We start from the raw sequence: 252,508 nt of genomic DNA on the forward strand, positions 1-252,508 counted from the left end.
AGGGAATAAAAATGGGTAAGGAATGAAGGGCATTGCATCTGCACTCTGCTTTCAGGCTTTCAGGTTTAGGATGCAGAGCTAACGCTGCCTGCCTGCAGTCCCTGTAGCCGCTTCTCATCCTCAAGCTCGTGGAAGGCAGGCACATCTCCATCCCTCAGCAAAGCTCCTGCAGTCCCTGTTTTGGGTTGTGGGTTTTTTAATTGTCCTGGAGCACGTTAGCAGTAGAGCTAGCATGGAGGAAAAACTGGTTCTGGCTCCAGACGGGGGCTCTTTGACACAGATAACTCATCCTAAGGAGGGGAAAAAAAAGAAGGAAAAGCAAGACGTGGCTACTGACCTGTTCTGCTTTGTGCTCCAGCATGATCTGGAGAGACAAACTGCGGGTTATCAGGACGTGTTCTGATTGCCTTGATCTGCCCTGTACGTGGCAGTAGGTCAACACCTTATCGTGAGCGGATCAGCCCCTCTTGCAGCAGGGGTGGCTGAAGGCGAATGCTGCTCGAGATAGCCCAAGACAGGCTTCCCAGCGAATTGGAGCCCCGCTATTCTCCAGTCTGTGGGGGCTGGCAGATACTGGCCTGTGAGTGCTGCACGTTGGGGTTGTGCTCTGAGAGGTAGCGTTTGGTTATTCGCTGATAGGATCCAGCACGTATCTGCGCTCCGCTCTGAATGGGACCAGTTTGGGTTTCTGCCCTTTGGAGGGTGGTAACTTTGAAAGCAGGTTGAGTGGTTTCTCTCTTTAAACCCGAACTGTGCTAACCTGCCCTGCACGCTTGAATCAAGGCTGTTCAGCAGGGTTTCCTTTGTGGCTTGGGTTTTATTTGTGGCTTTTTGCATGTAGAAGCTGGCTGTTTATCTTGAAATCTGGGGAGCTGCGTTTTAGGACTGATATTTGCCTAGAAGTACTCTTGATTTGTGTGTTTTTTTTTTTTTTTCCCCTCTGGGTGAGATGGATTTTCAGTGAAAATAAAATAAGCAGTTACCCCTCAATCTGTAGATTCAGAGAAGCTTCTGATACTTCACTGGTTCAATGTTTCCACTGGAGTTTATGCACCAGTTTGTGCATGATATTTCTTTCTTCAAAGGAAGCTAGAAAGTGAGTACGGCTGGCAAGCCACAAGGGGAGATAGATATACAGCCAGCTTGGTTACTCTGCTTTCTTCTTGGCTTTTTTTCCTGCCTCCGAAGCAGGTCTCAAGTGTTTACAAAATACTTGTGAGTAAGGCTTCTGCTGTGCTGAGACCACCGCCTGTCCTGTTAGCCAGGTGAATTTTGTAGCTGTTAGCTTAGATCAGTCGCTGAAGTAGCAACAAGTCTTGTGATGGTCCTAGGGAGCGTGTTCTGGTAAGGTGTGTGCCTGTCACTAGGGCTTGTGAATACTGTAAAGCAAAAGCTCCTAGAGGATCTGCGGTTAAGCGGGTTTTGTGTTTGCCCGTACTTAGAAGATGCTCTGTAGTTGTAATGTTCTGCTTGTGTTATTTTGCTCATGGAGTTCTTGCTTTTGTTTCCAGTGCACTAGTATGTGTTAAAAATGGCCTTTTTTTAAACTGAGATGTAACTGAAAACATGGCTTAAAAAACCCTAAAGGATTAAATGACTTACTAAGATATATGTGCGAGTATAAGCCAAGATTATTCCGTGTTAGGTGACTCAATGCCTTTCTGGGGAATTCTATAGTGAAGCCCAGTAACTTGCATTAACGTGGTGCTAAGACGCTGCTTGTTAGAAAATGCTGTCTGTCTCATGCAGGTTGTGCTTTGGATTCACCCAGTCCTCTGACCTCCAACGACATCATGGAGGAGACGTACGTAACCCTAAGCTAAGCCTGACTCCTGTTTCATGTTGTACTACGAACAAATACAGGCTAATGAGAAGCTTGACGTGTGCTTTTGTTGTTGTCTTTTTTCCTTTGCTGGCATGTGTGCAGCTTAAACTTCTAGAAGTGTGTGCTTTAGTGCTGTGCAGATGCTGGCTCGCTGTCTTGTCTGTGTCCCAGAGTACTAAGTCCTGGGTCTGAGTTGGTGTTGTACCAACCCAACTGTTTGTGTGACACTGATGCCTTACAAGGGTCTGCACATGTCACATGTAAGCTGCAGTTTTGCCCTCAACACTTAAACTGTAACTTTTGCTTGTGCATGCATTAACTGGTACCAAGCAGTTGCTTTTAGCTTGGAATTTGCCTCTCCCAATGAGAATTTTAAAAAGATCCTTTGCCCCTTTATTTATGGGGACCAAATGCCTTTGGTTCCTGATTTACTGAGCTTTTATTCCTTTAATCTAGCTCCTTGTCTAGGTGATGCTGAGAGGAGAGAGCAGGATTCCAGTTAGTGCTTTGAAAACTAGGATGGGATAAGCTGGCTATAAATACCTCTTGGGAAGGACAGAGTGTCATCAAAAAGCGTGTTGGCTTCTGTTTAGCGTAACACTCCGTGACCTAAATAAAAGGTTGACTTTTAGTCTATCTTTCGTTAACTGTGGGGCATCTCAATTTCAGGTTTGAGAAAGCGATTCTTGAATCTAGCAGACTGAAGTAAGTATCTTTGTGTTTTAACTTTTGTTCAGTGACTGTTCTGGATTTGCCTCTAGCTTATAGTTGGAAAAAAAAGTGAGTGCTACTCACATTTATTTCAACATTGTCTTTTAAAAGATAGTAATCTTGGTTCTTTTTCGTTGTAGCATTCGACTGCCTCTCAGAAGAATACATTCACTGCCAGTAAGTGAGGGTGGTATTGATCTTGTGCAAATGTTAAAGGATTTAGTGTGTGAAGTGTTTTTAGTTGGATCTGTCCCACAACTTGCAATTTATTGGCTTCAAGAACAGCTGCTGTGGTGCTTGACTTGAAAACTGTCAAATTTACAGCTTCTAAACTCGAAATCTTGTCCACACGTTGATGTAAAATTTCAGTGATGGAGCTTTGTCACCAATGCGATTGGAGCACTGCATTTTGATACCTGCGTGAGGTGTCAGCATAAGGCTCCTGCACGTAGGTGCCCCAACTTGCAGATGAATGCCTTAACTCCTGTTAACTCCTCTTTTGCTTAAAAGCTGGTTGTGCAAAGGTTACAGCATGATACTAAACTAGCCTTTCTCTATGAATTTCGTAGCAGAGGCTCCTGGGATCCAGTCCTGCTCTGAAGAGAAACCATTCAGATTCTCTGGATTGTGATGCTTTTCAACTCTTAGAGCAAAATGAAAACAAGGAGAATGTAAGTGTTGCTTTTTGTCTGCTGAGATGGTAGTGTAAGAGGTGATAGCAAGGAAGCTGAATTAGCACACCCCTTCCTCAGCAGGTGTGGCGGAAGAGGCTTCGATTGGTGCCTGCCAGACTACAGTTCAGACATGAGAAAGTTTTTGCACAGCTTATTTGGGGGAAACTTGCAGTGAAGTGCGACAATACTGATTGTAGTGACTGCAAACTGACTACAGGTTACTAAAAATTTGGAAGGCTTTGACTATGCAGGACTGACTTTGTGCTATAGGACCTGACTAGTCTGTGGCAAGGCAAAATGTTTTCTTAGTGCTACCTTTAGATAGCTGCGAGGGGTGCCTCCGGAAGGCTGCATGGATCACTGTAGCTTTTCTCACTGCTGATATAGGGAACCTGGGTTCCCCAGCAGCACAAATGCTCTTTTACCTACTTGGTCTGTAAGGCCTGGCTGCTGGACATGCCATCGACAGGTCTCTGCAGAAAAGTGGTGCTTAGGCGCAGGGGCCTGTCACCTAGCAACAAACGTACTTCTGTTGACCAAGCCACAGCATTGGCTGCCTTAAAAATAATTTCTTTTGCAGAGAAATTGACTGCCAAAATAAATTAAAAAAAAAAAAAGCCATAAACCTGCAGATAACAAGAGGATGAAAGCTTGGTTATGTTAAATGAATCGCTATTGTAACATCTTTACTTTGAAAACATTCACACTCCGCTTTCTGTTGGCAGCAGGGAACTTACATCCAACATGTCAGATAGCTTAAAGAGAGAAGATGCGGTGATCCTAGCAACTTACACAGTTTGTTATTTTGGTAAAACGATCACTTTTCTATTTTTTTAAATTCAGGAATCATTTGAGTTTAAGAAGCCAACCAAACCAGCTTCTCGCAGTTCTGTGCACGTCCGTTCGCATGATGGAAAAGGTGTTCCTGGACAAAGGCAGAATTCCTCCTCAGCTCAGGGAGTAAGTACTGTGGTGTTCTAGACAACTACTTCCCACCTAATCCTCTGCGTACGTCCTGTTAGGGAAGAGGAAGAATTGCATCGTGGTTCTTAGACACTGCTGTTTATCATCACTATTCATGTGCCAAACAGGAAAGCTCATCTGTCTGTCAGATGAGAAAACTCTTGTGTTTGGCTCATGAGAGAGATTGTTCTGTAGTCTGTGGAAGATGAGTAAATGCAGAGCTGAGGCTATGCTGCAGTAAGTCAAGTGAACAGGGACATTAGTGCAGAATAGATGAAGTTAATTCGTAGTTGTTTCCGTTATCAGTAAAATGGATATTTATATTGATGCAGATGCATTGGGAACAATGAAGCCAACTGTGTAGATGCAACTGGATCTTATCCAGATATGACATGCAGAAAAAATATTACTTGATGTGCTATTACTTTTGCAAAACTTTGCAGAAGCAACTAGAAAACAAACATGATGGATCCTTGCACAGAAACAGAACTGAGGGGCCAAGTCTTCTCTCCACTCCTTGAATCTGGTAGTACTTCATCATGCTTAGTACTCCTGATCTTGTACTTGGGAACTATGGAGTTAATATTCCTGTTCCTATGACACTATCAGTTCCTCCCCTTTGCATCTTCACTGAATAACTTCCTCAGGAGAAGAGGATTATTGTGTAACCGGGCTAATGAAGCACTCTGCAGTTGTAAGGATCAAAGAAAGTACTGGAACTCAGTTTGGAGTTTGCTCAAGTCCATGTATTCAGAGTGCTGGGATAACCTCCATCTTTTCTGTAGTTTAGTGAGCAGCATGGCATCATCTGTTTGCAGTATCCTACTGTAAAGAGAATATTGGTAAAGCTAAATATCTTTTCTCAGTTTCCATCTAACGAAATACCCACGGGTGAGCTGGAAAACCACAGGTCAGCTTTCCAGCAGCAGTCTTCTCTAACTTCCTCTGAAAGCGAAGATGATGATGGATTCCTAGAGCTCCTAGATGAGCAAGATTTGAAGGTATGTACAAAATATCAACACTTTGAAAATCATCTCTGTATAATGTTAGTCTGCCAACAATGTCTGCAGCTCATGTATGTTCTAGAAGTCAGTGCAGTATTATGTCAGTCTGCAAAAAGCTAGGTACCAGGGATTCCTGAAAGACTGAGTTGTCTCTTGCAATGCTTCCATTTTTCTGTTTTTATGTGCTGTTTCCTAGTGCAGGCAATGGTATTTACTTGGTGGGAGAGCAGCAGTTAAAGGTATTGCTGCTGTTCTGTTGGTAGCTGAATTGCATTACTAGAGAGAATTACTTGAGTAGTTGGTTTTTCTAAAGAAAACTTGTTGAAAGAGCTAGAGGTAATATTTGCTTTCAAGCCACTTATACAGAAGGCTGTTTCTAATTGAACTTGAAATGCTTAATGCTTTGGAAGAATGGAAAGTAATTTGGAAGTAATGAGTGAATTGATATAACTTACCTGTTCCAATATGCGTCAGTTCAGTTCTGTTATTTTACTGAGTATTGGGCTAGTAATTGAGCTGAATTCCTCAACCTGCTCTGGCGGCTGTATTAAATTGCAATGTTTGCCCAAGCTATGCAAGAGCCTTAGATATTTACATTGTCTGTCCCTGGTGAAATAAATGAGAATGAACCTTCATTTCCCAGAACGATGAGGAGATGCCATCTGACGTGGCAAGCCTCTGGACTGCACCGCTAGTCATGAAGAAAACGGACAATCGGGTGAGTGTTCAAGCAGAGCACAACAGAACAGAGATGGGAACTTTGTTCTGGCAGACACTTTCACTCCTGGGAAAAGCGATCACACTGTCTCTGTTCCTACATCCCTAATAAAACAAGATGTAGTATAGAAACCCTATGCTATTTTGTAATTGCTAAAGTCTGATGCCTGGAAGGTTGTGTCAGTGTAGAACAATGCTCATTGCGTGCATATATCTATGTTAATTTTCTTTTTACTAAAATACTTCGTAAATGCAGGAAGATTTTGACTTCCCTTATAGGATGCTTGTTGACATATCTTGGAAACATTTTTCACAGGCTTACCTGAAATGCCTGTAGCCCAATCTTCTGATAATAGACTGTGAGGGCAGTTCAGTCTCACAGCAGAAGGCTTTTAATCTGCCAGTAGATTTTCTGCTAATTGATAGAAAGCACTCTGCCAGCACATCACATTGTGCTCTCAGCTCACCCAGTCTGCACAGCAAGAGACAAGTGTTACTGGCAATGTAGGTCCCCAGTTTGGATGACCCTATTTACTTCCTGCTGTTGCTGTGCAGTGACAGTCTTATATAAGGCAAAACTTTCAGTAGTCTGAAAGCCTGAGGCTGGCTTAATTTCTAATCTTAATCTTTGCTAGACAACTCTAACTTCTGTCCTTGTAGGCCAAACGATGCCGGTTGTTTGGCTCTTCATCTCTGCCCAGTGGTGTAGGCAGAACTACCCAGAAAAGGATAGAGAGATCGCAGGAAGAGAATTCTCCAGGGAAAAGCAAGAAGAGGAAAAGCCTGCCTGGAACACCATCCGAAGACGCAACGGTTGGTGGCTTGGCATTCAGTGTTGTGGTAGAGAATTAATCGGGGAAGGTCAAATACAGTTGCCTAGTTTATGAAGGTTAATGAATTGCTGATCTACCAAAACTGCCTTCTCTGTGCATAGCGTAGGGGCTGAGGGGAGTCGGTGCGCTGGTTGCATGCTCCTGAGCCTCTTTCCCTGTGATCCAAAAGGGAAACTGAGTCATGGTTCAGGGTGTCAGCAAACACGGAGTTTTGTTACGCTGTGGGGAAGGGGTCTCTGCTGTCAGTGCTCAGTGTTCATCTCTAACCTGTTTCCCTCTAGAATTTGAAGATAGTAAAGACACAATCCTCTGCAGCAGAGATTGAAAGCATTTTGGACAGTGATCAGAGAGACCTTATTGGTGACTTCTCAAAGGTAATTGATTTGTTTTGTCTCTCTTGGTAGTGATGTTTTGAACCAGCCCAAACGAAGCACTTCCCTTCAATGGTACATTTTCACACTAATAGTGCAGGTTGTCACTGAGAACGGTGCTTTCATAAGTTAGATGTGAAGTGATTCTTTTGTCATTCAAAAATATCTACAAAATTCCTTCAGTATAGGAGCCAAAGAAAATCTGTCCCTAAGTTTTAGAATTCTGTTTTAACTCTTATGCTTTGAAGAGATTCTGGTCAATAAAGCATTTGTGTTATGAAGTGAGCTGCTGGATGCTCTGCTACCAAGTATGTGGGACATGCTTGGAATTTCTCAATTAAATGCTGTCTGTTTTCTAGGGTTATTTGTTCCACACTGTTGATGGGAAGCATCAAGATTTAAAATACATTGACTCGGAAATGGTATGTGTTCCAGGGACAGTCAGGAAAATTCTTCATTTAAGAAAAATATCTCAAAACATCTAAACTGTATTGTTGTGAGGGTTTTCTTTTTTTTTTTCAGATTGTATCTGTGCTGACTGGAAAATTTGCAAGCTTCATCAAGGAATGTGTGATAATTGACTGTAGATACCCATATGAGTATGAAGGAGGACACATTAAGGTACGTTGCTGACTCTGTAAGAGCAATGTGGAGTTGTCTGAAGTTGCCTATCGGGCAAAATGGGGACACTTGGCACCGCGTGGGCTCTTCTTTACTTACTAGGAGTGTCTCAGACCATGCGTGTCTTCTGGCTGAGGTGCCCAGGTAGCCCGGAGAGGTTTGGGATCTCGTTATGCCTGCACACTGCATGAATCTCAGGATACTGAGCGCTCACTTGGTCCATGAAGTGACTGCCCTCTGAGGAGGGAGCCTCTCCTTAACCAGAGGAGGTGGCCTGTGTGGCAAGCAGGGGGATGCATCCAGAGGAAGATGTGAGACGTTCCAGTGTCCAGCATCCTGATATCCAGGGGAGCTAAGATTAGAATACTGTGTTTCATTTAAACGGTCACTTCATCTGTAGAGCAAAGGGCTGTGGAAAGCGTAACTGTTCTTGGTGTCTGTTGCTGGAGTAAGCCTGCTGGCCCTCGAACACAGTGAGGTGGGAGGTGAAATCCAACTAGCCACAGCCTCCTGCTGTTGAAACGGCCACCTGGGGCTGGTCACAGTCACTCAGGGCAGTGTTAGACTGCGTGTAGCTTTCTGCTTGGGTTTGAAGCTTTGAAGCTCCTCTAGCAAACTTGAGGGGAGAGCTCGCAAGGAGGCGGGATAGGCTTGTTGCTGTTCCCCTCTTACTTGGGCACGACTGGTGCTTAGGGACGTGGTTTAGTGGGTGACATTGGTAGCAGGGGGATGGTTGGGAAAGACTTTCAAGATCGTCTGGTCCGACCTTAATGATTCTGTGGCTGCCTCTACAGGGTGCTGTAAACCTACATATGGAAGAGGACGTGGAAGACTTCTTGCTGAAGAAGCCAATCCTGCCGTCGGAGAACAAACGGGTGATCATAGTGTTCCACTGCGAGTTCTCTTCAGAGCGGGGCCCACGGATGTGAGTTATCCCACAACACCAGACACGAGCTGACTGCCCTGCTAGTCGAGAGCGCGGCTTTCACGGAGGCACCAGTTTTTGTGCTGGCATGCTGCTTAACGTGTGGTTTGTCATGAGTAGATACTGCTGGTGCGCCGGAATGCTTTAAAGTAGGAAGTGCAATCCAGTTAGCTGCACTTCGCAGTGAGTGTGGCTTGCTGGTGTTTCCCTAATGGGCAGCAGCTTGCTACCACAGCCCGGGGAATGGGAGGCTGGGGGGGGAGCACTGTCTTCATGCGTTACTTGTCGAATGCAAGACGTGACGTGGGATCTCTTCCTGCTGCAGGTGCCGGTTTGTGAGAGAGCGGGACAGGCTGGGTAACGAATACCCCAACCTCCACTACCCAGAGCTGTATGTCCTGAAGGGGGGCTACAGGGATTTCTTCCTAAGGTGCCGTGTAAGTAACGCACTTAAATTCAGCCCTTCTGTTTTCTTCTTCAAAGAGAAGAAAGGATAAATATCCCAATTTCCTGGGGTGGCTTTTTCTGCTTCGTTCAGTGCTCTCCTGTACTGAGAGCAGTTAACATTTGGCAGTGATGTTCCCTTCACTTCTCTAAGCTGATTCCATACCTTAGAGCTGTCTTGCTGCCGTAGCTGAAATGTTTTTCTGCTTGTCTCTAGAGTAAAATATAAAACTGTTTTCTGCCTTTTTATAAGAACCAGGAGTTCAAAATGTCATTCAGAGAAGGAATTTAAGACTGCTTAGCCTGCAAGGACTAGGAGAGAAGAGAGAGGCCTGACAGTAATTGCTGTATGACGAATGGAAATGTCAAGTCTTATGCTATACTAAGAAAGCAAAATTGGAAGTGCAAAGCCTGAGTTTTTCAACTGCAATTCAGAAAAAGAAACTAATAGATGCCCAGCAGCTCTTCCCAGCGCTGTGAGGATGGTGTTAATTGCATTGCTTGTTTCCTGGTGCTTTAGCGTTTCAGCTGTATGCTATTTCTCCTTGTTCTGGCACAAACTAGGCTATGGTCTGACTCTCACTTTAGTCCCTGTCAGGGCCTCACACTTCAGAGTATCTCTTAGGTCACCTTCCTGTTCCAAGACTTGCTGTGCTTTCAAACAGGTGGGAGGGATTCCTTCAGCCTTTCGTGTCGGCAGCAGGGCAGGGCTGTGTGCTGGTCCCCGCATCTGCCCACGCGCCATTTCCCACCTCATTGGGATGTTGGGTCTTGCAGCATTTGGGCCCGCTCGGGGTTGCTGCTGCTCACGACAGTCGTGTTTTTCGGCTCTCCTGCAATCCGCAGGCTCCTGTGTGGCCGTGGATGCCCCAGGGGTTGTTTCTGGCCCCTTGGCCGCGCTCTCCTGAGCTGGGAGGACCGAGGGCCTCAAGGTGGCAGCACGGAACAGCCGATGGCAGCGCTCACTGCTCTCGGATCTGTGAGAGCCAGGGGCTGCCCAGCCTGGAGATGCGTTTTTCACATCTTTGTTATTTCAGGGTGAACACTGGACAGGCTTACTTAGTTTGCTTGCACTAAATATTGATGTCTGCCAGGAAAGTGGGGTGAGAGCCCTGTGCACAGGGCTGAAAGTCCTTCGTTTGATAGCTACCGCTTCTGAAGTAGCTGTAATCTCAGTGTCACTCGGCTTTGCTCGCGAACGCCTGGTATGCGGCTCCTGCTTGTGCTCCAGCTCAGTGGGTTCAGTTCTGTTTGCTCTGGTGGCAGTTGTTTGAGCGGCTGCTGCCAGGCTCTTGGCGATGCTCAGAGACCATTGCTCCTGGCACGCTGAGGTGAAACCAGCTTCTCTTTCCCCAGAGCTTCTGCGAGCCCCAGAGCTACCGCCCCATGCACCACGAGGACTTCAAAGAAGACTTGAAAAGATTTCGCACCAAAAGCCGAACCTGGGCTGGAGAGAGGAGCAAAAGGGAACTGTACAGCCGCTTGAAGAAGCTCTGAGGGCCGACGGGATGAGCAAAGACTGCGCGCTGCGGGGTCGGGGGGAGCTGTAGCGGGAGGGAAGCTTGCCTGCTCCTTGCTGGTGGTTACCGGGTGCCAGCCCTCTCCTCATCTGTCCTAATGGTAACGCTGCGGCCGCAGGCTTGAACCGAGCAACCCAGGTACCGGCTGGAAGCCGACTGCTGAATATTCTTGTTATGCTGCCTCAAGGAAACGGCTTCTCACGCTCTGTGACCTCCACAAACTGTCCAACAGCCTGCCCCAGGAGGCTGGGAGGAGGCTGTCCTCTGCGGCGTACGTGGGGCTTGGCCTGGCATGTGGTGTGAGGAGAGAGGATATTTTAGTGCCTGTTAGTTTTTTTTAAATGCCTTATTTTATTTAAATACAGTCAAATGAAGCTAAGACCGCTGCAGTTGAATCATCTGGATTGTACTCAAACTTTTTCTGCTGAAGGGCAGCCTGCTGTTGGGGGTGCGGGTGGAGGTTTAATTCTTTTTCTCAGCTGCAGCTTGGGTTGTGTTCTGGTAGCGTGACGCGTGGTGGTGCAGCACGATGGGAAACGCTCCCTTACAGCCAGGGCTTCCACGTCGCTGAGCTCCCGTGTTACGCTGAGGGAAGCCTCCTGAAGAAATACCTATGGGGAAATTGCTTTTTTTACGTAGATATCATGTTCACCTCATTTACTTAATCTCAATGGCTTTATTTTGTATTAACTTGAATTTAGCTGCTGCTTTAGTTCTAAAGAAATCGGTGTCTCAAAGTCGTCAGAATCTCTGGGAACTGAAGTTGATTCAGGAATGGACTGCCTTGGGTGATCCCAGGGACACCAGGTGGCAAAGCTGTCACCGGTGTTCTCAACAGCAGTGTTTGCTGCTGCTGCTCCCTCCCAGGCTGTGTGTTAGCGTCATGAAATGCGTCCAGAAGAGAGCCTGGCTGGGAGGGACCAGGCTCATGCCATCAGCGCGCCTCTGTGAGGCTGCTCTGAAGCTGCTCCTGCTGCCGTGGGTTTGGCTTCAGCCAGCTCTCCAGCATCCAGGCCTCTCCTGGCAGGAGAGGCAGGAAACGCAATTAATTGCGGAAGGAAGAAGAATTCCTCGGGTAGTTTTGTACCCTAGGGCTGAGCCGTACGAACTGCCCACCTAAAGCAGGGCTTGCAGTTCCGTGGCGTAGCAGGGACCTAAAACCTGAAGTGCCTAAAACAGCTTTGCTGCCCCTTCTTGTGCCACACCCACAGAACCTGGCGGCAGCTCAGTGACTTGAGGCTGAGGCCAGCCGCTTGCCCCAGCAGCGCTGTGCTCGCTGTAGCTCATCTTACTGATGGCCGAGCACCCTGGTGAAACTCGCGCAGGCTGGGAGCAGCCACAAGTCCTGGAAACTGCTGTTACTTCAGCAGAAATCCACATTTTCCATGGCTTGGCTCGCTCTGCGTGAGCCAGTCTTGCCTGCTGTTACATCTGTGTCAAACAATTGACTTGAAACAGAGGTGTCTTGTGCGGGCTTTTAACTTGACTTTTTAAAATTGTTTCTTAAAACCTGCTGTTAATCCTCCTGAGAACAGAAAGGGTGGGCTTTGAACTCTGACTTTCTCATTTAAAAAAAAAAATTGAGCTTTGTTTCAGCAAAAATTATTACTGTGAGTTGAGAGATGAAATGACACGTCAGAAATCATGACTGCCCCGGTGCTCTTTGCGTGTGTCCCATGTCTCATGAGGTTTTGAACTTCAGAGGAAGCCGGTGAGGCCTGGGGGGGCTGCACTGCCATGGGGGTTGCCTGTTGTGGGGCACAGGCAGCACCCTGACCAACCCAAACTGCTTTTAAGTGGTAAAGAATCAGTTTTAGCAATACAACTGCCACATGGGCTGTTTGAGTGCAACTTTGTAAACAAGCAGGTGGTCACTCTGTGAAAGTTTAACTTGCCACATTACAAAACAAAAAAAAAAAAGAACCAAAAATGGGTGGAGGGGAATAGATTTGAGTGGTGATGCTCTTTTGAGATTACTTACTTGCAGTTTCTGGAGTAGTGCATTGTAGCGATCTGTGGCTTTAGTTGTGCTCTGTGCAAATGCCCCTGCCTTGCTCGGTATCCCGAGCTCCCTGATATTCAGGAAGCAAACTGCTGCGGGTGTTACTGCCAGAGCAGAGCAGCATCAGAGCACGGAGCTGCAGCGCGTGCTTTGATCAGGAATGCCTCTGGCCCTGCTGAGGTGGGCACGCGGCCCCTCGCCTTACCCCCAGCCCTGTTCCTGTGTGTACTGTGGTGAGCCCTGTGGGTGTGCAGGAGAAAGCTGCGCCGTGTATGTTTCCAACCAGGATCTGTACTATATCAGCCTGCGACTGTAATAATAGACTGCTGCAGGCAAAGAGAATAAAGTACTTGAACTCCAGCCTCTGTCTGCTGCCTTTTCCCTGCTAGAAGGGGTGCAGAAGTGCTCCAGGGGAATGCGCAGCTCCCTGGCGCGTTGAAAAGAAACCTGCATTGAAAAGAATCGCTGTCTTCCTGGCTTGCCTTTCGTGCTTCTGGGGTAACTTCAAACTGCAGCTCTGAAAAATAGCACCCTGCTTTCCTGGGTGCATCAGGAGCTTCTACGTATGGTGTTTGTGCACCTGCAGGGGCCTGGGCAGGAGCCCATCACAGCGTGGGAACAGCCCGGCTCAGCACCTCTGCTCCTTCCAGGCCCCTGGGGACCTTTGATCATCCCAGTGTCTTGGGTACACACCAGAGCTGCAGCCCTCTGACTTTCAAAGCTTGTTTCCATCGTGCTCTCTGCGCTGCCCTCTTGCAGCTCCCTTTTGGATGGAGATCCTCGCCTGTGCTGGAGGCTTTCCCCACGGAGCTGCTTCCTGAAGGTGGCTTCAGCAGGAGGTGCGGGGCTGCGAAGCAGGTGGCCAACAACGGGGTCAGCACTAAAAGCTTCGCTTAAAATGCAGCAGTGTGACTTCAAATCCACTGGAGGCTAAAGCAGAGTGGGGGAGGGTTGTTTTTTTCCCCCTTACTGCCTCCGTCTGTCATACTTACAACTGATGTTGAAAGCAGCTTACAGCTTCATCAGCTTCTGCCATGAGCTCCTGAATGCCACAAAGCTTCGTGTTTTCTCTCATTCTGCTTTACCTTTTCTGGCCTGAACGAAAGCTTGTCCTGTTGTTTATTTTGCAATGTTTTTGGCTCCTGCAAGCTGTGAAGGGCCAGCTGCTGTGGATGTGCCAGCAGCTCCTTCAGAGGGGGACTGAAAAGGGGCCGGCCGTCCCCGCAGTGCTGCCTCCCTGCGGCTTTTCAGCCACTGCCTTGTGGGGAGCGGCGGCATCTCTTAGCTGCAGCTGCTGTGCTGGCCAAACCCCGCGTCTGATGGCCTTTTACACCTTCTATAATCCCTCTTTGTCGTTCTGGCTCCACTATTTCCTTTTCCTGGGGAGGGCTCGCACCCTTCTGTGATGTTATTTGACCAGTAAAGGTGCCCCCGGTCAGGGGCACCAGGAGTTCCCTCGGCTTGTGGCAGGAGCACAAAGCATGTACCAGGTGCCTGGTACCCAGCGTGGGGGGAAGGCAAAAGGATCCTCTGCGAGGGCCTGAGTGTGACCGGAGTGCCCTGAGGCAGAGGTGTTCAAAATCCACTAATAAACCACAATTGCACCAGGTGGCAGTAACCCAGCATCTCCTGTGGCTGCACTCTGCTCCCCAGCGCTGATTTCCCCTGTTTGCTTTCCCGGAGGCCGGTGCCCCCCTCTCCCCGGGGAGGCAGGAGGGCAGTAAGCAGGTAGCGAGCTGCTGCCTCTGCCGGGGTCTGTATGGGGCAGAGGATGGAAATCTCAGACGTGCCTCAATGTAGTTAATTTTTTTAAGGACGTTCACAGGGTTCTGCTGGGCAGAAGTTGCTTTGGTGAGAAAGCCATTGACTTCCCTTCTCGGCAATGGCTTTTAGTGACACGTGTGACTGAGATGTCCCCTGGAAAGCTGGCGTGTGGGTGGTGGTGCTGTGCAATGCCGGGAATCTTGGTGCCAGATTCAGCCGGGCTCCCGTTGGGGTTTCCTTTGTACTGGAGGCAGGCAGTGGCCGTGCCATGACCCCGTGCCCCACGAGCCCCCTCCTGCCTGGGGCCACCCCCCTGCATCGTGTCCCACCTTTGGTCCCACGGCCCCAGGGGACGTCCTGCCATCACCTGGGCCCTTAGCAAAAGCCGCTGCGGTCCCTGCTCTGGGCTGGGTTAAACCCGGTCACTGCGGCAGGGCCGCGAGCAGGATCAGTGCGCGGAGCGGGATGGCTCGGCCTCGGTGCGAGGTGCGGAGGCCACCAGCCAGGGCAAAGGGAGGCAGATCCTCCTTAGAGGTCACCACATCCACGCAGAGATGGAAGCGGAGCTAACCTCCTGCTGCCCAGCCGAGCTTCAGCCGTGATGGAGAAAAATCCCTGAGCGGGTGCCTGCCTCTGGCCTGGCAGCGGCTGCAGCATGGCCACATCCTGGTGCCACCAGGGAGGGCTTGCGGGGTCCCTTGGTGGACCACGGAGCCTGCGCAGGGCGGCTGCCACCTCCTGTGGCCGCTCCGGGCTGGGAACTCATCCACCTGGTGCTGTGCTCTGCTCCTCGTGCTGCCTGCCCCAGCTCCGTGACCCGGGTGGCACGGTTGGGCTGGGCAAACCCACCGGGGTAGAATCGTGTCCAACAAGCTGCGGAGCTGCGAGCGTGGGCTGGGAACGACACCGGGGCCCCAGCTGCTGCCGCCTGGCTCCTCCCTTCGCTGCAGCGCCTGCTGCACGGGGAAATTTGGGCTTGCTGCATCGCAGCCGCTGCCAAGGATGTTCCTGGGAAGTGCCGAGGCCATCAGGGCTGTTGGTCGCATTCACCCTGCGCTGCCAGGGCATGGTGTGAGGGCACTGGGCAGGGGTCTGCACCGCCCCAGTTTTCCTCCCCCAAAATGTTTCTCACGCTGGGTGCAGGCAGGAGAAAGGATGTCACGGAGACCACCTCAGCTCGGCCACTGGGGGCTTCCTTTGGGTTTGTTTCTGCTTTTGCGGTCACAGCTTCCGCGGCCGCAGACAGGGCTCCGGGGCAGGTTTGCTGCTTTGCAGCCGCGGAAGGCGTAGCCCCGTTTGTTTCTGTTGGATGAACTCTCCAGCGATGTTTGCTGGGGCTTAGGGCTTAAGCAAGGAGCCATAAAAAGGGAGACTAACGTCAAAAGAGGAAAGTGGAAGGAGGCCAAGAGGAACGCGGCCAAGTTCTTCTTTCTGTTTCACTCTGTGCGGGAAATCCCCCAAACCGAGGGCTCCGTCACATCCCCATGCCAGGCCAGAGAGCCCCGGCCCCATGGCCCTGCTGCCACGGGGCCAGGTGGGCGACAGCATCCCCGGGGAGGGCAGGGACCCCAGGGGGCTCGGGCAGGGGCCCCGTGGGCAGGGACTGGGGAAAGCGCTCGTGCCTGGAACCAGGCGGCACCTCAGGGATGGCTTTTGCCCTCATGTTTGGTGGGAAGGGGAGGTCGGTGTCTGCTGTGACGTGAGTGCCAGTGGAGGACCCCCATGGCCGGATCCTGGGCGTCTCCACCGAAGGAATGCAGCAGGGTGGGGATGGAGACAGCAGCTACTTTGCAGCGACGAGATTAGCACGTGCAAACACCACGCGGCGCTGCACAAACCTCTTCAAACAGCTGCCCGGTGCCAGGGGAAGGTGCAAGCCTGGCTCCGCGGCACTCACCCCTGCTAAGTGGGCTCGGCGTTGCTGCGGGGCCGTCCCATGGGCTCCGCTCCGGCCGTGGGGAGCGCAGGGGCAGGAGCCGTGCCCTGGCTCCAGCCACCGCCTGCTGCAGCTCTTCCCACGCGGACTGACTGGCAGAGCTGTGCGCCGGGGCCAGCGGTGTGCTGAAGGGTTCGGGCCACCACCAAGCCACCCAGTGCAGCACGCGGCGAGCCCTGTGCCCACGGGAACTCTCCAGGCACCCCCATGAGCCCAGATGTGGGCTTTGCCCATGCAGGGGGCATCACAAAGTGCCTTTGGGGCTGTCCTGGGTGCAGAGTCCGTGCTTTGCATGCGGAGGGGCCGAGCAGGGGCCTGGCTGTTCCCCGGTCCCGCAGCAGGACGAGCGGTGCCCCAAGTCCCCATGGGCACGACCGGTCACAGCCCCGCTGGTCCCACTGGGCTGCTCCTCTCCCCTGCACCGAATGTGCTTGAAGTTGGGAGCGAAGGCTGACGGTCACGGCGCGAGGCAGAGCCCCAGCCCCGCACTGCACAGCCCCACTGCCCTGGGAAACCCGGCCTGTGACCGCCCCCGGGCCTGGGAGCGGCACTGCGGGAGCCCCTTGGCACCGATGCAGGCACCGGGACGCTCTTCCTCCCCAAGTGGCCCAGGCTCTGCTGAAATGTGGAAGCCGTCCCTGGGAAGTCGCCCTCTCCAGCAGGATCCCCGAGCTCTCCAGCTCTGCTGACGATAAGCATCTTTTAATGGGACGCAGCATGAACTCTGCAGCCGGTGCGAGAAAGCCCATCTGGGGGACAGGGTTGGCTGGGCACAAACCCAGCCCCTCAGCACCGCCCCGCACCACTCACATCCCGAAAATGCTCGGAGGGGGTGAGAGGCCGAGGCCCCGCACTGAGCTTCTGCATCTGGCCCTGTGCAATGCACGGACACTTCTGAACAGAGCTGGGATGGTCGGTGGCTGTCCCCTCCTCCCCACCTCGCCGGCTCTGGCACGCTCAGAAATCCCCATTTCCCACCGGCTGCTAAGCACCAGGCCCCGGCGAGCTTTTGGGCTGCCTCCTGGCAAGGTGCTCAGACCACGCCGAGCTGCCCGTCCCTTCCGAAGGGCTCTGCCTGTGCTGCCCCCGTGTCTCCGGTTACACAAACATCCACAGCCGGCAGAGCAGCCCACGGTAACTCACCCCTGCACCGCAGGAGGATTTTAGGAAGCTTGGCAAGAGCAGGGAGCTCCCATCGAGCTGGCGGCAGCGGCCCCGGCAGGGCTGGGAGGCTCCTGGCGAAACGTGGAGGGCACGGCCGGCGTCCCCATCCTCGATGCCCGCCAGGCTCGCCCCAGGCCACTGGGGACGGGCGCGGTGGCAGCAGCGAGGAGACGCCGGGAGCCCTTCTCCTGCCTCGCCTCCTGCCCTCGGCGGCTCTGCTCGCCTCCATCTCCCGTCGGGAACCAGCAGGACCCGCTCCTCCCTCGGCCGGGCAGGTGATGTTACCGGGGCAGAGCCGTCATTTCGGGCCCCACCTGCTTAAGCGACCGCCCGGAGTCACTCTGATTAGCAGCAGCAGCGCTGCTGGAGCTCATGGCTCGGTCGTGCTATGGGCGGTACGTGCACGCGCACACACACACACACACACATACACACCCCCCAGCTGTGCGCAGATGTCAGCTGGGGCTGGGCCCTGGCTCCCTGCTCACAGCTGGGCCTTGCGCAGGCTGCGGCGCTGCGGGGACCCTCGCGAGCTGGTTCCTGGAGCCGCAACAGCAGCGAGACCCTGTCCTGGGGGCACCCCTGCTCCAGGGGGATTTCACCCCGAACTCACAGCAGACAAGGTCACGTCTGGCACTCGAACCCCTTCTGTGCCATGGACCAGCCCCATTCCGGATCTGAAGCCTCGAAGGGGGGGCCCCAGGTCCAGGAGCTGCAGCCGCAGCTCACAAAGGGGGCGGCAGGAGCAGGGCGATCTCTCAAACCACGCCGCTGTTTGCAGGGCGGACGTGTGTCCGTGGCCAAGGAGACCGCCTCTGCCCGCAGAGCTGGCAGCGGGAGCAGGGACGTTCGGAGAGGGGACAAAGCCGCAATTGTTGTTCCCACGTCGTGGACGGGCTTCAAAGCGGCGGGCGGCTGTCGTGTGTGGAGGCTGCGTTGGAGCCGGCGAGTCGTGGACGGGCCTCGTGCTGTGGCTGCACACTGCTCAGCACTGGGCAGCTCCTGGCAGCTGGGGCCTGGTCCCGTGCACAGAGGCTGGCAGTGCCCGTGGTGGGGATGTGGGAAGGGGCAGCGAGGCGCTGGGGCCCCGCGGAGCTCCAGTGCCCGTGCTGAGATGTGCCGGGACCACGGGCGGTTCTGCCACCACACAGCCCAGGCATCACCGTACCCCAGCCCGGATGCACCCTGAGCTTAGGTGAGGCATCGAGCCCAGGCGCTCGATCGCCTTCTCATCCGTGTTTCAGTCGCCTCCACGCACCCAGCTCTGCTGTGTTAGCGTTCCTTCTGCCCAGCCGAGCACATTGCCACCAGCCCAGCATCCGCTCTGGGTCCAGCAGGGACCTGGTGCTGTTCTGAGCACGGCTGGATTTTGAGCATGGCCGAACACAGCAGGGACTCGACGACTCATGGTTGTACTCGATGAGCCTAGAGGTCTCTTCGGACCTAAATGAGTCTATGACTTGGCAGCAACCTGGAGGCCTCACATCCCCGATGCAGGAGCTGGACGCAGAGCCGGGTGCTCTTGTGCTTTTCTTCCCCAGACGGGTGCTCAGGACCCTTCATCAGAAGCGTGCTTGTGCAGAGAGCAGCGAGCCTGGGTTTGAGCCTGGGCTCTGGCCCCGGGCTGCTCTGCAGCAGAGGCAGCGAAGGCGGACAGCGGGAAGCACTGCCTGCCCCACGCCTTCACGCCCTGGCACACTGTTACCAGGGCTGCAAGAGGAGAGCCTGGGAAAACCAAAAAGCGTTGGGTTAAGAGGGGCTGTTAAAGAGGCTTCCTCCCCCATCTCTGTGGCGACGTGCTCGCACTCGGCTTTTGGCTAGAACAGGAGCTTCTGTGCTTTGCTGAAGACCTCTGGTGGCAATGCTGGGGGTCGGATGCCTGCTTTTCCTCCTGGAGTAGACGTGGAGACCCCTGCCCAAAAAGCCAGGCGCTCTCTCCTCCCTCACCACTCGGCAGCTAAAACAGACGTTTCTTTCTCCAGACTGCTGTTGCTATTGACAAAAGCACGTGGGCACCCACCCCCTCATAAATAACTCCGTTATTTCCAAACAGAGCTGGTCTTTGCCATAGTTTCCTGCGGGGCCCCGTGCAATCGGGCTGCCTGCCGCCGCAGCGAGCGCTGTGCGCTCCGGGCCCAGCGGCAGCGCCGGGGCCCGCTTTCAGCTGAGTCACGGTGTCAGGTTGCTCGCAGCATCCACTGCAAGCCATTTTAATCAGCCCGGGATGAGAAGCTGCCCCAGCTCAAAAGAACAAAATAGTTTAGCTCTTTATGGCTCAGCTGCATACGGGGCCCTTCAGTACGCAGCACCGGCAGGAGCCTGGGGGACACGGAGCCTCACCGTGTTCTCACCCGGCCATCACCGATGCCCGGGGACCTTTTCCTCTCTCACTGAACTCCCAGCGAGGAAAACTCCAACATCCAAACGGCAGCACTCATCCTCCTGCATGTTATTTACGTGCTGGACCAACTGGGCAAACCCCGAGCCTGGCTTTCGGCAGGCATGGGATGCTCAAGGAGGGGACAAGAGACACCGGTATAAAAGCCTGCACCATGACGTGGGCTCCGGCAGCACCCGCGATGCCTCCCCGCCACCCGTCGCTGCTGCGTCAGCTGCGTGCTGCCCCAAATCACCCATCACCGTGCCACCGGGGAGCGGGACCTGCCGCGGGCACCCGCAGGGCTGCAGCGCACGGCTGCAGCAGCTGTGCATTTGCACGGACATCTCGTGAGGAACCACCGGTGGCGACCCTCTCCTGCACATCATTATATGTACGTGCGTGTATAAAATAGCACTTTTATGCCGTCTCTTTGTTTAGCAATTTTAATTGCTTTAAAATTAATGGCCTGTAGATATTAGAAACAGACGTAACCACTGCTCCCTTCTGCAGGCTGCCTCCGCACAACATCAGGATGCAATTTCTGCTATTTCATTAAGCTCCCCTCAGCTGTCCTGGCAGAGAAGCAGATATTTCTAAGCAAACATTAGTGTTTAAAAATATGCTGATTGTTTTCAGCTAAACGTATTTTCAGCGATAAATAAATGGCAACAATTCAGCCACGCACCCCACTCGTGCACTTTTCGGTTCTGTGCAGCAGGGCGTCGATACGCCAGCCTTTCCTAACAATAGACTTCCTTTTTTTTGAGCTGCTCCTCCAGTTTTGGCCTGATTTTCCTCTCTGAACAAGAGGCTGTCTGTAGTCAACTGCTAGAGCAGAGATTATCTCTCCGTTCTTTGTGCCTGAGCACTCTGGCTGGGAAGCCCCTAGGGATTACCGCGGGATCGCTTGGTAATAAATAGCCGTATTTGTAATATTTGGTTACAAATCGCATCCTAATGCTCTTTAATAACTGGGCATGTTTACCACACAAACACGAAGCTTCGCTTTCATCACAATCTCTCCAAGATTTGTTCCAACCTATCTTTTAATCTAACCCTACGAGGATCCTTGGAAACGGCACTTACATCGACGCTCTTCCGCCGCGCTGCCAAAAGGAGCTGCTGCTGCTCCTTTCCCAGACGAACGCAGCGCATGGGCGACTCGGTACACAGCCTTAATCTCGGTACACAGAAAAAATGACATATCCTGCTCCCAGGTTTCCTCCCCGGGCAGCAGCCGGGGCCCAGGTGGCCAGGGTCCGCCTGGGTACCCCCAGCCCCAGCCCTTCCTCCCAGCACCGCGTGGGATCGGTGGTGCTCACTGCCGGAGCACGGCCCTGCAGGCTTCACCAGACCAGCAGCATTTGTCTCAGTTTCCAAATATGTCAGAAAAGTCTCTTGGGTGACCAGCTGGCCCACTTTAAGTATTCCTTTACTTGCCCAGGGCTTAAATCTCCTGTTCCATGGTTAAGGTTTAAAACGGGTGGGGAAGAGCGATGCCAAACTGCTGCTGTCCCAGACAAAGAAAAGATGAGTAACCTCTGCTGAAACACAGAGTCATTCTTGGAGGAAGTGATTATTTTCTTTAATCAACACAGCGATGTTTTATATTCCCATCAATAATTCTGGTCACAGCTTTCTCCCCATTAAAGGGAAATCAGGAGCGCTACAGCCCTCTCTGTCCCCTTCCCCCTTGAGCCCACTGGCCATGGTCCTATCGCACTGCCCAGTCCAGCAGCTCTCCGGTCAGGCCCTTTGCTTCTCCTCCGCAGCGCCGTATCCCGCTTCACCACCGCGTGCACATTTCCATTTCCTCTCCTGGCTCTGCGCAGCTGACCTGGAGGAGTCGGAGCTGCCCCTCAGCGTTTCCATCCCACTGTGGCTGCCGCAGCTGGTGATGGCTCTGCAGGAGGTGGCCCACATCGAGCATCACCACGGGCATCAGCCCACTGGGTGAGCCCCAGGATCCCCACAAGTGCTCCCGGACATGCACATGCATGCCAGACAGAGCAGTCTTTGCGCTCGTGGCAGCAGACCCAGCTCCTCCGAGGGCTGCAGGGGTTGCGGCGAGCCCAGGGCAGAGGGCTGGGGCTGGGGCTGGGGCTGTGGAAGCAGGCTGCAGGGCTCAGCGTACTGCCTGCCTTCCCCGTGCCTGCTTTTGCAAGAGACAGGGACCTCATTTTGCAACCTCCGAGCTAGTGCCCCCTGTTTAACAAGCCTCTGTTACCAGCCTACATTCATTCATTACTTCTCAGGCTGTTCTTATTCCGTCCCCTTTCTAATAACATTCCGTTCTCACCAATGCTTATTTGGGATGACTGTGGGAAGATTTTGAAACCAGATACAGGCTTGGCAAAATATTCATTATGACTGTGGCTCGTCTTCCCAACCAAGAAATTGCATATTCCCCCAGTGCTCCAAATCTGCTCCCATTTGCTGAGACAGCAATTTGACTTTTAAGTCGTTTGGCTCTTCTCAATGGCTTGACATTTTACTTCTCAGGTTTTCCTGAGGAATTTGTTGCAGACTAATACTTAATCATGCTCTGGTAGGGTGACAGCTCAAGTTCAGCAAAAATATCGCTTGCATTCAGGTCTGGGTTCATTTAATTTGAAAGCAGATGCTTTCCCAAAGCAACGGATTTATCTGGGTACTAATTTTAGGGCAATGTTTGGGCTGGTTACAACCAGCACTATTCTGTCAGCATGTGAAGCTATGTGCAGTGCGTTCCCGACAGTTATGACAAACTGATTATTCCTTGTGCTCTCTTCCAAAGGTTCCATGGCCAGGTAAAGGAGACAATAGGCATCAGAGGCTGTTCTCAGGCCGAGAATTGCTCCATTGACTTTCAAACTGCTTTGGGGCCGACACTGAGAGAAGTTGTGCGTTAACAGAATATGGGAGGGATGTCCACATGGGACACAACTTCAACGGAGCACTCCCTTTCCCAAACCCTCTCTACAATGAGAGATTCATACAGCTAAAAATAAAAGGGTTTCTGCTGGCTAAAGCAAGCACCGCGACAGTTTCCAAGTGCTCTGCTAGCAGGAGCTGAACACTGTCCTCACTTCATCCAGTTTCATTTGAGGGTTACATAAACCACAAGCAGTTCACTGCCTGGTGCTTTTGCTAAAATCTTTAAACGGCGATGTAGTAATGATACGGGCCTCTAAGAACTGCACCCAGCAAAGGCTCTGCCTACCAGGAGAACACCACCAGGAGCTTCTTTCAGGGGCTGTGGACGTTCCTCCTTGAAAGGGATGTCCTGAAGGGCACCCCTCAGGGGTGTGCTAACAACGCCTTCAATGCCTCGTGTGCCGTTTGCCTGGGCGCTGCCTGGCCCCAGAGCTTTTCAAGTCCTTCTTGCCTCTTGCCTGGGACTTCCTTATCTCCAATTTCAGGTTTAGTCAATCCTATCTCCAGCCAGCCTGCTACTCACAGGTCTACTCAAATAACTTCAGAACTCGGGCTGTTTGAGGCCTGCAGGGTTTTATATTAAGCAGCAACAGTAGCACATATTTCATTATGTTGTGAAATGACCTTTTGGGATTGTTTTTAATTTTGGAAAGAATTCTTGAGTCATTTCAAACTTCCAGGCCAATAGCTTCATTTTCACATGGCGTCCTTGTGTTCCTAAAGGTTTGCTTGCTGGCATCTGTCACCAACATATTCAACTATGCTCTTAAATTAGTTAACTGCAACACAACTTGCTGATCTGTCTTGACTCTCTTGTAAGCTTTTTAGCTCATTCTCTGGGATTCATTTTTTCCCAAGCTCTCTCTATCTGTAAGAAAGATTCTCCGTTTATTGACTAATGCTGCCACAGAAGACTTTTATTTAAAGAAGTCTTTATCACTTATTTTTTATCTCCTGTTCTTTATCACTTATTTTGTGGCATTTCATGCCCACAATTTTCCCAGCTGCTGCAAACCTTCAAATAAAGTAACTTGGGAGCAGGTTAGATGAGGGGGGCTTTGGTTCCTTCAGAATTTGGTTTATTCCCTTTAAAGGCAATCTTTGACAGAGATATTACTTCACAGCTAAGCGCTGCTAATAGGGATTCATTCAGTTTATCAAAAACTTGAGAACAGTTGAGTTTGGCTACCTGGCTGCCTGGATCCTTGTCTGGTGAACGCTCCCTATATTTCCTATTACGTTCAACTCACAGAGAACATGCCTAAATGTTCCTTAATTTTCTGCCTGTCAACTGCCATGCTATTTTCTGCGATAATTCCTCTTGACTGCAAAAATTAAACACCAAAAGAATACTTAACTCAGTCCCCATCAACTCGCCTTTGCTGAGCCCTGAATACCCGCCTACTCCCCGCAGGACGCGGTTTACCCCATGACCCTGAAACGCTCGGGGGCTCTCAGCCTTCTTGCTGAATTTAACTTCTGCCAAGGCCAGGCTTTCTACAATCTTCTGTCCTCCCTCTCCCCTCCTTCCTTTTCTGAATTTCATGGCTTGCCAAGATTTTTTTCATCAGATTATCATTATTTTCCATGCTTTGTATGAACGATTTGGATTTCTATTCCAAGCAACTGGAGTGCATTCCCTCCCCTTGCTTAAAGTCTTGCATTTTTGGAAGATGAATAAGAATTTAAATGGGAACTCTCACCCATAGTAATGAGAGCTGCTGTCATTTCCCCCAGCTCTCATTTCTTTTTACAGCGAGAGCAGAAAAATATGTGGAAAAAAATATATAGCCATTTGTGGCCTCTGAGCATGAGCTTTGGATATTGTCTGGATTTTTTTTTCCTACTGACGATGATGAAATTTCACAATCAGGTCTCCAGCTCTCTTATGAAGTCCCAAGAGAAGAAAGAGTCTTCTAGAAACTGTGTTTACTTTGTCTCTTCCAGAAACCTTGGGTTTAACAACAATGTAATTAAATTTTTATATGACAGATTGGGTTTCATCCTTCAGCATTCTCAAGCAACTTTTAATTTTAATGTCATCCACCCTCTGTTTTATATATAATGCATGTAGCTCTCTGCTGCGGCCGTGTCACGCAGCACACTGATGGGCTTTCGCTTTTCTCCTTTGGGCCAGTTTCTAGCAGTTACGCCCTCACCCCAGCCAGCATCTTCCTTCTTTTTTTTCCTGCTGCAGTTTTGGATGTGAGATAATTCCTCAGAGATCACCTCTCCGACCCCGGCCTCGGGGCTTTGCTGAATTTCTCTGGCTCGTATATTCCACTCTGTTTTGGCAGCCAGGATTCGGGAGCAGATTTAGAAAACCTCTCCAGTTGCAAGCCTGAAAAACTCGTCTCAGTGAGGTAACGCATTTGAATGTTTCGGAAGGTCCATCTTCCGCAGCCCGGTGCTCTGCTGCTGCTGAGCTGGGCAGGCTTTGCTAGGCGGTAGTGGCAAATCGCCGTACTGCCTGCCCAGTACCACGCCTGGTGGGTGCCGAGGGGCTTGCAGGCACCGCCATGAACATGCACGGCTCTCACGTGATGCTGCAGAGCTGGCCCCTACGCGTATCAGGATCTCTGCCTTCTGCTGTGCTGCATCTGAATAATTCGTGCTTGACACAGGGGCTGTACTGCTACCTCCATTAGCTCACGCTGCAGGGGAAAGAAGCTTTTGATCAAGAAGGGCTGAGCTCTGGCCTTGCTGCTAATGTGACACTGCCTTTAATCCACACAGAGGGCTTGCTTCTAGCCTGAAAAGATGTTTTTCATGCAATTTTCATGTGTGGCTCATATTTAAAACTAAAGCATCTAAATGAAAGCTACACACCCCTTATTTGCATGTCTGGACTGATGAGTGTGCAAAATGGGACCAGCAGTGGCTGCACAGCAGTGGATGAGCATCACGCATACGGTCTTTCCATCCCACATGTCCTTCATAGGCTTCATGCAAACGGGCTAGCTGCCCAAATGGAAAATAAACAACAGAAAATGCCCTGGGAATTCTTCAGACAGCCAAAGTGCTCTCAGCCATTTCCATGAACCAAGGGGAATTTCATGGGAGTCAGGCTTCTAAAGTGACGGTGTCATCTCAGAAAGGGAACCTGGGCATTACTGTCGCTGTCCTGACTTCTGTCTGCTCTGAAAAAAAATGAAAAAAGGAACAACAAAATGTTAGAGATTTAAAAGAAATATGATGAAGTATAATGAAAGTACTGGAACACAGGTGAGTGATGTAGGAGATGTAGGCGAATGGTAAAGCCTTGCCAAAGACAACACCTGTAGTAGTGTCACTTCCCACGATAGCAAGGAAGTTGAAGAAGTCAAGAGAGTTCACCAAAAGTAGGGCAGGCAGCCATGGAAGAGAGAAGAGCACCCGATGAGAGATTGAGGGATTGGCCACGCTTACCTCAGATAAAAGGAAAGTCAGAAGTTATGTGATGGAAGCAGAGAAAGCACTGAATAGCCTGCAGAAGGTGCAGCGGGAGCAGCTTTCCATTTCTTTTTTGTTGTAGCACAAAAACAAAGGACTTAGAAAACAGCACATTCCAAACCATTAATTTGCACATGTGCCATTACACCGGGGAACTTGTTGCCACAAGAAAGCGTTGCCACTGGCTTATTACAGCTCAGCAAGGGAGTGGACCGTTGGGTCCCAAGAAGTCTAGGATAGTCATAATGAGTGGTATGGAAAAGTTATTAAATCTCTTGTCCCAGAGCTTTCAGAGGCCAGCAATGAGAGCGCAGAATGAGGTTCAATGTGAGGAGATCACCCCTACCACGGTCTGGCAAACTGACTGCTCCGTATCTGCACGCCTGGCACCACCAGCGACGAGGTGATGTGAAAAGAGGTGTGAGGTTTGGTTGCCTTTCACAGTTCCTTCATTTTGTCCAAGTGATGACAGCACATCTCTTGTAAAAGAGGCACGTCAGTCCTCCAGATACCCGTGTCCTTCACCTCACCACCCCCAGCTCTGCTCCTTCCAGCCTCTGGATGAGTGATGACGACTTTCCCTGCTGATGCTTTCTGTTTCTTATCTTGTACCTGACCACATGAGGGAGGATGAGAATGGTGAAATTACAACGAACAAGGCCCTGGCCCTGAGGCACTCCTGGTTGGTGAGGGATCTGACTTGCAGAAAGCTTCGTGCAGACCTGCAGGGCCCATGAAGCTGGGCTCTTTGCAGACTTCTTTTTCCCAGAACAGTCGTCTTCTGTCTCATCGCACAGCTTTTGTCAGTCCTGGTTACATGCTCCGTCTAGTTCAGGCTGGAAGCTCCTTGGGGCCCAGAGACCTCTCACCCCGCCTTGTCCCCAGTGTCCTGTGCTCCAGAAGCAGGAGAGGAATGGCAAAGCACAGTCAAAGTCACCAGGACTAATTTGTGAGCAGCACAGCAAGGAAGAAACCGTCTGTGGCTTCACCAGGGATAGCTGCACACCATGGAGAACGTGCTTAAAATCCCCTCTCTCCCCCACTTAGTAGTTTGAGGAGAATAATTTTATTGAAAGGCAAATCCTTTAATCTCCAGACATAAATCAACAAAATGGCAGAATTACTTAGGACAGAGCACATCATATAGGGCGTGTACCGTATGTCTTTTCCCTTTAAACAAACACGGGCCCTCCAGCTGTTAACCTATTTATAAAAGGTAACTCAAGGCTACACACAGACTCCTGAGGACATTTCCGTTCTGTCATTGCAGCACAAACACAATTTTTCTGCTTCAGGAGAAGTGGGCACGGTTTACAGAGGCCCAGGCTAGAGAGGGGAGCAGCTCGATGCTAAAAGCCCCCCTCCGGTGCAGAGGAGAAGGGCTAAGTCCCCAGAAGGCCAGGCTGCCCGGTGCTTTGCAGGGTAAGGCTTAAAGAACGCTGCGAGGCTCAGCTCCTGCATCGCGACAAGCCCACGTCCCCTGATGTTTGCACGTTCTCCTCATCCAGCACGGGAAACCAGGCACTGCGTGGGGGAAGCGGGGAGCACCCTGTGCCCTGGGTCACCTACAGCAGGGCTCGGATGCAGGCTGGCCTCCAGAGCTGCACTTTTTGCTGGTGCTCCCGGACTGCAGAGCTCTCACCCAGCCCCAGCACCGTGCTGCAGCCACCCTCCTCCTCCTCCGCGGCCCCGCGCACCGGGGACGGTGACGGATAGAGCCCAGATCAGGAGACCACGGGGCGTGCCAGCCGCAAGGCAAATCTCATGACCGGTCAGAGAGACTCGACAGGTCGCTGGGACGGCAAGGATCCCCGGCCAAAATTCCATGCCTTCCATTATGCTGGAGTCAGTCTCAATGAGCAAACAGCCCTGTCTGGCTGGCGACTATCTGCCAGTGACCCACAAATGCTTTTGTTGTCGCCGGAGCAGCGTCCTGCCTAGCTCTGACTAGTTAGCTTCTTATTGCATCCTGATTCATGATAGGGAAGTGGATGTGAAACGAAGACTGCGGCACGGGAGTGAAAGTTACAGGCTGGTTTTGTAAGAGTATTCAAATTCTCCAAGGTGCTTTCAGGCATTCACTTTGAAAAGCATACAAACACCTCCTTTTCCTGGGAATGAAAGACTGTTGGGTGCTGCTCTAAGTGTTGCAGTAATTGACTGCTCCACTCAAACACTTTATAGCTCAAGTCCAACTTTTTTTTTTTTTTTTTAATATAGGTTCAGGTTAACTACTTCCTAACTGCCACTCTGCCTTGCACTCATTTTTGGAAATGACCCCTCCGAAGGCTCTGCTGCCTGTTTGAAATGAGTGAGAGATCAGAGGAATGACAGCGAACCCCTCAGCAGCAAGCAGCTTTGAGAGCAGCATCCCTGCGGAGCCAGGACAAACCCCAGCAGCCTGCCTCGCAAGCACTTCTCATGTCAGGCATTCACCTTTGGCTATCATGTCATTTGCTTTGAGGAGCGAATGACAAACCCTTGAAAAACGGGCAAGAAAGCTGTACAGTTCTTTCTCTCCAAGACTTTTGCTGTCAGTTCCCTGGGATCAGCAGAGCCAAACCCTGCCACTTTACCAGGCATCCTTAATTTGCCCTGGCTCCCATCAAAGTGGAGATGAATGCGCATTTGCCAGAAATGAGCTCTCGCTTTCCAGCTCTCAGTGCTCCCAAGTGACTCAGGAGATACGAGTCAGGCCTACATGCAGAATAGCCCAGCTTCTGGCCCGCTCCACCTGCCCTGCTGGGCAGGAGTGACTCTCTGGGGAGATGAGCTGGTCCCCTTCTCTTTCCCCCAACCACTTTTACTGTCTGGCCTGATGAAAGGGCTGAGCCATTGCCTGCTAAGCTTCTTTCTCTCTGCCTCCCTCACAAAAATAAAATAATCTCCCTCCCTACTGCAAGAGGAGGCTCAGGGGCGACCTTATCGCTCTCTACAGTTACCTTAAAGGAGGCTGTAGTGAGGTGGGGGTTGGTCTGTTCTCCCACGTGCCTGGTGACAGGACGAGGGGGAATGGGCGAAAGTTGCACCAGGGGAGGTTTAGGTTGGATGTTAGGAAGTACTTCTTTACCGAAAGGGTTATTAAGCATTGGAACGGGCTGCCCAGGGAGGTGGTGGAGTCACCATCCCTGGAGGCCTTTAAAAGACGTTTAGATGTAGAGCTTAGCGATATGGTTTAGTGGAGTACTTAGTGTTAGGTCGGAGGTTGGACTCGATGATCTTGAGGTCTCTTCCAACCTAGAAATCTGTGTCTGTGTCTGTGTCTGTGTCTGACAGATGCACTTGCAGCACCTTGTAGATTTTGGCCACCACGCCAAGAGGAAAGTGGTTCTTGCTGCCCTCTCTTTCAGGCCACACGCAGCTGAAAAAGGACTCTTCAGACTGGAGAGGCAGCTGGAAAAGCAAGTGGAGAAGTAGGTTATATTCTTTTGAGGGATAAACAAATATAAATGAAATGCTCTGAAGTTTTGCATAGGGGAGGCACATAGAAAAGCAACAAATCAAGTCTGTCCTTAAGTTGCTCCCAGAAAGAAAAAAGCAGGCTCTCAATTTTAGGCAAAAACAGGGAGGTTTCGTATTAAATAGCGCCCCACAAACTTGCACTGAACTTGTGTAGGTTAATAAAATAGCCATCAGTTTTCTGGGCAAGCTAGGCTTGTAAGTGTAGTATCAACTACGAGAACATGTAAATCAGTTGTTCACCTTGAAACAAGCCCATCTGGGATTTCATTCCGCCTTTACATTGATGGTTTCTGAAGAGTTACAGGAATTTATCTGTGCAGAGGAGAGATGTAGTTTGTATTACATGTCGTTCTTCCTTCTGGTCAGGAAAAAGTTACTCTGCTCTTCAGATGTAAGCTAAGCTATCAAACACTCTTCCATCCTGCTTCCAATGCCAACCATAAAAGTATGACTGGCTTCAGCTGAAGCAAGACAGGATCTAAGGATATCAGGAAGCCCAATTCTTAGTGTAAGGAGTAGCTATAGGACAAAAAACTAAAGCAGCTTAAGGTGTCCAAGGAGAAGGTCGCACAAAACAAAGAAGCAGCAGCTGTAGATGGGGATGAGGCATGCAGAAGAATCTGTTCTCAGCTAGCAATGCATATGAGAGAGCAACGATGGGAGAGAGCTATCTGGACAGTGGTGCTACATGCCATAGAAACAGATTTAGTTTGTCTCTGTAGGAGGAGAAAAAGCACTGCTTTGGGGCTGACGGTAGCCCAGTTTACAAATGGACATTTCACAAATTCCATGTGCAATGAAATAGGGATGTTTGGATTATGGTGGGCAGTGGCCTGCTGTACCATATAGTTTAGAATGGACACACCTATCATTAAAAAAAGCAAAGGGCTGCCACCTGCCCTGATTTATGATGGTTAGGTGTGCTTGGCTGGGAATAGGGTGTTATCAAAGCTGTTGCTTGACACAGTAAAGTCTGGAAACTTCTGTCTCCTTAAAACACCAATGGTCCGTCTCTCATGTGACCAGTGTGCATTGAAGTCTAGGCTATGGACTCTGACATTTTCCTTTTGGGGAATAAATTCAGGGCTTGGTGAGCAACCAGAAGTTCTTTTTAGAGCCAAAAGCAGTCAGCCCAGTGGTCAGGTATACTCCCTAGCATGGCACTGATGTAACCCACTACTTTTTGTTGTATTACAGTTTGCTCCAGGGGCATGGGAATTACTGTTCTGCACCAGAACGAGGGTCTACCCTACCTCTGACAGCACCTAGCAGAAAGGCTCCAGAGAACAGAGGTGGATTTACCAAGGAGGAGAGAGGGACCTTTAAGCCTATGTTGATATGAAGTCCTGGATAGGCTGGGACAGCCCTGAAATTCAAACCGTCACCTGGTCCTCCCAAAGCAAGCTATTAAGAAGCTATTTTATCACAGAACTTAAAAATAGCACATGGTACAAGCAGTAGTTATATATATGCCTTTCATCAGGACATGGGATTTCCCCCTATCTTGCCCTTGCAAACGGGGCCCTGGAAAGCACCCAGTTCTCAAGTTTGGCAGGAGGGGGGCGGGCAGAAGCTGCAACCTTACCTGCACATGGATGGGGTGTGCCCCTTCCCACAGCCTGATGCAGAGGGTGTTCCCTCCCGCAAGTGATCAGACCTAAGAGACACACCTATTTTTGGTTTAATTTAGTCACCACACTTTGATTTTCTTATCTAGCAGGCCAGTGTGTTGCATACTCCCATGAGATTCAGTAGCTCCCTCTGGTCAGACGAGTGACACACATACACCCCTGGGGCACATGCACTAACTTTGCTGTCAACAGACAGGGACAACCTCCCCTCCCTCCAGGATGAACTCGCATAATAGGTTGCAATGGTTTAAGCCATGAAGCATGAGCCTGAACATTCCTCCTGCATGGTTGTTGTCACTGTACCAATATTTAATGGTCTCACCTTTCACTTATCTGCTCCCTAAGAAGTTTCAGCCATGTGCACTACAACTACGCCTGCTGTAAAAAGCCTGTTCTTTCATCACTTACCATCCTGCTATCTGTACGTTTCATCACTACAACTTCTTCTCCCGTCTTTCTCCTGTCCTGCAGGCAAAGATACCCATATTTCTGGACCAGAAGGGCCATGGTAGAATCTAAGCAAAAGCACCAGTGATGTCTGTCATTCAGGTACTTGGGCGGGTGGGTGAATTCTCCACCTGCCCTGGACATTATGTTTTGGAGCAAGAACCTCCTTCCAGCTGCCTCACCACCTCAGACAGTCTCCATGTACATTATACACATTTGGGAAGGAGCTACATTTGGCCGGGGAGATGTCCTCCTGGAAGCACAAATGTGTATAATGTACGGACATCCTCTCCCCGGCCAAATGTAGCTCCTTCCCACTTCTATGGGACCTCCTTCATCTTCATTCAGCCTTCACCCATCCTCAGACTTCTCTGTCTGTCAGCAACCTCCTCGGTCCCCAAAGGTGTGATGACAAAGCCTTGATTCCAAGAAGCAAGATGTGCCCCTTGTCACTGTGTTTCAGCACTGTGCATATGGGTTGCTCGCCTCTGCCTGGGGAGGGGACCCGCTCTTACCACCCCCAGAGGTGGCACCGACACCAAAGCAATGGTGCAAAGGCGCCCTCACCCCTGCCAGCACCCAGAGCCTCCCTGTCAGTGCCAGGCAGCCCCGTCTGCCCTCAGCCCCACGTTCCCTCACCGCGTCCCCTCAGGCTCTTCCCCAGCCATCCTTGCCTCCACCTCCCCTCACTGCTCCCCCTCAGCTGCCATCTCCCTTCACGGCTTCTCCTCAGCCATCGCCCTCCAGCCTCCTGCTTCCCCTCAGCCACGTCCCCTCAGCCCCCTGTCCCCTCAGCCATGTCCCTCAGGTCCCTGTCCCCCTCAGCCATGTCCCTCAGCCATGTCCCCTCAGCTATATCCCCTCAGCCATATCCCCTCAGCCCCATCCTCTCTGCCATGTCCCCTCAGCCCCCTGCCCCCTTGCCTGCTGCCCACATCCCTTCCCCTCAGGCTCTCCCCCTCATCACCAGCTCCTCAAAACCCTTCTGTGCTGCGTTCCTCCCTCCCTATAGCCCCTTCCCTATAGCCCCTTCCCTATATCCCCTTCCCCATAGCCCCTTCCCCACAGCTCCTTCCCCTCAGCCCCAGCCCCCTCCCCTCAGCCCCCTCCCCTCAGCCCCCGCCCCGCCCCACCCAGCGCCATGGCCCCTCCGCGCCGCACCCTACCCCGCTGCCCTGTCACTGCGGCACCGCCTCAGCCCCGCCCGCCCCCTTCGTCCCGCCCCTGCACCGCCCGCGCCTCGCGCCGATTGGCTGGCGGCGGGCGCGGCGCCTCGCGATTGGCGGAGCGGCCGAGGGCCCGCCCACGGCGCCAGCAGGGTAGTGCGCTCGGCGTGAGGCCAGCGCCCGCTCCGCTCCCTGCTGCTCCTCCTCCTCCTCCTCCTTCCCCCCCGGCCGGGCCCGCAGGGGACAGCGACCCTCGCCAGGCGGCTCCGTGCCGGCGGCAGCCCCCGCTGAGGGTAAGGGCGGCGGGTGGGGGGCTGCGGAGCCCCCGCTGGGGGCGCCCGGGGGGTGCCCGCCGTGAGGGGCGGCGGCGGTGAGGGGTGGGGGGGCTCCGGCCTTGTGTGTGGGGGGGGGGGGCGGCGGGCGGGGGGCTTGTGAGGGCTGGGGGGGGTTGAGGGGGGCTCTGTGAGGGCTGGGGGGGGGGCCTCTGAGGGCTGGGGGGGGGTCTCTGAGGGCTGCCCGCCCGGCCCCGGCCCACAGCCGCTCCCCGCAGCCCCCCCCCCCGGTACCGAGCGGCGGGCGGGGGCCGGCCCCGGCCCTTCTGAGGGGGCTGGGGGGGGTGTGTGGGGGGGGTGCGGGCACCGCCTTTGTCCCGTCGGGGGAGGCCCTGGGGCGGGCAGCCCGGCACGGGGCGGCTCCTGGGGGGCTCCCGGGGTTCCTGGGGGGCTCCTCGGGCTTCCCCCCCCCCCCCCGCGGGCAGGGGGCCGAGCAGGGCGGGGGGGGGGTGGGTGCGCCCCGCCGGGAGATCCCCGGGCAGCTCGGGGGGCTGGGCCCTGGGGGTGCCGCCGGCAGACCCCCCCCGCATTGATCTGGCTGGGGGCAGAGTGCGTTGGGGTAACCCCCAATTCCGCCACGGTGGGTGTGAAATTCGCAGTCTGCAAGCCTATCTAAGCTGGCTCTTACTTGTTTTTATATATATACGGTAAAATCCTTCCTAGGTGTTTGCTGATAAGTCTTGGTTGCTTCCTCTTTTCTTTCTGTCTGCCGATCCCTATACGGGTTTAACAAATAACTTTTAAAAAATACGGTAAATGAGTTGTCTTTTTCTTGTGAAGCTGGACTTCTATATTTAATGAGCCACGTTCTTCGCAGCTTGCAGCTCCAGCAGTGCATCCGAAAGGCTCCTTGAATAGTGCGATGGACATCTAAGCACTTTTCTAATGTTTCAGCTTGTGGGCTAGCAAGCCCTGCGCGGTGCCTCCCTACGCAGGGCGCTCCGTCTGACGCTGCCGTAGCTGCGTTTTGCAAACTGAAAGGACGGGCCTGCCTGCGCTGGAGTTCTCCAACTGTAAAACTTATTTCCTCTTTGTTAGGCCTTAATTATTCCATCTGGTGTTGTATGCTGTACTGGCATTATATAATGTTCTGCTGTAACTCGATTAACTTTCTCTTTGAGGAAGATAAGAAATAATTCAACAATATTCGAGGCTGTAATAGCATTATGATAAAGCAGTTTTGCCCAGCCAAGTAGTCACTTAGGCAGGCGGAAAGGGGGGACTTATGAGAACCGATGAGGCTTCTGACTATCCTTTTAGTCACATTTCGGAGGATTCATGGCTTCTTGCCCTCCTCAGATCAGATGAGATGGACTGTTCAATTTTAAAAATAGCTTAATTGACTTTCTGTTGCAGTGGCTGCAATGTGCTCTGTTTTCTTTGGGAAATAATGACACCTTAGCGAGAAATAATTAGCCCAAAGGGAGAATGGTTGATGCTTGTGAATGCGATTGACTCTAAGGCTGAAGGACACGGATGTTATTAAATCTGTTCTGTGCCTCTACAGAAATGACACCAGGGAAAGATCAAATAATACAAAGAGGTGTCAGTGACTTGCAGATCGTGGCACTTAAAGCTCAGCCAGAGCCCAGCGTTGCCATTGGCACAGCTCTGTGGGTGCCCAGCGAGTCCTCGGATGGTGACGGGAGGATCCAGTCCCTCGCCTGCAAGGACCGAACGGGAGGCCTGCTGGTAGTGTGCTTATGGCAGGGGATACTCGCTAAGCGCTGAATATCTGGCTTTATCGGGTAGTTTCTTAAAAGCTAACGACTCTGTCAGTCAGTTCATGTGCTGCTGGCCCGTGATCCTCGGGCTGGCTCCGGGGAGCGTTGAACGCCGCAGCTCAGCGCTGGGAGTCGCAGGACCTCCCCGTGCGGGTTATCCGGGCAGCTTGTTGGAGCACATCTCCAATTTGTCTGCGGGAAGCTTTGAAGGTTACGAGCGGTGTGGTGCTGTGGGCCAGTGCCTTGCTCCAGCCCTTGCCCTCTGCTCTGTCCGAGTGGGTTGTGGGCATCGTAGCGAGCGGAGGAAAGAGACAGGGAGGTGAATAGTCGCAGGGCGAGCTCCCAGAAGCTGTTGAAAGCAGCGTGGACTTATTCTGGTATCTGCATATGCCGTGCCTTATGGTGCTGGGAAGTCTCAAGTAAGGGTGGCAATGCTGCCTCTCAGGTACTTGGTTCAGAGTGCTCCTTCATTTAACTTCTAAGGATGTTTGCCAGTTAAGTTTAGGCTTTAAATACCAAAGTGAACTTATCCTATCGCGGTATTAAACGCCCTCCACCACCCACCTGCCCCTCAACAGCGCGAGCACAAGACAACCCGGTCAGCAGAAACGCCATGGAAATAGGAACAGCTTTTTGTTTTTCAAAGGAGCGGTAGGTAAGGTTGGGGTAGGACTGGATTTCCATTCTTAAGCTTGTTTTATGGAGTCTGATGAATACTCAGTTTAAACAAATAAATTACATATCCCTCTAGAGTTAGTAGAAAGGGCTGACTCAGCCTTAATTTTAGTGAAAGGAGCAGTAATTATAATTGAGGTCCCAACCCCTGTTGTGTTTTAGTGGTTGCCTCTCTTCCCTAGAAATAAATGAATCTGAGCCATTAAAACAAATTTGAGTTCTTGTAGAGTTCAGGACTAGTTTGTACCTATCGCTTGGTGCTTTTCTTGTTCTTGGGTGCTATTCTTCAGCTCACCTGCTGTTTAATAAACTCTCTATTCATTATCTTCAGCTAATAACTGCTCCTTAAATTGTATTTGTCTCCACATACACTGATGTGCAGACTTCCAAATTCTGATATATGCCAAACTTATGACTAAGGGAAACCACTGGTCAGACAGGGTATGAATCTGTGAAGGTGCGTTTGAGCTACTCGCAATTCAAATGAAAGCGGTGGTTACTTAAAAGACAAATGGAGTATAGTTGTACCTTGTTCTAGTCCAAAAAATCCCAAATAATTTATCTTGCCAGTCTCGACGGAGATTGAAGATAAAATCCAGGTCTCCTCCTCGGAAACTTAAGAGCTCGAGGCATGTTACTCATCGTGTTGTTGCCAGTCTGATTGTAGCCAGTGAAAATATATTTTGTGTGTGCTTTTGGAGTTTCAAAGGCAAACTGGAAGAAGCTGATACTGCTCTGAAAGGCAGAGTTATTTCCTGTAGCTTCATGTTTATACTTCCTGTCCCAGCTAAAATAGATGAATCTCTTGCTTAGTCAAATGCCTGTGTGTGCGGCTTCCTCATGTCTTAACAGTGCTATCAAAGTCATTTTCTTTTTTGTATCTCCTCGGAGGCAGGTTAGATCATACTCAAATGTAGACCAGAGAAACGCCAGGCTCTGTGATTACAGCCTGCAGAGCGGTGGCAGAGCAGCCTGGGTCTGAGCCATCATCGCTGCTGTCCCCTGCTGCAGAGTTCATCTCCCGGAGGGAAGGGTAAATGTACTTTGGATCAGATCCTCGAGGGGGTGGCATAAAAGCCAGGCTGCCAAAGTACAGCCCATGTGAATTAGGCGTGCAGGTAGGCTCGTACAGCTCGCCCTCCTGTCCCCAGCCGTGAACTTCTGCAGCCTCCTACATCTCAGAAGCCAATTCCATGACTTGGTATTTTGCACATGTAAAAGAATTTCTTGTGGGATGGAAAGGTCAGCGAAATCAGTTGCTGTGGATGTTACGCGGATTTTTAACTTGCTAACAATACAAGCACAATGCTTCTGGCTCACGCTAGTGCGCTGTGTTGTTCACGGGGAGGCTCCTTAATACAGTTTGAAGCTATAAATGTTCCAAATTATTTCAGAGTTTTGTGATATTCAAGCTGTGCTGGAATCCTAAACCCAAAGGACTATGGACAGACACCAGTGTGATGCTGGAGCAGTATTTAAGCTCTAAAAAAAAAAAAAAAATTAAAATCAGAGTGTCAAGGGTTTGGGGAGGGCAGGTCTGTTCCCAAACAAGTTTAGTCTTAGGCTGGTATGACAGCGCCCGGGATGCCTGTGTTGTCCAAACAGCTGCTGATAGCAGCGTGTCTGCAGTTGTTGCTCTGCAAAACACAGGAGGCACGTGGTGCTGGGAGGTGGATGTGGTGCTGGGAGGTGGAGGTCTGCTGCCTAGCTGCAGAGGGGATGCGTATGTGAGTGATGGCGCCGTGAAGCTCCGAAGTACGCGTCCTTCCCTTGGAACTTCTGCTGGCAGGTGGGAGGCTGGTGGGTTACTTGCCTGAGGGAACAGGGAGGGAGGGGACTTCTTCCCTGCCTACCCAATCACCTCACTGTTTTTTTTAAAAAAAAAAAAAAAGGCGTATTTCTTGTTGCTTTTTTCATCCTTGTCTGGCTCCTCTCAGAGTTTTTCCCCAGAGTGGCAGCCACTGAATTAGGAGCTCTCGTAAGAGGTAGCAAGATACTAACTCCAAAGAAAAGCTAGCTGTGTCCTTGTGACTTGGACAGGACTAGCAAAAAAAAAAAGAATCAGTTTTAGCTGCATGATTGAGGCCCGTTTGTGCAGCGCAGCAGGCCTTGTACCAGCTTTGTTAGCGAAGGTGAGACTTCCAGCCTCGCGGAGCAGCGACGTGCTTCTGTGGAGAGACTTCGGCACAAACAGGTCCGGAGTCTGTGCAGCCTGCCCCAGATGCCTGCGTTGGCACGGGGGAAGATTTGCTGTGTGGGAGGAATTAGGGCTAAGTATTAGGTGCATCCCTGCACCCTGGGTGACGTGCCGCACATGGTGTAGCTGGAGATTACCGTGGGCCGAGCAGGTCCCTCATGCAGTTCTGGCTATCAAGCTACTCCTGTGCAGCTGCAGGAAGCTTCCAGGAGAAGTATGCAGTTAATCACATCCATTAGCATGATTGAAATCCTGATTAGGCTGTGTCACCAACTCCGATTCTCCGCCCACGCTCTGCCCCTTTTGTCTGGAGTCTTCTTGAGAGACGGGGAACAATGCAGGATCAAACCCGAGGGATGGTCGCTGCGCGCTGAAATCCCTCCAGTCACTCTGGGCCCCCTTGTGACAGGTAACTCCAGTAAGCCGTACAGCTGCTGGCTGGTCAGTCGTAAAATCGGCCTCTGGTAGACAGAGGATCCCCCGCAACACTGCCAGGAATCCAGCTCAACACGAAGTAGGCTTGTCCTGCTCGTCAGTCGAGTGCTCGCAGCTTGCAAATGTTTGGTACCGGCTGAGCGCTAGCACGTTGCTGTAACGCCTCCGTCCACGCTGGGTGCCGGGGCGGCGCCTCCCTCCTGCTGGCTCTGCCCTGTCCTAGGCAGGGCCGACGCGGGGCAGCAGGGTCACGCAGGGCTGTGGTCGTGTAGCCTTCGACTGAAGTTAAGGCTCGGTGGGCTGCGCGCAGGTAGCCCTTGTCAAAAGCCACTCAGCCTAGCTACAGCTGAAACATGCCAAAAAAAAGAGGTAATTTTGTAAGCTCCGTTGTGCAGAAACTCCCTTCTTAAAACGTTAGCTGTTGGGAAGATACTGTACATACTAAAGCTGTTTCTTTTTGAAAAAGCAAGCTTCTTTCAGAGCATTAGGTCATACGTTTCCACCGCATTCCGCCTGGGAGTGAGTCATTGTTCCTTTGGTAAAATTGCATTGGGGCTACATCATCCTGGAAAGCTGCTTCTCAGCCCAACGCAGGGTGTTGACGCTTGCTTTAGACAAAGTAAAACTAGGGGAGCTTTCATCAGATGAATTTCAAAGTGTGCTTACGTACTCCCATTAGGACTCCTGAAGCCCGAGAATATGGGATCAATTCAGACCCGACAGTGACAATCGTGGTGCTGGGGACCCCCTGCCCACGGGGTTCTGAACCCCCACCCGATGCCTGCAGCGCGCCCTGTGTGCGGCCGAGCTGGAGTTTGTGACGTGCTTAAAATGCTCCTGGGGGAAGCAGGCGTGTGCTCTCGCGTCTCGTCACTCTCATTGTCCCTTTCCGTCCCTTCCCCCAGCCCGCCACTTGTGCGCTCGCTGCGGGAGGTCCGTGCCGTGGGCACCCTGGCCTGTTTGTCCTTCCAGCGGCGTGCCGCCGGGGTTTGTTCCCGTATCGTGGTGCCCGTTCTGTAGCGGGGCCGCTCTGAGGCTGCAGCTTTTTGTCGGGCTCTCTGCGGCACTGTAACCGTGCGTGCTGTGAAGTGGGTTAGGGTCAGGTGGGATTTCTCGAACTATTTTTAGGAGGCCCATAGCTCAGTTAAAGGGGAGAAGGGAACTGGCTGAGAAGGGGATGCGGGCAGGCACCGACCTGGCTCTGTGCTGCGGGAAGCAGGTGGAAGGAGCGCTGCCGGTGGCGTGGCTGCGAGCCTTGCGGAGGTAAGGCCTGGGGAGGAGTGGGGCAAAGCGTCCAAAACCATGGATGTGTTCCCGTCAGGAAAGCCCGCAGAAAGCGTTTGTACGTGCGACTGATTGTTAGCCCTGCTTACAGCAGTGCTGCGTGCTCCACTCCTGCCTTAACGTCAGTTACTGTCTGCAGCGCGGTTCTTCTGGGTGGGGCGAGGTGTCTTAGCGGCAAGTGCCCGGATCTCGAGTTGGGGTTGTTGCCATTGATGGGGATTTTTCCTCTCATCCGTTTCCGGGCCCCTTCCCGTTTCACCTTGGGTGTTCTCCTGTCAGTCTTCTGACTCCGCGGCAGCTGTTTCTCTACTGCAGTTGTGTTGGGTGTGGTGCTTGTTTTTAAGATGCTCCTGCATCTATCTGCACTGGTCTTAAGGAATCTCAGAGCAGGCATTCTGCTGCCCGTGGATACCTCATTAATCACAGTCACAGAACTGTAGGGCTTGGAAGGGACCTCCAGAGCTCATCGGGTCCAACCCCCCTGCCAAAGCACAAAGCAGGTTCCCTAGAGCAGGCCGCCCAGGTAGGCGTCCAGACGGGCCTTGAATATCTCCAGGGAAGGAGACCCCACAACCTCCCTGGGCAGCCTGTCCCAGTGCTCCCCCACCGTGAAGAAGTTCTTTTGCATATTTTATTACTTAATAGCGAAAGTAATCGGAGACGTCAAAACTGTGGAGGAGCAGAGACAAAAATCCCCAAGCCAGCTGCAGCAGAGGCTTCGAATTGGATGCTGCAGACATAAGAGGTAAAGAATGAGACAAAGAACTGAGTCACAGGCTGTTCCTTCCCTCTGACTCTTGTGGTGGCAGCAGATGGTTTCTTGTTTTGGTCATGAAATGAAAGCAGTTAGAAAAAGGGTTCTAGATGTAAAGAGATGATTTGGACTTCTAACTTAGCAGGAGCTGTGGATTTTAAAGTGATTCATGTATGCAGCGGTAACTTAAATGTATTTAAGGATGCAATAGAAAGTCACGAGATGAGCTATTGATGCGCAGCTTCAGAAGCGTTACTGTGATAATAAAAGAAAAACTTTAGCATATATGACGTTATCCCTGAGAAGGCAGAGATAAACCTCGGAAGAGCAGGGTGGGATGTGAGTGGAAACCTTTAAAACGGCTCTGAGGCCCTGGAGGAGACGTCGGGTCAGCGGTGCAGTTGGTACTTGCAGCCCGTGCTGCTGCTGAGCCTGCAGGATGGTTCCACCTCCGCCGGCAGCGCCAGAAGCTTCCAGCCGGACGGGGCGACAGGACATCGTCACCTCGCCTGAGGCTGGTAGCCCTTAGGTGGCCTGGGGGTGACACGTCCTAACGCGTGGCACCCGTGTCTCGGGGCACTGCTGGGACACCGCCTCGATGGGAGCTCTGCGTAGGGGGCGGTGGGTGGCTCAAATGCAAACGGGTTACGTAAAATGGAGCTTATATATAAAGCAGCGTACGTAATCTTCGGTGTTACTTTTTTCAGGATATCTTTAGGCGTGAAGCACATGTATTGTTTTTTCTTAGACTGCGCTTCCACCCATTTAAGCGTGTACAAGGTGAAAGTTAGGGGATATCTCTCTCGTCTTCTGAGGAGTGGATTTTTTTTTTTTAAACTGGTCTTCTGAGTAAAACATACTTTTTTTGTTACGCATTGGGATTTGGACAGAGCATGTAGGGCAATAGGATCAAGTGTCACATTGGGGATTACATATTTGTCCCAGGGTGACCCTCTTAGTAGCTTGCATTGGTGTAATTGGTGAGTGACTGCCTGGATTTATAGGGATGTATAGCTGCGTTAGCACTGCCTTGATGTAACCCTGGCTTATTTGCTTTTGGTCCAACCTACTTCCAGCTTGGGAATTCTCTTTTAAGGAGGGATTCTATAGCTTGCCTGAAACTGACATTTGCAGGTTTAATTTCCACTTAAATACAATGGTTGTTTTGCTGCCAATAATGGTTATTTATCTGAATACAGTGTATGGCGTTGCCTGGCTGCTGCAAGCCAAATGTGTCCAGCAAGCTGTACGCTTATTTGAGAACCGAGGCTTTAATGCAGGAGATGGCAATGATGGTTTTAAAAAAAATAATTGGTCAGCTGTTCTCTTGCTTGCATCGGTGGTCTTATTCTTGTTCTTAAAACTATACCAACTCTTTAACTCGTGATATTTTGATGTACTGCGTTCTTTTACTGGCAGCTTCTGGGAGATTTCCTTCTCCAATAAAAACGTGAACCCCGTGAAGGTGGGAAACGATTCCAAGCTGAGGTTGCCAACTCGCCAAGCGACCACGAGTGGCTGGTACCGCACAAAGGCCTTGCCGATGGGCACAGCCGTGTGTGTGTGTGTGCAGGCAGCTCCCAGGGCTTCCTCCACATCTGACCCGAGCCCTTGCTGGAGAGGGACCTTCCCGAGGGTTTGTGTTCGTTCAGTCCACTGCTCCGTGGTTCGGGCGTGCTCCGTTGTGCTGGCGGTGTGCTAGAACCGCGCTCAGGTAGGGGGGCACTCCGGGGGGGTTAGTGCACGGCTGGGGTGGCGCTGGCCGGGAGCAGCTGGATTTGTCGGCTGGCAGGAGATGGCCGGATTGTGCAGTAAATCTCCTTACGCGTTTGATGAAAGCCTTTAGTTTTAAAGCGCTGAGCTGGGTCTCTGCTGAATGCCCGTGAGCTGCGTCTGTGCTCGGGGTGCTCTGCTGCTCCTTCCCTCCATCTGCGCCCTACCGGCCCGACTCACGCCTGGCCCGTGCTGCTGTTTTCCTCGTTACCTGCGTTTCTTGCCCACCGAAGCCTGTCTGTGGGCCATCTGAGCTCATTGCGTGTGGGGTGGTTTTATTTTTGCTTCGAAGACCTTTCAAGAAGGCTGTTCGAGGGTTGATCGGAGCACGTAATTTAATACAGCGCTTCTAAAAATCTTAACTCCGGCTGGCATCAGCTGATGCCGTGTCTTTTTTAAACGCGCTGCAGACGTCTCTAATATTTTTCCCCTGGGGGACCGACTTCCTGCGATTAAAATGAGATTTCCTTTTAAAGTAGAGGTCCCTGGTTGTATAATGAGAGTAGGAAATGGTCCAAAAGTGACGCTGGGAGGATAGAAGAGTTATTTTGGTAATTGACTGTCAGGAAAGAGAATAGAAAGTTATGCTCGGGAGCGCACCAGTAACTTGAATGCTCTTTGGGAAGTGAGAGGAAAACATTTGAGGAGCTAAGTGAGGGAGTGCCCAGCTCGGAGCGGAGGAAGGGGGTTAAGTTATTAAGGGCGAAGCTGTACGGTGCGTCTAGGGCTCTTAAGCTATGCCAAACTGCCTGTAATCTCCTCGAAGAAGCTGCTGTGATTTGTCAGAGTAACGTGGCTTAGAGCTTGAACCTCTAGGAGAGCCATGGTGGCTTCTGCTTTTTCGACTCGAAGACCCGAGTGCGGGGTATTTCTTAGGGACTGTGCGCTTGGGTGGCAGTTCCCTGCCCCGAGGTAGTGTCAGAACGAGGGGCTCCGTCCTTTCACCCATGTTTTGTTCCCGGAGCCCCGCGCAGGAGCTGGCAGTGCTGGAAGCACCGTGCTGGGGGCAGCTTTGCCCGGCCAGGCCTGGCACCGCAGCGGTGGCGGCAGCAGCAGCAGCAGCACGCTGCCTCGCCCAGCGCTCCCCTCCTGAGCCCAAATCCGTCCGCTACACGCGGTGCTCCGTGCCGGGACCCGTCCTGCAGGGGTGCTGCTCCCCTGGGTTTAAAGCCGAGTGTTGCTGGTGGGGGTTTGTGTACAGCTCTGCTAAAGAAGCTTAAGACTGATTAATTCCAGATACTTACATTTCGAGTAATGAGATTTTCTTGTTTATTATGTTTGTTATTTATGTCTCGTTCCGCTGTTTTGTTCTGCGTTGTAGCTGACCGTGCCTCCAAGCATACAGGCCTGGGGAGGAGGGAACAAAACGACAATTAATTTGGTTCTTATTTCTGTTTCTCTCCTGCTTCCTCAGTAACCTGTGTTACAGTGCTGACATTCAGTGGCGTCTTCAGGAAACCGGGGGAATTTGCTTCTCTTGGGCCGCAATCTTGGGCTGGTGGCACACGTGTTACCCACAACACCACATCGCATTTTCACACTTACAGCTCTTGGGGGTGCGGTCTGAGATCAACCTGTGGAGACTTGTGGCAGAGCTCCGGTGTGCTGGTGAGCCCCCTGGCCGTGGGGTGCTCTTAATGGTTGCTTCGCCTCTTCCCTGCACCGTCTCTTCCTGGGTGGAAGGGGGAAGAGGAGGCCGAGGCTCTGTAGGTGCAGTGAGCCCGGTGGGAGGGTTCCAGCTCAAAGCCTGAGCCTGCAGGTGTTGGCCAGCTGGTCTGGAGCCTTGGCTGAGACCAACCCTTCTGGGATCCTCTCCTTCCCCTTAAACCCCATTTGGGGAGTGGGAGCAGAACATGCCGAGAGATGTTCTTGGCATGGTCGATCACCTATCGCCGTGAAAGCAGTACTCCGTCCTGTGCTGGTAGGAGCTGAATGCCCGCGGATCATCGTGTGGCTCCCTGAGATCCGAGTCCTCCTGGTTGCGCTGGATCCCGCCGAGAAGGCGCTCGCCTCGGTCGGTCTGTTCCTGAAAGGCCCCCCGGCCGCTTTCCCTCTGTGGTGTGCCTGCAGAAAGGCTGAAAACGCCAAAGTGATGGAAATAAAACCTTTTTCTTCCTCTGGGCCTGGGGTATGTTTGTTTTTCTCTGCTATGTAATTTGTCCGTAGCCTTATTTTTCAGCAGGCAAATATGCTGACTGTGCCTGTTACATTTCCCAAATGAAATTCCCTGGCAGGCGTCACATCTCCTAATATTTTGAGGTGCTGATGTAATCGCATGGTTGAACGTGAACTGGACAGAAAATTATACAGTGCAAAACTCGCTCTTGAAATCTGTATAGGATTTAAATACATTTGTTCGCATTATATATTTTGCAGTAGGCATTTATGCTGCTCAGCAATTTCACTCTTGGTCATTTAATGGAAAAAATGTGAATTTACTGAGTGCCGAGGGGGAGATTGAGGCTGACGTGCTGCATGTCCTTATCTCATCAAAACTTCAGTGGGAGTTATCCTCACAGCTGCGTTCTAATAAGCGAATTCAGCACAATGTTTAACTTGCAAATTAGAAGAGGGCGACACAACGCGTGCATAAAACAGGTAATCAAAGTCGAAATGCATCGGAGCATCTTGATTGTAGAACTGTAAAAAGCGTTTTTTTTCCTCAAGTTGTGGTGTTGCTTAAAAAAGACTTCACGGTTTATAAACTGAGGAGTAAAACAAACAGACTTATAAACAAACCTCTGGAACAGGAAGGTGGAACAGAAATAGTCTCTGATCTCGAGCGCATGACCCAGCCCGTGCAGAAAGGCTTGGGTAGCGTTGCTCTCCCTGCTAAATTTTTAAAGAAAAGCCGCTTTCCAGGTTACCAAGTCACTTAGGAAGTGACTTGCCTACCCTGTTTTGTCCTTAAGTTATTTCAATTTTCAGACTCCAGCTGCCTGGATGTAATTACCTAAGCAATGTAAGCTTTGGGTTAAGCTGGAAGTTGTTGCTGGGTCAAACTCCAAGGGGAAGCCGTGCGTCCACCTGCGACTCTTCTTGTTTACTGATACCGGACTTCCAAAGCCGTTCTTTCAGCCTTCCTGATAAGGCTTTAGGTTCAAGCCTGAGCTCTTCCGGGGCACTGGGGGTGGAAAAACCCACTAAATATGTGTGTGACACACACACGGCACGTATTGGGGGTGGGGGGGGGTGCAAGGGTCTCAGCACGAAGAGCAGAGGAGCGGGGCGCAGTAACCGGTGGTGGCTGGGACTCCGTAAACCAGCAGGGCCGTGTTACTCTGCGCGCTCCCATGGCACGTGGGGGGCAGATATCAGTGTCAGAACCACAGCAGGTTGGGCAGAAGGCTTGTCTGCACGGATTTATGCTGTAGCATGTTTTTTGGTGTCCTTTGTTAAACCTCTGGCTTTCCATGCTCGGGTGAGGGATAAACGTGTGCCGCCCCGCTCCTGCTGGCCTTGGAGCTTCAGGTGCCGCCGTGAGCAGCGTGGTTCTGTGCACCATGCAGGTGTGTGACATGGCTCCTTCGGTCCCTTTGGCTGCGCTGCCAGCACTGACCTGCTGCTGCGGAAATGCTTTTCCTTCCTGGGGGTGAATAGCTCGTAGCCAGGCAGGTGCTGGTCTTAGTGAAGAAATCCCATAGCTCGAAAGTCCCTACATCTCCAAATAGCAGTTATCTTTGGTTACCACCGTTACCTTTGTCCTCCTGGCACGATTTATCAAACTTGTAGCTTGCATGTCATGCTAATTGCCCCCGCGTCACTGCTTATCTCTTCTGAGAGGCTTTCTTTTAGTCTTTCAAAGTACAGGAGCCAGAAGCTCTACCTGAAAGCTCTGTGTTACACTTCTCAGAAACATAATACCAAAAAGGGGGGGGTGTATATCGAGGGGACCACTTTCATCTACCAGAGATGTAGCCTGTGTTTTGGGGGATTCTGATCCAAATCCTGTATTTCTTATCTGGAGACTGCCTGTCACTTGGTCTCTATCTTAGCTAGCTTTTACTAAATGACTTTTTCAGTCTCCTCTTTAAAAAAAAAAAAAAAAAAAAAAAAAGTTGGGTGTTGGAGATGCTCGCTGGATTGGTCTGATTAAAGGCCGCCTGCTTTCCTCTTTCTTTGTGTAACCTCCAGGTTAATTGGCTCATTCCTTCTAGCTGAAGCTGAAAGGCTGCGGCGTGAGCTGCAGGCAGCAGATGCTTGGATGGGAGGAGAAATGAACCAACCACAGGATGGAACTTTCGGAAGCATCTGTATTTGCCTCTGGAAAGTGAGCTGAGAACAGGCAGCCCGTGCCTCGCGAGACATCTGCGGGATTGGTTCGGTCACAGAACACAACCGGAGCTGCTCTCGATTCCTAACTACTGCGCGGCTTCTCGGTTTTGTCTTTGTTCAGAATTCCTGTGATCCAGCTGTTAATAAATGCGGCTGCGTCTGGATTTGTTTCACTTGCGCTATGCAATGGCAAACTGTAATTCTGCATCTGCTTCTCTTTTGCTTCTTGTAGCTGAGTTGAGAATTCGCCTGCACTGGAGGAAAATACCCGGGGAGGTCTGGAAGGAGGCTCAGAGGTTGGCATGCTCGGCTGCGGTGCAGGGAATAGGATGCTCGGGTGTCAGGGCTCATGGGCTCTGGCTTATGTCCGTGGGATTACTTCTGATTTTGCCCAGCAAGCCTCTTGCATAAAGCCGAAGCAGTTCTTGAAGCAGAAGTGAAAGCCTCGAGCGCTCAGCTAGGAGGGACGGGCAGATGCTCTGGCTGCTCGTGTGCCTGTAGCTCCCCGTTCCTGGCCCAGCTGCCCTGCGGGAGCTGCTGCACTGCGCGAGGTGCCCGCGGCTGGGAGAGCCCTGCCCGGAAGGGGGCACGTGGGTCTGGGTGGTCTCAGGCTGGGGAGGAAATGGAACCAGGATTTCCAGCTTCCAGGGCCTGGAGCCCCCTTCACCCAAAGCGGGGGTGCTGTGGGCACTTCGGTATTTCAGCCCGATGCTTTGTGTGCTGGGGGTGTGTGGGGTCAGCTCCTTTGGAGGCCCGCACGGGGATGCCTCCCCCGTGAATCTGCAACGTGCTGATCTTCAGCACGACCAGTGCCCGCGCCCTCGGGCAGGTACGTATCAGAACCGCAGACGCCGGTTTTGGGGTTTGTATGGAGGAGTCGGCTGCCCGGAGCCTGTCGGGCTCTTGGTTGAAGCCACCTTTTGAAAGTAGGTGTCTGAGCTCCTGCGAGGGGAGCCCAAGAGGTGGGTTTGCCTTTGGAAGCGAGGGTGGTGGTGTGGGCACTGTTCTTCTTCCTCGTTTGTTCTCCAGCAAGGGTACCTCAAGCTGTAGCAACCTTTTCCTTCTGTGCTGCTGTGTTCTTGTTCTGCAGCCTGAGGCCAGCTGTGTGCAGGTCAGGATGCTTTCTCCTTACGTGAAAGGGATGCGAAGAGGGACTGAAGGGAGGCTGTAAGAGTTAAAAAGCGCTTCTTTTGGACTTGGGGCGGAAGCCCTTCACCAGACCCTCTGATACTTGGAGTCAGGAGTCGCCCCCTTATGTTCTTAATAATTTGCCTAAAAATATCTTCATAAGAGTGCTAAATCTAAAGAGGTAGAAATATTTAAAAACAAAAAAGCAACAGAAAAAACCGAAACCCTGAATATTTTCTGAACAATCAAGCGAACCTTTCCACGCACCATCTACAATCACGGAACGAAGCGAACTTTCTGAAGCGCAGCAGCGTGTAACAAACAGCTTTTTGACAGAGTTTGCTGTTGGGAATGATCTCATCCTAGTGACCAACTGGTCTCTGTGCAATGCTCCAACTATTTGCTGAAACAAAAGTGTGCTGAACCGGCTGACCACCGAGCAATGCGCTCGGTCGCGTCTGCGGGAGCCGCGTGGACGCTCGCGTGCAGTCGTGGCGCGGCGGCAGGTAGAGGCGCCAGCGGTGCGGCTCGTCGCTGCCCTTCGGAAATGGGCTCTGCTCTTTGAGGTGGGGTAAGCTGGAACTACTCCCTGTGAATTTAGTGTGTTTTTCTGGCAAGCGTACTGATCGTTTTTTTAAAGAATCTGTATGAAATACGGTCTTAGCATTTTTACTTAATATGGTCTCTATCTTCATAGTTTTATTTATTTATTTTAGAGCTTAGTACGATGAATTGATAAGTAGGACGTTAGTGTGCATGTGGCCAGAGGTGCTTCTGCTTGAATAGTAAATGACAGTAAAAGTTGGGGAAACAGTGGAATCTTCCATACTGCAAGTGACTCTCAAGTGGTGATGAAAAATCTCATGCTTTCTACCTGTTTCCATTTTTAAAACGATAAAATTGCGGTGCTGTAAAGTGTGCGATTAACTTGAAGTCTGCAGGAAGAGCAAACCCCAGCTCTTCGTTTTCTGTGCTGCTTGTGGGAGTTGGCAGTTGTATCTGTCTCACTGAGCTGGAATTCAGTCATGTGCCAGAAACAAAAGGAGTTTGATTCTAAGTTGACTTCAAAAAATAGAGCTCCTGTTCCTCAAGTTGTAGTAGTTGTTGTTTTGTTCCTTCGGTTTCTCACCAGTCTGTGATTATCTGTTGTCCTTGAGAGCTTTGCAAGCCAGAGGCTGATTCCCGTTTGAAACGCAGTATCTGTGCGTAGGGGGAGCCAAAAAGTTCCTGTTCGACTCAAATTCAAACGGTTTATTTCTGTCTGTGGGTGAAATGCTGAGAACTGTTTGAAAAAATAATAATGCGGCTGGATGTGAGACAGCGTAAGATACTTATCTTCCTTCTTGGAATTTGTCTTAAAAATGGAGGGGGAGAAGAGTTCATCAGTCATTTTGGAACCGAAACAGCTTCTAAACGTAAATGCGGCCGGAGTGAGTGCCGCTTGCTGGGGGCTGCAGACTGGGAAGTCCCTGAAGGCAGGGCAGCATGGGGCAGAGCTGCGCATACGGCTTCTTGTTCCGCTGGGGCTGCTCTCATCCCCTTCCCACCTCCTGGCCAGATTCCACTGGTGGCGACTCAGTATTTGGGAGCACGACCTGTGGGTGCAGAGCTGCAGTCAGGGTGCTGGTGCACTGAAGCAGCGCAACAGCTTTGGGACTCGCTGGTGAGCTTGTGATAGGCCCTAAACCCGCGGATCCTAAACCCACGCAGGCACGGGCGGTTTGCAGGTGGCTCCTCCCAGGGCAGCCCCATGCAGCCGAGGGCAGCGCGAGCAGGGTGGGTGCGTGGGCACAGCTCCTAGTAAAGGACCTTTACTAGGAATGGACTTCCTCTGCCGTTGGGACAGCCCTTAGGGTTCTTCTCTGCTCGGTCGGGGCCTTGCTGCGCTGGATAAAGGACGTGCCGTGTGCGTGTTCCTCCGCCCGCCCTCCCTCGTGCAAGCTCCTGCAGCTCGGGGCTCTGCAGCACTTCTTGGTTCCAATAGCTGTGAGAAATGAGAATCATATGGGGTTGAGCGCACAGCTGGAAGCTAGCTTTACTGGCACATCGCAAACATTTTCGAAACATTTTCACAAGGGATTTTTTCATCTAGTCATACCCCAGCGCTTGGTGTATCGCGTTTGCGTAGCTTTAGATTTCTGGAAGCTAAGACTTAAGGTAGGGAATCTGTGCGCTGATTTATGCTGTGAGGTGCCCTTGTTGTGCTGTTCTCACTCTTGATGGGAAACTTTATGTTTTCAGAGCAGAAATGATGTAAACTTCCCCTGGTAAGCATAGAACAGGTATCTGGAATCGCACCAAGCTCCCCTTGTTTAGGGTATTGTCGTCGTGATGACTCTCACTCACTGCAGCTGCTCCTGTGTTCAGCGAAATGGAATAGGGTCTGTGGGGAAGGAGTCCTCTACAGTGCCGCCTCACTTTTTTCTCCCCTCTAGTTCTCCATCTCACGTTTTATTCCCTGTGACTGAATAGCAATTTGCAAAGGTGCAGCAAAATAAAAATAGACGAGTCTCACGTCCCCCATGCCTCTAGTTGTTTTGGCCATGGCCATAACTCCTCGCTGTCTGTATGTGCATGTTTTGTTGAAGTTTAACGATGCGCCACAGTGTCTTAGAGCAGGGTAAAGTGAATGTCGGATGTGCGGCCGTACCCGGTGGTGCTGTGCTCTGCAACCATCCTGCAGGGCATCGCTTCAGAGCCTGCGTCAGGTGCACCGCTGCGGGTATCGTGTCGCAGTACCGAGCTAACTCCTTCACCTGATCGGGCTTCTCACAGCTGTCTGCACCTTGTAGCCTGCCGTCATCTGATGGGTGCTAGGAATCCATTCTGCTTCACACCAAATGGGGCAAATCTGTTTTCAGAGGCAGTTGCACCATGGGAAGCTGGTGCTTTTCCTCTCTTCTAGTTAATTTTTTTGCTACCATTAGAAACATTCTGCCTTAAATACTCTTTTAAAGTTGCAAACAAGTATTTGTCAGGTAGTTTCAAGTCCAGTTACTTTTGCCTTTAACCTGCCAAGGAGTGATACAGTGACTTAAGCAGCCCTAGTTCTGATGCACACGGTTAGCGTCTTGTAGCTCGGACTAAATGTTTAATCAATTTGCAAATTGGCATCGAATCAGACTGCTGCTTTTTCAGTCCCTTTGTAAAAAGAAAAAAAAGGGGGGTGGGTGGGTGGTAGTTAACTTACCTTTACAGGTTTAAAAACCAATCAGCAGCAAAAGGCAGTCTGAGTCCCAGGGACTGCTCCTCTTGGGAGAGATGAGAGTTTCCACTTGTGGCAGGCTGCGTTTTTACATCACCTCAAAGTGTGAAGACTCCTATGGAAACCCCAAAAGCATAGTCCCTATTAAAAAGAAAATTATACCCGACAGTTTGAGGTAGATTATGGGATGATAGTGGCAGATGGTAGGGAAAAGATGTCGCAAAGAGTGCAGTCCTGTTTTGTGCTGTTCCTTCCCAAAGGCTGTTTAGCACACGTTCTGTTTTGCCCCTTCCTTCCCCCTCTAAAAGACAAAGCAGTGTTTTACTGTTTTACTGTTTTCTCACCGCTCGTGCGCGCGATAGTGCAGCAGGAGGCTGTCGGTCAGGTAGAGGAGTGCTGTGAGTCAGGCCGACTGTTGTAGGAGAAAGGGGTAAAATGGGCTGCTTTGTGCCTTGGAAATGTGATACGGAATCCATTAGGCAAATAACTAAATGTTAAAGATCTTAATCCTATCTGGTTCACTGTTCTGACCTCTATCTCCCCTTCTCCCCTTTCAGCAGGTACGGATATCGCTTTCTGCTTACACCTTGCGCAACAAATCTACCCGTGCTTGCTCTGATTTTAACCACAGGCCGTAAATGTAGGTGCTGCAGGACACACAAGGGGAGCACAGCTGATTTGTGTGGCTCCCCCTGCCCGCCTTAATTCCCCGCTGCTTGGTCCTCGGCACGAGTGACGGGGAAGCCGAGCGATCTCCAGAACACCGCCAGCAGCTGTCCCAGGCTGAGCTCCACCAAACCCGGCGTGCCGCTCCTAGCGGGGCCAAGGGCAGCGGGACGTGGAGGGATGTTCTGCAGATCACTTCCACCCATGTGGCGTCCTCACGAGGCTCTGATGTCTCTGCATGACCAGGCTCCGTCGTGCACTTCACTGTATCAGCAGCTCTGGTGTCTCGGGGCGCTGGTACTGTGTAATTGTGGTGGATCTGGTCTTGTGCACCTAGAGCTTTCGAGCAGCAAGTCCTGAAGACTTCTGGAATATAGTCCTATTCCAAATGGTCTTGGTTTTAGTCGGCTACAACGCTTCATACAGTGTGTAATGATCTGAGTGTCATCGTTAGCTGTTAGAGGATGCCCTCTAGTTTAGAAGCAAATATTTTGATCGTAGGAAAAGCGCACAGTCCCTGTGCTACTGAATAGCCATGGCTCAAGGAAAGGCTGTTCAGATTTACATTTAAAAAATAACCCCCCCCAAAAGTCTGCCAGGGTTGTTTTGCAGCACCCAGAGCTGAGTGGGGTGTGTTTTCACAGGCTATAGAAAGACAGTGGTGAGGACCTGTAATTCTTCACTCTGCAGCCCAGGCTCTGACAGAGCACGATTTGGAACATTGCGCTGTCAAATGTTGAGGATCACTGGAGCTCTGGGCAGGTTTAACTTTGTGTTCAGATTGTTTTCGTTTGGCGTTCTTTCCTTGCCCTTCAACTTCCTCACGAGGGGAGCGGAGGGGCAGGCGCTGAGCTCTGCTCCCCGGGGACAGCGCCAGGACCCGAGGGACCGGCCCGGAGCTGGGACAGGGGAGGGTCAGGCTGGGGGTTAGGGGAAGGTTCTGCACCCAGAGGTGGTCGGGCACTGGGACAGGCTGCCCGGGGACGGGGGCACGGCCCCGAGCTGCCGGAGCTCAGGGAGCGTTTGGACACCGCTCTCAGACACAGGGCCTGGGTTTGGGGTGATCCTGTGCGGAGCCAGGACTTGGACTCGATGATCCTGGTGGGTCCCTTCCAACTTGGGATATTTGGTGACCTCTCTGTGCAGTTACACCGGCTCAGAGTCGCCCTCGGTGTCCTCAGCTGGGCCTCACCCCGAGGGGAGTTGGTGCCGCTTGCCCTAGAGATGCGTGGGGCAGCGGCTCTCCTTAGGGGCTGATTCCAGAAAAGCAAGTCGAGAAGCTCAGTGGCTTCTGGCACTTATGTAAAAGTGATGGTGTGTCTGTGCATAGGGGGGTTAAATGTTTTATTTTTTTTCCTCCCCCTTTCTGACCCCTATTAAAACTTTCTCCCTGGGGAAGGCAGAGAGAACTCTACCGATGATGCAGAGACTCTAAAGCTGTTTGTGTAACAACAAAAAAAATAGCGTTTCTTTTTTTAAAATTTATTCCTTTCTGTACTAGTTACATTGTCTGGCAGCACTAGAAAAAGGAATGCGTTCCCTCCGTCTAGTAAGAGCTGATGATGGATCTTCTGTGTCGTCGTTGGCTAAATAGGTCCCAAAGTCGATATGGAAAAGGTAAAAGTAACGTCAAGTTCTGTTGTGATTCTCACTTGTAAATACTGAATTTTGGCATGGTCTAAACTTAAAAACGTTCGTTTCCATCCACCCTTTTAATACATGAGCTCTTGTACAGAGGAGGTGCTGCTTTCCTGCTTTCATCTGCTTTAAGCAGCAGCGTGTGTGTGGCTTGCCCTGGGGACGCTTTTGTTCACCTGTGACTAACGAGTGTCAGGTGTTTCTAAAAAGACCTTATCTGGCTGTGCTGAAACCGGCCCTGCTGCTCGTGCCCCTAGAGCCTCGCTGCTCGGCGTAGTCTCCAATTTCTGTAGCAGAGAAACGAGGCACTGGAAACCAACCCGCGAACCCCGCGCGTGCGCAGGTAGCAGGTATCGGGTGGAGGAAGATAGAGTTTCCTGCGGAGCAGCGTCTGTGCTCAGCAGGGAATCCCGAAAAAAGGCAAGCAGAAAAGTGCACTGCTTGCTAGCACTCCGGTGGCAGTGCTGTGAGTGTGGAATTTGTTTTGCTTCTGCCCCTGCTCCCTCTTACTCCTCCTGTTCCTTGTTGCCGTTTTGCCCCTTGAGGAAGCAGAGAAATGTCTTTTGGTGGCCCGCTATGTGAAAGGGATGAGCGTCGCTTGAAAACGTTGCCTCCTGTTCCTTATTTCTTAGGGAGATGAGGACGATAAATAGAACACAGAGCCGCGACAGAAGCTGGGTGCTGTGGCTTGTTAGGGAAATGTGTGGCCTGAATTCAGATCAGCTCACAGACTTCTTGATAAAAAGAGCAGCTAGTTCTTAAAATATATAGCCTTAAAAAAGGAGGCGCTGAATTTGCTATTAAGTGGATGTTTCTTAGTCTTGCTCGCCTTCTAAAGTGATGGTCTTGGCTTGGGTGTGACTTTTTTTGAAGGATATGGTTAACATCTAGTTCAGTTCCTTTTCGGTTAAATATTTAAGATATTTGGGAACACTTACAATGCACCAGTTATTAAACCTGTCAGACTGATTGCCCAGATACTGGTTTTTGTTTACTTAGAGCACAGCTGGGTATGAGAATTTGGTCTTAAATAAATGGCCTTCTGTACATAGATACCTTTTCTTTTTAGCTCAGCAACATATGCTTTCAGAGCTTTTAATCCAGGCTGCTAGTCAAGCATCCGCAGCGCGTATTCTGCTTAATTCGAGTACTTGATAGGTTGCAGGATTTGGGGGCGTTTAGTTTTTCCTCCAAAACATTCCACGTCAAATCCGTTGTTAGAATGAACCTCAAAAATGTGCCCTAAAGGTATTTCTGCTAGGTCAGCGCTGGGGCGGTTGCAAGGCCGGGCGAGGAAGCACGATTCCTGTCACTGCCACGCTTTGAGTTGGGGTCCCCGTGAGCTGACCCATTCAGAAGTGCCAAGTACTCCTCAACGCAAAGAGCGCCCGCTGCTTTCCCCGCGGGTCCTTTAACGTATAGAAGATCCCATAAATGCCCCTGTGAAGGCGCTTGAAGGTGCGGTGAGCTCTCAGCGCGTGGTGAAGCCTGTTGGCAGCATCCCCGAGAGGTGCCGTGCGGCTCCTTGCTCTGCCATCCGCAGGTACCCACGGTGTGATCCCCTCGTGCTGCGCCTGCTCGGGGGGACGGGGCTGGGAGAGGAGGGCTGGGACCTCTGCAGGAACCTTGTGAGTAAGTGAGGGGACAAGGTGGGTGATGCTGGCGCTTAGGTTATGCAGGTTGGCGGGCGTCACCTTGAAAACATGGGTACGTCCAAGTGTTGTGAGTGTCCATCCTTCCTTGCAATTGTAAAACCGCGGAGGCGGTTCAGAACTCTGACAGTTGTTCCGCTTTAAAGCCGTCCCCTTGCAACTTGTCGCTGCTGAGCTGGACTTTGAGGTCCCCAAGAAGTGGGAGACCTGAACTGTTTCTTTGCTCGTTAGCTGAAGCTGCAAACAAATTAATCTGTTAACTTTGTGAAATTGCTGTCGGCACCTGCAACTTTCTTGTGCAGAATGAGTTTCCTTCCCTCAGTCAAGGCACGATGGTGTTTGAGAGTCCCAGGGAGCCCCCGGTGTTCTCCGCTCGGGCTGCCAGCAGGTGGGTGTGCTTCACGCGCGTTCGAGTTACCTTGTGAACGTGTGCAGCATCGCTGCCCGCTTCACGGCTCCGACCCGCACAGCGGTTTGCTGGCTGTGCAGGCGGAGGGGAAGGGGCAGCCTCGGTGGCGAGCCCTCTCCCGACCTGCGGGGTAGGCGGCGGGAGGGCAGCGGCGCCGTCTGAGTTAGCGCTGGCGTGAATGGGCGGAGTGGGGCTGAAGTGCGTGGAGAAGGGTGCTCTTTGCTTTGCACGTTGCATTGTTGCATCCTGCTGCTGACAAGCCTGCCCCAGGTTTTGCTGCTGCCTGCTGGGCGTGCGGCCTCAGTGCCTGCCCGGACTCGGAGCTGGAGGTTGGCTTCTTCCCGGTCCTTTGGCTGAAGCTGTCGCGGGCGGGTGGCGGCTGCTGGGGCAGGCTGGAGGGAGAGCTGCGGAGGAGAGTGCGGGGAGTCGGAGGCTGTCAGAATTACCTCCTCACGAACAGCCCTGAGGGCCAGGCATTCAGCTGGGAGAAAAGAAATTATGGAGAGCAAAGACTTTATAAAAGTCTCTTTAAAAGACTAGTAAAAATGATAATGCATCTCCTATTACGATTATTTTTTAAAAGCAGCGAGAGAGAAGGCCTTGCAAAGACCCCCTGCTTCTTACAGGAGGGGGCTGGGGGACTCCTAGGATGTGTCTGCGGTAGTGGCAGAGGAGGATCAGCCGCGGTGGGTTCTGGGGAGCTGGGAATGATGTGAGTATCAAACCAGTGCACGAAGGAAAAGCGTCTCGGCGTCTGGGGTCTGTGTCTGTGCTGGGGAGATCCCTGGTGCTTCTGACCGCGCTGGGGTCAGAGCAGCGTGCTGGGGGTGTTCTCGAGAGTGTGAAGAGTGTGACCTGACCGGTGCGAGCGCCTTCTCCAGGTGTCCTGGCCCTGAGCGTGCTGCTGGGGGGCAGCCGTAAGGTCCCCCCGGCCGCGGGAGGTGCAGTCGGCTCAGCAGGCTTTTCTTGGAGGGCCAGTGAGGGCTGAGCAGCGAGGGCTGCTTTTTCTTTCCGTCCTCCTCAGGTGACCGCTAATGTTTGGACCCAGCTAAGGGAAAAAGGCTGCTGGGTGAGCTTCAGCTTGGTGTAGTTGAGCTGAGATGCGTTAGGATTCGGTAGGTCAGGACTGGGCTCCGGTATTTATAGCTTCGTGTTCTAATGTGCGTGCAACTGAGTCTTCGCTTCTGAGTCTCTGTAACATCTCAACTCATTAAAAATGTCTCTCTCTGGTATTATTACCCCAAAAGATGGCAGGCTGTTGGATAACACTGCCTAAGTGTGGGCGCGGGCATGTGCTTTGACAACTAAAGCATATGACAGGAGTCACGGTGGGTCTGTATTGATTAGATACGACAGCAGGAGGAATTCCTGAACTTTAATACCTTTATTTTTAGCTGTAACTCAGCTAGGCTGAAGGTTTGCTGTTCAATGAATTGTTCCGAAAATAAATATTTCAGAAGAGGATTAAACTGAAATGTGAAAGACAGTTTTTTGTTTTGCATCAGCGTTGATGGAAGGGACTGGTCAGAAATCACCATTCTCCTGAAATTTGCATGCTCTGAATCCAAACTAGGGCTGCTTTTAGCAAAACTCCTCATCCACACAGGAAGCTAGAGGTGCTGTTGGGAATGCAACTGTGATAGCTAAAATTAGCTAACAGCCCTGCTAGCAGCGGAGTTGTTCAGCTGTGAAGACATACTCTGGTTTTGCTTAAATCACTTTCTGTTTTTATTGAGCTTCTACCAAAAAGGAATTCACTTTCTTACCGAGAGCGTTATCTGCCGTGGTTCTTCTTTTTGTGGGTCTGGCTCTGTGCGTTTAGGTTTTTGTTTCATTTCGACACATCTGACCCACAGAAAGGTTCAAAAATCATCTGTCAAAGTATTTCATCTCAGTTCTCGGGGGTGTTCTCGGCCTCCTGTCATGCGTTTCCCTGCCTTGTAATGCACTTGGTGACGGCTCCTCGCCCTCCCCGTGCCCCTTGGCTGGCTGTGCACTGCCGAAGCAAGGCTGCAGGAGCTCACCTCTCCTTTGGGGTTCAGGGCTCTTCTGGAAAGACCTTGGCAGGGCCTTCACACCGGTGATTTACAAGGCCGTGAGTCATTCCTCCAACTTTCTGAATCATTGCTTGTTGTTTCCTTAGTCAAATTGCTCTTGACATATGAAAATCCGTGGTGCCATAAAAGAAGCCATGTGCAGCTGCTTATTTACTGTCTGATTGTGTGAACCTCACTGCCTGACTTTGTCAGCCTGAATACTCGCAGAGGACCATTTGTTAAAGCTTGTCCTCTTTAATAAGGATTAAAGGCGGATATCGCCAAGGAGTATCTGCTTCCTTACAGCTGAAGATCTTCATTCTTCCCTCTACTACCTGCGTTTGGGAAGTACGAGCTCGTTCTGCAAGTAGCAAGTCTCGTGTGACTCTGGAAAACGTCTGGCTTCCTGTTCGTGGATGTTTCCTTAGACGATTATTTACTTCCAGAGTTCAGCGGAACTCAATCTTCATGTCTCGAAGGCTCTTTGAACTACTTGGGTCTGCGTTCAGCACTTCCCTTCTCTCTTGGCAGAAGCTCTACTCAAACACCTGGAATCGAGTCTAAAAGCAGTCCTTTAAATACTGTCAGCATTACTGGAGGTGCCTCATGCAGGCGTAGGAGCAGGAATTTGACGGTGATCAAAAATTCACTGACTACTTGGCAATGGTACCCGTGGTGAAAACAAGTCTTCCGTGTATTCTAGAATAACCTCGTGTTTTAGGATCTTCGTTTCTGGGGATCTTGGTATCTGGGCACCTACCTTGGGGTATCCCCAAGGTGCCTGTGGCCATGAAGGCAGTTCTCCTTGTGTCCAGTTGTAGTTAACGTGCTGCGTGGCATATTTCTCCTCTAGGAAAGGACTGGGGTGGAAGTCTGAGATGTCTTCAGCTCGGGGTTTCATGGCCACCGTGGCAGCAGAGGCTCGGGGTCCCCGAGGCCGCGTTTGAACGCTGGGTGCTGGATGGCGTAACGCCGCTTTGCATGCGGAACCCTCGCTGCGGTGCGTCATCCCTCCTCGCTTTCCAGATCAAGCGATCTTCGTGCACCAGGCATATCTGAGACGGAGCTATTTAAAGGTGCCTGTTGGTCTAGAGATGTGGAAATAAAGCACCAAGGGTGAGAGAGGACAGGAAGCCAAAAGCTCTGCGGGCTTCCTCTAGCAGGATCCGAGAAACGGGATCTTCTGGAATTGGGGATGGGAAGGTGGAAAGCGCTGCTTATCTGGAGAAATGGAGGGAACCTGTAAGGGCGTCTGACAGAAGAACAGCGCGTTCTTCCTGTTAACTGCACCGAAGTGCGTTCCCTTTTGGTGGGGTCAGAGTGACAACCCCGAGTGTAAGGGCAGGTTTGGTCTGATCTCTGCCAGTGCACCATGAAGTCAGACTGAGATGAGCAGCGTTTGTACCTAAAGTGCTAAATCGCTGGGACTAGGGACTGTCTAACCGTGGTAGCTTTGTGAGGTGGATGGAGGGGAGTCTCTTCCTTCTCTCACACCTTTTTGGGTGCCTTACCAAGGTTGCATGCTTTTCTCATGGACCGGAGAGGTGGTAGCTTACTCCGTCCTCAAAGGGGCTGTCCTTGGCAGCTGGCAGAGACAAGTAGTTGCTGCTTGGAGCAGTAGGACTTCTCAATATTGTGTAAAAGCGGGGAAGCCACAAGAAATGAATTGTTAGTGTTTACCCTGAAGTACGTCTATGCATTCGGGACTCTCGCAATAACTGTTGTATTGCAGATGGGATGGTCTGGTAAACTCGCAGGCGAGAAGGGAGCAGAAGGTGAGAGGTAAGCAGAAAGTACCGCGGTCTCGTAATGGGACCAGCAGTTCAGCTGGTGAAAGATCCATTAGTGGAAAACTGGACGGGACGAGAGGAGCCGTCAAAATGGTCAGTGACAGAAGTACAAGGAGCTTGGGAACCAGCGGAGCTGAGGGACGAGAAGTACTGGTGCAGGACGTGAAACTGGCTATTAGGGGGTGGCAAACATGATGGGACAGTATGCATACCAGGCACTGCCTGCTCCCTGATAGTGCAGGCAAGATAAAATGAAGAGCGGGTGTGGTGTGGGATGTAAATGAAGCGGAGGCTGCTCTGCTCGTCTTGCGTTGCTCTTTGGTGTCACTTGTGTAAAAACTCTCCTGGGGAGAAGGTTGCAGACTAGGGATGAGGGTTGCAACGTATGGACAGGTGTCTCTAATATTAAAATAATTCCCTCTGTTTCTCTAAACTGGGGAACGACTACGGGTGGTGATGGGCACGGTTCAGTATTTGCTGGCTGCGTGATGGATGCTGTGTTCTTTCCCCCATTCACCAAGACTTCTAAAAGTGGCTGGAGTCTGTCTCAGTTTATTTTGAGGGCATGAGGTACTGCGCATCTTAGACTACTGTGAGGTCTAGCACGTGCAGATCTCTGCTGTCCCACCTTCTGTTCTAGGAGAGCTGTCAAGCAGGTAGGAACAAGCAGCATTTCTGCTTGCTGGTCACAGACATCCCATGCAAGGGAAGAACGACCGATGTCATCTACCTGGACCTCTGTAAGGCCTTTAACACGGTCCCACATGACGTCCTGGTCTCCAAATTGGAGAGAGATGGACTTGATGGGTGGACAGTTCAGTGGGTAAGGAGCTGGCTTGAGAGACCAGGGAGTGGTGCTCGATGGCTCCGTGTCCGGGTGGAGGCTGGTGACGAGCAGTGTCCCTCAGGGTCTGTCCTGGGACCGGTGCTGGTCAATATTGTCATCGATGACACAATGGGATCGAGTGCACTCTCAGCAAGCCTGCGTATGACACCAGGCTGAGCGGTGCAGTCAGTACACCAGAAGGAAGGGATGCCATCCAGAGGGACCTGGACAAACTGGGGAAGTGGGCCCATGGGAACCTAACGAGGTTCAACAAGCCCAAGTGCAGGGTGCTGTTCAGTGCCTCACCACCCATTTTTTGTTTTAAAAACAAAAAGTTGGAGAGCAACTCTTTGCCCAGTCAGATGACAGGACAAGGGGGAATGGCTGTAAACTACAAGAGGGGAGGGTTTAGGTTAGAGGTTAGGAGGGCGTTCTTCACTCAGAGGGTGGTGAGGCACTGGCACAGGTTGCCCAGAGAGGCTGTGGATGCCCCATCCCTGGAGGTGTTCAAGGCCAGGCTGGATGGGGCCTTGGCCAACCTGACCTGGTGGGAGGTGTCCCTGCCCGTGGCAGGGGGGTTGGAACTGGGTGGTCTGTGAGGTTCCTTCCAACCCGAGCCATTCTATGTAAGGAGAAGAGCAATTTTTTACAACTTTGGATAGTTGATAAGGCCTTTGTAGCATGTGAATGCTTTCCTCCAGGATTCATAGGACGAGCAGCTACAGATGCAGCTTTACCAGGAGGCTCTTGCCCAGACCAAGAGCCTGCGGCCGCCCTCCCTTCACTGATGTCAGAACCGTGCGTGGTGCAGCGCTGTGTGGCTGGAGGTGGAGTCGTGACGTCCAGCAATAAAAAGGAGCTAGTACTTCTCAAGTGCTTCTCATTTTCTTTAATGTTCCGCCACAAAAGAGAGTGGCTTCCTTATTTATATATGTTTTTCCCCTTAAGAAATTGTTTGGTATTCTCAACGCAAAGAGCCGTTGAGATGTAGTGTGGGAGAGCTGGTGGGTTACCGTGAAAGCTGTGGGATGAACTCTTAGCGGAGCACCGCCAGGCTGTGTGCCCAGGGCCTGCGGCTGTGAGCGGGGCGCTCGTCGGCTGGAAGCAGCTGGGGAGCAAGTCCCTGATGCTCCGATCTGTCACGGGGCGGCGAGCGGTGGTGTGGGAAAGGAAAACGTGGGTTTCTGGTGTGTATTAGCAGAGCCTCCTTCTGTTGGAGGGGGAGCGGCGATGTTACCATACAAGCAGGAGCTCATCCATAATATTTATCTCTGAATCATACACAAGGTATTTCTCCATTCCTTAATTAACTTCGAGCTTTCCCTTCCAGCCCTGCGGAAGGGAACGGGGCTCTCGCAGAAGGTTTTTCTCACTTCTGAGTGTGTCTCCGTTTGCTAAAGCTGTAACGGTGGTGTTTCCACTGGCCTGGTTTTTCATTTAACTGGAAACTGTCATCTTACTGCCATGGGACAGGAAACACGCATCTGTAGCGAGAGGAACAGGCGCTGCTATATCTGTACGGCTGCATTAATAACAGGCCCTGAGCTGCCATTTTGTTGTGAGGCTGACTCAGCTACTTACGGCGGCGAGGAACGGGTTGGATGGATGTTCCTCCGTGCGTACCGAAATGCTGAACTGGCTCTTCCTCTGCAGCTTGGTTTGTGTTCGCGTCCACTGAGCGCTACGTGGGGAATGTAGAGAGTATTGTTTTAATACATGTTTTTGTTTTTAGATATGCTTGTTTTGCACTAAAGGAATGTTAATGAGCAAGGTATAGAATAATGTATACAAAAACTTGGGATGCAGCGTGCAGAAGAGGAGGAAATGGTTCCCTGGTAAAGCTAGTGGGCATAGCTTCAAGGGTGTAATGGCAGACAAACAGCAAATAGTCTGATGTCTTCAACCTGAAAAACATAAAATATTAGTCCAAATATCATGAATGTAGTATTTAAAAAAAATAATACAGCTTAAGGTTTTCTTCCTTTCACTGATGCATCAAGCCACAGGCGTGCTGGTGCCGCTTTAGCTTTGTTCATCTGCAGTCAGACAAAACCCAGCGCAGGAATCCAGCCTGCTTCACAGGGGGCTGGGCGGTGTGTCCCTGTACCAGTGACTTTGGGAGCCTTTAAGCCACTCTATAAGCACCTGAAATTGTGCTTAGTGGAGGGATGTCCAGATCGTCCACTTCACGTTAATGGTGCGTTTATAAAAACCTATTAAATTGCATAACAAGGGAAAAGTTGCTTACAATTTTCATAGTATATCCTTGGCAGCTCGAGCAAATATTGGTGTGAAATAGTCATAGCTAGATAGTGTTCCTGTTGAGAAGGGAATGTTAAAGAAAGCCTCCTGTGGGACTGTGGCAAGACTTCTCAAGTTTGAGTTCATTTTGAGTGACAGAAATCATCTTCGAGCCACCCTAATAAACTGACATACAAGTACTCGGTAATTGGCTTCCTCTTAATTCTGCATGTATTGTGTTTTGCAGATAAGCAGCCTCTGAAGATTGAAGGACCTGCTAAAGGGAACACCTGCTTTTGAGGTATGAACTGTTTTTTTTAGTTATCCAATGCTAAACCTGTGATTAGAAGTAAAGGCTCGATGCAGCTGCGTGTACACCCTGAGCTTCATCAGTTCTGGGCTCACAGCTACCATCCAGAGTTCAGCAATCTCCTTATCTCCCACGGAAGCTCAGTAGCAAGGCTTGGCGGAGCAGGCAGGCCTGGCTATGACAAGCCAAGTATTAAATGGGCTCCGGGATAGTCTGCATGCCTTTAAAAGGCATTATACGGAGAGTTCTTTGACTTGAGCTTCTGCAGAATAAATGTCTGAAATGCATTTAACTTCAGCTTCTGTTAAATGCTTTACATACTGCTCATTTTGCTTCCTTCATTTTGAGTATTAGCGTCTAACACCGCCCTGCTTCTGTTGAAGACGGGCAGTGTGGCTCCAGGCATGGCCTTCCTGGCCCACTGGACCTCTCCTCCTGCTCTTTGTGCTGCAGAGGGCAGACGGCTTGTTCCACGTGTCACACAAACCTTCTGTAGACCTCTTACTGATACAAAGATTAAGCTGGGCAATCTCAGCTAAGATGAAACCAGGTCTGATTTGATTTGGTAGGAATTTGGAGCACTAGATCGTCTGAGATGCTTGTCCTGTCCTCCGGTTGTGGAAGGCACCATGAAGCTAAACTTCTGCTGGAGTCTGCTGTGAGGTCTGCAGTCAGAGGACATAGGAGGGGCAGGTGCTTCCACAACACATTTTAGCAAAGGAATTACAATTTCTTGATATTTGTGTGGGCTGAGGGACCCAGATGAATTCTACATCGCAGTTTGAGTAGTGTGGCAGTGGCTGCTCTCAAATGCTGCCTATTTCTTCAAGTCCTGGGAGCAGTTTACTGCCTGTTTACTACACTAATTAATACTTCTTTCTGTCTTCACCTCAAAGTAGTCTAGAATATAAATCAATTCAACAGAGGGCACAGACAAAATGACCAAGTCTGCCAGGACAGCCCAGCGATACTTGGCAGTAAAGAACAGAGGAGTCAAAGTGCATACAGTTATTACCGCTTGTTTTAACAACAACTATTTAATATGATTTACTAAAACTGTCTTGAAACAGCCCCACGTTTCCTAATGTCTTGCTGTGTGCACGGGACAGAGAATGCCTCTTTTTTGCCTTCTTAGCTGAGAGGTGGAGAGGTGCAAAGTCCTGTCCGTGCAGTCAGGCAAACGCTCGGGTGTCCGTTCATGACACGACTGAAACCAGGCTCGGCATCACCGCCACTTGTTTGTGCTGTGTGTTGTGGCTGCCTGCCAGACCACCCTAAGTCGTTCTCGAAAAGCTGTTTGACAAGAAGCCAACTGAGATGGCTTATCTCGCTTCGGGTGGGATGGAGGGGTGGGAGGGGAGGCGCCCAGGTTCTGTGCATGCTTTTCGTGGTGGCCGCAGTGGAGCAAAAGAGGTCACTGGAGGCGGAGAGGAGCTGGTGCTCTACGCAGCTGCACAGCGATGACACTGGGGTGGAAGAGCCCTACGCTGCCCTCCCTGCGTGTTCTGTCAAACTTTCCACTTGGCTTTGACTGGCGTGGCCGTATGTCTGCCAGGCTCCTGCGATGTCTTGAATTGACCTTAGACTTGAATTTCCTTGGTCGTGTTGTTAGCCCCCAAGTTGTTCGAGGTGGTGAGTTCGCTACGGTCTCGTTTTCCTCCTTTCTTTTTTCCACTGCACAAACCCAAGCTACAATATAAGCTGAGTCGCAGAGCTCCAGCAATACTCAGAGTTGTACCTTTCGACATTTGTTGTTCCGTGGTTTCAGGACATGGAACCAAACAGGTGTTTCCCACAGACTGTATTCAGCAGCTAAAAATGCTTCCTGAAGTAACTTATCCGGGAACATCTAATCCACGCTCATTGACTGCCCAAATGAATAAAGGCAACTTCCTCCCCAGTATCCTTCGGGGGAGCCCAGGAGAGCGGGCAGGAAGGAGAGGTGTTTGTGCGAGTCCGCCCGTTGGTTGGGCCTGACTGAGGAGCGTCTGGGGTTCCTTACGAAGCAAAACCGAGAACCTGTTCCTCTCAAATCCTGCCCGCGTATTCTGTTAGGAGCTATTTTCACCAAGTACAGTTTCACCTTGGTCATCTTGCCTAAACTACAAGTACTGGCTCGGACTCTCGTGGCACCTAGAATTTCATTTGCTTATTGTGTTGTAACACGTTTAGGTGGGGGAGAAATTACTTCTAAACATTGCCTGCTGGATTAATTTATTTTTTGTGCAACTGCTTCAGCTGGAAGGAAACCAGCACAACAGCACATCTTTAGGATCAATGTTATTGATGAAAAGTGAACTAGATTGGGGCTGCTGCTGCCATAATTGTAGTAGGAGTAAGTAGCTGCTCCTTGCTGTGTGACTCCCTGTTCCCATCCTGCCGCAGAGCTCTGCCTACGGAGAGCTCACCCAGACAGGGAAACTTCCTCTGCCCCTGTCCTTCAGCAAATGGAGCGTGACTGCTTGTGCTCCAGGAGGATTTTGTGGCTTGCTGGAAGAGGGGCTGCTGCATTAGGCATCCACCCTTTTAAAAAGGGGTTGAGGCTGGCACTGGCCTTTTAGTTTGAGAATACTGGGGACAGACTCGAGACTTAGCCCTTGAAGTAAGAGAAGCCTTGGGAAGAAGGCAGTGCTAATACATCACTTCCAACATATGGCTTGAGTTCCCTGAAGAGATGTGGGCAGAACCCTTTATTTTAATCCTTAAAAAAGGAAAAGTAAGGCGGGGGAGGGGGTTGTTCAGTGCCATACCGTGCTGTTTGGTCCCATATCTCCCTCTTTTTGGAGGGGAAGCTGCCTGTGTCAAAGGGGACAATGCCGTGGATGCTGGCAGCAGCTGTACCTGCAATAAGGAAGTGAATCATTCCCTGCAGAACTAATAGGCTGTACCTGATAACATTGCAGGGAGACCTGAGTTCTTTTTATTGATCTCTTTCGTTGAAGACTCAGCTTTTGTTTTCCAACCAATGCCTTGTTTTTAAGCCATGGTTGAATGTATTTGTTATCAAGAGTACGGAAACGTAAATACAATAGTGGTTGAACTGCAGTAGCTACTCCCTTCCTCCTCTAGTGGCTTCCTGCATACGTTTTGGAAGGTGGAAATTACTCTTCTGCATTAACGAATTTCAGAAATGAGTGTTCTTCCCCCTGTTGCTGCTCTGTCAGATGTCAAAAACCAAAGGGTGTGAGCAAAAAAACCCACGACTACTCTCATGTATGTGTTAAGACTGAGAAGTGAGCTAAGGCCCCTTGCTGGAGCTCCCTCTAACGCTTTCCTGTGCTCCAGCCTGATGCAAGCACTGGCTAACAGAACATCTTGTTGTTTTTCTCCGCTTTACCTAAACCTGTAACCAGATAACCGTGCGGGCAGCCTTCTAGTTGAACTAAGTCTGCATTCATCCGCTTGTGATGTTTGAGCGAGTCTCTTAAAAGAATAGCTAATAAAATCAGAACAGTGCCTTCACTGACTTGAATGTTTTTCTCCCAGACCTCGGCTTGCAATTATTTTAGAAAGCTGCTTTGTCAGCGTGGTTCTCCTCGTAGCAGCATGGGTCACTAGGAGCTGATGCTGGTAGCTTTCTTAGCTGGGTATGAGTTTTGTCATTATGAGTTTTGTCATTAAAACTAGCTCAAGACACTGGAAAGGTTCAAACAGTAACACCTGGTCTTTTACAGCTCGGGAGGGATTGGGTTGAGCTGTTTGAAGGTTAGAGTTAAACTGACCTCAAACCGTAGGCTGTCGTGTGCTGCTTTTTTACCGAGAGTCCCTCCTGAGCTCTGTATGGCAGTAACAACTTTCTGGGGTGAGTTATTTTATCTGCAGTGCTTCCTTGCGTAACCTGCCACCCTTCGTGCTATTAATACGCCCCTACTGCACTAATGCTGCTCCCGGCCCGGAGCGCAGCAGCTCCGTGATGCTCTTACGGCGCTTGGCCAGCTGCATGACTGAACTTAGAGAGGATCCCAGGGATTCTTATTTAGCTAAGAATAAACATCACGTGAGAGCAGTACTTCCCTGCCCGGGGGAGAATTAAGATGGCGTGCTGGGGGGGAGCAGCAGCGGCTTAAGGGCCGGCCCGGCCTCCCTCTGCTCCGGAGGGATAAGCTGCGAGTCCGCAGGAAGCAGAAGGGCCTGGCACGTAACCTCCTGCTTTCCTTGCTGCTCGGTTCGTCGGTGCACCATGACATAGTGCTTTCCCGACAGTCTATTTTTATAACTGAAGAATCTGATAACTCTCCTTGTGAAAGGAGACGTGAACGTACTTGCTTCGTTTCTAGCCGAGCGGTGTGTCGTGTTGGGCCTCGGCCTGCATCTTGGGTACCTGGTAACGTGCTACCGAGCGACTTGCTGAGCACTTCTCTCTAACTCCTCTCCACCTGCATTTTTCTCCAAGAGAAGGAGTGTCTCCTTCTCTCGGATTGCACGCAGGCAATATTTACTTCCAGGCTTCTAGCAAATCCTTTCATGAGCTGTTCGTAGCCAAAGGCTCCAGTTCCCCTGGTAGAGGTGCCCAGGAGTGTTGAGCTACGTTCCACCTTGGTTTAAAAGGACTTTGATTTTATCTTCCTCGCTTATGTGTAGACAGAAATATCCCTACTTACAAGTAAAAAACAAAAAACAAACAAAAAACAAACAAAAAAAAAAAACCAGAGGGACATGGCTGCCCCAGAGCACACAGAAGGAGCAGCGGGCTCCACGGCTCTCGGTCCACTGGGTATGCTCTGCTCCCACCCCAGCGCTGCCTAGGGACTTCATTCTCCATGAATTTGGGAGCAGCTGAGAAGCCTCCCCGTGAGTGCTCGTTCCTGGCTGAAGGACCCGACGGGGGCAGAGCGGACGGGTGTTGGTGCTCAGCGAACGGGCCCGGCTCCCTCCGAGCTGCGCTGCCTGTGTGGCTGCAGAGCTCTGTGCCGGCTGATGCTCCAAAACCGGGGCTAGGCACTAATAGAGCGTTTGTTTCTCCTTTTTAAATGTCTGGTTCCAGAGGGCTTTGTTGTGGTTTTGAAATGGCAACCCCCTATCTCCCAGCTAGTTCAGGTGTCTGTTCTACTTCCAGATCCCTTTTGGGGCACCTCTGTCAGTTCGCAGGAGCCCGAGGGCAGGGCATGGTGCGCCAAGGCACCTGACGAGTCCATAAGCTACCACTTTCTATGGTGAGGTTTTGCAGAAGTTACAAGAGCTAAATCTTGTTTCTTAGCCTAGATATGTGGTTTGTTTCATTCTTCAGGAGCTTTTGAACTTCCGATAGTGAAAGCTTTCAAATATTTTGTTCTTTGCAAGTCATTTGCTTGAAAAAGCATCAATAGATCTGCTGTTTCACTCATCTGGCTCAAACATGTAGCTGGTGGTGAGCTGTCACTGATGAAAATAGTTTACTAGGCAGCCTTTTCATTTGGAAGCTACCAGTTCTGTGTCCTGATCTACAGGTTCTTATCCTGTATAATTACGCTGTCAAGAGGTGCTTAGTTTAATTAAAGTGAAGTAGCTGCTCTAATGCAGTCACTAGCATAACTAGGATTATTCTGTATAGGGAAAGGAGTAAAGTTTGTGTGGAAACGGAGTTCCTGGAAGCAGTGACTGTGTGCACCCAGTTGCCAAGCAAACTGCTTCTGTTTCCATACTTGTATCTGCTGTAGCTCCTATAATATACAACCTGTCGTGTTTTATGCTACTTGCTCAAATTTTGTCTTGCTTTTTGGGTAACACCAGCTAGTGACGTTGGGGCACTTCTCTAGGGGTCGGTTTGCTCGCAGCAGATGGTATCCAGCCTTTCTTGTGGATACCAGACTGTAGCTTCCCCTACCTGCATACAGAAACGTGGCCTCCAGCAGCTGGACGTGAGGTCTTTCAGTGCCAACTGTGGCTCGATTTACCCTTGATACCCCTTGTGAAATAAGGAAGCAGAGCTGCTGAGTCTGTGGCCTCTTTCTGCCAGGCTGTTTCCACAAGCTGGAACTGCCTCGGCCGTTCTACAGAAAGCTTAACTCCCAATTTTCAAGACTTATCACAGTAAACTTATTGATGTGTGCATGATATGAGTGTAACATTTAAATGCTATTTAATGGTTGCAGATTTTACTATTTGAGAGCTTTTTTGTTTCACTTCATTTCAGAATATCTGTCTTCTCTGGTCTTTACTTTCCCTGCTACCCTCTTAGATGCATATATATACATGAGGCAAACCACTGAATTCATGAAAGCATCAAGAGTCTGAACAGCACTATTACAGCTAGAATTAATCTGAACTGGATCCCTGAAAAATCATTCTTCTCACAGCATGACTTGAGTTCTTTCACGTCTCTTGGTTTGTAGCTCCAGCATTCACGTTGCTTGGGAAGAAAGCAGTACAGTAACAGAAGAAACCGTCTTAAAATGAAAGCCAAGATTGTCACGTAAGCACAAGGCTCATTATTCTGGGAACAGCGTATGTAAGAGAAATGTGGAGTAGGATGAATGTAGGGGAGCTGAAGGGAGGGCTGAGTGACTGAGGTGAACTTGTGCAGTGAAGCTCTTCCCTCTGCGTGCATTCGAGTCGTCTTTCCCAGGCCATGGCAGCAAGATGATCTCGGGGGAGGAAGAATGCCTAATAAAAATGGGAATCGCTGATTGATCTGATTAGAAATAGGCCTGCTTTTTCCCCTCCCAAGAAAAAGGACTGTGTAGGAAAAGTCCAAGCCATTATTTTCTGCGTTTTGCCTTCCCTGAGGTCGAAGCTGCTTTCCTTTCTGATGCGCGTGCTATTAAAGGAAAGCAGCTGACAGCAACAGCTGCTCGCCTTGCCTGTTTGGTTTGTGGCTTAGCAGTCAATGTGCAACACAGAAAGAAAGAAAGTGCTCTGCTAACAGCCAGGGTTTTCGTACCCTGCCCGCGCTGTCTTCTCGCCCTCCGTGCTCTGCCAAGAGCAGGCAGGAGGCTCTCCCCGCGCTGATTGATGCAGCAAACCTTATTTGGTGCCGCCGCTCTGGTGCGGCTCCGAAAATCCCGTCTCCTGTGAAACGCCTCGGAGGCCAGCACGCAAGTATGACTTTGTTTTCTTTTGAAATCAGCTCTAAAACGACCGATTTCTTAGCTAAAACTTACAAGTCTGCGCAGAAGGTGGGCAGACTCCTCTGTTTCCCCTAGATAAGCGTTTATGGCTTTGGAGATGACATACCAGCCTTCTTTAGGGCTCTTATTTCAGTGCTTGTAGGCCTGTGCTCAGCCAGACACTTGAAAGTCCCTCACAGTTATTATCTATGAACTCATCTTCCATGTGGCTTTTTTGAAGGCCGGCCAAGACCATTAATCCCCACCTTTCAGAGGCCCTAATCCCTGCCGGGGCTTATAGGAAAGTTATTCTTGTACTCCCAGCGAAGCTGCTCTGGCAGAGCATCTCTCCTGCTGTAACTTAAGGCAAGTTTATTAATGTGACTTTTTATCAGCTTGGAAACTGTACAGCTCATAATGTAGCAATCTAACTTGGACAGTCTTACCCCATCTTGCTGAGTGGTTAATAGTAATGAAATTGCCCAAAGGAAGGAAATCATTCAGGAGGCTGGTAGTCTCTTATCTCACTGTGCTTAAGTATAATTAACAGTAATAAAACACTCTTTGAAGGCACGGATACATGCCACATTTGGGGGGAATGGGTGCAAGTGAAGTCAGGGTTGGAACAGGTCTGTTGAGCTGATTTTAATTTTTACAGTTGTCACTCTTCTTCTCAGCCCAGCTCCTAGAGCCGCCTGGCTCTGGTTTTTGGCTGGCTGGGGCTCGGCTGATGCAAAGCCGCCTTCGTACGTGAGGCTCCCCCTTCCCCTGTCCTTCTTCAGAGACTGTCCCTTGGTTCCGAGGAGGCTCCTCCACACACTCAGGATGAGTTTGGGTGGGATTCCTTCTGTTTTGTTGTCCTTCTGGGGATTATGGTGACTTGGCCAGAAGGGCAGCGTGGACAGTTTGCCCTCGGTTCCAACTTCGCCCAGTTGGGTAGCGTTGGTCAACGCAGGAACTCTGCTGCCTCCCCAGCAGCACCGTGGGGAGATTCCAGAACTCACTGCAGGATTTTAGACAAATCCAGAGCAATTTAAGCCTAATTCCCAGGGATGTGGTGGAGTTAATCTCTTAAATGCCCGGAGTTTTTTTCCTTCATGAGTACTGTGACCAGAATTAGGCTTTTCAAAGCCAGATAGCAAAAGAAGTTCCTGTCTTGGCTTTGCTCAGCTGTTAAGTGTCTGATAAAAAGCATTACAGGCTTCATGCCTGTAGTTCCCGTGCATCTCGTTCTGGACACGCTGCACGTAGTTACTTCCCTGCACAGAAAGAAGACGAGTTCCGTGAAAAGTACCTCTTCACCCTGAGCAGAGAGGGCAGGAATTAAATCCAAAAGGGGATGTAACAGATGGGAAACTGCAACTGAGTCTGAAATCTGAGCTAGCAACCATGGGCTCACTGGGCAGGAAAATTGTCCGTGCACACTGGAGTTCCTCCTGAGATCTGTGGAAGAAGCAAGGGCTGCTCTGTGCCACATAAGCGCTGCGTGCCGGAGAAGTGATGCTCTGAATGTGATTGCCCTGGAGTCCCAGGATGTTATCTCAGAGAGCAAGAACAGCAAACGAGTAAGTCCAGCCTCCTCAGGTTCATCAGCAACTCCAAACTCTTTCAGAGCAGTAAGTGGGCCTGTTCCATGACCTCTCCTGCCTTCCCTAAAGCAACACTTTGGGAACAAGTTCTCAAAAGGAAACACATGAAGGCATACATAAAACCCGACGCAGTGACTTTGATTTTCATAAAAGTCCACATTACAAGTTGGTGTAGATGGTCTTACATCACTGACAGAAGGAGTTTTTTATCTCGAAGGGAAGAAGCCTAGTAGTCCAAACCAGAGTTGGGTAACAAATTACTAAAATATAGGTATCCGGAGTGCTCCAGGAGCCATGAGTCACTGTGGATGCAGCAGCCACTGAGGTGTGCCCGTGCCTGCTCTGGTGCTCGTGGGAAGGCGCAGCAGTGCCGTGCTCTTGCCACATGCGGGGCGCAGCAGGTCGGCCGCTCCCGGCTGATGGCGAGGCGTTGGGCGCTTCCATTCATCCCTCGGTGCCCTGGTCTTTGCTGGGATATGACTAAAGGGATAAAAATATCAGAGCAGAGATTTTAAAACAATGAAAAAGTAAAAAAAAAAATAAAATAAAATTGAGCAATAAAAAGCCGCGTGACTTCATATGACTCTTCCCCTCCTGTTTCAGGAGGCTCCTTGCTGTGACCGCGTGCCGCTGAGCAGGGCTGGCAGCGCGGTGCCCTAAGTGCGGTGCCCTGCTTCGGGAGCTCCTCGCGAGGACCAGCTCTCACCTGGAAGAGTGGCTTCAGCCACGTGGCGGCTGTTCAGCCCCGTTGGCTCGTCGTGACAGCTCTGGTGGCAGTAGGCTAGCAAAGCCCAAAGGCTTTAACAAGCAGTGCCTGCGTGCGCGAGGCTTTTCTTGATATGACTTGCTTTTACCCTAAAGCCACACGGTTATGTGCCTTTCCGTGCAGGAGGAAGGTGAGGAGTAGTGTGACACTGGCATCTTTGTGGTACATACGTGTGAAATTCTTGCTTTTGGAGCTGACCCTCCAGAATAACGCTGGCTGCAACTCAAATTCTTCCTCCTGTACTGACTCTTCCTACTGTACTGGCTTCTGGCCTTGCACAGGAGACAAACCGAAGCAATTGGAGACAAGTAATAACTTGTGAGGCTTTTGAAGCAGCAGGAGGAAGATGTTTGTATATTAGTAAGCAGGATGGGTGGCTGCCTTTCCTTTGCAGGACTAGTTGGGACTCCTAGAGCTAGCTTCGTAGCACCCAGAGTCATTTTAGGTCTTAATTTAAGAGCAAGAAGGTTACCTGAAAATCTGAATGAACAAGATTGGCAGTTGTGGGGCAGAGATGCGAATTCTGGAATCGTTCCTCCATTTTTTTAATATAGCCTTGCCTTGTTTCCATTCTTGGCGAAAAAGCCCCTGTACCGATGGAATTCCGTATCTGCTGTAGGGCTCTGTGCTTCATCGTCCCAGGATCTGGGGTGGGAAGGGATCCTTCCCGAAGCTGCGTGTGTGTCCAGGGAGGCTGGGGGGGTTGTTTCGGTTTGGTTTTAAGGCTTGCCTTCAAGACGTAAAATGAAAGTGCTTTTGGGCTCATCTTGTTCTTTTCACAGGCTTTCGTAGGAGACTTTTCCTAGTCTCCTTTCCAGCTGCCTTCATCTTTGATCTTAGTAAAGCCAGTCGCGCTGTATTCTTCCTGCTGCCTCCTGAGCCTTTCACTGCAGAATGCTGTGTAGACAAGCACCCCTACTCTTGTGCATATACATTTAGACGCGCAAATGAGTTTTTACTGGTGCTCTGTCATTTAGGTATTCCTTCCACGCTCATCTTTGATGGAGATCTGACTCCAGCTAATTATTTTAGTTTGCATAAGTGCTGAATTTAGACGTTATTTTTAACCTGCTTTTACCTAATTGGCAAACAAAAAAGGGAGAGGGGGCATACGGTAGGCACGTATCACCTACCGGTGGGTACAGAGGTCCCTCCACAGCTTGGAGTTCTACCATTTTTTCCCTTTGCTAATAAGAGATCTGGCTCCAGCCATCAGTTTGTGCGTAGGGCTCCCGTAAGGACCGGGAGTGGCGCAGTCGCTCCTGCAGGCAGGGCTGCTGGGGCAGGATCGCCTTCATTCACGGTCACCTCTCCTGGGAGCTAAGCCTGAGGAGCCTCCTGGGGGTTCCTGCGCTGAAGGCGACCCGTGTCGGAGCCACCTGCCCGCCCCACCGCTCGCTCTGCGTCTGGAAGGCAGCGCCTGGAGGGCTGCGTCGGTCGGCAGGCTGAGGGCAGCAGGCGACAGTCCCTGTAAGCGAGGCTTTGATTGCTGAGGGGGTTTGTCCTTTATTGCCACGCGCTGCAGCGCCAGAGACCTCTTCTTTAAAATCTATGACCAGATCAATTCCTGTGCTGAATTACAGCAAAGGTCAATGCCAGCGACCCAGCTTCCTCATGGAGAAAGATCACTGTACAAGTCTGTTCCCATGGCTGTTGCAAAGCTTGTGTTTTATTTGGACGAGCAGGACAGAGCACTGCATTCCCCTGGAGGAGCCCATAGATGCACGCACGAAGATGAAGAGGCTGAGCGATGCGCTGATCTATCCTTGCTGGCGTAAGGTTTGTTTCTGGGAAAACATCATCCCAGAACACAAAGCTTTTGCCTTGTAGAGGCTGGAACAGCCTGCTTGGTTTTCTGAGGAGGTGTGTGGGTGGGTGTTTTTTTTTTTTGCGGCTCTTAATTTACATAGTCCTTCCATAAGGTCTCTCAATACTTGGTAGCTGTTAAAATGGTCTTCAGAGTAGCCAGCTTCAGTGAGACTTATATTTGCATTTGGGAGCGTTTCGTTACTTGACGCTTTGTGGATTGTGTAACTTCTCAGACGTGCTTTGCAGATCTGGCTGATGTTGAAGACTTAGCTGCCGTGTGGAGATGGAAAGCTGGCGTCCAAATCCCTGTGCTTGTTAGGCTCTGCACCGTGCTCTTCGGAAAGACAAGTCATGCCCCTTTTCCTGAAGCAATGTAAAATTCCTCTGTGCTTGAGGAAGGTAGAGTTGAATTGTCCTTGTTGCAATCACCACCACTGCGTGGACTTCTCCCAGTTCTTTCTTTTATTTTTTTGTGGTTTCTTTTAAAATCTGTTTAAGAAAAAAAATTCTTTCTTAAATCCAGTTGACTTGGTTCCAGTTGACAGATGACTTAAATGTAAGTAAATGTCCATCTCTAAACTGAAACGTAGCTTTAGTTGGGCTAAATGTCGGACTGTCAGCTCGCAGGCTGGCCTTAATTGTGGCTTTATGTTGATGGCGGGTAGGGATCTACCCGCGGAGAGAGGAGGCTAGCTTACGGCTTTCCTCTGGCTAGTCCAGGACGTCTGCCCAGTTTGCTTTGCAGATGCTCTCGTTTGATCAAATGGAGGCTCTCCAGGCTACGAATGTCTAAAAAGCAGGAAGAAAGCCGAATTTGTCTCCAATCTCCAGAAAACTGAGAGAATCTTTCCAACGCTACTGAAGAGATGCAAATAATGGGAGACTGCCTGGTGTCTGTCTTGGCTAATTCGCCCGGCAGCTGAATCATTGCACATGGCGAAAGCATGCGTTATAGGCTGTATTGCTGCTTGCTTAAAGGAAATTTAGTTGGTGAAAATGTTCCAAGCTGATGGAGCAGAAAGGTTCATTACAGCCTTGTACCCAGCCTGGTTGTAGAAGTGAGGAATATGTGCAGTGTCTATTAGCAGCAAAAATAATGCCTCGCTTTAAACTGCGGAGAAATGGTTTGTGTCCTGAGTAATGAATTTCTGCAAATTAATGGGTGTTCTTGGAACCACTGAAGAAAGAACAGAATTATGTAGAGTCTTACAAAGGCAGCAGGAAACTGAAACAACTGTGCTTATTTTAAGCCACCAACTCTGAAATTTTGAAGTTGCGGTTTATAAAAGTTGAAGGTATGACACTTTAAAAAACAAACAAACAAAAAAAACCCAAACAAACAGCAACACTCAGCGGGAGCTCGTTTTGTTCCGGTGCCTTTCCCTGTCGTAGTCCATTGGCCTCGCTGCGGTGGCTTCCGTTCTGCTCTGCCAGTCGCTCTTCGTTTATTGCAAAAATAAACGCCACCCCGAGCATCTTCTGCAGCGCGGCATCAGTTGCTTCAGGCTCTCACAGATCTGTGGTGTGTGCCCCTGGACTGCTGCTTCCCAGCTCGTCTTTGTGGCCGCTGCCTGGGAAAGTTCCCGAACCCCCCGGAGGTAACGGTGCTGTTCTCCCTTGGGTCGGTACGTAGACCCAAGGTGTCATTTTCACGGCGTAGAGCAGCATCATTAAATGGGGAGCTGCCCGTCGTCTCGCTCCTCTTGTGTTGATTTTTTTCCTCTTCTGCCTGCCCCTTCCACTTCCTTAGGCTTGTTTCCTTTTTTGATTTATGCTTTTATTTTCCGTACCCAAAGCACACATGGACAGGTTCCAGCCAAGATTTTACTCTAGTCGCTGTTTTTGCCCATATTCCTGCCTGTTCACAGGCTTCCTCCGACTGTCCTCTCCCAGGCAGAGCAGCGGTGCTCGGAGCTTCGTTATCTGCTGGGCTCTTTCGCAGCCCCTCGCTTGCTCAGTGTGCACGTTCCGTTATCCCCGGCTGAACAGGCTGCAGACAGCTCAAGAACCTCAGGAATTGCTTCGAGAACCTCAGGAATTGCTTTGCACCGTGTGCTGTTGGTCAGGGCTTGCTCGGGACATTTCTCTCCGCGGGCCCCCTGCTCCAGGAGAAGCAGCTCAGGTGGGAACAGCAGCCTGAAGGCGAGGTGAGGGAACGATGTGGTGACCTGGTGAGAAGCACGGGGAGCGAGATAGCAGACGTAGGAAGGGGAAGTGATTGTGAGCGAGCCGTGCCGTGCCGTGAGGAGGCAGCAGTGGCTGAAGCTCCGTCTCCTCTGTGAAGTCCCGCTGACAAGCTGAACTGCAGGTTTGCGGAGCCTATCTGAAGCGAGCAGCTAAAGCACTGCGCTTATCTGGTGCGGCCATGAGCTGCTTGTGGAAGTGAACTGAGATTTGCATCGGGCATCTGCAGCTATTTCATGGTTAGCAGTGAGCGATTCAGTGGCGCTGACTGCTCTGTAGCAGCCTAGGCTCACCTTGCAGTGTGCCCGGCCCGCTGTGGTCTGTTTCTGCGGTACCCCACGTCCATCTCCCGTTCCCAGCCTGCGAGAATTTTATTATTATTATTATTATTGATGTTCACTCTGATTTGTTGTCTGTATGGATTTGGAAGTTGAGACTTCCCATCTGTTTCATATACTTAACCAGGAAGCCACTGATGAAGTTGTCCTGAGAAGTGATCGTGCGAGTGCTTTGCCTGGTGGTGTAGCAGTCCTGGCCTAAAAGCAACAAATGCCCCCCAAAATGCCCCAAACCTACCTGCTCTGGACTCGCCATTGCTCTTCTTTCTCACGAAGAAGGGAGGCAATTGCGAAGCTGTACAAGCACCGAGAAGCTCTCTTGCTGCGTTACGTGTTGTCTGAAGGGGAGCGTGCTTCTGTATGACACCACTCTCGCTAATCCTGATGCTGACTGCTGCAGGTCCAAACTTGCATTTGAAGTCGGTCAAAAAATAGTCTGTGTGATGGGTTGTGTCAGCGGCCCGGCTGCACCCCCGTGGGAGCAGCGGCTCCAGGTTAAATTGGCGTTGGGTTTTTGTTATGTCGATGTCTGTGGTTGTCCACTACCTAGCGGTATGGTGCTGTACGTCATAGCGGATCCTTCAGCTTGTCTAGGGCTGCATGAGGCAAAGGATTGTCAGCAGGTCGAGAGAGGGGACCCTGCCCCTCTGCTCGCTGTTGGTGGGGCTGCAGCTGGAGTGCTGGGTCCGGTGCTGGGCACCTGGTACAGCAGGGACCTGGAGAGCATCCAGCACAGGGCTGCCAGGATGATCCAGGGCCCGGAGCCCCTCTGCTGTGAGGAGAGGCCGGGAGAGCTGGGGCTGCTCAGCCTGGAGCAGAGGAGGCTCCGGGGGATCCCGGCCGTGGCCGGCAGCACCCGCAGGGAGGTGCCGAGAGGCCGGAGCCGGGCTCTGCCCAGCGGTGCCCAGGGCCAGGCCCAGCGGCCCCGGGCCCAGCCTGGAGCCCGGGAGGCTCCCCCTGCCCCCCAGCAGCACGTCCGTGCTGGGCGGGTGCCGGAGCCCTGGCCCAGGCTGCCCCGAGAGGGGCTGGGGGCTGCTCCCTGCACAGCTCCAGCAGCGCCTGCCCGTGGGGCTGGGCACCAGCTCCGGGGGCTGCTGGAGCACGGCTGGGACCAGAGGGACCGGGGGGGCCTCCAGCCCCAACCAGGCTGGGATTCTGTGAAAATAATTTCTTTCCAGCGAAAGTTAAAGGTCCCTGGACCTGCACCTCCCTACCTCTGAGAATGAGCCTCTAGTAAACTTGAGTGACTGTCTGCAACTGGGAACACCCACAGAAAGAAAGCCCAGATCCAGCCCTGTTTAAGTATTTTGGGGAAAAAAAAAATAACCCCCTTGGTTCAGTTTGTGCATAAAAAAAAAAAAAAAAAGAAAACGAGGTCACAGACTTGGTGTGTCTGTGCACAAAATGTAAGATGTCAGCAATGCCATTCGTTAGGGCGTCCTCTTTTTGGGAAGATTAATGCAGGCGTCCTCTTCATGTGACTCCCTTCAACTACAGCGGCGGAGGACGATGACTTCGCATCTCTCTGCTCCCTGCTGCCCTGTTCCCTTCTGCCTCAGCGCCCGCCGCGAAGTGCTCCTGAGAGCCTCAGCTAAGAACAGCAGGCTGACTTAGGGCGAGAGAAATGGAACGATGACGGAGCTGTCTGCGTCTCCCGGTCGGAGACTGTTCTGCATGGGGCTGGGAGCTAATTTTAAAGGAGCGAGGGGATCTGGTGAAACAATATACCTGCTAACAAATCCCTGTGTCGGTGTCCCCTCTAAACAAAACCAGGAGAAATGTTGCTTTGTTTCCTTTTCCTCTTAGATGTACTGCACTTGGGATCGCACCTCTTTGCCATAAGGGCTGCCCCCACTTTGCTTTGGTGGGGGCAATGCATACTGGGGATACGGTTGCTAATTACCCAGTCTGTTTTAATTGGAAGAGGGGAAGCTGGGCGCAGCGGGCGCCCTGCGCTGTGTGTCTGGCGAAGCGTGGTGCCTGCTGCGTGCTCCCTGCTCAGGGGAAATCGCCTGGTCCCCCTGCCAGAAGGCTGAGGGAAGTCAGTCAGCGCCTCGTGCCAGCTGTGGTTCTGTCGAAGCAGTGGACGGGCCTTCGAGTATCGTTTTTGGGGGGCAGCGTCCCCTGCGCCCACGTGCCTGTCTTCCCCTTTCACCGTCCCCAGCCCAGATGCACGGAATCTGGGTCAGACTGCTCATAAATTTGAACTCAGACTGTGCATGCCCAGAGGCGTGTACGCCGCCGCGCAGCGAAAGCAGCTCCAAAATGGAAATACAAAGTTCAGGAAACAAATTCCACTCTTCCCTAGATGGGAAGCTAGAGGCGGTGGCTTATGCAAGCGCTGTTTGTGTTGCTGCTGCCTGCGGAGGGTGGCTGCAGGAGACCAAGTTTCTTGAAAGTCGCTCCACTGGGGTACTTAAAGGAAAACTTCTGCGCGGAATTGCCAGCCGGATTTCTTTCTAGGACTCGTGAGTCCGACTGCAGACCACTCCCCAGAGCAGGCAGCCTCCACCTCACCGATGGCAGACTTGACGTGAAGTGCTGGGAGTGCCCGGGAAGGAGCTCGCTGCAGGTGGGGGCTGAGAATTGGGTAAATAGCAGGAGCTGTAGGACAGGGGTCTGTGATACGGGTAACTGGTGAAAACAGCGCTGCTGCTTTCGGCTCGGCTACCAGAAGATGGCTTTGTGTGGAAACGAATAGGTTGCTCACTGAGCACACAGATTCTGAGCACAAAGCAGAACAGATGGGGCAGATACTGGTTGTAACGGACCAGCTGCTGCTGGAACACGAAGAGGCCTGAACAGACCATTTTTGGGAACAAAAGTGAGTGGAAGGAATATAATTGATTCGCTGTGGAGTAATTTGAAGATTTCCTGGAACAGATTGAAGAACACCCGGCTACCGGAAAGCTCTCTTCCTCGTCTGCCGTACAGCTGTCCCTGCGGGGCCGCCGGCACCACGGTCTGCTCCTTCCCACACCTTGCCCCTGAGCACAACGCCTGCTTGACCCGGCGTTCCTCAGGGAGGACCTGGCTGTCCTCTGAGGCCCTTCGAGAGATGCAAGCCTTGAGTCACGCAGGCTGCTGTTACACCATCGCTTGTTACTCCCTGTGCCACTTAGCAAACATCAGGACCGCAGCAGCTGTCTTGCAGATGAAGAATTATTGAATATTTTTTTAACTGCTGCCTTCTGAAACCTCCGTCACTGCTCGGTTTTCCCTTTCATCTTGTAAGTTAATGTCAGAATTCTTATTCCGAGTGGTCCTCTGTGTGCCTGGCTCGCACAGCTGCGTAACGCCATCGAGGGGTGTCTCGGTGGATGTTCCTGAATGCCTCCTGTGCACAGCTCACTCTTCGATATGGAGGAACGTGGTGCAGAAAGCATCTGTCTTCCTAAGCTGCTCGACACGTGGTTATTTCTTCAGTTTTCTTCTACCCTTGTGCAGAATCTGTGCAGCGTCCTTACTCTCCTTCTGTCTTAGTTAGCTGCGAGCCCTGGTTAGGACCGGGAGCCTGGGAGTTGGTGGTTCAGCTGCTCTGACACCTGAGAGTGTAGGCAGCAGAGAAATTACTTCTGGTCCAAGTCTGGTGTTAGTTTAGGTGTCCTTTCCTTCTGCCTGGACTGTTGAAAGCTTCCTGTAGCCAGTGCAGTGCTTTGGGCAGGGGGCAGCCAGTTATTTGCTGGGTGCTTTATACGCCAGAGAGACTGAGTCTCTATTTGCTGCAAAACGCAAAGTGGCTTTTATTAGTTGCATGGATTTTTTTTTTTAGTCGTTTCTGCATTCCTTATTAAGTTAAATATAGACAAGGAAATGTCCTGCTGATAAGTCTGCGTAACCTCGTTATTATTTATGTTTCCCCAGAAACTAGATTGCTTCTGTGTCCCAGTCCTACGTAGGTCTGAAATGGAGACGTCATCAATGCTACCTTATGGCAACTATTTATTGTGGTACCACTTTTTCCTTTAATCAGGAACAAAAACTACAGGTTGCGAATCACGCAGTGGCTTGGGATGGAATATTCGGGTGCCAGAGGACGATCTGGGTGGGATCAGCAGTGACTCAGGTTTAGTAACTCCAGTTGGCTTCCCCAACGCGTTCACGTGGCGCCTCCTGCCATTCCCGGCGCTTTGGAGGAGTTTGCTATGTTAATTGGAGTGCAATTGTTTAGGCTTAGAGGAATGATGATGGAATATCTCAGTGGAGCAAGACCGAGGTAATTTCTAGGCCATCAAAGTACTGCTTAGGAGCTTTCTCTGACTGCAAACCAGTGATTACGGCGGTACGCGTCCACGTGCGGTCTGCTGCTGGCTGTAGACGCCTTCTCGGTTTGGATCGTGCAGGGGAGGGGATGCTAAATGTTACAGGGCTCCTCTATAGAGCAGTTAGGTAATAGCTTCCATCGGAGTGGGAGGATGGGAGATGTCTTGCTGCTTGGACAGACCCTAAATTAAGCTGTCAAGAGGCAATGCTGCTGAAAGGCCTCTCCTGTGCTCGAAACCAAAATAGCAGGAACGTTTAATCTGAAGTGAACGTGCGAATGTTGTGAGCTGAGAGCTCGGTTTACTGACTGTAATCTGTTGCTGATGAGCACTTGGGGTGGGGTTAAAAAGAGAGGTTTTCCTAAATGCCACCTGCACATTGTAAACCTGGCTGTGCTGCTGTCGGTGCGGGACCAGACGGTGGCACAGCAGTGAAGGCCGTGGCGCACGCGGTCTGAAGCAGCCTGCCCTGGCGTGCCTGCTGTGAAGGACAGGAGCTGGAGTCCTCTTCTGGAGCCTGCTGTGTTCGTGCCAGCCTCTGCTTGTCGGTTCCCCGGGTTGTTGGATGTTCTGCAGCTATTTCTGCACCTCAGTCTTGATCCTTGCATTTCCTAGTGGCACCATGAAACAGCTTGTTGAAGATGTTGAATACTGGTTTTCTTCCTTGTGCTAACTGAAACTTTCAGAAGAAAAGGCTGAAATATTCCTAGTGTCAAACTTTTTTTGAGATACTGCTCTAAAAGCCAATGTTTCACTTGGAAGTTGAAAGCAATGGAGGACGTGGTTGCAACGATGGCCGTTTAAGGTCCCCATTTGTTTCTTTGAGGACTGGCCAGTGCAGAGCAATTGATATTGAGCTATTGATAGCAATAACCCTTCAGCTTCGGCCCTGCACAAAGGGCTGAGAGCTCCAAACCTTTCACCTCCAGGTTTCCAGTGAGCGGTAACTCTTTGGTGCCTTTATCTGGAGCAACAGAACCAACAGTTGCTGCTTGGAGTCTGATCTGACTTGAAGCTTGACCTTTTATTGTTGAAGGGAAGAAAAAAGAGGTTTTAACTGAATTAGTTCCCCTAATATACTTGCATGTGATTATGTAGACACCAATATCAATGTAAAACCGTTGTCTGTAAAGAATGCCAAGCATTGCCTTGCCCAGGCTCGAGCCCGTAGGTATGTCAGTGGCCGTACGCCGCTGATGAAGAATTTCCCGTAGTTAAGGAGTAGGAGCCTTTGTTTTGGAACAAGGGGTCTGTGTTCTGCCATCCCAGCATAAGGCGGTGACCCCGGAGCGCGGCGTAGCGGCCGCCTGGGTCGGCCCTTCGTTAGCGGCGCACAAACGGCCATTGTGCGTGCGGCTGCGCGGGCGCCGTTCTGCGGGCGCACCGCGGCGTCTGCGGCCCTACTGCTGCTGGTCCCTGATGTGGCTCCGTGGTTCATGTACTGGGAACTGGCCACAAAATGATGAACCGCTTGAGCTCCTTCGTATCCTTTCATTTAGGTGAACTTGTTGTTGTTGGAACTCTAAACCTTCCTTCCAAAACCTTCCTTCACGTCCTTGTCCTGTATTGATTCTGAATGGGGCGCTCCTGCCTCGGCTTGCTGGGCTCCTGAAATAAGAGGGCATCTTCCTCTTAGAGAGGTTCTTCGTGCCGGTTGTGCACCTGAGGAGCGTTGTAGTGCTTGGCATCACCTTGCTTTGCTCTTCCAAGCGTAGACGAAAATTCAAGGAAGCTGAGTTCCTGTAGTAGGAGTTGTAAGTACGCTGGTTCAGACGCTAATGGCCCTTCGGTCTTTGCCTTTCACAACCTGATGGTTTCTGCTAAAGGCTAAAATCCATGAATCGAGCTTTTCATTCCCTTGGTATGCTGGGAGCACTGCCTATGCACAACTGGCCTGCGAGGAAGTTCAGAAATGTGCCTTTTGCCAGGCAGAAGCGGTGGGCTTTTCTTCTTTGTACGGCTTCAGATTCGCTTCGGCTTCTGTTGGGTCTTTGCTAATAGCTTTGTAAGGATGAAATCTGAAAAAATAAGTGTTTATGGGTGTATATAATTGTTTATCGGTGTATTTCTTACGTCAGTCTGAACGCCTTTGCTGCAGAGCAGTTGAATTGGGTTAGGTACATCTTCTGTATAGTGTGAGGAACTTAAATCGAATGCTGAGATATAAATCAGGGAGGAAAAGGTAGATGGTGAGTCTTTCTCCTTCGTGTTCCCAATTTATAGCTTTGTGCGTGACATGGATGTCTATACTCCACTATATTTTTTTCTGTGTAAGCATTGTTAAAATTTCACCTTCCAGCACAAATCCCAGGGCTGGATTGGGTTTGTCGGTATTAGCAAGGTTTGCTGAGGACAGAAACGCCCAGCTGGACCCTATCTACGGGATCAGAAGCATCCCTGAAGTATACATCAGAGATTATGTAAAATCCTAATCTCCATAGGGGAGGCTGGGTGGAGTCCAGCCCCAGAACTAAATTCGCTTGCGTCACTTGTCTTCTTGCTGCTGGGGATATGTAATTAACTCGCAGATCTGGGGCAGGGCACAAATCAATATAAGATTGTGTTTGTGCTGGCCAGGTATTTTTTTTTTTTTAAGGTTCTGATAAAACATCACGTGGTAGGTTTTACTGCCTGAACATGACACGATTCGGGTGATCTGGCTTGTTTGTTTGCCTCCGTAGCGTGGTGGGGGTTTGTAAACATCTGGGAATTGTTGAGCACTAAAGTGACTGTTACTTCCTGTGTTAGGTATCAGGAGGCACACTGTTGACAGCAAAACTGAGCGTGCTTAAAAGGTCTCTTACTAAAATATGCTTGTTTCTTTTTCTTCTTCCCCAAATCGCTTTGTAGGTTGCAGAGGTGCTAAAACATGGCTGACTTGGATCACAATCTCAGCCTCGCGGACGCTCTGACAGAGCCACCTCCTGAGATTGAGGAAGAAGTGAAAAGGGACTTCATTGCCACTCTGGAAGCAGAGAAGTTTGACGATGTGGTTGGAGAAACAGTAAACAAAACAGACTATGTTCCTCTGCTGGATGATGACGATGCAAAAGCTGGGAGCCAGGAACCAAAAAGCAAAGCCCATGCAGACAGCATTCAGGTGGAACGTAAGTGTCTTAGTACAGAACAGAAAGCTTCACCGCGTAGCATCGCAGAACGCTTTTGCTTATTGTGTTACTGCTAGGCCCACCGAAGCAGGACTTCTATGTGTTGCTGGTTTTAGTCTGAACAGTTTATTTTAAGAGCGAAGAACTGAGATCAAATTTGTCTCTTCTTCTGCTCTGCCTTCTGTTCGGTTCTTCAGCCTGCAAAATAAGCAATCGTTCCTACTCGGCAGAAGACGCTCTTGCTTAGGTGAATGCTTTGTGGGCTGCCTGGGGCTTCTCAGAGGAAGCACTGCCCGAAGTGTGTGAACGCCGCACTGTTGTTATATTTACAGTCCTGTCCATCTCAAAATATTAGGATAGTGCAAGGTTTGGTAACTGCCGCTCCAGAGAACAGCAAGTCCAAGGCATAACGATCAGTGACCGGCATAAAGATGGCAATGAAGGCATATTGTGCCTTCTTTGTGGAGGCATAAAGATCAGCTGTTGTCGCTGGTGCGGTCTGCAGGTCAGTGTCTTCGCAAGGCCCCTGCTGCTCTGAGCTTCAGCCTCGAGTGCTTAACAGCTAAAGCTGCTTCTGTCCGCTGATCCAAGGGTCTGCTTGTTTTGATTTCTTGCTGCCATGTACGTGCTGCACATGTATATACAGTGAAATGTGGTGGTGTATCTACTGGCTCTCAACTCTTACTGGCCCAGTTGATACTTACTGGTGTCAGTAACCTTATCAGAAACTACTTAGAAAAAGGAGAGGTTTAAACGGAGAACTTCCCTGGCTGGATAAAAAGAACAGTGAGATATGAGGGGTCCTCCACTGTTTATTTCTCAGCAATTTTTCCCCCTCCCCCTGAAACTAGTCACCTTTGATATGTAGTGTTTTGACTTCTATTTGTTTTTCCCCTTGATCTCTGCTATGTTTAAAAAAAAAAAAAAAAATTGCTCCTAAAGAGGTAACCTGGGGATTTCTTTCAGAAGAAGTTGTTTTTTGTTTTTTTTTTGCCTTAATCTTCCTGCTCACTAATGCTGAGGAAGGTGGGAAGTACAGAGAACTGTAATGATCACCCATCAGAATAAATAAGACCTCCAGGAGCATGGAGGGGGGATTTACACAAAGGGAATTTCTGTTCTGTTTTAAGGCACTTATTTGCATTGTTTAGAAGTGAGTCAGGTGCCCTGTAGTACAGAAAATGTAATTTAGAATTTTCCTGTGCTAGCATAGTTCATTAAATTGTAACAAACAATTAGGAAGGAAGGAAGTGGGCAGAGATTGTAAAACTTGGAGCTTTGGTCTATTCAGATGCGTGTTATCATATTCTGTTATAGGAACTCTAATGACAGCTATTTTGTAGTTCAGCGTTGCAGAAACATGAAGACTTGTTAACATTTTTGCATGTGGTTTAAGGAATATTTTAAAACGATTCCTTATTCTTTAAGTTGCAGATTCTAGACTATCTCAGCACCAGCATTTTCCAGTTACTGTTAAAATTGTTGTGTTACCAGCTTAAAGTAAAAGTTCCTTAGGTCCCCCCAGATGTGCATCCCTTGACCAGTACCATCGGGACTCGGTATTTCAAATAACTTCAGGCTCCTGAAGCAGGTGCAACGAGGCCTTTTGGGTTTGCTCAGTAATTAAAACTCGCTGAGCTACCCTGGGAGCAGACTTGGCAGGTCCTGGGCAGAACGGAGGCAAAGATTTGAGAGCGCTGACACGTCTTTCCTTTGGGCCAGGCACTGCCCGTATGCATCTCCTGGCTTTTCCAACCCCCTCGTCCTCCCCAGCGCCTCCCCTGGCTGCTGGTGTGCTCGAGCAGGACTTGTTTCTCCTTGCTCGGCAAGGGGGGCTGCAGTTCCTGCATCTGTCTTCCCGGTCTGGAGATCGGTTTCTCCCTTTTTTGGGATAGCTGGAGAACAAGTCTGAGCATTATCTAAATCTCTGGCAAGATCAAAACAGGACCGTAACTAACAGAATTGGAGAGCTTGCTTGCTTGCAGGGGATAAGGTAATGGTTTTCAGCTTTGCCACCTCGTACGGGGCGGTCGGGGTTTGCCAGGCTCCGCAGTTCAGAGTGGTGTCAGTTTACTGCAGGTGAGTCTTAGCATTTGATCCTGTTATGTCTTAATTTGTCTAATCTGTTTTTCCCTGAAGCGCTAAGGATCCCTATTTCTTCTGTGAGATTTCTTCCATATTTATAGAAGCTTTTATAAAAAAAAAAAAAAAGGTAAAGCTTGATGTCCTTGTTCTTGCTGGGGCTGTAAAACACGCGAGCCCCAGGTGCGGGGTGAGGCTGTGCAGAGGGGAGGTCTCCACTGCAGCTCCTGGGGGCACTGGGCGCAAAGCTTCTGCCTCCCCGGCTGCCCAGCAGCCTGCTCTCCTCGGGGAGAGGAGCAGCAGTCATGGATGGGGCTCTTCAGCCCCTGCCTGTTAGTTTATTTATACTGAAAGGCACAAATGTGGTCCGACAGCACGGTGTCGGCTACTGACGTTGCCTTTCCCCAGTCAGAAGAGGTTTCATCGCGCGTCCTGTCGGGCTCGAGCTATTCCATCGCCGCTTGAGGATATTTTTTTTGCACTCATTTCTGAACCTGGGAGCCGGATCAGGCAAGTGTAACGGTCAGATGGGCCCCAGCTTAGACCAGTAAACTCCAAGTGCAGAGAGATAAAGAGGAAGAAAAGGTGATGAGCAGTTGCATGGTCAACTGAATGTGTCCCAGGTAAAGCTTTAACTTTAATTAATTTCTAAAGTATCATTGGAAAGGGTTTTATTCTTTCTAGCACCTGGCTGGACATCATAACTTGGCGAATTCTGGGGTAATCCTCTTATGACCTTGCGGTCTCTACATAATGCTGAAGGATTGCTATGGGTGCATGCAAGGCTTCCTGTGCTGTTTGCAGGTAGCTTTCCTCAGCACTTCATGTCCAAGGTTTTGTCCCCAGGAATTTGGGGGATGCTGCAGAGCTTCCCACTGAAGTCGCGGAGCAGTTTCCGGATGAACACGAAGGCAGCTCTCCGTTGGGCTCACCTAAAGTGAGGGCTGTGCATCTTTGGGTGGGAGTGAGTGCCAGCTGAGAGGCAAAGCAGCGCCGTAAGAGCTTTCAGCAGGCAGCAGGGCTCCTGTGTGATGTATTTCGGGTGAGGACCCGCACTGCGTTTCTGCACGGCCGGATTGTGTAGCTGGGGACGAAGCTGGGTCTGCGCCGTAGCTGCTCGTGGCCTCGGGCGTGTTGATGAGGACATTCACGTCCTGCACTCTTACGCTCGCCCAGCTCCCTAATCTGGAGGTGATTTTTAGAGGAAAGCAAATCCTGGGCATGGTGCGAGTGCTGGAGGAAGGCCTCTGGATTTGCCACGGGCGGTCATGTTGGGGCTTCTCAGGCGCGCGCGCCGCCACGAGATGGCTCTGCTGGCGCTGCGCGGTGCTGCCGGCCGGACCCCGCTGCGCAGCAGGGCAGAGCTGAGCTGAGCAGAGCTGAGCATCCTCCTGGTGCGGGAACGAATCACAGCCCCAGGGCCTGGAACCTGGGGCCGAACCGCAGCGCTCCCCTCCCGTCGCTTCCCTTTCCGCAGTAGGAGCGAGCCCCTCTCTTGCAGGGACCAGCAGGCCTTGCTTTTGCAGGGATGAAGCTGAGGACAGAGGGTGCCCCACGTACCCCTGCGCTTCAGAGGGATTAAAAACGACAGCAAACGTTAGCTACTTGTATTGTGATCTCTTACCATGCTTTAAACACCTTCTGTCTCTCAGAGCCCCTGTCCCCACCCTGCACAGGTTGGTAAAACCTCTGGTTAGCGTGAATCTTTGTACAAAACCAAGTGGGCCGAGCTCTTTAATCTGCCCGTGCCCCTTGCAGAGGGTTTCTGTCGGGCGCTTTGTACCCAAAGTGTGCAGGCAGTCCCGAGAGGCCAGGCGCTGCCCCGCTGCGTGCTCCTGAGCAGTCCTGCGAAGCCGCCCGCGCCCTGGGTTGGTTCCTTCCTGCTGCTCGAGGAGCAGGGAGCCTTAGGCATCGTCTTGATAAGCCGAAGTATTCTTGACATGTTTTCAATGCTTCCTGAAATAAAGTGGTGCAATTGATCTAGCTGGGTTAGCTGACAAGGCAGAATGATTTGATTTTTTTAGGGCAGTCGTTTTGCACGGACTTTGGGATCACTGGGGTAATGCTGGTGTTCAGACGCCCTGGCGTCCCAGAAACACAGAACCTAGCGAGCTTTGGTTGCGTTTAAAGTCAAATTGTCTTTAATTCTGATGGTTAGAAGGGGAAGCTTGAAAATGTGATCCGAGTGCTTACATCCTACGGGAATGCCGTCAGGCAAGCCGAGCTGTGAGCCGCCTTACAGTGACTCCGGGAGATGAGCTTGACGCCTGTTCTGAAGCTGTTTGGAGGCAGAATATTTAAATGTCTGAACTGAAACAGCCTAAGCTTCTTATTTCAGAGTTTCCAGCTAGTTTTGACTGCGCGGTGCACAGTTTATCAGCACGTTTGTTCCCACCCATGTCTTTTATCCGAGCTCTCTGACAAGCTGCATCCAACCAAGCCTGCGCGCCCAAAGGAGCGACGGGCTGGTGAACCGTGGAGCCGAAGGGGCCGTGTCCGCAGCCTGGCCGCTGGGCTCTGGTGTCCTTTGGGCCTCCGGTATCCCCTGGGTGCTCCGGCACGGCCGGTGGGAACGCGCTGAGCTGCGGTTACGTTGCCGTGTGCGCCGTGCCCAGGCACCCCCGGGGATTAGGGGTTGTATCGGCACTGCCCGTTTGCTTCAGATTATGGGTTTAGCAAATGCTGCCTTAAATTTGTTTATATAAAAACAATCCTTTGATCCACCGGCCAGATGCAAATACCATCTTGTGATTCTGATGAGGATTATGTAGTTACAACATCTTGACATGGTTTTTGGTTTTAAGCAATTTAGAATATGAAGGGGAGGAGCCTTGGCCCAGAGGCTGCCGGGTGCTCTCACACTTGCACTCGGTTACCTAAAGTAAATCTGATTGCTCCAAAGGAGCTGACCTTCAGAGGCATAAAAATCAAAGCCTTCCACTGCTGGGAGTTCCTTTCATGGAAGCGCGTTTGATTTGACCTGATTTTCTGGAAGCTCGTCTTCCAAAGGAGCCAGACTGTAAAGGAAAGCACGTCACCTGCTCATCATCCTGCCAAGGCGGCGCGGAAGCACGTTGCACACGTGTGCTGGGCTCGCCTTCAGGGGAAGGTCTCTCCAAATCAAACACTCAACTGGCCAAATTAAAATGAGGCTTTGGGCTTAACGGTGGGTTCCCAAATGAGCAGAAGACTCAAACGCCATGCCTTGAGTAACATTTTGGTGGCTTTCTGGTTTCATTTTACACTTGCAGAGCCCTTGGTAGGGGAGGGTGCCTAGTCCTGGCTTTGATAACAGAGAGCTGGCTTGGATCACTTGCTACCTAGGAGGTCAGTCTAAACGAAAGTTTTCTTCAGATGAAGTGTTTGTTGTCTGAATAGCCGAAATGCATCGAACTGCCACAAGCACCGCTGGGTGGAAGCTGTCCCCAGGTGCGCACAAGCTGGTCATCCGCGCGCGCTACCAGCCCAGGCTACAGATGACCACTTTTGCAACCTGAAGCGAGTATTGAGAGTACGCAGACAGACGGAATTTGCAGTATCTAGTCATGTTTGCAATCAACCAGAGTCCTGGTTTTAAGGCATAAATAATGGCAGTGGCCCCAGGAGCAGAGACCTCCCAGCAGCCGGTCGGCTGAGCGAGGCGTCACGTTCACATTCGGATGGCACAAAGCACAGCGTGATCGTGCCCAGCCTAAACCAGAACTTGTGCTCAAGTTTTCACTTGCAGATTAAGCTCCCGAAGTGTCCGTGGGTGGCAGAAATGGGGATGCTGTTCACGTGCCCCCCACAAAAAGACGCTCGGCACGTTTATTGTGACTGAAGACTGGAGCCTCCAAAGCCGCGGTTGTAGCGGCGCCGCCAGCGCCTTCATTAAACCAGTGTTATGGCACCCGCTTGAGCGGGGCTCGAGAAAGCTCACAGCTCCTGCACTTGGGCTGAGCAGTGGCTTTTGGAGATCCCTTGTAAGACCCCGCTGTTCCCCAAGACACCCGGCCTTCCTCTTGGCGCTTGCAAAGCTGTTGTGCGAGCCACCCCGTGACCCCGATCTCTCCTTGCGTGATCTGATGAGCAAATCCAGGGACTGGCAGTAGGTTTCCCAGTTACTGGCTCAGCCTGTTCTGCTGTTAGAGTAAGTACCAGACCTCGTGAAGACTGACAGCAGGAGGAGCTGGTGTGTTTAACTGCTAAGAAACAGGTCCAGGGATTCCTGTAGTATTTTCAGCTACTTGAAAAGGATGTAGGTGTATGTTTTTCTATAAGCTGTCTGGCAAGTTCATGTTGGATTTCTGTAAAACACCAGCATGAGCCACTGAAGTAACTGGAAAGACTTCCCTTTCGCTTCACCGCGAGTTGGATGAAGCCCTGAAGTGCTGTGCCTGACGTCCACTGGTGACGTAGCTTTGTTTTAAAATGGCTTGGGCTCAGGGAAGGGACAGCAGCATCTCCAGCTGGCTTTTGGAGAGTGATTTGATTTGAATGGCTTTTAGGTTTCTGTAGCCATTAGGCTGAGGAGTGGCTCACAGTAAGCAGAACAAATGTCCTGAGGAGCTGAACTGCTGTTAGGACTTGTGCCGCTTGTTAAGCTTAACTAACGCTCTACGGTGTCGTTCGTGGAGTGATTTCTCCCATTTTTCCAGTTCTGAAACAGCATAAATTCATGGAGATTAAGATGAGCTTATTGAAGAAATTAGAGAACATCTTAAGATTTGGTGCTTCTTGCAAGAACGATGCATTTAATTTATGTAAATGGCCTTGTAACGTTCACCTGTCCTGGGGGTGCTCTACAGAAACGCTGTGCTGCTGGCAGCCTGCACTAGTACTAATACTGGCCTAATCCAGCTGCTTCTGCAAGGACCACAGTCTGATCTCACATGCTAAACATAGAATAAATCCTCAAGCAGTTTGCCAAATTGGTCATAGTTATTGACTCTCAGCAGCCCAGTGTAAAGGTTAGGGGGAGAATATAGGATTTCACCAGCGTATTTTGATGAACAGGAAAAACTGTTTGCTTACTAGAACAAGAAGTGTGCTTCTTAAAAAAATCATGTTACTGTATGTTAATTAAATTCTGCCCATTGAGCAGATGGCAAAGTCGAGACTAGAGCTTAGTTGTTTGATTCTGAAGTGCCTCAACTCTCACCAGGTCTCGTGTTGCTGCCATGTTGTCCAAGTTCAGTGCGTGAATCCCAGTGCCTCGTGAATTTTTTCTGTGTTGGAACAAGATTTGGAACTGAGAATATCCTCGAATGTATTCAGTCCTGTAAAGAGTAAATCTCCTGGTGGTTGTTGTCTTACAAGCTTTTGTACTTGGTTGTCTTCCACCCCAACCTACCCCTCTCTAAGTCTCTCCCTGAAGTTTGCTTTAGCGATGTGCTGTCAAAACACAAATGGAGGTTTTCAGTCCCTGGTAGAAGGTGGTAGAGGGTGAGGTTGATGGGTCTGTAGTTCCTGGATCCTTTTTCTTGCTGTTTTTGGAGATGGGAGTGATGTTTCCTTTCTTCCAACCTTCAGGAAACTCTTCCAGTCACCATGAACCTCTCAGAGATAACCAGGAGTGGCCTCACAGTGATGTTGTCCAGCTCCCTCAGCACTCGTGGGTGCAGCCCATCAGGCCTCAGGACTTGTAAAGAACACTTGAATGACTAGAGGCACCGGGCACCTCTGTGTATGCTCCATTTGGAGTAAAGTTGCTTTAGGAAGTCAGACATAAGCATCTTTAGAGTAAATCTTGTGCGGAAGATTACAAGCTTTTGACTGAAAGCAGCCTTTTCTTTCCCATAAGTATTCCTATGCAGCATAGCAAAAAGGACCTGTATTTTTAGAATAGGATTAAAATTCACAGAACACACCTTAAAGGAAATCCGGAGTCCCAGTGGTCCAGTGCTGGCCCTTAGGAAGGCTTTGTTTGGGGTGATGGTATGAATAGCTAAGCTTCTCGTTACTGTGCCGTGGGTCTCCATCATGGGAGCAGGTGCTCTGTGATTGAACAGCTTTTCCTTTTGGGTTTCAAGGTGCACAGGCTCAGTGCCATGTGGGTGCCTTCATTTTAGAAATGAATCTGGGGAAAAATCCATAGCTGTGTTTGATAACACCAGTGCTGCTCTGTTTTTTGGATTAAGATTGCTTTCATCCAGTACCAACGTTGCCTATGATTTGTTGCAGATACTTCAGCTTCTGGGCCAACGGTTCTAGAAAACGGTGACCATGGAATAGAAGATCACCGCCCAGGTAAGTGCCTAACATCTGAATGAATCACATCATTGCCCGTATCTGTCCTTGGAACAGCTGTAACCTCGTTTTGACCAAATGCAGTCATCTTTAACTACTATTTCTCCACAGAGGGTTTTTTAAATTAAATATTTTGTTTCAAATTCTTTGTAAATCTTCCATTTTCTTTTGGGTTTGAAATTGCTTATATGCATAAAGCACTCCACTCTGAAGGCACTGTGTACATTATCCGTGGCCAATGTTGGGAAGGTAACATCTAGGGCACGGATACCTTGATGGCTTTCCAGGGAATCCATAACACTCATACCTGAGCTCTATCCTGACCCTTATGACTTCTGTTCCCAGTGAGACTGACGGCGAGGTTTCTTCTGAGTACGTCATCCTTTGATGCATTTTTTTCATTCAGTACATAGCTGCCAGTGAAATTACGCTGCTCTGATCATTCTGCAGCTCCTCTTGTGCTTTTCCAGCTCCTTCCACCCTAAACTGCCCTTCTGTAAGTTGCTCATAATAATTGCTGTAGCAGTGTGCTGCCAAAGCTGAAACTGAGGTCTTTGGAACAGCTGGAGGCCACCTTATTCTGCAAGACACTTGTTACGAATTAAGTGGACCAATATTTCAGACTTGTAAGGGATCTGGAAAGTAATTGATCTTGCTATCAGCATAGCATATGCTGGAGTTCGTTGTCTTTAACAGTTATATTTAATGACAAATGCCATTTCCCTCCTATGGGATGTTCTTGCTGTGAATCAGCTTTCCTATCAAATCCAGCCAAACTCTTCAGTATGAGCAGTACTGAGCTCCGAGTCTGTATGTATGAGCCACTGGAAACATTCTTATTTTTTGGTGGGAAAGGTGTGGGCTTTGACAGGCCGTAGATAGAGCTGACTGTCATCCTGGAAACGGTAAGTGCTTTTCTCGTGGTGTCCCTTTCAGTGATCTCCAGCTCAGCTTTAGCAGGCCAGGTCATCGCTAAGACTTGCGATGTTCCCAGCACTCGCAGCCTTGCTAGTCCGTAGGTGCAGCCCCGAGACAGAAATAATCCAGGAGATCGTGGTGAATTTAACAGGAGTGGGAGAGACAAGGATGAATGAAAAATGCCTTTTTTTCAATTCTAGTTAGTGTGTTCTTATTGAGGATGGGAATTTAAAATGTGAGCTGTGTGCTTAATTTGCCATTGTAAATCTGGTCAAAAGAAAGCAGTGCATCTTTTGTAATTTAGTGTAAAACTGAAATTAAGGACACTTCTGAACCTCCCTAAGGATACTTCCTCTCTATTTAGTACGTAATAAAATCAGACTTACGACACGTCAGGTATGACTACTTAAATGCATTGGTATTTTTTTTATTGAACTTCTGAATTCGTGTTTTAAAATGGTTGATACTTTTTAATACTAGCTTTCTGGAGGTTTAACTCTTCACGTGCTAGATGCTAACAATTTTGATCAAAGATACTTTTATGTGTCTGCAGCCTTTTAATTTATTCATATGTTCCATCTTTGTGGGGTGGGGTTTAATTTTTTTCATGTTGAAGACTGTCTAAAAGTGACATCAAAGTGGTAGAAACAGTGTGTCGAAAGAGAAACAGTCACAGGCATCAAGTTAATGAGGTTTTTCCGAATAACAGAAGATCTACACAATTACTTCATGGTTTCTTTCCCCCTACCCTCTTCCATATGGAATAGTTAAAAAAATCAGTGCTTATGCATTTGAGAGTAAGTGATAAATGCTAATTTTAAAGCAGCTAGTAGAGATTTTTTTTTTCAGAGAGTTGAAGAGTTGACGCTCTGCAGAAATAGAGGGAAGTTGTTCCAGGGCAGGTGACAGACTTCGGTAGGGCCTGCTTCTGCGTCTGGGAGGTGGTGCTGCCTAAATCCTTTTGTCCCTGGCCGTAAGCCACCCTCAGTTTTTGGCTGGCTTGCTTGTTTTCAACTGGATCTGCTTCCTGATTTGTCTTTTTGAAGCTGAGGTGATTCTCATGGATTGTGCAGCGTGGGCCTGGTGCAGAGGTAGGAAAGGAGTAGCTGGGAGAGGGGTAAGGACGATGCTCCCAGAACTCAGCTTTCTGCTGGGAAAAGCTGTGCTAAGAGCTACAGAGAGCTTTTAAAAGCAGAGCTGTGTTTGGGCTGGATTCTGAAACGCCTTAGGTAAAGGAGAAACTGTAGTCAGGCTGTTTGAAAATACAAACGTTTGCTTATCGCTCTGGGCTAGGTCTCCCAGGAAGCATTGCTACACGTTTTTCACCTATCAAATAAAACAAGGTGTTGACTTGTTAATGTTTTATTGCATGCAACATAATCTAGAGACATCTGGTGTATGTGTATGCAGAGGCTAGAATTCGGGCTGAAATCTTAGTGCTGCATTGGCAGCCCGCGCTGCCTCCTGACCGGCTGCCCCACGCGAAGTCCTGCTAATGTAGAAGGTGGCGTAAATCCAGAACGATTCTAACATGGGCAAAACCGATGTTAACCTCTGAATTATTACAGCATGATGTATTTACACGGCGGCTGTAGGGTTGTGTGGAGCTCGGTGTTTCAGAACGTAAAGCAGAGGTAGGGAAGCTGCCTTCACGTTGCCTTTGCGTGAGGGCCCCGAGCAGCCTTCGTGTCGTGCTGCCGCGGAGAGCCGGGGCCGGGCTCCCGGCAGGGCTGAGCCTGGTGGGGCACTGGTTTATTTGGGTTGGGGGGGTGGCTTGCTTTGTTTTGCTTTGCTGAGAATTGGAGAGCTGCAGACCAGGAGCTCGGGCCCGGGCCCTCAGCCTGCCCACAAAGCATCTATCGGGTTTTTCTTCCTTATAAGGACAAATAGGAGAGCAGGCCTTCGGGGCCAGGCCCCGCACGGCTGTGGGGAATAGCTGGTGGTCACTGGTGGGGGGGAATAGCTGGTGGTCACTGACAGCACGCAGGTAATGGGGTCGGGATGACTGTTAACCTTCACCATGCAAAACGAAAGCTACAAAGTGCCTGGTAAAACTACAGCAGGTTTAAAGCAAAATACATACAAGTAACTTTTGAACAGTGCAATGTTTGCAACTCCTTATTGCAGGATATTTGCCCAGAGTTTGAAGGAATTATATTTTTTTTTTAAAAAAAGACAAATTTATGGAAAGAAATCCATCAAGGACAATCAAATGGATTAATCTGATACCTCTCATTCTTGTTGGAAGATAAGTAACCTGGGGAAGTATTGCTCTCGGGTCCATACTTCCCCTAGATGGACTTTCTCTCCAAGGCAGCCTGCTTGTCTCTCTCTCCTCTGAGATCAGGTCACAAAAATAGTTTGTAACCGTTTTCAGTGCAAATTGTGCTTACAAGCAACATCCTGAGCTGCTGCTCTCTTGATAGCAATTTGTCACTAATCTTGATTTATCACAGCTAATTTCTGCATGTGGCACAGTGTCATGCCGTAGCATGGCTAGTGATGTATTTTCGGACACTTGTAAAAGCAAAATATCACGTGTCTCTAATCTGGCTTTTGGCAAATCTCCTGGCTGCACTAGATGAAATATTGCTTGTTGTGCAGTGTGCTACCTGAATGTTCATGTTTACTAATGACTTGCGCTTTTTTGCCCCTTTCCCCATCCCTTTTCCCTCTCCTACTTCTTTTCCTCTCTTCTATTTTCTCCTCCTAGAAGCCTAGACTGTCTCCTAACACTGGGGCTGCCACTGTTACAAGACCAATGTACTTTTCTACCTGCCATTACACTTCTAAAATCTTCAGCATTTTACAGAGCTCTTGCTTTACATCCTTGGACTTTACGTGTAGAAGAAACCAAAGGGTAGCTGTGCTGTCGGCCGATCAGCCCTTCTCCTCCTCCCTCTGCTCTGCAGTGCTTGTTGAAACCTTCCTTTCTTTGTGTAAGCACAAATGTGCATGATGGTTTTTAACTGCACTATTTCAGCACTCCCACTGTATTCAAATCACAACTACAGCTCCATTTTCAGTTCAACCACCTTTAAATTTAATTTAAATTCTTTTTTCATGGATGCTTAATAACAGAAGGTTTGCTATTACACTTAAAGTTGTGCTTTCATGTGGATGGGTGCACCATGACTGCAGCTCCTCTCCCTTCTCCCCTTGCTCACCACAGCCTAGAATAATGCTACTTGCCTTTATCCCTGCTGCTTTGAAACCTTCTCATATGAGGTTTTTATCTTTAACAATGTTGTCATCGTCAAAACGAGTGTTTCCACTTCATAACATTTATTATGAAGACTTGAAAAATAGGTTAGGAATAACCCTGTTTACCGAGGTACAAGAGGTTCCTCTTTGGTTTGGGAGGGATGGAATGAGGGATTCAAGCACTTGCCATCAACTGGGAGTATAAAGGAGAATGACCAGCCCCAGCTTCTTGCCTCCGTAGGCTTGCTTTGTTATTGTACTGCCTCTCACAAACCTTGGAGGTAAGCCTTTCTTTAACTTTGTGCTTTTAGCTCCATTTTGGTATGACAGCATACTTGGATGAAATTTTACCTGCCATGGAAAAAAATCTGTCAAAAAATCTGCCCCTTCCAACTCTGAGAGAAACAAAAGACCCATGAACAAGTTGCTAAATCTAGGCTGAAATAGTTACGGCAGTTTCCAGCAACATCAAAAGGAACGTGCCTCTTTGAACCTGAAGCAGAATTGCAGGAGGTCAGCCAGCCCCTTGCAATTCCTGCTGTCTTCAGAAGTATTAGTTACTACCATTAAGAGAGAAAGTTCAGGAGAAGGGAATAACCGAGACACTAGTATTTTAAATGAGGCAAGCTCAGACTTTTCTGTAGACCAGTAAATGTTCTCTTTGAGGATAGTAGTGTTGTGCAGTTAAAATTATCAGGTACTGAAGGCAAGTCAAGTACAGGATTTATTTGAATCAAAATCCAGAGGCAGAACATGATTCTCCAAATTGCCAAAAGCTCTTATACTGAGAACTTGGCCTAAAAAAGAATTCACTTTGTGAAGAGAGTGGCCTGCACGTGAATGTTCCCAGTGCCCTGCTAGTACCTGACTGCGTTGTGGCGCTGGCCGGCTGATCATTTCCTGCAAGAGTATTGCACCGTGAGTGAGTGCTGGCGTTACGCCACGTCAAGGTTCTCTTTGAAGCTCTCTCTCAGATAGTGACCCAGCCAATCTTGATGACTTTTTGAGCCCTCACATGCCCCCACCCAGGGTGATAGCGCCCAGAGTTGTCTCAGTGAGTGGCGTGTAATCAGCCTGCTAGCGATGGGCGGCAGGGCCCGAGGCTTTTGTTCTCTAAGTTGGTGGGAACTTAACTTGTTAGCAGCTGATAGCCTCGTGGTGCCAATTTGCCGGGCTGAGAACAGCAGCACTGGGACCTGTGTACCTACAAGCCAGGCTCCTCTCCTGACAGCCACCACGGAGGCGACATGAGGCCTGCAGCCGCTGGGCCCAGCCCGTGACTGAAGTACGAAAATGGCCGCTGCCTGTGGAGTAGAGCCGGAGTGGTAACTGGGACTCAAGCCGCAGTGGCAGAGAGGGCCATGAGAGTGTCCCCTGCCTTTCTGGTGTTACTGGAAACGTGCTGTGTGGCAGCATGAGGCCAGCAGCCTCCACCTTTGGCAGGCAGTCAAGGCCTTGCCAGAGCCCCCCTGGTGCGATGCAGTCGTGTGTGAAGCAAGGAGGGGTGTTTGGCCCTTTCCTCTTGGCATGAAGTGCTTTCCTCCTCCCGTTTTTGGTTCCCATAAAGAGAGAAGTATTTTAAAGACCTCCTGTAACTACCTTTTAGCATGGCTGATTCTGGAGGAAGGCAGCATCGCTGCTAGCTTGCAGGCATTTTAGCTTGGTGCCACAAATCATTCTTTCTCACCTTTTGCCTTAAGTGGGCTTAGCCACCAGTGCCCCAGAAACAGAAAGTAAATAATAAATTAGAGGAATTTTCAGACTGAGTAACAGAAGCTTTCAGAGACTCTTCCCCCGCAGTGCTTTACTGCAGCAGAGCACAGCGATGTTTTAAAGCCCTGCTTAGAGGGAGCTGCTGGCCAGCTGTGCTCGCTTTGTGCGGTGGCGGCGGTGCTGAGGAGGGCTCAGCACAGTGGGGTCAGGCTTGCGACCATCCATGAACCAGCACCGCGTCTCCTCAAGCAGAGCAAGGACTGCTAATGAAAGCGGGGCACCCAGGGTTCAGTCGCTGTCGGCTGCTCATGCTAGCACGAGTCACTCATTCCATCACACTGCCACTTTCCCCCCATATCTTTATCCTTGTTCCTTTAAATGTCATTAGGTTTACATTGACTCGAAAGTGCAGATAGAGGAAGAGCTGGTTGGTTCTGTGTCTCTGTGACAGCCTTCCTTACCACGAGCCCTGTGATGTGACAGGGGTGCTTTTCGGGGCAGAAGGCTCGTGTGGCTGTGCTGGGGCTGCATGCTGTGCGGGAAGGAGGGCGAGGGGAGGTGGGGATGCTGGGGGGTCGGTGCAGCCTGTCGCGTCTTCGGTCACCCCCAGAAAATGTACAAGCACCTTGCTGAAAACTTAGTGCAGTAAATTAATATGCTAGAGAGTGTGTCTTTATTTTTGTATATTTTTTTCCAGAAAGCTGGGTAGCTACCAAATGTATTACTCTGTTTAAATCTCATGCTATTTTGTCCAGTTTTGGAGGTAATGCAGTATTTTCAGAACATACTATAACTCCTCTGTGCTAATAAGCTTGTCTGCTGTCACTTCTGATTTTTCTCAGATTCCAATGCCTTGTATGATGTGAAGCTGTGTATCACTGTTGAATAAACCACCGTAATAAACACTTCAAACTAACCTCTCACGAGTGGTACTGTGGTGAGAATCTTGTTGGGTTGTGCTGCTTGTTCACAGTTAATACGTGCAGCTCACTGCATGTCCTTGACTGACCACCCTGCTGGTATTTCTGGAAGAGGTGACGGCTTAACCTGGAATACCTTGCTGTTGGGATGGATGCTTGTAAACATGTCCATCAAAGAATCAGTTCAGCTTGCGCATTAAAACTGAAATGCTTTCAGTGAGGCATGTGATTTTGTTGTTTTAAAGGGGGTGCAGGAGTAGAAGGAAGGAAAGTCCCGTCTCAGAGTGCTCCAGCAATACTGGATGCTCGCTTCCGTGAGATGGGTGCTCACTTACATGGGGCACATGCAGGGCACTTAAAATCTGCACGTATAAACTAGCAAATAAATAACATCTAGTGCTTGTGGCGCTGTGGTGGATGCACGTCTGGTGGTTTAAGGTACCTGATTTTGCGAGGATTCACACAAAAATGACGTGTCTGTGAGAATGGTAATCTACGTTTAACAATCTTTCGGAGTATTTTGATGAATACAGTGGGAGCATTTAACTGCCTCCCTAGCAGTCTTTGCTGCCTCACTCGTTTAACGAACCTCCCTTCACTGATGAATAAGTTGCTTTTAGAGGAAGTTCTTATTTAAAAAAAAACACATACATTCCTTGTGTTTAGTATCTTGAAAACAGGACATTTAAAAATGTGCTTTTCTTATTAAAGCTATTTCTCCTCTTTCACCTATCTGCTTATTTCATGTATGGTATGAGGTTTTATTTATAAAGGCTCTTCAGACTTTCTGGACTTCAGGGAGAGAGAGCTCTTCAGGCTTTTCAAAATGGGTCTGGATCCAACCGTATTTGCTGAAGGAGAGTTGTTTTGTGCTGCTTCAGTCTAAAGAAAGCATGAAACTGAATAATTCAAAAGGCTCCTTTAGTTCTTCAGACTGGCATGACTAAGAGTTTTTGTGTGCGTCTGCTTGATCTTTTAGGGGTACTTATTTTTAGGACTGAGGAGGAGGCGGGTGAAGGTGGGTGTCTACGGAGCTGGTTGGCAGCCCTGGGGGCAGAGGCGAGGGCTTTCCTGCTCTGTTTGCGCTCCGGCTCCTGCCGAGGACGGTGCGTGGCAGGCGGAGGTGTGCACCAGGGAGCTGTTCCCCTTGCTTCTGGAGGGTAAGTGTGGAAAAAGAAAACTTCTGCTCTGCAGTGCAGGGCTCCAGAGGAGCCGGTGCCTGCTCACCTGAGGAGCCCTTGCAGCTTTCTTCACCTGGCGAAGAAGTTCAGAGTAGCACTCGGTGTAATCTCAGCCCATGAGCAGTTCAGAGAGCTGGAGGGAACTTTCCAGCTATTGAAGCACTTGCAAACACTGGTACTTGAGACATCGGGGTGGAGTTTTGCTCAGCACAGAGGTTTGTGTGGAACACCTCATCACTCTGAAGAGCCCCTTCCATGCGCTGGGTCAGGACAAGGCCTGCAAGCTGCCGTGCAGGGCGTTGGGGGTGGCCACAGGCTCTGGGCGCTCCCCATGCAGTGACAGAGGACTTTGAGACCAGCAGGCCGCAGATGTGTCACCTGGATGTGCATCTCATCCATACAACTCTCCTGTGTTGTCTGACAGCCCTCTAGTTTAACCTGACCGATACCAACTCAAAAGCTGTTTTGGGAGCTGCTTTAACAATAGCTCTTTAAGCATGCATAACGTTCGGTGGCAGCTTAGCTTTAAAATATTACAGGCCTGTGCTAAAAGAACTGCGTTTAAGAGCTCTGCATCGTTGAACCTCTTGCTTATCCCCATCTCAGGGAGTTGAGTAGTCACATTTTGGGTAAACCTGATGTCGATGTACCTTGACTACAGTGAAGGATGATGTCTCAGGCAATTGTTTGTGCTAGCAATTTTCAACATCCTTCCTTCTGTTAAGATGTTGGATGTTTTGGTGAGTATCCAGTTCAGAATACCGGTTTCGTGTGCACCTTGAAAGAACTGTATGAATTTTTGATACTGTGGGAATAGCTCCTTTGAAAACCCCTGACCTTGGAAGATGAAATAGGGGAAATATATTCCTCAGTGTCGAGGAGGAGCCAGCTGCAACTGTCACAAACTGTTTTTGCAGATGAAAGTTTAGTGTGAGGAAGCTTAAATGTTGTACTGCACCTCTGAGGTTTTTGGAGTTTAGCTGTCGGTTTCATGAAACTGGATATGTGCACTTGTGACCGCTGCCACAATACAGGACAGTCCTCGGTGAGTAAGGTCCATGCCACACCTGGAACATTTTTACCATAATCACCTGATCTAAATTTTTTCATCTTCTGGATTTCATCATCTGAATGTTGTATATCTTGCACTTTTGCAGGGGCTTCCTACCAGAAATACTCGATTTAAAAAGCAAAGCACTTATTTCTATTTTAAATTCAACCAACTTCAAACTAGCAATACTTTGACAGATTTACTTCCAGTGGTAAGATCAGCTCTCCTCGTACTTCTGTAAAGGATACCTACATTTGCACGTCAGGTGAACGTGGGCATCTCTCTGTTGGCAGTGAGCAGCTGTAGGTCGGCTTGTTCATTGTACCTGTGTTAGCTGTTGGTGGATCATCTTGATTACAGAATACTTTCTGAATCTGAGGGCCCAGAAGTGCATCATGATACACAGCTGTGAGCATACATAATCATGACAAAAACCAGGCTGCTTCTGAGGACACGTGAGTGTTTTCTTTTCAGATTCTGGATGTGCGACGTGCATGTCGGTCTGGTGTGCTGACGTTTTCTCTGACCATCCAAGCAGAGGAGACTCACCTGTATCACACTACATACGCTTTGAAAGCCCTCGGGATGACGCGTTTTGCATTCCCTTTCCTTCTGAAGCCTTAGGAAGGCCTAGCAGGTCAGGTCACCTGCAGGAGCCTCAGCCTCTTCAATGCCCTGCTCAACCGGGGCGCGCTGCATCCCCTCTGCAGAGGGATGCAGTCAGCACAACTTCTCTCCTGGAGTTCATCTGAACAATTGAAATCTGAAATTTCGTTCATCTGAACAAAACAAATCAGGCAAGACTTGCCTTCTGTGAAAGCAATCACTTCGTACTGCTTAAGCTCACTTAAAAAATGGCCTTTGCTGATGCTGGCAAAGGCTGGTAGCGTCTTCAGAGGGCTCTGCCTCCTAGAGACAAATCTGAAAAGCTTATTTGGATTTATGCAAAATAAATTACAAGTTCTTCTGAACTGCAGCATAGTGCCTACTCTAATGCCTGTGCCTTTGCTTCATCCAGTGACCTGGTAACATGTTAGATGGTCTCCTGTCAGTTTCCTCAAAATATCGACACTTCTCCCTGTTCTGGTGCCTTGCATGGGCAGCAAGAGAGATCTCACCAGTAACTTGCTTGTTACGTGCACGCCTATTTATTAAATCGAAGTAACTTATCATCATCAGACTGCTTAAAATTAGTAATTAAGAGTTTCAACACATGTTGAAGTTTCAGTTCTAAACCCCAAACAAGTCCTGCAAAGTGTCATTAAAGACCAGTGAGCATGGTTGCTGGTGTCCAGCAGGGTGGAGAGCTCTCTGGGGCATGTGCCATGAGCAGTGTCTTGCAGCGTAGGAAGTTGCCTGAGAAACAGCAGAGCAAGCAAGGGAATGTTTTACGGTGACAAAGTCCTTTATGTATACTGTTAAAAAATATATATATATTTTTCTGAAACTTCTTGGATCTATTTTAAATGTGTTTCAGAGTCTTGGCGCTGTGGTTCAGCTTGCCATTTCGGTAATTTTAGTGAATGCCTGGGAAAAGAAAATAATAACAGGAAGCTGATCTTTGCTACAACTGTCATATCTTCATGCCACTTCTACCCTGAACACGGAGCAAAAGCCCAATTTCTCTCGTCTCTTCTTGCCACTGCTTTGTGGAGTCTTTGCATCAGTGTCCTTATTTCTTCTCACAGTGGTCCTCTAATTGGCCTGTCCCTAAGCTTTGTGACTTTCCCAAATGCAATAGTAAGGGAATAAATGGATGCTGCTGGTAGTAGATGTTTGGAGCTGTGAAGTCATCCCTGGTCGGCGACAGGATGCAGATTAAGGAAGAAGCACGGAGGGGCAGGGGTGTTAACTGCAGATAAAGCTGCAGCGCCCACGGTGCCTGAGCTCATGTAGGCGCTGTGGCTGCGTGCGGGGTCATAGGAGCCTGGTGCTGGGGGTTTTGGAGGCCATCCTTACACTACAGCTGGCAATTCCCCTGCACACGCTCCCATCGCAGGGTTCCCCCTGGGTTTCTGTTTGCCCCGCTCCATGCACTGACCTCTCTGCGACACGTGAAGCAATTCAGCAAGTGTAAAACCCACTGCCAGGAGGGGCTTTTTGCCAGCACGGTAGTACTGCATCACCTGGGGGCTGCAAGGTTCAGCAAATTGCCATGTTATTCATAGAGTCATAGAACAGTTTGGGTGGGAAGGGACCCCAAAGCCCCCCAGTGCCGCCCCCTGCCATGCCCAGGGCCCGCTGCCCCCAGCCCCATCCAGCCTGGCCTTGGGCACTGCCAGGGATGGGGCACCCACAGCTCCTGGGGGCAGCCTGCGCCAGGCCTCGCCGCCCTCACTGTGACAGATTTTGAGTATCTAACCTAAATCTGTCTTTTTTTAGCTTAAAGCCGTCACCCCGTGTCCTATCCCTACACCCCCTGCCCAAGAGTCCCTCCCCAGCCCTCCTGCAGCCCCTGCAGGCACTGAAGGCCGCTGTGAGGTCTCCCCGCAGCCTTCTCTTCTCCAGGCTGAACAACCCCAACTCCCTCGGCCTCTCCTCACAGCAGAGCTGCTCCAGCCTCCGAGCATCCTTGTGGCCTCCTCTGGGCTCGCTCCAGCAGCTCCACGTCCCGGTGCTGGGGGCCCACCACGAAGGCACGTAAATCCCTAAATTCTGGGATCTACTCAAAGAAGGCAGAACATGTCAGCAAGTTCGTGCCATGGAGCGGGCTGTGCTTGTGCCGGCTGGGCTGGCCCCAGCAGCTTTGCTTTTGGCATTAACAGTGTTTTCTGCAGGCTCAGGGAACAGTGCTAATAACTCTAGTGATTCTCGGATTGATAGTTCATTCATAAATGAGAGACCAGGTGATGAGAGAAAATAGCAAAATAAGCAAAGCGGAACAGAAAATCAAAAACCCCTTTGTTTTTCATTTTTAGTGCATGGTAGTGCCGATATAGCAAGGGATAAAAGGATTGTCCTGGCCTTGGCATCTTGCAGGAAATCACAATTAAAATAAATAATTAGTTAATGTAGAGAAGTTTTTAATCATTTTTAAATGAAAACGAAAAAGATCTTTTTCTGGATCTCTACTTTTTCAGACACAAAGCAAGTAATTTTCTGTAATAACACTTCAAAATGTCCTTTTTGCATTTCTGTCCTCAAAAAGCTTGATAATAGGCAACTAAACACATGTAACGCACAATGTAACACTTGAGCAAGCTTAAATGGCTGCAGGGCATGGCTCTAAAATGAAGCGTGCCCAAGCTGCAGTGCTCTCCCCACGAGGACTGGTTTAGTTTAGGGGCCGCACCTGGCAGTGAGCAGCGGGCTGGCGCCTGCCGGCACTCACTGCCACTCCAGGGAAGGGGCTGTAAATAAGATAAATCTTCGGCTGGCTGACTCGAGCTGCTGATTAGATTCCGAAGTTGTCTCCGCTGACATAAATCAGTCAGCTTTTTACATATGTTAGACGACGTGCTCAAGAAGATTTTCTCCCTGTGCTGTAGTCTTGTTTGCCGCTCGCATCAAATCAGCTTAAGCCGTTGTGTAACGAGCTCTGTTATTTGCAGGAAAGTGGAGCATGTCGGACCACGGTAGCTTCTTTATGAAATACTCCTCTTCCCCAGGAACAAAACAAAGGGAACCTGCCCCGGGCAGCCCCTGCGACTGAGGACCCCAGCGCATGGCCGAAAGCGCTGCTGTTGTGGGCCGCGGCAGCGCTGCGTGCGCGTCAGAGAGAAATCAGTGAAATCAGAAAGGGAGGAGGTGGGAGCGAGCGAGGCCGAGGGTTTTTCAGAAAGACAGCCTGCTTTTGTACCAAGTGTCAGCCCGGGTCCGAAGGGGCTGCTGGTGCAAGGGCAGGAGGTGCTGGGCCTCGCGCGCTGCTGGGGCTGCAGTGGAAGCTCCAGTGAGGACTGCGAGCAGAAGGAGGGGCCCTTTTTGTTTAAAAACACTGTTGCCATGGCATTGTCTCCCTCAAATGGTATTTTCCTAGCAACCTGCCACTTCTGCTTTTCCCTTTTTTGCTTTTAAACTTTGATTCAAAGGTGAATGCTGCATCTCGACTTAACTTGTTGAATAGAAAATAGAAAAGCTTATAACGAAGTAATACGTACATCAAGAAGGCTGTTAAAAGCTGTGTGGTGAGGCCTAATGAGATTTTTCAAATGGAAACACAAAACCCTTTAGATTTTGTAGTGTTTAATATTCATTCTAGCGAGCCTCTGACAGCTGGATGAAGCAGCGGGGTTTTTCTAAGGCTTGAATTTCCTGAGCAAGTAGCTCTTACTTAAAGTGGTCAAGCCATGAGCTTGGGAAATTATATCTTAAATTCAATATTTTGGTGCATTTAAACCAACTAATCTATGAAGGTATGCTTCAGAAAGCATAAGGAAAACATGCAGATTAACATCTAATAGAATACGTAACCCTGTTTTCTGTCTATCCTTGTAAGTTCATCAGCTTTTACACAAAAACAGCTCGATTGCCATTTTTCAGTACTCTTTTTCTTTCTACCCAGCATATTTTCATATAGATAATCCTGTAGAAAATGCAGCTGCAACGTCCACTTATTTTAGAATGGCATTTTTCAAAAAACCCTTTGGGCAGGTAGAAGAGGCCCTGGGGTTTATTGCTGCAAACAAGTAGGACCACTTGCCCATCCTGCGTTAGCACCCAAAGATATGTCATGCTTTCATCCTACGCTTCTGTTACCCGATTTTCCTTTAATTAACTTGTCTCTCTGCAATGCGACTGCATGTTAAAAAGATGCTTTGTTTTCCTTTTTAATGCCTGGGACAACATCCTGTTTTTTTTCTTGCTTATCCTGATGGTTTATATTAAAACTTTTGCAGCGACCCTCTGGATTACTGGAACCGATACACTGCTCGTGCTCGCAAGACTTGTCAAAGGAAAAGAAAAACCGTGCTGTGAAACACACATCAAAATAGAGCTTTTTGAAGTATCTAAACATTCTATTATCATCTTTTTGCTAGATCTGGCTTAATTATTTAGCTTCATAAGAATTTCTCTGTAATACCAGATCAGCCCCGCAGCGCTGCGGCCGCACGTCCCCGGGGGAACCAGTGGCCCTGGGGGGGGTTTTGCGAAGGGCAGGCTCTCTTGTTTAAAGCTTTCTGCTTTTCCACCTCTTTCTCCTTTTCTAAAACCATGCCGTCTTCTTGCTTGTACCACCTGGTGTAATAGGGTTTTATCCTGCCTACAAAAGCTTTGGGAAGCAGTACATGTTGGGGTGTCGGAGTAGCTCTGCTGTGGTGTGGACTAAATGCAGCCCTGGGGGTGAGGAGGCTTCCCTCACGTGGGCTCCAGCTGCAGCTCGCTCTGAGGCCACAGCTCTGTAATCTTCTTCCATTTCAGCCCCATCACTGAAAATAGGGTAAGGCTGATTATATTGTGCATTTTAGCTTTTATAACTGCACCGCATCTGTTGTTATTGCAGCGTTCTCGTTTCGGCGGTGTCAGCTAGTGCCAGGGGTAACCTTGGGTTAATCTGACCCTTTCTGGAAAAAGGAAATCTTCCCATTACAAAGCATACCTGGACACAGCGGGGCCGAGCCAGAGACCCTTCGTGGCCAGCAGCGAGGGCCCATTGGCACCTGAGGGCGAGTGCTGCCAAGCAGTGAGCACTGGGAATTTGGCTCAGATGCTCGGTGTGCCAGGTGCTTTCCTTTCCTCACTAAACACCATAAAGCTACTCTCTGTGCAACTGTTTTTGACGAAGATCAGATCTCTTAAGTCTTTTATTAGCAATTCACTGAAACATAAATGATAAATATGCCCATCAGTAATCTCATTTTTGGCTGCTGCCGTGGTGCAGTTTGTGAAGCTAATTGCCAGCTCCACTGTTTGAAGTACGAAGCTTAGCTTCAGTAAAGTTTGTGCTTCTAAAACACAAGAAGGAGGCCTACAGAGGGTGGAAGCAGGGACATTGCCTGGGAGGAATACAGAGACGTTGTCCAGGCTGCCAGGGATCGGGTTAAGAAAGCTGAAGCCCTATTAGAATTAAATTTGGCCATTTTTAAAGAAGGAAAAAAGGAAGACCTGATTAACCACAGGCCAGTCAGTCTCACCTCTATGCCTGGCAAGATCATGGAGCAGATCCTCCGGGAAACTCTGCTAAGGGACATGGAAAATAAGGAGGGGATTGGTGACAGCCGACATGGCTTCGCCAGGGGGAAATCGTGCCTGACAAATCTGGTGGCCTTCTACAACAGGGTTACAGCACTGGTGGGTAGGGGAAGAGCAACTGACAGCATCCACCTGGGCTTGTGCAAAGCATTTGACCCTGTCCCCCGTTATATCCTTGTCTCTAAACTGGAGAGACACGGATGTGATGGGTGGAGCGCTCGGTGGGTAAGGAATTGGCTGGGTGGTGGCACTCCAGGAGTTGTGGTCAACGGCTCCATGTCCAGGTGGATATCGGTAACAAGTGGTGTTCCTCAGGGGTCAGTAGTGGGACTGGTACTGTTTAAACATCTTTATCAGTGACAGGGACAGTGAAACTGAGGCACCCTCAGCAAGTTTGCCGACGACACCGAGCTGGGTGGTGCAGCTGACACCCCGGAGGGACGGGATGCCACCCAGAGGGACCCGGGCAGGCTGAGAGGTGCGCCCGGGCCAACCTCGTGGGGCTCAACAAGGCCAAGGGCAAGGTCCTGCAGCTGGGCTGGGGCAATCCCGAGCCCAGATCCCGGCTGGGTGGGGAATGGATGGAGAGCAGCCCTGAGGAGAAGGACCTGGGGTGCCGGTGGACGAGAAGCTCGACGCGAGGCAGCGCTGGGTGCTTGCGGCCCAGAAACCAGCCGTGCCCTGGGCTGCAGCAGCAGCAGCACAGCCGGCAGGGCGAGGGAGGGGATTGTCCCCCTGTGCTCCGCTCTCGTGAGACCCCACCTGGGCGCTGCCTCCGTGGTGGGGCCCCCAGCACCGGGACGTGGAGCTGCTGGAGCGAGCCCAGGGGAGGGCACGAGGGTGCTCGGAGGCTGGAGCAGCTCTGCTGTGAGGAGAGGCCGAGGGAGTTGGGGTTGTTCAGCCTGGAGAAGAGAAGGCTGCGGGGAGACCTCACAGCGGCCTTCAGTGCCTGCAGGGGCTGCAGGAGGGCTGGGGAGGGACTCTTGGGCAGGGGGTGTAGGGATAGGACACGGGGTGACGGCTTTAAGCCATCAGAGGGTGGGTTTGGGTTAGATCCAAGGCAGAAATCCTTCCCCCTGCGGGCAGTGAGGCCTGGCGCAGGCTGCCCCCAGGAGCTGTGGGTGCCCCATCCCTGGCAGTGCCCAAGGCCAGGCTGGATGGGGCTGGGGGCAGCCGGGGCTGGGGGCAGGGGGCCCTGGGCATGCCAGGGGGTGGCGCTGGGGGGCTTTGGGGTCCCTTCCCACCCAAACTGTTCTAGAAGTTTATTTCATAAAAGTTAGCTAAATTATTGCTGACTGAATATCAGAAGAAAAAACAGTTTTTAACTCTCCAGAGTTATAAAACTCTGAAACAAGGCATGAGGGATGCTTGGGATCCTGCTCTTGGAGTCTGCAAAAATGGGAAGTTTGATTTTTATTGTTTTTAATTTGTATGGTTTTTTTTTTTAAGAGCGTGTTGTTCCTTGTTCCATTTCTGTTGATAAATACAGTGCAGTGTCTCCTTTCCTTCATGCACTGTGATAAAAGCTCACCTCGATGTGTCAGCATTGGTCCCACGTCACTTGAAGCCGCTCTTTTCTGCTTGAATGAGCAACGTAGGATCACGATTCCTGGAACAAGGAGATGCTGTGGTGTTTGAACATAAATCTGGCAGTAGTGAATGGCAAAATAAGCTGCTTACTGGAAAAATGCTGGGTCGAAATTGAGATTCCTTAACAGGCATCGATTCAGCACAGACAGCCAGATACATCTTCAGCTCTGCAAGATTAACAGCTCCCTCCGCAGCGATCGCATGGCTGGAGGGCTGCGGATTTTTCTGTAGACTATTGATGCTGTAGGCAGCTCTGAACTTAGAAATGACTTAGCATGGCCCAGAAGTGACATGAGGCTCTGGGAAGCAAACAGAACATGATTCATCCTCAAAAACAAATGATCTGGAAGGGTTGCTTGGCTTTGTTTTGTCGTGTAACTTACTGCATTATTTAACCTTCTTCCTTTTAACTAGAGCACGCTATATTTAATTTATCTAAAAAAAGAAAAGAATTTTCTGTAGCTCTGTGTGACAAGTTAGCTTTTCCTGTGCCCTCAAGGTTCGTCTGTTTTCCTGAAAGACACCAAGTCCTCAGGCTAAACTTGCTGTCTTCCCCTGCCCTTCCTGAATGCCGGGGATTTAGCAGTTACTTGCACTTAAGAGGATTGGTAATTTCCTCAGAGATGACCGTAGGATTAAACAATGGCATTTTGAAATTCTGGAGTCCTTTTTTTTCTGTGCAGATTAAAAGCTAGAATGCTAATATGTTAAATGGCTACCGACCGTGGGTCCAAGAGGAGAGTGCCCGGGTAGTTCATCGCGACGTCCCATGGCGAGCTGATGGGAAGGCTGGGAGGAGAACTCGTGTGTCCTGAGCCAGCCACTAAAATTACTGCTTCCCAACCAGAAACTGGCTGCCAGAGCATCGGGGCCTGAGACGTGACAGCGTTAGCCGGCAGAAAGATCTCCAGTCTGCAACGAAGTGCTGTATGAACTGCTCGGCCTTAATGGGATTCGGCAGAGGGGAAGGGTTAGAGGTGTCTGGGGTCTTGACGCGATGCCGTGTATTCTGCCCTAATTGGTGCACAGCTTTTTGTGTTTTAAAATCTTTTCTCGGTGCCAGTGAAAGACATGATGTGTAGAGTGAAATTCGCCAGTGGAGCAGAAAGTCTGAAGCTGTTCTGGTAACAGAGAGCAAGCACCTAATGCCTACCTCCAGCACGCGCTGACTGGGCTGCTCGGGTCAGTCTGGTGCATCTGAGGTGTGAAGTTAACATTTTTCTCTAAATCTGACAAAAGGTACTTCAGCTTCTTTATTGACAGAGCTTCTTTTATTATGTACGTGTGGCTATAAAGTAGGATTCTTCTTGTGTTGCAAAACTGCGGTGTTGCACAAACAAACCAAACCAAACCACCACCACCACCACCAAAAATCGGTTTGGTGTGGAAGGGTAAGTTTCTCAGGTTACTTTTTCAAACTAGTCTGGGTCAGCAGAGTAGTGTTGTTTACAGGTTGCAACTCCTCCGTTCTGAACGTTTGTGTTCTACAAACCATGGAGTTTGTTTGAATGTGAAGCTATATAGCACTGTGGTATTTTCAAGCCAGTTGAGAACACAAATCTGGAGTGAAATGGTGAAGAATGGAAAGAATTAGTTCCATTTACACAAAGCCATAGAAAAATACAGTCCCTCACTTAAAAGAGTCACTTTTTAAAAGTGTCCCCTGCTTGCTTACATGCTATGTGTCCATCCAACTTATTTTTGTAGAATATTTTTATTTGCAGTGTGTTTACTGTGAAATACAGTGGCAAAAGAAGGCAGCTTTTGAAATGTAATTGTTTATGAACACAACCCTGTCCGTTCTGTAAAACTTGGGCTTAGCGTGCTGGTTATAGCCCAAAACGGCATGGTTAAATTCTCATAATTTAGCCCAATCTGCTGTCCTGATCATTGTTTGTGGCAGCCACCAATCCAGCTGAGAAGAAAAAGTGGGAATTCACCCGGCCTGCTTTGCAGGGGCAGCGAGTGAAGCGAGTGTTGGAGCCGAGCTCCGAGGTTACGCGGCGGCGAGCCCGGGGCAGCGCCTCGTGTCCCGGGGTGTTCCCACGTCACGTCCCAGAGCTGCCCAGCGCCAGCACTTGCAGCTTGTGATTGAGACGCTGAAGCAATCATTAATAATCTTGAAGTCCATCTTTTAATTTAATAGCACTACAAAGTGAGCGTGAGCCTGGAAGAGTGTTCTCGGGTAATCAGATCCAGATCCCAGCCACTGCAGGGAGGGGAGATGTGCCTGGCTGTGCTCGGCTCGTTTCACTGCCTCCCTTCCCTGCTGCTTACCGAGAAAGCTTCTTCTCATTCCACGCTAAATATACTCTGGAAATGACACGAGCAGTTGTTCTCGTGCAAATTCTGGCTTGGAGTTTGGGGAAACGCTTCGGGGAGGTGCTCCCTAGCAATTTCCCTGGTAAATTTATGGAGAAAGATCTGTTCCCTGTTCCATTTTTTTTTTTTTTGCTAAGCGAAACTGTTTGAATTCTTGCTCTTTTCTTCATGGTATTCAGAACAGTTTTAATATCCACAGTCCATCTTCCAATCCCAGGTCCCCGTTCCCATTCATTTCTCCTGGGATGCTGGATGGAGCAGCGTGATGTGTTGTGCAGAAGTCTTGCTGTTGTCTTACAGGTGCCAGTGCTCCCGTTCTCTAACCGACATCCCTTCCCTGTTGGGGTCCTGCGTTCTCTCATCTCTTTTCATCACACAGCTTCATCTTTCTGTATTTGATTCGTGACCTCAGCCTGTGTTTCTCCTTGAAATCCCCGATCATGGCATAAATTCCTGCTAGGTCATGGTTTGGTCCCTTGCATGACTTTGAATTTCATAACGCCAAACTTTCTCATGTCTCCCGTTCTGATAACCAAAATCACCGACTTCTTCAGGATGGCATCCTAACACTGTTTGCTGACTTTATCTTTTAAAGTTATTTCATCAGCACCCTTTCCAATTTCTAAGCTTATAATAAAAAATGGTACGCGTGACTTATCCTGGATTCTCGACCTTCAAACTCCAGTGACTAGTTATGCTCCTCCAGCAAGATAATTCTCCTTTTGACATTGCCTAGCCACTTGTCATTTGGCCAATTCTTTATTTACCTTTATGTCATTTCCTTGTGTCTCCAGTTTCCCTAACATTTCCCCTGGCTACAGATAAAAATATTTTGCTTTCAGCTAAGTTGAGTCTTGCCTACTTACTTTGTCTAGAAAATCTGTTATGTTAAATCTGTTACATTAGCGGCATTCTGTTTTTCAGCGATGCGAACAGCTTGTCTTTCAAAATGTCACTCACATGAAAACACTTGGGTAAGGTTTTAGGGAGTGATCGGTGTCTTAATCTCACAACCATGACGACTGGCTCTGCTGAAGTAGCAGGGAACCGGGAACGGGAACGGGTTCTTCGGTAGCAGATCCACATGGGAGTCGCCCAGTTTGGTAGCTCGGAGTTGGTGAAGATTTGGTGCCAGCTGCCCAGAGCAAGGGGAAGAAATGTGTTAAAAAGAGATGTGTTGTAAGCTGGCCGCGGTTTCACGTGCCGGTGGTGCTACAGCTCACCTGGCGCAGCTCAGCACCGCTCCGAGAAAGGCCTTCAGTCTCACGAGGTTTAATTCTGAAAGGCGGAGTATTTGATAGAACTAAATGTGAACACACTGTGAGGCTCACAGCTATGTGTACCTGAAAGGTCTGCTAGGACTTGTGGAGGGGCCAAAGAACATGCAGGAAAGCAAATGCTTACCGAGAGAGTTTCCATTTAATATTAGCATTTACTCCTTTCTGCATTGTGGCAGTTCTCGTTTCTTGGAATTCATCTTCCTAATCAGCCAGGGAATTCAAGTTTTCAGAAGTGCTGCCACCATCTCCGCTGCTGAGTGAGCTTCTCCTGTCACTGCTGTAGCGAACTGATGGAGAGAGGGCACCGGGCTGCACCGCCGCGTCCCCGCTTTGTGCCCCGGGCATCGGCAGTGCTGCGAGGATGGCTGTGCAGACATGCTTCGGCACTAACTCTCGGTGAAGTGGGGGGACCTAACCAGGGCAAAACGGCTCAATACGTGTCTTGGAACACAGGATTCAATGCAAATTCTGTGTTTCAAGCCATACCTCCGAAATTTTGGGGGTGATTTGAGTTTTTTTCATTTTTCCTCTTTTTTCCTCCACTTGGGAGTGACCTCCTGCCTACCTGCGTGCAACAGGCCGGGAGTTTCTGCCTTCCAGGGGTGCAGCGGGTGCTGTGAGCACCCTGGTTATCAGCACTCGATAGTTGCTTGTTGCAGCTCCAGAGCACTGCCGCGGGTCGCGGGGCGCTGCCTGCAGAGCGCGGTGCAGCCGCTGAGCTGCGTCCCAAGGTCAGGCTCTGTGCACTCCTGTGTTTTTCCTAAAATGAAAACAAAACCGAAGCCGTGTCTGCCCTGACTGCTGCAGTGCCCCGCGGGGCCTTCACTGCGGCTCTCGGCACGGCTGGAGCTTCGCAGGCCACGAAAGTCTCCTGACAACCCTGGCGACGTCCAGTCTACTTACTGTCAGCCCGGCGGCAGCGCTGTCGCTCCCGCGTGGGCTCCGTGCCTCAGCCCCGACTCTGCCGCGCACGTCTAGGTGAGGCAGTTCGGTATTAGAGCAGAGACCTGGGTAATGTGGGTTTTTTTCCTTTACATCACGGGTCTGCGGTGTGTAGGTAGCGGCCACCAGCTCCAGCGGTCCTTCGCTTGGTGAGATGCTCCCCTCACACCCTGCTGCACTCCATCTCGGGTGGCTTGTCCACACGGATCAAGACACTCTGCTGGTCAGATGCACAGGGAGAGGACAGTATTGACAAGGTTTACTTAGCACTGCAGAACACCACTAACGTCTTTGTGAGGAATCAGAGAATTCCTAGAAGACTGGGTGACTTTTACAGGGCTGCAAATTACGGAGATTTCAAAGGAGCAGAGACAGCGTGTCGTTTGTCTCGTTCTCTAAGCAGCAGCTTCCTGAATAAGTACCTATAGGATTGGAGCTTCTCCTAGCATTATGTAAATGGCTTCATGCTTTGATGTCCCTCGTGTCATTAGTTTGACACTAGCTGGAATTAGTGGTCATAAAACTCTGTTACAAACGTGGCAGATTTCTCTTGACTGCTTCTGATTCCTCGTGTGAGCTCGCTGCTCTTGCCATGGGATTTTAAAAGCGGAAAGTAGGTCACCGCGATGTGTGTGAACACAGGCTGAGAAACAGGCTATAATCTCAGCATTAAACAAACATGACTGTAATGCTGAAGGGAAATTTTCTATTTTAAGCGCTTATTTCCATTATCGCCATCTCATTCTGCAGAGGAAGCATATGGGGACTTCTGTGGGCATGCACCCGCAGATGGGGTTCAGGAGGCAGTACCCAAGATGCACGCTGTACGTGTGCATGGATATTTACACATATGCATGTGCGTTATATGCGTGTCCAGGAGGGACAATAAATATCTACATTGGCGCTCCTGAACGGGACCAAGGACGGCTCCTCTGCACCTCGTGTGAAGCAGGCGGGGAAAGAGTGAAAGTACTGAAATATGTAGGTCAGAAGAAGCGAAGCGTCTTGCATCTGATCAGCAAACACTAATGGGTGTGGGGATGGAATTACTGATGTCTTGTGACTGAACCTGAAACAGTATTATATTCTAATTTTTTGGAGCTCCTGGAGCCCGTGCATGTTCACCATGCAATCCTACTGCTCGTGGCTTCCCTGCCAGCAGGTCGGGGCGTCTGGCTTTTGTGATAAGTGCTGCCTTCGGATCCAGGAATATCTGAAGTAAATTGTTTGGATTTTTTTACTAGGAGAAGGGCTACCAAGTGAGCTGCCGCTATGTCTGCTGCATGGTTTTGCTTATGAGAGCTGAAGGAAGATAAGGATAGGAGATAAGTTGGAAGGCAAATAAACGGGATGGAACCGGCTATTTTTAGGCAAGGAAAGGTATGAGCGGCAGGGAGAAAAGGGCAGTGAGCTTAAGGTTGTCTTGACAGTTAACTCTTGAGTTAAATCTGTTGGAAAAATGAAAAGAAAAATGCAAAACCGAGGAAGGCAAATTATTTGTGGGCATAGGCAAGGCATTCATAGACTCCTGCTAACATGGCTGTGTCGGGAGCTCCTGAAAGGGTCTGGAGAAAGCAGAGGCATGGATTATTATTTTTTAAGAAGCTAGGATGTCAAGCTTGAGAGTTGTGAGAACTATACAGATGAAGGTACAAAATGATTTATAGCTACTGAAGCACACGAGTCAAAAAGAACAGGCTTTCTGATCTCTTAGGAATAAACCAAAGAAACATCCACTGCTAAACAGACGGAGGAGAAAACGATGCCAAAAGGCTGCAGTATTCAGACCCTTGTCTGCTTCAGTTCTGGTTTATATTATTTGGTCTGGTGAGCAATACAGACCTCAGTGGGATGGGGGGAAGGTTCAAGCAAGTTTAAATCCGGGGCGTGCGCTGTGCGCGTGGGGCTGGGGACCGGGGGCCCAGCGAGAGCAAGGCCTACGTTAAATTCCTGAGAAGACATTAGGACAAATGAATCAACCCGTTCACAGCCACCTGGAGAGCAGCGGGGTGAGGAACAGGCTCTGGAGATGGTCCTTGGAGCTGCTTCTCTTCCACAAGGTAGCAGATGAGACGGGGCGCAGCACGGAGCCGGTGAGGGGGCTGCTGCCTTCCGTGCGGCTGCAGCTGGTGAGTTTGGGGTCGTGGAGACCTCGTGGAGAGATCTGGGGCTGTCCTGTGCCCTCCTGAGCTGGGAGGACAGCTCTCGAAGTGCTCCTTAGTGGGAGCTTTCAAGGAGCTGTCTGGACACTTCGGGTACGCTGTTGTATGGACCTCGTTTTGTTTGCACAGACTGACTTTTACAAGGGTACGCTTGGAGATGATACTCTTCCAGTAGGGCTGTAAGTGCTTCTTAAAGTTTTTGCTCTCCTCTCTGGCCCCGATTGCGTTTGAAGAAAGCATTAAGCAGAAGAGCACCTGGAAGTTGTCAGGAGAGAGCCCGGGATGATGGATCTCAATGGAAGGACGGCTCAGCGCAGCGGCGACCGCGTGCGGCGCGGCAGAGGCCGTTATTCTGCTCCAGTTGCTCTGCTGGCGACGTGGCCGGGCAGCTCTGCCCGCTCGCTGCCGAGCAGACAAACGCAGGAGTCTGGGGCCATGGGGAACACCTGATGTTTAACCGACTCCTTAAGGACATCTCAAATAGAAAATGTTTTTTTATGAAGAGTGGAAATTGATCAGTCTGTCTGGTATGGGAATGGGATGAGAAGAGGTCTTATGCTAGTAATGACTGATCTTAAAGATGAAGAAACGCTGTGTCTAGCTGAGGAGGTGTTTGCAGACGTGTTTTCAGACAGTTTGGGTATGTACAACCTGGTCTCAGTGCAGACGGGTAAAGCTTAGAGCAAGTTGAGTTCCTCGAGCCAAGTTACCGAATCATCATCGGGTGTTAGGTAGGGGATGGTTTCCTTAAAACCTCACTGGCTTTTTATATCTCAGCTATTTCTTAAACGTGTTCTCTGCACCGTGGATTTCTGGGGCTGGGCAGGGAGCACCATGCTTCAAAAGCCCCAGTCCCTGGGCAACCTGACCTGGTGGGTGGCATCCCTGCCCTTGGCAGGGGGTTGGCGCTGGAAGATCTTTAAGGTCCCTTCCAACCCGAGCCGTTCTGTGATTCCTCCTTGCAGAGCAGCAGAAGCTCGTGCCGTAGCTGCTGTGCTGCATTGCTGACATGCCAAACCCTCCTCGGCCGCAGCCCGGGCTGTGGCGCGGCACTCTCCAGTCCCCGGGGCCAGTGCATCATCTGGGTGGACCACGGTTCTTCCCAGCCTCGTGTCCCTGAGCTGTTCTCCACCCGAGAGGGAGGAGATGTCCTGCTCTCAGCTCACACCTCACCTGCTGCTCAACACAGCATCCGCAGATCCTGCTCACTGTTAGAGCTTGTTTGTTGCGCGGCTGGGGTTAGTGCGTCTCTTCTGGTAGTGTTTTCTCATCCTTCCCCCCAGGAGGCTTAGGGGACACCTACATCTCTGTTAGGAGGCTAGTTAAATTGCCCTGGAAGAAAAGGACTCCCAAAACCTGCCTTGGAAAGGAAAGGAAACCAAAGCCCTTACACCCAGCGGGGTTGCAGTTCATGCCTTCGTAGATCTGTGGTTGAAAGAGTTGAGCACTGAGGCTCAGCACCGACCTTCACTGACCAGATCCTCAGGTGTGTTCCTTGCTGCTTCTTCCCCTGCTCTCAAAGGCTCTGCAGCTCTGCGTCGTTTTGTGAGCCTCGATTCATCTGGAGCACGGTCGGTCTTCTTGAAACGTGCGACTGCCATGGCTGGGGTGCCGCTCCAGCCTCTTCCCCTACCCCGCTGCTCCGGAGCTCGGAAAGCTCCTGGAGGGTGTTGATGCGACGCAGCTCGGCATGAGAGTTCACGGCAGGGCAGGGGATGTTCATTTCAAACCAAACCTTTTTCTCTCAGCCGTGTACTTGCGAGCAGACCTCAGTGCTCAGCGCCTGGCCAGCACGGGGCTGAGCCTCGGCTGCAGCCTCCTCGCCTCTCGGGCTCCCCTTCGGCAGCAGCAGCTGGGTTTGGGCAGGCCTCTACGTCCCCCGGGAGCCCTTGGATCCCGCACTGCGAGTCTTTTGCCTCAAAATTTTGCTTTATTCAAGTTCATGAGCTTTAGGCGAAGCTGCCTGGTTAAAATTTTGAGAAAGGTTCTTGTAAAGACTCTTGAATTAGGAGGCTGGAAGGTGGGGGTGTTTCTGCCGACTCAGGCTTGGGTTTGTTCCCTTGGGGTTTCTGTGTGGATACATCTTTTATATTGTCTGCATGTTGTGCTGGGCCTACTGAACAGGTTGATGTTCTTTGCATGGCATTGGGTTGAAATACTCACTACCAGGATCTGCAGAAAGCCCTCAGCTTTCGGAAGGAACCCCAAGTCAAACAATAAACCTGTTTTAGTTGTGTCACTTGGCTCTCCAAAATCTCACATGAAAAAAAAAAAGGATAGCAGAGAGTAAAAATACTCAACCGTGCTCCAAGGGCCTAGTTTCCAAAGGCCTGGTGACACAGGCGGTGCTCCTGTAACCCTCCTCTGCCTTCAGACAGAAGTGTCCCTCTCTTAATTCCCTGCACAGTCACTCAGAGAAACACTTTATGGGGAGAAAGTCTCCGAAATGCAGCAGTTGTTTTTGCGTGCGCCTATGACAACGCTGTGGAAATAAACCTCGTTAGAGTCTTTTGTACAAAAATAGGACCTGAAGTGCCTTTGTTATAAAAAACTTGTGGAATCTGCCCGTAAGCAGATGGTCTCTCGTGGGCCAGGTATCTCGCTCGCAAACAAGCTCAGAAAGAAGTGTTAATTGCCTTTTCCTCCTCGAATCAGTCTATGTAGGGTGTTGGTGTTGCCTTTCCAGGTGCCTCGCTGGGTAATTCTTCCTTCCTCTCATCCTCAGGCCGATCACGTTAACTCGTGGGGACAAAGAAAATGCTGATCAGCTGAGGGAAGAGGAGGCTTTGGGTTTGGGCACGTTCCTTGTTTCCCTTCCAGTTTCGAGGCTGGGCACTCGAGGAAGCCTTGGCAGGGGGCGCGGGGCCGGCAGCGTGCGGCTCCCGGCACACCTGGGGCACCTGGAGAGCGGAGCCGGGGGAAGGCGCGCGGCGTCCGGAGCGCCGCCAGCGAGCTGCGAGCCTGCTCTGCTAACATCTGAGATGCGATAACAAATTACTCACTTCCTGAGCAGCTGACATTCCCCGCGGGAAGCAGGAGTCGGAGAACAAATAGCGCCGGCAGAGCAATTAGAGCCGAGGGTGGGAGGTGTGCTCCGGGCGAGCGCTGCTGCGTTCCACTCATCGCCAGGCGGTCGCTGCTGAAGGAGCGTCTCTGTTAGGAGGAGTAAGGAACGAAGCTACACAATAAGCTGTAACAAATGCTTCTTTTTTCTTCCTTCTTTCAGATTCTTTCATTTTTTAAAGGTAAAGTGAAAAGCTTGCGTTGAACTTCCAAGTTACTGACTTCGCATCTTGTAAGCTGGGAGGTGCCGGCTCTGACAGTCACGCACTGAGCTTTTTTGGCATTCCGGATTATATAACAGCAGGAAATTTCAGAAGGAAAGCAATAAAATGTTTCGTGAATTGTCAGCACCATCTGAAATGCGCTGCAGTTTCTGGTGGACCTTTTATCATCTCCTGATCTTTCCCCATCCAGCTCGGTGGTGGATTTTCATTTACTTCTCGCTGCAACAAAGTCCGTTTCAGAGTAATCTCAGCTAGATTGGGTTTTAGTGCTAGCTCCTGATAGGTCAGCCTTTATCGTTTTTGCAAGGACAGAATTTTTTCACTCCAAAAGCAACATCTGAACTGCGTGCAAGGCTTATGAGCCTGGGGGGGACCTCTCCCATCTGATGTCCAACCCCTCTGCTCAAACAGGGAGACCAGGGGAGGCTGCTTGGGGCTTCGTCCTGCCAGGTTTGAACCATCTCCAGGGATGGACACTCCCCAGCCTCTCTGGGCAGCCTGTCTGCTCTTCGGCTTGCCTCACCGTCTGATTTAAAACTAAAAATTCGGTGGAGTCGCCTGTATGTCAGCCTTGGCAAGAGGAAAGGCAGTGGGCAGAAAGTAACCAGCTTGGTGGCTTTGGTCCGAGTGAATTCCTCACCAGCAGGGTTCCCAACTTTGCTCTTCGTTAAATGCAATCGCTTCTTTCAAGTCTCTGAGTTCTTGGGTAAAAATGCAAGGACTTCTCTGGGTATGCTAGTTTGCATACTTCTCCGTGTAGCTGCTCGCTGTGTTTATCCCTTAGATTTTGGGGTATTTGTGAAGCTTGTCTGTAATACTCACTGAGAGGGATTTTAAGACCCTTCTCACTGAGGTAGGCAAATTTTGCTTTACAAAATAATGACAGCAATCATGAAATATGGAGGAGCTGCCCTGCAAGGTACTTCCCATTGCTGCGTAATTGGCCTGCACAGAGGGGGAGCGCGGAGCATCTTTGAAGAGGCACCGTGTGCCCTTTAGGGCCAGGATTTGGTACCTTTACCCTAAATAATGCATTAGTGTCACCGGCAAGAGAAGGGGGGGACCCCAGACCTCTGGGCTTCCTGCAGGGCTGTTACCTGCTGTTCCACATGTTGTCCCGTACAACCCAGTACGTGGCCAGTTACCGTAGTCCAGAGTGCATTTAAAAAGCAGGGAGGGAAGGAACATGCAGCAAACACCCCACGTGTCCGCGGGCTGGGGACCAGCAGCCGCTGGGGCCATCAGCTGGGTGCTGCAGCGCGGAGCCGGGCCCCCGCCTGGCGCAGGAGCCGAGAGCTAGGAGAGCAGCAGCGTGTGGGGACGGGCTCGTTCCCAAAGCCCTTCTAGCAGCACCAAGGTCCTCTTAAAGGCGGCGGGGTGTCATACCCCGTGGTCTTCTTGTGTGCTTTGTGATCGCCAGGAGCGTCTTGTGGTGCGTGGGTTATTGTGCCAGCACCGGGAGAGCTCTTGGTCGCAGCAGTTGATTTCAGCAAGCTTGGCATCTGTTTAGGGTACTGAACCAGCGCGGCGGTCTGGGCAAATTAGCTTTGGGATCAGCTATAGGAACGAAGCTCTTAAGCTTCTCTTGCCCTGTTTGCTTGGCGTGGCGCTGGCAGGGGCATCCCGTGGCTGCAGACTCATTAACTTTGAAGATCCTTAACCTCCAGCCAGGGAGCTGGTCAGTGACCTACCAAGATTAGCGGCTCCTCCGGCGAAAAGGCTTTATCGTGGTAATCCCCTATAAAAGAGAGCTCCTTGCCGCAGGTTGGCTGGGCGATGCCCGGCAGCCTGGGGACTTGGACGAGGAGGTTTGAGCCCAGCGCCTTGGGGAGCGTCCACGCAGGTCGCCAGGAGCGCGGTTTTGTACGGGTCAGCCTCGGGGCTGGTGCCTGTGACCGTGTGGTGTCGGCAGGTGCTGAGACAAACAAAGCGACGCCGGCAGCAGCCTTGCTGAACGCTCCGACTCTCTCTCCGGGACCAGCGGTGGGATCAGTGCAGGGGGAGCGCTACGTGCATGGGCTCCTTATTCTTACTTGCAGAAGCAAGCTCGCTCTGTAAGTACGCCGTAAGGGGGAATTTTCTTGAAATGAGACTTCGTGAGCTGTGCTCCTCTGTCGGTTTCTGTTATCAGTGGTTGTACCTGGATTTTCAGCTATGAGCAGAGCTTTAATACTCGATGAAGTTACAGGCTGTGGGACCTGTCACGTTCACGTTTAGCATTGAGTATGTTGTCTGCTGCCGGTACGTGTTCCTAGCACCTCAGGAGTGGGCCTCGGAAAAATTTGGCTGGTCGGTTGTGTTTGCTTCAGGCTCTTACCTGAAGCTCACATGTGCATGCTGTGGTTTTTAGGAGGGTGTGCAGAGCTGGGGGTGGAACTGGAAATCCTCTTTCTGCAGCCGTTGGGGCCCTGTTTCTGCCATCGCCTTCCTCGCATTCGGCCAGGCTGGTGCAAACGAGGAGGAGCTGAGTATCGGGACGGGGTGGGGATGGATCGGATGGGAAGTGCCTGCTTCTAGCTGCACGGCGAGTGGTGCCAAAAACCGCTGTGACTAGGAGCAGCGAGGGGTTTGTTGCCGTGGCTGGTTGGCCGGCGAGCAGCGTGCGCGCTGCCTCTGTTCCCCGCGTGCCCTGGTGCTCGCAGGACAGCTCGGAGGTAGCCACGGGGTGGGTGCTGCCCTCGTCCCGTGCCCGTGGCCTGGCTGCCTTCAGCACTGCTACAGGGGTTTGATGCCGTCTGATGTGTTTCCCTTTACGTTTCCTTGTGTCTGCTGTCTTACCGTCCTGCTTGTCCCTTTTCCAGCAAGGCCCCAGCTCTTCATCTGAAGGCAGGAGTGCAGCCTGTCTGTTGAAACAAAGCACAAGCCAACCCAGCCAGCAACCAAAAACCCAACCAAACAGAGGAAGCTAAGGCAGTTTTACTTTGGCTGACCCGTTGTGACCCTAATGATGCAGGCTGTGTCGGTGACAGGCAGGTGAGGCCCTGGGGGGGACAGGCTTGCCACAACCACTCGGGGTTCGACCAGCATGCTGTACAGTCGAGCAGACTTAGGGGGCCCTGATCCAAAAAGTCAGCTACAGTCCTCTTTGAGAAAGTCGATGTCAAATTGCCTTTGGGCTCCCAGGCCCCTTCCTCACGCCGTTTTTCTGTTTTTCATGGGTTTTGTAGAGAAAGGAATGGCGGCTCCTGTCCTGAGCAATTCACAGCAGAATGCAATTAAACCCCTTGCTATCGTATCTCTCACAGTTACAGATAACGGTGCCTCTTGACGCTTAGAGGGACGCTTTCTCTTCCAAGCACTTTGTGAATTCAGTGACCAATGTCTGTTGTTATACATGATTTCCTCTGCATGCCTGGCGTCACTGTCCTGTGCCGTCCCGTGCCATCCTGTGCCATCCTATGCCGTCCTGTACCTCCTATGCCGTCCTGTGCCATACTGTGTGTGCCCTCCTGTGCCCTCCTGTGCCCTCCTGTGCCGTCCTTTGCCATCCTGTGCCATCCTGTGCCGTTGGAAGCTGGCTGGGGAGCTGCTCTGCCCTCGCCGCTCGAGCCAGCCGTGCCAAACGTGGCCAGGCAGCAGCAGAACAGCTAAAAGGCACTGGCAGAAAAGCAGCGAGCGCTTGCCAAATCAGCTCCGCTTTAGGAAGCCTGTAGCATCTGCAGGGCCGTATCACGGGAGGTAGGAATAACTCCCCTGACGGTCAGAAATTGGATTTATTCAAAGACAGTCCTTACTGCTTTTTTTTTCGGTGGTGTTTACACAGAAGCGAGGTTGTAAAAGGTCCTGTCCTTAGATATTAGAGTCTGAATTCCCATTCCCCGGCCTTCAGAGTGCTGTAAAGGTGACGAGATAATTCCGTGCCGTTGCGGTACCGTGCCTTCTGCACCTGATGCTCCGCAGCAGGAATTGTCCTGCACAAGCCCCGACCGGTGCTGCTGCCCGAGTCTGCAATGAGAAACGCTCGCCCAGTGCCCGGTCCTGCTCACCACGCTGCAGTCCGTGTTGAAAACAGCTCCCAAATTCTGCTTTCCTCGGGAACGTCTGCGCTCGCTGCCCAGGCGCGTTCGTGCCAGCGGCTCGCAGGAGTTCGTCGGCTGTCACCCGAGGGATAATGTATGGTCGAGCTCTGGGGCTCAGTTATATGAGAGCAAAGAGACCAAGCCACCTTCTTCCTTCTTATTTTTTTTCTCAATCCCTTTGTTTCATTATTATTAGAATTTTTACAACCTCTCCGTGAATCTCTGTTCGACCTTGCCATGAATTGTGTGACCAGCTGCTACTGCAGACTTCTAGAAGAGGTGCTGCTTGGCTTTTTTATTACTATTTTTTAGTATATCAGCATTGTATTTTTTTATTATTTCTTCTATTCTGTTACTTCTATGTGCAAACATTGTTTTTGCTTTTATTAACTGCAGTTTTGCTCTGAATTAGGGGGCTTTTGGGGGGATCTCTTCCTCTGCATGCAACCAATGTCCTTTCCTGAGCTGCAGCCTTGCGAGGGGCATGGTTAGCCTAAGCAAAGGGAAGAGCACTAAAAGCATACAGAGGTTTACTGGCAAGAGAGTGTAGAATATTGCATTAGGTGATGAGGGGAGGAGTTTGTGTATTTTTTTCTTCTAACTCCTATCCAGAGGAAACTGGAAACTGCTTTGGAAGTTTGGTGGTGTCGACCTGATAAATTCAGGTCTCCTTAACCCGAGAACTGATCTGAAGAATCAGGAGTCTGGGAGCTTGCTTGGAGCCTTCCTCCTGCATTTGTCGTGCTTGAGAGCTTCAGGACTTGTGTTAGTGCGCAAGAACCAAAACCAGAAGATCTGGAAATGTTTTGAACAGCAGCTGAAACAACCGTGCTTTCCGCAGCAGTGGCTGGTTTGGCATTACCTCGATGCCAAACGCTCCTGCTAACCTGAGGTGTTGCTCAGACCTTGCAGGTGCTAGCTCATGCACGGCGAGTTTCGCCTGCTGTAAATGCCGATAAATCCCTTAAACTTAAAAATAACTTCCCTCGTCCTGGCCACTGCCGCTCGCTGCCCCTGCCTCACTGCTCTGTTGGAGCGATTTGAAGTTGAAGCTAGGGCAGGATCAGTGGAGGCGTGTGCCCGGTTCCCTGTTATCTGAAGCCACCCCCAGTGCTCAGCCTGTCCACGACTTCATCCCCAGGCACGGCGCTGGCAGAAGCATGGCTGGGGTGATGCAGATGTGTCCGTGAAGGCCCAGCACCGAGGAGGAGGAGGAGGAGGGGGAAGAGGAGGAGGAAGAGGTGGAAGAGGAGAAGGAGAAGAAGGCGGAGGAGGACAAGGAGGAGGAGGAGGAGGACAAGGAGGAGGAGGAGGAGGAAGAGGAGGGCAGCAGAGGCTCTCAGCTCGCAGCTGCACTTCCTTGCTCTGATTCTTACATGTATTCCAACTTGTCATAAGGACATCAGAAAAAGATGACTGCGTATCCCCAATATTCCTCATGACAGTCCAATTTAAACAATTTTACCTCCTGTAGTCTAATTTCTTCTTCATTTCCATGTATCTGTGCGGGGCCGTCTGCGGGATGGAGCGACCCCGAGGGCCTGGCCCTGGGGCCCAGAGTCCCTGGCACGCACACGGCCGGTGCCAGGCCGCGAGGGCTGGCGTCTCAGCGTGGGTCTTCCTAACGCGGGCAGCAAAGGAGGATGAATATTTTCCTCGGCCAGGTGGAAGCCGCCAGGCTTCGATGTGCCGTGTGTTTCGGGCCCGTGAACCAGGGGGGATTGGGCTCAAGTGTGAGATGAAGATACACAAATAAAGGCCCTCGAGGCATTCAGGGAAAGGTTATTCCCTTAAATGATCTGGAGTTTGTCCTCCTAGAGGAATACAGAGCAAAAACTCCGTGCGAGTGCTGCCTGTCTGTGGTGTGAACACTTTTATAAATACAGCCAAAGGCAAAGCATCAAACGCGATGCCTGTGCGGGAGAGAAGAGGCCGTGACCTCCCCTCCTCCCTGGTGTGACCGGTGAGTTGTGCTCAGTACTTCTGCATCACAGGCGTGACAGCTTCAGTCAGCTCCTCGGGGTTGTTCCTCTTCTTGTGAAAAATCTCCCTAAAGATGAGTGCGAGAAGCTGATGTGAATGTCCAACACTGGAAAAAAGGCAGTGTCGTGCTGTGCGAGTTCTCTGTCCTTGGTCATACTGATCAGCTTGACGTGGTGTGTATTAAAATGCAGAAAGTCCCATTGTTCTGTAAATTATATTTAAGTATTTGCATCAAAGCAGTGGAAAATGAAATAATCATGAATTCTGGTTTGGCCCATAGTTCATGTTACCTGTTGGCCTTTGAATGTCATCATGTGGTAATGAACTCTAAAAGGTTTGGGTTATTGTTTTTTTTTGACTGTGCCATTTTCTTCCCTAATTTCAGTGTTCCCAGGAGAAATCATGGATGAAAAGCTATCCTATAAAGAATTTCTCGATCGCAATGACACCTGGGCGATGGACGACAGAGACCTGTGCTTTGAATCACAGCCGGTGTTCAAACCCATGGAGATGGCAGGTATGCCCGTGTTACTCCTCCAACTGCAGCACCTGCAAAAAGATATCTTTCACCCCATTTTCTCTCATTTTTGACAAAAAATTATGGGCAATCAATTGCTAGTTTTTGAGGGAACCAAAAGCAGGCTACCCAGATTGCAACAGGCCATCGGCTTGGGAAGGAGACTGGCTGAAACGGGATGAAAGCTAACTTTTTTGTGATGGTTTTGAACATTGTAGACCTGCTTTCTAAATTATTTTCTTGCTATCTGAATCTTGTATTTACTAAGAGATTCTGTGAGAAAATTAGGTGCTGTTACAATGGTGAGAAATGATTCATGGAACAGCTGGAACAAAAGAACCACTGGTTTCTGAAACACAGCTTCTCCCCCCGCCCCATTGCTTTGTTAGGTCGGAGAATGGGATGGTGATGTAGTTACTCAATAGCCAGATGATAAAGTAGTTGTTTAGGGCAATTTAAATACCTAGCTCATTCCCACATCTTCTCTTTGCTTAAATGAAGCGAGTCTGTGGGTTATTTATTGCAGAAAACCACATGGCCTTAGGTTTCACGTCCTTAGAGTATCTCGTGCACCTGTACGTGCCTGGGTTACCGTGCGTACCGCAGGACCAAGGCATTCCTCGGGACTGCCCTTCCTGGTGCTGAGTAAGCAAGAGAGGCAGCTTAACGATGGATAGATTCCTACGGCTGAGCAGTGAGAGAGCAGACAAGCTTTAAGAATGTCAGCAGGAGGGAAAGAAGTGAACAGCAGTCTCATAAAAGTGTATGGGTTTATTGCATATTTTTATTCAGGCTCTTTGTAGGCTAATTTCCCTCCAAAGGCGAGAGTTCTCTGGCCACGTGTGTAACAGGTCTCCCAACCAGCACTGCTGTAATTTCTCGTTCTGCGGTGAGAAGCGTGGTGAGAAGCTCAGTTTTGCTTCTGCAGTACTCTGCTGCTTCTGTGCAGCTTAAGAAGCGCGTGTTTGAGCCTGCTCGCTGCTCCTTATTGCAAACACCGAGTTAGGGTCTGGTGCTGGGACTCAGCCCTGTGAAAGCAATGGTTAGGAGCAAAATTTAACAGATATATTTATTTATATCTATCTATCTCACACTACTTGTAATAAAAAGACTTGTTTAAAAATGTTGTTATAGTGCAGAGCGAATGAAACTCAAGCATTGCCTGTTTGCTTGTGAGCCTTAAAATGCTGTGAGGCTCTCAATCAGGAGCATCCCATGACTCATTACTGTAGCTACAGGTAAATCACTGAACATGAGGAGCTGCATCTCTAATTGATCTAAAGTAACGTGCTTTCATTAGGCCAGGATCAGCAGCAAACTCGAGCTGTGTCTCTGAGCAGCAGTGGCTGCGAGTGGCCGTGGAAGTGAGCCGAGAAGAACTTTTCCGAGGTATTTTGTCCATCTTACCTCCAGCTGCCTGGAAAAAACCTTCTCAGTCTTAACATTCGTCTGCCTTCATAATATTATAAACAAGCAGCAAGTTTGGGGCAGGTAGAGAATTATTTTGGACCCAAGGATGGATACCTTACTGCGCTGGCCGGCTCCCACTCGTGCAGTTTACCCTTGCCGTGCCCCTCAGCTTGCAGTCGTGGGGCGTTGTGCCGGGGGCTCTGCCTTGCTGGCGGCAGAAGGGCCCCGCTCACCTGCTTTAGAGGGGGGCTCAGGCCCCCACTGGGATCTGGAGAGGACAAGAGGAGCCCCTCCATGCTCCCTGGACCCCGCAGAGCAGAACCCGGGCAGCCCCCTCGTGCTGCATCCAGCAGCTGCTGGCACCGAGGGAAGTCCTCAGCGTCCCTTTGAGCCTCTCAGTCGGTTTTGGTTGGAATGCTTTTTAGGTTTTGTTGAATTGGAAAAAGGCAGTTATTTAGTCTTGGTAGTGCTGTTGTAAACAGCTTGAAATTAACATTTTCTAAAATTTACTCTGAAGCAAGACATTGTCTCGGGGTCTCAAATAGGCTGATAGATTTCTCAAAGAATTCGTGGTGCTCACCCAGCGCTGACATTTGGGAGCACAATGAACACTCGCGGTTTTGCTGTCATCCCCTGAAATAGCATGTCTGATGAGAGACCACAAGAAGCCTTCAGCTGAATCCCTTTTAATTGTGCTTAACCTGAAGAAAGCTGCGCGGTGTCTGCACATCGGCGTGTGGCGGCCGCTTCGGGAACCTGGAGTCCGTCCCCACCTTCCCGGGCAGCCAGGAGGAAAGGCCCGCGGCAGGGGTCGAAGCCTCCCGTCGAAGCCTCCCGTCGTGGGGCTGTGCCCCCTGGGGAGGGATGGAGCACTGGTCCAGGCTGGTGAGATGTGCTGGAAGTCACTGGTCACAAAACACCACCGGGGGCTGTGAGCCGAGGGCAGTTTGTCTGCGAGGGGAGCGCCACAGCTCCTTCCCTTCGCCTTGCTCTTGGCTGCAGTAAGGCCAGACCCCGGGGGGGTCGTCTTTTCTTCATCTCCTTGTCAGCGAGGCTCTCTGCTCTCTGAGGGACGGGTTTCAGTCAGGAATCCATCTTATGTACCACAGGAGGAGACAGGTTCTTCGTACGACTGTTAGAATCTACATTTCAGGCAATTTTCCATCCCATGCAGTCTGTGCAACTGTGTTTTGCTGTTGGGCATAAAGTCTAATTAGGGAGGTGTTCGTGCCCAATAAATAGTCTTGTAAGCAGCTCTCCCTTGGAAGTCCTTCACTCTGCCGTCGCATCGCAGCAGTGCTGGTGTCGGGTGCATCCCATCGCTGTTTTTAAATAACCTTACGCCACATCGTATCTTCGACGGTGCGGTAACACTGGCCTCGTTTTGTGTCCCCGCAGACCCCTTCAGCATGCACCGAGGGGAGAACCTGCCTGATTTGTCCTTTCCTGCTGACATGAAGAATGTGCAGCTCTTCACGGACCATGTTGACACTTCCACAGACATCCATGGTGAGACATCCGCAATCCCTCCTCAGCATCTGTCCCTGATGGTCTTTTTCGGTGTCTTCTCCATTGACCTTCACGTACTGAAAACTATTAAGCTGATAAGTGCACAGACCATATAATCTCTTCACATGATTATGTTTTGTGCCTGAAAGACATTCCGGTAGCTGCTTCCAGGAAGGTTTTTTATGTTTTTTGTTGGTTTGTTTGTTTTTAAATATATTTAGGCAGAAGGAGATGGGGCATCTAGACAAGTTGACTTGGGGCTGGAGTTACGAACGGCTCTTGCCTTCATGGCTAAAGACCAAAGCTGCAGGAACTTTTTCCACCAAATGGTCTTCAATGTTCAGGCTATTGCAGCTTAAGTGGTTATTAACGAGAATTCATGGGAGCAGAAGCAGAAAGCAAAAGGCAAATAATTTGTATGTATTTACTGTCTTATCTTGTTGGAAAAAAAAAATAGATGTATAGTTCACAATGCAACTTGTAAAGGGGAACTACTTAAGAGAGTTGCTTACAAACTTTATCTAAAATGACAAATGACACATGACTGACAAACGGCCTTTTACTTCATTAGCACCACATGGATCTATGATGGTACCTGAACAACCTTTCTTGGGATCTCCCTATTGTCCTGCAGAGGTTCTTGACCCATCAGCCTTTATGGGCCTGGACTCAGCTGCAGAATTTCTGCAAGACAATGCAGGTAAGAGACAGATGTTTTGCTATTGCTGTCTCACTGTAGTTGGCTTTGAAGGATATGCAGCTAGAAAATCTTTGTGTATTAGTCCTAAAGAAACTTGGTGGGGGAATTAATGCATAAAATGAGTCACGATTAGAAAGTATCCTTTTGGAAACATCATTTCCTAGATCATGGGAATGTTCTAAAGATACTAGGGGATGAATGTGCCATTGAGCAAAGAACCTGCTCTGTCAGGTCCTGGGGTAACTCTTCTCTGACTGATGCAAGCTCAGACTGGTTATAATCACAGAAGAACATGATGTTATGATAGCATTCGTAGAGTGAACTAAGTTACCTGAGAGTGAGGTCAAAACAGCAGCAGAGTCAATACCCTGAGCAAAGAAGAAGGAGACATTTCTTCTCAAAAAGAGCAGTCAGGCATTGGGACGGGTTGCCCAGGGAGGTGGTGGCGTCACCGTCCCTGGGGGTGTTCAAGGAAAGGTTGGACGTGGTGCCTGGGGACATGGGTTAGTGGTGACATCGGTGGTAGGGGATGGTTGGACCAGGTGATCTTGGAGGGCTTTTCCAACCCCTGTGATTCTCTGTTAGTGACAGGACTAAATGTGTTTTTCCGTAGTGCCTGAAGAACATTGGATGGGAGCTCAGCATGATGTGAAGGGACCAGATACCTCTTTCTTTGTTGAGCCATCAGGTAAAAATAGTTCCGACTTAGTCTGCAGAAACTGTCTAGTTCCTCTCATTCCTAGAGTTTCTGAGCAGCAGAAACAACTTGTGTCCCTGTCTGCCTTTTCAAGAAACAAAAAGCAGTATTGGAGTGAAGTGGGACCTGACCAAGAAAAACAGTATTTCTGGTTCTCAAATCAACTTGGAATAAAAATGTGTGGTTTAAATGTTACTTAACACACACTTTCAGGTTTAGTGTTGTAACGGATGGGGGGAACCCTGTATTATGCAGACCGTTTACCTGCTTATTTACGGTGACAAATTTATACAGTTCCAAGCCCAACCCTAAGTATATACTAGTGGTGTGCCCTTTTGGGGCATATAAAGCTGGACTTTAACCCTCTGAAAGCATGGGGTTAAGCATGCCCGTTCATGGGCTATGAGGAATTAAAGTTGCAGATGCAGAAGTGTGCAAAATAACCCTGGTAGCAGCAAGCTTGGTGGACTCCAGACTGCGCCTCTGTTCTGTGCTTCTCTTGTACCAATGAGGGTACCATGAATTCCAGTTGGGGTATCTGTTCAAGCATTACTTGACTCAAAAATAATAAATAGGATAAATAAAATCGACGCTAGAAAAGAAAGTCTGTAAAGCTGAAACTTTACTACTTTCAAGAGCCCTAGTCTTTGTACACGCTAGAGTCAAATCTGCTGACTTGAATAATATGTCAGAGTACTCATGTTTACTCCTTCTAAGGACCAGTGCAGCTGAGGGAACCAACAAACATAATTTTGGCTCATGCATAATCATCAGAATTTTAAATTAAGTTCTAATTGCAAGCCTGTATACTCTGCCCAATTATCTTTAGACTATGGTTACAGTTAAAGCATTGAAGCTCCACTGAGGAGGACACATTTGCAGTGCAGTTGCATGTATATTACGATATTTGACCTGCAATGGGATCTTTATTGCTGATTTTGGTGAACGTGCCAAGAAGAGAGCAGTTTAACACTGATTGTTGGTAGATGGTGTGTTTAGAGCTCATGGCTCCACCTAGGTTTCAGGGTAGAGCAGGGATGCTTTATAGCTGAACGTTCCTCGATTTTGTTACAGCAATTGCTTCCCTAAGGATACAAGCGTTTTCTTAGGCATTGCACAAGTCATTTTTCCGAAACGGACCATGTAAACAGGTTCTGGTTCTGTCCCACCCGACTGAGTTGCTGCAGTGGGAGAGCTTACTCATCAGGCTCGCTGCAGTCAGCACGGAGCAGGCAGCGCCTTGAGAGGGTGATTCAAATCCTGGCAAGTCCAGAAGATAAAGCTGTTTGCTGAGATCTTTCCGAGTGCTTAATCAAACTTCATTTTCTATGCCCAGTGCCCCCCACAGTGACTGAAGCAAAAAAGCCAAATTTGCCAGAAAGCCCGGCAGCAGTGACTCCTGATTTTGTTCCTACTGCAATAACAGCATCCCCAGAAGGGGCTGAAGCCACTGATGCATCAAAAGGTGACATATCAGGTAAAGCTGCCCTTGTCTCATGACTGGTGCTGGTTTTAGACCCGTCATGAGCAAGCTGTAGTAGTGGAAAGATATGTGAGTGTCTCTTCTGAAGAAAAAACAGCAAGGTATTAACAATCTCCATCGTAACTGAAGGTTTATGTAGATTGTGTCACAATCTTCTGTCACAGTCCAGTAACAGATAAAATGATTCATAAAGAATCAAAATTTCTCCAAGTTTCACCTCCTGAAAATGTTAGGGTGTGTCAAGGACATGGTTATGCCATGAGTCTTCTGCTGTCTATAAACACCTTAAAACTCTGTTTTAAGAAGACAGAAAAAGACTTTAAAACAGAGTTTTTAACTTATTTACAGACAGCAGGAGATTCATGGTACGTAACTATTTCTTCACCATCTTATCCTTCTGTAAAATCAAACTCCTTAAAACAAACAAACAAACAAGCAAACAAAAAACTTGGTTTTGTTTAGTGGAGTATTGGTTTTATCTAAATACATCCTGAAGCACAGTTTTGAAAGGGGCGTTTACCATTTTCCTAATTTCTTTCTTTTTTCAGTTTATTAAATATCTTTTAAACATATTTTCCACTGTTCAGCAGGGGGACGTTTTTAGATGCAGTTCAAACATTGAGTAGAAATTTCATTTTTTAACATCTACTCAGCTGTATATCTAAGATGTTCAGGTCATCGTGCTGCATTGCACAGCGTATAGATAGTAGCAGGGGCTGTTGAAAATAATAGCTGCAGAAGAAATGTAATAGCCAGTGCTTCTGGCTTTGGATAATTTGTAAAATTTGCCTATAGACAGCTGGAATCTGAATGTTATTTTGAAACTAAGAGCTGAGTTTTTAGTAGCTATTATGTAAAAGGTGAATGATGCCAAGTTTGAAAGAATAAGGGGCAGCTGGCGATTCACTGGGTGGCAGTGCCTTCTGTATCAGCAGTGCCCCTGCTTCCGCTCGAGTTGCGGTACTGTCCTGCCCACGAACAGTAAAAACAATATTTGAAATGAAGTGCATGTGGCTCTGGAACGTTTCAGGACTTTTTCAGTTGTTGGAATACGCTGCCGTGCTCATAAAGGTGACACCAAAAGTTTCTGTCTCCTCCTATGCAGTGAAAAAACCTCATTAGGATTCTGGTGTCCGTTCTGTTGGAATGCGTTGCTTGCAGTGGATCTACCAGCTCGGGTCTCTCGCCAGCTCTGTAGCGTCAGATTTTAAACAACAACAAAGCACCTTTTGGCTGCTGTATGCTGGGAGCAGGCGGATGTCTGACACTGTAGCCAAGGATACAAAACGTGGCATTTGAGGCTGTAGTAGGAGATGCACTTGGGTGCACTGAGGAATATGTCAGCAAGAGCAGTGCAACCTGGGCGCACTGGTGTGGCGCGGAGTGGAAGGGGGAGTGAATGCTGCTGAAAAGGCACAAGGCCAAGGGAAAGCCATTCTCTAGCCAAAAACTGTACTGTTGGGTTTTTACATTCTTTATTTTTTATTGATTTCTGCAATCTGTTTTTCTGTAGCAGATGCAGAGTGTGTTCCTGCCTCAGATGTCTCGTCCATTTCTGCAGAAAAAGCGGGGTCTGTCCTTGCAGGAGACACCAAGCCTCCCCAAGCTGCAGATGCTGGATTTGCACCTGCAGCAGAAGCAGAGCCTTCTCAGGCTATGGATGTGGGGTTTGCTCCTGCCCCAGAAGCCAAGCCTCCTAATGGTATCGATGCCACATTCGCCCCAGTGGCGGATGCTGGTTTGAACCCAGAAGCAGATTCTAAGTCCCATCACGCTGTGGATCTGGAGTTTGCTCCAGCAGCAGACGCAGGGTTTGCCCCGGCAGCAGATACGAAGTCTCACCATGCTATGGATTTGGCATTTAGCCCACTAGCAGACACCGAGTCTCATCATGCTGTGGATTTTGAGTTTGCCCCTCCAGCAGAAGCTAACCACCTGCACGCTATGGATTCTGGCTTTGCTCCTGTCGCAGAAGCCAAGCCTTTTCCTGCTGTGGATTCAGGTTTTGTCTCTGCACCAGAAGCTAAGTCTGTCCCTGCAGCTGACACCGAGGTTGCTGCATCTGAAGAGCTGATAACATCTGAATCTTCTGTTGAGCATGGCAAGTCACCCTTCCACGAGCCTCCTGCAGGTGAGCTTATCTGAAAGCTTCGTTCAGGCTTGAAATAACACGGCAAATGGTGTGCAGAGGCCACTCTAAGTTGGCACAGCACTAGCAGCAGCAGTCCTGGTGGTGGATAGTGACTACTCCAGAGATGTACACTTGTAGTAAGGCTGTCACATAAAAAAGGTATTTTTTTAGTAGCTAAGATGTTTAAATGCAAGGCACATCAGAATCTTAAGTAGAGCACAGCTCCACTGACAAGATACAGACAGAGGAAGTACTTCACAAGGATTTTTCACTTATAAAATATGAAACTAGAGTAACTTAATGATTTTTTAAGGACTTGGCATTCTTTACAGAGCTGTGTTTTTTGTTTGTTTGTTTGTTTGTTTTTTAGGACAGCCATAGAGACATTCTAGTTCATCCGTGTTAGTATTTATTTTTGCATCATTATCATATACAGAAATTTCCACAGATGCTGTAGGACAGTTTTCGAACAAAGCTTCTTATCTTGAAAATAGTTTCTGAGGAGACCGATAGGCTTTGTTGGTGATTTTGTGACATTTCCTTGGAATGACTATAGGCATCGATTCAGGGTGGCAAGCATTTTGCTTTTTCCATGTAGTGGACAATGGATTTTTTGTGCTGCGTGGATTTCTCAAAGGACACTATCCTTTCTGAGAGACATGACAGTCAGTGTAGCAAACAGTACTGGGCAGACCCAGCCTATGTTGATTGACTGTAGAAAGAGTTCTACGTAGTAAGAAATTCTCTTTTTCATTTTTTTTTTACCTTCTGATATTCTTTGGTTTAATGATAAGAATACATTTCAAAGGAGAGAAGTTTTAACAAAAGAAAAACCTTATTAGAATGTAGTAACTGAAGGGCATAGGTGACGGAATGAAAGACTAAATACCAGCCAATACAGGAAGATTTGCTTTAGACGAGTGATCCTAAAAAGCAGGTTATCACTGTTTTGAAAGTGACAAAAACCTCTAGTTTCCTGAGGAAAATGGGAATTAGGCGAGGGTGTAATTTTATCCTGCTTAATCTCATCTAAATTAAAAAAATGAATTTTTATTCTCTACGTTCTGTTTTCAGAAGCAACTGCAAGCATGGAACGAGAACTGAAAGGCCCAGAGGCTTGTGTTGATCTTCCGTTAGAGAAAGCCAAAGACAGTATTCCATCTCCCGGCCACCATGAAGATCGTCTTCCAGAACAGACGAACCATCTTCCTGAACCAGCAGGTGAGAAATGCAAACCACAGCATAAAACTGCAGCAAGCGCTTTGCTCTCGGCTGATTCTTCCCAAGCGCCCGGATTCTTTCTCACAGACAGCGTTCTCCTATCCTTATGAAGGACAAAGCAACAAAGATTTAATCTCAAGAAGGTTATAAACATGTACAAACGTGGGGACTGTGTTATAAATAGGTGGTAGCCTTAACTTTGGAAATGACCAGCGTGTAACGTGTCTTTTTCTTCCTCATCCATATTTGTTTTACCAACATCTCTCATAATCTTTGTTTTTATGTAATCAATCTTATTTAAATTTTAAAAAGACAACTGTTCTCCAATGTGATTGTTTTACAAATTAAAACTTGTTATGATTGTGTAGCTAGGAATTTTGTAGTATCTATATGAATATATGCTAAAATATATATGAATACTAGACGACTAACATTAGACTGATGCAGACTGATAGTGGAGTATATTCTAACACTGGTTTGATTTTTTTTAATTGAGAACCTCACTGTGTCTGTAAGCACCAAGACGGTCTTTGCTTCATGCTTTACCTATACTTTTGCACGGCAGTCAAAATATAAAACTGCTTCTTAAAATGGGATTGTGAGGAGGTAATACATAGTAGACAATCAAATCTTATAAACTTCATCCCTGTTAAAAATAAGATAGAACCTGAACCCTCTCCAAGGGCTTGCTTTTAAACTGTTGGTTACCTGTATTCATAAGAACTGAAGTCTTCTATTCATATTTTTTGTATTTCATTTCAATTTTTTTCCACTTTCCTATTTCAGTTCCAGTAGAAGCAAAAGAAGTTGTTGCACTAGAAAACAAAGACCTCCTTCCAGAAAAACCTGTTACTACTGTGGATGTTACTGTTACAGAGAAACAAAAGGAGCAGGCTGAACACAACCATATCGAGCATGCACAACCCCAGCAAGAAAAAGCTCTACAAGAACCTACAGGTAGAATATAAATAATAATTCAATTTTAGAATGGAAATGTCCTCTGGGAACTGTTCACCTTTTCCTATTGACTTCTATGTCACCTGAGCAAGCAAAATTTTTTTTTGCACCAATCAGCTGTGCAGTTCTTTGCATTCATCGGTGATTCTGCTTGCACTTTGCCTCTAATCCCTGCGCTCTAAAATAATCTTTTCCCCTTCCTGTTCACAGGACTAAAAACCCAAATATGCTTGCTACTGTTACTTTATCACTGGTACTAGCTTATATCTTTTCTGCTTTAGAATATAAAAGCTCACCATCTTTTTGCCATTACCACTGCTGTTTTATTTTATTTTATTCTGGTATTAAAAAGGACCATTAATTCTTATTGCAATATTCCCAGTGAAGGCCTCCTTCCAAATTGGATTTTGTAATTACCAAAGGAAAATGGGATCTTTTTTTTTCCCTGCTCCACTAATCCAGCCTCTCCAATGAGCTGTTATTGCTTACATTTGTGACTGGAGGCTGATTTGTGGGCCAGGGCTAACTGACAACTGACTGATGCTCTCTTTAAAATCGGTGGCTTGTAGCTAAGGAAACCTAGCCCTGCCTGTAACCGGGTACAGCAAATGACTTCTGTGACGGAGGTTCTGCCTTCCACTGCTTCCACTGTGGGTGCTGTGGGAAACCTGGCTCTTCTGCTCCCCCCTCCCGTTGTGCCCCTCCTCTCTTCCCCAGTCTCATCTTTCCACTAAACCTCTGTTTTCGCACTTGGGAAGGTTGCCAATTAGGGAGAGAAAAAGTGTGTGTTGTCTTGTCTTGCCGAGACAAAATGGATCCTTAATGCACTTTTAAAAAAAGATAACATGGCCTTACCAGAACTATTGCTTTTTGTTGGGGTAAGAGCATGTGTCAGGGACTATGGATTTTTAAATAGCATTGACGTATTTATTGGTAACAGTTGAAATAGGTTTTGCGTGTAAATGCCTATCCCAGCCACACTGAGGTGGATTTAGAATTAGTGTGGTATCGGTGCTGGGAAGTTCTGCATATATGACTGTATGGATTGTTTTAGATGGCTAAAATCACATTTACATATATATATATATAATATAATTTTTTTTTAAAAGCAAATAGTTGCTTTGATGTTTGAGCAGGCTTCCTGTATTCCAGGTCTACCTACTGCACAAATAAGGCAAGCTAACAAATCAAGTGACCGCAGGTTTGGCAGAGCAAAACCTGCAGCAGTGCCTATTGCAGATGTGCCAGAGGAACGTCTCATAGGTCTGCCACAGCAGAAGAGCACTGACCCCAGAGTAGACCCCTGTTCGGTAGCGGAACCTGGATCTGTTGCTGGAACATCCCCTCGCACTAGGGTTTCACATAAAAAGGCAACTGAGCAGCCGTCCGGTGTGCTGTCAGAGCTTGCGGAGAGCTGCAGAGATGCACCCAGGGAGAGCTGGGATTTGGAAGGTTCTCTGGCTATTGTGAAGAAAAAGAAAAAGAAACCAAAACAAAAGAGAAACCAGCCGCCAAGAGCAATGGAGTTCTGGGATGAAAATACAGCAGTCTCAAGAGCTCCTAAAAATTCTCCAGTTGGTGGTGAATTGCAAAAACCAGATGTTGGCCCCATAATGCCCGCCGAAGTTCACAAAGAGCAGTCAGTTGCCTCAGGGAACAGAGCTTCAGATATGCCACAGGATGCTAAAATAATAACTGGAAGTCCCATCCTGGATGATCAAAATGCCTTCTCAGTGCCAGCAGCAGGACAGAAAACCAGCATGCCATTTGAGCCAGCGGTGGCTGCAAAAAATAGAGACTTCATGCCAACAGAAGACGTGAGAAATGACAGCTGGATGTTGCACTCCAAAGGGAAGAGAAAACAGGTTCCCCTCAAGCAGGGACGCGAGACTAAGCCGGGGGAACCTCTTACAGCAAAGGTGCCAACCAAGCCCGTGGAAAGAAGTTTTCCTGGTAAAAATGAGAAGGGGGAGTCTGATGAGTCAGGATGTGCTGGCCTGCAGGCATCTCTTTCAGAAATGATCAATGTAAGCAAAGTAGAAACTCCTTTAGAGATCAAGCCTTCAGAAACCCTCCTTTCTGACAAGGATAAGGAAGCTAAGTGCGTATCTCCCAGGCATGAAATACCCAGCGACACTGTCCACCGTGAGCTTCAGACTTCCAGTGGGTCACTGGAAGAAGCAGCGAAGAAAGGAGGTAGTTGTGAAAAAAGCAAAGGGGTTGAAAACGAATCCTTCAAAGAGCCTGCTCCTCCAGAGGCTGTGGCCCCATCAAACCAACTTCCTGACAAGCCAAAGGCAGCTGAAGAAACCAAGCCAGTGTCCCCTGATAAGCACACGGCAGTTGATTTAAGTACTTCAGAGGGAACATCGAAGACCCCAGCAGATACTACTAAAATGGCTGTTACACCATTAGCTGTACAAAAACCCGAGGAAGTTATTTCTCTGCAAAACAGGAAGGCTGACAGTTTTCCAGAGCAGCCGTTTCTTCTAGCAGCTAAGCCTGATGCAGCCAAACATCCTGCTTCTGCTGAAGCAGCAGACGGAGCTAGAGTAGCAGATTCCCCTGATAAAAACAAAGGGGACGGATTTATTGCGTTAGAGCAGCAGACTGGAAAAGATCTCAATATTGCTCATGGGATGGACAGACCTAAAAAAAAGCGTGGTGAAGGGAAAGTCAAAAGAATCAAAAGTTCCTCTGAGCAGGTAACTGTTTTGGAGGATGTAGGCAAACCTGCTGATGGAGTGAAGGCAGATGAGACCATAAAAGAAGCAACTTTCTCTGATAAGGGCAGGGAGGCTGGTTTTCCTACAAGAGGACACCCATCAGCAAATGCACATACTTACCCTGCAAAAACAGCAGACAAGCCAAAAAAAAGAGGTAGTGATGGAAAAAGTAAAAAAGGTGAAAAAGGTTTTTTCCAGCAGCCTTTTCTTGAGAGTAAGATGGACCTTGGTAGTCTTCCTGCCGTAAGTGATAAAACTGAGGAAGTCGGTGATAAAGGTGGCGAGAGAGGCTGTAGTGCTGGCTGTTTTCAGGAGAATATATTGGATGGAAATGAAATACAGAGGCCAGTTGAACTAATAACAGAGGGGCCTAAAGAGAATGTTGGAAAAAGTGAAGTGGCTGCTGTGGTTGCTTTAGACCAACCGTGCTTTCTGGAGGGTAGGGGAGATGAGACAAAGCATCTTGCTATGGCTGACACGATCAGCAAAACAAAGGAGGTAAATGTGATGGCTAAAAGCAAAGAGGCTGGACTTACTTCTCCAGGTGAATTCGTTGTGACAGATTCTGATGCAATGTTGGTGGCAGACAAACCTAGGAAGAGGTGTAGTGATGGGAAAAGGAAAAAAAGTGAAAAAAGTTCTTTTGGGCAGTCAGCTGGCCTGGACACCAGGGTGGAAACAACCAATGTTCCAACCAAAGAGAAGGTGGCAGGAAAAACAGAGGAAATGACCTTTGGTAAAGATAAGGCATCTGATTTGGAAAGAGAGGTTTTGCTGGAGAACCTGACAGGAGTAGCCAAAGAGGTGTTGGAAAAGCCTGAAACAAAGGGTGGTGATAGGAGATGTTCCTCTAACCAGCCAGTTCTTTCAGGTCATAAAACAGAGGCAGCAGAGCCAGAAACAGCCAGCGCTAAAGAGACATGGCCCGGTACTAAAGGTAAGGAAATAGATGTTAAAACAGCTGAGCTTCTGCCAGAGCACAGGGCAGATGCAGCTACGGCATGCGGTCCCGTCAGGGACCTGGTGACAGACAAGCCTAAGAAAAAAGGTAGAGATACGAAAGGCAAAAAGGCTGAAAATAGTCCTGAGCAGTCTGCCGCAGCGGGTCCGGGTAACATCCCTGCAGTAGTCAAAGAGGTGGGAAATACTAAACAAACTCAGTCTTCTGCTAAAGACAAAGAGAATAATATCAGTACTTTAGTGAGTCTGCTAGATGAGCCATCTGATACAAGTAAGGCACAAGCTCCTGCTGCACCTCTGGAGCCAGAAAAATTGAGCACAAATAATAAAGAGAAATGCAAAAAGGTGGAGGCTAGCTTGGAGCAGCCGTTTCTTTTGGAGCCCAAAGCAGGTGCAGAGGTGTTTCCTCCTTGTGACAAGGAGACATCTGCCAAATCTGAAGCAGAAGGTCCCACACCTTGTAGCACTGGGGTCGGACTTCCTATTCTAGAGCACCCAGCAGTGGCAGATCACAGCTCAGCCACAGCTACTGATAGATCTAAAAAGAGAGGTAGTGATGGAAGAAGTAAAAAGTCTAAAAATGCCCCTGAGCACCTTGCTTTTCTAGAGACAAAATGAACAAGAGTGAAGTGCTGCCTCCCATGGGACCTGAGATGGAATATGGAATGGAAGAAATGGATTTTGTAGATGAAAACAGAAATATTAAAGGTTTTCCCATCAGCCCTCAAATGCTTTGGAATAATAAAGGAAACTACCCTGAATCCTTTGCTCAGGCTGCAGTAAGGGGCCCTGATGACACTGGCAATGTTTCTTCTGGCTTCCCAAAGCATGCAGAGAGGGGTACAGGAGCTGAGGAGCTTCCTTCTCCTGAGATGACAGCAGAGAAGAGCAGCAAATCGCCTGGACCTAGTGCTAAGGAGGGGATCCAGATACAGAAAACTCCTGAGCAACCAGACAATTTGAGACATGAGGATCCTGGAAAAGAGCTTTCAAAGAAAGAGAATGATAAAACTGAAGAGACTGCTTCCCAGGGTGGTGTTGAGGCAGGTAAACCACTTTCTCTGGATCATTCAGTTAAACAGGACATTAAATCAAAACAGGATGAAGTTTACCTTTCTCCTGTGGCAAAGGTTGATGATAAAGAAATAAGAACCACTGATAAAAAGCAAATCACTGACAGCACTTCCTCTGACCTTCCTCAGAAGGTGGCAGATACAAAACACAGACCAGCTCCCCTAGGTGCCAAAGGGACAGAGAAACTAGAAGAAACTGTCTCTTTTGGAGAGAAGGACACGGCGATACCAGAGAGCAAGGCAGATGCAGCTACATCACAGGTGGTGGAAGCACCGATGGAGAAGAAAGCCGAAGAGGTTGGGTTGGATGGAGGCAGGAATAGCGAGCAGGGCTCGGCGAAGTGCCCAGGCAGTTTAGACAAGAAAGTAGCCGAAGCAGAGGCAGCTGGTGTAAATCTAGCAGCCGCCCAAACAACCCGAGTCAGTCCTGAAGGTAACAGCGAAGCTCATCCTCGCCCAGCAGAAGGGGATGCTGCTCACCTGAAGGATGGCCCAGCACTGAAGGCTGGGGGAGATAAAGACACAATTAAAGAAAATGAAGAGGAGTCTGAACAAAAAGCTGGAAAGGAGGCAAAGAAAGAGAGAGTTAAAGCAACAGAACAGCTAAAAGGCTACATGAGACCCACAAAGTCAAGAGGGGTGCCGACTCTGCCAGCCAGGTCTGCTGCTCAAGACCAGGAGAGACAAAGGCAGCTGAGAGCCACTGGTATGAGCCGGCAGAGGCAAGAAAAAGGTGTGTGTTTGTGATTGGAGCTAGCAGCAGTAATCCAGGCAGCTTGCGTGCAAGACCTTGCTATTTGTCAGTGCGTTGGCATGAATACGTAATTGTTAATCCTATGTGGCACAAGCGAGTGTGGCATGACTGGGTTTTTGGCTGATCTTAAAAGGCTGTTAGTTCTGCTTGCCTGTCTCACAGTGCTAATTCCCAAACTCCGAAGGATTGACAGTTTGGTTTAAGTTCCAGAACTTGATTATTTGTTTTATTCATTCAGAGTTGATTTTACATACATATTGTACATAACTTTTTAAAGTAAACTTGCACTTTTTGGTGTTAAGTTACATTAGCTTCTTGTCATCAGAGACAGAGAGGCATTCATCTGACATGCAGCCATGAGTCATCGCGGTCACTAAATAGCATTGTGTGCTGCTGGAGGGCAGGGATTTGGGTATTCGTGTGGTAGGAAACGTTCTCGATTGCTGCCGTGTTGAGCCTCTAATGCTACATGAGGCTAACTGCAACCATCTACTTTTCCTCCTGCAGTCGCTTGGTGACTTTATCTTGCCATACCTCGAACTGTTAAGTCTGTAAAGCGTGCTTCCTCCTAGAGTAATCATCTTTATGAAGGCAGAGGGTAACAGAACAAGAGCTGGACTGACAGGCTTTGGGGCTCTCTCTGCTGAGCCTGTGGAGGTGCTGGTAAGCATCTGGGGCTGTTCACCCTGGCTGTTGACCAGGGGACAGCTCCCTGTTCTCACAGGATGAGATGGGATTAATTTCATAGAACGAAAGGAAATTCATAGGACCTTTAAAAGAGGGAGTATATATATATCAGCTGCATCCTTACTGTAATACCCTTGTACTTCTGCTCAGTCCAAGCCTTCCTCAGAAAGAACCGGGGCCTGCCCTGAGGGCTGTCGCCGAGATGTGCTGGGGCGCTCAGCCCTGCTCGCCGGCGCTCCGATTTTCTGCCTCGTCATCGGGCATGAAAGTTTGTTCCCGTTTCTGCGGAGTTCCTCGCTGCCAGTTTGCATGATGCAGCCACTAACTTAACAAACATAGAGCTCAAGCGCGCCTTAACATGCTGGTCAGGCTTTTGAGAGGTTTTGTAATTTTAATGAGTGTTGCATAACCTGAAGTAGTTCTATTTTGGTGAAAGTGGTGTTCTCTGCATGAACTTGTGCCTGCAGAAGTGATGTTCTTTGGTGCATGATGATACAGAGTGAGGGGAAAGCTAAAGACAGCATCATCTTTGAAAAATTAAAAAATAAAAATCTTTAAAGGCTTTCCATCGTCTGCCAGAAGTCTTAACTTTCCTTTGCTAACTGCTGGTTGTAAGGGAGTGGTAGTCCAGTAGGAGATCCATGTGAAAAAAGAAAAGCTCTTCCTGAATATTTTACAGGTAAATATTCAAGAAAATTGTGGAATTAGTAAGGTAAATTGTGTAATTAGTTGAAGGATTCCTAGTTCAGAGCCAGCAGTATAACCTGTCAGTGAACTGGGGGCACACAGTCCGCATCTGTAAACAGGCCCGGCCTAAGTTTGTGCAGGACTTATCAATCTTCACTAGCTTTCATCCTCTCAGAATTTCATAGATCGACAGTTGGATTTTTTGTTATTTCTTAGAGAAGCCCTGAATGACCGAGCCTCTTTTGGAAATGCTGGTTGAAGCGCTTGTTGCCCCAGCTGAGTGTGGTGACGGGCAGGGCCCAGCCGGCCGCTGGCAGCCCCGATGAGCGCGGCGCCAGGCCGCTGGGCTGCTCGGCCGCCATGTACATTACCAGGGCCTCTTTCCTTGCAGCCAGTTCCCAGCTTGTAGCTCTCTACCTGTTCAGTGAGCTGCTGGATGCCAGCAAAAAGCGAGCTGAGTCCCTAAGGTGAGCGCAGCCGGTATGTGAGTGCCTTAGGCGGCATCCGAGGGCAAGGCAGGAAATCCACGCGCTGCTTCAACGCAGGTCAGGAACAGAAATCGGTGAAGGGAAGGTGTTGAGATCTAAAAACGTGAACTTGTGTGCTTCTTTACTAGGTAGAGCAGCAGTCAGAGAGAGCTAGGAGATCATATTATAATCCAAATTTTCACAAAGTTGGTGGGGCCAAGGGCTGTGCTTACCTTCTCCTTTCTGCCTCATTCTTTCTGCCTCATTCTCCTGCTAAGGTAACGATCAACCGTTCAAAGGTTTTTCTGTCTTTACCTACCACCAGAACTTGGCCAACAGTTTGTCTCTGTGTCTCAGGGGGCTGTATGAAGTTTATACTTTGCAACATGGAATACAGAGTCACAGAACAGAATATCCCGAGTTGGAATATCCGCACACATGAGCTATTTTTTTCGCCCTGGTGGGCAGTCAGCGATGTATTATAAGAATAATGAATGGAGTTATTTTGGATAATCTTCTGCTGAAGTTTAGAAACTGCAGTCTCTTTAGCCAGGCTCCCATGTCTTACACTGTCTGTTCTAGAATAACAGGATGGCTTTCCTAAGTGCATCAGCTCCTGTATGAACTGCTAAAATAGGTACGAGCTTTGTGATACAGCTCCCTTGGGAGTCATGGCAACAGTGATGCTGCAGATTTCTCTCACTGGCGGAAGTTGTATGCGTCTTGTAGAAACTCTGCCTGCAAACTTCTGTAATTTTGTTTTCTAATTTTGACTGCGGTTTAAAGTTAAGAACCATCAGATGCAGAGCTCTTCATGCAATTTGAATTTAATCCTTTGTGCATCTTTCGGATTTATTTCAGTTTCTCATTTTTGTTGCTGCCAATGTAAGAACTTCCCTCGATTCTTCTGGAAAACTGTTTTATATCCCTGAATGTTAGGAGGAGGCAGATGAGATGATAACCAAAACGTATTAGACATTATCAGCCTTTAAAATGCGACTGAGCCTTTATGCCACTTCTTGTTTGTAATTGAAACTAAAATTGGAAATTATGCATAAAAAGCAGGGTCCTAAAATCAGTGCTTCCAAGCAGGAGCCCTGCCTGACGCAGGACTGGAAATCTGATGTTGAGGAACGGCAAACAGAATAAATGATGGAAGGTTTTCTTTCATCCAGAGTTGAGCCGTATGCTTCAGATTTACTGCTTTTGTCCCTCTACTCCCCCAGCTGTATTTCAGCATTGAGACATTAGAAATATATTTCCTCCAGCCTGTCCTTAAAGAAAAGTCTATTTAAAAGAAAAAAGGGAAAAAACTGAAAAACAAGCAAACAAACAGCACATTAATTTGTTTCAGTGGTTTGGATTTTGTATCTTCTTACGGTTTTTGATTTGTTTAAGCTCTTCAGGAAGGGGCCATCTTCATGAGCCTCCTGCTGCGGTGCGTAGTGCCGGGAGGTTGGCTGCTCGCAGAGTAACGAGCTCATTGCATAATCGCCTGGTGGCCTGGACAGTTACGTTTCGGGGTCGTTCTCCCAGGCATGGCTTGGAGGGGCCTGTCCAGGTGGTCATCTGCTGCTGAGTTACCCCCTTTCCTCAAAAGCTTCCATTGCAATCGTCTCACCGCCTCCTGCGGGCATCCTTCCAGCCCCCATGCCTTCAGCGGAGCCGATGACAAGCTGTCTTTGCAGCAGTCACCAGTGCTCTCCATTGGCACCATCTCGGTGTGTAACACAGTACATATTTCTCAGTTTGACAGCTCTAAATCCCTTGTGTGCAAATAGGATACATCTAACAGCAAGAAATGCTGTCCCTGCTTAATTATAGTGTTCGCTTTTCTTTTACAGCCATGATGAAGCCCTTCCTCTGTTTTCTTTTCCTGACTGGTTTGCATTATGCTGTTGACATTATAATGTTAAATGAGTTTAGCATTTCCACAGCCACCCTTCATTCTTATAGTGTCTGTAGTTCTCCTGTGGGACCCCAAGCTGTAATCGGGTTTGTCTAATACAAGCTAATGAGATACGGGAACTTGAAGGGGCTGTGGACTGTATGGATTTGTAGCCAAAATCAAAATCACAAAAGTGTTTAGGACAAGTACTTCCTAATAACGGAGTGGTACTTTCATAATGCCTTTTAGAATGGTCAGCATAACATCATGTTGCGTTAATTAAGACTGCTCATTATCCTAGGTAGGTATATGAGAAGGTGAAACACAAACGATGGCACCAGACAGTTCTCATCTCAGTACTAAAGGTGTTTATGAAGCAGCAAGAGAAATTTGCTCTTATCTGCTTTTCCTCCAAAAAGCAGTTGTGTGCTTGTATTTGATTCTACTTCAGCAGAAGGTTTTGGTGAGGTATTAGTTTAATCTTAATTAAAAGGTAAATTGAGAAGACATTTTGCAGATCTGTAGCTTGCAGATGCTGGGTTTTTAGAGGCTTCTTTGTCTTATGTTGAATACATCAAATGTGTTCGTACTAAGGAATGCTCGGAACAGCTGAAACTGCACACGTCCATCTCTTCCTGCGTGGCTTTGGGCCGTGGCTGTGCTGATCCTGGCTGTTGCTGTCACTGGACAGTCTCATTCGGGAGCTCACCCGCAGGCTTTGGCCATCACCTTAGGGCTCGGTGCTTCCTCTTTGTGTTCCTGCTCACTCCTCGCACTCTGAAGTTCAAGAAAAGCTGGGAATGGAACAAAACCACAGCTCTTCGTGAGTTCTGCCAGCGTAAGAATGTCAAACACATTTCCTTAGGGAGGCTGTTTGTCTTTTGGGGATACCTGAATTGGAAGCCTCATCTGTCTTTGCTTACATTGCTAGTTCATTGCTCCTGTATTGTGACTTTGCTTTGCCTATTTGCAGTTTCCGCTATCAAACACCCATACGATAACCCAGTACCGGTAATATTTTGAGTTGGAATCACTCCAAAACCACTTAAGTTCTGGTTTTGGCTGATCATTAGGATTTTTAATATATTATCTGTAAATGCTGAAGTGAATTGCAGTTGGACTAGATGATCTTTGGAGATGATCTTCGAGTATTCTGTTCTATTCTAAATGGGATTTGATCTGCAAACAGCCTGCCCTATACAACGTGAGCCTGTGTTTCGTAACCCTCTGCACCGTTCAGATGCTAAGCCTGTAGTTCCAACTTACAATGGCCAGAATCCTAAATATTCTGGCTCACCTTTCCATCCTTTCGACGGGCTTCTTCCAGACCGTGAGAATAAGCGAGGCACGTGGGTTCAGCAGGTGACGGCACACCTTGGGCTCCAGACATCACCGCTGGTCGTGCACGCATGCGGGAGCTCACCGACGAGCCGATGTGAACTGTGGCGTTGTGGTCTTGGCTTTTATGGCCAGAGCATATCCGTGATGGCTCTGGTCGGTCTGATCACCGACCGTTATTGGTAATAGCACTTAATTAGAGAGCACATTAGCTGGAGACACTGGCAAGGAGTAGCTCATCCTGGAAAGTGATGTTGCCTTAGAAACCAGTGCAAAGGACTGCACAGAAATGATTGTGTTAGATTAGGGGAAAAAAAAAAGGCAGCAAAAGCATTAGGAGAGATAAGTAATAGCTCTGGGAGTGAAGCAAAAATAGAAATGCTAGGCTGATTCATCTGCTGAGCTGGAAGCTTGCAGATCGGGTACGAAGCCCTGACGCGCCAACGTGGTGATCTCAGCACCCGCGCGGGGCCGGGGGCTCCTCGCAGCCGCTGCGGCACGCGGTGCCTCGTGCCCGGGGACGTCCTCGCGCCCGGGGGCATGCACAGGTGACAAAATGCATCCGGGCAGCATGGATAAATGACTGTGGGTGTTTAATATTCGTACTGAAACGTGCGCTGTATGTGCTCAGCTTCCTTGGCCAGCTTCCTTGTCTCAGCTGTACCTTTAAGAAAGGCCAGGAAATAATGACAATACGAGGGTGTGAGGAGGTGAAATATAATGTCCCCGTGTGAAATACGCTGCTGTCTCACCACTGAGGGGTTGAGAGAAGCTCCAGGCACTGGGCACTCCATGCCCAGCTCTGCACTGGGGTCTCCCTCGCGAGAGCTTGCAGCCACGTCACAGAATGAAAGGTGGGGGAGAGCCGAGCTGTGGAACCCCCGATTTGATGTTTGAAGAGTATTCAGTCCTCCTCAAAGTTGGACTATGGGGAAAAGCAATGGTTGGGCTTCCTTTCTGGAAGTCTCTAATTTGCCTTTCTGACCCAGCTGCTCTTTAGCATGGGCCCTTCCTCACTTGAGTCATTATTTTCCTTAAATCTGTCAAAGCCCTCTTGTTTTCTGGCCATCCACTCATCCTTTCCCGCTTGTCTTTCATTGCCTAATGCTGCTTCTCCTATCATTTGTAAGAAAAATTAAGCTCTGTAGGACTTTAAAGGAAGATCTGGGACCAAAACTCCGTTATCGGGGCTGCCGGCGGCATGTTGCGCGTGTTGGCAAACTTGGTCTTGCCGAAAGCTGAGCACTTGAAGAGAACGTAGCTTCGGGGCAGAATGGTAAGAAATTTCAAGAAATAATGCAATTGGGAGAAAGTAGTGGCTGGAGGACTGGGACCGGGACTGGATGTCTGGAGACAACATGCTGTGGGCAGGATGAAGTTGTTGAAAGGCTCTCAGCTTATGAACTCCAAATTACCTCCATTAATGTCCTGAGAAAATAAATATTAGATGACTTCAGAGATTTTCATAGCTGAGCACTCTGCTGCTCCTGACTATCGCAGGTATTGAACATGGATCAGTTCGTTTGTTTAAAATCCATTATAACATAAAGTAGCAGTGGTGGTTGTTGGTGGCTGTATTATGGGGACATCATGAGTCAGGCTTTTCTTGCCAGTGATAGGAAATCTCTTCTGCATCTCTGGGCTCAGAAGTACCAACCCCTAAATCGATGTGGGATTCCTGGTCTCTTCTCTAAATGGTAAAGATGTTTGCTTTTAAAAAAAGAACCAACAAAAGCCACTAGAAGCCTGCTAGCTGGGCTGAGGTAGCTTTACAGACTTGCCCTCACCACTGCTGCGGTGCGTTAAGTGGTCTGCAGTGGACCCAGAGTTGCTGTTAAAACCTAGTTTTGGAATTGCCTGAGCAGTAAAGGATTAACAGCAATTACATGGGATTGAATGACTTCGGGGTCTTACATCTGTGGGGACCAGTCTATAAACACTTGCAGAGCGAGCAAATGCTTGCAAACATTAATCCCACACCAGTTAGGAGAGCAAATGCAAGCCTTGTGCGAAGGTCCCGTTTTCCACTAGCAAGATACCCATGAATATTTTAAAGTAAAAAAAAAATTGTTGAGGCCTTTTGAGAAGTGAAGCTTGTGGGTGGAAGTATTCTGGTTAATTAGAGGGTGTCGTGAAAGATTCATATAACTTACAGTTCCTTAGTCATTGTTTTTAAATATAGCAGCGCCTTAAACCCAGAGCTTAAATACAAGTAGATAAATGTGTGGATTGTAACATTTCTCAGCAGCAGGTTAAATTCAGGGGGCGTACTCTAGCTTGCAGTCTCTGGGTGTAAAAATACATTTATGCTCAGTTAAGCTATAACAGGGAGTCCTTCTACTGCTTGAACTGTAAGGATAACATTTTCTCCTGGGCTGGAGTTTATTGATGTCTGTAATGGTGAGTGTCTGTAAAGCAGTGTAACTGGCTCGGGGGAGAAAATTTGCCTTCGTCAAGGATTAATCGGTACCAGGCACTTAAGAAAAAAAGACAACTCTGCGGTTTGGTACTAATGCAATCGCAGCAATCCAGAGACCAGCTGCTGAGTGGCTAGGAGTGACCTTTAACAGGCACAGCAGGCTCCCAGTTTGATCAGGGAAACAATATTGAAATCAGGAATAGCCATTAAAAAGCCTTGTCGAGGATGCTGCATGTAGAGGTTTTGTGGGATGCCCAAATAGTGCACTTAGTATGTGTTGAAACTGGTTTTGTTGCAGTGACATGAAATGTGAAATGCTAGGTGTAAATTACATGCAACAGAAAAAAGGCAGTTCAAAAATATTGTCAGGTATGTTTGGTTTTCCTTTTTATTTTATAAAGAAAAGAAATAAAAAATCAGGTTTATGGTATTAAAAACTACAAAACCTCTTCTAGCTGAGGTTTGGTCCTTTTCAGCTTTGTCCACTTGCTCATATGAGTGATAGGATTTCTGGTTTGTGAATCACTGAATCCTTGTTACAGCAATACTTGTGGTCGCTGTTGGCTCCTAACGAACGTATTAAAATTCACTGAAAACAAAAGCCCCTCTGCTCTGCACCAGGGCGTTTGGGGCTGGGGTTGTTTCTAGGTCTTGTTTTGGTTTTAGGGGGGGAAAATGCTGACCTTAGTTCATCAGTATTCTTGCGTGGCTCATCGGCAGGCATTAACGCTTGTAAAGGCATCGATCATAATACAGTCTGACAGGGAGAAGGGAGATGGCACGATTTCCAGGAGTGGGTGACTGCCGAGGAGACGCTGCTCACAGAAACATCATTTCACCGAGCTCATCGAAGCCCCGCTAGCATCTTGCCGGAGACCACCATTCCCGTTACAAAACCGCCTTTCTCTGCGGCCCTGCAAAAAGCTGAGAGCTGCTGCTTTACCTCCAGCGTGTCGCTCGAACTAGTGGCTGCCTTCGGTAAATGAACGCGGTCGGGAGGGGTGGGGAGGAGGGAGCTGTGCCGCGAGCAGGGGCACGGCGTGGCGTGGCGTCACAGGCAGCAGCGCCGGCTCGCTCGGCTCCGCGGCAGCCTTACAGCTCCGGGAGGAGGCGAAGGCATCGGAGATGTCTCTCTCCAACAAGCAGCCCGCACCGCTCTCCGAATACAGCCAGCTGTGCAAAAGCAAGAACCCGGAGAGCTTCTCAGAAGCCTTCCACTGCATGGAGTCCCCAAAAGACTTCGGCAAAACCGAATTCGAATGGCAGAGGACTGAGGGGAAGCTTAACGAGATTGGCTTGAATGTAAACTCAGGGGGACCGATTAAGGATGGGCTCGTTAAGAACACCGGTTTCACGGATGAGGACAAGCTCTGCTTCTTCGAAGGCAAACTAGACAAAGAGCTAAAAATAGCTCAGAAAGACAAAAGAGAAATTGAGGTGCAAGGCAAGAAATACCAGGCAGCTGCAGGTCACCTTGAGAGCTGGTCTCTGATTTCTGAAACGTTTCCTTCTGCAGAGGGGAACTTCGCAAACCCTAAAACTACAGATTTTCATTTGGGGCAGGCAGGAGCTGAAAAATCCTGTTCTGGGCTGGGTAAAAATGAAGCCATCACCGATCAGGAGAAGGCAGCCGGGAAGGCTGGAGTGGAGACCAAGTGCCAGCCAGACCCAAACCTGCCCAATCTGTCCGTGTCGGAGAGTGAGCCCAGCAAATACATGAAGGAACAGGAGATCAGTGTCTGGAATCCTAATTTCCACCCCATCCTGCCTGACAATTCAGGGTCTAAGGAAGCAGCCGTGAAAAAAGATGGAGCCCCCAGCTATTGTGTAATTGGGGTGGTTAATGACAACTATGTGCAGAGTGGATTTTCTTCTTCCTTACCTGCATCTAAGCCAGAACCCCCGACTACAACCGTGGAGCTCGCGCAAGATGACTCCAAAAGTAGTGACTTTAATAATACCACCGAAATGGAGGAAGAGATGGAAGACAAGCTGAGCTGTGCAGACGACGGCAATTTTCTGAACAGGGCTGCCCACCAAAGGAAGGCAATGAGGCGTGCAATGTCCGAGTGCTCGCACTTGTCCGTGCCCCTAACCCTTAACCTGGCTGACAAATACCCTGAGCCGGTGCTTAGAGAAGACGTCGCTACCGGTCTGCTCTCTCCTAATAGCAGCCTGACCCAGTGCTCGAGCCCCACGGCCAGGAAGCCGGGCACCCCGATGAAGAGGTCAATGACTGTGTCAGAAGAGCAAGCGTCTGCGTGCGGCGCGGGCACGGAGCAGAGCCGCGTGGGGCTGCCCAGCCTGGTGGTGGTGAAGGAGCCCCAGTCCCTGCTGGCCGAGGAGCCGGCTGCCAAGAAGAGAGAGGAGCGGGGCAGCGGCAGCAACTCGGCCAGGAAGGAGCTGGGCAGCCCGGGCTTGTATCACAGCAAACTGGAGCAAATCCCTGAAATCAGCGGCCACGACAAAGGGAGGGAGGAGGCGGCGACGAAGGGGGAGAAGAGGAACGGCACCGATGGGGCCGCCGGCTTCGACTCTCCCAAAAGCAAATGCGCTGAGATGGAAGCCAGCAAAACTGCTCCGCTGGAAAGAAAAGAAATCGAGGTCAGCGATGTGCAGAGCACTCCGTCTCCCAAGCAAGGAGATTTACCACGTGATGGTATGTTGCTAATTTTTACCTCCGTTGGGAGCAGGCAGACAGTAGGTAGGAAGCAGCTAAGTGACTTTTCAGGCTGCAGACAGAGGGTGAGTGCTCGGCACACCTGACGGGGCTGACACAGTTCAGGTTCCGGTTCTTAGAACAAAGGATGTATTTTTTGGGTGGATAAAAATGGAGGAAAAACTAAAAATTAAATAAATAATGATTGCCTGGCTGATACCACAGCAGCTGTTTTAGCAGCAGCCCCGAATTGCTTCCTGGGTTCCTAAAATAGATGTTGAAGTCTGTAGCATCTGCATGGTGAGAGGTCTCTGTTCAGCACTCTCTTGCCACTCCCTCCCGTGTGCATCGGTACCCTGCTGGCTTGCGAGCCGTATTGTTAGGAGCGAGGGCGTTAGGGAAGTTAAAACCTCGCAGCTTCTCCCATGGAGATCTGAGCATTGTCCTTTTCAGTTAAGCTTTTACACCCTTTGGTGTTCATTTGAGCTGGCCGGCAGGAGTACCCGGGTAGAATGATGTCTGTAGTTAAGCTCTTCCGAAGTACTTCAGTGCTGAGACGCAAAATGGAACTCCCCGTTCCTGATCGCAGCCTCCCTTCCCCTGGAGCCTCAGTGGCAATAGCAGCTTTTATTTGTGGTGGTCTGCTGCGTGGCTGTGCTGTGGTGAGCGAGGGCCGTCTTCCCAGATGTAGAATTCATGAAAAGAGAAGTTGTTTGTTGTTCTCCAGCCTGGAACAGCATCTGTCCCCAAAAAACAGTATACCTGCTTTTTCCCCAGGTTTGGGGTGTGAGGAGGGTCGGCGTGCTTTGTCTTTGTTGCCTGAGCTTTCATGGGAAGATGAAGGAAAATGTGTCAGGGAATAAAGACAAAAGATGTGCACAAGGATTCCTGCATCCGACCACTTCTTGTGCAGTCGGGCGGTGTGCTCGGCCTTGGGCGCTACGACAAACGGGAGATGGTGGCACCTGGGGTGGGGGGAGGAACGCCGCGATGGGCCAAGGGATGTGCTGCCCAGGTCCGGCTCCGAAACGCTTGGTTTGGGGGTGTTGAGCTCTGCGCAGCAGTGAGCGTGGAGGGGCAGCCTGTGCTGTGCTAGCTACGGGATTAGATGCGTATCTCCTGCTTCGGCGGCGTGTTAGTGACACCCAATGGTCGGCCCCAGACGCTTGGCGGCCTGGGAGATGGCTCTGACGATGTTTTGCTTCCAGCTATCGGTAGTCATGTTCAACGCAATCATGTTCTGTCTGTAATGGCTTTTACTTTTCGCTAATAATTTCTTTAAGATGCTTCAATTTCCAGGGCTCGTGCTCGGGCCTGCCTCCAGAGGTTTTGGCAGTGCAGAGCTCCCCGCTCCGGAGTGCCGACATGTCCTCAGCCCTGTTGGTTATCTCGGAGCTGCCTTGCCCCTCACGGTCTGCTTGGTGCGCAGACTTTGAGTCACTCTGGCAGCCGTGAGATGCAGCAGTGTCAGGTTTGGTGGCAGCGCGTCGCGGATTGCAGACATCAGTCCTCCGGAGCCTGAGCGGAGATGTCAAGCCCCGACGCGGGCAGGAGCCAGCAGCGCTCCCGGAGCTCCTGGCTTCGAGCTGCGGTTTGGGAGGGCACCCGCAGGGCTGGCTGCTCAGCCGGGGACCGGAGCCGCGGGGAGCAGAAAAAATCCTGTACTTGCCATAGAATCATGGAATGGCCTGGGTTGAAAAGGACCTTAAAGATCATCCAGTTCCAACCCCAGGCAGGGTTGCCAACCACTAGGGCAGGCTGCCCAGAGCCCCATCCAGCCTGGCCTTGAATGCCTCCAGGGATGGGGCATCCACAGCCTCTCAGGGCAACCCGTTCCAGTGCCTCACCACCCTCCGAGTGAAAAACTTTCTCCTAATTTCCAACCTAAATCTCCCCTGTCTTAGTGTAAAACCATTCCCCCTTGTCCTATCGCTACCAACACATATAAACAGGCGTTCCCCCTCCTGTTTACACGCTCCCGTATACTTGTGCCGTTCGCCTTCCATGTTAGGGAATTTCTGCGGTACCGGAGTTCGCTGACATCTGCTCTGTGACCCAAGTTTATTTGCAGCGAGGCCGTGGTGTCTTTAGCAAGGAGCTTTGTGCTCTGGACACGCAGGAAGCCAGGTTCGGCCAGGCCGGCCATTCTGCAGAGCTTAGAGGCACCATCTCAGAACACGGACCCGTATGTGGGATCTTTAAATCAGAAAACCACTAAAAACGATTTCAAGTGGATTGGCATGTTTTCCCCCGAGGGGCTGAGCACCAGCGATATAAAGGTCACTGAAAGACAGGAACGCTTAGGTCTTCGGTCGGTTGCTTTCCATAGACAACCAGTTTGTCTTACTGAGCTTTTTTAAGCATTTAGGTTGGAAATTTTGCGCTCTCGCAATGTGTGTTATAAAAGCTTGTTTACAGCCCTTAAAACCACAGGTCTCAGTGCGATCTGGTCTGGTAATAACTGAATTGGCAGGCAGCACGAGGCTTTTCCTAGGTAAGGAGATGGGAGTTGTATGTAACTGCTTTTTTATTCCCTTCTCCAAAATTGACAGGTAGGAATTGGGCAGGTCGGGTTTGCTTTGTTCTGTTGCCTATGATGCCTTGGTAAGAAATACAGCCTGGATTTATTTGCTGCAGGAAGAAAACAGAGCGGTAGGAGCAATAAATATTTTCTTTGCTTTGTATATCCGCAGCTTAGAAAGCATTTTTGGAATGCAAAAGGAAACAGACAAAAATTCCTTGGATGCTTCCGAAAGGCTTCACACTTTGCGATGAGCTTCAGCTTCCTCTCCTCCGCTAATAAGCAGAGAGGCAGTTGCGATGAACGCAACGCAGCCAAGCAAGCAGCCGTGGCTGTACGTGTAGAACTGATGGTAAATCTGCCCTTTGCATTTCATTCAGGGCTCAATTACCCGTTCGTATCCCTAGCAGCCTCCTTGCTTTGGTCTTGATATTCCCCTTGCAAGTCTCCTCCCAGGCACAAGGCAGTGTATCCAAAATGGCCAACAGATCTTCGCGATCCGATGTAAATGGGTTTTCCTTCTCTCTCTTCTATCTGTTCAGTCTGAACTTACATTCAAGGGGAACAACTTTTATCTCTTGAACCTGTTTTCATCCTCAAATTTCCTGAAAGAATCGCCCAAGCAAGTGTGAATTACTTGAGTGGCATTTCTCAGAACTGCTGCCCAAGGTAGCTTTCCTCGGCCCTATACAGCTAGGTTTTTTGTGGGTTTTGTTGTTTTTTGCTAAACCTCTACCATTCCTGGTTTTAGGGTGACCTAGAACTGTACATAAAATATTTCTTACACATAGTTGGGTAGTAGTATGACTGCACACCTAGTTAAATGTCGGTCTAAAAATTGTCAGGAAGGAATACCCGTTCAAGTCTTGCGTACCCACGGCAGGTAGTTCAAGCGAGAGACCACGGCTGCGGGTTTGAACTGGTCAGAGCTGAATTGTGGAACTTGTTCTGGTCCCTTGTTTCATCCGTAATCACTGCAGATTCTTCCCAGAACAAGAGGTCGCATTGTTTCCTGCACTAACAATAGATTCGATTCATGTTGGCGTTGTGTAGAAGCCAGCGTGTGATTTCTTGCACATACCTAAGATGTCAGCTCCGATGGTCTCACTTACACAAACGATGTGGTTCCCCACTGCCTTTGCCTTCTGCCTTTTCTCTTTTTCTTTGAATTTCCTCCAAGCTCAAATACTTTTCACTCTGAAATATCAGAGATTCCAGGCACCGCTGGAGCACGCTCAGCCGAGACCGTCGCCTCTCTGATACTCAGTAGCCCGATATATGCATCGGGAAAATTGTCCTGGTTTCCTGACCCCTTCTTCATCGATCTGTAAGCAAGGTGTGCAACCTGACATAATTTCTCAATCTCCCGTGGTGTTTTACAGCAGCACACTTCGTTGTGTTGTGGTTGAGATAAATGTAGAACCTGAGACTGGAGTCACTGCTGGGTGAGGGTGGGAAGCCTATCGCCCCACATTAAATAGATTAAAGTTAATTATGGGATTAGGAAAAATCAGCCCAAGCACCTTGTAACGAATTACTGATACTCGTTCAAGTGATGTTACTGGGGTGGAAGGTGGCTTGCTGACAAGGTTCCTTGCCAGATGAAATCAGGCTTTTAATGAGAAAAGAAACAAAGGGCTGCAGGCTGCGGAGCGGAGGAGAAAATCAGCAGAGAGGAGGTGAACAGAGCAGCCTGGCGAAAATTCTTTCTTGGTGTACACACGGTCAGCCTGGGACTGGGATGGAAATTGATTCGGAAAGTGTTGTAACAGTTCCATAAATCAGAATGTCCCTTGTGCTGTCATACGTTCCTCAAAGCCAGCGAAAGCCAGGGGATGGGGTCGGTTGGCAGGGCTCTGGAAATGCTTCGAGGCAGGGAGTGCGCAGGAGAGGTTAGGCTGGAGGGGAGGGAGGTGCAGGAGTGTGACATGGGACTGGCTGCATCGCGGGTGATATCTTATCCGTGTGCTCAGCTCAGAGACGGGATTGTGCTTGAAATGCTTTTGCACTTGGAACAGGGGGATTGCAGTTGCTCGCTTACAGTACCTGAAAAGAAGCCCAGGATCCCCTGTCCAGGCATGCCCAAGCCCCGGCTGTCGCTTTGAAGCGCTCTCAGACTTCTCCAACATCTAGAGCAGTCTCAGGGACAGACTGGAATATGAGTTCCAGCTTTTTTCATGTCCAGCATCAAATGTTTAGCACAGTATTGTAGTCAGACAGAATGTGTGTTAGTTACTCTAAATAAACATCTGATTTGAGTGTCTGATTTAGGATTTCTGTGATTTAGGACACTGATTTAGGAGACTGATTTAGGACTTCCTTTCCCAGGTAAAAAATAGCCTTAACAAATCAACCTGGGCTTATAAGATGCAGGCCAGGAGAACATCTGGTCTGTTCTTCGATTCGTGATAATAAGCCAAAAATTACAAGTTGATGGAGTTGCATTCTGTGCCAAAGAAAACACTTACCTGTTCTGTATTTGGGTCAAGCAGGAGACATTTTGTTTAGCTTTCTCTGGAGAGGGGAAAGCAGATAGGGTTGTATTTCTGCTTAAACTGAGACTTGGTATATTTGTAGATAGTTTTGTCTTACGAACCTCCGACAGAAAGGCTTTAACTGGGTGGGTTTTGTGATGAAGCAGCTCCTGCTGGAGGAGGATGGATGAACACGAAAGAACCCATGCCTCTGCAACATCTGGGCAGAGGCAGTATTGAACGTGGTCTGGTTTTGTTTCCAAGGTTGTTTACGTTGAAGAGGGAGAGTAAAGATGGTCATTGCCTTATTGCTTAATCTGTTTCTCTTAATGGATTTGCTGTTGATGACTCTAATCCTTACGAGAATTATGGAGCTGGTGCAGTGAATGATGTTTTAGTTCGGCTTAGCCTGCCCGATATCCCTTGCTGGGGATATGGAGGATGAGTGTGTGGCCTCATTCACCACCGCCTTTGAATGCAGCTGCAAATCCACGTCCAGCTCGAAGCCTGGAACGAGCCGACCTCAGGCAGAGCCTGGGCACCAGGCAGGTGGAGTGCAGACCCAGCAAGGGGGAGCGGGTGGGAAGGGTGGGAGGAGAGGACTGAGGTGCTGTGCTCTCAGGGACCCGCTGAAATGCTCCTTTAACTAGTCGATGAAAGGGAAGAAAGGAAAGCAAGACCTAACATTCATAATCTTCCAGCTGCGTGGTAAATAATGACTGCTACCACCTATCTTCACTTCTGTTTTCGGGCTTTTGCTTACCACAGCAGCAGAAAATGGGAGTGCTTGCTGTTGGCATTTTAAGATCCACTTAAGTCACATTACAGTGGGGTCTTTGCCTGTTCCTTTTGACATGGAGAGTGAATTTTGGGGAATGCCAGTTCTTGAATGAGTTGCAGCATGACACTTGAGAGATACACGCCCATGGGTTTTGTTCTGCACGAGTTCCATCATTCATAAAACTGTGCAGTTGCGTGGTGTAACTTTAAAAAGATGCTCCTGTGTTTCTCTAAGTGCTTTTTCCTAATTTTACTTTTTCAGGGAAGGAAACGTGAACGGTAAAGCTCCTCAGATTTAGCGTCCGATTTATTTATTTGTTCACATACGCTAACAGCTTTCACGAGAAATCTGCTACAGCAAAACTGCTTGTGAAGGGCTCTGAAAGGCTGGAGGTCTGTGCGTGCTCCCCTTGTGTTCCCGCTCGGCGTCACGTAGCACGAGCTGTAACCCTCATGGGTTTGTTCCTGCACTTGCTGAGGAGGAGCAATAATGCTGCTGTTGTAGGGATTTTATAATACGTGGATGTCATAAGGATGCTTTTGTGTGGGTTTCCTTCAGCAGATGAAATTGTAGGAGTTCAGAAAGGAAAAGAGATCAAACTAGGGAAACAATTGCATCAGTTTATAAAAGCTTTACACCGTTCTGTTCTGAATACAATATGTAAATCTGCTTGTTGTCCTCTGCCTCAGAAAGGTTGTAGTAGAATTAAAAAGATGACAAACAAAGACATCACACTGGAGAAATTCACATGGAGAATGGCTGAATAACTTTATTTTCAAGCCTGGAGGAGAGAGGACTTGGAGAAGGGATGGGTATGATATTGTCTATGAATGACACAAATTGTATCATGAATGACAGAAACTGTGAACAAGAAAAGTCTGCTCGGTTTTTCCGGTCTAAGAATGTGGGTCGTCAAATGAAAGTAGCAACAGCAGGCGCTACCGGGGGTGCTCAGGATACAACTGAACCAAGTCCTGAGCAATCTGGTGTACTTTGAGCCTGTTTTGAGTCGGGAATTGGGCTAAGTGACCTCCAGACATCCCTTCCAACCTGCATTATTCTGTCATTCTAATATTAAATGATTACTTTGCCTAAAAAGCTGTTGGACAAGCTCATGGAAGAATTACAGACATCACCTCCGGATCGGGTAGTCCCTAGATTGTGAGTCACAGGCTGGTGAGAGGGATTTATTTTGGAGAACAGTGGATTTTTTTTTCTTTTCCTTATGGTTAGGAAAACTATATATGGTAACTCTATTCATAAACAGCTCCTGGTTTCAAGAAGACATATGATTAATTGCGTATGGTGTGGGCATCCTCCTCTACAGTGCTGTAATAGTCATTCAGCTTGGAGCAGGGCTCCGGAGGTCTCTGGTTTAACCCCAAACTCAAGATCATGTCTAAGTAGGTCATGTAGCTCCAGGGCCACGTCTGTCCCTTGCAAGGTCTGCAAGTCTCCAATGATGGAGATCACGCAGTGCTTTTGGGCCTCTGCTTGAGCTCCCTCGCGTTGAAAAACCTTTTCCTTACACTGGGAAGCTGCCGGCTGCGAGCAGCCCGACCCGGCGGGACCTGGAGGTGACACTGCGCTGCCTGGCCCCTGTGCTGCACCCACACAGGCAGGTCGCTGAGCTCTCACAAGAGGTATAATTGCATTTCTAGTGACGAGCCAAGGTTAAAAACCTGAAGCATTGCCCGAGCTGTCCGTATGTGCAGTTGGCACCTGGGCCAGCTGGAAGGAGCGGCGTGGCGGCGCGCGTTGTCCTGCCTTTCCTGGCCACGCCGCGCTCTGCTGCTCCGTCAGGGGCCTGAAGCTGAACGTCACCCATGCTGTCGTTTCCCGTTGCCCAGCTCTTCTGTTTTCAGATTACAGCAGCTTTGACCACCATTTATTGCTGCTTTTGAGGAAGAGCCCCCATTAGCATTCGGAAACCTCTGTCAAAAGACTAAATTTGATTTGTCTTGTTCCTTTTTCATCTGGAAGACACCCGTGGTTTCCAAACAGCCGAACATAAAATCAGCCACACTCTGCATCAGAATACTTCCTTATCCATTTGTAGAGAGGTTCTGTAAATCCTTGTGATGGGAAGGGAAATGCCTACAAGAAAGCTGGGGAGGGACTCTTGGGCAGGGGGTGTAGGGATAGGACACGGGGTGATGGCTTTAAGCTAAAAGAAGACAGATTTAGGTTAGATACTCAAAATCTGTCACAGTGAGGGCGGTGAGGCCTGGCGCAGGCTGCCCCCAGGAGCTGTGGGTGCCCCATCCCTGGCAGTGCCCAAGGCCAGGCTGGATGGGGCTGGGGGCAGCCTGGGCTGGGGACAGGGGGCCCTGGCCATGGCAGGGGGCTGCTCTGGGGGGCTTTGGGGTCCCTTCCCACCCAGACCCCGCCGTGGTTCTGTGATTCAATTTCTTAACCTGTTTTCTAAGGAGAGGAAGTCTCCTTTAAGGAAAGCTAACCATGGGAGAAGCTGCACATCAGGATCTTGTGACTTGGAGTTCTGTAGAGGCGATAGCATGGGCTGGGTCTGAATGACTAAGTGTGAGATACGCCTGGGGCTCCGTCAGAAGTTGTTCTCATGAGTTGTATATAAGCAACCGTATAACAGTCTGTTTAAAAATTAAAATTGAGCCTTGGAGGACAGTTTTGGTCTTAAAACAATGGTAAAGTAGCTGTTCTCTGGTCTGTTCTTTGGTAGGGAAAAGAAGATCTGTCTTAAACACATCTGTTGCTTTGTGTAAACCTCCTCCTTCATGCTCTTCGTGACTTACCCTGATAGTGTGAGACAAGTTATCTTTTTGTAGTTTTCATGACCTAAAAGAACAGTATTGTCCCCTTTTATAGCAAGGACCTGAAGCCTGTTTTTCCAAGTGTCATCCTTGGCCCAGAGCATCCTCTTTTTACTGCTCCTGAGAAGTCGCTGCTCCGTATTTGCTAGGACTCTTGCTCCCACTGACTTCACTTTTACCTGAGCACCACATTGTCTTTTTGCCGGGTCCTTCACCCAGTAACATCAAATATGTGGTTTCTGGTGACAAACTCATTTAAAAACACGTTTTTTAATTTATTGCTGGCCCTGGTGTGCCCAGTGGAGCTTCAGCCTCTGGGATGGGGTGAGCCATCTGCGACTGCAGCGCGGGGACTGCCTTCGGTAAATTGTCAGACTGCTGAATTTGGGGAGATCTTTATATAAGAGAGGGCACTTATCTGTGTGCCAAACCCCTCCTGGAGCAGGTGAGAGCGGAACCTTGTCAAGGAAACATTGCCACTATCTGTGACGTGCAGGACAGTTGTCGTTAGCCTTTTTCTCAGAGCCTGTTTTGTCCAACATCACCCAGCGGCTCTGTTACCCGCTCCATACACATGAAGTCCCAAAGCCCCATGGGGGCAGCAGGCTGCCCATGCGTCCCTGCACCCCACAGTACCACAGCTGGCCCTGGGGTCCTCCAAAGGATGCCCGCTATCGCTGCGAGGGAAACGTGAGCACAGCTTATCAGGTTTGCTCGCTCGTGATGGATGTCTGCAAAACCTCAAATGAAATCCCGGAGTCTGCAGTTGTCGGGTTGGTTATTACGGCGGAGGCGATTTGTGTTTTCGGGCTCGCTTAGATTTGAGTAATTTCTTCCGGGGTCCCCCCTGGACCTGGTGAGGCAGCGGTGCCTCGCGGCGGCGTGGCCTGGCACGTGCACAAAGTTTGGTTTCCCCAGTTGGCACCAGGCTGCGTAACGAGCCTGGGGGTGCAGGAACAGCACGGCACAGCGTGAGGAGCAGGAGGGAGATGAGAACCGGCCGCAGGGCTGCCTCGCGCTCTTGCAGTGGAGCTGCCTGTGTGGCCTGTCCTTTCTTCACAGAGTCACAGAACTGTAGGGCTTGGAAGGGACCTCCAGAGCTCATCGGGTCCAACCCCCCTGCCAAAGCAGGTTCCCTAGAGCAGGCTGCCCAGGTAGGCGTCCAGATGGGCCTTGAATATCTCCAGAGAAGGAGACCCCAGAACCTCCCTGGGCAGCCTGTCCCAGTGCTCCGTCACCCTCACCATGAAGAAGTTCTTTCGCATGTTGGTGCGGAACTTCCTGGGCTCCATTTTGTGGCCATTGCCCCTTGTCCTGTCCCCACAGACCACTGAAAAGAGGTTGGCCAAATCCCTCTGTCTCCCACACTTCAGGTATTTATAAACATTGATAAGATCCCCTCTCAGTCTTCTTTTCTCCAGGCTGAACAGCCCCAGGTCTCTCAGCCTTTCCTCACAGGGGAGATGCTCCAGGCCCCGTATCATCTTTGTTGCCCTCCGCTGGACTCTTTCCAGGAGATCCCTGTCTTCTTTGTACCGGGGAGCCCAGAACTGGACACAGTTCTGGACACTGGACACTTTTCTCCCTCAAGCCCCTTCCTCCTGCCCCCGGCACAGCTCCGGTGGCGGCGCTGACGCAGCCGGGCCGTTGGTCCCCCCACAAGCACCATGGAGCAGGAGCTGCGGGAGGAGCCCGGGCAGCGGTCGCTGTCCCAGCTCTGAGCAAGATGTCCTTGAAATACCTCCCCGAGGTTTGTTGCCATGCTTGGGGGAACAGGCGAACTGAGAAGTCTCTTAAATAATTCTTGCAGACTAATGAACAAATTTGATTAAGATTTGGCAGCTTTTCCGAACGTTTCCTGCAACTAGCACATCTTCCCAGGCGATTCTCTGCTCTGTGTGGGAGCGAGCCCCTCGTAATTACACGGGGAGCGAGCGTACCGGGCAGCACACTGGGTTGTGGCTCGAATCGAGGCAGCACAGAACAGAGCGACCCCTCTGTAGTCCCTTGGGGCTGTGCAAGGGCCCCCAGGCTTCAGAGGCTGCGACAGAAGGGAGCTGCGTAGCATCCTGCGGCCCTCCGATGCAGCAAGCTTCCCCCCAGCAATCCCGGCTTCCATCAGCATTACTTACATTTTAATGTTCCCATTAAAAAGAACAATCTTGTTTGCCTTACAGACCCTCCGTCCACTCGGATCAGTTCCTTTGTGTGTTCGGTGAGGTTGTTCCCTCCAAACGCCCTGTGTTGTAGCCTGTGTTGGACAAGGCAGCGCGAAATACTGTGAATTTCATCTTCTCATTCGATCAAAAACAAGGAAGCTGCTGAGTTTAAATCCTGAAGCTACGCTCAGGGTTTCCGAGAAGCTGTGTGAGGCTTCGTGAGCCGACACATCGCTGTGGCTGCGAGGCGCGAGAGGTTTAGTGGTGCTGCCGAGTTAGCCACCACCATCATCATCTAATAACAGTAACAGGCCGTACGCGAGAGGTGATTTCCAATCAATGGCAAGTGACCTCATGTCTTTGTATTGGAGACAAGCAGGATTCCAAATAAAGCTCCCCAAAATCAAATCTCCAGACGTGGGGGCACGGAAGCTCTGAATGGACAGAGAGGAGGTGGCTGGTCAGCAGCAGGATCTGTCCACAACAATCGCTCTTTTTCTGGTACTGCTGCAGATAAAATTGACAAGTTAAATGAGGGAGAGTATAAAGGTTTATTGAGATTCGGTGGAGAAAAGCAGTAGAGAGGGGCCAATATAGATCAGCTACAAAAAAAATGACTTTCTAGATAAGCATGAATGCCCCTTAGGAATTTTGCATTAAAACTAGCAGCCAGCCTGGACATTTTGGTGCTTGGTTTTTTTACAAGGTTTTTTTTGTACGCAGAAGCCACGAAGTGCGGTGCTGCAAAACATTTAACGTGACTTGGGAGCGACTAGGAAGGGGTTAATGCAATATGAGGAAAAAAAAGTCGCTAAACTTGTCCTGAGTCAGAAAAAATAAATAAATCAAGGAGAGCAAAACCGCTGTGCTGCTGGGCATCGCCCGGGCAGGAGGAAGGCCCTATTTTATTCTGCTTGTTTCAACAAAGGAGTTTGTACCAGAGCTGAACTGTCCTTTGAGGCTCTCCCTTCAAGGCTGACAAGCGAGAAAATGTGAAATATAAACAGTAATTTTCAAAAGATGTGCAAAACAACCTGTTACTGTTGGAATTGCTGCGCCATTGTCTGGTGAGCCCTCGTCATGCGCTGCGGCGCAACAATCTGCTGCGTTGTTAGAAAAAGAAGCACCCAACACAGGCTTTGTTTTGCTGCCCCGATGACAAGGGGAAAAGGATCAGATGTGCGATGGGTTGTTAGCACTGTACCCTTCTCAGATCTGCCAGGAGTCGCCAGGGGACGCGGCTGGCGGCCGTACCCATGGCTGTGCCGCCGCGCTGCCCGCCGGGGAGTTGTGCTGCGGGTCTCCTGGGTGCTGTTGTAGGTCCTCAGCAGCCCTGGGGAGCTGGGGGTGAAACCTGGGGAGCTGCTGCTCCGAGTCCTGCTCTGTTATGTAGTTTACCTTGGAGGGCAGGCAGTAGTTAGCCTTTCGCTGCCAGCTGGACAATCCACCATCAACCTTAACAAGGTTAAAAGTGATGGAGGAGGTGGTTGTGGCTCCCACGCTGCGTTCACTGCTCCCTGCCCGGCACAAAACCCTTCGGTGCGATGACAAAACCCAGCAGTTGCTGAGAAAACCCGGCCACCCTTGCGACTGAGCCTAGGCTTTGCGCTGCGAATCACCGTGTGCAGCAGCATGGCACCGCGCACCCCACGCTGACCGGTTTCCGTACAACCCACGTGTGTGAGAGTGAGGTCCCCGTGCTGCTGCTTCCCTCTGCGACGCCTCAGCTGGAGGATGAGACGTGGAAGAAAAGCAGCTGGCAAGAAACAGCCGGAGTGGTAGGGCTAGCTTGAAAATAGCACCCGGCTTCAAGGTAACAGTCGTGGTGTAAAAGCTGGCAGAGGCCAGAGCTTCACCATTAGTATTCCAACGATTTATTTTAATAGCTTGAAAGATGGGAAAGTTTGCTATTTTTAATTAAACCAGAGGCTTCCTTCAGCAGCTGTCTTTCTTTCCTTCATCAGCTGAGTAATGGGATGCTAATGACATCTGGATGAACATTTGTCAGCCTGCCCCTGTTGCAGGGAAAATTTTTCTTCCTCTGAGTGTCCTGATTTGGGGGAAATTTTTCCAGAAATAGCCAACCCGTAACTGTCTTGTTCCGTCACCTCTTGTTACAGCATTGAATATTAAGGGGGAAAAAGTAAAACAAACCAACCAACCAACCAAAAGAGCTCAAACTTAAGTCTCCATTTATTTTCTTTTTTTTGCCAGCAAAACCAGAAGAGCCCAAACCAGCTGAAGCCGTGACAGGGAATGATATCACAGCGCCTCCCAACAAAGAGCTTCCTCCCAGCCCTGAGAAGAAGACAAAGGTAGGTATCGGTTCACGTTGAGCCTGTTTGCTTCTGCAGTTTTAATTTGCCAGCTTTTCTGCTTCTTAAGCCACAGTGACACGAGTTCTCTTTTCTGAGCTGCCATTTGTGAGCCACTTTGCTGAAACAAAGGCATTCAGTCAGGGAGCTGTAAACAACGCAGGCTACAGCAAATTGGCTGAAAATGGATTTAATGAATTCTTGGTAAGCTTTTATTTAAAATAATGATCTGGTTGGTATCTATGGTATAGAAATGGTAGACATATTCAGTAACATTTGTGCTATACTGATACTCTCCTACTTGTTTACAAGACATTTATTTGCATTACAGTTAGCACTGAGAGGTCCTGCTCAGGACCTGGTAACCTCTTATTTTAGGTCTGTTTATGAAATAAGAGAGGCCTGCATAAGAAGCATGCAGCATTCAACAAAACCAAGCCCAAATTCTCCAAGTTAGAGTAGGGGTAGAGGCTGGGGGTGCTTGGTCCCCTCGCAGGCAGTGCTCATGTGATCCCTGGCGCTGATCAGACAAGGATTTAGAGCCTGCAATCCGTTGTGTGCATGTAATTGGAAAGCAGTGTCCTGGTTACTGCATGCGGGACTGGATGGCCAGGAGCACCCAATTACTAATCCCAGCTTTACCAGCGATTCCTTCTGTTGCTTTGGATGTTGCTGGAATAAATCCTGTTCACTTTGAATTGAATGGCAGAGCTCCCCAGGGCTCCGAAGGCACCAGAGCTGCTTCGTTGTGATCTTTCCACTGTGCTCAGAAAACAGAAAGCCAAGTTTTTGTTTCATTTTCAATATCATTTTCATGTTCTTGCAGCTTGATGTTTTGGTTTACAATGCGCTACTTTTTGTTGTGTTTTTGTTTTTGTTACGCTGGATTTTGCTTTTTGAAAAAACATAAAGCCTGCAGCATCCACACCATCAGCAAAGCCTGCAGCAACGAAAGCCAGGCCTCTGTCCGCTACCAGCCCCAAGCGGCCAGCCTCTGCCGCACCCGCCCAAAACAAAAAGCCCACGAGCCCTACTGCAGGTCCTACTACAGCCACTACTCCTAAACGCCCTGCCACCAGTACTACACGTCCCTCCACCTTAACTCCAAAAGAGACTAAACCAAAGGTAAGAAGTTCTTTGCTTTTGTGTGCGAGCTCCAAGACCTTAGTTACATGTTAACCTACCAGCTCTTTTACCCAGAAGTCAAAACCTAATTCTAGTGCTAAACATAGGAGGATAAGATAATGAACGTGATTCACTGCAAGACACGCACGGTTATTGGCATCAGCTTCCACTAACCCACTTACAGCTTCAGGTCCCAGGCATTTAATTGTGTCATCACGAAGGAGCAAATGAAACTTGACTGTATTAGTATGATTTTCCTTGTGGACTGTCAAAGTACACAAGATATTTCTTCATGTCTCACCATTGCTAAAGGAGGATTTTTTTAATTTTTAGATACATTGCAAACCCAGGATAGCTGTTAAATCCTGACAGGAGCGTGGGAAAACTGAGTGGAGAGCTTCAATATTAGTATTGAGGGTGAAAAAATCAGTGTGCACACTTCAGTGTTTCCCAGTGATTGTCTCTTTATGATGTCTGGCCGTTATAAAAACTGTGGAGAGGTAACTGATAATACGTGTACGTGCTTAGGAAATGTTGGAGATTTGTAACTCTCCGGTAAGAAGATTTGTGGACAATTCTTAGTGTTCCATCTTAATGCTCAGGGAGGTATCCACGTACAATGTTAAGAATGGGAAATGTCCCTTGAATTTTCCCTGCACCAACTCTGTGACCCTTCTGCATTGTGCAGATCTGGAGCTAGGTACTGGATGTGTGGAGCATCCCTCCCCTGCCCCTGCGAGTTTAAACACTGTGGAAATGTAATCAGCTTTTGCCTGGAATCATATTGATGTTAAGATGAATTTTCTGCTCTCACTGAGCTTGACACATGAAATTATTTCACCTCTTATGTCTGCTTGAGATACATTTGGCTAAGGTCTTATCTGTGTCTTTGTTTAGCTCTAGTCAGAAGACCTTTCTGTTCACGATTCTTTACATCCGAGTTACCATATAGTAGAAGAACTGAAATTTGGAAGGGAATATTAAAAACTATTTCAGAAGCTTTCAGCTGATGCTTAAATACTATTGGTTTTATTACACATTTAAGCTTAAATAACTCCATTGGAGCTTCTTGTAAAAACTAGTTAAATGAAAATAACAAAGAATTTGAAAGCAAAGATGTAAAACTGTACTTGCTGGAGCAAAGTCAGTATCCCTCTGGGTGGAAATGCTGGCACTTGGGCAGGTAACACTGAACAACCGGGCTTGAGCTGAACTCCTAGCAGGCAGAAGTCACTGACGGTAGCGTTTTAAGGAAAACCAAATTGGCACAGATTAATTTTTTTCTGCAAATCAGTGTCTTCAGTTTTATTTAAGTTTTTGCATGATTCTGAATTCCTGTTTGATGTAATCACTCGTGTCATTTGTTTTCACGTATTAACTCAGGATCTCAATACTTAAGAGTATGCTTAGCTTAGAAAGCATTTCTGCTCTGAAGGAAAGGACCCTCTCCCAGCAGTATTGCTGGTGGACCTGTGTTTTCCATCGTGTTTGGAAATCACTACCTTGTTCACATCTGTAAGTGGACAGCAAGCACTAATGCTGGAACGGGTCTGGATGAATTCTAATATTCGGTGTGTCCAGCACTACTGGATATAGTCAGCCACTTCTGCATACCTTAATTATGTTTTTTTAATTTTCTGCTTTAAAATGCCTCGACAGTGCCCAGCTTACATGTTCAAGAACTTACACAATTGTGTCTTCCGTATTAGAAAAAAATTCAATTTATTTCATGCTTTTTGTTGGCAAACATTTTGAAGAGACTGTCAGTGAAATTCTGGCTTTAATGGAGCCCATCCATTTTCAGGTTACAGATGCAAAGAGCCCAGATAAGCGGACCTCACTTTCAAAGCCTCCATCATCTGTCACTCCTAGAACTACTGCCAGGAGCACCCCTGCTGCTCCTAAGACAACAGCAGCATCTCCAGTCACGGCAGCTGCTGGGGCAAAAAGTACTGCTACTTCTCCACCGAAGAGGCCAACATGTAAGTAACCTTTTGTTTGTCTTCAGGATATCTCTCTAAACAGCTGCAGGTTTTCCGTTTGAGTAGCACCACTGGTTCTCACAAAGGTGTGTGTCTATCACGTATTCCAGTACTACAGACAAGTTTTTGCTCTGCCAAGGTGTCATCATGTTGGCATCGCCCTGTGACCCCAATTTTATTAAAATTAGCCTCTTAGTAAACAAGATTGATATCTTCAGGTTCAAAAGAAAAAAAGAAACCTACAACCTTGAAATGCAGCCACTTAGGAGAAGCTGTAGCTGCTGTGAACCAGCTCTTCTGAGAGGTGTAAACTGGCCTACCTGTTAGTCAGAAGTGACCAGAGGCTTAACTATAGGTGTCTATATATTAAATTACCTGTCTTACTACAACATGGGACAGGAACTTGTGCCAAAGCATGGAGATGGTAGGTTAGGCCTTTTTTCTTGCCAGAGCTTCCTCTTCCAAAACCAAATCTGAATGAGCTTCTTCCAGGCCAACTTGAATCAGCTCTGTGTGATTCAGAATTAATAGAATTGCTGAACCTTTGATTTAAGAGAAAGGATGTTACTACCTCTTTATTTTCTTACAGTAACAGTTAAAATAATCACTCAAATTAAAACTTGCGGAAAGCAAATCTTCAGGATGGTGCTTTAAGTTCTCAAACTGGTGCATCTAAAAAAAAAAAAAAAGTTGAAGTGGAGAAAAGTGCATAGCTTCCCCTTATAGCAGACAGGTATGTCGAGATAAAGGGCTGGAAGGTGATGAAGGCAGAACTTTAAGTGAGGACGGTTATCCATTGCTACAGGTTGCCCTGGAATGTGGCAAATCTTGTTTTGGTGTATTTCTAGCTGGCTGTTTTGTAACAGGTGCCAGCTCACCTGTAGTGTGTTCTTCTCACTGGAATTATAAGATGAGGTCCTATAATCTTAGGTCTCGGGATAGCTAAATAACTGAACTTTCTATTTCTTTATTATCATTTTCAAAGTCTAGACATGGAGGATTGAAAGGAGTTAAAAAGAAAAAGGTCAGGCAAGAAGATACCGGCTTATCTTTCAGAGACTCGGTTATTTGTGGGATCAAGCTATGCTTTTAGCTTTGTCAGCGAGTCTGGTCGAAATTGTTCAGAAGATGTTTGTAGCTCATGGACAGCTTGAAGCAGAACGGGAGGATTCAGGTGTTGGGCTGGCTGAAGTCTGACTTCCCACTCCGTTGTGACATGGGTGGCTTTGGAGTGGGCTTGGGTGCTGCGCTTGCTTAGTTTAATTCTCTCTTAGCCACACAAAGATGAAGTGCTGTGAGGAAAGAGCTTCACCTTCTTTCTCTGCGTGGACTCTGTTTTTTTCCTCTTCATTAGTGCTGGAAGAATTTGGAGCTGAAATCACATCAGCTTCATCCAAAAGCTGTATCCCATCCCGGGCACTGCTGCCAAAGAGGGAATTTCCCACGAGTTTAACAGAGTCAGCAGGAAACATGAGCAGAATATTAGCCTCTTGAAAACATTATTTCCACTCACCTTAATGTTTTGAGAGATTCAACTTCAGATGAAAATATAGTTAAATGTTCTCCAGTCTTTTCGAATGACTGGATCTCATTAGTCATTTATCCAAATTTGCCAATAAATGGGTAAAAATTAATCCATGCTAGTTGCTTTGCTCTGAGTCCCAAATTTGGTCATTTATCCAAATTTGCCAATAAACAGGTAAAAACTGATGCAAGCTAGTTGCTTTGCTCTGAGTCCCAAAGCATGAATTCATAACCCATCTTTGCCAAAAGAATAATAGTGTTAGAACTGTGTTCAAACATATTAGACTAGATGGACATCCCACACTTTTTGCTCAAGGGGAAAATATAATTAATCCTGCGCAGAGGAAGCATTGCACTTTCCAAGAGCCACGTATCTTAACTAATCCTGCGGACATTCCTGTAAAATTCATTTTGTGTGGTCTTTTATGCAAACCACAGCACAGAATGCTTAACACATTTTAATGAGTTCAGCTGAGTTAATTTCTCCTTCCAAAACTGAGAGACAAAGAAGGGTTTTCTGATGACATTTGAAAGGAGATGGAGCCAGTGATGCAGAGACACAGAAAAGTTGTTCCAAGTGGCGAGATGTGCAGCAGGAGAGGTTCTGCACCCGAGAGCGTGGAGGGACGTTGCCAGAGAACAGCGAGAGGCCTGGGTTGGCGATGGAGAGCTGAGGGCAGCTGGAGAAACTCCATCAGGAGTTAGAGCAGTTTTGTCTGGATCTGGGAATGCTTGGGGGAGTCATGAATGGTAAAAAAAAAAAAAAAAAAAAAAGGGAGGCTTCTTCTGGGAGAGGAGAAAGCAAGGGCGTGATAGGGGGTGAGTGGTGTTGTGAAGCCACAAAGCGAGCCGAAAAGCAACAATCCAGATCGGGCAGAGCAGATGCAGCTTCAGCGAGGTGCAGAGCTGCAGGTGATGGAGAACTGGATCTCTTCTGGTCACAGCTTCGTTTCACACAACCTAGCATGAGGCCAGATTAAAAGTTTCTGGCTAAAGATGGCGTTTCAGAAGGGAATCTGCTCTTGCTTTTCAGGTGTCTGAAGAGAGTCGCTTTCTTGTGGTTCGCTCAAATGTTCAGTCATTCTCAGCACACAAAAACGTGTGAATTGTGGCTTGTTTGGAAGTTGTGTGGTTTCACTTTTTCAGGCATTAAATGTCAGTCACTTCCTCTCCTAAACAAGAGGCATGGGTTGTGTGGCGCTGGGTTTATTTGTTTATCTATATTTAGGCTTTTCCCCTCCCTGTGAAAATGACAGCTGCGTTTTTGTAAGACCACTTTGGCTGTTGTTATAGCCCGTTTCTGCAGTAGCTTTATCAGATTTTTGACATTGCCTGCTAATAACATAAATAGTGTTCCAGCATTTGGCTCCCCGCTGACACGAGGAGAAATAATCACCTCTCTGTGTGTATCCAAATAACATCTTAGTCCATCTGCCTGTGTACAGAACTGCGTATATTTTCTCCATGTAGTCAGTTCTTCCAGCTAAAGTTGAGGTCTCAAGGAGGGAGATGAGGTTGGTTTGACAGGGCCTTTTGGAAGTGATTGGTATTAATTACGTATCTATCTATCCTTAAGGCCTTATTAAATTATTCCAATGTGTTTCATCTCGTTAGCTAGTGTCTTATCGGTGGTGTTTAACTGAATGCTTTTAGCAAAGTCTGCGTGGAGTGATCCGGGCTAACCTGACCTATGGTTATCTGCCTGTTTTGCTTGTTCTTTTCTATACTGGCATTTCATAAAATACCTTGCTAGCTACTTGAGTTTATTGAAAAATCTAAGGCTGTAAATGGAAATTAAATATTAGAAGATAGGGGTCCTTCATAGTTTCTAACTACTTCAATTTTTCTGTTCGGTATTAATTTTTAATGTTGCTTTCATTTGGCTATTGAAATGAAGCAGACTTTAGCCAAAGCTGTCTGTCATCGATAGCAAAAACTACAATTTCATTATCAAAGAGCTCTTTGAAATAAGCTTCTGTTTATATTTTCCAGTCTGTGATTTTTCCTTGATCAGTTCTGTGTATGGTTTTATTCTGAGAAATGTGGATTTTGAGAAATGTGGATGTGTTCCTGGTTTAGACTGTCCTCTGTCTGCGCAGAATGTAATCGGGTCATGACCACTGGTGTTCGCCCAAAGGCACATTTTCAGTTTAGTGACTGATTTTTATTTTTATATAATTAGAGTAGGGACCACAGTGTGCAATAACTTCTGTGCAAGAAAATTGGCATTGGTTAGAACGGATCCGGCAATGATGCCAAGATCAGAGATGGACAAATGTGATTCTGCTTTTGCTATTTAGTAAAGAAAGGATTTTTAAGAAATGAAATTAGGTCAGAGTTAAAATAATGTTTGAGTGAGTGCTGTGAGACTCTGAAAATTATTTTAGGAAAAAAAATGTAAACTCAAAAAAAGTAAACTCACACAACACGCTCAAGTGCCGTTGCATCATTGAATGATGATCCTTTTGATCCTTTCGATGAATCGATCCTTTTGCTGGAAAACACGAGTGGCTGTTGCTGCTGCGATGAGGAGGACCTCAGCCCAGTGTTCACAGAGAGCAGGTCATTCCTGAGATGCTTTCTTTCAAGCAGCATGTTCGAGACAGGGGTAGTGGGTAAAAAGGACCGTCAGTATGTGATGACCTCCAGGGGAAGCTGTGCCAGGATCCCAGGCTTCTCATCTGTGCAAACTGGCTTTCACTCTGAAATACTAACCGGTGTGCTTTGCGTTGGGCAGCTATCAAGACTGAAACAAAACCTGCAGATGCCAAGAAGACCGCTGCAAAGTCACCGTCAGGTAATTTTGCTCAGTTTCCATCTAATCCAAATCCTCTTTGTTTGCGGCTGTGTTTACTGAGCAGGCCACTGTACATCTTTAGGATGCTGAGGAAGTTTGTGTAAATGGCCTCTGACCCATCTTCCCCCCCCCCCCCCCCGCCTCTAACTATCACTGTGATCATTGTAGCAGACTTGGCCCGCCCCAAGAGCGCTTCTGGAAATGCAGTAAAAAGTAGTGCCACCACTCCTACCACCACCTCAAGCGCACCTAGTTTACCTGGAGCAGCCACCAGCCGTCCCAAACCCAAGCCTGCTGCAACCAAACCCACTACGACCTCAACTGCAACTGTGGATGCTAAAAAAACAACTGCTAAGGCTCCAACTAAACCCAGCACTGTTTCCAAGCCTCCTCGCCCAACCAGCAGTGTTTCTGCTCCAGATCTGAAAAATGTACGTTCCAAAATCGGATCAACAGATAATATTAAACATCAGCCTGGTGGAGGAAAGGTAAGTTTCCTCAAACCTGATACCGATATGCTCCTTGAAACTGTAGCTCCTAAGCATTGTGGGTGCTCTTTGCTAATTTTGGTGGCTGTATCCTCACTGCTCTTCTCATATTTGTACTCTGCAGAGCTCCTCCTTGAATTCTTGGTTTATGCAGAGGGCATTAACAAAGCATTGATAGTAGGGTGCAGAAGGAATCCACCTTAAAAGCCTGCCTGGTGTTTGCTGGCACACGTACAGGAATTCAAAACTTTGTGGTTCTGTTTTTCTGTTGTACATCCCAACATAGGAACTAGTTGGTATTGAAAGCTCAAACCATGTTTATATTCCAAAACTCTGCCTTTGAGTAGAGGAATTGAGTCTGGTGAACGGTACAGAAGGTGGAATAATGCACTGTGATGCAGGAAATCTGGATACAGGTGTGAGTTCCACAGCACCTTTCCCAGGTCTTGCAACAGGGACTCTGTTCAGCTTGTCAGAGCTGAAATGAAACATACACTGCTCCTCAGATGAGTTCTGGTGGCCACAAGAAAAGAAGAGGTTAGTGAGGAAGGAGCTGTAGGGAGTAGTGTGTACATAGATAAAACTTGAGGCTCTCAATCAGTAATGATCTTATATTAATTTTCACTGTGACTGTCTACCATGTACATGATAAAGGTTTGGGGCTATGCCTGTAACCCCCTTCTGAGGGTTTAAATCATTTTGTGGATATGCATGATCATAAAACCTTTAGTGGGTATTGTACAACAGGTACACCATCTTTGCCTGACAAAACGCATTAGCAGCTTGCACAGTCAGAGGGCTTTAATTTCCACAAAGTGGAACTAATTTGCCCGCTCGCCTTTGCTGCAGGTCTGCTGTAATGAGTAACCCGGCATATAACTTTAATCTGATGCCGAGAGAGTTCATTTCATGCTGGGAGCTTTAATCTCCTCTTAGGCACATGAAAGTCAAGGGCATTTTTGGGCTGTGGTGTTGTATGTCACAGAGATACACGCGTGGAATTATTCCTCAGGGTTAAGGATATCTTAGTTGTACTACATCATAAGATGGTCCTCAGCGCTTGGAGGTCTAGAAGACAAAGCTTTCACTCGGTGAACAGGACAGTGACACTTTCAAATTGGTTTCAAATTGCAATATATAATATTTAAAGTTCACAGATCCTTCTAACATCTGTTCAAAGAGAACATGTCAGCCTGCTCCATGATTTCAGACTGTGCTAGGGTTCTGTAGGACCGCAGAGCTTTTTAGCTTGCAGGGTTATTGTGCTGGTTTGAGAGGATTTATTTTTACCTTCAGTTTTACTGTCCGTTATTTTGTTGTTATTTTCATAGTAGTGGTAAATCCTGCTGTTGAAGAAAACTGCCCGTTTCGTAGTCTTATTTATGCTGGGATGTTTTCAGAGGATGAGAACACCTAGGGTGTGCTGAGGCTTTTTATTTCTTTACTGCTCTGCTGGTGGGTTAGTGAATTGGAGGATTTCTGCTCACCCCCCAAAACACAGGGTCTGCTGCTCCTATCTGGACCCAGATTACCAAAAAATGGATTATTACCAAAATTAATGGAATTACCAAAAAAATGGATATTCAGCTAGTTGCTGAATTTTTCTAAAACCTATGAATTCATATTCAGTTTTCTGTTTAGCAAGATCAGTTAGGTCCACCTGCATTTGATTAGCTAAAAATAAATAATAAATCCTCTGTTAATCCCAAAGCCTGAGTCACCCCGGTGTGGGGGTGAGAAATCAGAGGTGGGAGCACAGCGCGTCTGTGGCCAGCTGAGCTCTAGAGCTCCAAGGCAAAGAAAGCTGGCCTGTGGATGTGTGCCTCTGAGACCTGTGCAGTGCCCTCCGTGTGGAGGAGGTGCTCCTGAGCTGCTGCTGGTTTCTGAGGGACGGGTTGACTTTTTTCACACCATGTTGTGTATTGTGTTCACTTGGAGACCTGTCAGTGTGGCCACAGGGGAAATAATGGGATGCTGATGAAGAGCACCTGAAAGTTCTTTGAGAAATGGAGAACTTGTCTTATTTATTGCTCTGTGCCCCTGGTGTGCCTTTTTCATCCCATGTCTGAGCAGCGTTGCTCCCCCTCCTGCCCTTAGCGTTACCGACGTGCAATTTACTTTGCCAACAGCTACAGCGCGTAAAAGTTCTCCTGGGTTGGCCACTCCATTGGCTTTATCGGGGTGGCTTGTGTTCCCGTACTTTCCTGCCCACACGTTTGCTTTTGCTGGTTGAAATCATCCATTTGTCTCCATCTAGGGGAAAGTAGAGAAAAAGCCAGAATCAGCTGCTGCTGCACGAAAGTCTGAACCCAATGCGGTCTCTAAAATGGCTACAGCTAAAACAACCGTAACAAAAGAGGGTGCCCCAAAACAGCCCAATGGGAAAGTGAGTTTATTTCAGACTTTTCTCTGTGGGAGACGAAGGAAAACATTTCCATTTTGAGTCACTTTCCCTCCTCTTCAACTCTTCTGCTTTCTCCTGTCAGTGTCACTGTTCCCTGCACAGACACTTCTCCCATTCTTTCTTAAAGCTGAGATGTTCCCAGTTCAGCACATCAGAGGTCACTACGGTGGATAACTTTTCAATGCCTGCTATAAACATTTTCAGCGTTGTCCTCCATTTTAGCTTTTAAATGGGCTTAATTGTGAGTTGGAAGTTTCCCTTAAGACCACTTCTTCATACACAACACGAGTGCGTAACTGAGACGAGAGCTTTAGTCCAGCGCTGCTTTTCATGACGATGGCAGAACATTAAGGGTATTCTTAATGTCTTCCCTGCGATGTTCCCAGCTTGGTTGCATCAAAACCCAATGACTGTACCTTAGGCAGTCCCCATTTGGTGGGTTACTCTGAAGCTGTCGGGACACCGTAGTGTGTGAGCCGCCCAGGACCAGACGGGGAACGAGGCGGGGTGCCCGTACTGCAGGTTCAGTGCAGACATCGTCAGGCAGAGCCTGTTAGAGAACGGTCAGATTTGTGCTGCTAAGGAAGCCAGTAAACCAATATAAATTTAACAGAAAAAGTACATTTTCATAACTTCTGTTGTACTGAATCCGGTCTTTCAGAACTGGCTGAGTAGCTTCTAGAAAGCTGCTAAAGTGAGAATCTTCTGGTGGTTCCTTTTGTGCTTTGAATTTATCACCTCCTTCTAGCAAATACTCTAGGACACAGCTTCTGCCACGTTTCGTGCTGTTAAATAACTCCCAGACTAAACACGTGTTGTAACTAACCCTGTGTAAACGTGGGCCTCTTACTCTAACTCAGTTACTTCACCCTGGTGAATAAAGTCAGCGCATTTAGCATCCTCTTGTTGTATTTTGAAAAAAGAGTCCTTTTAGCTTAAAGGAGAAACTCTGCATCTATTTAATTAACGTCAGACTTGTCTGATAAAATTCAACTGAAGGTCTGACAGCCTTCATTGGAAAACAGCGTTTCTCAGACGGGGTTTTACTGCCCAGGGCTTCTGAGAGGCATTACACAGGATTGGAGTCAGTGCTGGCAAGCAGAAATCACTGAAGTGCAGACACGGACCTGAAATTAGGACAGTGCAGACACGGACCAGAAAGACATGGACTAGAAATGAGTACAGTGCAGACACCAGAAATGAGTATGGTGCAGACCCGGACCAGCTCCGAGCTCTGCTGGAAGCAGCAGCCCCGTGTTTTCCATCCGTGGAGGAAGGAGGCGGCCGAGCTGGTTTTTGCCGCTCGGATTTTTGCCTCCACGGCTCGGGGCAGCTCTCGCCAGCGAGCTCCAAGGAAGCCTCGTGCGGGGCTGACATGGACCCAGCTCATGGCAGGCAGGCGCCCGGTGCTAACCGCCAGCACCCCGTCGGTGGTGGCAGCGCTTCCGCTCTCGCACTAACACCGTCTGTGCAGCCTCTCGTTTCGCTCACCTTTTTTCTCACTCTCCTCCTCAGTTGCTTTCACACCTAATACTAAAGTCGGATTGAGCTTAACACAACTCCTCGTTTACCCACCATTTAGAGCATCCTCTCCAGCCTGCCGTATGACAACTCTAACCAGTCCTCTTCCCTTGTGTTGTTTTCCATTCTGTAACGTTCTAGGTCCAGATAGTCTCCAAAAAAGCGAACTACAGCCATGTTCAGTCCAAGTGTGGTTCCAAGGACAATATTAAGCATGTCCCTGGAGGTGGGAATGTAAGTATGGGCTCTGGGCAAGCTGTCTTTCTACTAACTCCTTCTCTTGTACCGTGTTTTGTGTCAGTCTGTAGAATGCCCTGCTCCGGGCAGAAAGGTATGGCAGAGTTTCAGGGCTTCTGGAAATAATGTAGGCTGGCGATTTTTTTTCCCCCTTGGGCTGCTAGGTTGAATACACGGGTGTGTGGGTCCTGTTGCACAGTAGCACGAATGCTCCTGACCTATTTCTCGCATGGTTTACGTGGTATTAATTGACCAAATGTGGGATGTGCACATTGCTGACCCCAGGAGTGAGTTCACTGTGGATTCCCTCTGCAGTCAGTGGAGGCACCTCATCAGTCCTCTGACCTGCTTTTGATGTCTGATTGTAGACGAAATGAATCGTGGCCTAGAATTGCCTATTGCTCTTCACTGGCTAGTAGAGCGAGTAAGTAAAATTAATCTGAGTCAGATTTATTTTACTTCATGCTTTGCAAGAAGGGAGACTTCAAAAAAGGAGGAAGAAAAGACTGGGGCTTAATCTTGGAGCTGTGATTAACTTCTAAATTTAAAGGCTACTGGTATCTCTGGCAACAGAGTTGAGCTTGTTAAATGGAAGGCTAATCCTCTATGTCTGTGTCCTTGGTTTGGCGTATTACATCCTGAAAGTGTCTGGCCAAAAAAAAGTACTATCTAGATACTAAATGTTTGGAAAACAGTGGTGGTAGTTTGGCGGGCATGTTTCCTTGTGGACACAGTCTGTGACACCTTACCAAATCTGCACTGGCCTGCTTGTACTAGCGTTAGTGTGCAGAAATACAAAGGCTGGATGGTTTCAAAAAGACATCGATGTATGTAAGCACAAGGAACTTTTTTCTGTTGGTGTTTAAGTACGCCAGGCTTCTGAGAAGAGGAGCCCAGCTGTCACAGCTTGTGATGCTTTCTTTGGGCCCAGCACATGAGAGCCACTCTCAGTGAAACTCCCTGCACCATCGCTCTGTGAAGTATTTGCAAATATTCAATTTCTGGGGCCAGAATTAGTGCTGCTGTGTGGTCGGTGTGTTCTGTTTGGCATCAGGTTCAGCAGATAGAGGTGCTCCGTAGGTCCTGACTGGTGCAAACTGCTGGGGCCACTTTTCCTGGGAAACCTATGTGTATATGTCTAGCTGGCTGAATCTTTACTCTACATGACCAGTTCTTCCTTAAACCTTGGGCACGTCTCTGCCCTCCTTGCTTTTCAGCTTGCTGATTCTCAGCAGTGGGATTTGCCATTCTTATTTGGTATTTCGGTATTTTACTTGCCCAGTATTTATAGGAGTGCATGCATATGTGGACGGAGCTTTCCCACAGAAAGGCTCACACAGGGAAATTCTCTGCTTTGCAACATAGGAAGAAAACCTGGTGTTGAGACCACCGTGTGAATTAGGTGCCCTTATAGTGCTGTTTTTCAGTTACGCATGTTTCTGCTGCTACCATTTGTGCACTCAGAGGAGAGCTGTATTTTATAAGCCACTCTTCTTTTGCCCTCTTACCTTCATAGTCTTTTAGTGGACAACAGATCTTATGTATGCTTCCTTTTTTGAGGCCAACAGAGATGTGCTTCAATGTGGAGGATATTTTTCTTGCTAGATAACTACGTTGAGGAACTCTTTCTTCTGATAAATCACCAGACCTGTGCTTTCTTCTTTACGTTTTGCTCTTCTGTCCTGGGAACGTTTTCAACTCCAGAGGACGTGTGCCCACTTTCTTTCTCTCGACCACACTTTCCTTTTACCACTGCAGTTTTTCCCCTTACTTACTTAAAGTTTTTACTTAGAGAATAAAGTGTTTATTCTTTCCAGGTTCCAAATGTCCCAAAGCCAGCTTCAGGTAGTTGTTCCCAGCCATCCAACGCCCCCAGACGCAGCTCAGGCAGTACCAATGTGAGTAGAAGAGGCACAGAGGCCAGTCTGGCTTCCTGTAAAAGTGGTTCCTGTTACTCATTTTTATATCCACTCACTCTGGGGCACTGTAATAGTAGTGTCCTCTTCCAAGGTGTTTTTTTTTGTTCAAATAGTTGTGATGATCACTCCTGATGGAAGATTTCCTGATGCTTAATTCCCGAACCACACTGCTGATGGGGATGTCTGGAAAGTCCATTGTTCCAAGTCTGTGGCTTCAGTAAAAGCTTGTAGGAATCCTGTGGGCAAGAGGTGTGGTTCGTAGCACATTATGATTCAGCGTTAGGGTTGCTCTGGTAAAAGTGATTGACAGCCTAAGTGAAGTTGTTCCTATCAGGCATACTCATTATGGGTCCCCCATTTTGCCTTCTATACAGAGTGGTTGAGGTTGGAGGCACCTCCAGGTCCCTCTGGCCCAACCCCTGCTCCAGCAGGGACACCCAGAGCAGGGTGCCCAGCACCACGCCCAGGTGGCTTCTGAGGATCTGCAAGGAAGGAGGACCCCAGAGATAACTTCTCCCCTCCAAGATACCCAAGAAGCCACATTCAAAAGCAATAGATATCCTTCATATTTCTGTTATATTTGACAGAAGTACCATGGCACAACGACAAATTTCCTGGGCAAAAGCTTTTGTTGGGCTTCAGTATTTTTCTGCTCTTGTTTTTAATAAAGCAACAATAAAGACACAAATTTTCCAAAATGCACGCAGCATAAGTATTGTTGAAAATTCAACAAGTTCATTTGGAATTTACATATGGTTTCTCTACCCTTTGGTTTTACCTGCTCAGATGGATTGGGAAGTGGTCAGAGATACGATACAAAATGTAAAAAGTGGTGAGGGTCACACTTCCTATGAAAACCTCTGTATCGAGCTTTGAGGTCTAAGATTTACTTGGCACCAGAGTCTGAGCATTTGGCTCTACAAATGCAAGCCCAGTCATTTAACTCATCTCCCATTGCAAGCTGAAAACAACTCACATTAGAAATCTTACAAGAAATATACTTTCATGTAGGTATAAATGTTTGTGTTCCTGGGTGAAATCATGAATAGTCATAACTGGGTATGTCTACTCTTGCTGATGATAAACGTTATTTTAAGAAGCATTTTTGTGAAATAGAGTCCAGTTCCAAGCAAACAAATACTCACATTATAAAAGCTTCAGTAACTTCACTAGCAGCCACTAAAAAAAATGAAATTCAGAGGCCATGATTTCATGTTTTCGGAGTGTGTGGTGTCTCTGAGTCAGGGTACAAGATACGGGGAACGACATATCAGGAAGCTGAACCGTGCTGAGCAAACAAGGCATCATGGCTTTGACTCATCCCTCTTCACAAGTAATAGGAGGATTCATGGTTCCTGAGAACGATGTGCTACAAATTATCATGGTAGTTTTCAAAAAGCCTTTAGAGTAATTTGTAAGTGGACAAATTCTTGTTCTTCTTTCGAATTTTCTCTGAAAAACAATTTGTGGCAGAACTTTTTGTGCACATAGGTGCCAGCTGGTGGTTGATGACATGGATGGAAAGGTTACATCCTCTTAACATTACTACAAATAAAAACAAAACTAAAAAACAAACAAACAAACAAACAAACAAAGCAACAACAAAAAAGACACACACACACACCAAAAAAAAGCCTGTGGATTTTTGCCACAGAAAGTTTGATGCTAGACATTTCCACCTGACATTTCACAACTTTTCACCGGACCAGATGAGCTCCAGAGGTTTCTTCCAATTAAATTATCCTATGACTGTATGAAATGAGAGATTTAGAATTAGTTACGCAGAGGTTAATTCCAGCATAGAGGAATCTTTCATCCACCTGGAGCTGCAGGAGAATTTTCAAGATGTCAGAAGTGGGGCTCTGTACAATTCACTTAGTGTCTAGAATATCCAAGTGTCAGAGACGAAATATTTTTAGAGCAAAAAGACATAAAATCTAAGACATTTTGACTTCACCTTTGTCCTACCTCAGAGAAGACACTTCTCCCCACATTCAAACCAATGTCCTGACGCACTGTGCTGTGACATTTGGCTCATGGTTGACTTGGAAGAAGATCACTTACCGAGTCACGAACATGTCGTGATTTCTTGATTGCATCACCCTGTATGTTTTTTCATGGGAGGCTTTCTACACTCATATTGATCACTGGTAGAATGAGGTTAAAGAAAACTACTAGGAGAGAGCTTCCCTGCTCCCACTGTTCTGCCTGTGAGAAGGATAGCTTCTTCAAGCCGTTTGTTCTTTGTTCGAGCCATTCGTTCCATCAGAGCACAATGATCCTACCTCGTGTCCTGTCCTTGGCAGGGAGGGAAGAGCACAGTGAGGAGGCTGGGAACAGACACGTTGTAAAAGGTAGAGAAAAAAGCTGGAGCTGGTAACACGTTTCTGGCCCTACAGCAAGGGTGGCCGAGTAGCACCGTGAGGGGATGGACGTCTGTCCTGGCGTCTCTCTGAAGCTGCCCAGGCCAGGAGCAGAAAGTCTGGGGAACACGGCAATGAAACTGGCTTTTGTGGTCCCTCTGCCAGTGCTTTTGTATTCTGTGGACATACGCACGAGCTCAAGAGTTGCTTGTGGTTACTGGTCCTTTGTTAGCTTTTATCTGGTCTCAGTTTCTGTCTGCTCACATTAACCACTTGTGGCTGGTCCAGGCATTTAATAGTGCTAAAGCCTTCTGTAGCATTGACGTGCACTGGCTGGGAAATGGGTAAGGAAAAACCATCCAGTGGAAAAGGGGTGCAGATTCACTAAGCCTGACCTGATGTTTGAGATGGTGCGTTGGCCTCCAGATTCCCAGGAAATGCTTCTTTGTGCTGAGTTGTTTCTTTTTGTCTTGTAGGTGCAGATCCAGAACAAGAAAGTTGACCTTTCCAAAGTGTCCTCCAAGTGTGGCTCGAAAGCAAATATCAAGCATAAGCCAGGTAGAAATTCTACCATTTCCTTATGATTTGTCTGCAGAAACTGCAAGTCACTTAAATATTGCCCTGGATTGTGACTGAAATAGTTTAAGGGGTGCGTTGCTTTCGGGGGGTATTTCTGGAAGTGATGCCTAGGTCCCTGGTGGCTTCTTGAGCAGAGGAGGGGGTTAGGAGATAAGGGTTTTGTCGTGCCTGTGGAGGTAGTTACTGCTTTGACTTGGTTCTCTTTCCACCCCACTTGACAAAGTAGATGCTTAGCACGACTGCTTCAGGAGTGAGAGAGCTTTGTTCGTGCTCCCAGAGGGCTTTGGGGGCGAAGGTGCCATGGAAGGATGAAGTGACTTCCCTCCAGGTCTTCAAGGCAGATACGAGGGTCGTTTAGCCTTTGGTTCTGTAGCAGCTTCTGTCTTACAGACAACACTTTGGGCTCTCTAACGACATATTATGGGATGAGCATGCAGGAATTGTTTGTTCCCCACTGAGAACCCAGCAGTTACTCTGCATGGATTCCTGCGAGTCTCAGGTTTCCTGACCAAGCCACAACCAGCTTCCCACTCAGCTGGCGTGCAGGCAAGTCTCGAGTTCAGGGTACCGTGGCTGCTAGCAGGTTGTTTGAGCTGTGCCTTTGTGGCATCTCAAAGCATGACCAGTGTAGTGACTTCTGCAGGTTTGTCCATAGCTGAGGACAGCTATCTGCATGGGAAGGCTGGCAACCAAACATTCGTGTGCGAGGGACAAAGTTCACTGACCAAAGTTGAAAACAATTCCTACAGGCCTGTCTTTGTCTGCTCCTGGGAGTTCCCTGCACCCTTTCTGCCAGCCCCTTAGGTTGAAAGCAGTTCAACCTTGTACACAGAGCACCACGGATCAACGCCTCAAAACACGCTCCCCTTTGAGAACGTGGTGCCACGAACATGACCTCTGTGTGTTCAGTGCTCTGTAATAACAAGCTCCGTGCAACAAAGACTGCTCTTGTCCAGGGCTGATTAAAGCAGAGCAATCCGTCCAGAACTGTCTGTTGTCAAATGTTTTAACTGATCTTGTTGAACCAAATCAGTTGGCTTTCATAACTGGCCAGGCAAAGCTCCTGAGGTGCTGAGGACTGTGTGTTTAATGATGTCACCGGGAAGCAAATTGTGCTCAGTAATATTTCAGTAGTTTTCTGAGAAAGCTACCAGAATATGGACGGCACATACCTTCTTAGTTTATTAACAGGAACTGCAGCACTCTAAACCCAGGGAAATCTTGCTGGTTGTTTTACTGACCTTCAGGTTCTCCTGAACCCGAAGCCTCCCTCCATTTCCCAAGCTTGGCTTCTCCCTGCTGGCCCCGTCATCCCCTGAGTGCAGGCAGGCAGTGGCACGAGGGTCTGTGTGTCGGGGAGGGAGCTGTCAGTCCGGGCAGCCGTGCAACTGCTGGCGATGGAGTAGGAGTGGGAATCATGAGCAAAGGCACACGGTGAAGGAAAAGGGGTAAAACATCTCCCGGCACCAGCAACTTCACAGATGAGCTGAGCTGATAGCAACCTTGGCACGGGATGCAGATAGTGGGCAGCTGGTAGGACGTGTGGCTGTCCCCACCTGACGGCACCTCCAGGGCTTTGCCCTGCAGCCCTGTGTGCCTGCGGTGTTGCTTGGCCTGCGCAGGTGGAAATTACCAACTTGGGTCTTGCCAGTGCTTAAACTGAACCTGAACTGGAGGGAGAGCGAGACATTAAACGCATTATTTGGCTGTGTTCCTCCTCCCGAGCAGGTCGGATCCCCAGTGTTCCTCTGTGGGGACTGGGAAGGGGACAGATCTTCAGTGGGACTCTTTTGGAGGCGTTAACAAATTCACCCCTACACAATCTTGTTCTAGGGGGAGGAGATGTCAAAATTGAAAACCAGAAGCTGAACTTCAAGGAGAAGGCCCAGGCCAAAGTGGGTTCTCTGGACAACGTGGGACACTTGCCAGCAGGAGGAACAGTGAAGGTGGGTGCAGCCAGCTCTGGTACATCAGGGTAGGGTTTAAATTTGGTTCTTCTCCTTGTCCTGCTGTTCATGTAGCCCAGCCTCTCCACCCCCAGCCTTTTATAGCCATCTATTTATTTCTGTGGCCTCTGTTTTGTGAACCCCAGGAGTAAGTATGAGCTGAAAAGCAGAGAGCTATGAGCCCACTCAGCAGCCTGCCTGAATGGGCTTCCTGCTATGCGTTACTTGCAGGGCTCGTACTGCCCCTTTGCCTTTGCATCTTTCCTCTAAGAATCGGCGAGCAGGGATTGCTCTGTAAGCCTGTTGGAGCTGCTGCATGTGGCCTGCTGGGACCTCTTCCCCCCCCTCCCTCTTACCCCCAGTAAAGCTGATGAGATCGAGGCGCCCTGTGCTGGGAAATGGCACCTTGCAGCTCTCGGGAGCACTTCTCAGCCGTAACCTGCACTGCAGCCCAGCCCAAAGGCCCTTTGTACGAGGGCAAGAAAGGATTGTGTGTTCTTGTCAGTGTGATTCACTGCTTCTCCCCATGAAAGCGTAACTCCAGCTGCCCCCCAGCCTCAGCTCTGCAGATTGTAGGTCCCGCTGCAGGAAGGAGACATCTGCTCTTCGGGGAGGGAAATTACCCTGCTCGAATGACCGAGTGATGGATGTGTGGGCCTGACCTATCACGCCACGCAATGATTAGAGCAGTGCTGGGGATTATGTTTAGGTACATTCGCTTGTGCTGGGGCTTTTATGTAAAACACTGCTGCTTCTGAATTGGCTGGTAGCCCTAGGAGCAGCAAAACCAATCCTGTGCTCCAGCGTCACAAATGTGGCTTGGTCTCATCCCCCAGCAGGAGCGCCAGGCGGAGGTGCAGAACCTCCTCCTAACCACCGGGTGCCCTTGGCTGCCCCGGCATCGCTTTGTTCGAGCACTTTTGTGTCGTGGCAGGGCCTCGGGTTCGGCTGGCTTGAGCCATTGTGTTAAATGCTGGGTGCACTTGAAAGAAATAATCCCTGGCCTGAAGGGCAGCTCGGGCAGCAGAACTCACAAGTATATTTAGTACGTGCTCAGTCGTCCCCACCACAACAAAGCGAGAGGTGGCTGCCAGAGTGTTTGCTGGGGACACTTCGGGACTCTCCAGCCCTTTATGTAAAATTCAGCCTGGGCTCAGTGAAGAGCTGAAAGTAGCTGTAGAGTACCCGGCGTGTTGGTAGGGACGGGGAGCTTTCCGTGAGGAAGCCTGGCTGTTCAGCGAGCTGGAGTCTGCAGGCCACGTGCCGCTGCTCTCTGCCAGTAAGGAGGGTTGTCACGAACCTGCTAAAATCTTTCCTGTTCAGAACCAGTCTGATTTTCCTGCTGTCTCCATGGGTGCGGAGTCTGTCCGTGGCGCTCTCACCCGTTTCTTTCTTTTGGCTCTGGAGTTGAGCCTTGCCATACGGAGACCAAGTCATTTCCCCGTTGCACCCCCCAGCCCTCAGCCAGCGCTGCCCCTTTGGCGTGCCCCGGGGAGCCACATGCACAGGGGCTGCCCGCGTGGCGTGCGGATTGTCCAAGCCACGTAGTCCCTGCAGGGGCACCGAGATGTTGCTGTCGGGTAGGGGGGGAGAGCTCACACCCCGCAGGAGGGCCAGGCGCTCGTGTCGAGTGAGTGGGTGCAGGGAGTCTGCTGCGTCCTGCAGCGCTTACCGGGCTGCAAGGAGGGGGCCTGGCTTAGCCTGAGGAGAGTGCAGCAGCCTTATTCCCCGAGGATCAGACACTACAGGGCACGGGGTAAGAGCAGAGCTGCTTCGGACAGCAGCCCCCTCCCCGTGCTCCTCCCCTGAACGTAGCCACAAGGGCTCAGGGGCACGAGCCCAGAGCAGCCACTGCTCTGCTTGCTGTGCTTGCAGCAACAGTGGTGCCTGAAGGTCCTTCAGCGACCCTGCTCTCCTCCTGGCAGGCCCCGCCGGCATCCTGCTCTCCTCTCTAGTGGCTCTCGGTTGGCTCTCTCAGGCTGGCAGAAGCTGGTGGCTCCCTTGGGGACACCAGCTGTGGTAGAACAGGCCAGCACGGCGCCTTCTCTGAAGGCTGCGCCCCCCAGGCCTGGTGTTGGCGGTCCAGCATCCTCGTACAAACCTGGATTCGGGATCCGCTACGTATCCTTTGGGTCTGCTGCATAAACGTGTCCACACGAAGGAGTCTGCTTCACTGGGATCTGCTCAAACCGCCTGCTTGCTCTCCACCCCGTAGCTTGCTGCCTCAGCCCTGTTACCTGGCCTGCCTTTGTCTCTCCTCCTCCCTCACCGGAGCGTTACGGGCGCTCGCGGGGAGAGGGTGCTGAGCTCCGCACCCCGTGGCCGGGGGCACGGTGCCCGCGCTGGGAACCAAGGGGCCGCTGCCTCCCCCGAGCGCCCCCGGTCCCTGGGCGCGTCTCGGCAGCTGGGGAGGGCGGAGGGGGCTCGGGGGAGCCGCGTTTCCCCCCCGCCGCCACCCCATTTTCGATTGACTCCTCCTGTCGTCCTCCCCACCCCGTTGTCTCATTGTAGGCTGAGGGCAGCGCGGAGCCAGGGCAGCTCCCGCCAGCCCCTCAGAACGGAGAGGTGCCGGCGGCCCCGGCAGGCAGTGAGATGCGGGAGAATGGCGTAGGGCCGGCAGTGCCCACTGCCCTGAGCGGTGGTGACCAAAGGGAAATTCAGAGCTTCGAGACTCAGATACAAGAAACAAGTAAGTGCCTGTGCCTTCTCTCTACGCACTCTGCCGGGTGGGACGGGGAGAGCACTGCAGCAGGGGCAGAGCAGCCGCCCGTGAGCACTGGTCACACCGCTGTAATCTGAAAGTTGAACTGTTTGTATCGATGTCTGCAGGGTTTTGCCTTTTTTTTAATTAAGAAAATTGCCTTTTATTTTCCAGGCATCTAATGATGACATTATGGTATCGTCTTCCGTTCCCCTCCTGTCCCCCCCCTCTCCTCCTCTTTCCTTCTCCTGCCCTTCCCCTTCTCACCTGCCCTTGTGTCGCTGCAGATTGAATCTCACAAGCTGACGTTCCGTGAGAAGGCCAAGGCTCGAACAGACCACGGAGCGGAAATCGTCGTCTCCAAACCCCCCAACCTTTCCAGCAGCACCTCCCCCTGGCGTAGCACATCCGTCAGCGAGAGCCTGGGCTCAGTCGCCTCCTTGTCACCGCTGCAACAGCCAGCTCCCCTTGCAGCGCTTTCTCAGCAAGGCTTGTGACCCCCCCCCCGGCCCCGTCTCCCTCGCGCTCCCCCCAGTAACGCAGCTTGGCCCTCTTAACCCGGTGTCTGGCTTTAGGTGGGAAGGGGACAGTGTTTAGCAGGGCTAGCGTCCCTTTCGGCGGCGCCTCCTCTCGGGTCAGCGCCGTCTGGTCGGCCGTAGGCACGGGAGCGTCCTGGCCGCTCACCCCCTGCCCGAGCGTGTCAGCCTTTGGTCCCTTTTGGGGCTGGGAAGGGCTTCCCTCCCTCTCTTTGCCTCATCCCTTTCGCTGTTAGGAGGATCCTAGAGGGAGTGGTAGTCGTGTTTGGGGACGGCACCCAGCGACTTCCAGCCCACGGCCGCTGTCCCGGCACGCCGGGGCTGGCGAGCGGGAGGTTCGGGGAGAAGCGCGCCTACGCTGCTGGTGGCTGAAGCCAGGCCAGAGTTAATAGGGATAAGCTGTGATCTTTCTTTCTTTTTAAGAAAAAAAAAACAAAAAACTTTTCCTCCTTGCTGCTTCAGTTTCTGCTGATCCTGTTTGATGATGATATATATTATACACACACGTTAGGCTGTTTTAACTGTTGACTTTAGCCTTTTATTCTTTGTGACAATGTGTTGATGATTTATCGTGCTACAAACCCATGCTAAGTTTCCTTTTCTCTTTCCTTCTTTTCCTAACCGTAGGAGAGTAGAGACATTAACCGCTGCTGCAGTGCTGGCTTCTTATTGACATATCCAGCAATTGTAACTTTTTGTTGTTGTTTTTTAATATTTTAAAACGATGGAGCAAAATTCATGGGATTAAGCCATGTCTGAAATGAAAGGCACAAGAATGTGTTAAGGAAAACTCCTTGCTGTAACAGATCATATGAAGCCTGTGTTGACTGCAACGAGATGAGTTGAATCGATGCTCATAAAACCTCCTGTAGGGCCAAACCGCCAGCCCTAGAGGATGCCGTAGCACCTTCTGTGGATTAGCAAGGCAAAGACGGTTTATTTATTAACTCGCATAGCCAAAGCCCTGGCTTTTTTTCCAGCCAGGGCCCGAGGTCTGGAGGAAGGGCAGGAGGCTGCTTTCGCGGTGGAGTTGCAGGTTAACGCGGGCCGGGAGTTCTGAGGCAAGCAGGTCTGTGGTGCGTGTGTTGTTTTGACCGAGGCTGACGTGTGGGGAACCACGCCGTCAGGCTGAACGGGGCTGCTGGGGGCCGCGGGGAGGAAGGAGCGGCCACCCTGCGCCCAGGGCACGAGGCAGGGATCGCGGGACGTCTGTGGAGGGCTGGAGGGGGGCAGCGCCCCGCTGGGGCCGGCAGGTTTGTAGTGCCAGGGAGCTGCAGCTCTGACTCGGGAGGGGATTGCTACGTACTCTTTGAGGCTCTTGAGCTCCTCGTTTGATGTTGCAAATGACACTAAAAAAAATGAAATGTAAATAAATTAAAAAAAAAAAAAGTGTTCTTGGGTCGTCAAACTAATTTAAAGCAAAAAAAAAAAAAGGCGGAGTAACAAAACACTGGGATCAAAGTCAACTGAACCAGGCGTGTGCTAAGGGGGAGCTGATCAAAGGAGGGGACAGAGGGAAGCCTGCAGCTTCTCATGCTTGTGGGAATATTTCTTTGGGAAAGCCGACAATGACACGATAACCCGGAATCTGTATTTACACACAAAGATTCTTATTGCACTTGTATTTTTTATATTAAAGTTTGCATGATTTCTAATAAAATGGCATTAAAATGTACTAGTTTGCATCAAAGTCGTCTGCTAGTTTCATAAGTGCTTTTTCCTCTGAATACAAATTTAAATAAGCAATGCAGATTTGCACCTGAAAGGGGCGGTTATATATACCCCAGAAAACTCCCACTGCTTCCCTTCCTCCTCCCCTTCTCCTCATCACCACCACCACCACCACCACCTCTCCTCTCCTCTCCCCTCCATGCCACAACCCTCTAATCCCAAGGCCGGGGAAAGCCGCGCTCTGCGGTGCTGTGCGGTGCTGTGCGGTGCTGTGCGATGCTCCGTGTCCACCACCGCTTGCTCCAGGCACCCGTCCTGAGGAGCTGGCACCGATGTCCTCGGGACCCTCCTGCTCCCCTGTCCCGTGGATGGCTCCACGGAGAGAAAAGCTGGAGGTGCCCGGGGAGCAGCGCAGCCCCCACCCGTGGGTTAACGCCGCCGGCTGCACGGGTGCTGGCCCCTGTTACGGGGCTGGGGTGGAAACCTCCGGCCTGGCGAGCGTTCCCCGAGCGCGCAGAGCTGTGCGGTGCTGCCTGAAACCCTCCAGCTGGTCCTGTCGCCTCCGACCACCCGCATGCAGCCCCCGGTATATATCACTGCCCCTTCGCTGATGCTTCCTTCTTTCTCTTATTGCTAAATTCTGAACACCAGCTAGAGCTTTTCAATCTGTTGATGGTTGGTTGGTTTGTTTGCGTTCCAACACTTGAAATGAGGGGAAGACTGACGGAGAGGGAATCAGGAGAGCAGGCTCATGCCCTCTGCAGGAAAAGGCTTGGCGTTTTCTTCCTGAAGCAATAACGGGCACAGGCGTGCTCGGAGCTGGTGCAGGCAGGGGCCGGGCAGAGCCACTGCAGCACCGGGCAGTGACCGGGCACATGCGCCAGGAGGGGACGCAAAGCGTGGCGGTGGCCTTGGTCAACCAGAGCCGAGGTGGGCACCGAAACACCACGTTCCCCTCCTTGCCGCACTGCCCTGGGCGAGCGGGGTGAAGCCCGGCGGCTCCCGGCTGCCCGCAGCCGTGTCCTGGTCTTAGTTCAGGTGCGGTGGTAGGCAGGCAAGTGGCAACATTGCACTTTATCTCCTGGGACTGCAAAAAAAAAAAAAAAAAAAAGCAAGCGAAACCCCCCACAGCTTGCAAAGGGACAGCAATGGCACCTTCTCCCCGCTGCATTGCTTTGTGTGACTGGCTGCTCGGCAGGCTCGGCTCAGGTCCGCGTGTGGATGCGGCGGTGTTCAGGCCTGGCTGACCCTGCTCAGCTCCCCCAGCACCTCCTGTCCAGCTGTGTACCGATGGCCCCATGCCTCTGTGCCACTTTCTCTAACACTTGTTGTGCCTGTGTTTAGCTGACAAACTAAATCCAAATACATTAGTTTTGTGTGTTGTTTTTTTCCTAAGACAGCTTCGGTTTCAAGATGTTTTTGTTTTAAATTTTGTTTTAAGGAAATGGCTGTACATATGGCTAGCCTGGGGAGAGATCGGTGTGTGGTGAAACGACTTTAGTTTCCTATCTGGAGAGATGGGAGTGAGCTGGTTATTGCTGAGCCTTTAAATGAGGACTGCGGAGAAGCTGCTGGCTGGGCACAGCACGGGAAGGCGCTGTGTTTGCCACCAGCTTGATCAAGGGCTAGAGGTAGCAAATGCTCTTGGGGAAGAAAAGATAAGTTGTGGTCTGACTTAGATGCAATTTGACTGTAGATGTCCCTGGCCTGAGATGCCGCTTGTGGGTCCTGGCTTTCTCTGCAGCTGTGCTTGGTGTGGTTTCTGCTCTCGGGGAAGGCAGGGGGGCTGGGGAGGGGCTCGGGGGTGCAGAGCAGCCGCTTGGCTCCGATGAGCCCAGCTGGGAGAAGTCAGGCGCGGTGGGCTCAGGCGCTGCAGGGTGTGCTGGAGCCGGCTCCCGGGGTTGGGGCAGGGTGCTCAGCAAAGCCTTTTCCCAAGCGCTTGATCAGGGTTTGAATTGGCTTGGAGGTGGCTGAGCTGCAGAAGTGAAGCGCAACCAGGCAGGGGCTGCTCAGCTGCTGGCTCCTGGGGTCCCCCTGCGTATGCATATGCAGTTACTCTGGGGCTTTTTATACTGTAAAAATAAAGTACGTTCAAGTAACCAAGCGAGCAGGCTTGAGGCCACAGGAGCAGGAGGCTGGGAGCCGCAGCCACTTGGCTGCTGTGCCCAGCGCACGCCTCCCCTCGCAGGTCAGCGTCCTGACCGCAAACTGAATGTAGTTTTTCTGTGCTGACCCCGCTGTTGTCCCCGCGTGGGTGTGTGAGTGGGCTCTGGGCCCCTCTTGTGTTCGTAACATGTAGGCAGAATTTCGCAGCAGCACCTCAGTGTTTGCAGCCTCTGGGCCTGGGCACTGGCAGGGTGGGAAGGGCCCCGCGGCAGCGGCAGGAGCAGGAGCTGCTCCGCAGGCAGCAGAGGAAGGCAGGCTCTGTCGCTTCTTCCTCCTCACCACCCGCGTCCTGCTAGAGTCAGCAGTTGCCTTTGAAATCCCCCTCTCGCACGAGTCTCGCTGGCCACCAGCTGGTGTCTAGAGTATGATCAGACACGAGGCTCCCGTCCAGCACCTTTGTGATCTTCCCGCTCCAGCATTCAGCATTGCCTGCAGCTTCAGCTACCCCGTAACATAGGTACAACGCGTACAGACGTAGTGGGGAAATAACTACCCGTGGGAGGAGAGCGGGGTGGACCGGGAGGGCAGTGGGGTAGAGAGGAGCTCAGAGCGCAGGACCTGGGAGGCCTGATCCTGGCTCTCAGCTCCTCCATGGCCTTGGGAAGTCACGGAACCTCTCTGCCTCAGTTTCCCCACCCGCAAGGTGGGGACGATAATTACTTACCTCACCGGGCTGTTGTGAGGCGTGAGGAGTGTGCAAAGCGGTCGCTAAATGTGAAGTATTCCCATTATTTTGTGTCATAGGATTATTCGGCAGAGGCACCGTCTCCTCGGTGCTGCCCGGGGAGGGGTGCAGCCGGGCCCGGCTGTGGCGGAGCACGGCGCCGGCGTTACCTGTACTGAGGGGGGCACTGAGGGAGGGCAGAGCGGGCTGGGGCGGGGGGGGTCTTGCATGGGGGTGAGGCCTCGGAGAGGGGCCGGGGGGCAGCGCCCCTCCTGCCATGGCCTGAATTCGTAGCGGGTTGCTTCTGCCTTGTTTCACCCTCTTCCGAGGGCTGTACGACTGTCTCCTTAGCAACATTTCCTGATTTGATGTTGTGATTATTATTACTATTGTAAAGGGTTGAAATAAAGCTTCTAGATGTTCTTCCTCAGCATGGCGTGCCTTTGTGGGGGCCTGGGGAGCCCAGAGGGGTAAAGAAGGGGTTGGGGTGGGTGTGGGGAGCCCAGAGGAAGAGGTAAAGGGGCTGGGGTGGGTGTGAGGGGAGCCTGGGAGCAGCCTGGCCAGCTACACCACTGGGAGTTTTGGCTTCTGCCCAGCCCCGTGGGCTTCTGGTGGAGCAATGGCCAAGTCTGGGTCCAGGGCAAATGGGGGGGGTGAGGCTCCATCCACAGCTGTGAATGGAGAGCCCCGAAGAGCTGCTCTCCCCGACACACACACCAAAGAAAGCCAAAACCTTTTTCTACCTTTCCTCACCAGGATGCAGTCAAGCTCAGTGTGCAGGGTCCTGGTGGCTGGGTGCATGGGGGGGAGAAAAGGCTTTTCCCACGTCCCTTTGTCCCAAAGGCAGCAGCCAACCCCTCTTACCCACCACAGCTTTTCAGAAAGCCCCCCCCACAGCCAGCTGCCAAGGCCCCGGCCCTTTCCTGCTGGGTACCTGGCTCCAAGAGCTGCTGGAAGCCGGGCTGGAGCAGGGAGCACATCCCTGTTTCTGTGACACCTCTCCCCAGTCCCTCCAAAAAACACTTCAACTCTCAGGCTTTGGTTTTCAAGGCAGGCTTCGGAGTGCTCTTCATAGAACCATGGTGGGGGGTGGGTGGGAAGGGACCCCAAAGCCCCCCATGGCCACCCCCCGCCGTGCCCAGGGCCCCCTGCCCCCAGCCCCGGCTGCCCCCAGCCCCATCCAGCCTGGCCTTGGGCACTGCCAGGGATGGGGCACCCGCAGCTCCTGGGGGCAGCCTGCGCCAGGCCCCACCGCCCGCAGAGGGAAGGATTTCTGCCTTGGGTCTAACCCAAACCCACCCTCTGATGCCTTAAAGCCGTCACCCCGTGTCCTATGGCAAGCTGAAGCAGCCGTTGTTGCAGACACACCAACAGGGCTGGGGCTGCGCCTTCCCCCGCTGCAGGGTGTCCCTGGGTTGGTGCCACGCGAGGCCAAGCAGGGGCAGGGCTGGGGTCTCCCTGCCCCTCTCCCAGCTCCAGCCTTTGGTCATCCACCGCAAGTGAATAAATAAAAAGAAGGAAGAGGACAGAGGCAGTTACTACTCTATCCCTTTTTATTGTCTTTAATCTATGTTGTAAAAAGATCCAGTATCACATAACAGCCACTGAAGTATCCCAATATCACACTAGTTCTGAACCATTTAGACAATAGCTTAGTCTTTTTTTTCTTTTTTTTTTTCTTTTTTTTAAACCTGCTGGAAGGGAAAAAACCATACTGCCCATTATACAGGCCAAAAGAAACAAACACTGGTCAAATAATAGTGACAACCTCAAGCAAGTGAAATGAAGATGAAAAGTTTCGAGTGAACACAGGCTGCAGGACTCCGACCGCCCGCGGGAGCCCAGTGGCTCCAGGAGGGCAGAGGCGGCCCCAAGCCCCCGCCACCCCCTGCCCTTGTGCTTTTCGCCCACGGCCACTGGAGCCGCGGGGCTCCCGCACCCCCCGCTCCACTCCCTCAGTTCAGATGGCAGGGGCCACAGCTCCGTTAATTAAAGCCCATGACGAGTAAATTAAATCTTAGTAGAGAACAAGTGGCAGAACCAAAAGGTGGCCCCAGCAGCAGGCAGCCCCCGGCCCCAGCGCGGCCGGGACGCTGCGGGGCAGGGACCCCCTTCGCCATCGTCCACACCTGCAGGAGCTCAGCCCCTTCCTCCCCCAGCAGAGCACAGCAGCGTGCCCAGCTGGGGCGCCCACCTCGCCTTGATTTCCAGATACAAAGAGCATAAGAAATGGTGAATAAAAACAAATAATCCCAGGCCCTGTGACTGCCTTTTGCTCAGCTGCTGGGCACAGCAGTAGCAGCACCTCCCTCCAGCACCACGCCGGGCCCCCGCCCCCGTGGGCGCAACCCCTCGGCTCCCCCAGCGCCCGCACAGCGCGTGCGTTACTCGTTCCTCCGTGGCACTGTCCCGCCTGAGGTCTCACATGCGTTACGAACATTAACGAAGCCTCACAACAGCCCTGTGAGGTAGGTCACTGTCTTCATTTGACAGGGGATCCAAGGCAAAGCTGGGATTAAACTCCAGACCTCTCATTTAATGCTGCGCCTGTCGCAATCCTCCTTCCACAGAAATATGGTCCCTGTTCATAGAAAACAAAGAATTTTGTGCCTATGCTCCTGGCCTCCTGCAGGAGAAAGCGCTCACAGGCAGACTGGCATCTACAATCACGTCCTGTGTTGCACAAGTTACAGGGATCCGGCCTCCTTGACGTAGGGAGAACAAGAAATAATAATAAAAAAAGAAAATAATAACAACGCAAGAAGACAAAAAGTACAGGCAGATTAGGAACAACGAGTCACATCTCACACTCATAACGCCACGACTGCGCTCGCGCTGTGGGGCGGCAGGGCCCCGCTGTGAGGCTCGGGTCCCGCGTGGAGCGTCGCCTCCGGCACCTTCGGGGCTTCCTCCCCTCCGACGTCCTTGGGGCGCGCGGTGCGGGGAGAGGTACGACGACAGAAATCACCACCCTGCGCCAGAGCTGCTGGATCCACGCTGTGCCCGGCCCCGGCCCCCGGAGCGGGCACAGGCGAGCCGAGACATCCGTCCTCCTCTTGAGCCCGGAGTAGCTCTCGAACCAGAGCTGCTCCTGCCCGGCCCTGTGGGGATGGGGCGGAGGACGGCACGCAGCAGCCGTGTCCTTGCTTTCCAGTTCAGGGACTGACGCTGTTGGAGCGGAGGAGGTCGGGGGGGTCCACGAAGCTCCCGTCAGGGTCCATCGGCACTCGCAGTCCGTCCCAGGCGGTACGGCGCTGGTTCTTCCTACACGGTGACCATGCACGGAGCCGACAGCAGGAGATTCAGACAACATTAATCTTCTAGGATGGAGAGAGATGACTTCACAAGGGATAAATAGAACTTTATTTAAATAAACATTTGTGAACATCTTTATACAAATTACAAGTCCCCACACAATCCTCCAGCTCTGCCTAAGCGCCAAAGCTGCCAGGAGGGCCTTTGAGCAGATCCACCAGGATGTCGAGCAGCTGGCTGTGCTGGTGGTGCAGGTCCCCGGGGATGGCTGCCATCTCATAGCACAGGCACGTCTCCACCATCTTGGAGAGCGATACGCGGAAATCACGCAGGAGGCGGATGGTGTAGGAGTCTCCCTCCAGCACCAGGAGGTCGCTGTCTGTCAGGGAGACTGTTGCTCGCCAGCCATCATCTTAGTGGGGAGAAGAGAGCAGGTGAGAAGCAGGAACGGGGACGAGCTGTTCTGGTGCTGTCCGCTCAGCCCGCCTCCACCAGGGGCAGCGCAGGTCCACCCCACGCTCATTTCAGCCCCGTCTGGGGGTTTATCTGGCCAAAGCGTTCCCACAAAAGCCTGGCAGTGCTCTGACCCATCAGAGCAGGAACTTTCCCCCGCTTCCCACAGCTGACAGCCGATGGCACAGCGTGTCTGCGCTCTAGGGCTAAGCCCAACTGCAGCAGCACCCAAACCCCAGGGGCTAAAACAACACATCCACGGGAGGAAGGGCTCGCTCCTCCCCACACGCCAGTCTCCTTCCCAGTCGTGGCTGAAGAGCAGCCCGACGCCTCGCTCCCCCAAGGATGAGCCTCCAGGCAAAGCTTGCTCAGCCTGCCTTTGGCTCGGTTACCTCGCCGCCCCGCAGAGCTACTGCCAAGAGCAGCTCACAAATCACCGCGCTCGTGGCCCCAGGACAGCAACACCCAAGTCCAAAGCAAGAGGCTCAAAAAGAAGCAGGGTGAGACAGCTGGCCAAGAAGGCAGAGCTGCTACAACAGCGGAGACCAGGGGTAGCCAGCTTGCAGCCCCTCCAGCTGCGGTCCTTGTGGAGGAACAGGGCGCCTGGGGTGGCAGCAGCAGCGGGAGGAGGTGCAGGCGTGTTAGCCCTGCAGCTGCCGTAGCACTCACCTCGGACGTGGATGTCTGTGTCAGTCATGAGCAGCACAGCCAGCGGGTGGACCTGCGAGGAGTCCCGCACAAACACGCCGCCGTTGGACTTCACCGCCATGAAGTACGTTAGCCAGCGGCTGTACAGCTTGGATGCCTCCCTGCGGGGGGGGGGGAAGAGCTGCGTCAGGCACGGACGGAGACGTGTCGCGCTCTGGTACTGGCACACGAGCCCGAGGCACTGCCAGGGTCCTCAGCGCAGCCCGCTGGTGCTGGGAAGCCAAGTGCATGGTGTCACCACCCCCCTGTTCACACACGTGCACCCCTCACCTGTTGATCGTTGACTTGTGGAGCAGGACGGTGCCAGCCTTTGTCCGGTAGGCGTAGCTGTTGGGTTTGAACTTCCCTTGGCGGGTCACTTTGCCTTGTCTCACCTGAAATGAGAGCATCTCAGACACCTGCACAGGTGGCAGGCACTGCCCACAGGCAGCCAGCCCGAGTTTCCCCACAACTGTCTGTGTGCGCGTAGGGCAAGCAGGATCCCCTACTTCCAGCAGCACCACTTAGCAAAGCACACGTATGGGGTTGGGTAAGCAGACCTACAAGTCACCAAGCACCGTACGAGGGGCAGCAAACAGGAAGAGAAAGATACGACCCGGGTGGTTCCCAAGAACCAAAGCACGGAGCTGCGCAGGCTGTGCTGGCCACTCCTCACAAGGAGGGATCCAGGGACTGCACTGGGCCAGCAGGCGGAAGCACAAGCAGGCAGCCTGCCCAGGGGACACGCTCCCAAGAGCACGAGACTCCTGTCACTGGCACCTCCACGCTTCCCTGCGCTACCCACAGCGACCAGCACGCCCAGGAGAGCGACTGCAGAGTGGGGAGCCAGTACCTGGATGAGGTTGGGGTAGAGCCCAGCCATGAGCACTCCCTTGACCAGTTCCTCCTCTTCACTGTACTGGTTACATACGGACGAGGGCATGGTGCAGTCAGACGGGGACGACACCAGGAAGGCTTCGTAGAGGTTCTCAGAGAACTGCTTGACAAGGCCTGTGGGGAGGAGGTGGCACCAGCGAATCACCCTCTCCGTCACTCCACCATGAAGCGACCTCGGCAGGACAGCACCAGCTCCGGCCTCGGGGGCTCAGCCTCAGCACCAGGACAGGAGGAGACCTTTCCTGCCTGGGGCCTCCCCAGGGCTGTATCTGTGCTCCCGAGAGCCAGCAGCAGAACTCGCACCCGCCCCAGGATTCATCTGCCCGGCCTCCCCACTTCTGCACCGTGCCCTTCCCCAGTGCTTCAGCCTCTTCAGGGCAGGGAAGGGAGAAGCCGGCCTCAGAGACTCACCGTTGATGAAGCGAAGGCTGGGGCCGTACAGGTAGTAGTCCTGCAGGTAGTTATCCCTGGCACGGCTGTCTCTACGCCTCAGCACCTCCTCCCAGCCCGCCACAGCTCTGACAAAGGCGAGGTGATCGCTCCCGCTCTCCCGGCTCAGAACAGCCTTGGCCTGGGAGACAGACGCGTGGGTGAGTCAAGCAGCAGCCCCTTCTTTACCTGATTTCTGCCTTCCTCCAGGAGGGCTCCTCACCTTGTCCACCTCCGCACGGTTCTGCAGGCTGCTGCTGAAGGGGTCCCGGGTGAGGCAGGAAACGATGACGAGCAGGGGGTGGAGGCAGCGGTAGATGGAGGCCAGGACGATAGCCTTTGCCAGCCGGGGATCCGTGGAGATCTGGGCGAGGCGTTTGCCCAGCGTGGTGAGGGCTTCTCGCTGGTCCAGCACTCCTGCAACAGAGCCGCCCACCAGGGCATATCCGTCAGCTCCAAGGGGGGCAAAGGGGCAGCCAGTCACTTTTGGGAGCTGCCAGGAGAACCTTCCTACCGGGCTGGGAAGATTTGGGGTGACCTGCCGAAGAGGCACACAGCACAGGGGCCTTCCACAAGCACCCAGAACCTCCCACCCCCAGGGGGAAGGACCTGAGACCAAAGAAGAGGCTGGAACAGCCAAACGATGACCAACACGACCCCAGATGCGGACCCCAGGTCACAGTTTTCCTTCTTTCTCTGTGCCCAACTTTTTTTTCTTTTTCTTTTTTTTTTTTTTAATTTGGAAAGTTCTCTCCACTCTTTGAGCAAAGCAGTGTGGAAAATAAAACAGCACCACAACGTGTGCAGTTGGAGAAGTCCCTACCAGCTGCCATCCCTATCAAGGGACAATCCTGCCCAGTCTGTCCCGCAGGATCCTGTGCCAACTCTCACTTCCCATGTTCAGACAGCAAACGCGTTTCCATCACGCCCACACCAGGACACAGCCTTAGCTCACCGATCTCCTGCAGCAAGATCACTGCTTCATCCACAGCTTTGATGTCAGGGCTGTCCAGAGCCTTGGACAGAAATTCAACCGCCTGCAACACACAATGGAGAATGGGGAGTGGGGGGAAGGCATGTTTCCCAGACCAGAGAGCGGGAGAGCCTCCAGGAGCCCACTGCTCTGCCCCACGGCCACAAGTTCCCCTCCTGGTTTGCCTACAGGAATATGAGCTCAGTCCTCTCCATTTCTGCACAGTGCCTTTTAGACATACTCTGTGAGCTAGATAATCTACGCATGTCCTGGTCTTAACTTCACTAGAAAGCAGCGCATTTAGGGAAGCAAGAACTAGAGTCGGCAGCGTCTTGGATTTTTCCTACTCGTGTTTGTGGTCAAATCTCATCTCTAGAACTGGCACCAGGCAGATCGCATTCTGCTGGCTCAGTCAGATGCAGTCTTGCAGGCGTGTATTGTGCTTACTGTTTTTTCTGGCATGTGGATCTTGGCCTGAACCACCAGGTTCTCCAGTGGGGTGCGTAGGATCTCTGGAACCTGGTAAGTCGGCATCTTGTCCAGGCGGCTGCGAGGGAAGAGGTGATAGGCAAATCCTGACTGGCAGCGGCCAGCACGCCCTCGCCTCTGCACGACGTTCGACTTGGACACCCACACCGTCTCCAGGCAAGACACCTGGAGAAGAAGAATTAGGCGTGAATACTCTCACGGCTATCTGCCCAGTTTAAACGGAGCCTTCCATCTGGTCCACGGACCTTGGGAACTCCTCAGGACCGATCACCCACCCTGCTAAAGGGGAAGAGAAACCCTTGCTATTATCCTGCATCCTGCAGTGCCGTTCTCTAGCGAGCAGCAGTGCGGAGGCCTGAGCCGCTCAGCACACGGCTGAGACCTGGATGCCACCTTCTGGACACCGGCCTCATCTCCACACCACGGCGCTCGCCAGGAGCTCACAAAAGTGCCCTGCTGGGAGCTGCCCGCAGGGCCCGGTCCCAGCCTCCCCGCACCAATCCTGCCGCATGCCAGCGCAGACACTGCAGGGCCTGCTGGGAACTGCCCTGTGAGATGAACTGGGCTAAAAGTGGGCAAACATAAAACGCCTGCTTTAAAACTAGATCTGTTCCAAGGCATGAGTCATCCCCCGGCCCTGTGAGATGTTCTAGCGCAGGGAAGGGAAGGGGCAGCAGCATACAGCCAGCATCCCTCCCGCCAAGAGCAGCAGTGGCACAGCTGCCTTCAGGCTGTTATGAAAACGTACTCCCAAGGAGCTTTGTAAGGCCCGATACCACCAGAAACAGCCTGAGCACTGCGCCACCCCCCCTTACAGCTGACTAAAAAGCCTAGACAGTGGGGTCAAGACGGCTTCAAAGGAGCAGCACCCAGTAGGTAAGAGCTGCCTTGGTCGGGCAGAAAGAGGCTTATGACGAAACCACAGGAAAAGGCAGAGAGCAAATGGAAAAGCTACAAACGTTAACGGTGTTAAAGAGAGCTGGGAAGTGAGTGGGATTTGCCTTAAATTTCTTTGAAGATACCAGGCTCCTGCCTGTTCAGCAGAAGCTGCTGAGAAGCCTGGCAGGGAACGTGCTGAAGGCAAACGCTCCGAACGATGAGTCACAAATCAGTCCCCAAACAGGGACACAGGGCCAGCGCCCCAGGGGCCGAAAGGGAAGTGACTATCATCCCCTTCAGTGGTTTCTCAAACGCTGCTCTGAAAACATCCGTGAGGTCTACCACAACCCAAACGCACTCAGCAGAGGCGAGAAGGCAGCGGTACCTTGGTCTTTAGGTCGTAGCGCTCCTCCTTGTGCGTGCCGCTGTCCACCACGTGGACAATGTCGTTGATGGTGATGGAGGTCTCAGCGATGTTGGTGGCCAGGACGATCTTCCTGACGCCGGGTGGAGGCCGCTGGAAGATGTTTTGCTGGTCCATCATGGGGATGTTAGAGTGCACTAGCAGATAAAAACAGAGTCAGTCCTGCCCTGCTTTGCTGTAAAGGCCGAGGCGAGCAAAGATTCGCAGCCCTCCCCGTACCACCATCATCTCCCACCTTCAGTAATGCCGACAGTCACTGTCAGCAGTTTCCTGCCAGACAGACCTCAGGGAAAAAAGAAGCAAGTGAAATAAAACTTCCACACCATCTCTGAACCCCTCCTACCCCACGGAGGTGAATGGCACCACCAGAATATCTGTGTCCCACTCTCTTCCAGAGTCCAGTTCTGCAGCTTCCCCTCTTTAAAAGGCCTCTGGGGCAGGGGGATGGGGTATCCTCAATGCTGTCTGCTCTAACTTTCCAAAAACGATTACTGACAAGAGCCTATAGCTCTCTGATATCATATTTTCCACACTACAGACCAGTGATGCAGAGAAATTCCCAACAACTGCACAGAACAGCAGGGGAGCACAAGAATGTGCAGTTTTCACAAAAAACACCTGCGTTCTTCAGCAGCCGAGCTGTTCAAAGTCGCACCCCTTCTGACCTTATTTGACACTGAATAGGGAGGACTGTTAACAAACAAAGAACCAAACCAACCAACCAACCATCTTTGAAGCCTTGCAGGGTAATCCTGGCTTTGGTTTTACATTTCCCTCCTGGGATGCAGAACATTAAATTCACTAACAGAAGATGAACTACGGAGCGCACCTCCATCGCACAAAACAAGTCTCAAAGAGACTTTCTATTTAGGCTCAGCACGCAGCTACAGCAAGGCAGAACTCGGCACTTTCCTCTTGCCTACATCTGCATTGCTGGAGGCAGACAGGAAGCCAGTTTCTTTAATCACACGCTGGCTTGGATAGCCTCTGCTAGGAGTTATTTGTGCTTTACATACGCATTTGCATACATCAGAGCACACAAACTTGCTCTGTTATCTGGGTGCAACACCTGAAGGGGTTCATCAAGTCAATTGGCCTCTCCTCCTGAATCCTGGGGAGAAATCCGGCCCTGCCCTCTCACCTGGTAAGACGAGGTACCGGCTGTTCTGAGACCCGAGCATCTCCAGCAGGCGCTGCTGCACTCCTTTGATTTCCTGCCAGCCAGGGAGGAAGCAGAGGATCCCGCCTGTAACAGAGCAAGAACACGTAACCTAGCGATCCAAGAGCTCTTTCCCCGCCGGAGACTCAGAAACTGCAGACAGGACCCCCATTATTTCCAAGCCCACAGCAACCCTTAGCCCGAGAAACCCAAAGGAAAGCAGGGCCAGGGCTGGGATGCCCCCTGCCAGCTGGCTGCTGAGGCAACCTGCACCCCGCTCATCACAAACCGATGCCAGATGCAGCCATCGGGGAAGTCAGACCCAGGGAAATGTGCCCTGCCTGCCTGCTCTGCTGTACCTGCCCCTGTCAACCCGTCAGGGCAGAAGTTTGAAGTCAAAAGGAAACAAGGCTGGCTGCGTTCTGGGAGTAAATACCTTCGAAAAGCTTTAAGTGTTTCAAAGCTAGTAGAAGCCACCTGAAAAATCCTGCCTTCACAAAAACATCACCTCCCAGGGAAGGATACTTAGCGGGGACTGGTCTCCAGTACAGCAAAATAACTGGACTGTGCTGCACAAGGCTGCAGACGCTGGTGCACAGACACAGTTTCAGCCCAGGAACGGGGTCTCTCACGACACCGGGACCTTGAGACACACCGACACGGGAATCAGCAACCAACCCAGCCTCCAGACAACTTTCCGAACTCCAGAAAAGAGGGGTTTGCGTAACTGCCTGGAGCACTGCTCACCTTAGCCTCTGCCTAAGGCACGAGGACTCATACGTCGTCTTAGCCGAAGACTCAGAATGAGGTCACGGCAGGCTGAGACCACTCAGCTCACCGGGGATTCCAGGCGGCCTCGCAGAACCCAGCACAACGTTTTCCCTGCACAGGGTCTGGGCTCTGCAGGTACCATTTTTTCCCCCAGAAAAAAGGAAAGGGGAAGGGAGAAAAGCAGAACCTACCTGGTTCTCCGTGGGCGTCAATCTGGAGTACGAGGTCGGTGATCAGATCGAGGTCGAGGACGCATTCATCATCTGATTGCTGGATAAAACAGGAAGCCCAGTGAGGATGGGTAGCTCTCTGAGACAGGTACTAAGGGAGCTGACTGGGAAAGGTGCCCTCCGAGCTCTGCTGTTTGGAAACAGAGGTGGTCTCACGGGCGTAGTGACGTGCCTGTCTCAGCCACAGCGATCATTCGGTGGCGGAGCATAAAATTTTTGGTGATGGGAGAAAAACGGGCAGCGGAGCTACTGCCCTGGCTGCCGGGAGGGTAGAGCTCGGGCTGCCCGAGGAAATCGTCAGTAAGGTCCCTGGGAAACTGCTTTCAAGCGTGCTGGGCCCATCAGGGCTGGTCACTCTTTGAGCCACCTCTTAAGATGCCTTTAATGCCTTCTTGGCCTCTGTCTTTTACACGTGCTGGGCTGCAGGACCCTGACCTGGGGAGCGGTGAGCTCCCAGTTGACTTCGAGCTTGTGTGGGATCTGCTGCTGCAACCGGACGTACACAGACCTACGGGGCCCCACAGGATTCGTCCCCGGGTACTGAAAGAGCTGGCCGATGTTACTGCAAGACCCTCTGCTATTTCTCAGAGGTCTTGGGAATCTGGAGAGGTCCCAGCTGACTGGGAGCGTGCCCACGTTGTTCTCATTTTCAGGAAAGGTAAGAAAGATGACCCTGGCAATTACAGGCGGTCAAGACCAACGCGGGTTTATGAGGACAAGCCGTGCCTTACCAGCTTGGTATCCCTTTACGACGAGGTTACCTGCCCGGGGGGTGAAGGGAAGGTGGTGCCTGTGGGGTCTGGGGATTTTGGCAGACTTTGAGACCGTCTCTCACAGCGTCCTCCTGGACAAAGCGCCCAGCACTGCTGCGGCCACACCTCAGGTACTGAGCACAGTTTTTTATCTGTTATATTCTGGAGCCCAAAAATACTAGGATGGGTCCAAAGAAGGACAAGAAAGAAGTGAAAGGGCTAGAGGGCATGGCTTATGGGGAGCAGCTGAAGATATCTGGTTTGCTCAGCTTCGAGAGGAGGAGAGCGAGGGGTGACCTCGTGTCCTGCTTTCGGCTGCCGGCAGGGTTAAACCACGACGCCTCGCTGCTGCCTACAGCTTCCTCGAGAGGGGCAGCAGAGGAGGAGCTGCTCTCTCCTCGCTGGTGGCAGGATGCAAGGGGATGGCCTAGAGCTGTGTCAGGGGAAGTTCAAACTGGATATGAACAGGGGTGGGTGGGCAGGCACTGGAGCAGGCTCCTGGGGGAAGCGGTCACAGCCCCAAGCCCTTGGGTGTTCCAGCAGCTCGCGGCGATGCTCTCAGGCACGTTTAACTCTCAGGTTGCCCTGTGCGCAGGCAGGAGTAGGACTGACAACCACCACGGGTTCTCTCTCCCAGCTCAGGATATCCTGTGATTGCAGGAGGACACACGCAGATAAATAAGCAGCGATGCAGCAGACAGCAGAAAGGTGCACAGACTTCCAAAGCGTCTCCTGGAGCGAGCAGACGCCTGTTCTTGGATGGCCTCCCCAGGACGAGGAGCCAGGAACCTCAGGAGCCTGGGTTTGGCTCCATCTGGCACCTGCCCTGGTCACCACTGCTGCCAGTTTCCTCGGCTGAGGAGTGAGAATGTGCAGTCCCTTTCCTGCTCTCCAGGCTTGGAAGCTCGCTGATGTTTCTGTACCTCTACTCAACAGCACCTAACGAGTAGCAAGAGTTAAAGTGAAATTCTGGGGGGCAAAACCAGGCCTTCAAATCCACCAGGCGCGGAGCAGCAGCTGTCTGTCTCAGTAATGTGGAACGTAAGTCAGGTCAGCTTAAAAAGAGCAGGGGAAAAAAAACAGCCAGCCATGAGAGGAACAGGAAGATGGCCCTGAACGCAAGGGGCCACCCTCAGCAAGTTTGCTGATGATACAAAGCTGGGAGAAGCCCTTGGTACAACCAGGTGGTCGCTCAGCCACCGGGAGGAACTTCCACAGGCTGACGGAAACCTCATGAGGCTGAACAAGGAAAGGTCAACGGGCACAAATAAGATGCAGAAAATTCTGTTTAAGCCTAGGAAAAACCTTCACTGTGAGGGCGATCGGACACTGAAGAGGCTGCCCAGAGAGGCTGCGAAGTCTCTGTTGTGGAAGATACCCAAAACTTCCTCGTAAGCCTGCTCTGGCTGACCCTGCTCTGAGCTGGGAGGCTGGATCAGAGGAACCGTGGAGGTCCCTGCCAACCCCAACCGTTCTGTGACTCTGTGACCCACTCTGTGACGGTTACCCCCAGCGAACAGCACACATCCGGAGGGCACTTACCAGAACAGTTTGGAGCAGTAAGGCTAATTGTAAAAAGAGGACATCAAGGAATTCAGTCGTGCGAGATAACGAGCACTCGGGTAACACTGCTCCACGTCACCGCCACCCTAACCTCGGACTAGACTTGCACGTTTGTGTACACACAGGTACGCTGAGCTGTTGGCTTACTCAGGCATAAACAGACTTCCCATTACAGAGGGACAAAAGTAACTTAAATTTGAAGTCCCCTTCACCCATAAATTAATTAAAATACAAGGGATTCTGCTAAGCTGATCTCAGCACAGGAGGATTGACCTGGAATTAAAGCTGAGCCAACAACGCCCGAGAGCCACAGGAAGAGGGACCGGTTCCAGGCCCTGCAGATACGCCAGAAGCCAGTCCCTGACCCAAGGGGAACAGCTTCAACGCCGTGCCGCACACCCACCTTTATCTCATAGTGCCGGTGCCGGTGCCTACCGAGCTTGGCCAGGATCTCTTCGAGATAGTACTCCTTCACCGGGTACATGAAGCCCGGCACCTTGACCACGGGGCAGTCCCCAAAGTAATGCGAGAAACGCTGATTGTCTCCCGTGGCGCTCATCAAGACCAGGCGCAGGTCGGGGTTGAGCTTCTGGATGCCCTTGAGCAGGATGAGCAGGAAATCCGTGTTGACGTCTCGCTCGTGGACCTCATCGACCACGACGTGGCTGACGCCCTCCAGGCTGGGGTTGCCCTGCAGCTTGCGCAGCAGGATGCCCACGGTGCAGAAGAGCAGGGCTCCTCCCCGGGCGGGGGGCTTGCTCTCCAGTCGCACCTGGTAGCCCACGTTCTTCCTCATGTTGGGCCCCAGCTCCTGCGCCACGCGCTGGGCGACCGAGATGGCGCTGATCCTCCTGGGCTGGGTGATGACGACGTTGCAGCGGGCGCCGCGTCCCTCCAGGATGTAGTGTTCCAGCAGGAGCTGAGGGATCCGCGTGGTCTTCCCGCAGCCCGTGTCTCCTGCTATTACGACCACGGGGTTCTGCTCGATGGCCGAGAGGATGGTGTCCTTGTGAGGATCCACCGGCAGCGGGTGGCTCTCCTGCCACGAGGATCCTCTCCTTTTCCAGAGGGCCAGGAGGTTCTGGCTAAGGCGCACTTCCTCTGCTTCCAGCATAGGGATGTACGTCTTCCCGGTGATCGCGTCGCTTATCGCGCCGGATTCCTTGCTCAGGTTCATCATGTCATCAGCAATCCGGGGCCTGGACTCCCTGATGTCCACTGGGTACTGGGGGAGACGGAGAAAGGTGTGAGGGACAAGAAGTTCAGCACCAGTCCTCAGAAACCCAAAAAGAAACAAGTGCCTGGAATGGACTCAGCCAGACTGGCTTTGCAGTGGCCACAAAGCTTTATCAAACTCTCTCCAGATTTTAGGTAGCCCACCTCCTTTTTTTTTTTTTTTTTTAGGTACCCTTCAGATTTTAGGTAGAAGTAATTCTCACTTGAAATAACCTCAACTCAGAATGCAACTTAGAGCAGCTCCCTGCATGTTCCTCCCTGCGTCCCCTGAAGTTTGCAGCCCGGTCTAACAGACACACTAGCGCCAAGGCCCGAACTGACAGGCCCAGGACAGCATCTTACGCTCCCCAAGTCAGTGGCTGCACTGTCTGCAAGTGCTGCAACAGCCCCTGAAGTCAGCTTTTTGAAACACTCAAGTTGCACCACCACCCTCCTTTCCCTCAGGAAGCCCGGACACGTAACCTGCCCAAAACATAAGTGATCAGCTAAGCCAGAAATAGCCAATCTTCATGATCCTATGGGAATAACCAAAAGGAGCAACAGCAGGTCAGGAACTGGCTAGAACAAAAATCGAAGCACTGGCCTGGCTGTTCACAGGATTAGAAGTTCAGTGACAGATCAGTAGCTTTGGGTTCAGCCTTGCTCAGGGTCGCAAAGGCAAGCCTTCCGCACGCGGTGTGACGCACACATGGGAGGCAGACCAAGCTAGCCCTTAACTTGGCCACTCTAACAGGTCATCCAGAAACGTCTGCTGCCTTAGGCCTGGTTTTGGCTTCCTAGGATACTCCCTACCACTTGGTTTCCTTTACAGCATCTGTAAGATATTACAAACGTCCCCCGAGATCTGCAATGTTCACCACCAAGGGTGCTGCAACAGTGCTGCGCAGTGACTTGCCAGCTTCCAAACACAGGCATCGTTTTTAATTAATTCGATGAGCTACAGACATTTATACCTGCACCGTGCCCGTCCTCACCTTACGCTAGCACTAACTCCTGCGCTGGCACTGAAGGCTCCCAAGGAAACCTGTCTTGGCACCGCTTCAGCTCCCGTGGGTGTGCACCCCACAGCAGGAAGGGAGATCTCCTGGGACCTCACGGCCAGGTGCTGGGGATCTGCTCCCACCACTAACTTAGAAGTGCTCTGAGAGACACTCCCCCAAGGGAAAAATGAAAATTTACCAGCACCCGGTCCTTGTAAAGCAACAAGGTATAACCAGGGTTTTATGTTAGCAAGAGCTGCATAAGGCAGAGGTCATAAGCCTACAAAAGGAGGCTGTAAGCAAAAACTGCACTCCCCAACACCCCCAAAGGCCAAATAACACAGAGAAACATCACAAATACATCCAGAGAAGGCCCACTGCCCAGGAAGGGTCTCCTTCCCCTCGGGTCAAAGACTGATCAGTTTTGTGGCAAAACATCAAGTCATAAATTCCCCCGACGTTTTGGCATGAAGCTCCCAACCCACGCGCACACAGTCCAAGCTCGGACATTACATGTGATCAGCCAAAGGTGGTTCTGAGGCACCTAAGGAAGCCTTACATGATTCAGGTAGTTCTCAATCTTGCGCAGGGTGGCTTCAGGAACTTTGATGTGGCAGGGTTTCCTCTGGTTCTCACCAAGTTCCCGGAGCGAGGTCATGTTGTACATGGCGTGGCTGAGAGGGTTGTTGTTCTTGTCCACTAAGCCCAGGCTCTGCAAAGAGGAGAGGCAAACCAGACCATCAGACACAAGACTCGCATGCAATTTGCCGGCACGTGTAGGTCCTCCAAGTTCTGATGGGTGAACTCCCTGCCTCGTAGCTCAAACCTATCACTGCTTGCTTTTGGCATGGCAAAAACACGCCCCTATCGCAGCTCTGGTGAAACCGCTACCTGTCCCCAACACAGTGCTCACAGAAAGATTTCAAACAGATCCACCAAAAAAACAGCAGCCACAATTGTAGGTGACAAAACCCTCTCGCCATGGGGCTGTTAACTCTCTTGCTGTGGTTCTGGTTCGTTGTGACAACTCAGTACTAAGCCCTACACGATCTTCTTGGACTTCTCCTCTGCTAATTCCAGCATCTGCAGCAAAACCTAACACAGCAATGTGGCTGGACTCGCTCACCTACAAGAACAGGAAGATAGCCTGTCTTAGTAGGCAGCACTGAGGGGTCCAAGCGAAAAAGCCAACACTTCAGGAGTAATCCCCGCACGTCACTCTGCTGAGGGATCAAAACAAGCCCAACAGCCTTCAAGGGGTCATCACAGGGGGATACCTGCGGGGTACAACAGCAATTTGGACTGAATCCTAAGGTTTGAAAATGTGTTTATTGAGCATGAAGTCAGAGATCAGAAAGTTTTAGGCGTCACCACATTAGTTTCAAATATGGTGAGTGAGGGGCAAGGGTCACCTATGTATGACAGATTACAGATGGGATGTGGGAACCACACGTGCTTACCTTAAGCTTCTGACAGGCCAACGCCGCTGCTTTGTTTTCTGCCTCCACCTTGCGACGGCCCTTGGCAGCAAAAGTCATCGGACAGGGCCAGCGGAGCGTGAGCTTGCAGATCTTGGTCTTGGTACCTACTGTACGGAACTGCATGTATTCCTGAAAGGCACATAACCAACATCAGCCTGGGGTGGTGCTAACAGCCTACACGGGCAGAGATTTTTCAAATATACCCCAGTATTTCTAAGCAGAGCTGAAATCAGTATTATTTTCAAACACCAGAACAGGTTTACTGCACTAGATTCCACCCCTGAGCTCACGAGTTGAAGCAGGAGTGAGAGCAGCCAGCTGCGTGCAGAGCACCCCTGGCGGCACACGGGGTGAGCCCAGCTAGGGCTTGCTAAAGCACACGAGGTCTGGAAAGGAGCTGGGTGACACACACCGAGGAGCAGAATCACCACATACTGCCAGGAGCCGAGGTGCGGAAAGATTCCGTCAGCACGGGAATCGCACATTTCTCCGAGTAACGCCAGCTTGTGTTTGTTGCGGATATTAGGGGAAATGCAAGCTTATCACCTTAGAAAATACACTCCTTCGTCCACGCTAACTGCTCCTCTACCGCCCCGACCTCAAGTAACAATATTCCCGGTGCTTCTATTTCCTTAGCTCCTACCACTAAAACTTTTCTTGCTTTTCAGGCTGATTTTTCTGGGCCTCGTTAACCTCCCGTCTCTCCCCAGCTCTCAGCTGCCCAAAGAAGCATCCACAGAGACTGCAGCCCGAGTCTCTGAGCCTCATCCCCTGCAGGTCGGTCCCCGGCAGGGGCCGGTCAGATAGCTCCTTACCTTGACCGTGGAGGAAGAGGTGGCGATCTGAATCACTTGGGCCAGGAGATTTTTGGGAAGCGGGAACTGCGTCAGAGCACGGATGGCAGTGTTGTCGTCTGTCATTTCGATGGAACTCCCTCCTCGGCTAGATGGAAGAGGAGAACAGTTGGATACGCAAACATCCACTCTGTGCTCAGACCCACCTCGCTTCAGGTCTGCAACTAAGATCAAGGTTATCTGTGCCTTCGCATCTGAAAAGTTGTATCTCGCTGCTAAAGTCTGTCAGTCCCAGAAAAATCACCCAGTGCAGAACTAAAAAGCAAGGAAGCCTTTACACTAGTACTACAAACCAGATACCATCAACAGGTTTTACATTATTTAGAAAACTACAAAAAAAGCAACAACAAAAAATAATGTTAAATTTCTGAATCCAAAGAGCATCCCTACAAACAACCACCACCACCAGGTCCTTACGGATTTTTTTTCTCCCGTTGACTATTAAAATCTGAAATTTGTGCTCATAAAACATGAAGTCAAGAAAGCAACTATGGGGAACTACTGGGATGAAAAGGAGCAGACTTAATATTGCCCCCAAAACCGTGGGGCTAGGGGTATCAAGAAAGGGATTCCTGATTGCATATGCACAGTTTTCTGGAAACAGAAATTTCTTCAGGCCCAGAAGAATAAGAACGGGAGCGAACGAGTAGGCAGCACTGTACCCAAAGGAGAGGACTCCAGAGATGACACCTCGGCACTCCCCTGTGATTACAGCCAGGTACAAGATCAGGCTGCCCCACTCTCTCTCAGGTAAGAACTGGCACAACAGTCACTGTTCGGCTCACCTACAGGTCATAGGATCACAAATCATTTAGGTTGGAGAAGACCGCCAAGATCAGCTTGTCCCAGCCTTTAACCTAGCTCTGCCAAGTCCACCATTAAACCATGACACTAAGCTCTACGCCCACACATTTTCTGAAGACCTCCAGGGCCGGTGACTCAACCACTTCTCCAGGCAGCCTGTTCCAGTGCTTCACAACCCTCTTCCTACCATCCATCCTAAACCTCCTGCAACTTAAGGCCATTTCCTCTGTCTTATCACTTAATGCTTGGGAGAAGAGACCGATCCCCACCTCATTATAGCCTCCTTAAGGTCACACCAGCAACGTGGAAAGCTGCGGCTCAACTCGGAGGAACCACAGGGCTGCCTCAGCTATGAAGAAAACCCTTTTTTATTGCCCTGCATCAGCAGCTATCAAAGCAGACCTACCTTGCATCTCTGCCTGAGGTTCGAGCATCCTGATGTGCCATAGGTAAATAATCAGAAACATCGATCGCTTCTTCTTCCAGCTCTCCTTCCTCCAGTTCCCCCTCCTCTAGCTCCCCTTCCTCCAGCTCTTCTCTCCGCATTGCTTTAGGCATGCGGCCCTGCTCCATGGGCTGGATGGAATCGTCCGGCTCCATCCGTCGCCAGCAGGTCGACAAGTCGGCGAGAGAAGGTCCGGACTTGGAGCGCCACTTGCCCTCCGAACACCACCTCTCATCGGGGCAGCCAAGCTGGTCTGCGAGGAGCCGGTACTTCGCAGCATCAAACAGCTCATTTCTGGGCCCCAGCAAACCCCAGCCCTGCAGGAGAAAAACGCACTGTTAGCTGCAGTAAAGAGACAGAGATGGGCAACGGCAGGAAACAAAACATCTGGGGAAGGAGAAAAACGCAGGAGTGATTTCTTTGTATCACACAGAAAGAGGAGAGAAAGAAAGGGGACTTGCAGAAACGTAAAGCTTTCCTCCAGCTATTGCTACTTTGAGGAAATCTGTTCACTAACCGCCCTTCCCAGAGCACAGTTGCTTGGTATCCTGTAGCTTCTTGCAAAGGCTGGGCTAGATCTATGGGTGTTTTACCAAATACAGTTCAAACCTTGTATTTCAGAAGTTCTGAAACGCACCTCAGAGCACGAAACGCATCTTTTTGGTAAGGCTAAACCTAAACAAACATAACATGGGATAACACAAGGTGAGAATTCAGTGAATGGTTCACTTCTTCTCTTTTTGCTTCCTTTTCTTTTCAGTCTGCATAAGCACTATCAAGATCTCCCAAATCTATCGGTCTCTGAAACAGGAGTTCCCAGTTACTGCTGGCCCAGCACCTACGTTTAGGACTGAGCCTTACACGAAGTTCCAGGTACACCTAGATTGCACCACGCACCGTATCTTACCAGACCACTGCAATACATTAAAAGTTACATCTTTAGGCCTCTCGGCGGTGTTATTTTGCGCTGTAGGAGTGCCTAAGACAGCAAGAATTCACTTTGCTAGCTGCTGTACCCAAAGTCACTACTCTCATCTCCGCTCCAATTAACACCACCGCTTTTCTTGAATTGACGACTCGTCACTTAGAGCAGCATCTGTAGCTATTTCTGTAGCTAGGACTGCACAAGGCCTCCCATCACGAGGGGTTTCTCTTGGTTAGAGGTCTAGCTGGCAAAGCACGTGGGTTAACACTTTGCATCCTTAATCTACGGTCCCAGGGTTGTCTTTTGTTGTTTTCCAGTTCTGAACTGAAAGCACAGTTGAACCATTTCGCAAAATGTAGTGAATAATATTACTGCAAGTGTAGGTGGGACTTTTTTCCCCCCTTGAAAACTTCCAGGCTTTCCAAGAAAGCCAGAAACAATGCTTTCATTGAACGTTGAATAGCGAGGAGGAAACAAAAATATACTTCCAGTGACTGTGAACTGAACGAGCACCGTGCTTCAGGTAAGGCAGTCAGTGGAACAAGTTTTGCTGATCACAAGATTAAAAAAACTAACCTCATCAGAAGGCAGCTCAAGAAACCGCTAGTTTTAACGCTGTAATCCTTAACTTCTGAAGGTTTAACTTAAAAACTAAATAGTTATTTCTTAACATAGCTTTCTTGCCCTATAAGCAAACCAAAAAGCTCCTATTGCCAGAGCACCTGGCATCTTTTCTAGGCTCCTTCGCAGGAAGCGTTGTTCCTACTCCACGGATGAAAGGGAAACTCCAAAAGCAAACTCACTTGCCCGAGGTTACAGGCAGAGCTAGCGGGAGAGCTGGGGACAAACTGCACCTTATCCTCAGACAGCTGCTATGCCACACCACATCTGAGACAGCGCCCTTTATAACCTTACAGTACTTGCTTGATGTTGGCTGCGCACACACATTGACTATTTCCAGCCAGAAATAAGAGGCAGATTAGCACAACTTTAAACCAGAACACACAACTGCCACACTATGGCTTAAGTGACAAGAAAATGAAAGTCTCTGAAGCTACCATGCTTGCAAATACACACAGGTAGACTTGCAAGTGTGAGTTAGCGAATAGTAACAGCAAACATACTGGAGGAAAGGTCTACTTCTTGCCACAGGTGTTCAGACGAAGATAGATGATGATTAAGGTCTAGGACATAAAGAACAAAGACCAGAACTCAAAGAACGCAGTGAATTCAAGCCTGGCTGCAGAAGCAATTGGGCTTTTAAACTCAAATTGATTTGGACAGCTCGAGACTTCGTTCTCTACTCCCGATTAACAGACGGGCCAACTAAGAAAGTAAACATGCAGAGAGAGATATAAAAAGTCAAAAATCATTTCACCAAAATGCTCATTTCACCTGCACGCTCAAAGGCTTGGTTCATCAAGCTAAGGGGCAAAAGCTCACCTTGAAGAGCTGGCATGCAGCTGCTGCTGCCTGCCTCTCAGCATCAATCTTCTTGGTCCCATAGCCTTCCACTTCCACGTTCTTAGGCCACTTTATATGCAGAGTGACTTTCTGAAAAGCAAAGATAAGCAGTAAAGTGAGACAGCACAGAGCAATCAATCTCTCCCCTCCACCAGAAGCACCGTTACTTCAAACATCTCTGAACTCCAGATAAAGAAGGTAACTACAAATGAAAATCCCAAACGAAGTGCTTGTTCAGTCGCTCCACGGGATGCTCCATCCCAGTAACACAGAAACAAAAGCCTGAAAACAGACACAAGGTGCCCACAGCCACACAGAAGCCGCGTGGCCGAGGCAGGCGCAGAAAGCAGGCTGCTTTCCAGCACAGCGCCACGTACCGCAGGCCGGAGCTTCGCAGGCTGCGGTGTGTCAGCCCCAAGGAATCAAATGCCAAGGGCTTGTTACGAGAACAATTCAGTTTCAGAGTAACTCTTCCTGTGTGCACTGCAGCACACCACACCAGAGAAGCAACATGCACTCTCCAACACATTTCCAGTTGCAACGGCGAGCAAATCTTTCTGCTTCCTTATCCTAGTTTGAATTAGCAGCATCCTGCACGGCGGTTACGCAGGCAGGTACCGCGCTCCTCGGGCAGAAGAGAAGCAGCCTGCAGTTTGTGCTGCCCGGCACAAGCTGTTACGGAACTAACAGAACCACCAGAGCTCCTCTTCTACCAGCACAGTTGGTTCAAAGCAGCTGAAAAAACCTGCAAAGAACACTGAGAGCTGAACCCTGCCCTTTGGTAAAAACTGCTCCAAATGAAGAGCTCGCTCTACTCCCGGCCCCGCAGATGCCGTGGCTGAGTTTCTGCAAGGCTCAAAGGAGGGAAATGCCTAAGGAATTCTCTCCTGTTTCTGCAGCAAAGATGAAAGGTGGCATTTAGGTCCGCTGGGAAAACCCCACCTATAAGGCTAGAAAAAAGGCTCCTGACTTTTCAACAGCCTCCATCTGGCTGCCTGCCTGCCTGCCATCTGAATCTCATCTTCCTGCAGAAAATTGCTGCGTATTTTGCCTAAGGACTCTGCATGAAAAGACACAGAGCTGCGGAGAAAAAAGTTGTCTCGTGAAGGCCGGGTTAGTTGCTGCTCACAAAGAAGTCTTGTCCACTTCCAGCCAAGACTTCCCCAGTTTGTCTCACCTGTCCTCCTGTCCCCACACTTCTTCCTGTTGTGTTTTTGTTTTGTTTTTTTTTCCCCACCTTGTTTTCTACAAGAGCTCTTCTATTGTTTTGTTGTATGTTTGTTTCTAAGAAATCTGAAGTTATGGACGACATCAATCTGTGTAAGTGCTAGCAAGAATTTGAACTGATCACGCAGACTAAAAATGATGAGGCACTAGGTATGGCATTCCTAAACAACAGCTAGGAAACTGCACTGCTGCTTGAGGAAAGGCAAGTAACGCAGAAACACAAATAACGAAGGAATTCCAAAGTAACCACTAGTAATGTATTGCCTAAAACATGCGTATGCTCAAAAAGGATGAGGTAATGAAAAGTGTCTGGGAAGTTTTAAGACAGAATGTTATTGGAAAATGTTAATCCGTCAGAACTGAATCTTTTCCTGGAACGTACGTTACAGTTAAACTTCAGCTGGAAAGGGCTTTCTGCTCGAGACAGAGCGAGAGGCCTGGGGCCACAGAGGTTGTACAACAGGAGGAGGCAAACCCTTGAACACAGAGCACCCATGAGTTAAGAACGTCTGCTCAATTCATAGCACAGACTGGGACGCGAGAGTCTTACATCCAAGCTCCAACTGACTGGCAAAATGTTTGCCTGGAATTCCTCTGGTCCATTTAACAACAACCACCTCTGTATTTAATTTTGCCCTTACGTAGTACTAGAAGCCTCCCTCCATTCCAAACAAATTCATCTGTTCTTATTGCAATTTTAGGCTTTCTTAGGCATTTTTCTATTAGAATACAGAAACAAAACGTAGCCCTAAGGTCTAACATATAGCACTTAATTACCATTTTCTAAGGCAGTAGGTTACAAAGCCCAACACATTCGACAGCAAAACTACATGGCCTCCTGCTAAGGAAAACCAGTCACAGGACAAAAAGAACAAAAATTCACCCTTCCATAAACAGAAGGAGGTGGACAGGACCTACATTTACATACCCGTTAAAGCACATGAAAATAGAGAAACGGGAAGAAGTGAGAAAATCTTGTTTGAAAGATTATAATACAACTTTTATGTGGACTTTATGTGCTACAACTTTCTCTATTTAAAAAGTTACTTCCGGGTTTAGCAGTGCTCCTGGCTCATTCACACCATACCCACCTACCACCAATGCCTGGTACAAGAGAATTACCTTTTTTCTTGGCCCATTAGTGTGGATGTATACCAGTTTGTCCCTTGCATGAGAAATGCCCAGGGCTCGTCCAATCACGCTGTTGAGCAAGTTTTTAGGCTGTGGAAATTCCTTCAACAAGTCTCTGGAATCTGGAAAAAAAAAAAAAACAACAGAAGAACTAAATGTCTTACAATTCTTGTGCAGTCCTGTTCAAAGACATGTCCTAACACCTGCTTCGCTGCAGCTCTGGGAGCGTAAATGTCTCTAAGGCTACAGATAGGGAAGCAGGCAGAAGCTCAAAGGTTCACCCACAATGTCTCCAGGTATCAGCAAAATGGTACACAGGAGTGTAAAGTCTCCTGAGCACCAAACACAAGACAATACTGCATTTCCGAAATGCCTAACTGTATCACCAATACTTTTCCTGAAACGCAGACGTTACTTTTCCCCCCCTTTCAAAGCATGAATTTAAAACTTCCAGTTAAAACTGCAGCATTGGCAGTCTAACTCAGTGCTAACCCTAATTCAGCAACACTAAAAAATCTTCCCAAACCGTTGTGACTGTTGTTTTCCCCCCGAAAACACACGGTATCAACAAAAAAAAAACTGTCAGACAAAATACACCCAACTGAACTGGAATGCAAACACCCTAGCACAGAACTCAAAGCCCAGATCAACGCGTGGAGTTGGTGCCATTTCCTCGCTGTGAATGCAAAAAGTGGCTCTGCTTGCCATCCTTCGGTATCAAAACCGAACTGAGCAGTAACCATCTCGAACAGACTTTGATATTTGCAGCCGCCTCCTCAGCCACGCACGCCACCTCGGGGTTAAACCGAGGGGCTCGACAACACGCGAAGCGACTCGTTAGATCCGCTCGTCGTGAACGTAAAACGCAGAAGAACACTTCGGGAATCCCTGCTTCATCTCTAGTCCCTTCTTTTGGGGGGTTACAAGTTGGGAACGTGATCTTGTGCTCAACTGTTCAGAGAAGCCCCTGAAGACGAGTTTGCCTGCGCAGCCTTCGGAGACGAACCTGCCCCGGCAGGAGGCAGGATGCGAGGAGGCAAATGTCCCCAAAGTAACCCGGCCAACTGCACAGTCCTGCAGGCACCCAAAACAGGCACAAGGGACAGGAGAGGGGAAAGGGATCTCCCATCCCGGCAACAGCAAGCCCAGCTACGCCAACCTGACCCCAAAAAGCCCCACAACCTGACCCCACAAAGCCAAGCTCACCAACAAACGTTGCCCTGGCGGGCAGAACTCCATTAATATCTCCTCGCAGACCACCCCTAGGGCCGGGGACTACTTTTCAGAAGGCTTCTGGTTCTTTAGAGGTATTAGGGCAGGTATCAGCAACGAGTCAGAGAACCACAGAACATCCGAGCTGTGGGACCCACGAGGACCATCGGGTCAGCACGACACAACCGCCCGTGCTGCTGGAATCGGGGATTCCTGATGGAGCTACCAAATTGAGGAGTGAGAAGCGGCCCGTCCACGGCACTCGGAGCATCACCGAGAGCTGCCGTTGCATTCTCCTAAAATCTCTGCTTGCAGAGTTGCTGTTATGAAGCTAGACAACAACTGCTTCCAAAGCAGGAAGCGTTTAAGTAAAGAGCCCTGTAATGCGGGCATAGCGAGGCACTGCCACAAAGCTGCGTTCAAGAGAAAAGGGAAGTTACCAGGAGGTCAGGCTGGAGATCCTGGGGTAAGGTCGAGCAAAAACCATGTTGTTGATCCCTTCGCCCTCTCCAACGGCAGCACCAAAAAGCCAGCGTGCTGACCCAGGGCTCAGAAAAGAAGTTCCTGACTCCAGGCTTGCAAGTTCTTCCTCAGAAGCACAGAAGAACCAGCTGAACCTCAGAGAAACGGCTTCCAGAAGGCAAACGGCCCAGCTACTGCGGGAGTTTGGGTTCCTTAGCACGCAGAGTGATGCTGAAACACAACCTCCGTGCCTTGCGATAAGGATGCCGAGAGCTGGGTATCGTCTGAGGACAGGTTGCTCTGCAATCCGACAGCTGCCTGACTGGCAACTGGCTCTGTTCGGGGTTACTTTTCCACCTGCTACCCGGGGGCAGCATCAAAACTAACCTGGAACCTGCTCCGTCTCCTTGGCCGTACCGACGGGGAAAATAGCGGGCAACGCACACCGGCCTTCCACCACTCCCAGGTGTGACAGTCAGCCCCAGCACCGCCGTTATAAAGAATAATAAGAGAGCCCTCAGGCCGCTGTTTCTCACAAATACCTGTGCAAACCCCTCGGACAACGCACAGGGATATGGAGCAGGAAGTACTCTGTGTTAGGAACTCCTCTTGTACCTTCCAAGTACTGGCCAGGGCAGCACGAAAAGGGTCTCAGTCTCGAAGAACCACAAGCCAATTTTCTGCAATTGCACAGCGAACACGAGGCACCCACCTGGCCGCACAGCAAGCACCGCTACAATCAGACTTCCACCTGTTCACGAAAACTGGAAAAAGTGACTAAAATTTTAGCCCTCTACATGCTTATTCCAGCCCACACCGCTGGGACGCTTGGAGGGAGGAATAGTAGCCCAATTCCCAAATGTCCTATTAAATTCATTTAATAAAGGAGACATAAATAAATCCCTCTAGCAGCAGCCTGTATTATTTGGCCCCTAGTTGCTTCTCCTTTCAAAAGCAATACCCCGAGGAATTCTGTGATACGGAGCAGATGGAGGCAAGAAGTACATTCTTTTTAAATGCCCGGAAAAAAGATATGCATTTACCTAAGGCGAGCCAATTCCTCAGATTCAGAGGTGACTCCTCAGTCAGGACTAAATATTTAATCCATTCTCAAGCAAAGAAGAATAGGGTCTCTAAGTAACAAAGCTGAGATGTGGCTTGCAGTTGAGGCTCTGAATTACCAGCTGAGACACAATGTCTTCTTCACAGCTGACAATGCCATATTCAGCAGTGCCATCTGACGTATCAACAGCAACCCCAAGGCTTGATGGATCACCCTCAGTCCATTCTTATCCCGAAATCAAGAGCTGAAAGGATCTTATTTTGCACGAAGCTATGCCTCGCTCATCGTTTTTAAAGAAACAACCCGAAACCACAGCCCTGGATTTGCAGAATGTTTCCTCCCCGACAGATTGGATTTCTTGGCACCCTCATCCAGAGAGTGCCTGAGCTCTCTGACTGCTGAGAACGGATATTTGGGTAGGAACGATGCTAATGGAAGTCACAGCCCTGCCGAGGCAAGGAATACAGACTAATACTCCCTGAAAAACAACAAAAAGAAGCTGATTTTCACACCCAATTCCAATCGAGCCAGAACCACGCATGGTGTCCACACCTCAGCTCCAACACCACGAAGGAATATTAAAAGCCTGTCTCAGATAACAGACAGCTCACGGTGGGTTTGCCAAATGAAGCCAGGTAACTAATTCCTGTTCCTCAGAGCCAGAGTGCTTTAGCTTAACTTGATTGTGGAAGCCAACGATAATTCCAAGCAACTCTGAAAGAAAAAGAAAGAACCCTCCTATGCGTAGTGGCTAAGCCTATTAACCTCACCAAGTCTGCCAAGTAAAGACACCAGCAGGTACAGCAAGAGCACAAATAAAATGGCCCATGGTCTTGTTCAAGGAAGACAGAGGAGCGCTGGATCAATTTTAACAGTTTCTGTCTTCCCTGAAATTCTCTTCCCTGGAGAAGCAACAAATGAGCAGCAAGGACAAAGTATTAAATGCAACGCTCACCAAGACGTAAGCTCCTGCTTATATATTCATCTCAGTGAAGAATGCTCCTAACAGGTCAAAAATTCACAGGGAAGAAGAAAGCCTTGGGGCTCCAAAAGAGCCACTTCATAAGGAATTAGCCCAGGCACACTTTACTAGTGAGAAATGGCAAGAGAAAAAAGGTTTCACCAGCTGAGAGCACACCAAAACAATATTACCTTTTTCTTTTTTTAAATCATCTACAGACCCTGACCAAGGTTCCCTTCGAGTACGCATAGAAATAAAAACCCACGTGTGGTTCTAGCCTAAAGAAGAACTAATTTAACACTGGTCACCACACCAGGGGCCAGCCTCCCGCTGGGACAGGCTCAGAACTCGGCCGCACGCAGCCCTGGCCGAGCCGTGCCAGGCTGGCCCTGCTCCGAGAGGGGGATCCGGCCACACAGCACCCCGAGGGTCTCCAGCCTGGGTCCTTCCGTGACACTAGGAGATGGCAAATTTAGTTAGCTGCAGAGAAAGATTGCTTCTTAGAGCTAAAAGAGAGGTCAAGATCACGTAAGTCTTAATAAAGAGTGAAGTGCCACGGACCTGACAGCAGGCAGGGAAGCTACCTTCATCACAAATCCCGCTCCAAAATCCCACGTTTGGGCCAGCAAAGGGAACCCTGATGCGAGTACCGATGTAATACTGCAAGGCTTAGAGCTGGCCTCAGATCCCAGTTTCTTTTTCCACATTGGTAAGAGTACCCAGGGCTAGCAACAAAAGTAGTCAACCAGGGATAGCTAACAAGACTTCAACTTGCAGGCACAGCACTCACTTTTAAAAGCTTTTAAAATAACTTTTATGACTTCCGCACGTTCAAGTTGCAGCCCTACGGGCAGGGCAGACCTGCAGCGGGACCCTGGGGACATTTTATTTGCTTATCTGGAGCGCACCTTCTGCCATCTCCAAACTCCCCACGCACGCTGCGTGCGGTCGACCTGCGCGCAGAGCAGCAGGATGAGGCCGGTCCCAGCAGATCCGCCCTCGGTGCTGCCCCTGGGTTCCAGGGGACCTCACAGAACGCACCGCAGCCGCAGGAGTGAAATGAAACCCCAGGATGAAGCCCTCAAGCACCCCCTGACAATGGATGTCTGCAAGAGCGCTGAGCGTTGTAGCACAAAAGGGGGAAAAAACGTGGTTCTCTGCTTTTCTCAGGCAACACCTGAATGAGCCCATTAAACAACTTGGGGAGCTTTAGCATTTACTTCAGAAATAAGTTCATTTGCTTCATCAAACAGCTTGAACGCAACACTTGAAGAGTGACTCTGAACCACGGGATAAAGCTCGGCAAAGCTTCTGAAAGGAAAAAAGAACTAAGAGCCCAAAGAACTTAGGAACCAGAGAGACAATTACGAATAAATAATTAGTAAGTGCTGGGGGTGGGAGGGAAGCACAGAACACGGAGGGAATGAAAAAAAAAAAAAAGCATCTTTAATGCACGATAAACAGATTTCCCAAGGGGAAGATGAGAGCCCAGGAGGCGGCAGTGGGGGCAGAGCCGTGATTTGAACACCGGTGGCACCCCACAAGCAGCGGGCCCGGCACAAAGCCGCTCGCACCCCCGCCGGCCGGCAGCGCTTCGCGCTCGGTCACCTCAGGGATGCGAGTGCCCACACGAGGCGTCAGAGCCCACGCGTGAACACGGGCGCGCGTTAAAGAGGAGCGAGGGTTCCCCTCTGAAGCTGGCGGTGCGGGGCCGTGCGGGGCCGGGCCCTTTTGCACGCGGATCGCGGCCCCGCGGCCCCCTCGAACCCCGGGGGCGCTCCGGGAGCCCCGGCGGGTGCCCCCCGGCCGGGCCCGGCTCCGGAGCCGCGACCTTGAGAGGCCCCGCGGGCAGCCCCGGCTCTGCCCGGCCGCCAACAAAGGGCGCGGCCGCCACAAAGGGCCCGGCCCCGGCCGCCTCCAACCCCCCCGGCCCCGGTACCTGCGGCGGCGGCGGCGCAGCCGTGCGTGCAGACCCCGCCGCAGCCTCCCGGCTCCTCTCCCTTGCCGCGCATCCCGGCCCGGGCCGGGGCCCCGCAGGCCGCGCCGCTCCCCGCCGGTGGCCGCTGCCCCCCCCCCTCGGTGCTCGCCGCGAGGGCCCGGCCCGGCGGCGCGGCCCGGCTCGGCTCGGCCCGGCTGCAGGAGGGGGGCGGGAGGGACGTGGGCGCGCACACGCCGCCGCCGCCTCCTCCCAGCACCGGGCAGCGGGGCTCGCTCCTCCCTTCCGCTGCGTGCGGCTCAGCCCGGTTCAGCTCGGCTCGGCCCCGTTCAGCTCGCTTTAACCCGGCCCGGTGCAGCCCGGTTCCCCGTCCTTGCCCTGCCCGCTGCTCCCCGCCGCCCCCGCCTCACCCATCCCCATGGCGGCGTCCTCCCCCTCGCCGCCCGCCGCCGGCTGCGGCTCCTCCTCCTCCTGCTGCCGGGCCTCCTCGGAGCTCTCGGGCGCCGGCAGGCGGCTGCAAAGCCCCCGAGCCCCGCGGTAGCGGCGGCAGAGGCGCAGCGGCCCGGCCGAGCCGCAGCCCGCCGCCGCCTGCAGCAGCAGACCCAGCGCCGCCATCTTGAGGCCGCCCGGTGCCGGTCTCGGGGCAGAGGCAGCGGCTGGGCCGGGCCGGGCCGGGCCGGGCCCCGGGCGCCGCCTCCCCGCCACAGCGCCCCCCCAAGGCACCTCAGGCGGGGAGGACCCGGCGCTGAGGGAAAAAAAAAAAAAAAAAAAAAAAAGAGGGAAAAGTGGGGGAAAAAAGGACAAAAAACCCAACCGGCTCCTCGCAGGGAGCGGCTGGCCGTGTCCCGGCTCCTGCCGAGCACGAAGCCGTTTGCTTCAAAGATCCTTCGCGCCAGACGCACGCAGGTCGCCTCAAAGGGGCTCAGAAACGTTTTGGAGATATCCTTAAAAAAAAAAAAAAAAAAAAAAAAAAGATGTCTTCACACACACCCCGAGAAACTTGGGGATGAGGCATTGGCTCCGAGGTCCGAGCGCCTGGCGATGGCTGTGCCTGGCGATGGCTCTGCCGACACGCGCAGCCATCCATCCCTCCTCACGAGCCGCTCCTGAGCTGCTCCACACAAAGTTCAGCAGCTCCGGCTGCGATTCTGGCTACCCTCGGTTTCCCTCCTGCACACGCTTCTGGCAACAGGCAAAGCAATCTTTCCGATTGCCTTCATAAAACCAGAATAATTGAGAAGTGGAAATTCAGAAACTGCCCCGGAGCCTGAAAGTCACAGGGGTTTCTCACTTGTTTTCATCCACACAAGCACCCCGCCTGCACCCTCACTCACGTGCAGGTTGTGCAATTTGTGTCCAGGTGTGTTTGTTACTAAAAATGAAGCCTGCTTGCAGCATATCATTTTCTAACATCGGAGATAAACACCAAAACTTTTGAGTCAGTTACATGGCAAGACCGCAGTGCCTTTCTCTTCTCACACACTTTCCCCTCCTGGAAGCAGACCCTGCTGTTCGGTTCTGTACGAGTGACTTAGGGCACTTTATGCCTTTTTATATTTAAAAAAGTCCAACTTATTTATATATAAAGTTTGTATATACATCTTATCATCCCTGGCTGCAACATACATCTACACACCATTAGGTTGTGCGCTTATTTACAGCAGGGCATCCTTGCTATGTTAAATGCCTTATTACTCAGTGAATATTTTGTGTGTAAGCCAAAAATTTCACATGAATAGTTGTTTAAATATCATGATGAAAAAAAGATTTTTTTTTTTTAAATCAGAGAAAGAAATCCCCAGTAAACCACAAAAGGACTAACATAACTTGACACAAGCTCTACAAAGCTTGTACCCCTCAAGAAGAGGTTCAAGAAGTGGAATGTTATCACACAAAATCCTGTATAAAGAGGTATATCTTTGGAAGAGCATACATACATGAACGTTTGAAAAAAAATCTTACTATACAAATTTGCCTTTTCTAATATACATCTCAGAACCTCTGTGAGTTTGCTAGTGATTTGTCTGTGTACAGTTTGTAAAAGCAAACACAAAACTTTATCTTGAAGAGGCACACAAAAAAAATAAAAAGAACAAGAGCCCTATAGAGATAAACCATGGCTGGAAAACACAATGATTAAAATCAAAACAAGCAAAAGAAAACATAAATAAAGCACATGTCTGGGAAAATCTTGGAAACACACAGTCAGTGGGAAGGAGAAACCTGGGAGATGCTGAAAGACAGTGTGGTGGTACATGGAAAGTTAGACACGAGCAGGGCTAGTGGTTTGTCACCGTGAGTGATACAAAACTTATCTTGTGAGCACAGAAAAAATAACTAAGACTCAATTTATTAAAAAATTCCAGAAGTCACAGATTGCGTAAATTCAATCCAAGTACCTTTATTTTGCAGAGATGAGAGTTAAACAGCATATAAGTCATCACTTAAAGCCATCCTCCCAGGCTTTGCCAGTTCAGGCTCACTTCGATGAGCTGTGGTTAATTCATCTTCTCTAGCCAAGCCTTTGCAAAGGCTGCAGCACCGTGCAGAAGCGCATTAACAAACCATGTTATTTTAAAGGCTTCCTTTTCCCCCAGAGCAGAAGCGTTACAGCATCCAGAGTCCCAAACCCAGCCTGGCCATGACAAACCACTAGCCCTCTCAGGAAAGTTCCTCCTCTCTCAGGCTCCAACCCAGGTCACGCTTTATTTGACAGGTCAGAGGCTTTTTAATTCCAACTAAAATTACTTCATACCTAATTAACACCCTGGATATATCGAGCATTATGGGAATTTTTGTTTTAAATATGGAACCCACAAACACTGGTGACTCACTTGATTAGCATGGCAGCGTTACAAGAACGGCTGGTACACTCGTGTTCCCCAAGAGCTAAAGCAGAAGCATTACTTCCCCGAGACGGGAGGCAGCGATCCGTCACTGGATCGGCCATATCTGGAGTATTTTATTCCATGCTATGCTCCTTATTTTAAGGCCAAGTAACAGAATTCAGAAAAGAACAACAAAGGAAAACAAAACAAACAAACAAAAACAGCCAGTGAATGAAGAAATTTAAAAAAAAAATAAATGAAGAGGTTGGCAAAGCAATGACAGGAAAATAAGGACATGATAACAGTTGACAAATATTTAAAGTATGCAAACACTAGGGAGAAATCACTCGCTGAATTGGTACAAAAGGATGCAGCTATGAGTAGGAGGATAAAATTAAGAAGGCAAAAAAAAGCCCTTACTGAGAGCTAAACAGTTCCCTATTTAGCTTTCTTCCCCCAGGTCTACGTCGTTGTTTACTGGGTAGCACAACAGGTCCTTCCCCTTTCCAGAATCTGTCCTCTACCTGAAATTCTCTAATACTTGGTTGGCCTGCCCCAGGCTTAGGGCAACACTTACCCATGCGCTACACTAACCAGGGCAGAATTCAGTTAGGTTGGCCACAACAACAAGTGTTGTTGTTACAACTGTTACAAGCTACACACGAAGCAAGCTGAAAGCTGTGCACGCTGGGCTCCCCTCAGAGAAAAAGCCTGTCACAACCAAAATTCAGCATCGTATGTTACACACCTATTCCTAGCCCAGGTAAATTCACATCTACTTCCTTTTCTGTCCCTAAGGCGCTGAGAAGGAAGCCCGACAAAGACATATGCAGGACAAACCTCGCGTTTATCCAGCAGAGAGAAGGACAGTACTGTTTCTTTAGAAAGTAATTTTCTTGAGGAGTCTGCCATAGTGTTAAATCTCTAAACAAAGAAAAAAAAATTGTTCAATTGTAAGATTGTCTCAGGCGCTTACCTTTAAGGGAATTCAATGAGAACATCTCCATCACGGCAGAAAGCGATGATTCCTAGGAAAGCAAGAGTAGCAAAAAGGAACAGGAAGTTAGAATTAATCTTTCCTTTGAGATGTTTAAAGCGCTTCGAACTTGTGAAAGTAGCTGTCTTGAGCACAAAACAAAGCCGATAGTCCCCAACAAATTTCACCTTGGTGTTTCTATCCTGTCTGTCTCATTTGAATCACGTACTACTTGCTATCCTGTTGTAACTGGCTGCTCTACACCCAAAGGGCAGGTTGTAGGTTTTGGAAATGCTTTTGTCTGCTCGATGATACTGGCTTAGGCACAGTTTCTTAAACCTTTTTAAGTCTGAACGCCACAGACAGGGAGACCACGGCCGTCATTTCTTCTTTCCTTAAAGCGAAACAAGCAAAGACAGAGACGCGCACTTTTGGTAATCTTCGTTACTGCAATTACATTACATTTTCTATTTTGTTTTCTTATTAAAATTACTTTACTTAAATAAGAGAAAAATGAAAACAATCAACTTGGTTTGGGGTTTTTGCATCTGGCATGCCCAATATTGAATGCATTTTAGGCATTCTCGTTAACAGAGAATGTTAAAAAATCCTCGTTAATTCTCATTAACGAACAGGTCAGATTGGTGAGGGTCCTTATTTACGCAGAGCTAACATTAACTCCCCATACTAACGGCTATTCCTGTGTACACAACTCGTTGCCTACAAGTATTATGCTTTCACGTGATTTGCCTTTGCCTTCAGTGAAGCTAATGACAAAATTAGTGTTTCCTTCAGTGACAGCAAACGAGGCCTAAAATGGCACGGCTTTCAGAACACCGCTATGCGGACAGGACGCCTCCTCCAGCAAGTCAGCTCCCTACAGGCACACGAAACCAAACCGGCTTTTGCTGACACGTCTACGCTTTGCCTTTTCCAATGGCTGAATCAAAAACACAGTTATTTGGCCTGTTTAAAAGTTAAAAGTCATACATGCTGTAGTAATTATCAAGGTGGCTGAAGAAAACAGCCTTAGTGCAAACAACTGGCTGCACTGGTCAGTTAGAAAGCTCTGCTGTGGCAGTTGAGCAAGATTCTCAAGGCTGAAGCGTCCAACCATCAACGGTACAGGAGAATGCAAACTACGAGTGTGAAGAGCAGCCACATACCAGCCTGGCATCCCCTTCACGCACGGACCATCTCAGACTGGGTACAAACCGTCTTAAAGCCAATAGTATTCCTGATAAATCGAGTCCAAAATTGTTCCAACACAGAAGAGCAAGTCTTCAAACACTCTGAAGTCATTGGAGAAAGACAACCACAAGTATGATGAACACCACAATATACTCCTGGGTCTCAGTCACAGAGGTAAAGGCAACATCTTCCTCCCAAATTTCTAAGCATGACAAAACTGGGGAAGCCATTTGCCTGCAAGCAGACTAAGCCCATTCCAAAGAACACAGGGAAACTATCCCGGAACGCTCTCGTAGACCAATGTAACATTCAGAGAAAGAGCAAGTCTCATCTACGGAGCACAGATCAGTGGAAAGGAGAATGAAGAACATCTCACCTACACCAGGGCGGGCAGAGTGGCACTTCCAAAAATAAGCACAAGATAAAGTTGAAGAAAGTGGTCTTTTCTCTTCAAAACTGAGAAAAAAAATACCATAAAACCCTACACGGATGAGCTTACAAGACTAACAACTGAGAGCCCCACTGACAAGCAGCAGATCTCCAGTTGAGATGGGGACAATTAGTGGGCAACCATGAACAGCCTCAAGTCTCAAAGAGCTGGAGTCAGCCCGGATGGGAGCGGGGACAGGATGTGGAGGAGAATAAAGGCATGGAGAGATGAAACAGTCCAGGCGAGGTCCAGGAACAGAACCCGGCTCTTTCAGATGGGAGATGCCTTTTAAATTGTACGAAGTTCAAGTACCTAGAGCTTGCACATCTTGAAGGAACATGGTCAAAGCAGAGAGAGAAGAGCTTGGACAGATAAGCTTAGATTTAGGGCATTAGTTATGAAGAGACCACAGCGTCATCCCTAGATTACTCAGGACCAGATCTGCTGGATCCGAACTCGGGGGATCTCACATGAGGAACCACCAGTTTTAGCAGAGCCAGCAGCCAGGTGGAAATCCCAGCTTTTTGATGCCGCCGATGACCCTGACACCAAAAAGAGGTGTCCAACTACGGCAGCTGCTTCGCCATGCACTGACACGAAGGGGACGCATGAGCATCATTGAAAGAGGGAGCCTTTGGAAGGTTCGAAATACATTTTGTTAGGCCCCAGGAGAGGTGGCAGATGTGGGCATTAAAGGACACTGGATTTATGAAGAAGAGGAACATGATGACACGGGACTCTTACGGACGAGATAATGGTACATTTGGGATGAGAATCAACCACGTGCAATGACACTATCAGAAGGCAGACTGCCTCTACACCTCATGCTTGGCAAAGTACTAGAAACCCAGGGGCATAAGAGACACTAAAAGCTTCGTAGTAACAGACTTAACGCCCCTACTGCAAAGGCAGGGCATGAACCCAGTGAATGTGGCACTGGAAACCTAGATAAAATCTCAAAGGCCCGGGAATTAGGTCTTTGTTGGGTTTCTTTGATCCACTTGAGAACTGCTACACACATGTATGAGGAGAAACCACGTCCACCACACAGTGAGTGTCACGGAACTTCTGGTTATCACCTCCTGACGTTCCAGCAGCACGTAGAGAGGTATTGCCCCAAGTGCTTTGTCATGAGAACAAAGGAGAAGTTACATTGCCTTACGTATCGTTCACTTTCAAGGGTCACCTACGTGGGGATCCACGCAAAGCGAGGCAGTTTGGCTTTCCGCTACTCGGGCCAAAGGAGCACGGGAGGTGTGCAAGAAATCTCTCTTTACCAGTCCTATCCTGCGGGGTTCCTGCTGCTGCAAAGGGGACCAATAAAGCATTAGCGGCCGGGCTTCCCTCGGGGGCTACCCGGGCAGCCCCGCCGCCCTCGCGAGGCCCGTGGAGAAGAACGGTCCCACGCGTGACACCGCCGTGACCCGGAGGGCACGGGGCACCGGACCGAGGGGCGCCGCCAGCCTTGCCCCACAGCAGCCCCGCGCCGGGACCGGAGACGTCCGGGCTGCGCGGGGCTCAACCCCCGGGGAGGGGACAAAAGGAGCCGGGCTCCCGCGGGCCCCCCCCGGGGACCCCTCTGGGGCCGGGCCGGCTCCCCCCGAGGCCGGGGCCGCCCCCTCAGGGCCCCTCAGGGCCCCCCAGGCCGGCGCCCCCCTCGCCCCCCGGCCCGGCCCCGCCGCCCCCTCCTCGGGCCGGGCCCCCCGGGGCCGAGGCTGCCCCCCCGGTGGGCTCCGCGCCCCTCTCGGCCCCCTCCGGTGCCCCCCCTCGCCCCCGCTCGGCCCCGCCGGGCCCCGGCGGCGGCCCCGCCTGGCAGCCATCCCCCCGCTCCTTCCCCGCCGCAGGCCGCGGGCCCGGCCCCCTCCCTCCTCTCCCCTCCCCGGGCCTCGGATCCCGGTGGGCGGCCCCTCCCCCGCCCCGCCCGTCCCGGTCCCGCCGGTGGGAGCGGCGCGGCCCCGCTCCCCGCCACCGACCTCCTCCTCCTCCTCCTCGCCGCCAACTCTCTGGCGCCGGTCCGCCGCCGCGCCAGGACTACAACTCCCAGGAGCCCCCGCGAGGCGCTTCCGGGGCGCCGCCCGCCGGGCGCGCCGTCTCTTCCGCCGCCGCGCCAGGATGTGAGCCGGCCCCCCTCGCCTCCGGCAGCGGGGAGCGCGAGGCCCGGGGGGGGCGGGGCCTGTTGCCACGGCAACGGCTGGAGCCTGCGGCCCTCAGGCGCTCGCCCGGCGGTGCTGGGGCGGGCGGGAGGGGTTCGTCTGCGCTTGGTCTCGCCTCAGGGTCTCACCTCAGTGATCTTAGTGAGAGCCGCAAGGAGCAGCGTCTGTCCCCTGTGCTGCCCAGGGCTTGTGAACAGTCACCTCGTGAAACAGAATCCCAGAATCCCCTAGGTTGGAAGAGACCTCCGAGTCCAACCTCTGGCCTAACGCTAACCAGTCCCCCGCTAAACCATATCACTAAGCTCTACATCTAAACGTCTTTTAAAGACCTCCAGGGATGGTGACTCGACCACTTCCCAACGCTCCCGTCAGTCCCACAGAACTGGCCCTTGTCCATGCGCACTGTTTACTCCTACCACAGGCTGCAGCTCTTGATGTTCCCTCACTCACCTAGTAACTTCTAATGTAAAAGTTCTAGTTCTAATGTAAATAATGTTCCCTCACTCACCCAGTGACTTCTAGTGTAGAGTTATGACATGGGTTCGCCACTGCAGCGGTAACACACGAGGACTTGTCACACTCAGGTTCTCCCTGAGCCAAAATGTGTCACTGCTTCCTACAAAATACCAAAATCGCGTGGGTGCCGTGGTGAGCTTCGTTAGTGGTAGCAGAAAATGTGCGACGAGGGTAGCTGAATTTGTCAGGGAAAGACTAATTTGTGAGGGAACTGAGCCATTGATAAATAGAGCTGTGGGCTGGGTGCGCCGGTTTGCTATCATTACTGATTCTCTAGCGACATACAGCAAGGTAAACATGGAAAAACTAGGCTTAAATTATGGAAAATTATTATGTTTTTAAGTTCCGTCTGGTAATTTAACACTAAATTCAACGTGGTTTTGATACAGGTTTTAGCAGTTACTACAGAACAGCTTATTTTTATGCAGAGTTCTTTGCTTGTTTTTCTGGCCGTTTTTATTCACTGTAACTTTTCATATCAGCCATTTATTTGTAAAACAAACTTTTTAGAGTACCAATCCCAAGAAAAGCTTTGTTTCATGAGATGGAAACTACATTTGAAAACATGCTAGCTACTCAAAAGCTTTCTTGAACGAAGTGTTGAGGTGCCTGAAATGATTAAAGCTTACTGAAGTTCTTGTTTTCTTGCTGTGGTCTGCAGGGCACGGCTGTCTTCACATTAGTGAAGAGACAAAACGTGATGGAAAGGAAGTCATCTAAAGGTATGTGTGAAAGTGGAATTTCCCCAGAATTTACCTGCCTGCTCGCAGAACCATAGAACAAGGTAACACCGACCGGCGAACACGTGGGAGGGGAGGAAGCGGCAGTGTAGAAAATTTGCATCTGCTGCAAATCTGCTTAGGGATCTCTGCATAAAGCACCCTTATTCAGAAGGAGCAGCATGAAGCCCAGTTACATCTGCAGAGTGTGAAGGCAGAAAGGTTAATGGCTTATCCTCATCCCTCTCTAGTGTTTACAGATAAGAACAAGGACAGTAAAAGAAAGTGCTGAGATAAGTGGAGTAACTTGTGCCATTATTGCAGGCTTAACCTAAAAAGCCTGCATAATCAGTCAGAAGTCATTTGTTAAGTTACCTTAAGTAAAGCAATTGGTTTCAGGGGGCTTAGAATGGAAAATCACTTTAATACAATGGCTTTGTAGAGAGGATGTCATGCCATCTAAAGCATGATCATTTAATTATAATCCTCTACTCGCTTCCTACTGATTATAACATTTTTACTGGTGTTACTTTGTAGTCTTTTTTCCAGGTAACCTAAGAGATGCTGCAAAAATTGATTTTAATCAAGTTTTAAATGCAATACTAAATCCAGTTTGTCACTCCTTGTAACTGTGAAGTGAAGAATGAAGATAAAACCACAGATGATACTTTTTCATTGTTTCTTCTTTTTTTTTTTTCATTGTCAGGCTTTGTTCATCTAATCATCTGGTTTTGTTCTGAAAAAAAAAGGTAAAACTACCATGTCCAGCATAACTCACCAAAAAGTCTCCCATCTATTGCCCCCCATTAAGCAAATTGCAGTTCAACCATTACACCTCCTCTCTGCATCCCTGCCCCATCTGCCACCCAGCATATCTTGTCACTTCACCAAACAGCTCATGGTTCTTCACTCTGAAACCTTTAGATCTTCACCTTGACACCTAAACATTCCTATATATTCTGCAACCACATCCCCTAAACTTCCTCTGTCAACCCCTCCTGTGTCTGTCCCTTGCCACCAGCTGCACAAGTGACAGCAATTAGTGTAAAAGCCATGAAAATCGCTATGAGTGTTGCATCCAGACTGCCTGCGTGTACAGCACTGCACGTGGAAAGGAGGCTGATCTTACTTCTCTTTTCCACACAAGAAGTTGGTATCTCTGCATTTTTATGTCCCCGTTGACTTTATTTGAAACTAGTTAGTGGGTTTAGAAGTTATCAGAGGAGGTTGCAGGTGGTTAGCACCACCAGAGGGACACCCCCATTGCTCACCCTTAAATGAGAACAGTCAGGATATGTCTCTCCCACAAATGAAGTTCCTAATAATGATAATGCTGAATGAAAACAAACAAAAAAACTTCAGGTTCTGTTTTCTGAGATGGGAAACTGTATTATTTATATGCGTGCAAGCAATTAAGCCTTGCTGTAATTCCGGTAAAACACGTTTTTAATTTGTTTTCCTGTATGGTCTTCTCTTCCTACCCAGACACTGTAGCTCTCATTGGGTGAATTAAATGAGTAAATGGTACTGGTTTTTTTGGATCTTTTAAGATCTGACACCTTTATAGTTCAGTTACGTTACACTTCCTTACAGGCTTGCTTATACCATTCTGCGTGTGGCTTATACTTGGCTTGTTGTAGTCCTAAAGACAAAGGATGTAATACTATGTTGGTGTAATTTCACAGAAGCTTATTGTCAGAAGAGCTAAGACCGACTGCTGCTCTTTCTGTCACAACACCTGGAGGATGTTGAAAAATAGGGCAGCGCAGATGAAAGTATTTAGATTTTAATTCAAGCTTTCGTGGCTTTTTCTACACTACGAGGTTAATACAATTTATGGAAAAGGCCAGGTTTATGGAAAAGCTGTGAGGACTAATTTGGAAAGTTGCTTGGAAGGTCGTTGCCATTAATGCAATTTTTGAGCTTATCATTGTTACTAGAAATTTGTGATTATTTATTTATTTATTTATTTATTTATTTTCCTGTGGGATGTTACCACCAGCTGCTGCAGTGATGTGGAATCATCTTAATCTTGACTTTAGCTTAGGGATGACTTACATAAACCATAGTGTGTGAAAGTTGGCATATCTAGCCAAAGATGAGGCAGAGAAAGAAGTAAACCAGTCTAGCTAAATTGCATGCCCTAAGAACTGAATTATTTCATAACTGGAAAGGCTAGATTCAACTGAAGCTAATGAACATAAGCTAACAAGCAATGGATAAGGGAAGTACAACTTCTGAGATGGAGTTTGAAGAACAAATTATTAAAGCTATTAAAAGCAAACCAAAAGTACTTTTAAAATGCTGGAAGCAGAAAGTTGTTGTTTTAAAAAAATCCCCAGACCAAAGACCCCCCATAAAGGAAAATCTGTCATACCTCGCATATTAGTTGTCACCAATGGAACAAATAAGACAGATCATTTCCTGATCCCCTCTGTTGTGAAGGAGAATGCTACAATTCCCTGCTGTACCTTTTAAAACTTCCGATAATCTGGATGATGTATTAAACGTCAGAAAAGGGGATACTGGATCAAACTGATAAATTGCTTTTTAAATCAAGTCCAAGAATTGTGAAAGAAAATTGTTCAGTCAAGCTGCTAAAAAAAAATATAAAAGGTGTCTCTAATGGAAATTGGTAGACTGGATTGTCAGTGGATAATACATCATGTCTCAATTTTTTATATGAAACTGCATGCTTTCATTTCTAATATCACTTAATGGCTCTCCTGAGGAGGCATGACAGGATCCGTGTAACTCTGGGGTAGTAAAAAAGTTACGTGGGCTGAGTTCTGCGCTGGTCGAGAAAAAAAATGCATGCATTTCCCCCACGCCCTCAATATGACATAGTTATAAAATATCCAGTTTTATCTCACTGTATGAAGTAACTTCATAATCCATTCCCAATAAAGTATTAGTATCAGAAATGGAAAATTGTTATACCTTGGAAGTGTATTGGCCCATTAAAGATCTTGGGAAAACAAAACAAAACACCACGTTTTGTTCCTCTTTACCTTCTTAATTTTTTCTTTTCCTCCTCTTTTTTCAATTTTTGCCTTGTCTTCAGCACCTTTTTGTGGTCTAATATTTGTTACAAAGGACACAATTTTCTTCTGAACTACATTGGCCTGAAAGTACAACCAGCAATGACACCATTTCTTCAGCTGCAGCTGTGCCGTAAAATAAACCTTTGGGGAAAGATATTGCATGGCCAAATGAGACGATTGTGAATTCTTAAATGTTGTTTTTGGCTTATTACCTTACGAAAAAAAATATTTAATCAGATATTAAATAACAGTTTTGGAAACCATGTTCTCAGTCTGTTACATCAGTAACAAACCTCTAATAAAACACTATACAGAGTACAATTGCTAATCTGTGACCCTTTTCAGTAAAACTTCAAATGAAAATACCACTGTCACTTCAGAAATAACTGAAGTCATCCCGCTGCCTGACGAGCACGTGCAGAAACACTGCGTCTTCACTCATAATGTTTTTTGTGGTGGTTTGAGTGCTTTGGCAGTGCACTGCCAGTTCTTTGTGGGTTTTGGTTCTTATTTTCTTTCTATAGAGCAGATTCCTCTCCCAGGGCAGTCACGGCAGCTCTGCTTAACTGTTATTCTGCCTCGGCGTGTTACTTTCAGGAAAGTAGGTAAGGACAATTCAGGAAGGTGTCGGCAAGGAGAGCCAGTGGTCACTGCCTGACCTTCCCAGGCAACCTCAGCAAAGGCTTCATACACTGGACTTTCCTTGTGTGTTTCCGAGATCTACTGTTGTAAGGCATTATATTTTATTAGTATTATTATTTATCTATTTCCCTAAAGCACACGCACTGGGTATCCTTGCTGTGCCCACTGCCCTCAGTCACCCGCACCAAGCGCTGTGCTCCCAATGGAGCTCTGTTGCTTGGTGTGAATTAATCACAGGCTGAGCTGTTTCTGTAATTAGATTAGCAGATGAAATGGGTTAAGGAAGGAGAAAGGGCTGCGCAGTGGGAAAAGGCTTTTATGGGCTGCGGAGGGCTGCAGCGACACAGCGCCTCCACGGGACAAGATGGCTGCCAGCGCCAAGACGAGCGTCGTCCCCTTGCCCTGTCTTATATAGACTCGGGGGGCGGGCTGACAGCTGTGATTGGCTCTTCGGCCTGCCCCTCTCATCCCTCCTCCCCCCCCAGCACGTGCAGGCACTATTTACCCGCTCCGATTGGTTCCGCAGCCGGCGCCAGCCCCAGCAGCCAATCGGCAGCCAGCACGGGGGCGGGGCGAGTGCTCCCCTCAGGTTCCCGCTCGAGGCCGCCAGGCCGCGCTGTGGAGACGGGCGCCCGCCGCTCTGACGGCACCGGGCAGCGCCGGCTCCGGCGGGGAGCCTGAGGGGCAGTGGTGCCCCGCCGGGGCCACCCAACCCCAGCCCTTGTGTCTGAGGGCGTTGCCCAAATGTTTCTGGAGCTCCGGCAGCTCGGGGCCGTGCCCCCGTCCCCGGGCAGCCTGTCCCAGTGCCCGACCACCTCTGGGTGCAGAACCTTCCCCTAACCCCCAGCCTGACCCTCCCCTGTCCCAGCTCCGGGCCGGTCCCTCGGGTCCTGGCGCTGTCCCCAGGGAACAGAGGGCAGCGAACAGTGTCAGAGTCTGTCTTTCCTCTTCACCGTATATTTATCTCATCATCTTGCTTCACCTCACTAGCTTTCTGTTTTTCTTGAAAACGTACCAAGTATTCTTTAGCGTATGTGCTCTTACGGAGCTCATTGACATGCACTTTCTTTTTTTTTTTTTTAACTCTGGCTTTGTACACAGCAGATCAGAAATATCTTTAGTAAGATAATCTGCGAAGGAAGCTGTTCAAACAGCCATGGCAGCGCGTGCCGCTTCCTAGCGTAACACCGTTTATTCGGTAGTGCTGGCTTCACAGCACAACGCTCCCTGGTTTAAGGAGATGGCAAGGCCAGGTCTGTAGGAAGAAGTGACCAAAGCTTGGCCCCAGTCTGATAAACCAAGGTGGAACGGGACTGCTTGGTGGTGGTGTGGTAGGAAGGAGGTAACCAGGTGGGGCCACAAACAATAGGAAGAGAAAGCTGTCACTCTGTGGGGGTGGGAAGGAATCTTCCTTCATCTTTCTAAACCTTTCTGAACCCCAGTGGCTGTGCTGACAGGGCTCTTGTGTGTGAATCCAAACCCAACTTACAGTGACTTTGAAGGAGGAATGTTTCTGAAGCACACAAGGAGTGGCGCAGGTCAGCTTGGATGTGGCAGGGTGACTGCTGCTGGTGACCAGCTGCGTGTTCCTGTTTTGCCACGAATGTGCAGGAGTCTCAAAATGCACGTTTTGTTTTGTGTGAAGTGAGAACAGAGACCTGTATTTTCAACCTTGTATCCAAAAGCAGTGCTTTCATTGTGCACTGAAGAACGCAACCCCTCCTGGCTGCTGCCAGCCTCTGGAAGACGTATTCGTGCTGTAGGAAAGGCCCAGACCGTGGTGGCTCTGCGGTAACTTGGAGATAATGCAGACTGTAAAACTTTTTATTCCTCCCTGCTCTGTTTGCCGAGTGCTTCACTGCGTGTACCAGATCCTTTATCTCTAAATGATGGTCATACCTTGTGGGGTTTCATCTGTGAAACGCTCTGAGGTTTGCTGTTTTCAACAGAGGGGAGATGTTAATTAGTCTTAGATGTGTATTAAGCTGTAGCTGTGTTACGGAGACGTCGGGTGTCTTTTTCTGACAGTTTGTTGAAGTAACTCATCTACCTGCCCTGACGTGACCTGGTAAGTGGTGACAGATGGAGGGAGTGACCCTGTTGGGGGTCTTTTAGCTGTCTTTTAGACTGATACAGCCCATGTTCTGCCATCTCAGCTGCCTGGAAAATCATGTACTGTATTATTTACTTAGGCTGCTGTTCCTGCTGTAGTGTTTTTTGTCCTCGTTCCACTTAACCTGTGCATTGTTCAGATGGAAAATGTATAATTCTGCATGCTCTCTCTTCCCAGTAAACAGTTGTATTCCTGGCTCTCGTGGCCCTTGGAGCTTCCTGAACATCACCAGACTGGAAGTGCCATCATTCATCTTCCCTTGTCACTCCGAGGCAGCAAGGAGCAAAGTGACGGCCCTTTGGAGGGTTATTTCTGGAAGGATAAAGGACCCAAGAACTGCAGAGGAGTCTGTCACGAGCTCTTATCTGCCAGGAGGCCAGGAAAGTGGCAGACCAGAGGGCATCTCCCAATGAGCTTAAGTCTTTGCTTAGGTGTTTCCTGTTTCCCTTTTTTAATAAAAGATTTCAGAATTGATTACTTGGCAGTCAAAAATGGATCCAAAAATTCTTGTAAATAAACCCAGAAATCCAGGATAGCAACTTCATAAAATTACACCCTTCCCAGCAGTTTTGGTCTTGTTTTAGTGGTAGAGGATGGCACTGATCCTCTTCTTGTTCTTCTTGGTTATTCGTCCAGAAGATCTTTCATTGAATACTTAGAAATTTGGAGTATTTATTCACTTTTCTTCCTATTGGTGTGCCGTGTAGTTTTTCTTAAAATCCAAGCCAAGTTGCATTCAGGAGGACTGCAATGTTTTGGAAGGATGTTGTGTGTTTGTTTATTTGCAGCAGAGATGTTAAAATGAAGCGTTAATTTAAAGTACTCTTCCTGATTTTTTTGGCTTCATTCTGCTCTTACAAAACAAACAAAAAAAATTGCACGATAGTACCCTGAAGGATACTTGATGTTGCCAGATTATTCCCTCAGGAAGTACTGTGATTGTGCTACTGCTCTTTCTGTGATGTGTGTTTTGATCGTTTCAGTTGCATTACCCCATTTTTTCCCCAAAAGTCCTGATTTGTTTGGTGAACTGGATGCTGATAACTAAATAGCTAGCTACCTGTTCAGTGTTTTCTTTGTGTTTCAGCCTTTGTCCTGGCCATAAAAACTGCGTGCTGTTTGGAACATTGCTAGGAAGAAACAATTATTTTTTTAACTACAGCAGAAGCCGTAAGGTCTGAGTACTTCTGGGAGCGCTGGTGTGAGTAACAACCAGCTTCAGCCCGAGCGGTTGGTTGAGAGAGCCTTGAACAGCTGCAGCTGCTCTGGAGGTTCCCTACGTGGTCTGTACTGTTATATCAGGTTTTTTTATCACACTCAATCTGCATATCTGTCATAAAATAGCGTACCTAAAGGAATGTCATTATTTCCAATTCAGAATTAGTGCAGAAACATAATGAAATACTGACTTTGGAAGGGGTAGTAGCTTAAAAAAAGAATGGAATCAGCAGCAGGTGGGGTTTTTCACTTTTGGCTTCGTCTTGATGTACTCTCGGCTGCTTTGCATCCCTCCAAAGCAGAAGAAACGAGGGGCCTGTCCAATGGGGCACACCTGGCAGAAGCTTGTAGTTTTGTACTGTTTTATTCTCCCTACTTCTAGATCCTTTGTGTAATTACCTTTCATTTAATGAGATGTTGATGTTCTTTGCTCTATTACTAGTTAATCTCCAGTAGTTTTTTTAGAAGCTAAGACTTGAAGCAGAAGAAAGGTGACTTCTAGTGGGCCGTTCTAGCTTAAGAGTTGATGTGCTCCTGTACGTTGATCTTTCTCCTGTCAGTCTGTGGCAGACTTGATATATTTTGAAATTTAACTTTTTTTTTTTTCAACCGATCTGTGGAAACTCTTATTTTCTAATTTTGGGGACTTGTTAATGTGGTTGTTAATATGGTAGCTACTCTCCAGTACTGTGGAAAACTAGGTGTGTGGATTCTACACCTGGCAGATTCGTACCTTCTGGCAATATGCCTAGGCTAATGGCAAAAGTAAGTGGAGTTACTCTTCTGGCTGCAAAGAATCGTTGTAATGCCAGGCCGGGACTCTGAAACAGCAGTTCTGTACCACGTTGCTTACCTTATGTGTCAGTTTGCTTAAACACAGGTTCTGTGCGGATTATAGCCATGCCTGTCTCTTGGCTACTCTTGCTCTGGGGGCAGAAGGCAAAATCTGCTTCGCGGGGTCATCCCAGCTTTAGTTGCTGAGGTGCTGCAGTACAGCAGTTGTCGAGGCTGTGGGAAGTGTGGTGTGCCCAAGATGCTGATGTTGGTGATAATTGCATAATGGTAACAGTAAATGTAATATATGCTTCACTAATTATCCGTATGAATGCTCCCACAGGTTGTCTTGTGTTTTTTTCCAGAATGCTTGATGTCTGATATAATTAGTTTTATGATTTTTCCCAAGAGCAATATAGTACTAACAGTTGCCTGCTGTTACAGATCGACTCCTGTTTCATAGTATAGGCATTTTCTTTTCCTACGGACAGATTCCTTTTTCGTTTTCTTTTCCTAGTTTTCCATACAACTAAAATCAGAAGAAGCACTGGTAGTAAAGGAATTTGGCTTTTAAGATTCCAGTGGCAATATTTTATTTCTGTCCCTTTGGGTGTTCTGGGACTCCCCTGGATTTGAGAGATTCGGTAAGGGTGCATGTTAAGAATTCATTTCTTAATTTTTTGCAGTTGACTCTCCTGGACCAGTTGGGAAGCATCAACCCATCCCTTTGAGATGTTAATGGAATATGTAAGCAAACCTAGAACCATGTTCTTCGGGGGGAAGACCGAAGACTGCAAGCCGGGCAGGCGGCCTGGTGCGCCTTGCACACGCGCTCCCCTGTTCTCCCTCCGTTAGGGTGCAGCCAGGTGAGAAGGTGAGGTGCTGTACCCAGCCCTGCACGGCCAAGGAGTCTGTGGGCAGAGCCTTCTGCAGCCCCTTACCGCAGGGCTCTACCTTCCCTGAACACTGGTAGGGTTACGGGTTCTGAGGCCAAAGGGGGAAATCTGTGGAAGCTTTCAATTCTCTTTGATACAACTCGAATGCTATGGAAAATAATGACTCCCAAGGGCCCTAGACTTTCATAACATCAACGTCTTATACAGCACAACAAAATACAGGAAAACAGTAACTTTTCAGAAGCTTTCAGTCTTTTCTAAATAACTGGAACTTGTGCTAGCCGTATGTCGGTATTTCTTTAACCCAATTAGCTTATGATTATCTTTAATTCGCTGTAAAGCAGTTACTGTTCTCAGGCAGTTATGATGTTTACACAGAGATGAATGCAAATGCATGAAATAAGTTGATTGTTCTGCATAATATTTCCCTCCATGCACAAGTATGTGCATAATTATAGCACAGGTGCTATACAGCGTAGACCACAGCGAATAACCTTAAGTCTCCCGTTAAGGAATGCTGACCTTCCAGCTACCTTCTGCACTATTCTTCTGTTAAGGAGATATTTTGCTGGTATGAAAACCTATTAAGCTACTGGTAAGTATATTGAAGTTTGTCAAGAGAAGTAGGTTAGTGTCCCAAGTGTTTTTTTTATGCCACGGGGCATACACTGGTGAAGACGAAGAGGCTATGTGACTGGAGCAGTAGAAACTGAACTGCAATGTGGCCAGCTCTCCTCACCCATGAGAAAAAGGAAAAAGTGTGGAAGGAGAATGGTAGGCTTAATCGTGGCAATTATCATCTCCTGAGCAGTGCTCGTTAATTACTGCCATGCTGTTCTAAATAGTCTAAACTCTCAGAATACTCTAGAGTAGCAGTCACCAGTGCCCGGTGGTCCATGACCAACACCAGATAATGTGGTGAGGTCAGTGCTGTGCCTTGATTTTCTTTTTGCTGACCTCAGTTATGATTTCCTGTACCTGTGAGCTCTGGAGGACCTTGGAAGCAGCACGTTAATTTTGAACCATGGTCATGGACGACTCTCTAAACAACAACAAAAAAAACAAATAGCATTGATGGTAATGCTTCTGCCCTAAGCTGCTTTCCCTTGTCTAGAGAGGATAGTGTTAAATTCTGAATTAGTGATATTGCCATAGAAATATAGCTTCTCATTGTTTGCTTCCCTATTAGAGCATTCTTAAGAAATAATTTGTTGTGCTGTGACTTCTGTGAGTGAAGTTCAGTGTCACTCTTTATCCCCAGGGCCCAGTAGTCCTTGGTGGTGACTGGCAGCCTAGAGACCTAATGCAGCACCGGGGCCAATTGGGTTCAGTGTCACTGGCGGCCTCCAGAATGAATAAACAGCTCTCACCTTCATCTCCTACCCCAAAGTGCCCTGTAGGAGATGCTGTTACCTCTTGTTTCCTGGATAACGTGGAGAAGCAGGTCAGCAATCAAGAACCATGTAATTGTGCAATGATGGAAGTGAAAAAATATTTTCATTGTTAAACCAAGTCTTAAATCAATGGCGATGTGATTTGTGAAAGCAATTTTATAAATCACATTGAATAATTTGGTCTTATTGTACTATTTTAATGTTTCTTTAACTTTTTTTTTGATATTTTAAATTTTCTTGTACACTAATGTATCATCTGATATCGGTTTACCAGTAATTTGTACTTGGTGTGTGATAACTGCACTTGCTTCACCTTTTGCTTTTTGAAATCTTGTGGTTTTGTGTGTTCTTAAAGTCTTGCTTCTGTCAGATTGAGTAGATAAATGTTGTTAAAAAAGGAATTTTAAAGCCTTGTTTCATCTTTGGAGCACTAGGAAGTGGTTATAAAGGATAAATTATTGACTTACAAATTTGCACGCCCACTGAATCTGTGCCACAAAGAAAAGAGCACTTGGTGCAGGAAACTTTGAATAATCCAATGGCAGTAACAAGATATTTTATATATTTATCATTTATATTTATAACTTTTATATATTTTAACAAAATGTTTTATTGAAATTGTACCTGCCAAATATTTTTCTCTAAAACAATGCCTATTAAAAAAAAAACAAACTGACTGAATAGTTAAATTCTGCAAAATTTGCAAGCAAATTCTTGCAGGTATTCCTAGTCGAAGACACAGGACGGCCTGGCGATGTATCTATAACTATGTTCATCTCTCGGAGTAGAGAGTAAGGAGGAGGAATGGAAATTCCTCTTGGTAAAGTGGATATTTTGACTGTTCTACATGTGAGACCCAAAACTCCACTGCGTTCACCGCTTACAACTACCTTTTTATTTGTTTTATTTCCAGAAAGTTGGAAGATCAATTTTATTTGGGGGGTGAGGGGCCTGGGACAGAGCAGAGGAGAGCATCACGAATCTTTCTTCTGAGTTGTTTGGGTGTAGTGCCTGGACTGCAGTGCTTCTGCTAAAATCTGTCAGAGCAGCTGTTTCCTCTTGAAGGAGAGACAAAAAGAGTGTTTGTAATATCTTGATGTCTGAGAATTACCCGTGCATTCCTGTGTGGTGCCCTCCACCACCGCTATCTGATAGATGAAATCAGTAATTCCCAACCAGCTCGTAAGCATCGTGGTGCTGGAGAGGCTTTGTGATCAGTGCAGACAGCGATCTTTTCATCACCTGTGGTTTCAGGCTGAAGTTCTCCAGAAAATATTGTTTACAGGTCAGTGGAAGTTTAAAGATAATTTCAACTGAAATTGACTTTGCAACAGCAGCTTTTAGCGGGCTGCCACGCTCTGCTATAAAGTCACATACTACTTAGCTGGCAGATGTATTTTTTTCCTCCTCAGTGAGTAAGATAGAACCTGAAAGGTGGTGGAGTCTGATCCGAATTTCTCTGTTTATACATTTTTGCGTGGAACAAACTATAGGATTCATTGTTATTGGACACTGTAGAGATAAACGGTTTCAAAAGTTGACTGGAGAAGTTGAGAAATGCACTGAGAACTATTCAGTACAGAAATGTTACTTCTGGCTCAAAAGGTCCTTGAACGGGAAGTTGCTGGAAGGTGCAGAACATGCAGGCAGAGCATTAACACCTTCTGCGTGGGTGTACGTTTTTTCCTAGACATAGCTGGTTTCCATTCTTAAGAATCTTTTTGGGCTAGTATCTCTTGATGCAAATTGATGCGGCTCTTCTCTTAGTGGGCAAAATGGGGGAAATTTGCCTGAATTGTATTTGGCAAATCCATAATGCCTGTGGCTGTTTTTAACCAAGACAGTTGCCTCTGAAAGACTCCAGGCTGAGCAGCCCCAGCTCTCCCGGCCTCTCCTCACAGCAGAGGGGCTCCGGGCCCTGCGGCATCTTCCTGGCCCCGCACCGGGCTCTCCCCAGCGCGTCCAGCTCCCTCCTGGACCGGGGGCCCAGCACCGGACCCCGCACCCCAGGGGTGTCTCACCAGCACGGGCAGAGGGGCAGGGTCCCCTCTCTTGACCTGCTGGCGATGCTTTGCCTCATGCAGCCCAGACCACAGTTAGCCTTCTTGGCAGCAAGGGCACGCTGCTGCCTCGTGGTCAACTTGCTGTCCACCAGGACTCGTAGGTCCCTCCTGTGTTTTTGTTAGAGAACAGATTTTCTTTCATAGGTGGCTTTGGTAAAGGTTGTACTTGCTGTATTCAACCTGTAAAATTAGCTTGCATTTTTAATGTTGCTAGTGTCAGCCTAGAATTGAATCGGTGGCAGTAGAATGAGAGAACAGCAAGCGTAGATTACTCCAAGTGTACATTCATATATTTTTGTATTTCTGCTAGTGATCAATAGCTTAACCGATTCCTAACAGATTATTCCCGCGCTTCACACAGTAGCACTGCTGATCTTCTCAAAGTGGCTGCTTCAGTTCTTGCCCTTTAATTCTGCAGATAATAAGCCTCATTTTCTGTTGACTTGTGTTATAGAAATCCAGAGGATTCTGGAGGTATTAGGCCAAATTATAAGCTTCTAAATCTGTTTAAATGGCAATCTTAATCCACAGTTGCTTGCAACATGGTATATCAGGTCTCTGTCGTACCTCACGGTGACTACACGTTTAACTCCTCAGCCCAGCTGAAATAATACTTCCCGCTTTCTGTATTCCATGACGTTTTACGCTTGCTCCCCTTGCAATTTGTCTTAATCACAAGGAAGGCGTTATATTTTGTGTCACAAAGTTTGGTAAAAGACACTGTATTGGTAGTGCATGCGGCTTGTAACACGTGAAAAAAAAAAACAAAGGGCTGAGGAGCTGGGATGCCAACCGGGTGGTCACCCTTCAGCTAATGTAAGCTCCGGGCTTCTGCTGGCTCTCAGTAACAGCTAGTGCCACGGAAGGGCTGGAGAGAAGAGTTTCTATCTTTCTATGCCCTCCCTTGGAGGAATACCCCCACGTTCCCTTACCAAGAGGGCACATCTCTTCGTAGGGCAGGCTGTGGCTAATAGTTTTATTAGGATGAGTGTGTCGCCTGAATCGGCCTGCTGGGGTTAAAGCAGCTCTGATTTAGTGAGAAGTGCTGGTTGCCGTGCTGCCGACGGGCTGAACAACTGCTCTGTGCTTGGTCTGTTGGAGGCAGGTGTGCAAGCAGGACAAGGAGCAGCAGGAGAACTGCCAGGAGCAGGGTTTGTGGCAGGATTTGTGGCAGCATTAGTGCTGCAAAGGCAAAAGGGAGTTGGGGCCGTTGCTTTTTGCCTCTAGCTCTGGCTGGTGAGGAGGGGAAGAAGGGGTATGGCTCAGCAGCCAGGCTTCCCTTCTTGTTACCTCGGACCTGCTGTCGTTTGCTGTGTAAAACCCGAGTCTTGATCTGTTTAGGTCTGGTCGCCTTTGTTCCAGCTTGTTACTCCCCAGCCTGTTTATCAAATACTGCATAAGGCAGTGTTTTCACTAATATCTTAAGCACAGTGTGTTCAACTTACAGTGGTGGTTCTGTCTTTGCCTCTGGTACATAAATGCTTTTAAGATTTTTTTCCTCAGTGCTGTTTGCTCCTCTGTTGGCTGGGTGCTTGAGGCGGGGCGTAATTCTCCAATAGGTGGACTCTGGAAAATCTTTAAGATCATCTGATGTAGCTAGCTCCCATCCCAAGATATGTGTGAAACTATAAGTGCCCAAACTGGAATTTTTGTCATGCGCTAGGAATTTGTACCCCCATCGTAGCAGTAGAGACCAGGTGGTTTTGAGCACATTCGAAATGAGGACTTGTGGCTTGGAACTCGTAAAATAAGTTTCTGAGGATAGTTCTGGTGCAGCGTGGTAGAATCTATCTTTGATCACTCCTGAACAAGTAGATACATATAACACAAACCCAAAATGTAAATGTTTTGTCTCCAGCTTTTCTAATTAAAAAACTTTCCCTCTGCTTGTGTTGGAAACCGTTCAAAGTAACCTGCTTGTCTTGTTTCTGTGAATCTAGTGATGGTGTTTGAAGCTTCTCTTGGAAGGAAGGATTTGCTATCTCACTTGCGTAGATTTTGAAAGTGTGTATTTTACAAGCTATGCCATATATTTTAAAAGCTTCTTAATACAAAGTTTTATTCAACAGTCAGAAGAGAATAAAAGCCCTAAAATTCCTCTCTATGTAGCTTTGATACATTGAGCTTCCTGTTCAACACAAAGTAATAGAAATTTCTCAAACTCTTATTTTCAAGAGCTTCTTGGAGACAAGACTTCATTAGAATGCACTTTGACTGCAAGTTCTGGGACATCTTGAGTGCAAGGGGACACCTTGAATGCTCCTTCTTCCCCCTGCGGGCGGTGAGGCCTGGCGCAGGCTGCCCCCAGGAGCTGTGGGTGCCCCATCCCTGGCAGTGCCCAAGGCCAGGCTGGATGGGGCTGGGGGCAGCCGGGGCTGGGGGCAGGGGGCCCTGGGCATGGCAGGGAGTGGCCATGGGGGGCTTTGGGGTCCCTTCCCACCCAGACCCCGCCACGGTTCTAAGTTTAAAAGTGTTTTCTAAAACTGAGCTTTCACAGTGCACTGAAACGCTCACACCTGTGAGTTATCCATGATAAACTAAAGATATATCTTTAGACTTTCTTAGTCTGGTTATCGCTAGCTTTTATTGGGTCACTGGGTGTGTTCGTAACCAAAAATTCACAGTGGAATTCTCATGCTAATTTGTGAAAATAGGTAGAAGTATTGGGAAATTGCAAATCAATTACCCATGTCTGTATTTTTTTTCTCACGCTATTTAGGTGTGGGATGCTATAAAATTTATAAATTAGCATTGGAAGTTAGTTTTCTTTGTTATGTGACAAACAATAATAGCACAGACATGAACACATGCATACAGGTTTTTGTTGGAGATGAATGTAGTAACTGGTTCTGGCCAGCAACCTTCCTTTCTTGTTCCACGTGACATGGAAAGGAACTGTGCAGTGGTGGCCTGGTTCCAGAGGCCTGGACAAAGCTGCAGCCCAGCAGTCCTCCTGGCCGGCTGGATGATGATGTGAAGGTCTTGTAACAACACACTTCTACGGGTGGCTCTGGAATGAGGGTGCTGCGAGGCAACAAATCTACTTGTTGAAATCTAAGATCAGAATTAACCATAACTTTGTAGCGAACAGAGAAACAGAATGTTTGCCAGTGTCATTTTTTAATGTAAAATAAATCACTTGTTTCTTATCAGCTGATAATTAAGCTGCTGACTGAAGTGATGTTGAAAAAGGAATACACGTTATTAGTGGCTACCACATCTGCATTGGCTGTAAGACTTTCAGCCCTTAACTAACAAAAATGTAGTCATTAAGACCCCTCAGGTCCATTCCTACGTTGAGAATTTAGAAATCTATGTATCCCTTGAGGGAAAATTTAGCCAAGACTAACAGTGTGCTGAGAACAGAAATGCAAGCATTAGCTGCTGATGTAAATGCTACGGACTCTGGGCATCACCGCCACAGTAACCGGGTCCTGCAGCTTGCTGCTCTCGCCCTGGGATGGTTATTTTTCATTTGGTTGCAGTCTGCATACTGGCTCCTGCAGCAGCACTTCGCAGATCAGCTTGAAAGTTGCAGAGATTTGGCGAACAAAAGCAGTTTAACAGCCTCGCTCCTACAGCAGCAGTACCAGACAGTACCTGCACTGCTGCTGGAATCCGCCCAGTTTGCACATATAAAAAACATGAGCTTGTCCGAGCTACCGCCGTGTCTCACTTCAGCAGGAAGGTAAGTGGAAGTTTTGCCCTGGGGTTACTCAACTATGCTGCATTTTTATTTAGAATATGTAGTTTCATTTTTAGCAGAAACTGTCATGATGTTAGACTCTGGTCTAATAATTTTCTAAGCACTTCCCTAAAATTTATATTCCCAAATATGTTTATAAAAAAAATGTTGCTAGTCCTTTATTTAACTATGGCTCCGAAACTGATTTAGAAATCTAAGTTTTTAATAACCAGGTAACTGTTTCCTGAATAATGATGGCCAGAGCATACCTCAAACTTTTAGCCTGGCAGCAACCTTCTGCCATTTACATTTGTGGAGCTGATTACCTTGGAGTTGTCCATGGAGAAGAGAAAAAGGAGGGGGGAAAAATAGAAACAACAAAAACAACCAGCACAACCCCCCCCACCCCCCCCCCACAAAACCCCAACCCACTCAGAAATATATAAGCTTAATTAAGACTTGCCATGTGATTGAGTGTAAGTGGGTTATCATTACTCAGTTCTGAGATACCAGGCCTGATGAGATAAGCACCCTTTGGATGCAAGCTGTGCGATGGCGAGTTACTTGATACCTGAAGATGTCTAATAGGTTAATTCTGACAAAGAAAGTCTGTGGTCAGATGCAGTGGTAGTTCAGTACCCCGCTCGTATCTTTTTTGCTTACTCGTAGCCTTTTTCATTTACAAGTAATTTGATGAATACAAGTATTCATTTACGAGTAATTGAATGAATTACAGTGAATTAGCAAGCTGGAGATCAAGACAAAAAGGTTGTTTTCTTTCTAGTCTGATATTCTGTTTTGTCAGAGCACAAAGCTGATGTGACTTAATTCAGCCTGCGTAGGCTATAGGTAAAAGCACTATTTGTACCCCCTCTCCTGGTTTGTCTGATCTCAGAACACCTGTACAGTTTTAGGGAAAGGGGCATTAAGTGTGTCTTAGCAACAGCGAGGGGAAAAAATGGTTGAGCAAACTACCAGGGCTATTTCAGTTGCAGCTTATACTCCAGATAGACAAGTGAGCTAAAAATGGAGAAGAAGACAATGTTGGTCAAAATGACAGATGCTGCTGTTAGTGGATGGCTGGCCTAGCAGTTTTATCCTGTTTTTTTTGTAAGCATCAGAGCTGTAAGGAGCTTTTAAGGAAAATGAGAACGAGCAGCATGGGAAAAGGCATGGATATGTTTGAAGTGTGCTTTTTTATTAAAAAAATATAAAATTAAAAAAAAAGCAAACAAGTATTGTGGATTCACTAGAGTTGTAACAGCCCTGTTGGTTTTGAACAGTTGGTTTTTTGAACAGTTGTAACAGCCCTAGTAACAGCCCTGTTGCTTTTGAAATAGAAAAGTACAGACCAACGGTAAACGAGTCCCTTAATGCCCTTAATTATTTTGATATGGTAGCTCATCCATGGTCAAGATGAGAAACAGCCTGTTGTAGTACTCCTGCACTCCAGTTTTAAAACATTTCTGACTCTTGGCGTTATTTTTCACCCTGCAAATCTGCTGCTTGTTCCTGTTAGTTGTGCTGGGGTCTGTGTATTTGTGACTGTCTCCTCAGCCTGGAGAAGGTTATGCCAGAGAGGTGCCTTTCAGTTTTTCAAAACTTGCCAGACCTTAGTTTTTCTGTGAATGGAAACTAGTGTACGTGTAGAATGCAGACTGGAAGTACTAGGTCTAAATTTCAGTTTTATTTATTAAATCTGAAGCGTGCTTCCTGTTCCAAATGTTTGATCTTTCTTCTGCTAGCCGCTGAAACCTCTCACCATGAAGTGCAGATGTGAATGGCCCAACTCTTGCATCCTGTGTAGCTGCAAAACCTCTCCCCAGTCAATAGACCCCGATACCACGTCACTAGGAGAGCAGATAGCCCTGCTGGACTCTGGCTTCCATCCCATACTGCCCTTACCTCATGGTGAGTGAAAGAGGATCCCTTACTGTGCCATTGCACTCTTTGCTCTTCCTCCTTACATAAAGGAGGTTTAAAAATATGTGAATTGAATTGTAACCGTGTTTCTGGAGGATAATAAAAATCAGCCAGTGACGTTCTGCAGCTCACCTACAGACACCCTGTCTTCAGTGCAAGAAGGATGCAGTCCAGAGATCTCTGAGCCTACGAGACCATGCCGTGCCTTGGCTCGTGTCTGAGGCGATTGCCGTAACTAGCTTACTGTAGGCTAGATCACTTCTTGTAGAACCAGCTCTGTGCCTTCTCTAAGGGATAGTCTAATTCTGGAGACTTGCAGACTGATTATTTTAAGTTCCTTTTAACCCTCTGCCCTGGAGAGCTACTTGAAAGACTCAAAATCTAACACTGCTTTTAACAGGCTGTGTGGTGGTTGTTTGGCAGACCCCTGGCACCAACTTTGTTTGTGTGAAATCACTGAGTCTGACAGGCTCTTCACTGAAACACTGGTGGCCTTTTCAGTGTGTTCTGTACGAGTCTGAACTATGCTTCCCAATGCTGTGGAACATAACGTTTAGTTTCTGTTCAAATATCTGAAGACTGCAGCACTGTGAGTGCCTTTAACCGTAGGAGGAGAATGTGCACTACAGAGTTTTTGAGCAGGTTAAGGGGACCACGAGGAAAATACCCTTCTGACGGTGCAACTACAAAAGCCTATCTCCACAGTTATTTTTTTATAACTTACTTAAATCTCTCAGCTCCTCGAATAAGGCTGCAAACAAGTGCCAAGCAGGATGTAGCTGGCTGTCGTTCAGTTCAGCGCACTGCAGGGGTGGGAAGGCTCAGATGCCAGGTGTCTGGTCCAGGCTGTCAGGCTGCCACGAACAGAGGGCCAGGACAGAGGCTGCTGATCTGGGGCCGTGCTCGTGCTCTTCACTCTGTATCCCAGCACCAAAGGGAGGGAAAGCCTGCAATCAACCACGCTTACTTTAGTTCCTGTGTCACTTTATTGTTTTATCAAAGTACTGACAGATGTGCATTGCTAATGATGTGTGTGAAGAGAAATCTTGTGGTCACCAAAATAACTTCTCTTTTCAGGCAACCCTCTCCACTTACACTTTGAAACCTTATTAAGAGAGGACAGATTGCATAGACTGCTGAGCCATAAACTCAAGACTCTGAAAATGTCCAATTTTGGAAAGAAGCAAGATCCAACTGCCCGTGCATTCCCAAAGCTACCCTCTTCACTTCTGCTTGCCTCCTGTAAGTTAAGTAAAACCGAGTTTGAGGTGATGTTTAAAAAATTAAACGTGGGCTTTTAACCAGTACCTGAGGGCAACCAGTCAAAGTATAATGGAGTCAGCAGCAACCTTTCTTCCAGAGGAACATAACTTTACTCTGTCATATAGTATCGTCCAAGCAACTGAGTCCCGCAATTTGTAAGCTGTAGAAATTCTGACCACCTTGGAAGGATGGATCAATGCTTGCTTGCTTTAGCTAAGACATTTATTATAATTTAAAAAAAGCACCCCTTGCCATTCTTTCTTTCTTTTGTAGGGAAAAGGCAACCCAAAAGGAAGCTTTTACGAACCTTTATTTTAAATCAGATTAAATCAATATTTGTCTAGCAAAATTCTGACATCTTTTTCTCATTCTTCATCAGCCCATGTCAGCTGATGATTTTAAAATGATCGACGGCAGTTTAAGGTGAGTGACAGAAGGCTCAAACCAGTTTCAAGCTCAGAAGAGGGAAACCCAGCTAAAACATATCCTAGTTCTTTAATGAACTAGGGTCGGTGTTCCATTTGGCTTTCTTTAAAAGGCATATTTTTATGCCAAATATATATTTTTAAAGTAACGTATACGGCCAGCTTACAGACTGTGCTTTCCTTGACATTCTTGTAATGGGACAATTCCTACACGTGGAGTACTCACTATGTTCTGCGGTTGCTGGTGCAAGCTGTAGTGAACAAACCCGATGGAACTAGGAAAAAAATAACACAAACAAAAGAACCCAACAGCTTTCATGCTGAAAGCACATCAGCAGCCTCAAGCGGTGTTCTTGGCAGTCAGGATGCGAGCTACAACTTCACCAGGTTCAGTCTGAGCTGGGGTAACTTCGCCTTGGATAGGGATTGATCTTATTGCCTAAGAGCAGTGCTGTGGAGATATCATATATCAGTATGATATATCCACAATATATATATCCTTCAATATCAGCTGAGGATGTGATGAACAAATGCAAAGAACCTGTTGGAGGATGTTTGAACAACACACCGGTATAATTCTATCCACTGCTCAGCAGCTATTTGACTTTTAACTGATCTGGTTTTCTTACACCTCTTTCCTTTTTCAAATATGTAGCCGCAAGCTTACACAAAAGCCATTCCTATTCATGGGCAGTATGTATGCGGGGGGTGTGTGAGACACCGACCGTGAAGAGTATGCACTAAGGGATGGTGCAGGAGAACTTTTACATGCTTTTAACTCAAAGATCCTCACAGAGCTCGGTTTGTAGGAAAGATTTGACTAGTGGAGTCATTTGGCACAACAGGCTTAGAAGATTGCTCCATCTGTGGAGCGTGGAATAAGCCAGTCACAAATGGGGAAAAAAAAAAGTTAACTGATGTAGAAAGAAGTGTATCAAGTTAAGGTTACACAGCACTTCAAAGAAGAACACATTTGTATTAAACTCAGCATGGTTAGTAATTGCAGAGGTCGTTAGAGATGGGACAAGCCTGACGAGTTCTACAGTGAAGTAAGCTTTTTTAAGTGGCTGCATCGTGTACTGTATTTTTGTTCTTGAGGGCTGTAACTTCTTCACCTTCTGCTGTGTTTGGGAAACAACCACCGTTCTTGAGCTGACATGTTCAGTGCTGCAGAGCGTTGGCACTCCGTTTGAGGCTCTTGTGTTACGTTTGTTCTCTAATGCGGTTTTCTGCTCTGTTTTCCCTTGGGGGGATGTAACCTTACAGGGGCAGCAACATAACCAACCGGTCTTATGTCAGTCTGACTTCACCTCGGTTTTCTGTTCGTCTTTTATGAACAGGTTTGTTGTTCGAAGGGGAAAGGCGGCTCGAAGGAACATCCAGTTTCCATGGATGGAAACATCCAACATGCAGTGGAAACAGCTCTCCTGTTTCCAGTCCTCAGGCACAAAAACCCAGTTCTCTGCACCACGCACTGGCCTCGTCCCCAGAGACTCCTCCAGCCCCTTCTTCCAGTCACATCCCTTTCACTGGCAGCTCGGCGATGGTGAGTTGAAAGAAAAGCTCTGGGAAATTGATCTGAAAAGGGGGAGTAGCCTTAGAGGAACTGGGGAATACCTCTTTTATCTAGCATTGCCTGGGGCTGCAGACACATGGGGAATCCAGATTGGTCTTTACTGCTAATGGACTGCTAGGAAATGCATTTTGGATGTTGTGATTAAATAAACAGCAACAGCTACTTGCTTTTTTCCACAGGCAGCACTTGGCTGGCTGCGTGCCTGCTGCAGTGCTTCCCCAACCAGATCGGTTGGTTTTGAACTTAGTGCTGAGCGCATTCTACTCATTCCTTTTTTTAAGCATGTAGTTAAAAACACATGTTACAGGGTTATTTTAGCTACAAGTTAATAGTAAAGAACTTAATTGCTTAACATATATTTATTTAAAAACTTAATTTTAGCATGTAAAGTGTGGGGGAAGCACACAGTGTAGGGTCATCAGCCTCTTGAAACCTCCTGGAAATGCTGTGAACTCCAAGTGTTCACTGGTCTTAAAATTTGGGTTTGCTTTGGATATGCTTTTTTTTCTTTTTTTTGGTAAAAATGGGTAAAAGTTGAACTCTCTGCCTTTCCCTTAGTGGGAGCAGCAGTAGGCCTGTCTCTGCTCTCATTATATTTTGAGAGCTTCCTATTTTTGAGACCCCTGCTTCTCTATCAAAGCTGAAATTGTCTGATGTTTTCACAGGTTGGTGAGCAGCGGAGGGGGGAGAGGGACTGACAGATCATCTTGTTCTTAATCCTTACTTCTGGAAAAAGGCCAAAATAGTGTAGTCACCTAGGAAGAACGCTGGAGTGCCTCCAGGTAACTTCAGCTGTAGCAGTTCTCTCTAGTGCTGGTATGCTTTTCTGGTTTTGTCTTACTTCTTTTCCACAAGTGTTTTTGTTTTTTTTTTCTTCCTCTCTTAATGCTTAACTGTTCTCTGCATGCTCAGGATGAGTGGAATGGACAGTGATTGCCCAAGAAGCCATGAGATGCTTAGTTAAAGGACCAATTTAACTAAGCAATTAAAGGACCAATTTAGTTAAAGGACCAACTGGGCCGTGTGACCATCTTGTATAGAACAGATAAAGCAATTTGGCCCAAACCGTGCGTCTCAGCTCACGTTTTTCACTGTACAGTGATCTTACTTTTACTTGGGTTTCTTGTTTTACATAACTGTGCTCCAAATGCTGCCTTGGTTTTGGTCCTCATACAAAGCAGATGGCCGATGGGCTGGGCAGCCTCTGCCAGCTCCTCCAGTTACTGGGTTTAATTGCCTTAATGATCTGTACGTGCACTCTTCTACTGGCTTGTGTAGCCCTGAGGCTTGCAACAACTTGCAGTCCCTCTGCGTAAACAGTAGGACCAGAATGATGCTGTCTTGCAGTGAGGATGCCAGATCTTCCCTGGAAATGCTCGATGAAGCAGTAGAGGTGAGGTTACTCTGGGGAGGCAGTGCTTGTCTATTCTCCAGGGTTCTGGCAAAGAAGTATTGGGTTCTTGACATGAAAATAATATCAGTGGTCATAGCAGTATGATACTGTAGCATTGGCGTGTAAAAGCAATGCTAGGAAAAGTTAAAATTGAAGCAAGTCTGAAATGGTAGCCTGTAGAGGCTGGTAACTATTCACCGAGTTATTTTAGTATTAACGTCAGCTGGCCTTAGCTTGCATGTACTCTTCTAAAAGAATTTCACTGGTACATAAAGTGAACTTCATGAAAGCTGTTTGAGCTACGTACTGCTCAAAGGATACTTCAGCTTCTCTGACTGCCGAGACTTGGGCTGGCTAAAGGATTCAGAGTGGGATAAAGAAACTTTCTTCTTTGTTGTCATTCTAAAATAATACTGACCTGGAGTTTGAGATCACTCCTGGTGTGTGGGACTGAGTTACCTACGTGACAATGAACCGTTTCAGACAGCTGCCCACATCATGAGATAACTACCTTCTGCCAAAAACAGTAAACTTTGCTGTAGATTAATTTCTGAAGCTACCAGAAGAATTGAACTTCCATTTCATCCTTACGAATAGTCTTACAAGTACTGTCTTATGCTTCATACCAGATCTGTCCTGTGTTTGGGCTCAAGTGCGCAGCATTTGCTTTGGAAGCCTTTTCAGATGAGCCTGTGAAAAATAAGGAACCTAAGTGGAGGTGGCAAGGCAGTAGTCTTGATACCAATGGATAGCTGAACTGGCGATCCTGGAAACGTTGTGAACTCCGAAGTGTTCACTGATCTTAAAATTTGGGTTTGTTTTGGCACCCTGGCAAACAGCTAGTGTTCTAAATTGAATCTGCTGGACTTTCAGTAGCTGTCAGGGTCTGGGACGAGGTGAATATTGCAGTATTCTTTGAGCATGTGATTCTGGGCTCTTAATTCCAGCAACTTCTCCTTTCTCTCCTTTTCACTCCACAGAACATACAGCCTTGGGAGCCTTGCACGTTTCCACTTCTGGATTCTGCCTACCAAGGTCTCCTCCTTCACTCAAGTGAGGATAGCTCTGGACAGGCAGACTCTCAGTCCTGTGTTTCTGGTAACAAGTTGGGCACGGGGCCTAACTCCGTACACGCTGTCACACACAGCTTCACAGGGATGCAGTTTTCAGAAACAAACCTGCACACAGGTGGAAGCTAAAACATAGAGGAGGTCATGGTCCAGCAGCGCAGCCCAGGAAAGCCCAGGTCAGCAAAGACGAACCTGACCGATGGTGAGTGTGAAGTGTTGCTGTGCATGCTGCAGCGTCAAAAGGCTGTCTGCTGGGCTGGTGTGGTGGAGCACAAGCAGTGCGTGGCACTGCTGTGCGTGAGACCTTGTTTCAGCAGCGGATGAGAAGATTCCCAGATCAGGATAGGCTTAGGCACCTGAGGGAGCTACGGTGCTAGACCTCCAAGGGATGGTAACCAATGATAGGATGTGTGGGAAGGGCACTTTGCCTTTCGAAATGTTCTGTGAAGCTCAGATTTCTGGATGTTTGGTTGTTGTTATTCTCCATAAGTGTCCTTCCTTGCAAGTATTTATTTCTGGGTTGGAGTGTTCAGGGGTGGGAGGAGCTCTAGAAAATTGAGGTAAGCCCAGGAATGTTTTTATATCGGGATGATTTTGATGCAGAGCTGTTTTCAGTCTATATTTGATAAAGTGGCAGTAAGATGCCCAAGCATTGCCTAGACACATTCTGTAAAATAAATTGCTTGACTCAGTGACACTCTGTGTTTAAGAGTTCGGGTAGCTCAAAGGCTGCCCTCTGCCAGAGGGGTCTGGTTCCCCGTTGTAACGGTGCACTGCAAA

The 252,508-nt window shown here is 49.4% G+C and overlaps 3 protein-coding genes and 1 long non-coding RNA gene across 56 annotated transcripts in view; 2 read left to right on the top strand and 2 right to left on the bottom strand.

The window, feature by feature from the left end:
- The window catches only part of CDC25A (cell division cycle 25A), a 16,367-nt gene extending 3,397 nt beyond the window's left edge, over positions 1–12,970 (top strand). Inside the window, exons 3-16 of the mRNA XM_035554523.2 lie at positions 1,750–1,804; positions 2,495–2,530; positions 2,677–2,713; positions 3,106–3,207; positions 4,054–4,170; positions 5,040–5,174; positions 5,821–5,895; positions 6,555–6,707; positions 7,009–7,101; positions 7,458–7,520; positions 7,621–7,719; positions 8,514–8,644; positions 8,970–9,081; positions 10,445–12,970. Coding sequence (XP_035410416.1) covers positions 1,750–1,804; positions 2,495–2,530; positions 2,677–2,713; positions 3,106–3,207; positions 4,054–4,170; positions 5,040–5,174; positions 5,821–5,895; positions 6,555–6,707; positions 7,009–7,101; positions 7,458–7,520; positions 7,621–7,719; positions 8,514–8,644; positions 8,970–9,081; positions 10,445–10,585 — 1,349 coding nt within the window. The 3' untranslated portion in view covers positions 10,586–12,970. The remainder of the gene's footprint in view (positions 1–1,749; positions 1,805–2,494; positions 2,531–2,676; positions 2,714–3,105; positions 3,208–4,053; positions 4,171–5,039; positions 5,175–5,820; positions 5,896–6,554; positions 6,708–7,008; positions 7,102–7,457; positions 7,521–7,620; positions 7,720–8,513; positions 8,645–8,969; positions 9,082–10,444) is intronic.
- A 16,388-nt stretch (positions 12,971–29,358) lies between these two features.
- Positions 29,359–32,959, bottom strand: LOC118251886 (uncharacterized). Of its 2 annotated transcripts, none has more exons than XR_004779975.2 (4): positions 32,909–32,959; positions 31,250–31,334; positions 29,905–29,976; positions 29,359–29,595 (listed from the first exon to the last, which is right to left on the bottom strand). It is a non-coding gene; the product is annotated as an uncharacterized LOC118251886 (long non-coding RNA). The 2 variants fall into 2 exon arrangements; XR_007707777.1 differs by lacking the exon at positions 32,909–32,959 and adding an exon at positions 31,704–31,761 and having other exon boundaries at positions 31,250–31,321.
- Positions 32,960–33,019: 60 nt separating this feature from the next.
- On the top strand, positions 33,020–187,468 carry MAP4 (microtubule associated protein 4). 50 transcript variants are annotated; one of them, XM_050708500.1, is made up of 25 exons: positions 33,053–33,201; positions 52,858–52,973; positions 62,196–62,249; positions 83,082–83,338; positions 91,583–91,648; positions 124,735–124,866; positions 127,675–127,785; positions 128,357–128,485; positions 129,099–129,173; positions 130,519–130,659; positions 132,179–132,796; positions 133,871–134,017; positions 134,804–134,974; positions 163,571–163,671; positions 164,584–164,796; positions 166,601–166,778; positions 171,040–171,099; positions 171,268–171,587; positions 173,845–173,973; positions 175,654–175,746; positions 180,508–180,589; positions 182,444–182,556; positions 185,068–185,245; positions 185,432–185,452; positions 185,545–187,468. In XM_050708500.1, the coding sequence occupies exons 4-24, from the start codon at positions 83,101–83,103 to the stop codon at positions 185,437–185,439; spliced, it is 3,303 nt and encodes a 1,100-aa protein (XP_050564457.1). In that variant the 5' UTR covers positions 33,053–33,201; positions 52,858–52,973; positions 62,196–62,249; positions 83,082–83,100; the 3' UTR covers positions 185,440–185,452; positions 185,545–187,468. The 50 variants fall into 50 exon arrangements, with proteins under 50 accessions (XP_035410366.1, XP_035410386.1, XP_035410382.1 ...); XM_035554466.2 differs by lacking the exon at positions 52,858–52,973; XM_035554468.2 differs by lacking the exon at positions 52,858–52,973 and having other exon boundaries at positions 171,271–171,587.
- Positions 187,469–193,639: 6,171 nt separating this feature from the next.
- Positions 193,640–226,971, bottom strand: DHX30 (DExH-box helicase 30). Of its 3 annotated transcripts, XM_035554518.2 has the most exons (20): positions 226,835–226,971; positions 223,241–223,292; positions 213,794–213,924; positions 211,424–211,534; positions 209,017–209,372; positions 207,768–207,894; positions 206,932–207,081; positions 206,031–206,183; positions 203,659–204,480; positions 200,902–200,980; positions 199,922–200,026; positions 198,742–198,917; positions 197,436–197,642; positions 196,971–197,052; positions 196,239–196,432; positions 195,998–196,157; positions 195,543–195,700; positions 194,981–195,084; positions 194,672–194,811; positions 193,640–193,961 (listed from the first exon to the last, which is right to left on the bottom strand). In XM_035554518.2, exons 2-20 carry the CDS (start codon positions 223,269–223,271, stop codon positions 193,726–193,728), a joined length of 3,522 nt encoding a protein of 1,173 aa, XP_035410411.1. In that variant the 5' UTR covers positions 223,272–223,292; positions 226,835–226,971; the 3' UTR covers positions 193,640–193,725. The 3 variants fall into 3 exon arrangements, with proteins under 3 accessions (XP_035410411.1, XP_035410409.1, XP_035410410.1); XM_035554516.2 differs by lacking the exons at positions 223,241–223,292; positions 226,835–226,971 and adding an exon at positions 219,847–220,070; XM_035554517.2 differs by lacking the exons at positions 223,241–223,292; positions 226,835–226,971 and adding an exon at positions 219,440–219,570.
- Between the last annotated feature and the right edge of the window lie 25,537 nt (positions 226,972–252,508).

Source organism: Cygnus atratus, chromosome 2 (genome assembly GCF_013377495.2).
Source record: "Cygnus atratus isolate AKBS03 ecotype Queensland, Australia chromosome 2, CAtr_DNAZoo_HiC_assembly, whole genome shotgun sequence".
In the NCBI taxonomy this organism is placed as follows: Eukaryota; Metazoa; Chordata; class Aves; order Anseriformes; family Anatidae; genus Cygnus; species Cygnus atratus.

Bases quoted from the DNA above. Each gene is read 5' to 3' on its own strand.
- MAP4 (XM_050708496.1), top strand. From the start codon at position 83,101: ATGGCTGACTTGGATCACAATCTCAGCCTCGCGGACGCTCTGACAGAG. The intron at 132,797-133,870 runs GTGAGCTTATCT...TTCTGTTTTCAG, and splicing joins CTTCCACGAGCCTCCTGCAG to AAGCAACTGCAAGCATGGAA. The intron at 134,975-136,126 runs GTAGAATATAAA...CCTGTATTCCAG, and splicing joins AGCTCTACAAGAACCTACAG to GTCTACCTACTGCACAAATA.
- DHX30 (XM_035554516.2), bottom strand. From the start codon at position 220,051: ATGGCGGCGCTGGGTCTGCTGCTGCAGGCGGCGGCGGGCTGCGGCTCG. The intron at 204,481-206,030 runs GTAAGGCTTCCT...CGTCTCCCCCAG, and splicing joins TTGAGAACTACCTGAATCAT to TACCCAGTGGACATCAGGGA. The intron at 200,981-203,658 runs GTGGGTGTGCGG...TGTTTTATCCAG, and splicing joins ACCGGCACTATGAGATAAAG to CAATCAGATGATGAATGCGT.